The 288,358-nt window shown below is 46.4% G+C and overlaps 2 protein-coding genes, 2 long non-coding RNA genes and 1 pseudogene across 6 annotated transcripts; 1 reads left to right on the plus strand and 4 right to left on the minus strand.

Annotated features, from left to right (window-relative positions):
- Positions 1 to 3,611: 3,611 nt before the first annotated feature.
- On the minus strand, positions 3,612 to 30,661 carry CRTAM (cytotoxic and regulatory T cell molecule). The gene is made up of 10 exons (XM_004750089.3): positions 30,559 to 30,661; positions 23,215 to 23,361; positions 20,243 to 20,395; positions 18,038 to 18,181; positions 16,934 to 17,095; positions 13,491 to 13,571; positions 11,026 to 11,109; positions 8,876 to 9,022; positions 7,195 to 7,281; positions 3,612 to 5,431 (listed from the first exon to the last, which is right to left on the minus strand). The coding sequence occupies exons 1-10, from the start codon at positions 30,602 to 30,604 to the stop codon at positions 5,301 to 5,303; spliced, it is 1,182 nt and encodes a 393-aa protein (XP_004750146.1). The 5' UTR covers positions 30,605 to 30,661; the 3' UTR covers positions 3,612 to 5,300.
- A 9,874-nt stretch (positions 30,662 to 40,535) lies between these two features.
- Positions 40,536 to 177,116, minus strand: UBASH3B (ubiquitin associated and SH3 domain containing B). Of its 3 annotated transcripts, none has more exons than XM_045080422.1 (14): positions 176,589 to 177,116; positions 74,888 to 74,941; positions 73,975 to 74,161; positions 72,369 to 72,567; positions 69,221 to 69,390; positions 64,743 to 64,951; positions 60,393 to 60,525; positions 59,084 to 59,204; positions 58,326 to 58,448; positions 56,660 to 56,752; positions 55,062 to 55,206; positions 48,009 to 48,097; positions 46,388 to 46,497; positions 40,536 to 45,140 (listed from the first exon to the last, which is right to left on the minus strand). In XM_045080422.1, the coding sequence occupies exons 1-14, from the start codon at positions 176,747 to 176,749 to the stop codon at positions 45,003 to 45,005; spliced, it is 1,932 nt and encodes a 643-aa protein (XP_044936357.1). In that variant the 5' UTR covers positions 176,750 to 177,116; the 3' UTR covers positions 40,536 to 45,002. The 3 variants fall into 3 exon arrangements, with proteins under 3 accessions (XP_044936357.1, XP_004750144.1, XP_004750145.1); XM_004750087.3 differs by having other exon boundaries at positions 47,991 to 48,097; positions 176,589 to 177,115; XM_004750088.3 differs by having other exon boundaries at positions 47,991 to 48,097; positions 74,884 to 74,941; positions 176,589 to 176,737.
- On the plus strand, positions 66,619 to 68,925 carry LOC123392180. The gene is made up of 3 exons (XR_006606886.1): positions 66,619 to 66,681; positions 67,294 to 67,571; positions 68,009 to 68,925. It is a non-coding gene; the product is annotated as an uncharacterized LOC123392180 (long non-coding RNA).
- A 9,658-nt stretch (positions 177,117 to 186,774) lies between the features above and the next one.
- On the minus strand, positions 186,775 to 187,337 carry LOC101685485 (annotated as a pseudogene).
- Positions 187,338 to 250,781: 63,444 nt separating this feature from the next.
- LOC101685277 lies at positions 250,782 to 260,525 on the minus strand. The gene is made up of 3 exons (XR_199236.3): positions 260,379 to 260,525; positions 253,273 to 253,908; positions 250,782 to 252,488 (listed from the first exon to the last, which is right to left on the minus strand). It is a non-coding gene; the product is annotated as an uncharacterized LOC101685277 (long non-coding RNA).
- Positions 260,526 to 288,358: the final 27,833 nt, after the last annotated feature.

Genomic DNA, 288,358 nt, shown 5'->3' on the forward strand with positions numbered 1-288,358 from the left:
CTCAACCAGGGGAAGTAGCAGGACATTATGTTGTTAGGCTATATTAGTGGACTCGTGAATGATTGGCAGTTCAAACCATCTTTTTCATCTGCAGGGACCCTCACTACTTGATATGTGCTCGGTCTGTTGGGTCGTATAATTTTTGCCCTCTATTATGTTTATCTAATGGTAGATGGCACAGATGATGCTTGGAGCCAGAAAATTGGGTCTGGGTTGTTGTTTTTAAATCATCCTGAGAAAGTAATATAAGCATCCTTTGACTCAGTTCCCCAAAAGTAAGAAGGATCATGAAACGGAAATTTCTCTGTTCTTTAGCTCCCTCTTCCGATGAACAAGAAGATGTGAGGATGAAATGCTCTCTTGGGGATTAAAATTATATGGTAAGGAGAGAAGCAGAATCCTGTTTTGGTCTTCTTAGGCGCCAAGATATCAAGTTTCTAATCCCCATTATCTTACTAATTAGTTATGTGGCTTTCAATGGCCCATGGAAACCTTTCTGGTCTCAGTTCCCTCATCTATAATACAAAAGAATTGTTCTAAGTCAGTGGTTCCCAAATTGCGTTTGTTAAGACACTAAGGTTTCATAAAACAACTGTTTCAGAGTCCAAAAGATGCTCTATTTTGGAGTGTGACTTAACATCAGGTCCATCTGGTTTAAATAGCAATGTGGGTTAACAAGAAGTTCTGAATATTCATCAGCTTGACAAAATCATCAGAGATCGCATGTCATTTTGTTCCTTTTCTATGCCCTTCTGACCATGTTGGCTCAGATTCCTTGATGGGCTTACAAGGGCCATAGCAGTTCCAAGCATCTCTCACAGTTATGACAACATTTTAGGGGAAGGAAGATGATTTCATTCTGAGTATCTCTTTTTATCATCAAGAAACATCTTTCTTGGGGCACCTGGGTGGCTCAGTGGGTTCAGCCTCTGCCTTTGGCTCAGGTCATGGTCTCAGGGTCCTGGGATCGAGCCCCGCATTGGGCTCTCTGCTCAGCAGGGGGCCTGCTTCCTCCTCTCTCTCTCTCTCTGCCTGCCTCTCTGCCTACTTGTGATCTCTCTCCCTTTGTCAAATAAATAAAATCTTTAAAAAATAAAAGAAAGAAACATCTTTCTTGGAGTGCTTGGATGGCTCCGTCAGTTAAGAGTCTGACTCTTGATTTTAGCTTGGGTCACGATCTCAAGAGTCCTGAGATGAAGCTGCATGTTGGGTTCTGCCCTGAGTGTGAAGCCTGCTAAGATTCTCTCTCTTTGTCTCCCTCTCAACCCCCCTCTCATGTGCACATACACATGTGCTTTCTTCCTCACTCTCTCTCTTTAAAAAAAAAAAAAAAAAAAAAAAAAAGGAACATTTTTTTCCCAGAACCCCTCTGCGAACTTCCGCTTATGTCCCCAAAATTTAATGTTCGCAGCATACACTGACCTCTAACAAGGGGAATGGGACCATGACTAGTTCAGACCAACCATGACTTCTCTTTTTGTTTGGAGATGAGTTTCACCTACCCTAAAAGCACAGGACTACATTTTATGGGAACAGAGTCACAGATCCCTTAGTAAGGAGGAAGACAGTGGCAAATGGCCACTGGTGGGTTGGGAGAGCATTATGAATTGCTCTAGGTCTCTAGGTGAGTAAGTCTGAGCTTTGCTGGGTTGGATAAAACAAGAGATTCCTTTATATGAAGATTTGTCAGAGCCAGGGCTATGCTAATGTGTATCACCTCTATGGGGAGATGCAATATTCAGCATTTTTCAAACTTATTTGAGCCCAGAAAGCTTTCATTTTCCTGTCTTCCCTCTGCTCTTTGCCAGATTTAAATTGAGCATATTATTCCCAATTCAGCTTTAACGAGAGTACATCTGCTTCAGCTATGTTTTGAAAAATTTTGGTTTATGCTCTAGCAAGGCACCCTTACCTATTGGAATCACTCAAGAAGCTTAAAAAAAAAATACAGATCCCAAACTCCATCTTTGGGTCTGCTGAGGCCAATCTCTGGGGACAAACTTGGGAATCCCAGTTTTATGAAGTCCTCTCAGGCGAAGCCTGCGTTCTGCTTTGTGTGATGCTATAACATTGGCACCTTGGTTCAGCTTCTTGTGTAAAAAACACCTGAGCAAGGGAAGCATTTGCAGGAAGCATTCTTGGGGAGGATTGTCTGCAAATACTGACTTAGAGTAGCACGGTACTGCGGCAGCGTTAAGCAGCCATGACGAGCACCATCTCTGAAGTGAAGCTCTTCTTCTCTCTGGACCGTTTTCAGAATACCAATGGCTTGGTGCATGCTTTCTGCTTCAGAGCTGCTGTGAAACTGTATAAATTGCATGTGTGATCTTGATGTCAGGTTAAAACTCTTAAAAATCAGGACCTCTGGCTAACACCTCACTTTCCTCTCTTCTGGAACAATTCAGTCCTAAAGCCGTTGGGTAGAGGATAGCTAAGGAGGGGTCCATGGTGGTGCTGGGGATGAAGCTGTGGGGGCTGAGAGAGGGGCGTCCCCTAGGAAGCCCCTAGGAGGGCTGCCCAGCATGGGTGTCTGAGCCTGAGTGGGTGGGGAGGGTGGCCACGTAGTCCTGTGTGACTAGGGCTTCCATATGGTGCGGTGACCTGGTGTGTGGGGTCAGAACCCAAGCTTGGTGAGAAAAGCATCCCTCTGCTGGGATGGGGGCACAGCGTGTGGAGTCAGAACTTGAACAGGAAGAGAGGATGTGCTCCCGGAGAATCGGATGCTAGCAGAGCTGGGAGACCACAGGGATACAGGGCATTGAGCGAATAAGTAAATAGGTTAAGGATAATGAAACTGGGTTTCTCAGAAAAGTGCCTGGGTGGCTCAGTCATTAAATGTCTGCCTTCGGCTCAGGTCATGATCTCAAGGTCCTGGGATCGAGTCCCGCATCGGGCTCTCTGCTCCATGGGGAGCTTGCTTCTCCCTCTCCCACTCCCCCTGCTTGTGTTCCTTCTCTCCCTCTCTCTCTGTTAAATAAATAAATACAAAATTTTTTTTTAAAAAGTACATGAATCTCTTAAAAAATACATATAGCAAGGAAGAAAGCTAGAATAAACCCATGGTTATACGGTGCTTTGGTGGCTCAGTCAGTTAAGTGTCTGCCTTCAGCTCAGGTCATGATCCCAGGGTCCTGGGATTGAGCCCCGCATTGGGCTCCCTGCTCAGTGGGGAGCCTGCTTCTCCTCTGCCTCTGCTCCCTGCTCCTGATCTCTCCCTCTCTCTCCTTCACACTCACTCTCTCTCTCTCTCAAATAAGTAACTAAAATCTTTAAAATAAAAACCAAAAAACATGGTTTTAAATAGATTTAAATATATACGTACACACATAGACACGTATATCCATATATTCAGTTGACTCTTGAACACCGAGAGCTTGGGGCCAACCTCCCACCCAGTCAAAACTGCTGTATGACTTTTTGACTCCCCCCACCCCCCCCCAAATGTAATTACGAATAGCCTACTATGGCCCGGAAGACTTACTGATAACACAAACCATCAATCAACATATATTATGTATATGCGTGTTCTAGGTGGTAGGTACCGTCCCCTTACAATAATGCTGGGGAAAAGCCAACATTATTAAGAGAATCAAAAGGAAGAGAAAATACACTTACAGTACTGAACATATATTTATTGAAAAAACAATCCACCTGCAGGGAGGCTGGGCCAGGACAGAGGTGGTGGCAGTGATGGCCTGGCCCCTGGATGGTGGTGTTTTGCAGCCTGGTGGGCCGTGGGCCGTGGGCAGTGGCAACAACCTGGGGGTACAGGACAGCTGTCCCCCTCTGCCTGCAGGGGCAACATTGCCCATGGTGATGGGCAGCTGTGACCACATCTGAGCCCGCCAGCCTCCTGATGGTGACGGGGTTAGGGTGCTGCATGGGGAGGGGTTCGTGCCCTACCTGGGAGGCCACCCTAGCACCAGCAGGGAACCCAACTCATGGAGGACTTGAAGGGGAGGGATCCAGGGTTTCAGGGGGCTGCTGAGGGCCTCTGTGGGTCATCCGGGGTACTCTCAGGGCAGAAGGTGTGACCTTTACACCGGTTGCCTTCAATTTGGAGACTGGGACAGGCCGTTGTGAAGAATACCCTGTGGTGTTTGCTGTCAATTCTTAAAAGCAAAAACTGTGTATAAGTGGACTCAGCAGTTCAAACCCAAGTTGTTCAAGGGTCAAGTATATGCACACTTTGTGATACATCCCCTAGCTCTGACTATTAAGATGACTTGAGGCCAGTGATACCCCAAAAGCAATGCACACACATAGCTCCTGGGTTTTGGCTTCTAAATGTCATTTTCCACTAAAAGGAACCAGGGATCCTTGGAGAAATGGCTCATTACAGGGCTGGGGCAGGAAGAGGAGCCTGGGATATTTTGTACCAGAAAGGAAGAAAGTGCTCAAAGATTAAGGATAAGAAGGACACAAAAGCCTGTTTCTGCCATTTGATCACCCCATTAGCGAGAGATTAGTAACAGATTATAACCCAATGAGTGAGCTGACACAGTAACAGATTGTAACTCATTGAATAACAGGAAACTGTGAGTCCATACAGATAGAAATAAAGGAGTAACTTGGAAGTTTGATGAGGAACAGGAGATCTGCATGTTTTTAAAGCATCTCTGCACAAAATACCAGCTTATAAAGGAGGAAAGAGGAACTTCGCAGTGGGGAAGACTGGCAGACAGCCCCTTAATCAAGGGATCAAAGTGAACATCAGTGAAGGGGAAAATAAAACCCAAAGGGGTAGCCAAAACATCAGTTCTGTGACAGTCCCGTCAGAGTTTTGTAACCTGAATCTAACCCTGAAGAAACGATCAGACAAAGGCCAACTGTGTGAGAGTTGACAAAATCACTAGGTTGCAATCTTCAAGGCTATCCCAATGTCCTGAATGTGCAGGAAAGACTGAGGAACAGTTCCAAACTGAAATAGACTAAAATTAAATGTGTGATTCTCAACCAGGCCTCCTCCTCCCTTCAGGGTAGGATGTTCCCTGATCTCCAAGGCTTTGGAGAATGTTCCTGCTCTGAAGTAGTGTCAGGCGTAATGGTTCTTCTGTTTTCTTTCTCTTCTTTTCTTTTCTTCTCTTTTCTCTTTTTTAAACTATGAAGCTTTTGTGTCCATGGTCCAGTCCTCATTTCGCGGCTCTCACCCCAGAAGCAGATCTCTATAGGAAGACACTGTCTTGCATCACACTCAAAGTCTATTTTTCATGTGACAGTAATTATGCACCTTCCCATAGGCTGCTCCACTGTGATGATGCGGTCGCCCCCCAAAATCATATTTTCTATTGCAGGGAGCACTACACAATGGTCTCTGGTATATGAGTGGGCTCTTCTTTCAATTTTGAATTTTGTGCATTTTCCTTCCTCTTTGTTTTTGCTTCTGAGTACAACTGTGTGATGTAGTTCATGTAGCTCTTAGAGTGGAAACCTGAAAGAAAAACATGTCAAAGATGACCATTTCTTTTGAACAATACTGCACCCATTTTTGAGACACTTAGCACGTGGCATTTTTGGGTTCATAGGCTAATGGCTTAAAAAATCAAATCTGAAATTCATGCATATCATAAATGGCCTGAACACATTGTTACAGGCTGATTTTTTTTAATCTTCTTACATAAATATACTAATAAACCTGAAATAAAATATATAGACATTTCTGCTATAAAAAATCTGGGGGAAAAAACCCCCCTACATTGTATTTAGCAAATTTCATACTAAAATTAGCAGGACTTATGGGAAACATAGGGTTGGGGCAGACTACTCAGAGCCCAGGTAACTCTATACACAGAGGCAGGAGACAGCTCCAGAGGATGTCTTTTAAGTGAGTAAAAACAGGGAAGTTGAGATGCTGGGCTGGAGGGAGCTCAGGGAAGGGGGCCGGAAGTGCAGGTTGGGGCCCAGCCCAGGAGGAAGTACCACCTCCCACAGTCCGTGGCCAGCCCCTGGGGATGGACCTTCCTGGGAAGGGAAGCTTGAGCAAAGGTAGCCCTTTTCAACTTTCTTAAAAGTTGAGATGCAAAGGCTTTTTCTGCCTTTTCAGCAGCTGAGCGAAGGGCTTTTCTTTTCCTTCTAAAAGTTACCGTTCTATACTCACTGTTTTGGTTCCCCTGGCTTAAGAAAACTGGCAGAAGAAACAATCCAACTAACACATCATACTGACAAAATTCTCCTACTCGCCATTTGAGGACAAGAACACTGATGTTCTAGAAACATGTGCAATGCAACAGACCCTCTGCGCCTCGCACACACTTCCCACTTTCCCCTCCCCGCCCCAGTTCTCACGATCTGCCCTCTGTTCCCCTGTTCCAGCTAATACGGTGATTCTTTCCATTTCACACCTTACTAAGTCAAAACAAAAAAAAAGGGCAGAGGTGTTGCGATGGGCCAGCTTCCTATAAAAACCTCAGTGAAACCAGTAGAAACTCGCAGCCAAGCTCTTCTGCACAGCTCGCACCTCTCAGTGGGTGGTGTAAGTTCCTTTGCAGTGGAGGAACCAAAATGGCTGAAGGAAAGGTAGAAGGTTCTTGCTTTCCTGTAGTACCAGCTGCGCTCTACTAGATCTTTGTCAAGAATGCACACATACACGCGTGTGTACACACGTGTGCACACACAGTCTCCTTTAGAAACCCTTCCCTTCACTTTCTTTACATACTTCGCTTGGGAAACTACCATGGAGTGATTTAAAAGACCCAAAACATGTCTGTTTGACTCAGTTAAGCCTTGTGTTCACTTAGTCAACACAAATGTATCAAACCTTCCATTTGCTTCAGGCCCTGTGTGAGAATCTGGGGACATAACATAGATAAAACCCCGCTACTCACCACCTGAGGACGACTGTGGTAGCTAAAACAATACATCAGAAATGACCAGATGGTATGGGGTGTGGAAAATGCTGGATGGTTAAGATGTATGAAAGATACCCAGAACACAAGAGGGACATATACGCCCAAGATGTGCCTTTGTCTGACAACGAGAACTCAGGGGTAGCTTCCCACAGGGGCATGTCTGAAGCCATAGGAACTTAAGGGTCGCTAGTTCTTATTTTTGGGAGATACACTTATGTTCTACAAGATGATTTAGGCTGATGGACTTTCTAGTGCTAAAATCAGACTTTGATTTTTGCCCTCCTCCTTAAAGGCAACAAATTAATGAACCTCATTTTTCAAATCGGAGGTCATGTTGTTGACTTACCTTGGCACTTTTTCTCTTGGGATGATGTTTCTTCATTATTTGACCTTGATCTGTAACTTTCTAGAGTGTGTTCTGAGATTTCGTTTTCTGCAAGAAAAGAAAATGAGGTTATTAATTTCGGGTGCCCCAGACATCCCTTATATGTACAAATGTACGGTTGAATAGCATGATCCCTCTGTCTACACAGCAGTGGACTCCCCACTCCCCCTCCCATGCCTCATGTCCTCATTCGTTCTGAGAATTGTTTTTGTTTTGTGCTCTGATTCCTACAGGCACTGCGCTAGGCTGTGTAAGAGTTCCAGAAATCAGATGACCACAGATTAGAATCAAATATTGTTCTTTGGGATGGAACCATTCCAGTGGCCCTTAAAGAGCTTATGGGGCCAACACATTAATGGGGGATTTTGAAACAATACTGTGGCATTTGCCTATTGTGTAGGTATAGCTGAAAAGCCAGACACTGTTTCTAGGTCTATTTATGATGAAATTTAGTCCAGTTGAATATGTGGGGAGAATGACATCAAACTAGGAGAAGTTGTATTTTGAACAGGACGAGAGCCATTCAAAGGGGTAGTATTTTGCCTTGGGACCTACTGAGTTCTCTGCTACTGGAGGTATTGGAGTCATTTGTGGCTAAGGCAACAATGTTGGCAACTAGAATGCAAACCACACGTGTAATTCTAAGTTTTCTAGTGGCCATGCTCCAAGGGCAAAAAGAAGCAGGTGAAATTAATTTAATAATATATTTCATTTACCTAGTAGATCCAATATATTATTATTAGATGCACTGTATTCGTGTGTGTGTGTGTGTGTGTGTTGAGCTTTCGAAGTTGGGTGTGTATTTTATCCTTTCAGCCCCTCTCAAAAGCGACTGGCCACATTTCAAGGGTTCAGGAGCCACATTGTGGCCACTGCACGGACCAGCATAAGTCTGAATAATCACTTAGAATTAGGAGGGGATTTAATCCTGGTCCACACAGAAGGAATGCATTGAGTAGACGATTATTCTGGATAACTTCTAAGGTCCCTTCCAGCTCTGGTATGTGTTGAATCTATGCATTTTAATAGGGTACCTTCCATGCTACGTAAATTATCTATCTATCTATCTATCTATCTATCTATATAGATATATACATATGGTGTCTGATGATAACTTCTTAATCGGAAAGCTTGGGAAACGTTACTCACATAGTATGGTTGACGGAGGCTGAATACATTCTTGCAAAGTTAGAACAGAATCAGCACAGTCTATATTCCCCCTTCGACTGGCCACCCCTAGAATGTGAACTCCTTGTGGGGCGGGGGTGGGGGGGACCTGGTCTCTCCTGTTGACAGACATATCACCCTCGTGCCTGGCACACTAGAGGGGCTCAGTGAATGCTTTCTGAATGAGTGAATGAGTTTTCTACTGGGGATCCTTTGGTGACTAGAAGCTTTTATAACTTAATGTCAATTCCGGGAGCGACTCTGAAATCTCTGGGTTACACACTCTTTGGTTACAGCCCCTGGAGATTCACATCCTGTATTTACTGCAAAACCAGCCAGTGCTTATTTGAACGACAGCATGTATCAAACAGGCTGTGCGGCACCGGACAGAAAAGCTTTAGTTGCCAGAATGTCCTCTGTCCTTGCCCCATGTCGCAGCGCCCCCGAGTGCCTCGTTGGGTCCTCTGCCTCTCACCTCTCTTCCACACCACGTGCGCTTTCCGGAGCTTCATTATGAAAAGCTGGACAATGATGAAGAGTATGAAGATGAGGAAGGACACAAGGGTGAGCAGCAGGATGCCGTTTTTCCTCCGCATCACCCCCACGTACTGAAGACTGGCTTCTATACGGGAAACAAAAGGAATTTAGACAGTTCAAGGTTGGTTGGTTTTTGTCACTGCAGGATTTGCATGATTCTTTCAAAGTGTAGCGTCAGCTGAAGGCGACTCGGGTAAAAAGACAGAGCTTTACCCTGAAGGGAAAGAGATTCGTATTATTTATTCTCTGAAAACAGGGCAACAGGTGCACAAACAAAGCAATTCTGTGAGATGACTTGAAAAATGCTCTTAAGTTATATAGATTTCAAAGCTGTGATGTTTCGTTTCTGGAGAAAATACGCAAGAATATTGACTTAGATTATAATCAGGGGACTTAAATGAGCTATAAGGAATGATTTCTTAGCAAGGTGTGGTTAAGCACAGGAGAGGTTGTTAAGGAGTGTGGAAAACTATGCAAATAAAACAAAATCCGTGAATGTTGGCTAGGTTAAATGTCGTCCTACATGAAGGGCTTTGGACATAAATTAGGTGAGGTCTTTAAGATCTTTCTAAACCTCACTTTCTGATTCTATGGGCTCTAGTTTTTCCCAGATGTCCTGACCCCCTCTCAGCCAACAAGTAGTTAAGGAGGACTAGCTAGTGTCGAACATCGTGTTTGGGCCTCCAAAAGGCATGGTTCCTGTGCTTTTGGGGTAGTTCTCTCTCTATGGAAACAAATACATGAATCAACAGATGTCAGAAATCTGCCAAATTCTAGATCCCTAGATCAAATTCTAGATCAATGGCATCATGGGCTCAGGGATTCAGAGGCTGGAGTGGTCCCTGAGTTAGTCAGGAAAGTTCTCAGTGAAGATCTTGGCCTTGAAAGAAGGGTAAGGAGAAGCAAGATGAACCCCTTTCTTTCTTCAGGGGCAGTTCAGGTCATCGAGGGCAGGACAGTCAAAAAGGGATGATATTGTCAGAGAAAAATGTGTGTTCTTGTTGGGGTCTAAGAGACAAGACTGTAGAAACAGAGGATGGAGGCCGTTTGGTGGAGGCATTGAGGCTCCTGCTCTGTGTGGTAGATCGGGGAGCCACAGATGTTTTCTGAACAGAAGTGTGAAGAATGCAATGGGGTGTTTTGAACATAGTCCTAAAAATGGACCACAAGAGGAGAAACTGAAGTCCTAGAACTTTGTACAGGAGCTGATGAGGGTCTGGACCAACGGTGGCAGTGATGGTCCACAAGATTCTGGAAGAAGAGACTCAAAAGTCCTTGGAGATGGACTGATTTTCTATGTGTTTGTGTGTACACACATCCATAGGAATGGAGGATGACCTCAAGGTTTGGGGACTCTGTGATCATCTGGATGAGGTGATTTTGTGGGAAAAGGTGCTGTTTGGTTTTTGGTGATGTTAAATTCGAGGAGATGGCAGAAAATCCAGCAACAGGGATGTAGAAGGTGAAATGAAACAGGGATTACTTCTCAGGAGGATGTTCTGGAAGTATAAATATGGAGCTTTCCTGCCTGGTGGCAACAGGAACAACCTTGGGAATGGGTAAATTCATTGAGAATTAAGGGAAGGGGCACCTGGGTGGCTCAGTGGGTTAAGCGTCTGCCTTTGGCTCAGGTCATGATCTCAGGGTCCTGGGATCGAGCCCCGCATCGGGCTCTCTGCTTAGCAGCAAGTCTGCTTCCCCCCTCTCTGCCTGCCTCTCTGCTTACTTGTGATCTCTCTCTCTCTCTCTCTCTCTGTCAAATAAATAAATAGAATCTTTAAAAAAAAAAAAAGAATTAAGGGAAAAAATCAAGGATAGAGAAGTCAAGTCAGAAGTGTATCCACATAAAAGAAGCCAGAGGAGGAAGGGAAGTTCTCTGACGGATATGTAGAAGGAGTGGTTAGCAAAAAGTCACAGACCCAGGCAGAGTACGTCAAGGAAGCCAGGGCGGCAACTACGTTAAGGAACAAGGGATTGATTTACCAATAGAAAGGTCAAGAAAATGGGGACTGAAAAAGGCCATTGGATTTACTGATGAAGAGGTTAAAATGTCAAGTGTTTATTCTAAATGCTGTGGGGGATGCTTACCAGTGGCCAAGGCACGGTCTTCAGCGGGTTGTTCTTTCTCTTCCTTGTCACTCTCTGTTATACTGGAATCTTCCATTACTGCAACTAAGTCGGAAGAAATTAAGACATGAAATATACATGTAACGGTATATGAATAGTGTGTATATTTACACAGCCATCCCGAAGCAGCTTTGGAAACCAAATTAAGTTGTTCTTCTTAAAAAACCAAAACCAAACAAAAACAACAAGAAGACCATTTTTGAACTACTGACGTCTTCCAGAAATAGTTGCAAATGGCTCATTTCGCCTCAATGTTAGTTAACTGCACGCCAGCTCTAGGCTCAACCCCAAACACAGCACTCTGTGGGTTCCTCACCACAGCTCTGAACAGAGACTTAGAGAAGCTAAGTACATTGTCTGACATCACGGAGCTAGTGAGTGATGGAGCCAACACTGAAATTCAGAACGCAAAATGTAAACCACTGTTTTACACCTGCTTCCTGAATCAGGCCTCTTAGTGAGAAGGGCTTCAGAATAGCACAAGAGCAACACCGGGATGCTGAAGATTGGGACCCCAAGCCTTGTGGCAAGAAAACATAACAGCCTGGGAAACAATGATTTCTATATTGAAAAATAGGCTCTCTTGTCCTTCAAACCTCTGCTTGCCCCCCCCCCCCCCCGTTTAGAACGGGCATGTACTGTGATGCTTTTGCTACGCGAGAGAAGCCATAAAAACCAAAGACCGAGTTTTCTGGTTTTGTTGCTCATCCTGCCCGTTCCTGCCCGCCACCCCCCTGCCTTTTAGCCCATTGCACAGCGCCACTGTGTGGATCCCGCGGGGAATGAAACCACCCGTTCGGCTGGAAATGGGTGTGATTAACAGTAATAAAATCGTAGAAATTGAAAGCTGAAAGGAAATTTAGAAACCATATTAAATCATATGTTCTATATCAGAAAGCAGAGCAGAAAATTGGGTTGTTTAGCGGCACTGTCAGCCAATTTGAAGACAAGTAGATTCTAAACACGTTTACAAATATTGAATTATTAAAGCAAGTGAGATGGTGGCTCCACTTCAGACCATTTTCAATCTCCATTGCCCTTCAAAACACAGGCTGGTACATATTGTTTGTGTCAGTGTTTAAAAGCCCCGAACATTTACTTTTAAATATTATTCCAGGTAAAAAATGTTTAAAAATGCAATCTAATACTCAGAACTATGGACTTGATAATGATAGGAAAGCACTTATTCCACTCAAGGAAATTCCTACAGACGGACTGTTTGAAACAAAAAGAGGACATATAGGAGTTTATGCCCTTTTTGGATGAGGCTCTCTTGCTCAAAACCCTATAACAAATGAAGGTATTCATACGTGTGTTTATTCATTTATACGGCATTTTCTGAGTACCTGCTAGTGCCAGATACTACGCCAAGTAAGATACAAAGATAAATATATGACCATTGCCCAGAGCTAACCATCCAGTGGGTTCACTGTCTAAAAAACTAGGATTATAATCCAGGCTTCATAAATTCTGCCTTGAGAGCTCAATCCTGTCATCCAAAATCTGTCTGAGTTCTTGACAACCGAGCAACTGGGGTGCTTTCAAAGGCGAGCTTGTTATTCTGTGGTCCTAAGTCCCACATCTCCACATCCTGCTTCTTTGCCCTTTGCTGAAACCAAGTCTTTATTTTGTGTTTGCTGTGCTTTGGATGAGAAAACAAAGAAACGAGTCTCTCCATAAATGAATTCAACCTTGCCCTTTACCGTAGAGGAAATTCAAATATCACAGTTTTGTCTGTGTGTGTGTGTGTGTGTGTGTGTGTGTGTGTGTGTGTAGCAAGCAAACCAGCACTGAACTTACAAGGCATTAGTTACCCCAAAGCCCATCCCACTAAGGGAACTCTGCTGGTGTTCTCTGCCTCTCCAGGAAACCACTAAGCTAGAGCCAGTGCAGGGTATCCTGCATTGCCTTATTAAAAGTTAAAATCAGGGCACCTGGGTGGCTCAGTGGGTTAACTTGCCTTTGGCTCAGGTCATGATCTCAGGGTCCTAGGATCGAGACCTGCCTCAGGCTCTCTGCTCAGCAGGGAGCTTGCTTCCTCCCCAACGTGCCCCCACCCCCCGCCTGCTTCTCTGCCTATTTGTGATCTATCTCTCTCTCTGTCAAAAAAAAAATCTGAAAAAGTTAAAATCAGGGTCGCCTGGCTGGCTCAGTCAGTTAAGCATCCACCTCTCAATTTTGGCTCAGGTCACCATCTCGGGGACCTGGGATGGAGCTCTGAGTCAGGCTCCACGGTGGGCATGGAGCCTGCTTGAGACCCAACTACCTCTCCTCCTGCCCTTCCCCCTCCACCTCTTTCTCTCCCTCTCTTATGAAAAAAAAAAAAAAAGTTAAAATTAAAAAAAAAATTTTAGAAATGAGAATTGGAAAAATGGCTCTTTCCAAGGAGGATTTTTTTTTTTTAATTTTAACAGGTTGACACTTACCAGTACTAGTGGGCTGCTGAGGGTCCTGTGAGGACGGGGAGCTTTTCTCCGGGGCATCTGAAGCCGGCTCGTGATCGGTAACTAGGAAAGGGGAAAAACAGAAATCTGCAACTACAGAGAGCAGTCTCACCCACATGGTGCTTGGGACAATAGGTTGGGGAATGGACACGGCTGCTACGTGCCTGGGAGGTTCTGCGGAGACCTCAGCACTACGTGCCCTGCAGCTCTTGCTCTGGTGTTTGATTCCATCCTGCTGCTAGCCCATCTGCTAGCCTGCCTGGCTGAGAAGTACGGCATGGGGGGCCCACAGCGCTGTGTTTCACAGGAGTATGCTAAGGTGGTTTGCTGTTTCTGTCTCCATCTACCTGTTAGTCCTTCTGTCTGTCTGCCCAGTCCCCTAGCTCCCTCCTTATTTATTTGTTAGGTGGTCTTGGAGTCAGTCACAGACTGGGTTGAATTGTGATGTTGTTAACTTGCTTGCTGCCAAGTAAAATTTTTTTTTATTTAAGATTTTATTTATTTATTTGACAGAGATCACAAGTAGGCAGAGAGGCAGGTGTGTGTATGTGGGGAAGCAGGCTCCTGCTGAGCAGAGAGCCTGATGCAGGGCTTGATCCCAGGACCCTGAGATCATGACCTGAGCTGAAGGCAGAAGCTTAACCCACTGAGTCACCCAGGTGCCCCAAACTTAATCGTTTTCTATTAAACCCAATACTAAAGAGATTTCAGAATGCAAAACAGTGCAATTTTTCTAACATTTTGGTGTTGCAAAAATAACAGTTATTTTTCCACAAAAAGATGCCATTTCTGTTATACATAGTGGATTATTTTATAAATAAATATTTAAACTATTTTTTCAATTTTAATTTCTAGTATGTAAATATTGACAGATACAATTCACATAACTAAAAATTCCTTGGGGTCCTCAGCTATTTGCAGGAGTGCAGAGGGATCCCCACATCTCTGAGTTTGAGAACTGTTGCTCAAGTTTGTTTGTCTGTTTGTTTTTTAATCCCACCTCCAGTTAATAATAGGAAATTAAGATTCCTCATTTGGAATACTAAACAATGAAGTAAATCATTTGGAAGAGGGTCTGATCCATTCCTGCTCTGTTCTCTAAGCATCACACTTCCACAAGCATCGAAGTGTTGATTTTTCAACGGCAGACACTGCTCACGTCCCTGGATACGATGCTTGCCCAATCTTCATTTTCCCAGGTCCTACCACACAGAGTATGGGCATGAAATGGGCCAGAATCCTTACTTGGAAATGTGTTTTAAAGCACCCTCAGCTAACCAAACTTTTTAAGCTCATTGGATGAACAAAATGTGTGTAGTATCTGTATGTCAACATAGTTGCTTGCTGAAGGGTGAAAAGCCATAAACACATGGAACTGGCCAAGAGATGGTGTTGGAGCTGCTCTCTGAAGACTCAGTGGAGATCAGGCTGTGGGTGCTAAATAATCCACAGTTAGATCAGAAACAAAAGTCAAGTCTTATCCTGTTATTATTATCCTATTATTATTATTATTATTATCCTATTATTTTCCTGTTTTTTTTTAAGAAAAAAATGTTTTATTTTTAAAGATTTTATTTATCAGAGAGAGAGAGTGAGCACAGGCACACAGAGGCAGAGGGAGAAGCAGGCTCCCTGCCGAGCAAGGAGCCCGATGCGGGACTCGATCCTAGGACGCTGGAATCATGACCTGAGCCAAAGGCAGCTGCTTAACCAACTGAGCCACCCAGGCGTCCCTATTATTTTCCTGTTATTATTATTATTATCCTATTATTATGAGAAGCATTTTATGACTATGATTTTGAGTCCTTTGGAAGTATGGCCATAATGGAGAAGAAACTGATTTCCCCTCTGGAGTAATTTTTGTAGATGGCCTGAATTGTAGCTGAAAAGTAAAAATACATACTTTTTCAATATCACTGATTCTTTTGTTGAAGAATCTGAATGTTGGGGCTCCCGGGTGGCTCAGTCGGTTGAGCATCCAACTCTTGGTTTCAGCTTGGGTTATGGTTTCAGGGTCATGAGATCAAGCCCTGCACTGGAATGCTCAGTGGGGAATCTGTTTGAGATTCTCTCTCTCTCTCAAATAAATAAATAAATAAATCTTAAAAATAAAAGACTCTGAGGATCTTTCAGAAGCACCCCTCCCGCCATGAGCTATGCTCCACTGATAGCAGAGGCTGGACTGGAGGGGGACGAGTCATGAAGAGGCAGGACTGTGCGTCAGATTACGTCAGCAAGCCCAGTCTGTGGGGCCCCAGTCTTCTGGAGGCAGCTTCCTCAAGACTTGCTACTTTTGGTTTGATGAGAAAGTGACTGGTGGAAAGCACTTGGTAGTGAGGGGGGAGCCGTTAGCCACAGCAGCAACCCCCACAGGGCTGCAGGGTGCTTTTCCCATGACAGCATGCTTCTTAACCAGTGCCTTGCCTTTCTCAACAAACATATCCTCACCCAGCCACTCCCTCCTTTGCTAGTGTGAGTGAATCCTTGCACTTGAGGAATTCTTTGTACTTTGAGAAGTACCTTATAAAATAACGAAGGTCAGAGTCTTATTCATTACAGATGTGTGATTCATGGTACTTCTTATTAGATACTTCTTGGCTCAGGAAGTTCGCTAGCGGCGCCTGGGTGCCTCAGCTCGCTAAGCGTCCGACTCTTGATTTCAACTGCAGTCATAATCTGAGGGTCATGGGATCGAGTCCTGCCTCAGGCTCTGAGCTGGGCGTAAAGCCTGCTTGAGAGTCTCTCTACCTTTCCACTGCTCCCTCACGCGCTCTCCCCACCCCTCCTCTCCCTCAAAAAAAGGTTTTCTGGAGCTTTAAAATTATTTTTTGTTTTTGATGAAGGAATCAGAGAACACATTCTGAAATGCCTCTTTACATTAACTATTTAATGTTTTATTAATATTTATTCTGCCCAGAATATTAACACAGTTAAACTAAAACCTGCAGAAAAGTTATAACAAAATAAATCTAAAGAGGAATCATGGCTTAATTTGACTGTGTGAGTGTTTTACATTAACATAAAATAATACGGGCAAGTTTAGATTTATTTCAGTGGCTGTTATCTCCTTTTGGGTTGACTACAAAGATAAAGTATGTCTCAGATGACCTCCCTGAAAACGTGAGTGCAATAAAACTATGTAGGGCCAAGTCAGGCCGGCTGTCATTATCAAAATGCAAGCATGACATCATTTGCATATGGCGCCCTGAGAGACTTTCCGCACAACTGGGGTCCCGGATGTTGGAACAGGTGCTCTAGGATGCTCAGCTGGAGAAATTTCCATCATTAAAGGGATTTGCTGTTAAGGAGAGCTTTGTGGACAGTGATCTCACTCTGAAGGACTCTTCTCATTCCATTTAATTTCATTTAATAGTGTAATATTAAGGTAAATTAAATGATTAAAGACAATCATTCATTCTTCTTACCCAAGTCTTCAAATCGGAAAGGTGCTACCAGTTTTCCTCCTTGTAGGCCTTTGTGTCGGATCACACAGTCCACTGTTGAGTTTCTGCTGTATCTGTGGACTCTGAGGATGCTGCTGCTGTTACATTTCTTCCTATCAGTTTCAAATTCATGGTGGGTCTCACCTATGGAGCAAATGAAAGGGGTGTAGGAGGTTGTGGCTACTTAATACCATTGGGTGAGTTTGGTTCTCTTAAAGACCAATGGCCTTGACATCTTGGCAAACCCGTTAGACTTCTAAGTCATTCTAGATTCGCCCAGCTGCCTTGTGCACGCTTGGCCCCAGTCCCAGAGGGAAGCAGGTGAAGGACAGTGGTTAGGTTTCTATTAACCTTCACTACCGGAAAATAAAATCCAAAGCTTACGGTGATGGCACAGGCCAGCCTAATGTCATCAAACACAAAGACCCAAGACCTTACTCAAGGTGAATCAATCAGGCAAATGAAAGGAGAGGTCTTGTAATGATGTAGAATTGGCATTGGACGGAATCTCTCTCTGGGTGTATAAAGTCCAATGTAACACATTACGATGTAAAGAAACTCTAACCAGTTCCCAAACAGTTCCCAGACCATTAGTTATCCTTCTGTCAACTGAACCCTGCTTTAATCTAACCAAAGTTTAGATTCTTTAGTACCATAATATTTTTGCGGAGGGCATGACATCGTAACGCACTTTTTCAGGAGGATCTTACCTGTTCCAATATACAAGCCGTATGTTAAATGTATTTTCGAACTTTTGTCTGCTAGAATTTCATGCCAAGATAATAACTATATCATACTTATATACGAAATTCTGTTGAGTTTTAAGAAACCATAATATCCCATTTCAGGTGCCCACTTTATTTTAAGTATGAACATCTAATCCTATTATTTGTGATAGGTTTTCGAGATGAAGGCACGGTATCGATAGGTTATAAAGATAATTCTGTCCAGAGAAATCAGAAGGATTGTTGAAAGCTATTTTGCCGCTGCTGACACCACCAGAGGGTGCCAGAGGATTTAAAAATTCCTTGGAAATAGCCGTAGGAAGGAAAACAAAGGAGGCGAGAGAACATTGTTCTTACTTACCATCGAGTTCTATGTCATTCCCTATAATCCAGGTTATCTGCGGAGGCGGCTTGCTTCTCACGGTGGAGCATTTAAGAGTAACGTGTTCTTTTCCGTCTTGCGTTCTGATAACTGAAGCTTCCAGGGTTGGTATGGACGGTGTTGCTGGAAGAGAATTAATTTTTCTGCGTTCACTGATCTGGTCTGCGTATCCCAGTAAAGCACGGAGTCTAATAGTCTATAGAGATCATGGTCGTGTATGGTCTACATAATGGACATTTTTTTTTTACTTGATCCTTCCCAGAATACAGTTAAAGGGCTTTTATGTACTTGTAAACCTTCCTTGGCTCTGGTCCATATTGCTTGTCACCCAGTGTGTGATTAGTCCGTGGAAATTCCCAGTGTTACAACAGTAATTTTTACATTTGCTATTTGACTGTGTTTGGGAGAACACTAGTCTAGTTACATTGGTTACCAGTTATCGTAAGAACCCTTGTGTGTCCCTCCATATCTTGGTGGGTCAGTTTCCTTGTCTATGTCACGAAGGAATTGGTTTATGAGTTGGTCGGTTCAGTTCTAGACCGGCATGAGTGAGTGAGTTCTATCCCCTCCTAATATTAAAGATGCATTTCTCTTATCAAGGGCCCATTTGTCCTTTTTTTCATACTCCTGTCTTGGAAATAGAGTTGGCCCTTGAACAATGTGAGGATCAGGCGCACTGACACTTCTCCTGACCACCACACAGTTGAAAATCCATGCATAACTTTGACTCCCCCGAAACTCAACCAAGAGTCTACTGTTGATGGGAAGCCTTAGTGATAATATAGTTGATGAACACCTGTTTTCTATGTTTTATGTATTCTACACTCTGTTCTTCCTAGAAAGTCATCTAGAGAAAAGAAAATATTAAGAAAATCATAAGGAAGAGAAAACACCTTTATAGTACTGGGCGGTATTTATTTTAAAAATTTGCATATAAGGGAACCTGCACAATTCAAACCCATGCGGTTCAAGGGTCAAAGTGTACTTTTTGGGTAGGCTACCTTCTTCCTCTTTCCCATGCACCTTCACATTTTGGTCCAGAGCTGCACCCCAGCACGTTGATTGGCTCATTTATCTGCCATTGAGACATTGCAAACTCAGCTGCATGTAGATACTAGATGTGTTAGGTGTGGGCTGTCCACATAAGGAAAAGATAAAGCCCTTTGAGGAGCTGACAGTCTGGTGATAGACTCAGTCCCTAAGCTGTTAGTTAAAAGATCATGCGGTAAGTGTAGTGACAGAGGTATGCGGGGACGGGGAGAGGAGCCCAGAAGGGCACACAGGCAGCGTGAGCCAGAGTGCTCTGGGTGCTGGCCAGTAAGGTGGGCTGGGTCCCACTGGGTCTCAACCCGCCTCAGGAGCCTTCCCAGACACTTTGTTACTGTGCCTTTGCTTTATGGCAGGCACCGTGCTACATTAATTCAACAGAAGAAGCCCAAGACATTCACTTGTCATTTGTGGAATTATGTCACTTAGAGATCAATATAAAGTGACGTGTATAATTGATCTGAATTAGAGATCAATAAAAAGTGATGTATATAATTGATCTGTTCCGTCACAAAAAGCAGAAAAGTAAAGACAGTAAGGCTTCCACTGAACACAGTGGACCGTCCAGAGAACGGAGCAAGCCCTGGGCAATCAGGAGACCCATGCTTCCTGTCCACACCTCCCAAACCCATTCCCCACTAGAAGAGAGGACCTGGTTTTGGCAGAGGATGTGAGCCAGCTGTCCAGTACAATTACATCTGAATTCATTGTATCTTAGCTTATGCTGTCGTTAGCTTCTACTTTATTTACAGGCTTCTCTGCCTGACTTGACCTGTGTGTCAATTCTTTTGTAGGCAGGGGCTATGCCCGATTCCTCTTTGATCCCCTGGAGCTTAGCACGGTGCCTGGTGCATAGTAGCAGCTTATCAAGTATTAATTCTCCTTTCTCTTAGTTCCTTGGACAAGAAACTGCATTGATGCCAAAAGACAAATTTCACAAAGTCACATTTTCATCTGGGGCTCGTGAGTCAAAATGCTCCTTTCTGTTTTCCTTTTGACAAAAGATGGTAGAGGTGCCCAAGAAAATGCTTTGCTCTAGGCAATATTACTAACTAGAATGTGAAGTTTAAGAATGATCTGTCCTGTCCTAAGTCTGTCGCTGGTGTTGTGCTGGGTTGCCGGCCCTCAGGCACTTACCTAACACGATCACTTTTACTTCCTTTGTTCTCACGGAGTTGCTGTAATGTAAACACTTGTACACGCCTTCATCTCGCTGGGTGACATTCAGCACGCTGACGGAAAGCTGATTGGTGGAGTGATGAAGAAGCTGGTATTTGGGATTTTTTAAAGCTGGACAAGAGAGAAAAAGAGCTGTTAGGAAGAAAGCGATCAGAAGAATACAGTCTCTCAGTGGGTTGATTATTCACAGGAATGGCTTTTGAATTTCACACTTTGGCGGAACAAATGTCACATCTCCGATTGAGCTGCCTTCCAAATTCTAGTGTTCCCAGTTGGATGCCTCTCAGAAGCTCGACATTCATTTAGGAAATGAAATATGTTGATACCGGGATCTGCGAAACAAACCATTTGCTTTATTTGTGCATGGAGGAAATTAACACTGTGCTGGTGAAGGGTTCGGGTTGAGGGGTGATTAATTTTTTTTTCATTTTTTTGGTACATTATGAAAAATTAGATTTACCTCTTAGATTGATTTCATTTTTTGTACATTATGAAAAACGAGATTCACCCCATTAGAGTCACCTCCTTGAAATCTAATTGATTTGAGGTTGTCCTGTCACAATGGGTGTAAAGAATGGAAAATTAACGCATGACTATCCATTTCTCCATTTGGGTGCTTTTTATTTTTAAAGATTTTGGTTATAAGTTAATCTCCACACATGATGTAGAACTTGAACTCATAACCCCAAGATCAAGAGTTGCATGCTCTGGGTGGCTCAGTGGGTTAAAGCCTCTGCCTTCGGCTCAGGCCATGATCTCAGGGTCCTGGGATCGAGTCCCGCATCGGACTCTCTGCTCAGCAGGGAGCCTGCCTCCTCCTCCTCTCTCTCTCTCTCTCTGCCTGCCTCTCTGCCTACTTGTGATTTCTCTCTGTCAAATAAATAAATAAAATCTTAAAAAAAAAAAAAGTTGCATGTTCTACCTACTGAGCCAGCCAGGTGCTCCTTTTATTTTTAATTTTTTAGAAATTTATTATTATTTGAAGTTTCCTAAAGATTTTGGCAAGTGTTTGGGTTTGTTGTTGTTGTTGTTGTTTTTTGATTCTGTGTTGACCTGGGATTTCTATCTTAGGTCGTAGGTCCCTTAGCAAATCGGAGGCTCCTGAAATAAGTGGTTTTTGCCTCCCTCTGTCTCTCTCTCTTTGGATTTGTAACATGAACAAGCGTAACATAGTTAAACCTTGAATGGCTGACCAAGGAAGGTTGTTTCTCATCTGAAAGAATGGTTGTGTGTCCTGGGACACTGGCATTATCTGAGCTAGATTTCAGGCATTTTCAAGCTGACCACTATTGATTTTTGAGTCCTTAATTCTTCGTTGTGGGGCTATCTTGTACACTATGTTTAGCAGCAATCCTCTCTACTCATTAGATGCTAGGACCGCCCCCTCCCCCGCTCCTTTTTCCCCAGTTATAACAACACAAACTCTCTCCAGACATTGCTATATGTCGCCTGGAAGGCAAGAATGACCCTTGCTTGAGCATCACTGAGTTCAACCAAGGTTCTCTTGTTGTAGGAATTTGAGAGTGCCCATCTTCTCCCAGATTACTAAAACCCAAACCAAACCAAGAGAAAACAATATTTAACAGGAATGATCTCTACTCAAACTGTTTCTCTCAGAACTTTCAACAATTAACATCTACTTTCTTTACTGGATTCTACTATTAATAGTTAATTTTGCTTGAAATATATGGTAAGTTTACATCGAACATAAAGATATTTAATAATGTTTCATAGCATGGGACACCTAGGTGGCTCAGTTGGTTGAGCTTCTGACTCTTGCTTTCTGCTCAGGTTGTGATCTCAGGGTCCTGGGATCGAGCCCCATGCTGGGCTCCACGCTCAGTGCAGAGTCTGCTTGAGATTTCCTCCCTCTCTCTCTGTCTCTCCTGCTTATGCACCTGCCCTCCCTCCCTCTCTCTCTCTCTAAAATAAATAAATCTTTAAAAAACTGTTTCATAGCATATCAAGTTTTTTAGAGGCTCTGCTTTTACAAGATAGAATGAAATTTGCTGTTTTGGAGACTTTTCCAAATATTTGGCCATTCAGAATATTACATGGAGGTATACAATGGTCTCATTAGGAAGAGGAGGGGTTAGTAAAATCCTGGCCAAAGAAAGGAACTAAATAGACTTTTAAGAATCCCTTTCCTTAAGAACAAAACAAAACCATTGTGACTGTGTGGGGTGATGGATGTTAATTAGACCCCCTGTGGCAATTAATTTGCAGTATATACATAATATTAGATCATTGTATGCCTCATACTAATGCGGTGCTATGTGTTTATTATATGTCAATAAAATTGGCAGTGTTGGGGGTGGGGGATTCCCTTTCCACCTCAGGCATCTGGGACTCAACGTGTGTCTGTGAAAACAGGAATGGCTGCCCTCCCTTCCAAGGTAGTGTGCCCTGTCTGTTCCTCAGTGGCTCCGTGATCTTGGTTTTGTGTTGAGACCAACAGGAGAAAAGGAGGTATCTGAAAGGGAGCTTTGTGATGGGGCTTTGAATGGCTCAGATGGGAAGTGAGGCAGCTGGCTCCAGACGTGGGGCGACGGCGTGAGCTGCGGGAGGACAAAAGGCCTCAAGTCTGTCTGCGGCCTGTCATTGGTGCTGTTGGCAGGTTCATCGCTGCTGAGAGGAAAAGGGTGATGTGGGGGTGACGTGGGGGTGAGGTGTGGGCATGGAAATGTGCTTTGTAACTTGAGCCCCCTTTACCAACCATTCTGGTGGGGTTTCCCTTTCAGACTTCCTGTCAGAAAAAGCAGCCGTGTGTAAAGTAGTAGGTCTCTGGGTGTGATCCCCACGTAACAGCAGGGGAGGCCAAGCCCACCGTTTGGGTGACTCATGCTGGTTTCTATCCCACCAACTTGTCTGTCTGGAAAATCCCACAGGTTGAGGTCTGGTGGCAATTTTTCTTTTTTTCTTCCACTTACCAGGATGCTCATTTAAAAAAATGGTGAACCCTGAGGGGGCCAGCCACTGCAGGGAGGTGGTCTTCCCCTGAGAAACAACACACTTCAGAATGAGCGTCTGGCCTTCCTCCACGGTGACTGTTTCTGTGTGGTTAGTCAGAAAGGCTTCTGCAGAGGAAGAGAATTGGGGACAGTCAGGCTGGCATAGGCCAAGACACACTCCCGAGCTGAGGCAGGGACTTATTCTCAACACAACCTCATTCATTCATTTAGTCATTTATTATGTACTTTTTTTTTGAGAGAGAGAGACTCAGGGGGAGAGGGGCAGAAGCAGAGGGAGAGGGAGAGAGAATCTTAAGCAGTGGACCCCAACATAGGGCTCGATCTCTCGACCCTGAGATCATGACCTGAGCCAAAATCAAGGGTCAGATGCCTAACCAAATGAGCCACCCAAGTGCCCCTCATTACACACCTCTTAGAGAAACAAAACCTAAATCAATACAAAGGAGCAAGCATTGTACGTAGGGGCACTAAGATGCTTCCTGAAGGAGGTCTGAATGAAGGGGTGCGATTTTGATAGGAAAGAAGGAAAGTGTTAAACAGTATCTATTAGGCACTTGCTCTCTCCTATGCCAGGAACTCTGCCAGGCCACATTCACCTGTATTTAATTTAACTTTTGAACTAACCCTATAAAGAAAGAATGATGTTGCTGGTTCTCTAGATGAGGAAATAGAGGCTGAAGGTCACACAGGTTGGGGTCTGTACCCACGTCTGTGGGCTTCAGAGTCCATGGTCATGTAACTAGGTCAGATTGTCCAAATGTGGAGACCCCTGAAACACCTGTTTCTGGCCTCAACCTTGAAACAAGTGACTTGTGGCTTTAAGTACAAGTTAGGTGTCTAGGATTCCAAGTGGTTTTCATGCAAAAGAGCTTCTGCACCAGAGCAAGGATGTTCTAAGATCTCTTCCAGTTCGGTTGTCCACAGTAACACTTTCTCCAGGCAAACATGAGCATCTAATTTCCCCCAGTCACAACCCCCAGAGAATGATAAACAGTGGGTTGTTAGCAGCTGCAAATACAATCTCCCAAAAAGGAAATGGATAAAAAAAAATAAAATAAATGGGCTTTATTGCTGATTTGGCACTTTTATTGCCATCTGCTATTTCTTCAAGTCTTAAGTTTAAAAAAACCTCCCCCCACCGAGGACTAGACAATTCTTATCAATGAAAGTACGAAGCACTTCTATAAACAGAAGAATGCTGTGGGGTTATAAATTATGAATAGCAAATATAACGAGTTTCACTGTATCATCTCAAACCTTAAAAAGAGAGAGAGAGAGAGAGAGAAACAAGGAGTTTATTTCCTTGTGATAAATTTTAAGTATTAGGAGAAGTGCTTTGGACTTTTTAGTTTGTTCCATTTCTAGGTCATTAATTTCAATCTAGTCTCTGGCAATAATAACCCAGAACTGTTGTACTGTATTCTTATTGACTTTCACGGGAAAAAAGTTTGCTGGAGTTCTGATGGAAAAATACCCAAATCATCAGCCAATACTAATGAACAATGAAGAGTCCATAAAAAGATACTGTGTTTTCATAAGAGCATTGAAGCATAAGCCCAGAATTCTGCTTGGGTTGGGTCATTTGGAAGTATTTTCATCTATAAAATCAACCCGTAACTGAGTAGTAAAGATAATATTAGTAGAGATGCTTTGAAGTGACAATGGAATTTCTTCTAAGGTTAAGGAGTTTCCGAGCCAAGAAATCGAATCTAGAACTATCTACCTTCCATTACTTCCATAATCATTCCCATCTTGATTCTTGCTTTTTACTTTCTCGTTCTTGTGTGTTATCCTGCTTCCCACAGATTGAAGTTTCTAGAGGGCAGAGACTATTTTCTATTTCTCTAAAATTCATTCCTTACAGAAAGTATCACAGTGTGAGCTTGAAAAGTAATGGTTTAGTGCCAGCTCTCATGATGGCAGCATAAAGCAGGTGATGGACAGGCATCTTTGGTCTCCTGTTGTTAATAAGAATACTGAGAGACAGGAGGGAAGTTACTATGTTGAATCAATGACAGAATAAAGACCACTGTCAAAGCAACATGCCCTAATTTCATCCCTCAGGCCAGAAGTTGATACTAAAAAGTTTTGTCCGTGTCCTTACCTTTGGCAAAGCCATTGTCTAGACAGGAAGCCCGCATCTGGGGAAAGGGGAGTGTCGGGATTTATCTGTGGACGGTTTATGAATAAATGTCTTCCATTTTAAAGATGCCTTCTTCTTGGGATGTGTGCTTTTGAATTAAATTGTTATTTGATTCTTATAGGGTTTAAAAAATTGTAATGACATATAGGGTGGCTTTTTAGCAGAAGCTAAAGAATCGTTATCTCCTGGGGCACCTGGGTTGCTCAGTGGGTTAAAGCCTCTGCCTTTGGCTCAGGTCATGATCTTAGGGTCCTGGGATCGAGCCCCGCATCAGGCTCTCTGCTCAGTGGGGAACCTGCTTCCCTTCCTCTCTCTGCCTGCTTCTCTGCCTACTTGTGATCTCTGTCTGTCAAATTAAAAAAAAAAAAAAAAAGAATCTTATCTCCTAAGATCAGCGTTTGCCTCTGTTGTTGGGAACTGAGTCCCAGGCTACTGAGCACAGCTACAAAAGCCTGGGTTTCGCGTGGAAAGGGCTGTGTTCGAGGCATAGAGTGATTGCTGTATCCTCTACTCTGTTCCAAGCCTTGCCTTTAGCTTTACAGGCTGGTATTTCTTTCAGTTAGCATGTAGACCCCTTGTTTGATTGAGAGACAGGAAATCATTGTAGAAAGGAAGAATAGCCCCGGAGAGAAGCCACAGACAGGATGCTTCAGCTGTGAGTGCTCCCAGATACCGTTCAGTGTGTTGAGCTCTGCTGAACATTGGGAGAAGATTCCTGTACCTGTGTTTGATGGTACGTCTTCCAAGGGGGAAGTTCTCCAGGATTCTCTCATTGCTGTTGCAAATTAAACCGGAGCTCCTTTTTTATAGATATATTTTTTGCATCTAAGTTTGGAGTCCAACTTTCACCTTCTTTGTCAGAGGGAGGGTGTGGGTTACCTTCTTTGCTCACCACTTCCTCCCCTGCAGGCTCTAAAAACATATCCCTATGCACCCCTCAACTTTCCCGTGTAGCTCCTGAGTGCGGTGTGCCTACTTCCTAGGCTCCCCGGCTGGGCTTCAGAGCTCCAGTCTGTCTCCGTGGCTCCTCCAAGGCCAAGCGTGCAAAGCAGGGCAGGGATTAGCCGTGGAGTTTCTCCTGGGAGGTCCCCCCTTACTGCTGGTGGATCTTGTTTACTGAATGGGTTACGGACTTCTGACTAGTTTCATCCATCCATGCGAGGCCATGTGTTCTGAGGCTGCTGGTTGACTCTGGGGTTCATGGATTGTGACCGGTTTATAGATGAAGTAGAACCTGTGACCTTCATGATCTCCACGCCCAACCTCATGGCAGTGGCTTCACCCCAGAGCATGTGTGACCGACCCTCAGTCAAAAGGGCAAGCAGCAGTCCCAACCACCCGCCAAAGCATACATAGATGAAACCTGGGCAGTTCTTACGATTTCCTTGTTTTCCCCCAGATTTTCAGGGTCCCAGTGTCTGATCTCTCCTCTACTAGAGGTTATCATGGTAGACTGAAGAAAGAGTAAAATGTTCCTTTTTTTTCCCCCCATACCTTACTATCCCAGTGATTGCATCCAATAAATTAAAAGCTCCAGAACAAAGCGAGTCTATCCTGCAGGGACCCCAAACTTGTCAGATCCCATCAGAACGCATCATCTCTAGTGTCCCCCTAGGCTCCACACACAGCTGGCACAGAGAGACCACCCACTCTATTCCTCTGTTTGCTTGTATCTAATGTGGTTACCAGCCGCGGCTAGGTCCAGGCTCAAGAAGACACTTGGCCTTTGTCCATGCTGTTCTATTGAGCTGGATACCTTTTTTTTTTTTTTTAAGAGGGGGAGGGGCAGAGGGAGAAGGAGAGCGAGACAGAATCTTAAGCAGGCTACATGCCCAGTGAGGAGCCCAAAGTGGGGCCTGATGCTGGGCTCGATACAGAGCTCCATCTCCCAACCCTGAGATCATGACCTGAGCTGAAATCGAGAGTCAGATACTTAACTGACTGAGCCACCCAGGCACCACTGCCAGGATAGCTTTCTTATCGCCTCTAGGACTCAATTCAAATTATACCACTGCCTAACCAGTCTTTAGCCTTCTTCTTCCCCACAATGACCTCCCCTCTCCTCCAGCTCCCTGAAGGGACTTCTATTATAGCACTTAGCCCAGTGCTTTACATTTGGTTACAAGTATCTCAGTGTGGAGATTGCAAACTTCTCATAGAGAAGTGTTTGGCATTCATTCATTTTTACAGTCCCAGGACTTCACACAAAGTAAGTTTTATTTTATTTAATTTTTTCAATTTTTTTTCAAATAAGATTTAAGTATTGGGTGCCTCGATGTCTCAGTCAGTTGGGTGTCTGCCTTCGACTGAGATCATGATCGCAGGGTCCTGGGATCGAGCCCCGCATCAGGTTCCCTGCTCAGCGGTGGTAGGTTTCTCCCTCTCCCTTCCCCCCACTTGTCTTGTTTTCTTTTTTTCATGCTCTCTCTCTCAAATAAAATCTTAAAAAAAAAATTTTTAAAGTATTAGTTGAATTAATGGCTAAAATGCGGACATTTATATATCCAGTAATAAACAATGTAACAGCTCTGTTATTGTTATGTTGCATAAGAAAGACTTGAACTAAGTTGAAATCAGGATGATTGTCTCAAATCAGAGCCCTATTTACATGACTATTATGAGGTAGTAGACAAATGCTTCCATTTAGATCATTATAAAAAAGGATTGTTGTTGTTATTATTATTGTTTAGATAGACTCAACAGAGAAAATTAAAAGGGTGAAGATGAATCTGGCTTTGTCAAAATTATTTCCAGTATGGCTTTCAAGAAGGCATCTCGGAATGTCAACAAACATGGGACTTTTTCATGGTTAAAAACAGAAAACATGGACAAAAGGATTATCAACAGAACCTTAAATTTACAACTCTTTTTTGTTTCCTGCATCCTACCCTGCCCTAAAGACCAGGATAGAAGGTTCAAACTGGTGGGTTTTCATCATCCACAATATAGCTGAATTGGATTAATTTTGAAAAATTGTTCATTCTTACTGTATTTTACCCATCCTAGAGGCTATTTATGTGGATAGTGACCTTGAAAAGAGATTACGGAATTTTTTTGTCCATAGTTCTTGGCAGCCTTAGAAGTTGCATGGTAGAAGATACAGTGATCTTCCCATGATTCATAGCTAAAAACAGCTGACAGCAATAGTGTTGCCAAAATTGATTCGCTGCCTTTTTGCTAACAAGAAAGCAATATGGTCAGCTCCCTCCTCTTTGGGACTCTGACAGGCCCAAGCAAGTTTAGGTCAGAGGGGACAATGTGTGCCCAATGCCACTGAGCCTCGAGGCCTTCTGGGTATGTTTACGGTTTGGGATTTTCAGTAGCATATCTTCCAAATTGTATAAATCAGTGGCTTTCAGACTTTTGATCTACATTAAGAAACACTTTCTATCCCAACCTTGTAGAAAGACACACACACACACACACACACACAGTAAATCCTTCATGAGATAATTCTTATTTATATGCTGTGCAGGCTGATTTACTAGCTGTGAAAATGTGGGTGGGCTATCTAACTTCTTTTAAACTCCATTTTCTCATGTAAATTGGGGTAGGGATATTAATACCTCAGTATCTGTGCTAGGATGAAATGTAATTAATATAAAATGCCTACCCCTTACATGGTACAATATATTTATTGTATAAATATATTCTCCTCCCTTTATAAATAGTATTTGAATAATTTATATTTTAAAAGAGTTGTTTTAGGTTTTGCCTTAAGACATGATTATTATTGTTTTTCTTTAAAACTTTTTTTGGAGATATTTTTAGGAGGCAACAACTTGAATCCTCAAAAAGTGAAAGTCAGTTAAGGGCTTTAAACTTTGGAAGAATTGAGAACATTCTAATTTTGGCTCTCTAAATGTACTTTTCCTGAATGTATGAGCTGCACTTTAAGCCACTTATTGAAGAAACTAATATTATTTATTACCAAATACTGAATTCATAGGAAGTGCCTCAGAGTATAAGAATGAAAGAAGAAAGCACTTAATCTAAGTGTATAAAATAGGAAATTGAAATACTACATAAAATAGGAAATCTAGTTTTTTAAAACGGGATCATTCAGCTGCAGTTGTATGGCAAATGTAGATTTAGGATTGGTGCAGTCCCTGAAAGCTAACTGTAATTCAGCTCAATATTTGGAAACACACACAGGCAGCAAGCAATACATTTTGGCATAGCTTCTTTTGTAAGAATTGGGTACAAGTTGCAATCAGAGATTTAGAGACTTCTATACCTTGCCCCCTCTTTTGAGCAGGAATAATTTGGCCTCTGCTAAAGAGGTAACAGCGTCTCTAATTTTCATCATGCTACATTCAAATTCAGGAAGCATCAAAAGTCAGATTTGAAAATGCTAATCCAATGTAAAGTATCACCGACTCAAAAACTAAGCAGGCATTTTCCATGGGGCTCATTATTATCTCTGAGCTAATGAAAAGTTGTAGAGCACTTCGTCATCCTCAAAGTGCTTTCCCATTTTGAAATTTGATCCCTTTAAAAATCCAGGGAGCTTGGTCGTCAAACATAATTAATCATCTCTCCATGTTAAGATGCAGACATTGAGTTTTTAGAGAACTTGAATTACCTGGCTGAGGCTTATACAATAAAGAAGCTTTTAAAATCCCACTGTGGGGCGCCTGGGTGGCTCAGTGGGTTAAGCCTCTGCCTTTGGCTCAGGTCATGATCCCAGGGTCCTGGGATTGAGCCCCGCTTCGGGCACCCCGCTCAGCAGGGAGCCTGCTTCCCTTCCGTTCTCTCTGCCTGCTCTCTGCCTACTTGTGATCTCTGTCAAATAAATAAATAAAATCTTAAAAAAAAAAAAATCCCACTGTGATGCTCGTCCACCTTGCATACACTTAAGAGACAGCCTAATAAGCTTGTAACATTTTTGCCGTACCATAGATGCCACAGAGACACAGGTTACAGTGATTCTTTCTATACTTACTAGTATTGAATACTAATAGAACCATTGAACAAGAGATTAAATAAAGCAGGAGCATCCCTCCATGTGTGATTGAGGTGTAGCTTAGAAAGTAATCACATACACACCTGGGTTCTCCTCCGCCGTGGGTCCTCTGTGAATGCAACTGACTGACAGGTAGATTTGGTACAATACCAGGTCAGCTGAGTCTCATAAGAAACGAGCCCCAAGTCCTTACCTTGTAAGGGGAACCAGGCCAGCAAGCTGCAAAATCTCCACCACATGTTGTACCGAGCTGTTGTCACACTTTGTCAACTTCCTCTAGATTCTGAAATAAAGGGAGCAGAGTGGTTTCTTTTGAAGGGGGAGAGGCAGCAGCTCTGTGACCTCATGTGTTTAACGCCTCCATTGGCTCTGGAAGCCCCCTCTTGGCTCGCTGCCCCCAAACTACCTTCGGGTGGAACATTCAGGGGACAGCATGTGTCATCGCAATTGTGGAGAGGTGTGAGTGATGTGTTGGTGGCACAGGTCATTCTGCCACACGTGGGAAGTACTGGTAAATCCGCTAGGTTGTGAGACTTTGTGGGGAGGAGAAGTGGGAGAGAGATTAAAATTTCCCTGCGTGGTGATGTGACCTTGTCACTTTTCTGATGTCTTAGACAATGATAACAGGATGATTGTTGCTGAACCTTTGTTTTTCATTTCTGACAACAGTATATAATGGTTTCAGGGGAAGAATTCATCCATTCACATTATTTGATCATTTAAAAAATCTGTATCAGGAGCACCTAGGTGGCTCAGTGGGTTAAGCCTCTGCCTTCGGCTCAGGTCATGCTCTCAGGGTTCTGGGATCGAGCCCCGCATCGGGCTCTCTGCTCAGCAGGGAGCCTGCTTCCCCTTCTCTCTGCCTGCCTCTCTGCCTGCTTGTGGTCTCTCTCTTTCAAATAAATAAATAAAATCTTTAAAAAAATAAATTTAAAAAGATAAATATCTTTTTTTTTAAAGATTTTATTTATTTATTTGACAGATCACAAGTAGGCAGAGAGGCAGGCAGAGAGAGAGAGAGAGAGGGAAGCAGGCTCCCCACTGAGCAGAAAGCCCGATGCGGGACTCGATCCCAGGACCCTGAGATCATGACCTGAGCCGAAGGCAGTGGCTTAACCCACTGAGCCACCCAGGTGCCCCTAAAAAGATAAATATCTTAACAATAAAGGAGAATATGATCTAGTGAGGGGTGACAATAGACAAATGTACCATTTTGGTATTTAATCGTCATTAATTGCACAAATTGAGATACACTACTTCATTGTTTCTAGGCCACACAGCAGAATACTAATAGGATTATGGTTAAAAAATAGTCTAGACTGCAATGTTTGGAAAATTATAAGGGAAATAATATTTGGTTCTAATTAAAATGAGAGGGCACCTGGCTGGACAGTTGGCAAAGCATGTGACTCTTGATTTTGGGATGGTGAGTTCAAGCCTCACTTGGGTATAGAGATTATTTTACAAAATAATAGAATAAAACTTAGAAACAAAAATGACCACTATTACTCTGTAAATCTGTTGATACCTTTGGTAGAGAAAATTTTATCCATCAAAAATATCTTTCAGGGGCGCCTGGGTGGCTCAGTGGGTTAAAGCCTCTGCCTTTGGCTCAGGTCATGATCCCAGGCTCCTGGGATCAAGCCCCGAATCAGGCTCTCTGCTCAGCAGGGAGCCTGCTTCCCTTCCTCTCTCTGCCTGCCTCTCTGTCTACTTGTGATCTCTGTCTGTCAAATAAATAAAATCTTTAAAAAAAAATCTTTTAAATCTTTTAACTTTTTTATTAATTTTTTTTTTTTTTTTTTACAGATTTTATTTATTTGAGAGAGAGAGAGGGAGCAAGAGAGTGTGTGAGCAAAGGGAGGGCAGAGGGAGAGGGAGAATCTCAAGCAGACTCTGTCTTGAGCCTGGAGCCTGATGCAGGGCTTGATCCTGTGACCCTGAGATCATGACCTGAGCTGAAATCAAGAATCGGATGCTTAACTGACCAAACCACCCAGGTGCCTTTCAATTATTTTACCTATTTTAACAGATAGAATGAAAAGAGGAGAGAAAATAGAATTTTCTTGTAGGGCATAGCATGATATAAGGTAAAGTTTCCCTAATTGTATGATGATATAAAGGCCTTGGGCCTCTAGCCAAAAAATGCAGTCGTCGAGGGTCAGCCCCAGAGTGATTCAATCAGAGTCTCACTTGAATGAGGAGCCACCTGTGTGTTTAACAAGCTCTCTGGGGTATCATTAAGTCAAGTTTGAGCAACACGGACAGTGTTCTGGAATGGAAATCAAGACATCTAGGAACTAACCCTCACTCTGCTACCAGCTGGTGTGGCTGAGGTCAGACGGGTTTCTCCATAAACTGCTTATTGACTCTTTTGACATATATGGACTTGCTTACGGAAACAGGGAATGGATAAGTTGTATCCTACCGTTTTTGTTTTTTTTTTTTTTTAAATAGAGGACTGGGTGGTTTGCTTGGAGTGTTACAAGTCAGGGGCAGAGCTGAGAAGACAAGCCAGGACTTCAGTCTTTGGTTGGATTTTTTTTTTGCCTGGAATTCCTCCAGGTACTTCCAGTTTTATATTTAAGGCTCTATGGTGTCTAAGCATTCAGTTTTCCTGTGATGGCCATGTCCTTGCTTTAGGGTGGTACCTTCTCTTTGTACCCTGTCTACCTCTTTAAGAAAGTCCAAGGAACGGGGGACACAGTGTCTTTTTGGGCCTCCCATGGGAGATGTGAATTGCCCTTGGTTAGTTGATAATTTTTCACATTTTCACCTGGAAGAGTGCTGTTCCTTCTAGGATCTCCTAATGCTTCCTGTCGAAGCACAGAGGGCAAGGAGTTTATTTCTGGTAATATCACATGGGCCAGCATGGTGCCAACATCTTGTCTGGACCTAGATACTCATTTTCCAGATCATGAGCTTATCCTCTAACTCGAATGTATGAGGAGGTCAGAAACCACTTTTACAGGAAACAGAAGTAAAAATGTCAGCATGGGACTTTTCCTTTTAAGCCAGTGGAAAAAAATCTGTGAGTTAAATTCAGATAGCAGCCTGGAGAAGGATTACTTTACTTTTCTCTCTCCCTTTCTCTCTCTCTCTTTTAAAAATTTATTTATTTGAGCGAGAGAAAGAGCGAGTGAGCATTGAATGAGTGCTGGGGGAGGGGCAGTGGGAGAGGGAGGGAGAGATTTCTTAAGCAGGCTCCCCACTGAGCGTGGAGCCTGACACAGGGCTCCATCCCAGAAGCTTGAGATCATGACCTGAGCTGGAATCAAGAGTTGGGACGCCTAACCAACTAAGCCACCCAGGTGCCCCTGCTTCTCTCTTTTCCAGGGGAGGTTTTCTGTAATTTTCATTGTTGGGTAAAAATGTATGGAAACATAGGTGAAAACAGAATGAATATAGGACTCAGATTACCAGAGAATAAAATATCCTGAGATTGAAATTAAAATTACAGTGTAGTCCAGCCCAAATCTATTGATTTAATGTGATTTTCGTGCCATACCTGTGAATCGATTTCCATGAAATGTTCCAGGTGTTCATTTAACTGCAGACAGGTAGATTTTCTGTTTTCTTCCCATTCTCCTTCTAAAACATGGATATTCTTCTGCTCAGAAACTTCCAGTGGCTTCCTTCAGCCTGAAGATTGTCATCCAAACTCTTCAGCACATCATGGAAAGCCATTCACACCCCAATCTACTTTTGAGCCCTCTTCTCTACCCCAACTCAAAATATGCTCCTAGAACTTTCTTGCCGTATTTCAAGCATATAGTACATTTTGATAGTCATAGTCTTATTGGGTCATAGTTCATATGGCCTTCTTGGCCCCAAAGAGCCTTCTCTATCTAGGGAGATTCTAATCCTCTTCTAAGGCCCAGATCAAATGTGGCACTTCTCAGAGAGGAGTAGGAACTAGAACATGCATTCTGGGGCCAAAGCCTATTTCCTCACCTGTGAAATGGGTACAATGACAGTACCCACTCATAGGGTTGCTGTAAGAATGAAAGAAGTTACTGTGCATAGCTCCTGGCAGGTGGTTAGCCATTACTGTCCTCTGGACTCCTAGAAAAAAAAGGAAATCACCTCTCTCCTTTTCTTTGCCCCATAAATGTTTTTTTCTTTTTTCATACTGGTTTGTCTTCTGATTAGCATTCTATTAATTGAGTATGTATCTTTCTCCCTTGCTAGGCTCCCCGCTTCCTGAATGCAGAGTTTCACTTACCTTGGTGTTCCTGGCACTGATCCTTCCACAGCATAGTTGTTTTCCAAATAGCTTCATTGTGGTGTAACTGACAAAATGACCCTGCCTGTCCAAAAGTATACAATTTGATACATTTTGACATATGCCTATACCTATGAACACTTCATCAGTGTCAAGATGGTGACTATTCCAGTCACCCCTGCAAGTTTCCTCCTGTCCCTCCCCACCTCCCATCCAGAAGCCCCCACGGATCTGCTTTCTGTCTCTATTGGTTCACTTCTCATTTCCTAGAAGTTTCCATAAATGGAATCATACGGTGTGCACTTTCTTTTGTCTGGCTTCTTTCACTTGGATAATTATTTTGAGTTTCACCTGTGACGTAGCCGTGTTCAGGGTTCATTCATTTCTAGCGCCAAGTAGTGGCTCATTATGTAAATATACCACAGTTTGTTTACCTGCTTGCCTGTAGCTAGATTGCTGGGTTGTTTTCCATAGGGTAGTTTTTAATAATTGTTTATTACATTGAATCAGTTGTAGGGTAACATTAAAGAGAACCTGGATGTTCCCACATTTGCTTTTCATGATAATCTAATTCAGAGAGACAAAGTTCAGGTTAGTTTATTAAATACCGGTCCTTAGTTGGCATTTGGGGTGTACTCTCTGACATGCCACCCAGATTCTCCCCTGGTCCCCCAAGGGCTGGAAAGTTGGGACATGCCAGCTGGGTCCTTCTGTGGGAGTTGCTGTCAGTGGAAGAGACCCACGTCACCCGACATCCTCCCTCTTCCATCTCAACTTCTAATCTGGGGCACCTGACCCAGGACAGCACATGAAATAAATTAGCAAATGAATGAGCGAATGAAAGAACATTGGAGATGTTCCTTTTGCTCTGAAGCCTAAAAGGATGCTTGACTTCGAATTCTTCCAGAGCCTTAAAGAAGACCTCACTTTAGATTGTCCTGTGGGCAATGACGAGTGTATCTTTTTCACCCACGGGTGTGATAGTCACTTGGTCACAGACCTAGACAAACGTCACGATCGTCCACTGGACTGAGGTTTAAAATGGCCCGTGGGTGCAGAGCCTCAAGGCAGGCTTATGACTGTGAATGACACACAGTTGTGGTTTGCACAGTTCTTCCTGTCCCCTCCCTGCCCCCCTTCAGCCTGCGGCCCTGAGGGGGCTTAGTAGAGGAAGGTGGCTGCTGTGGCTGCTTTGCTGCATGGAAGGAAAAGATGAGGTTGGAGTGCAGTGGTCAGGGAGTGACCTCCTACCTGTTTGCGAATGGAAGGGTGTCTACTGACCACCTTGTATGTGGGAGGCCTCGCCACTGACGGCCTGTCGTCATTTTGCTCTTCTTGAATGAATCCTCCTACTATGTTCCAGTACTAATAGGAAATAACATTTCATGGGGGGGGGGTACAGATTTTAGAGAAGTAGACATCCTCTCTCTCCCGCCATCACCTTGGTCAATCTAGGCTTTCTGAGGGAAAAAGAAAAACTGAAGAAGGAGACATTTATGAAGTAGGTGAAAGATGGATGGTTTTAAGGGTCAGAAATGACAGGGGATTTCCCCATGTATAGAAGCCACTGGGGGTTTTGTTGCAATTGTAAGAGGGGCCTAAACTTTCTTCTTGACATTTTCTGGCCGGTGTGAAGCATCCGTGGTCTTTCCCAAGGCTAGGGCGTGAAGTGGTCTTGCCTGCATTTCCCAGCAGATGCCTTGGGTGGCTAGTTTGCAGCTGGTGCTGGGGAGTCTTTGAGCTCTGTTGTAGATAGACAATGTGGCTACAGAGTTTCTAAACCAGAGGGCAACAGCAGTCATTACTGAGAAAAGGCTTTTCAGCAGCAGCGAAGCCTAGTGTGTTGAGTACAGGGTGAGGGTAGGAAGCAGACAGATCTGGACTTGTCACCTGGGCCCTGCCACTGGTGGCCTTGTAGCCCTCAACAACGCCCAAGCCTCTTGGTGTCAGTTTCCCCATCTGTAGAATGGGGAGAATAATTAGAGCACGGGAGGTATGACCGGGAGGTATGAATTCAACGTAGTATCCCAAGCGCCCAGCACAGTGGCACACAGAAGATCCTCCATCAGTCTGAAGCTCTTATCTCATGCCCCCAGGAACTCTGGTAGGGTAGATCAACCTGCAAAAGGAGAAAGTCTGCTAAGCTTTTGTTCTAAGGACGGCTGCCTAGAATCGAATTGAATGGATCCCACTGAAAAATGAACCCAGGTAGGAGTTGATGACTGTGGTTTGGGGGAAACGCATCCAGACAGGCAGGTGCCGGCTTCACATCTCCCTTTATACCTCTTTTCCGAGGACAAATGACTTCCCAAGTGGTCCTCATCTGCAAATGAGGGGGTGAAATGAAACCAGTGGTTTCTAAACTGCATTCTGAAGAAATAAGTATTCCCCCCTCCCCGGGTGCCTCAGGGCTGGGCAATATTTGCCTTAAGATTTCTTTACAAAAATATCTTAAACGATTAGTCCAGGCTTTGGAACAAGGCTGACACAGCGCAGATCTGTGCCCTAGCATGTACTAGCCATGTGACTTTGGGCAAGTTTCTGGATTTTTGTAAGATTCTGCTTCCTCTTCCGTAAACTTGGAATAATAAGAGTATCTAGGGGCTCCTGGGTGGCTCAGTGGGTTAAGCCTCTGCCTTCGGCTCAGGTCATAATTCCAGGGTCCTGGGATCGAGCCCTGCATCGGGCTCTCGGCTCAGCAGCGAATCTGCTTCCCCCTTCTCTCTCTGCCTGCCTCTCTGCCTACTTGTGATCTCCATCTGTCAAATAAATAAATAAAATCTTAAAAAAAAATAAGAGTATCTATTGAATAGGGTAGTCCAGAAGAAAAGAGAAATTTCTACCTGTTAAGTACTTAGTGTCTGATACACATTAGCAGTCGGGAGATGTTGGCTATCACTTTGCCAGTCTCTGAACTCACCAATTTTTATGCCAGGTAAACTTGTGTCTGTGCTGGATTCTTCTGGCTTAGAATAAAACCCAAATGCTTCGCCACGGTCACAGTGGAGGTTGGTGAACTTTTTCTGTCAAGCACCAAGTATATTTTAGGCTTTGTGGGTCATACAGAGTCTGCTGCAGTGCCTGCCCTAGCAGGCTGGAAGCAGCCTTGGGCAAAATGTAAATGAATGAGCATTGCTTTGTGCCAATAAAACTTTATTGATAGGCCCTGGAATTTGGATTCTATAGAATTAGCATGTGCCGTGAAATAGCATTCCTCTTTTGGTGTTCTTTAACCATTTGAAATTGTAAAGACATTCTTAGCTTGTGGGCCGTATAAACACAGGCCGTGGGCTGGATTCTGCTTGTGGGCCAGTAGCTGGCCAAGCCCTGGTGTACAGGGCCCTGTGTCTAGGTCTGCCTACTTCTCCAACCTTGTTTCTCCCCACTTTTTTTTTTTTTTAAGATTTTATTTATTTATTTGGCAGACAGAGATCACAAGTAGGCAGAGAGGCAGGCAGAGAAAGAGGGGGAAGCAGGCTCCCTGCTGAGCAGAGAGCCCGATGTGGGACTCTATCCCAGGACCCTGGGATCATGAATGGAGCCGGAAGCAGAGGCTTTAACCCACTGAGCCACCCAGGTGCCCCTCTCCCCACTTTCTGCTGTGCTTCCTAAGCTTTAGCTCCCTGACCCCTGGTGTGCTAACCACACCAGGTTTTCATCGGGGGGCATCTGCATTCCTTCAGTCTTCCTTGAAACCCCATTTAGCTCTGCACCTGGCTTCCTGGCCTGCTGCTCGGGGACACCGCACCCGGCCTTATCTCAAGTACGTCCTGCCCCACATCCATCCCAGAGTTACTATTGGATAACCCAGTTTTCTTCCTAGACGACATTGATCAGCCTCTGTATTTATCTTGCGTATTCCGTGTCTCTGTCTCTACTCCATAAGGGCAGGGACCTTGCTTTCTTTGCCACTGTAGCATCAGCTTGCCGCCCTGCCAAGAACATCATGTTCAGTCAATACTGTAGAGTGCCCTCCGTGTCTTTGTTTCTTTCATATAGTGCGTTCATAATACCTGCTCTCCTTACCTTGTGAAATTACGAGAAACGAAAATGGGCATTTAAGAGGAAGGTGGTAAATCTTTAAGGCAGCCTCATAGGCAGACACCAGAATGCAACCAACACATCCTCTTACTGAGGAAGATAACTTCTGGGGATAATAGTAAGTGATACCAGAATGAATGAGGCTGCTTTTGTTCCTTGTCTCTGATATTTTTCACAGATAAGGAAATGGCGATATGTGTTCATTTCTCTTTGGCCTTAGGAAAAGCAATTATTTATTTACTAGCAGATAGTATCTTACTAGGATGCCCTATTAGGCATTTTATTTATTTGTTTGTTTATTTGTTTTAAGAGAAGGAGCCAGAGAGAGTGGGCGGGGCGCACAAAAAGAGAGGGAGAGAAAATCCTTTTCTTTTTCTTTCTTTTTTTTTTTGAGAAAATCCTTTTCTAAAAATATTTTATTTATTCACTTTAGGGACAGAGCAATCACGAGCAGGGGAAGGTACGGAGGGTGAGGGACAAACAGACTCTCACGCTGAGCGCAGAGCCTGACACGGGGCTCGATGCCAAGACCCTGAAACCAGGACCTGAGCCGAAACCACAAGTCAGAGGCTTGACCTGCTAAGCCACCCAGGTGCCCTTATCAGGCATTTTATAGTCATTATCCTGTATCCCACAACTGTGCTGTAAAAACCCTCTGCCCATTTTACGGGTGAGAATGGTTTAAGCGGTCCAGTAAGTGGCTGAGCCAGGATAAGAACCCAGCTCTGTCTGATGCCAGAATAAGGGCAGCTTCCCTGGTACAGCACGAGATTCTTCTCCGGCGATACACAGACCTTCCGGATTGCGCCACCAGCACAGTGTCTCCCAGGAGCTCTCCAGACCTGCTGCTCTCCACGGTCAGGAGCAAGCCATCTGGGTTTCATGTGTTTATTTCTGGCAAAACGAAGTATTCTGTTTATTCAGAAGGAAGAGTGCTTTTTGGTCCTCAACTTACTTAAAAAAAAAATTTTTTTTTCTGGTTTTGGCTTAAACAAATCCAGAGCACATGGATTCATTTTCCCTGGATGTGCAGGCAGCCTTTACATACATCACAAGAGGGCAAAATGAGTTTGGGGATCTGTCAGGCAGAGAACCACCGAGAACCAGCCACGAGGCTAAACATAGCTTGGTCCTTTGTCAGATAGGAGCATTCGCTGCTACTTTTCCTCAGGAAGTAAACCAGGCCCAGATTGTGGCTGGCTCTGTCCAGGAAAACCTGCGTTCGTGTCCTGAGAATAAATCTGCATACATGGTTTATTCTAACTTCTATTAGCTTCGCATAGTCTTACTTCAAAAATGGGGTTGGGGTGTCCGGGCGGCTCAGTCCGTTGAGCATCTGATTCTTGATTTCAGCTCAGGTCATGAACTCAGGGTGGAGAGATCGAGCCCTTTCGTGGGGCTCTGCGCTCAGCACTCAGTGTCTGCTTGAGATTCTCTCTGTGCCCCTCCTCCTGCTCACGCTCTCTTTCTCAAAAAAAGAAGGGTGGTGGCCTATTATGACTTTTGGTAGTGTGGAACCTAGCTTGCGCTGGGTTTCCCTTTTCTTACCCGAATTCTTAATCTATGGATGGTCCCTTGCATGCCTACCTTCTCAAGGCAAGCAAGGGGTGAGGGGTGAGGGGTGAGGGCTTGCGCATGCGCAATTAGAGCATTTTGGAGCATGGTTTCTCACTCCTGGGCGAGTGTCACCTCTCCAGCCTGGGTGACCCAGAGGGGAGCCTCGCCAAAGGGGAATCAGAGACCTCCACAGTGCTCCCAGAGCACCTTTCCATTTCCATCAGCAGCAAACCCCCCTCTGGGCCCCTGAGCGAAGAATCCCACTCTTAACGGACATTCATGAAACAATAATGACCACAGTAACATCTGAAAACATGATAGGAATAGAGACCACTCAGAATATAATATGAGATTGCTCTGGATTGACTGAGGACACAGTTCCTCTTTATTAAATCATCTGTGAACCACTTAAACGGAGATGCTCCTGGAATGGAATGATCTAGTTACAATGGTGCTGGGGCTGTATCCAGAGGAAGAGCAGACAGCTGGGAAAGCGTAGATGCCACAGGTAGTTTACAAGGGATTTGGTGATACAATTTTGTGTGGTTTCCCTTCTTATAATGACAAACCTTTTTCTTCAAATAAATACACCTGAATCACATAGAAGAATAAAAAAAATATACAATAGCCTTATAAATGAGAAAGAAACCAATATGCCTCTAAAAACAGCAGGTTGAGAATGGTCTATGCATAACCGAAATGCTTTGGGATGGCATTCCCATCCGAGAAAGAACCAGCACACATTTCCCATGATACATGTGTATCCTGCACATAGTCCAAGAATAGTTCAACAGCTGCAAAATCCTGATTTTTGTGTGGGTAATGGCAGCTAAGTGGTACTGTGTAAGACATCTGTAAGAGCTGATTGTCTATTAAGTTTGACGACTCCTCACTATAATTTTAAACTTACATACGCTGAACGTAATATTATACATATTTAAAGATCAAGTTATTTCCTCCGTCTTTAGCGGCATTTTCTTTCCCCCTTCCCTCGAATTTTCATTATAGCTAGTTACTTTCCCAGGAAAAATTCATTATGTTGAAGTGTTAAAGAGAAGCAAATCCAGTTTGAATCCTATGTTTAAACATGAAAAGCATCTGCCGTCACTGAACAAAATCTCCTCCTGTCACCTCTGTAAAGTGAGTATTAACCTAAGTAGATGTTAAAAATGCTCTTTTCCCCTACCCTCCAAGGCCAGTCTCATCCCTGCTGGCAAGGCAGCGGGACTAGACTCCTGCCTCTTAGTTCTCATACGTGTGCAGGACTACAATTTAAATGCAAATAACCTTGCGCCTCATTATCTGAGTTCCCGCAGACACAGTACAGTTGTGACTTTGCCTGTGAAAATTGAGGGAGGTTCATCTGTATTCGAACACACGCATTACTCAGAGTAGATTCAAAAGAGCAATTCATCACCGCTTTCAAATTAAACCCTGGAGTTGCAGAGTGCCTAGGTTACGGAGGAATGCCTCCCTTTTTGTTACAGAGGGACGCTTTTCTGCAAAGACAATGAGACAGAACTTCTCTTACTGCAGCTTTTCAATTAGTTCCCAGTGACACTAGGTAATTGAAATAGAAGACTTCCTTCAATAGGAACACAGCTAGTTGAGTGGAAAAGATACATTTATGGTAATGCTAAGCGCCGTTGGAGGACAATGTAGATGCATCCAAATACCACTGACAGGAGAATGACCACATCAGCCTAAAATGCAAAAAAATTATCCACAATGATTTACCAAACCAACATCACTCCAGGAGATACTATTTTTTTTTTTAATTTTTTATTTTCTGTAAAATCATCTTTTAAATATAAGGTTATTTTAAAATAATTCTTTGGTTAAAGTATAATTCAAATAAAAAGTAGAAACTCCTCCAAGCCATTCACTACAGGGTGAAAAATACCCCCCTCTTTCAGCCATCAGATGGCCATTTAATCAGCCATTCAGATTCTATGAATCTAAATGTAATGGAAAACACTGTATTCTAACTCCACACTGGGGTAAAGCAATAAGCTCCCGGCTACCGACGCAGTGATGGAGAAGAGGGCCTGGGAAAGTGAGACCCCCAGCTTGCGCATTAAAATGTGCCAATTATTCCCATCCACAAGGAATAGCCGTGGCATGTTAAAATCACCGAAACCGAAGTCCTACCTATGAATAATACTGGGGCATTAGCGGATTGATGGGACTCTCTTGTACCAGCAGCAAACTGTTGCAGAGTTTCAATCTCAGAACAAAGCCTTAGGTTAGTTTCATCTATTTCAGGCAACTTTCTACAATAAAACCAAAATTTCCCGTCTGCAAGTAACATTTGGGTTCTTCTCTTGATGTCCCTCTGTCCTTCCCTCCTTCTTCCTTCCTTCCTTCCCTGACTTCCCCATCCCCAATGTTAGTTCTAAATCAGCATCAGCCTTGGCTCAAAAAGAACCGAGCTGAAGTTCAGGGTGTGATGTCAACCTAGAATTTTTGGATGAAAATGAAATCATGTAATACACTCCTGCATTCTTTTTATTACACACAGATTCAACATGATTTTCAAAGAATATCTCCGTTGGAGTCTTAGTTTTTAAAATACCAATATGTGAAAAGAGAATAGAATGTGAATTCAGATCATTCAGACCATTTTGATCAACAATCCAGATAATGAAAACAGAAGAATAAACTCCTGAATTCAGGGGTTTCCACCTCAATTACTCCACATGATTTCAGATCTCTGCCTCCTGCTTATGCAGAAGACAGCCTAAGACTCCGTCCATATTGTGCTAAGGACAATGGACCGGTACCCAGCTGAACTGGCATCTCAGGTCATCACAGGACCAAGACAGCCAAGAGGGAGAGAGGATAACCTATCCCGAGCCCTATTCTGCCCAGGTACAGACGCTGCCCAGAACACACAGCTACAATCTTCAAGGAAGTCAGATGTGAGGTGCTCAAGCATTATTCGGACCATTGCACATCCAAGAAAATTTGTGGAGAGTCTAATGAACATTACGGATCTGATTAAACAGTAGATTCATTTCATTACAGATGAAAGAATGAGTAGCAGTGACATCCTATCAGCCGTAATGTGATTTTTCTCCTAGAAATCTCTACTGGGAATATTTCCCCTATTTTTAAGGTTCAAACATTTTCTATTACTCAATGGTATCAGCACGGAGTATTTTTATACCCAGTAGCTGGATCAGTGTTGGTGCAATGCTAGAAAAAATCAAGTTTGTTTCTTAAAATCTAAAATTCATGACATATTTGTCTAAGTGGCCTAAAAAAAAACCCCAACTGTAATCCTCTTGCTGATTAAGACACATAGCCAGCATCCTTTCACTTTCTTCCTTTTTTTAGGAATCCTCACTTTCCAGTTTCAAATAGGAGCACAGATCTGTTTTTGGGTTTCATATGTACTATTTGCTACAACATACACTGTTTTGTTCTACACTGTTTCTCTACATGTCTCAGATCTCATCTGCACACATTGTCTACACAGTGAACTACACCGCACCAGACCGTCGTGTGCAGCCAACAGTCAGCTAGTCACACAATTAAATACACATCGATAACTGATGTCTTAGTTTGATTGTCATTTATTTTTCTTTTAGATAAATTCCCTCTGAATTCAGGAAGCAGGTGTGACGAGAAGCCACAGGACGTGGCTCGCCCACCTTTTCTTAAGTAGCCCTACCTCGGTATGTTAAGTTCTAGAAAAACAAAGAGAAAATGACAGCACGCACAGCAATCGTGACTGTCATCCTTTAAATTAGTTCCCTGACTTCTCTGAGGGTCTCTGGTGTCACTGATGCATGGGTGGATGTGCTGCCCTTGGTGACAAGTGCTCTGTGTACACGACCTGACCCTGGGTACGGTCTGTAAAGACATCCGTATTGCACAGGAATGAGCTTCTTGCTGACTCAAGTAACGGACCGAACACACACGCTTTCAAAATGCCAACATCCTTTACCAGTCACCACAGTCTAGACTCTAGGGGCAGAGATGAGCAGATCATGGTGATTTGGAAATGCTGGGACGTGGATAATGCCAGGTCGCTTTATATTTTGGAAGTTCTTTGCTCCCACAACTGAATATGTCGCACGTCTGTCTTCCTCCTGAGTGTCCAAAAGTGCTTGGTCTCCCCATTTCACAGAAGCGAGGGGGAAGGGCCATAGCAAAACGCCGTAGCCAGTTGTTCTAGAGAAAACGCGGCGGGAGTAGGTACCAGGGTGGACGGAGTCGTCCAGCAGGCGCCTTGAGCCAGCAGCACGGGTGTGGGGGTCCTAGGGAGGGGAGAATTTGATGTGCAATAAGAACAACTCTCTGCAGGGCCATTTTTCTAATAACCTTAAAAAGAATCTCTCAGCTTGGCTTTGCCTAACTGGACATGGAGTTCAAGAGAATCTCATCCCCAAACTGGCAGCTCGGTGTCTCTCCAGCTGGATTCTGGACACACGCTGCCCTCTCGCATTCCTCCTTGGAGGAGGCTGACTGCTCCCTTCAGGAGCTCTCCGGCTCCTCAGCCACGCACAGCAGGAAGGAAGAACACATCTGCTGCTGTAGCAGGTGCCTTGATTTATGAAGACAGTTCTCGAAAGCTTTGTTAGCTAGGTAAGCATCCAGAGAGAATGAATTCCATCCCTGAATCAGGTCTTTTTCTCATTCCCACAGTCTCATCATCAGAGCTTTAAAGCATGAAAGGAAATCTGCTCAAAGACGCTGAGCTGTCTACTTAGGAGGTGGTATGGACTTGGCCACTGTCACTCAACACACGGAAAGACGCTTCTCCCGAGGGCCTTCTAGAGCCTCCTCTTCTCGTTCACTGCCGTGATTTATTCTTGCAGCAAGGTCTCTCTCCAGTTGAAGCCCCCAGTTGGTCCATGGGTGAGAGGGAGGATAGGGGGGTCTGTCAGCTGCCATATCCCAGTTTCTCCCAGTTCTTCGCAGGAACAAAACCCCAAGTATGGGATCTGAAGTCAGAGTAGTCAAGGAAGGGGAAACAGAAAACAGAGGTTTAATGCTTTTGCTTTGACCTACACATAAAGATCTTCAGGTGGCCCTTGGGAATAAGAAACAGTCCCAGGAATTGACAGGGGCTTTGTAGACTGGCCTCTCTTCCAAAAATCAATAAAGGAAAACAAAACAGATGAAATTGACAAATTAGAGGGAAAGGCATTTACACGGCAAAGGGATTCATCAGAAAAGATTCATTAAACGGTGAGCTCCCCTAGTGTAATTAAGTAATTGTTTATAGATTGCTGCTTAATAGTGTGGGAGGAAAGAGGACAATCATACAGAACGCTGAGGTGCCCAGAGTTAATTCGTAATTGTGAATCAAGCTGAAAATGCAGCTCAGACATTTCAGAAATTATATTTGGACAATGGGAGAGATTACGCTATTTTAAAACATTTTTCACCCAGTTTCTTTTTTTCTTTTCTTTTTTTTTTCCCCCTTCTTGGCATGGGTATCTGTAATAGTTGAAGCCGAAGCTCGCCTTTCCTAATGTCAGGAGCCATGGCGTCCCTAAACGTATTTCTGTGCACAGGCTCAGAGCTGCGGTTATACACAAGACAAAAAATCTCTGCCTTCAAGCAGCTTACAGAGTAATGGTGGTGGACTCAGATGCATAAATGAACTTTTAAAAAAATGAGAAAAGCATTGCAATCGAGTTTGAATCAGGTTCTCTGGGGGCAGATACAGGAAGCCTGGAGGGAAGTGTGTGGGAGGGCCGCTGATGGGAAAGCTTCTTCCACAGGCTTGAGAAGGAAGAATCCAGATGTGTGGGTCCCTCTCATGGGTTTTTGTCTCGTGGCCTTGTTCCTGGTTTGCCTTGCAGCCTCACTGTTTTAAATCACTGCTTCCTTTGGCCTACCACCCAGGCCCCCTCGTCTAGCTGAGCTGTCAGATGCTATCTGCGTCCACTCACCCGTCTTCATCTGGTCCATGGTTCCTCAGGGAAATCCAGACAGCCTGCCCTGAATTCTTAGCTACTTCCCAAATTTGCGCTCCTAGAAACTAAAACTCGCTCAGACATGTCCTTGTCTCTTACATGAGGCCCTACACAGAGCACCACTCGGTACAGCTCGGTCGAGTGAATTGATACACGCACCTTCCCAGCTCAGGAACAACAGCTGCAAACAGCTTAGCTGTCGGCCAGGCAGGGAACGTTCTAACACTGCCTGGCCCCACAGCCTCCGCGATAGAAAAATGAATTACCTTTCGGACCATTTGTACGAAGTCCTTGGAGTTCTGGGGGGACAGGCCCTGCAGCTGGCAGGTACATGCTTCCAGGGAAGACGCGTGAGCCACAATCAGGATGTTATTTCCTGGGGAAGAAAAGCAAGGACTGGGGAGACCATTTCTTTCTTCCTTCCCTCCTTCCTTTTAAAGATTTATTTATTTATCTGAGAGAGATAATCTTCAAGCAGACCCCCACGGAGCGTGGAGCCCGGTGTGGGATGCTTAACCGACTGAGCCACCCAGGCACCCCTGGGAAGACCATTTCTATAAAGACCTATGTAAACTTTATAAATATGGGAGGTCAAATGTTCCGGGGAGGGATAGACATCCTAAAAAAATGAGACAATTTGGCCAAACAATATTTTGAAAAGCTTTGTATTTCTAAGGCAGCCTAATATTGTTTTAAAAAAATAACCTTTTAATCTGAAAATAATTATAGATGCATAGGAGGCTATAATTATGTATATATACAGTATGTAAATATAGACAATGTGTAAAATTACATCTCCTATATTTATGACATTGCATAATATGGGTACACACAAACATGGATACGCACATTATGTGTGTATGTAGCATACAGTGTAGTATATAGTACATATACTATACTATATTATACTGCATTATAGTATATATACTAGAGGCACAGCTGGGAGGTCGCACCTCCCAGGCATCTGACCTGCCCTGGTGGGAACATCTTGCCTACCTATGGTACTCTAGCAAAATCAGGAAATGGGGGCTGGCGTAATGCAGTTTCCTTTCTCTATCACGTGTGAAACTCTTTGTAAACACCGCAATCAAGATGCAAAACGATTCTGTGTCTACAGGGCTCTCTGCTACTTCTTATAATACAGTTTTCAATGCTGCCACCTTAGAACTGGGAGCACTTGATACTTTCTGGCTGATAGACTATGCTGGCGAGTATCTTTACAGTGGGGAGCACAGGAGTAGTAAATGAAATGAGTGGTTTATCACTGTTAATTGTTAGAATACTGCTGACTGGGGCTCTCCACGGGTAACATTTCGGTGTGTGTAATTCCAGTTTTTGCTCTATGAAGATAACTTAAAAAGCAGTGGAAATGTGCATATACTTTCGGCATCTCTTTTTTCCCTAAATGTGGATGGTGACTACTCTTATGTATCATTAAATATTTGAGTTTAGTGTTTATCAAATATAGTGACAGACTGGAGTCTTCCAGAACATCGTTCTTGGTCAGTGGTAGCAGTGACTGTGTTGGTGAAGGTGTGGGTGTCCGTGCTCCTGGGTCAAATCCTGGGCAACAATAGTGATAGGTTAAGAAATGTCTGAAAATTTTAACAGGGAACTTCCTTCACAGAGTGTAAGATAAACCGCTATAATCCAGAATTCTAAATGATTTCATATAGCAACTAAGTCTGATATATTCCCATGGTGTATCTACCATTTACTAGAGAGAATATTACAAATTTAACATGAAAGTATAAGAAAGCAAAGTCTTTCTTCCTTATTAAGCAAGTTGCAACAGCTTGAATAGCTTACAGACTGCGAGGGATGAATGACCATTTAATTAATTAGAGAGTCCAAAATGATATCACCTACCTTTACTTTTACACTCACTTATTATTTCTTTTGTCACTTGGAAACTTCTACTAATGTAAGTGTCGTAGGATTCTGAAACCACTAATTTGCTGACTGGAATGTGAGGTCTATAAGAGAAGAAATGAACAAAGGCGATGAAAACATTTTGATCCCAAGGCAAAGCAACTGCTAGGATTCTAAACTTTTATTTCAAGACCTTTCTAGAGTTCCCATAGTTCTGTTTACCCATTTTCCTAGAAAAGAGGGAGGTAGGAGAAGAGTAGTTCCACTCTATGGACGTGGGGTTGAAATGTACAGGATGTGCAGAAATCAAGGCCGTGCATGCAAGGGGTCTCAGTGACCGGTGGAAAAGGGGAACCGTACAGGTGCCACTTGTGGGTTAACTCGTGAGCAGTTTGACTAATTTTCTGACCATCAGCGCTGGGTCATGCAGCTAACAGGAAGCAAAGCAGAGTTAGATCTCTTTATAGATCACCGGAGATTTCCCAAGCCCCTCTTTTTTTAGCCTTAAACACCATAAGCTGTAAGAATAGGTTTTGTTTATTTTTGAAGTTTTTTCCCAGTTTTATTGGGACAGAATTGTTGCTTCACGTTGTAAAAGTTCAAGGTATGAAAGTGTCGATCGGGTCCACCTATTCTTATAAAATGATTTCCACCACAGTGTTAAGCTAACATCTCCATCAGGTCACCTAATCACCATTTCCTCTTTTGTGGTGAGAACATTGAAGATCGACCCTCCTCTCGGCAACTTTCAAGTATACAATACCGTATTATCGACTAATTACCATACGGTACAGTAGAGCTCCAGAACTTCTAACTAGAAGTTTGTATCCTTTGACCAACGTCTCCCCATTTCCCCAGCCCCCAGTCACTGGAAATCCCCCTTCTGCTGTCTGTTTCTCTGAGTTTGGCTTTTTAGATTCCACATACGAGTGATACCATGTGCGGGTATCTCTTCGAGCTCCTGTATTCATTTCCTTTGAATACATACCCAGAAGGGGGATTGCTGGATCATATGGTAGTTCTATTTTTAATTTTTAAAGGAATCTCCATATTGTTTTCCCTAGTGGCTGCACCAGTTTACATTCTCACCAACACAGCTCTTGTCTTTTTGAGGACAGCCATTCTAACAGACGTAAGGTGGTATCTCAATTGTGGATATCCCCCCCCCCCGAATCATATGTGGAATTTTATTTTTTAGTTCAAAATAGTTTATTTTTTTAAACTTTATTTTTTCAGTGTTCCAGGATTGTTTATACACCACATCCAGTGCTCCAGTGCAGGCTCACCCAACACCCCATCCCCCGCCCCTCCAAAACCCTCAGTTTGTTTCTCAGAGTTCACAGTCTATCATGGTTCATCCCTCCCCTCTGATTTCCCCCAAGTCACTTCTCAATTGTGGGTTTAAATTGCATTTCCCTGATGACTAGTGATGCTGACATCTTTTCCTGAACTTGTTAGCCATTTGTATGTCATCTTTGGAAAAATATCTGTTGAATTCTCCTGCCTTTGTTTTGTTTTGTTTTTAAAGATTTTTTAAAAATTTGACAGAGATCACAAGTAGGTAGAGAGGCAGGCAGAGAGAGAGGGGGAAGCAGGCTCCCCGCTGAGCAGAAAGCCCTATTAGGGCTCCATCCCAGGACCCTGAGATGATGACCTGAGCCAAAGGAAGAGGCTTAACTCACAGAGCCACCAAGGCGCCCCCCTCTGCCCATTTTTAAATTAAAAAAAAATTTTTAACTCTCAAGTTGTAGGAGTTCTTCATATGTTTTAGATACTAACTCCTTATCAGATATATGATTTATAATATGCTGTCCTCTTTTGTAGGTTGTTTTTCATTTTTTGGATTGTTTCTTTTGCTTTGCAAGAACTTTTTAGTTTGATGGAGTTTCACTTTATATGGTTTCAGTTCTTATGTATAAGTCTTTAATTCATCTTGAGTTAATTTTGTCATTGGTATATCTACATGGTATTATCCATTTTTCCTAATACCATTTATTGAAAAAACTATGGTACCTCAGTGAGTATTCTCAGCTCCCTTCTCAAATGTTAGCTGAACATATATTTGAGGATTTACTTCTAGGCTGTCAATTCTGCTCCATTGGTCTGTGTCTGTTTCTATGCCAGTACCATACTATTTTGAATAGTATAGTACAGATTAGTATAGTTTGAAATCAGGAAGTGTGATGCTTCCAGCTTTGTTGTTTTTTGTTGGGTTTACTTTGGCTATTTAGGATCTTTTGTAGTACCATACAAATTTAGGATGGTCTTTTCTATTTCTGTGGAAAACATCATACATAGATTTTGATAGGGATTGCCTTTAATCTAGAGATGGCTTTGGGTAGTATGGACATTCTAATACTATTCTTCTGATCCATGAACATAGGATATCTTTCCATTTGTTTGTGTCTTCAGTTTGTTTCAGTGGTCTGGTATATTTCAGTATACAGATCCTTCACCTCTTTCCTTGATTTTATTCCTAAGTATTTTTTTGTTTTGTTTTGTTTTCGATGCTATTGTGAATGGGATTGTTTTATTTCTCCTTCAGATGTGTTGTTATTACATAGAAAGACAAATTATTTCTGTATGTTGATTTTTGTATCCTGGCACTTTACTGAGTTTATTGATTAATTCTCATAGCCTTACAGTGGAGCCTTTAGGATTTTCCATATATAGAATCATATGCTCTACAAAGACATTTTTACTTCTTTCTTTCCAATCTGTATGCCTTCTATTGCTTTTTCTTGCCTGACTGCTTTCAATACTTTGTGAATGGGCCTTGTTCCTATCTTAGAGGAAAAGCTTTCAATCTTTCACCATGAGTTTGATGTTAGCTGTGGGCTTGTCATATATGGCCTTTATTATGTTTTGGTATATTTTTTCTATGCCCAATTTGTTGAGAATTTTTATTATTAAAGGGTGGGTATTCTCTCAAATGATTTTTCTTCATGAGTTGAAGGAGGGAGTTGAGCGTATGATTTTTAACTTTCATTCTATAAATGCAATATGTCATATATTGATTTTTGTATGTTGAACCATCCTGGCATCCAAGGGATAAACCCCATTTGATCACAGTGTATGATTCCTTTAATGTGCTGTTGAGTTTGGTTCACTAATATTTTGTTGAGAATTTTTGCATCTTTATTTATTAGGAATATTGGTCTACGGTTCTCTTTTCTTACAGAGTCCTTATCTCTTTCCTATAGAATACTTATCTGGCTTTGGTATCAGGGTAATGCTGGTCTTACAAAATGAGTTTGGGGAGTTATAAGGATAGATTTTAAATGCAGATATTCGGCCCATTGGATTTGTGAACTTATGAAATCATCAGTCTTTCCTTTTTCTTATTTTGAACATAGACCATACACCTGGAAATAGGAAAAGCTCAGGGAACACAAAGATGAAGGGAACCCAGCTTCTACGCTTGGGGAGTTCTCAGTGTGTGGCTGAGGTGTGCAGGCTATTCGTGCAAATGGTAACTATGAACACTGTACAAAGGCATGTAAGAGGATGACCAATGCAGGGCTCTCCCATCTTGGTGACACTGCATGTTTTCAGTCTCAGCCACTGCTGTCTGCTCCGGTCTCTCTGTACTACTTTGAGTTGCTGGTCTCTAAGATGTGTATTTTGTCTTTGAGTACAGCTATATCATATTTTCTGTCTCATCTTTCATTGTTAGTGTTTGGATGGTGGATGGAGGTGGTTGTGAGTCCTCAAAGGGAAGTCACATGGCATCTTAATCAGAACATGTTACTGCTGCTACCACTACCACAAAGATTTATTGAGTGGTTCCCATGTGTCAGGCTCTGTGCAAAGTGACCGACTTGCATGCTGTGAATATAGCTCTCCTAGCAACCCTTTTGCAAAATCCTGTTTGTGGTTGACAAAAATAAGGCTCAGAAAGGTTAGAGAGGACTTGCCTTTACTTAAACCATTAGCAACTCTCCGGCCTGGATTTGAGTCTGGTCTGAGATCACTACCTGTAAACCCAGAGGCATTCTGGATGGTTTCGACAGTGTGCCACCCCCAAGGCAGCCCTTCCGTGCACTTGGGTTTACTGTCCAGAGAGGAAGAATGGCATTCTCAGTGCCATTCCCATCCATCTGAAGGAAACCCACACTCCTTGAAATCACATTCCCTCAGCAAGCATACTTCTCCTAGGAGACAACCTTCTGAGTCTCACAACACCCCGGGGGACAGAAGGAGACATGAATCACCACTTTTAGGGACGGAGCTCATTGTTCTGGAGCAAACCCTTTTTTCCGTCTCCACCTCCTGTCTAGTTCCATTACCACTTCCATCACCTGGTCTCCCGGGAGCCCAGCACAGTGACAAAAGGCTACTTTGTATGGTGCAGGGAGTCATCTCCTTGGTGAGACCATGGTCATGTCTGAGATTTGCAGAAGGGAAGAACAGGTAGATGCTGGGGTCCGGTTTCTCTAGGTCAGCTCTTGCCTTTGGCAGTTCTTGCCTTGAAGTGGAATCTACAAAAGGCTTCCGTGGTTGAACTAGTTCTGATGGGGGGAGGCCAGAGTCCAAGCTTCCTCACCACTGTCTGCAGCAGGCATGGCACTTCTAGAGCTCAGAGTCAGGTAGGCTTCCAACCACCAGCTAGACCTGGGTGCTCAGGTAGCAGCCCTGGAATAGGATTCATCCTGGTACAAGCTCTACTCCCAACCTTGCTTTGACCTAGGCTATACTGTGGGCTTCTGCCTTGAGCCCCACACTAAGGTATGATTCACTGCCCCTCTAACACTCCAGACTCATGCCCCATTCCCCTAGCACCTCTAATTAGAGCCCAGTTCTGAAACCCAATCCAACTGGTGTGTGTGTGTGTGTGTATACACCACATATAAATATATATAAAATATATATAAAAAATATATATATTTTGTCTTGATCCTTCTGGCCCAGCTCCCTGAGACTGGGACTGCTTTCGACACCCCGCCCCCAGGCTTGGTCTTGGGGCCTGTGGGTGACACCTGGGTATTAGTCACCGGGCTAGATTTTCCTTAACCTACTTCTACCCCTCCTCCTCCTCGTTCCAAGATGAGAGGACTCTCCAGCTGGGGCTTGCTTGATGTATAATACCCTATCAGTCCTTGCCCCTCTGCCCACCACATTTCCTCAATCATTTGGGCATCACTACTTGCTTCAAAAGGTTGGCACACTTGGCATAAGTGCACAGGGGCTTTAACTCCAGGGCATGTGCCTCTCACATGCTTTATTGTTGATGTTGACTTTCACAATTAATTTATAGTATTAGAGGCTTAATCCTTTTCTCCCCCTGGTATACAACGTGGTTGAACTGAATTTCGATTTTCTGTAGAACAAAAGAAAAGTCTGGAATTAGGACCAGGTCCCGGCCCCCAAGTTCCTGGTGTTCCTTCTTCTGCTGGTACTACTGTTGCTGCGTGTGTCTGCATGTGCGTGGAAAGGCTCAGACAGGATGATTCTGGGGAACTTTGTAAATGAGCTTGGGAAGATGTGCAGGATGCAGTTAAGGGGGTAAACTATGGCCCAGGTTGGCTGGGAGAGGGGGAGTGAATCAAGAACGTCATTTCATCAATGTTGACAAAAACTCACCCTCTTTCCAGCCCAGAGGGATGAGGGCTGTTGGCATGGGGACAATAATTGATTGCCATTTCCCCCAAAGGATGGAAAAACTGTTGCCATAGGGGAGATAGGGCAAAATGTGAAGTGTGATTGAGCTTTGAGCAACATGGGTTTGAACTGTGTGGGTCCATTTATATGTGGATTTTTTTTTTGATAAGTACAGTTCAGTACTATAAATTTATTTTATTATTTTCTTTTGTCTAGCTTACTTTATTGTAAGAATACGGTGTAGACTACATAAACGTACAACATACGTGTCCATTGCCTATGTTATTGGTAAGAATTCTGGTCAACAGTAGGCTATTAGTTGTTGAGCTTTTGGGAAATCTAAAATTGTATGTGAATGTGACCGTGTGGGGGGTCAACATCCCTCACCCCCTGCGTTGTTCAAAAGTGAATTACTAGTAGGGGATCTGATTGATTGGTTTAATCTTATTTTTGAGGAGTGCTAATTCCTTTAAGCAGGTAGCACACACTAATTAATTTATGGGGTCATCCGAAGTTTTATTTACAGAAAAGGGAAATGAATTTGGAAAAAAATATTTTCTCCTATCTTTGCCAGAAGCTCACATTGCTTCATTTGTGGTTTGGGCAGGTATTTGAAATGAAAGGTCACAGGCTATCACAAGGAGGAAATTGCTGTTTGGTCACTTGCTTCAAATTCTGCCTTAAGAAATAGGAACTTAATTCTCCTCTATAATGGGCATGAATATCCCTTCTCAGGGACATTTTACAAACACCTGAGTGGAGTTTTGAGAGTTAAGAATTCACCAGTAATAATACAGTTACACTAATGGCTTACATGAGGGTTATTCATTTGTGATCCGTCTACAAACGCTTTTTTCCTTTTTACTGCCAGCACCGTCTAGTCTCACGGAAAAAGCAAAGGACTGGGAAGGGGGGAGATGGTAAAGCAATTAGATTACACGGTGCTCGACACGCAGGAAAGGATCAATACAGGTTAGTTGTTGTTGCCGTCACTGTTCTGTGTGCTCACTAAATAGAATGACTTTCATCTGTAAAAGAGGACAAGTGACTTGCCTGTGTTTTGGGGTGACAGCAATAATAAATGAAGATCGAGAGAATTAAGAATGCTCTGGAAAAAAATGGAAAAGGGAAGTCCAAGGCAAGACCGTGTCCTTTCCCTCACCCCCCCACCCCCACCCCAGTAAGCTTCTGGACCTGCATCAGGCTTCTCTGGTGGACGACCCTGGAATGCAAAATGGTTTTATCCTTCACGGAAAGAGACAAAACAAAGTCAGGAAAGTCCAGTGTGTGAAGTATGAGGGAATGCTGGCTTTCTCGGTTGTGGTCTTTGAAATGATCACTTGACTCCCACCACTATGGACAACCGCCTATGGGCCCTGCCTGGTCCTCTGTCTCCTGTGTCGGCCTGACCTGGTGTAGAAAAGTACTACCACACTGACTCTGGGAGGCAGCAGCCCAGAGGGTTACCTGTAGGTTGTATCCACGCTCAGGTTGGCGGCCGCTAGCTCTGACGGAGGTATCCACGCAGGTAAGGTGTTCCCAGGAACCCATTTCGTCCACTCAAATAAGCCAGGCTCTACACGGATCTTCAGGTGGTTTTCTTGTTGTAAACCTTAGATGTGAAAGGAAATGAAGGTAAAGGAACAGGCCAAACTGTTGTATAAATTCTGGTCAGTCTCTTTTCTGTTGGGGGCTGCATGGAAGGTGGCAGCACAGGGCTTTGGTCAAGGGTTGCTCATTTCCACGTGTGACAAACAGACGAGCTTCATCCTCTGGCCCCAGTGACAGGATGGATGCTGGCTTTAGGGGGTCTCTGACTTAAGGAACACAAGTCATTACCTGTGTCATGTATTCACTTCTGTGACGACTAGACTGGCATTTGCTAAGGGAAGTCCCAAGACGGCCTTACTGAGAAACTTCAGAAATTCTCTTAGCATCCTCTGCCCTACAACAGCTGAAACTGTCTTTGAATATCATGGAAACTATTCACTTTCTCAACCAGGAAATCCAATTTTGAGTATTTCCAAGTGCCGGTGCACAAGTCCTGCATTTTCTCAAAGGGTAATTACCCTCAGCGTAGGACTTGTCCCTGTTGAACTTTTTGTATAATGCTTTTAGCCGTGTTTTAATATATAAAGTATTTTATTTTATTATTTATTTTAAAAGATATTATTATTTATTTGACAGAGCATGAGAGAGGGAACACAAGCAGGGGCAGTGGGAAAGGGAAAACCAGGTTCCCACCGAGCAGGGAGCCTGATGTGGGACTTGATCCCAGGACCGAGATCACAATCTGAGCTGAAGGCAGATGCTTAACTGACTGAGCCACCCAGGTACCCAAAGTATTTTAATATATAAATGCATTCTGGTTACTTAAGGAATGGAAGTCTCAAAGAAGTGTCCATTCTTCTCTGGCTTGGCTAATTCTGGCTCATTCGTTTGTTTGGTATAAGCGAATAGTTCCATTCTGTTACTACTGGTTTTCCTTCCAGTGAAATGAGAGCGGAGATCCATGCAACTCAAGCTTCCCCAGATTTTAAGGTGAAAGTTGAGTATCTTTATAGCAATGGTGCTTTTAAAGCCATCCAATTAACTACAGAAACAGGGATGATTAAGATTTGTAGATACTCAGGAGCACCGTTGCTATTATAAACAAGAAGCAAACAGAGCAGAGTGGGAGGAAATGATTTCACGGTTTCACTGTTAAAAAAAAAAATCACACACTGTAGGCTCCAAATTATTGCTAGACAACGAAATTTCACAAGCCTACCATTCATCCAAGAGGGCTTTACATTTTCAAGCAAAAAATGATCTGTATACCTCCTTTCATCTCATTTAATGCCACCAGAGTATGATTTGGGGATGTTTGCAAAGATAGAGCTTGCTTAGAGCTTGCTTTCTAAGTCCTTTCGATGCTATGGAACTATAGCTTCCAAAAGAATCACGGCTATAAATTTCACATTTGAAGATTCCCATTGGCTAATGTCCCGCAAGTCTAGGATAGTCTAGCTGTAGGGCTATCTGGAGGCAGGAGGATGGATTCGTGGACCTTTATGACGTCTGACCTTTCAAGATGTTGTATGCAGTCTGCACGCAGCGCAGGGATGGGGAGCAGTAGACGTGGTCGATGATGGTGTTGCTCTCCAGTAAGGCTTCCCCTGCAACGGAACACAAAGAACCACCGGTTTGCTGGGTTTAGGCAGCCTCCGTTGGAGCTCCGCGTGGGAGCAGGCGGCAGGCAGACCCTGCAAATCCCCTTTTCGGTGGGGGCTCACACACAGTTGGCATCGTTAGCTTGGTTTCCAAGACCCCCCTCCCCTCCCCACCTTGTCTTTTTCTTCCCTTCTCTCTGGTGCTAACAAGCAGGAAAATATCCATCTAGGAGAGATGCAGAAACACGAGAATGCTCTGATTTCACACTTGTGATACGAACGAGCTGGTCTGTACTGTGACAATTAGATCTTGATTGACTTTTATCCTGCGCTAAACAAGGTCTCCGCCTGTTGTATTCTTAGATAACAGAGGTAAATCCCTGTCCCTGGTACTTGAACACTTTCCTCATGCAACACCCTTCTTTTCTCTACTGGATAAAGTCTAAACACCTTACTATGGACGGACACGGTCGTCTGTGAACTTGTCTTTATCCAGCTCACCAGCCTTACCGCGTGTGGCTCACAAGCAGTGTTCTAGAAAAAGAGCTTGCTTTCTAAGTCCTTTCGATGCTATTTTTCATGTCTATGACTTATTTATTTGACAGAGAGAGAGATCACAAGTAGGCAGAGAGGCAGGCAGAGAGAGAGGGAGAAGCAGGCTCCTTGCCAAGCAGAGAGCCCCATGTGGGGCTCAATCCCAGGACCCTGAGATCATGACCTGAGCCGAAAGCAGAGGCTTAACCCACTGAGCCACCCAGGTGCCCCCTTCTTTTTCTTTTCTTTTTTTTTAAGATTTTACTTATTTGACAGAGAGATCACAAGTAGACAGAGACACAAGCAGAGGTGGGAGGAAGGCTCCCTGCTGAGTGGAGAGCCTGATGCGGGACTCGATCCCAGGACCCTGAGATCATGACCTGAGCCAAAATGTAGAGGCTTAACCCACTGAGCCACCCAGGTGCCCCACATGTCTGTGACTTTATGTTGTTCTCTCCTACGCTCCTGGTCCTTCTCTGCCCAGGTGACTTCTCCACTCTTCTGTGTGTTTTTTAATGGTCTCCTAATACTCTGTGCCTGGTTCTATCTCTGAGTATACTCGGCCTGTATGATATTTATCCATTGACAAGTCTGTTCCCCCGAGGGTGGGGGCTCTCACTTGGATCCCCAACACCTAGCACAGGACCCTGCACCAAATAAGTGGTCAGTGACTGCGTGACATGACTGAACGGGACAAGGCTGCTGTCTCTGCTGTCTCTGTCAGATCTGCAAAGAACTGACCCTCTTCAAAGGGTCCTGCAGGCGTCTCTCCTCTGAACCCCTGCTCTAGAAGCTGACCTTGCCCCATCCCTGGGTCGTACGGCCCTCAAGGGATCACACCTCATTCACTTGGGTAAACCAGCCCGGTGCCTAGCACAGTGTTCTGAACTTCATGGTTACGTAATAAATCCCTTTTGAACTGGGGAAATAAACTGCTGGCAGGAAAGTTATAGAAAGCCATACAGAGTGTCCTGGCATGCCCACTGGAACCAGTCTTTGGAAGAAGTAGCCAGGAAAGACTGTGTAATCAGTCCAGGACACTTACCCACCAGTCTTGCTTGCATACATCCAAACACAGTGATCGGGGCATCTTTCTCGTAATCCCGGAAACCACCACTCCGCTGAGGTAAGCTATGAGGCATGTTCAGGTTGGTGCGTATGTAGCGGCCTGGACAAAAAAAAAAAAAAAAAAAAAGGCAGAGAAAGGATGACTTTGTTTTCCTTGGGACTTTTGTTGCTGAACCTCAGAGCCCCCCATTTCCATTCCTTTTGGGCCAAAGAAACAGAAGTGAACTTTCTAGAAAACACCGAAGTGGACATTTCCTCTGGTAGAGTCTTGGCATCTATACCTGCACTTGTTGATGATGTGACGAGAGGGAGTTTTTAAGTGAAAGAAGAGCCACTCGCTTTAAAGCTGGAGGGTTCTGGGATATGCCAGCCACTCGATCTTAGATGCACCACTCACATGGAAAGGGAACCAAAATGAGCCAGGGTGACTTAATGGAGGGAATTTCTGGCCACAGAATCGGGACATTTGTTTCTGCCTCTGCCAAATGACCATGGGAAGACATTTGCCGTCTTTTGGTCCCTGGTGTCCCAGTTTACGGAATGGGGACGAGAACACTTACCTCTTCACTAACACTCAAGACCGGGAGAAGAATGTACCCTGTAACAGATTATAGGCATTTCCTCTAGCTCGTGGAACAACCCTAAAGGACTCCATCTAGACAAATGCGGCTTCACTCTGCCCCCTAGAGGCCACGATAGGTATGCCAATGCCAAGCAGGTCAACTACCCACTCACCTTTGGCATCAAAGCACTGGGAGAGCCAGTACTTCCCAAACACGACATCCATCCTCTCACCGTGCCGACACACAAAGAGGCATCTCTTCTGAGGGCCAGGCTGGCTATTAACCCTCAGAGGCTGTAGAGAGAGAGAGAGAGAAAGGCTATTAGTGGGGAAAGCATATAAGAAAGTGAACATGTGCTAGAGCCAGCTGCCAGAAGAGCAGAGCCAAGTTCTAGAACAAGTTCTGCCAGTGCAGGACTTGGACACATCTCAGAACTACCTGGAATTTATGTTGGCCTGTCTGCACATGGGGGCACGAGGACAAAGACCATTTGTTCTACAGCTCCAAGGGAGAGCTAGCCAGTAGGTCAAGCTAGACATCCAGTCTGCCCCCAAAGGGATACCTGATCAACAACTTCAGGGGGCAAGGACTTTTATCACAAAAGTGTCTGCCTCACCTCTAACACAGGGTGGTGAGACCATAGGGGTGGATGGTCTTCCCCAGCTTGGCCCCTTCTGATCCCACTTTTGGCTCTGTTGTCTGACTATATGTGTGCTGGTGCTCCCAGAAACCGTTCAGGGAGGACACTGGCTCCCTCTGAGTGATGAAATAGGCAAGTCTAGTCCAAGTCATGTCCAAATGACTTCAGGTTCTGTAACTGCTGGGTGGATCCTTATAGACGCTTCTGTGTTCCTTCTTGGTGATAGCTGGCTATTCCCAGCTTCCCTGATGCGGCCAACACTTTTTGTATTTGCTGCCAGGTAGCTGCCCTGCCAGGGTTAGTATACGGGTTCGTGCCATGATCTTTCCCATTTCTTCTCCTACTCGTCCCTAATTCAAGCCTGGGCTCCAGCCAATGTGATCTAGTCTCTTGCCCCCCAACTTGCTTTTGTCTCTATTGTTCAGAATGATCCCCACCCCCTACTCCTCCATTCTGCAATGTTCCCGGCGTATACTGAGCACTCAGACATACGTGAGCCTGAACCATGTGCCAGGCGCTGGGCTAAGAGCCTTCTTTTCTTTAATGTCACAGTGGCTTCTGAAATAGATAGAGAACTCTTATGACTTTATAGATAATGTGTCCTGTTTGCAGATCCGCCTATTCGACGAGACGAGACCCAGGTGCGGTAGGCGCTGTCCGTTCCCCCCTCGTGACTCCTCCTAGCTTTACATCTCTGTGTATCTTTTATAGTTTTGTGCCCTTTCTCCCCGAGAGATCGGGGACCGTTTCGGGCCTGGAGGGCAAGCCTTCCCACATAGCACATAAGTGCCCAGTGAATCCCGAGTAGAGCTGAGGCCATGACCCCACGGGTCCGCGTTACCTGCGTGGGCTGGCAAATGATGGTCAGGGGCGCCGTCTCCCCCAGGCCCTGATCCTCATACTGTCGCCTCTCCAACACACTGTCCCCGAATGAGAGCGCGTTAGAAGATGCTGTGTTTAAGATCGAGTAAGACCTGCAGGGGAAGATAAGGAAGATGGTTACTGATTTGGCCAAAAGTCATCAGCATGTCACCCCGGGGCTCAACAGGAGTGTGGGAATGAGCAGGAAGCAAGCCCTGGGCGGTGTCGTGGTTGGGACAGCAGCGCAGAGGGCGCCCCATTTCTGGAGAGGAGCGTCTCGTTTTAGACTGAAGTCTTGCAGTTCCCAAATTAGGGGTGGATGGATTTCTGTACTCTAAATGGACACGTTCGTCTCTCCGGGCAGGGTGGGGCCCTGTTTTTAGGAGGCCACAGGCCAAGGCATGCTAAAGAGTAATGAGTTATCAATTTTGTACCATTGTTTCCAGCTACATTTCTGGCTCAAAAAACAAAACCCAAAAACCCACAATTCCTATCGCCTTTCATCTCTTCTATGGCGATTTCCATCTGAACTGACAAGCTGGGGGCAGGGTTCTTACTCCCTCCACCACTTGGCCTGTAGTTCCCAATGACCAAGGAAGCCTTAGGGCTGTTCTCCCCTCTTCCACCTTCTTCCCTTGCCCCACCGCTCTCCCCGTCTTAATAATACCTCCAACGAGATGATGAAATCGGGAACTGTTTCAGAGGAGGCCATTCTCACCAGATGTATAGAGCCGTGAGCCAAGAACTCTCATTTCTGGGTGTGACACTGACTACAGAAGCCCCAATGAGGTCTCACTGACAGCGGGGGCAGCAAATTAGGCCACATTCAAATTACTGTGATTAACGAGGCTTCCAGAAAGCTTTATCTAATCAACACTGCCATGTAAGTATGGTCGTGAGGCAAATCCCATGAAGATCTCCTCTGCCTGCCTGAGCAGTGTTCAGGGGAGAACATTTACATTTTCGATTTCCTGCTTCATTATAAGGAGGGGTGGCCGTTCATTTGAGTCTCCTCAGCACCATCTTGGTTTGTACCATTAACCCCATCCGTTCAGTGCTCGCTTCGGCAGCACATATACTAAAATTGGAACCCCATCCGTTCAGGAAGATTAAGTGTTAACACAGGTGTAGGCTTTGAAATTCATCTTGGAAAAGAACTTTTTAGATTCAGCAGTATAATAAAGCTGACTGGTTGTGAGGCCAACCATTTTTAAAATGCTCTGACTTTTAATAATTTTAGGACCCCTCCCCTCTCTGAAGTACCCCCCGTTGTGTCTGTATAGCGACCCATCCCTACTTCCACACAAGGGTTTCAGAAGCTTCCTACCCTGAGAAAGAGACACGTCAGCCCTCGCGACTATCAGAATCGCCAGGGGAGCTTTAAAAAAAAAAAAAAAAACCATGTCTGAGCCCCACTTGTCAGAGACTGTGATTCAGCAGGTCTGGGGCTGCCGGGAGGGGGGACCTAACCGGCAGCACCAGCCAGTGTGGGGTACAGCCCGAGGGACCTAGAGAAAAAATTAAGCAACTGCAGACAAAGAAAATCTAGTGCCGCTCACAGCCTGATGGACAGGTGCTCTCTTTTGCAAACATCACCGTTAAAGAAAATTCAGTTTTACTGTCTGATTCATCAAAGCTTCAGGGCCTGAAATGTCTGGATAGATGGCATCGTCTTGACACCCGGCTTGTACACGTCCCTTAATTTTCTTTCCTTTATTATAGCTATGAAGACTCTGGCAGAATCCCTTCTCTCTGTCTCTCCTTCAGCTCCGTTGGCAAGGAGAAAGCCAACCTCCTTCTCTTCTCAACTGTCATTGTAATCAAAGGACCTGACTCGCTCTGAGACAGTCTGGTGCTGTCAGTTCCAGAAGACAACAGTCAGAGGCTTTATGCTGAGAGCAGCGGAGGGAGGAAGCTGAAGCCTGATACCCAGGACATCTTCTCAAGTACTGGGGGTGGGGGGGATGCTGGCACATCCCTAGGCCACATCAGTCCTGTGGGTAAAGCCCGGAAGGACCAGCTGGCCCCTCACCCGCAATGCAAGGGACATGATGAGGCTTCACCAACTACAAAGCATCTTGAGACACTTTGAACCAGGCAAGATGCCCCAATAGAAGGGTGGTGGGAGAGATTTTCTTAGAAGGGACTTAGAAATGAGAAGAACGACAGGGTCGAAAGAAAGGGCTATGAAGGGTAACTGACCCCAAGTCCCTACTTGTTGCTTGGATCCCCTCTGCAACTTCCCATCAAGGCAGCTATTTTGGAGCACTTCCGGGGGCTTTATACCCTCGAGGCTGACTTTGGTTAGGGGGGAAAGAGAAAGAGAGAAGATCTGTCTTATAGGGAGCCTCCTTAGGTCATTTCTGTTTCTGGGGTTAAACAGGAAAGTGCAGTGCTTCTACAGGATCACCTCTGTGGAAGAGACATTTGATTTGACAAGCATGTTGGAGACGACTGGAAAACACAAGTTGGAAAGAAAAGAAAAGAAAAAAAACCCATAAAGCTGACGGCTTCTTAGGTTCAGTGCTATTGTATATGTGGTACTGATCAATGTCAAGTTCAGTCCTTTCTTAGAGTCTTAACACCCCTGTGAGGTAAAGGCAATTCTCATCTCCATCTTCTAGATTAACGAACAGGGGCTCAGAGAGGTCATGTAACTTGGCCAAGGTCACACAGCTTTTGAGTGGGACTGTTACGAACTGAACCCAAGACTACAGGAACAAACACTCAAATTCTTGACGATGGTGTCCTAACACTTGTACTTCCCACTCTGAGCAGCCTTGGCTGGGGCTGCAGAGAGTTTCACCCCAGACATGGTTCCCAGGGCGCTCTCCTTGCTACTGATCTCTCCAAATAAAAGGAGAGGACACGCAAACCTCCCGCTGGTCCCTAGACCAGTGTCCCCATGGTCCCTGGACCAGTGTCCCCATGTTTTGGCCCGAGCTCTAATTTGGACGGGAGTGGATCTGGAAACACCAATCTGAAATGGGTCAGCAGGGCTTCTCACACAGGCTTTTCACCCACGTACGGCCTGACTTTAAAAAAAAAAAAAAGTGGTCCGGGTGCCATGTATCCTCAGACAAACCCTCTGAGACCTCCCTGTACCCACGTGCCTTATGCTTCACTTGTTTTTACGGGCATGACGTGGTGACTTTGGAAATCCAACTTAGATTTCTGAAAAACCAAAATGTTTGGGGACCGTGAGGCAGCTCTGACCTCCCAGTTGTGCCACAAAACGCTCCTGGGCAGGGGTGGGGGTGGAGGGTGGGCTAGAGGGGGGAGGAAGGAATGGCGGGGCAGGGGATCATTCCGGAAGAAGAAGAAGTTTCCCACCGCTGGGTGTGTGGTTTGCCTGCCTGCTGCTAACTAGGGTAGAGAGTCAACTTGCCTTTTTTCCCTCCAAGCAAAACGCTCCCTGGAACGGCCCCTCTCTGCTTCTCTTTTACGGCGGTAATGACAGCGTTCGACGCCCCACGCAGCTGGCGCTCCCCGCTCCCAGCTCGCAGCCACTTTGGCACGTGGCAGGAGGGAGGAGAGACGAGCCAGCGTGCGCGCCCTGGCGAGATCCCCCCGTATGCTGGGGAAGGGCTGGCTTCGAGCCGCTCCAATTGAGAAAGGGAAGGTGCCTCTCGTCCCTCTTATCTGTCCAGACACAGCTGGCCACCTGACACAGGCTGTCTGGAACATGGGACCAGTTTGGTTTGGGGGCAAGACAGAAGGGAGGGGCAATGGGACAGTTATCCCTCTAAAGAAGACTAAGGGCCACCATGTGTCTTTTCAAGGTTCCGGCACTGCCCATTTCCTGAGACGGTCTCTCTCACCTGGGCATTCATGTGCCCAAGGCTGGGGACTTGCTCAGGGTCGCCCAACAAGCGAGGGGCAGGTAGGTCTCCTGATCCTTGCAAACCTTATCACTCCTGTCCTGGCTGGCATGATGGGAACTTGCCCCACTCTTCTGGGGAGTCAGATCACTCTAGAGCGACGACCCAGGACCAAAAATACAGAAGCCCAAAGACCACGAAGTCTCAGTGCTGGCATGACCCACACTCCCCCCCCCCACCAAGAGACGGTCCTCCTAGCTGTCTGCATGCCGTCTCTGATCAAGAACTGAGACCGCTTCCTCAAGTGGGGCCGGCAGAGAGCAGGACAGCAGATCCATCCGTCATGATCCCCTGCCCCGCGTCAGCCCCTCCTGAATGCCCTGAACCAAGAGCTTTCTGCCCCGGCGAACTCCTCTCCTGTCACTGCCGCCCCGTGGGTCCAGGCTCAGGTCTGTTGCCCTGCCCCCTCCTCCCAGGCTGCGGTGGGTGAAGAACGCGAGTCTGCTCACCCGTGAAATATCCAGGTGCTGCACTCGTCCGCCTTGGTAATGTAGTTCTCGGGCAAGAGTCCGGAGCAGCCGGTGGTTAGGGACGTGCCGTAGATCCAGCCCTCACTGGTGCTGGTCTGCTCCATCGGAGACATGAAGATGAAGTCCCCAGGGGTCAGCTCGAGCTCGTCATCGTTTTGTGGGGTGTAGGGGTAGATCACCTGTAATGTCTGAAAGAGGCAGAAAGGGAGGAGGGAGGCCCCCCTGTGACCCAACGAGCGTGGCCCGGGGCATGTCTGTGCATCCTGCTTTAATGGCGCAGACATCCAGATGCTGACATTTACGGGAGCCCCTGGGGTCTGCCGGCTCAGAGCAGATTTGGACTCAGATCAGAAAACGTGTTTTTTTTCTGTTTTTTGTTTTTTTGTTTTTTTCCCCTGGGGTATTGCGGATGTGTGCCTGGAGCTACTGGATGGCTCCAGACTTCCCCTCTGGCATATCTTTCTTCCTGTCGGGACTCAGATACAGTTTTTAGGCACTGATCTTCAAGCTCTGTTAAGCTGCTAGACCAACGGGGTTGGACCTAGTTTCCCCTTCTCCATCTGCAGGGGGAGGCACCGTCGCAGACACTTGAAACCTCACTTGCGGAAAGTCGGTCTTCCATATGGAGGTTACAGATGGTCTGGGTGGAGACACTCTCCTTGGAGGAAGGCTTTGGGACCGATGCATTTCCCTTTATAGGTAACTCTGGGGCTGACACAAGACAGTCTCTGTCTTCAAGGAGCTTTCCCTAAACCTGCATTTCTCACAACAACCTTGAAAGAAAAATATCTTTCACAGCCATCGATGTGTACGTCCGGGTAACCAGCTTTCACCAGGGAACAGATGGAGACTGCGTGTTTCTTCTCTGGGCTCAGAAAGAGCCTTCAGAGCCAACCACAGGCCATGCTGCTTGGCTGATTTATTTGATTTTTTGCCTCCTTTCCTGGTATATATAAAAGGCATCGGCATGAAGATACTTTGGAAAAAGTTTTTCTACTTCTTTAAGAGCAAGGACCCTCAGTAGTTAGGACAATATTTCCTATGCTGTTGATGTCACCTGGGACCCCAAAACGGAGACGCTTTAACAGCCTTTCCTGCAGTCTTGAAGTCATGAGTGGTAGGGCTAACTATTCTGGTTCCGCCTCCAAGTTTTTAACATTGTCTGGCCTCCCTTCCCTCATCTGTAAAGTAATGCCTTCCCTGTAAACGTTCTTGAGACGATCTAAGAAAACTCTTTATAGGACAGAGCCCGTACCCAGAAGGCGCATAATTATGTCTCTTGAATCATGACACTTGATTTTCCTTCTAGCCAGACTCCCAGACTGGGTGCCTGGGAGCTCACTAGCACGCCTGTGTCTGTCAGGGAAGCCCATCAGAACACGCTATAAAGAACTTCCTTCTGGAATTCTCTAAGGAAAGGCTTTGGCAAAAAGACGTGACTGTGTGAAAACACACAGGACTCAATTATACCACTGGATTGTGATTTTTTTTTTCCTTTCGCTCAGCGCACCTGTTCCTTTCCCTCTCTCCAGTGTCTTACGGCTCCAGATCTTTGCTGCCTGTTTGCCTCCTACTCCTTCCCCTGTCCTCCGCCACGTTCGTGCACGAACTGCCGTTCCAAACTAGCCAGGGAGGTTTTCTGCAGGGCTGTGACAACAGCTTAAAAAGCAAAACAAAACAGAGCAACTCTCTAAGCTAGGTATGTGATGAGGCACAAAAAGGAACACTCCTTTTCCTGGAACAGGGTGGAGAAAGGCACCAGACCATGGGGGAGCAAGTCGAAACTCATGTCTCTTAGAAACTCGAGCATAGCATAGTTTTGACTAATTATGCCTTTAGCTGAGAAGTGTCTTTCCTTTGAGAGACTCAGGAAAGAGACTTCAGACGAGAACTCATTCCTCCTCTCACTTGGTATGGGGTGAGTATACTATCTCCAGGGAAACTGAGGCACAGCAAAGGTACAGAGGAGACAGTGTGTCCTAAGCAGAGGGTAGTTAAACCATGGGGAGCTTTGACTTATTGAATATACAATAAAATAAGACGTTGCAGCAAATCTAAAATTACAGCCAGCGCAGCCCATTCCACTCACCAAAAGCACATGCAAAACGTCGGCCTACGTTCGAGAGCTAGCAGAACGCGTGCCTAGTGGTGCACTGCATTATCTACTTACTTTTTTATGCTTAGTGCTAACCTGTGAGAATTGTTGAGTGTATCTCAAGGATGTTTTTTTTCTCCCCTCGTAAGGGGCAGCCCTATGTGATTGTAGGAACCTAACCTCACCGCGTTCAAAGCTCCTTGTGCCCCTTGTAGCCACAGAAATTCTGCGCTGTCGGGACTTTTCCATTATTATCTTGGTCAGGAGTCCATGCAACAGCAGCCTTCTAGCAAAATACTATTGCCATTGTACGCATGAGACGACCAAGGATGGGAGTGTTCTAGAAGCGACGGATGGGACCCTGATGACCGCTGAAGGGGTGGAGCCAGGCTCCGGAGCCACATGTGCTGTGTGTGTAACGCTGTCCTTCCTCAGACTAGCTTGGCCTGGACACCTGGCGTGGCCCCACACGGTCACTAACACGGAAGACTACAAGATGTACAAGTAGGCATCTGCGAGTCCGAATCAAAGTGGGAGCCAGCAGAGCGATGAGCCGTGGACGTTTTCCTGTGCCTGGCTTGCTGAGTGTCCTTGTCCCAACCACTCTCCCCCTCTGGACATCTGTTGCCTCCCCGGCACCATCCGTCAAACCTGCCTCCCCGGGGGCAGAAGGCGGCAGGCGAGAAAAGGTGTTTCGAAGCAGGGGGGCTCAGGTAAAGCCAAATGACCTCCGAGAGCGAGCTGTAGCAGCAGGAACAGTAATAAATGAGCTTTTACAAATAAGAGATAAAAGAGGCCAAGTTATTTTTAGAAAATACTTCACGTGGGCGCTTGCTGCCTCTTTCCCTCAGTGCCAATGGAGCAGAATGTGGGTCAGGCAGAAAAGCAATTACCCTTCGAGTTAACTGGAGGGCAGTGTTGATTAGAAGATATTCCTTGTAAAATTCCATTGCCGCCGCCTTTCTCCTAGAAAGGTGACTTCTCCCGGCCCATCTGCATGCAACCCTTGACTTCTTTGTCCTTCGTCCTTGTGAGGAGCCCCGTCAGCCACACCTCCCTCATTACATTTAGGGCTCATCCTAAGCAATTCCAGGAGTTGTCAGAATTCTTAAGTAAGATCAAGCCCAGTCTCCTTGTTGTATTTTTCCAGAAACTTCCACCAACTGACTTGGAAGGAGGACACGACATTCCTGTCAGCAGCGTCGGACAAAGCTCCATGTCCCCGACACAGGCCCTCACCTTTGGTTCGCGGATTGGCTCTTCTCACTTTCCAAAACAGTGATGAGATCAGCTGGGCTAGACCGAGAGCCCAACTGTTTTTCATACTTTAAAAAAAAAAGTCTAACAGGTTAAAAAAAGCTACATAAACTGACAAAAGTACCAGTCCTTTTGCTGTTGAAAAATTGGGAAACAAATTAAATACGGTTTCATAAATGCAGTTAAATTGGATGACAAATTTTTCATCAAACTATGATTTTTTTGGTTTTTAAGATGGATTGCTTGTCTTTATTATTTGGGATCGCCGGGCTCTGGCTTCAGCTCTGGTCCTAAAGTGCTCGTTAGCCTTGGATCAGAGAGTTACTCTTTTTGGACCTCTGGTTCTCCTTCAGGAAGATAAAGGGCAATATTACTCTTCAGTGGCACAAGCTTGACTTGGAAATCAATATTCATTCCCTCAAAAGAAGGATGGTAGGGTTATGCCAACCTTTGCACATGCGCTGGGTCAGTGGTCCCCCTCCTGCCTCCCAGGGGACACACACAGACCGTCTCAACCTGTGGCCTCTGTTTTTATGTCACGCGTCTGTTGTTTTCCCCCGCACTGGACTCAAACTCCTTGAGGACAGGACCATGTTTTAAAATTCTAGTATGTCCCATGGTAACTTATATGCCATTGATCCTCAACAAATATCTGTTAATCATGTGTTTGCAGTTTTTTGTCTTTTTTTTGTTTTTTTTTTTAGTATTTCTGTATTCTCCTTACCTAAGATTTGGATGAGGTCTTTCATGAACACCATGAATTTATAGGATTAAAATGTTGCCAGTATACTTTTCTATCCTCCAATTTCATTTCTGTTTTGGTCCAGGAAGTTTGGCAGGGCAGAGAGAAGAATGGGGACAGTATGCAGATGAGTCACTTGGGACCCAGGGAGGAGGGGTGCAGGCTCCAAGCTTCTCAGGGAGTCGGGCAGAGCCCGGAGAAAACTGGGGGCCAGCCCACTCCTGGTCTGGTGCTCACTGCAGAGCAGTGGTACCCATCTTTCCTTTGGTACCCATCTCCCTGCAGCAGTGGGCTATGAGCGCTCCCGGTTCCCACAGCACCCCGGCTTCTCCGGTAGGGTCAGGAGCCACGGGGAGACATTACCTCATGGTTCGCAAACCGGATATCTCGCGAGAATATGGTGGCCACCCAGTCGCAGCCTAGTTTGACATCGATGTTCTGGGCTAGCTTCTCCAGGGTGGGTAAGTGGCTCGCTTGGAAGTGGTAAGCCAGGGTGACGTGCAGCTGCTTCTTATGAGGTTCCACATGGACTTCTGGAAAAAGGAAGGAAACCAGTATTAGGATGTGGTCATCACAGCCATGGCGGAGCCCTGCCGTGGTCAGTTCTGCCTCCCAAGGGACAGAGGAGGGAGTCCCTCAGCCACATGAAACCCGTTTCCCTCATTCACGGCGGCAGGATGAGGGGAGCGGAATGTGGAAAAGGCCCCGAATCAACCTACAATCTGAGAGGCGAAGAGCCACCCATTCGGCTCCTCTGCAGGAACCGTGCGTCAGCTGAGGTCACCAAGGAGGTCGCCTTTTCCTGACGCTGAGGTCACCAAGGGGGTCGCCTTTTCCTCCTATCGCGCTGGTTATGACAGCCATTCCGAGAAGGAAACCGAGACATAGAAGGATAAGCTGACTGATGTAGAAACGGAGATTTTTTGGGGGCCGGAGCTGTATCACCCTCATGTGGAAATCAAGTCTCTTAGCTTCTGGGCAGCTCCGATGGAGGAACCAGAACCGGAGGAAGAAGACGGAATATTTTCAAAGTCTCAAAGTCTCAAACAGCACTCCCCAGCAGCATTTGGGCAAAATTAATTCTTTGCTGTGGGGGCTGTCGTGTGCACTGGGGAGGGGGGTCTTTAGGCACATCCCTGGCCCCTACCCACTAGCTTCTGGTAGCAACCCCCGCGTTGTGGCAAGCAAAAAGGACTCCAGACATTGCCACACGGCTCCTGGAGGATGAAATCTCCCCGACTGAAAACCACTGGCTTGAAGTATCCAGACTGTTTTTTTGTTTTTGTTTTTGTTTTGTTTTAAAGATTTTATTTATTTATTTGAGAGAGAGACAATGAGAGAGAGCATGAGCGAGGAGAAGGTCAGAGGGAGAAGCAGACTCCCTGTGGAGCTGGGAGCCCGATGCAGGACTCTATCCCAAGACTCCGGATCATGACCTGAGCCGAAGGCAGTCCTCCAACCAACTGAGCCACCCAGGCGTCCCTCCAGACTGTTATTCTAAGACCCTGTGGGTAATAAAAGAAACCAACCTACCTACCTAAGGCAGTGGATTTTAGTTCTCCTCCGTACATCTCTGCGTGGGGTAGATCCGTCTACTGTCTAAGCTAGAACACCACAGAAGATTCAACCAGAGGGGACGTAGGGAATTTGAGAAATTAAGGGGCTTGTTCATGTCTCACGGAGAAAGAAGTACCGGTTGGATCTCTGTTATGCTACGGTGGATTTCTCGGGTTTCAAGTCCCATGAGACAAGGGCTTTCTGGGTCCTGCTCACAACGTATGCCCCGTGCTCAGCACGACACAGGCTTTTAGTATTTGTAGATGATTGAATACACATGCACAGAACTCCTTAAACCACCCAGGATGAAGGAACTAAATCTACTTGCTAAAGGAATCTGGGCCTGCCAAAAACACTCTAGAATACTGAGGCTTCCGTTCTAGGGCCAAGATGGGATGGCCGGCTCTGCACAAAACAGAGGAGCTTTCGGGAGCAGCTGCACAGGGCAGGGCCACGCAGTTCTCCAAGTCACCACCAGGGGGCCGCACAGGGGCAGGAAACCCAGAAGGTCAGGCTCTTCTAGAGAGGGGCCGCAGCTCTGGGAGAGGAGCCGGCCCTCCCACGCCCTACAAAGAAAGGGAGCGAGGGCCTCCTATCTTTGGCTCATGTGCCTTCAGAATCTTGGCCGCAGACCTGGCCCATACCTGCTTTACACATTTGTGAAGGATTTGGGTTTTGTGGCTCAACACCAGTTTTGGGTCTTGTGGGAGTTTTCGTGGTTTTGTTAATAGCTACTGTGGGATGAAAAAGAGCCATTTCCCTGAATTAGAGGGATAGGAACAGGAAATAATTTGCCTCTCTATTATGTTATTTCACTGAAATATTAAGCTAGGAGATGGCGGGCTCCAGGGACATAAGAAGACAAGAGTCTGGGCCCTGGGAAGTAGGCGCACCTGGGGAGGGCCTCTAAGGAGAGGTACCTCTGGGGTGGGGGGGCAGGGGTGGTCCCTGGCCAGCTCTGGGCCTCCTCCAGCGCTGGATTCAATGCTCAGATTCAGCTGTACCTCCCACACGCAGCTCGGGCTCCGCACAGTCCTCTGCACACACCCTGGCCCTTCCTCCCTGCCTGCCTGCGTTCACACTGCCTGCCCCCACCTCCGCTGTGGCAAGCTCCACTGATAAACACAGAGTGGTCCCCAATAAATCCCCGTGATCTCCCTCCAGGGGCCAACAGGGAAGCACCCCTGCCAGCGCCTCCCTTCCTCCACCCGACAGTTTGTCCCACTGCAGCAAGGCTCTCTTCGACCTAAGTGGGCTCGTCTGTAGGCAGACAGGACAGCTTCGGCAGCTTCTCCCATTTGTCCCCTTTCCGTGCCTCCTGCTTCTACGTCAGTGCGCATCCCAAGTCCCTCTCTATGCTACTTCCTCCGACGGGAGAGCTCAGCTGGCTGGAACTGAGAGCTGCCATGGGAAGAGGAAGAAACATCTGGAAGGAGTGACATTTTGGGGCAGGCTGCTGAGGCTTTAGGGACCCATCTCATGGGTTTCTATGAGTTGTGGACATTGGCTCAGTGGATTCATTATTTGATACTAAGTGGTTCCCCTCAGCTCACTGTGCGATCCCACCACCCAAGCACAGCCCTGGGTCCTCACAGAGTGAGCCGGGAGACCCAGGCAAATGCCTGTCCGAGGGGGAGGTTGTGCGGGAATGTTCCTTAACTCTGAATGGGAAAGACGGTATAGCTACAAACGTTGCATTTCCAGTTCAGTGTGTCACAGCCAATTGTGTGCTTTTAATTTCGGTGTCGGGGCAGGCCCTGGACATTCTCTCAGGAGGCTTAGCAGAACAGTAGCTGGTTTTTTAAAAAGGGGGCAAAGAGGCAAAGGCTGCTGCAGGAACGGACGGCGTTCCTGCGGGACCTCGAGGCTCCCAGCCCCAGTCTGCTCCTCCATACCTCCCTCCCCCTTTCCTGCCCAGTTTTTTGGTTCCCAGGACTCAGGGCTGTTAGCTCACCGGTTTTGGATGCAGCCTCTGCGGCAAAGTCAGCGGCAAACTTCTTGAGGACCTCTGCGCTGTCTTCCTTCACGAAGAGGCCGATGAAGTTGGAGGAGGTATAGAGCTCCAGGGGCAGCGGGGCTGAGAACTTGCACTTCCAGCGACTGACCGTGGTCTGCAGGGCTTCCCCCAGGGCGTCCACCTTGCTGTCCTCACACTGGCAGGGGAAGACAAGACACTCCGTTCAGAGGGGAGACAGCTCCAGGGCTCATGGTCTCCTCCACCTGGAGCTGGAGGCATCCTGGCTGGGCTCAGAGGTACAGCGGGGCGGGGGGTGGGGGACAGAAGACTTGGTCCATTGTGTAATTTGCCAGTAAGATCATCCAGCAGAAGGGGAGAAGGAGGGAACGCGCCTGGAGAGCACAGCATCCCAGCGTAAAGGGTGTGCCTTCCACGGCCTCCCATCATCTGTGACATTTCTCTCCCTCCTAGACGACTGGAAATTGACTGGACTGTCAGTCCCATGATAGTTGGGAAGAATGAGGCTCAGAGAGCTGTGACGTCATCCTCCTCCCCTCTTTGGAGCACTGGGTGGGGGGGGGAGGAGTATCTCTAAAACTCTGAATGCTTTTGAGAAGGATCCTGGGATGACTAAGAGGAAGTGGTAATTATTTTAATTTTCAAAGTGAACGGTAAGAAAGAAGGTGTTAGGAACACATTTTTTACCTTAAAGAGTCAGACAAAAGCTGGTGGAAAAAATACCTCAAAATAATGTTTTGGAAAATGTTGTCTTAACACGCTCCTGTCCTGCCTCCTCTTCAACATACCTGGATAAACCAGTTCTGCTCCTTCTCCACAGCAAACCAAAGTAGATGAAATGTATTTATATTTATTATGGTGCGGGGGCTTTAATTTAGTCATTAAGTAAGGCCTCTGAGAGCTGGGATGATGGATTACGTGACCATGGCAGGTCACAGGTATCATTTTTTTTTTAAAAAAGATTTTATTTATGTATTTGACAGAGTGATAGAGAGAGAGCACAAGCAGGCAGAGTGGCAGGCAGAGGGAGAGAGAGAAGCAGCTCTCCGCTCAGCAGGGAGCCCAGTGCTCTATCCCAGGACCCTGGGATTGTGACCAAGGTCACAGGTATCTTTGCTGTCTCTGGAAAGATCTGGTGAGACAGACCCGTGGACCGTGTCTGTCCATGAGGCTAAGGTCACCTCTGCTGTCTGTAGAGTACATCTGTCATTCCCATCTCATATCTACTCGTACAGTGGACAAGAGTGGACACTGCCTTCGTTTCACGGCTGTGGCTGCCTGTCCGAGTCCTGACTCAGTGGGTCAGGCTTGCCCCTGGAGTCCCTGGACTCCAGCAGTCATCACGGTGGCTCAACAGACCTGCGGTGCTCCTGGGCCTCAGCAGGTCTTAGAAAGGGGAGCGAGCGAAAGGAGCCATGGACCTCACTCATTCCGAGCAGGGCCATCCAAGCCTAGGAGCCCGTGACTCTCCCCGCCAGCTGCCTGGGAGGCTCCTGACTCGGGTCCCAGGTTGCAAGGCGCTGGCGGGAGTAAGGCAGCCGGGCTCCCCACGGTGGGGGGTTGGGGGGAGTGGTCTGTGACTCACCATGAAGAACTGGCAGAGGGTGATGTGTGGGAAGATGTTGTGGGCCTTGTTCTTCCCGCAGATCTGCTTCGACTGTTGCCAAAAGTCAGAGAGCTTCTGTGCTAAGGGGCCGGTGGGTCGGAGGTAGAGGACGTACTCCCGGGGCAGGGGGTCATCCAGGAAGGGGTCGCCGACATGAGAGAACAGCCTGCCAGAGAGAGAGAGAGAGAGACGGGAGCCAAGCAGGCCCCACTTGAGAACACTGGAGGGGAAGGAGGACCCAGAGACAGATCCATACGCATGCTCTATAGCCCAGGCTCTGCCAAGGGGGTATTTTTTGTGCTTTAAAAACCCATCCCTCAAAGCTCATACTACATGACCAACTCTCCAATGTCTTACTACATCCACATCCCACAACTCCCTCAAAAATCCTACAGTCACTCCAGATATGCTCCGAATTACTTGCCAGCCCACTAGGGCTGTTCCAACCCCGTCTGACCCTTCAGTTCGGCCCCCATTAAACCCACACGCCTCCAAACATATGGGAAGCGTCAGGAGCACAGGCTGTGGGGGCTGCCCTGGGTAGTGATGTCCTACAATGCAAGCAAGACTTTTTTTCTTTTAATTTATCTACCTAGCATCCCCCCCCTAAAGTGTATCTTTAAGTGACTAATAATGGCAGATATTGTGATAAGGGCCCCGTCTTGGCTATGCTTTGAATTTCTTTAAACAGCTGTAAGGAAAAGCACATCCTGGGGCTGGGGCTGAGGAGGCAACTGGCTTGAGAAACGGGCTTGTCACATGGTCTTTTGGCTCATTCCGCCGCTCCCCTCCCCCAATGGTCCATTAGAGAAAGGCTGCACATCCCCGCTCTTCCACATACACTCAGAGCTAATTATATGCTATTTTCTCTATTTATTTATTTCATACCAACCAGTCACATGCTGCCTGAACACTTCTTCCTCCTGTGGATGCCAAGGCTTTTTGTCTGGAAGAAAAAATCAAATTTCTATTGTTAGTATTTTTAGCTTCCTATCAGCTTTTCTCACTATCGTGGCAAGAGTGTGAAGTAGGCAACACCCCAGCCTCCTCGGCCGGGTGGGGGAGACACCTGCGGCAGGATCCTGCCCTCCCCCCCCGCCTCTCCAGCCCCCTCCCAACCCAGGGTCATAGCAAGGCATATGGAAATGAGGACATGTACTTAATTTCCATGTAATTAGCACTGGATTTGCATGCAGCCTGACAGCCATGCGATCTATTTTGAGCAGTTTCCACATTAGAATTTTATTTTTGTTTCCCTAAAGGTTGTCATGTCTCGGTCTGTCCTCTTTCTTGTTCACCCACTCCTACTGACCCAGATCCCCTGCTGAGCGGGATTTTTTGCTTGAAGCCCTTGGCAAAGCGCATTAGAAAGTGGCGCTAAAGGCCCGCAAGGACATTAACTTTGGTTCCATTCAGCGACTCCTCCCACCCACCGCCAACCACCACCACCACCATCTCCCAAGGCTCTTAGACCTCTCTGGGGACCAGGCCACCACCCCTGCCCCCTGCTGGAGAACTGAGTCAAAGCCCTGTTCCCGGGGAGGCGGCGTCCCGGGAGGGCGATGGCGTCCCAGGAGAGCGACGGCAGTGAGGACCTTGAGCACATGCCTCTGAGGACAGCGTCTGAACTTGGAGGTGTCCGAGAGCCAGAGAGTTCTGGGTTTGTAGCCAGCTTTGCTACTCACCCACTGGTTCTGCTCCATGCGTGTGTGTGCTCACGGAATGCCTACTGAACCATGCCGTGCCGGGCTCTCGGCATACCGTGAAAAACAAGACCGAAGTGGTCACGGCCCTCCTGGAGTTTTTGGTCGCGCTGGCAGGAGAGCATCGTGGTGCAGGTAACGAATTACATGGGCGCTGAGTGCAATGAAGGGAAAGCCCAGGGAGCCCTAAGGACGTAGGACAGGGACATCGAGCTTGGGTTGAGGGGTCAGGGAAGGCTTCCCTGAGGAAGTGGCATTTTGAGTGGGATCTGAAGAGTGTAGACTCCCCCAGGCAGGAGTGTGGGGGGGTTTGCAGTGGGGGCAGACAGTACATCTATTTCATAGTGAGGGGTGTCCATAAGGAGCCTCAACCTCTTGCCCGAGGCCATGGAGGTGACCAATAAATGACCATCTCTGTCCCTTGTGCCCTACAGATTCAGCTTCCTGAGGGAGGTGAGGGGGGAGGGCAGAGGGAATTCTAGTTTTAGGTGACACACTCCAAGCACATTTTTTTTCAACTGGCTGCCGCACCCAGTCCCCCTACCCAACCCCCCCGCCCCAGTCCATCTCCTGGGCTTTCTCTATGGAGCAACTAGAAGGCTGGTGCCAGGAACCCCAGAGGGCCGACCGGCAAGAACCTCGGATCGTCTGTGAGCCCGGATTCTTTACTGTACACAAGGAGAGAGCTCTGGGGAAGGAAGTAACATGCTCAGAGCAGCCCGGCCGCTGCCATGGCTCTGGGACTCTGCTCCACCGCCCAAAGATCAGATAAATACCTCTTCCCCCATGAAAGTCAGAGCCCAAACACCAAATGATCCGGATTAAGCAATCTACACAGCATTACAGAGCAGGGAGAACCGCATTACAGAAGCAAGCTGATGTTATGGAGAAGAGAGACAGACCCCTCAGAACCCCTTTGGGACAAAAGCTGGTACCAAAAAGGCTGGACACACAGGGACCACCCCCCCGCCCCCCCGCCAACACTCATCCCACACCTGGATAAGATGCTTAATTGCTGCCACATTACCAGCCCTGTTTCCTTTACCACTTAGTAGACAAGAGGCACACATCTTACGCCCTTTCGGATCCAGAAGCCACGTACGCACAAAGAATACAAATCATGGTCTTTTAGGTTAGAGTCTCCCAGGAATTACACTGATACCCCAAAAAAGACCCATTGTTTCAAAAAGTAGGAAAAGAAAAACTCATTTGTGATACAATGTGCTATTTATATAAATGATCCAATTTCTTTTTCTTTCCCCCCAGGCCCTTCCCCCAGTGAAATATATTTGACTGAAATTTAATTCATTTTTCTTTAAGCACTAGGAGTGTCCTCTGGAAATGAAAGATCTAATTAAGTTATGGTCCCCATAACTCCAAAGACAGGTTCTGGAGAGGGTTCAAAGATATAATTGAGGAAGATAATGAAAGGTTTGGGTGATAAGGCTCCGAGGAAAGATTAAGAAAACCCCAATTCTTTTTTCTGAAGAAGACAAGTCTGAGAAAACATCGATTTTGTGGAAGGTTCTCGTCTGCGATGTACCTTCTTTAGTGAGGGTCAGCCAAAGTCAAGTCAGCTTTGGCTATAGCACAAAGGTCTCAAGTCAGATACCAGAAAGAACTTTCGCACAGGAAGGTGCTGTGAAAGTGTGTGTGTGTGTGTGTGTTTCCTTTTGGGGGGGAGAAGAATGTTTCTGGGAAGGCATTCCTGATCTGGAACAAAGAGGTACGTGCTTCTCTAGGCAGGACGGTGGTAGGAGTCAAGTCACCACTTCCCCAGGGTCACAAACCATAGGCAGGGCTCCACTCCTTCATGCACTGCCAGGCTGACGACGACTTGGGCTGAGTTTGTTCCCAGAACGCTGCCCACAGAACAGACTGCACATGGGCAGTGGCAGAACGCATCTCCCCGCCACCTCCCCCCCCCCCCCGCTGGAGAGAGACTGTTGCCATAGAGCTCCCACCTCCACGGCCCATCGATGGGACCAGTGCCAAGAACAGTGGGGTGTGCGGGGTGCGCCCCAAACACCAGGCTGAGCCTGAGCAGCTGCTACCCTCAGAGTGACTCAGAAGTTGGCAGAGAGTCGGAGACCTTGAGCAAGAAAGGCAGAGCATCCCTTTAAACCCGAAGGCGAGGGGTCCAGCCATTGGATTGCAGCCACTGATTATTCAGATGGGACCTTCGTGGTTAGAGTCATGGGGACCAGTGACCTGCTGCAGCTGTTACTGGGGAACGTGCGTTTGATCTCTCTGACCCCGGTCCTGACCTTCCTAATTATGCCTAGGGTTCATTCTTAGCAGGAAGCAGGGGGAAAACATAATGCAAAATCGGATGTCTTGCTAATGGTGGGGACGAAGCACCAGTGAGATCAAAGCAGTGGCTCATGGGAAACTCCAGGCAAGCGGCTGGAAGGATAGTGGCCCAGATGGGAGGAACCAGCAGCACCCACCCGTGGCCTTGCTTCGCTCTGGCTGGGATCCTTCCCACTGTTTGCTCTTAGCTCTGCTGAATTTTAGATTCTAGGGTGGTCTGGCCCCAAGGCCCCGGCTCTGCCCCATCACCAGGGTCACAGAGATGCCCTCGAGCCTTAAAGGGGGCTGGAAAGGAAAAATCCCTTTCTGGTTTGCCTAAGACAAAGTGGTTTGTTTCTTCCCTCCTCTGCTTCCTCCCCAGGAGCTCTTACCAGCAAACCAAATGAGAACCAAAAACACAACCAAGAGTTTAGTTCAGAAAGCTACACTCAATAAAGTTTGGCTGGTGGGAGTTCTTTTGGGAACCATCGCCTCTGGGTCCCATACTCGTGTTCGGCCCCATGTCTGAGTCCAGCAAGATTCCTGCTCCCTCCCAGATTCATGGGTTTTGAGCCTGAACTGGGATGTCCTGTTTAATAGTCACCCAGCCTGGTTTCCTCTGCAACCACCCCGGTTCTCTGGGGTTCCACTGTGCCCTTTGGTTCCCTGGGCAGTTCAGTTCCTCTCCGCCAAACACTAGCTGTATGTCAGACACTGTATTAGCACTGGGCATACAAAGAAGATGAAATAGGGGTTTCTGGGGCCTAAGTTCTTAAACTGGACACTTGAGTTACCCTAGGTTGGGACCCCGCAGCAAACTGCAAGAGGAGCCACGGGACATTCTAACTGTTTGAGGGAAACATAGCAATCCTTATCACGTGTTGGACATCCCATAAGCTACTAGCTGGAGGGAGTTAGTTTCACTAGATTGTGCTGCATGCCTCTAGATGTCCTCTCTTTGTGAAGCTGGAATTTTGCTAACTGCTATGATAAAAAGTACCCAGGGAAAACCAATGTGGAACAGGAGAGAAGAGTAGCATTGTCTAACCTGATTCTAAGGCTTGGACATCTGTGTAGTGCCCAACAGACACACACATCCCATTAATAAGTGGTTGCGGTCATTTAAGAGGGAAGTAAAATATTTTTCTTTCCATTTTGTGTATTTTTCTCATGGCTCTTGGGTTGTTAGGGGGTAAATACTTGTTCTGTTGTTTGGATCTAACTGCTAAAGAAACAGAACTGTTAGGTATTTATGTTGGCCTACATGCTCAATGTAAAAATGACTGAGATGCTGAAGGTGTTGTGAACTGACAAAGTTTGGGAATCTGTCCTAGAAGAAATGGTGTTGGTTCGGATCTTAAAGTGTTGTAAGAGCTGGCTAGCGAAAAGAAGGGGGCAGGGACTGGAAGTAGAGTGCATGGCAGGAGCTAAGCCATGAAGACAGGAAACACAGAGAAATTAGTTTGGTGACACTGGAGCAAAAATGGGAGGCCCGGAAGAAGGTTCGAGAAGCTGGAAAGGTAGGCAGGGGACACTCACAAGCGACTGTGCCATTTGAAAGAGGCTGGACCCAATCACAGTACATGTTGGCAGCGAAGGTGGTGAGGCCTGATCAGATTTGCCTGTGATGCGTGGCCTGAAGGGAGATGAAAGTGCACACCAGAGGCTGTTTGGAAGGTCTTCCTTGGCAAAAGGTCAGATGGGGGCCACTGAGAGGTTGAACTGGAATAATAATGGGAACGTTGGGAAAGTGTGTGGACGGCTGACTGAGCAGAGCTTGGAGGCTGGTGAGGGATGGTAGCTTGAATGTCTGTGCGGATGAGTGAAAATGCAGTACAGACAAGCCCGGCCTGGGGTGAGCATCAACAGTTTCCGTTATTGTTCTATGCTGATAGCTAGACCAAATACCATTGCCAGATGCTGGGTCTAATTGTGAAAACCAGGTCCCTAAAGCTGCTTCTGTTAGCTTAACTAGGATTCCTTGTCTCCTTCTGTTTGTAAGTCAGACATGTCTCTCAGGCTACTCACTGAGTTTCTATTTCCTGTCTAAGGCGTACCTTTAGCTCCCAAATCACTTAGGTCTGAGATCAGTGAAGACTCAAGGCTTCCCAGGTCAGGGAGACAGCTTGGCCCAGACCCCCAGGTTCTCCAGGGTAGCTCATCTCTATGTGCTTTCAGAAGAGAGTCCCTCCCCTATTTTCTTACCCTTGACAAAATTCAAATACCTGACACTTGAATCAAAAGGCAGTAAGGAACAAAAAATAAGCAATGAAAAACAATAAGCAACAACAAATATATAAGGAAACATATAAGGAAATACATTCCCTTAAAGCAATAAGACCTTGATTCAGTTAAGTAGAACATTCCAGTGACTTGAAGTTGTTTGCCCTTGGCCTTGGATTGCTGACCAACACATACCACTGCCCTCCACATTCTGTTTGCCCTGTGCTTTGGTTCTCCGTGACCCAAAACTTAGTTATGTCAGAAAAGAGAAGACAAAAGGTCCAGTATGTAATCCTCCAAGTGGATGAAACTTCCCATGCACTGACAATGAGATCCTTCCTCCACATAGCCAAGACAATTGCAAATATTAGACACATTGAATGTTCACCACAGGACTTAAAAAAAAAATGCTCTCAACCTCCAGAATACCGGTTGTTAAATATTCCACATCTAATACTTTGAATTCAATTAAAAAATGACCTAATTAGTCAGGCACCTCATTCCCTTTCCTCGGAATTAGTTTCATGATCTACACCAGACTGGGGAGTGCGCAAAACTTAGGTAGAACCCACTTTCTATTTTTCTTGGCTGGAGAGTCCAGCCGTATCAAGAGGCCAGTGGTTTCACTAAGTGAAGTTGAAGGATTCTTTTAGGGTGAAATTGAGAATAGACATTGTTTTGTAATGTGGTTTTAGGTAGAAATATCAGAGGGTTTGACTGTGTTCTATGGAGAATTGCCTGCACAGTGCAGACTGTTTTCAGAGGAGGATGTGAGGGGGCTTAATGGGATGCTGAGGCTGACAGCGATCCTAAGAACAGAGGCAAGCAGGGGACTCCACATCTGCTTCTCCAGGGGGAGAAAAACGGTAAGTCAGTAACGACTGGAGGCCTTCCGTGCACCAGGCACTTCGCAGACTTAAATCCTCGGGGGAAAAGACAATGAAGCTGGCATTGCTAAGAAGCCTCCTGGTCCTGGGCAGCTCACACCTCTAGGTCAGCTGTCCGGTCATCTCTGTGATTGTCCCAATCCAGGGGCTGGTTCCGGAGGTTATGGCCAAGTTCTGAATCAGTGAAAGAAGTATACTACCCAGCTCTGAGCCTACAGCTCTAAGAAGAAGCATTTCTGCCAACTGCCTCCCAGCGAGCTTCCTCTTCTCTGGAAGCCCAGGGTGAAGGGGCCTCTATCCCTTCTGTTAGGTATGATCGTGGAGATCTGCTCCCACCTCCTGGGTGCCCTCCAGGTTGGAATAGGGTTCTTTGGCAGAAGAGGGAGCTGGAGATGTTGAGAATATTAGCATCTGTCTGCCTGCACTTTTACCTCAGCTCAATCAGCAGAGACCTTCCCTCTTATCCTTCAAATAAGAGTGAGTAAAATCAAACCTATTCTCTGAAGAAGCTAATCCAGGCATGAAGAAAGCTTTTCTGACTACAAAACAAAATCCAAAAACATCCCTGCTGACCTAAAAGGGAGAAGTTCCCCCTATTATCTTTTCTCTGTGTATCAGAAATGATTTGATTCTCGGGCGTTTGCTGAATACCCATTCCTCTTGGATTCTAACTTTCTTCTCTGGTGGAGGTTTGGTTCCACCTCCAACTGAGACCAGCCTGCTTTCTCTTTCTCTCCTGTTGGAGTGGGTTGTTTGAGGGGTGGAGTATCGCCCACGTGCAAGGCAATACGTTGTGAGGATGGATGGACACGGAATACAGAGCAGACATGAGTCCAGGTCAAGGAGAGGAGATGCTTACAGACCAACCACCTTGAACCCCTGAGGGTACATGCAGCTCCTCACACCCATCACTGCCCATTAATGGAGACCTCGCTTTCTGCCATTGTTACCCTCTCAGCTACCAGTGGCTGATAAGATCCATATAGGTTTAGTACCACCTTTCAGTGAAGGTCAGAAATCAAATGAATATTGGGGAACATTTGAGGAACAGCTAAGAGCCACACAAGCCCAGGAACAGCAGAGGTGGCATTGTAGCCACCTTCTTGGCAGAAGTAAAATCAAGGACTGGTCCGATGCTGTGGCCCTAGTGGGCTCCTGAAGGAGCGGAGGCATGGGCACCAGTTTTCAGGTGCTCTTTCCCCAAAGGAAGTGATTTCCCAATTTGATGCTTTATATTTTCATCTTCAAAGAGAAAAGGGATGAATGCCTGCACAGGGAGGTTGAGAAAGAAAGTTGTGACATCCATAATGGTCCCCAGAAGCAACTGTAAGTCAGAAAGCTGAATTCTGTGGTGGCAAAAAGATCTAGAGACTGGATGGTCTGTTCCTCCTCATGACCAGACAAGGTTGTACTTCCTTTGAGCATGTTCCTTGAAGGAATCTTCTTCTTACAGACCTTAACGGGACTCCGCAATGTCTCCAGATTACCTAATGGCTCTTGTGCTCAGAAAGTTCTTCTGTGTATCTGGACTCTTTCTAACTGTGCCCAAACCCATGCCACCTTCTCTACCTGGTAGAGTTGGGTGCTCTTTCCTACATAATGAAATAACACATTCCATTCCTTTCACACAAGCAATTCCAGCTACTTTTTTTTTTTTTTTTTTTTTTTTTGATCACCAAGGCCAGCAAGATAGGCTTGTGAGAGGCTGGCGGGTTTCAGTTTAGCAACCTCATCTCTGAGGTCTCAGCCTCCTGTGGCCTCCTCCCCATGAAGCCGAAGAAGGCCATGGAGGGGCGCATCAATAAACACAAACCATAATGGCCCTGCCCATTTCCTTTGGAGGAAATGAACCTAATGGAGAAAGATATATTGATCATAAAGACCCAATTTCACAATCAGTCTCCTGGCGGTGAACCCTTTCAGTGAGCTGAGGCTAATGGCTAGGCTTTCAGCGGCTGTGGCCTGTCTGAGAGCTGTGCATCTAACAATCAATGGGATAGTAGGCCTGCTGGGGGGCCTGGGACGCTACCTCCACAAGGCTAGCCAACAGGAAGGAAAATGCCGGGGGATTTTTTTTTTTTTTTTTTTTTTATAAAGCTAATCGGAGAAGGGGGGGTGGAATGCTGAGCCATTCGGGGGCCTTAAGAAGGCCTTCCAGTTGAAGAAATCCAACCTGTGGTGACACCCCTCTTTCTCTTCTATCAACAAGACTCTTTTTCCAACCCATAAAGAGCCTATTAAGCCGCTCTCCTCGGGGGGTGGTTAGTGGGGAGAAGGCCGCATAGGTTCCCTGATGTTTTTCTGTGGCGGGGCCCAGCAGCCCATATGGAGTGGCCCTGTTTTGTTCTTGCTAAAAAGGGGCTGCAGCTTGGCCTCCGCTGCTGGGGGGCAGCCGTTTGTAATTGGGAAACCAGCCATTAGACCACGGGTGGTGACATAATAAAACATTTCTTTCTGCCTCTAAGTCTCCCTAGGATCTAGACAATACCTTCCCCCCGACCCCCTAAATCAATGAGTTTTTGCACAGAGACACAAGTAGAGTGTTTGTAGTGTAAAAGGAGTAGATCTTTGGGAGGCAACCCCTGACTAGTTGTGGGACTATGGACCATTTCATTATTAAGATTCATTTTCCCAGATTCTTAAGTGGGGATAACAGTACCTACTTCGCGAGGTAGAATGGGGATTAATATCCATATCAGATACTCTACTTGAAGAACTCAGGACAGCGCCCAGCATCTACCAGGCACCTAAAGATAACTTTGTCCCCATGCCTCTGCATGTTAACTAACGATCTTTGCCATTTTCCTAGAGTAAATGTAAGTTCCATGCTAATAGGTATATCCCAAGACTGGGCATTGGAAGACCCATATTCGTTCTCTGCTAAAGTCTAAAACCACGCAGCACGCTCTTGAGGAGTGTATGGGATTTGCAGCGAGAGAAAAGTTTTCCAGGCAAAAACACAAGAAAAGGCGCAGAGGGGAAGTCAGCCAGAGAAGCGTGACTATTGGTCTGCCGGAGAGGGGGACACAAGCCAGACTGTCTGGAGGCGGGCAGAGGGGTTCAGGTTAGACGAGGAGGGAAGTTGAGAGTCACTGAGAGGCTATGAGCCCCACAGGGACAGATTTCACTCATTGAAGTTACCTGAGGAGTGACAGCTCTGAGCAGGGGGTCAACAGTCTTCATGCAGAAGGGGGAGGCTGGCCAGGGTGCCCCTTTTTCCTCTAAGAGCCTCAGTTACTGGGGCTCTGCATGGGGCTGCTGTGCCGTACTCCTCTCTCCCCCGCTAAAGTACTTCCCAAGAGAACAGGATAAATGTTTCAAACTGCAACTGCTGAACTATGGCTATCCCCCCAAGAAACAGGATCAGAGGGTACCTCTGTTTTGCCCAAGGACAGCACAGCAAACCAGGGACACAGCAATCCCGGAACCAGAGTAAATGAAATCATGTACGTTAGAGTAACACACTTGGCACAGTCCCCTGCCTATACTGGGTCCTCGGTAAATATGGCCACGATTTATATTTTTAGGACTCTCTCCCTCCCCTGGAACTTGACCATTTTTGCATGCTTTCATCCGTTTCTCCTTCTCTAAGAGATACCCAACAGTGGAGTGTGGGTTGGTACCCCGCCTAGCCGCTGCGTTCAGTTCCACGGTGAAGGCAGCATTTCTCAGACTGTGTTCAGTCCAGAAGGTTCTGTTTTTAGGTTACGGGTTCTATAGAAAACCAGGGAAATCAGCCACCCCTGGCGGGGCAGTGTCTGTTGTGTGGAGTCTCTGAGTCCCTGCAGAGGCAAGCCCAGCTGGTTGGGGGCAAAGGTGTCACCAGATAAAAGAGGGTGTGTCCCCGTGGGGCACCGGGGAAGGCGGAGGTTAATACAGAGCCACGGCCAGCCCCCAGACGCCTTTCGGGCTGGCAGCCTGGGGCAGAAGTGCTTGGAGACACGCAGAAGGCAGGGAAGCTACTGCAGGAAGACAAGGAGCCCAAGAAGGCAGTGACTGCCCTCAAGGAGGCAGGGACTGCCCAGGAAGAGGAGGGAGCTCACTGAGAAAAATGGCGCCATAGTGAAGATGCTATTAAGACTTTTATGTCATCACTGGAGGATCCTCCTAACAGCCCTGAGAGGCAGGGCTTCCTCAACAAGGCAGAGTTCCTTGTTGTTATTGAAGAAGTGCATTAGGCTCACAGTGGAGTGCAGGGCAGGGCTGTGACTGGGGACCTCCCCCGCCCCCCCGCCCCCCCCCCACCCCGTTCCTCCACTGGAGCTCTGCGCTCCAACAAGCGGCAGGTGGGATTTCAAACACAGAGAGGGTAAAGCCCCCCCCCCCACCCCGCAAATAAGAGATCAGGGAAAACCAGATGAAAATGAGGAGTCCTTTCAGGTTGTAGAGGTCATCTGTTTTCTTCTCCTATTTCCACTTCCTTCCTCTCTAAGCCACTCAAATCAGCTAAAAATACTTAAACATGGATGATTTTTAGTGCCTCAAAATGGTTTCACCCCAAAGCTACAGGAAGAGGCTCTGGCTCAGCCCTGGTAGGTGAGAGGAAAGTGCGGACCAAACAGAGCCGTGGCCACTGTTCTGAACCTCTTCATGTACATGGTGTGTTAGCGGACAGGTACTGAGTGTTGACTAGGAATAAGGGCTGCACTCAACAGTTTAAATATAAGTGATCTCACTGGCTCCTTACTCAGCGCTTGGAGGTCGGTGTCCTTATTTCCCTCACTGAGCAAGGCTTAGGGAGATTGTAGAACTTGGGTCAGGTCAGGAAGGCGGGTTGTTCCAGGGTAAGCTCAAGCCACAGGGCCACTTGTCTTCCAGAGCAGATGAAGTCGGCACCAGCGGTGGCCACGGTTTCTGGATCATGGTAAGGGGAGCACAGTGACAGTCTCCCATGGGAACTTTCTATAAAACCCAACACCTGGGACATCTGGGTGGCTCAGTTTAAGCATCAACTCTTTTTTTTTTTTTTTAAAGATTTTATTTATTTATTTGACAGAGAGAAACACAGCAAGAGAGGGAACACAAGCAGGAGGAGCGGGAAAGGGAGGAGGAGGCTCCCTGCAGAGCAAGGAGGCTTACGTGGGGCTAGATCCCAGAACCCTGGGATCATGACCTGAGCCGAAGGCAGATGCTCAACAACTGAGCCACCCATGTGCCCCTAAGCATCTGACTCTCGATTTCGACTCAGGTCCTGGGCTCGAGCCTGAGGGCTCTGCAGTGAGGGAGGAGTCTGCTTGAAGATTCTCTCTCCCTCTCCCCCTGCCCCTCACCCTGCTCACTCTCTCTCAAATAAATAAATATTTTTTAAAAAGCCCAATAGCTGACAATTCACACGTTTGTACATTCAGTGAAACACTCCTTCTGTAAGCCTGTCTTGTGGCGAGCTCTGCAGCCAGACACTGTGTTGAGGACCGTGAACATGAAAATAGGAAAACAGGGCCCCTGCCCGCCCATAAGGGAGCTTATCACATGCCCACCTCAGCAAACGGATGGTTATTTGGAAAGAGAAGGAAGTGAACATTAACAGAATACCCATTATGTGCTGTGCGACTTACAGGTATTTTATTGAACCTTAAACCAGTCTGGTGAGGTGCGTATTATGTTATACACGATGAAACCCTGGAGTAGAAAGATTAAGAACGCTGCTCAAGGCATACAGTTAGTGACAGTTCTGGGATCAAAACAGGTCTTACTTAATTTTTTATAGAACCATGATATTTAATTTCTCCCATAGACTGCTTCCTTGTAGGTACTTGGGCTAACACTAAGCGAATCGCTATTCTCTGCACATTCACATCTCCTGGAAGAGAGAAGTCCTAAGTGTTGTCATTTAGTAGCAGAGGTGGAGCAGGGAATAAATAGTCATGACTGAAAATACAAAATATATTATAGTTCTCAAGAGTAGGGGCTCTGATTTATTGTTTTTGACATTGTTTTCTCCCAAAATACCTTAGCTGTATCCACAGGTTTTGATACTGACCGATGTTTATGAAATAAATGACTATACCTATGATTACAAGTGCCTACGGGCTCACACATATTAAAAACTGATGTGCAGTAAGTTTCAATCAACTACTATGTTATTTCATGACGATATCATCAAACGTTTTCACGGTTGGTTCTGACCAGTAGCTGGTTAGGATTGCCCAACACATCCGTGGCAAAGTCCAAACTGAACTCCATTCTCTGACTTCACATGAGCTTTGTTACCAACAAATTCCACTGAAGTATGGTCAGAACAGGTCTTATTTTCAAACCCACATGCTAGTCCCCAGACGCCTTATCTGCCCTCTGTCTCCCCCTCCATTGAATGGGGTCAGATTCAAAAGGAGTATGTGTGGGTAAACAACAGTAAGTCCTGAATTTGAAGAATTCAGCTGAGGGTCTTCAACTAGGAGGCTGGGTTATTATCACAGGATTCTTGGGTGGACTTTGAAGGAGAACATAAGGCAGAGGGACACCCCTGAGTCTTAAGGGTGTCCCAAACTCCACCCGAGCAAATCTCTCCCAGGTCATATCCCACTGTGCTGACTGCTTATTTCAAGAGATTTGCAGAGATTAAAATGCAAACTAGAAAAAGAAGGGGATGGTCTTGGAATTTGCTGAATGAGGTGATGGCCAATACACATGCAACCCAAGGAGCAAAAATAGGCGTCAGTAAGGGTTGCACCTGAGCCATCCAGGGTCCAATATAAAGCATCCCTGTCTGATTTTTTTTTTAAGATTATTTATTTATTTATTTGACAGACAGAGATCACAAGTAGGCAGAGAGACAGGCAGAGAGAGAGGAAGGGAAGCAGGCTCCCTGCTGAGCAGAAAGCCCGATGCGGGGCTCGATCCCAGGACCCTGGGATCATGACCTGAGCCGAAGGCAGAGGCTTTAACCCACTGAACCACCCAGGCGTGCCCCCCTTCTGATTTTTAAAGATCTTCATCTCCAAGAATGTGTATAAACTCTCTACCATGCGTGCGATGCCTGCCATGGGCTCAACTTGGCCCTCAAGCACTCTGTTCCCTGACTCTTGTCTCAGGCTTAACCCTTTTTCCTGTTTGGTCCTTCCTCTGCGAGGCCCACTCTACCGTCAGTTGGCTACGGCTTACTATCCTTCATCTATGCCACGGAGATTTTATCTCCTCTGGGAAGTGGTCCTCTGACGGGTCTGGCCCCAAACACCCTGTGCGTGACTGCAGCATGTTCCACATTCTATCTAAGCCACTGATCTTCCCCAACAGACTGTGAGCTATGTGAAGCAGAAACCATTTCTTGTTTCCTCTGTAGCCCCAACAGTTGCTACAGTACTTGGCACATATAGGTTTTTTATTTTTAAGATCTGAGAGAGAGAGTGGGCATGAGCAAAGAGGTGAGCAGGGGGAAGAGCAGAGGGAGAGGAATAAGCAGACTCTGAGTTGAGTGTGGAGACAGACATGGGGCTCAATCCCAGGACCCTGAGATCACGACCTGAGACGAAATCAAGAGCCTGACGTTAATCAACTGAGCTTGACGTTAATCAACCCACATAATGGGTTCTAAATACATTTTTAAAAAAGCATGAATTTCACAAAGTTGATAAGGGTTTAGCTGGGCTCTAAGGTGAGAACCTAGTAATCTCTGCCTTCTAGTATTCACTCTCTTGTGTAGTCCCCTCCGCCATAGTGTACAGATGAGAACCACGACTTCTGTCCGACAAAATAGGACAAAGGTGATGTGCTGCTCCCATGATTGCATTATAACCCGCATATAAGGCTCTAAGGGACTTGTTCTCCCACTGCCTCAATGAGGCAGTGTACTGTGAGCAGCTTATGGAGAGCACCCCATGGCAGGGACCTCTGGGTGGTGTCTAAGAGAATGGCTTCTAGCCAACATCTAGCAAAAACACTGGGACACTCAGTCCTACAACCGAAAAGAAATGAATTCTGCCAGCGACCTGAATGAAGTTGGAGGAGGATCCTAAGTGAAGCCTCCCGATGAGGACACAGCTTGCCCGACAGCTTAAATGCAGCCAGACTCTGGGCAGAGCACCCAGCCAAGCCTGGACTCCTGCTGGATAGAAACCATGAAAATGGTAAATGTGTGTGTTTCAAGTCACAAAGTTGCTAGTGCAGAGTAACAGAAAAATAATGGATGTCCAGCTCTTCAGGAAAGGGGGGATAGGAAGGAGAGCAACACCCACTGGGCATTGGCTGGTATGAGTTGCTCAGCATTAGGGGATGATGTGGGCGTTTAACGCAGGAGAGGGGAAGTCCGAATCCCAGAACTAACTGAAACTAACTGGCCTGATTCCTTCACCTTAAATACATCCTCATCTCTTTCCTGCCACCATTGAAAGTTGATGTAGTAAAAGGTGAAAGATTTATGTGATCTGAAAAGAAACCATTGCATGTCCAGGAGTCACAGCCTGGTAGTTAAGGGAGAGGGTGGAATGGATTGGCTAGGACACCAACCCAGAGTCAGAGTGGGGCTGGGATCTACAGCTCTACAGATGTGAGACTCTGGGTAAAAGAAGGGAGTTGGGGGAAATTGGAAGGGGAGGTGAACCATGAGAGACTATGGACTCTGAAAAACAATCTGAGGGTTTTGAAGGGGCTGGGGGTGGGAGTTCGGGGTACCAGGTGGTGGGTATTATAGAGGGCACGGATTGCATGGAGCACTGGGTGTGGTGCAAAAATAATGAATACTGTTCTGCTGAGAATAAATAAAAAATAAATTAAAAAAAAAAAAAGACTTAACGTCTCCTTCAGCTCAGCCCCCTAGGTAAGCAGAGGTTGATTAGTGGGCTGTTACGGTTATGGGAGGCTAGCTCCAGGTCTATGTCCCCCCCCCCCCCCCCGCATTGGCTCCTTTGCCCCGGGGCCACTGACTGCCTTCGCCAGCTTTTGTTGCAAAAGTTAAGCCAGCTTTGGTCTTTTCCAGGATGGAGTCCTTCCGGAAGACAAAAGTTCCTGGCTGATACCTCAGAGGTTTGTGCTGTGGTTAAAATCCTAGGAACTTCTACCTGACCGTTTCAACTCTGCTGGGCTGCTGAAAGATCAGGCTGAATTTCCTAAATGACTTACTCCTCCCCCTTTCATGACGGCACATTCAAGATCACAGATGGGACTTTACCAAACACACTAGAAAGTGAGAAGGGTCCCAAACCCTCCAGCCAACCATCTGTCTGCTGGCCCAGCCCCAGGCCCCAGACCATTCTCCCCTTTGCCTCAGCTCCTGGTGCTCAGAGAAGTAAGTGTCATGTGCTTTGGGGAGCAGTAACCCACTGCCACATTTGCTTGCTTGGGGGCCCTGAGGAAGCCTTGCTCAAAGGAACGGCTGAGTGTGGTGGCTGTTTTTAAGTAAGATCTGGGCCCGGGGGCAGAGGGGAGGTGGGGGGGTGCTGCATGGCTCAGTCTCTTAAGTGGTTAAGTGTCAGCCTTTGGCTCAGGTCATGATCTCAAGGTCCTGGAATGGAGTCCCCATCAGGCTCCCTGCTCAGTGGGAAGTCAGCTTCTCTGTCCCCTCCCTGCCCCAACCCCATTGGTGCATGTGTGTACTCTCTCTCTCTAATAAATAAATAAAGTCCTTAAAACAAAACAAAACAAGATCTCATCTTCCCCTTGGGCTTCTGAGGGCTTAGAGCCCTTACACCTCATGAGCTTTAGGAGGGAAAGCGAGAGGGACCCCAAGGCAATTACTAATTTTATCTCATGGATAGAGAATGGACAGCCTAGTACCCCACAGCTTGGAATATCTAGATTTATCTACTGATCTCCATGTCCTGTCAGGCCCTCTGAGCATGACTACACATGTGTGCGTCTGTGACTTTAAGATGTGTTAATAGTTGATATGTTAAGATACGGCTCTTGGCACCTTACAATGCTGTGTCTTTTTCTCTTTTGCTTAGATGGTGCTGATTAATTTCCTGTGATCAATGCCACTTCCTGAGCAGGTGCTAATTTGCCGAGAGGCCCTGGGAGCCCATTTACGGGGTGCGGGGTCAAGAGACCACCCATCAGCCTGCCTTGGGCTCCACAGCAAGGTGGTGCCCAAACTTCTGACCTCAGGTCCTACACATCCCACTTTGACTTCCTCTACCCTGGTGGCCCCAGGCCCTACCCGAGCCCTCCACACTGGGGCACTACAGCCTTGGAGAACGGCTAGAACCACTGCTAATGTGAAGGCATGGGCATGTGCAAAGAGCCCAACAGCTGTACCCCAGTCCCTAGACTCTAGGAATTAGATGCTGGAGATAATGGTGTGCCGTGGGGGTGAGGCAGGGAAAGAAAGTGCTGGAAGGACTGTGTGTCTGGCACTGGCCTAGGCACCTTTGCTCACTTAAAAATACCTTCTTGAGAGCTTCAGGCACGTCCTGGAGCTATTTTTTAAAGCTAAGGATGCCGAAAAGCTTGGTGAGGGAGGCGGAGTATTGTTAGGGCTTTAACTTAGGGACGTGCAAGAATCCAGTCCAGTTACTAAGACATTGTCCCGTGTGTCTGGTGCACAAAGCAGACCTGACTCATCTCTGGGTAACTGTGTGGGTTTCAAGGGCAAAAGTGTTTTCGGATTTTTCACACAGTTCATTCTTCTTGCCACCTTCAAATGTCACCCCAACTGCCGTCAGCCTTGAATCTTCTTACACCAGAATGCACTAGTGTTTCTGCCTAAATGTCAGGCTTGATTCCTTCCATCCTAATTAAGCGACTCTCTTCCTTAACCAGCTTACCCAGTGAATCCCCCAGGAGCACCTGTATCCTGTGCCCGCGCCCTCCGTGGTGACAGGGAGGGGGACCCTGCACTGTTCAGCTACAATCCGTTCCTGCCCTTAGCTCCCAACCCAGGAACCGGACAATCAAATTAACCAGTGAGCGAAAGCTGAAAGCAGGTTATAATCAACTACCTATGTTTAGACCAGATTTGTCTGTAACCACAGATGTACAAAAGTGCTTTCCAGTCTGGTGTTCTTTTTTTCCAAATATAAATCCAGGCTTAGAATCCTAGTACCTCAAGCCTGAGTTGACGATGGCTGAATGGACTGTCCCCAGCACAGAAGAGGACCCTCGATGACTCACTCCCGCCTGCCTGTTAAGCCTTCCTCTCAGCGGGCGGGAATGCTGGGGAGTTCAGGGCTGAGAACCACTCTGGCATCATTCAAGCCTTTCTCGGCAGAATGATTCTCATGGACACTGTAGGCTCTCCAGAACCTGGCTGGCAAAGTCCCTTGTGCCAGACCATCTCTGTGAACTGCCACATTCTGTAACCCTACCTGTTTCCCCCACGTCCCTAGACCCACAACCTGATCCTCACTTTCCTTTAAAAAAATAAGGGGGGGGGGCCGCCTGGGTGGCTCAGATCGCTAGGTGTCAGCCTTCAGCTCAGGTCATGATCCCAGGTCCTGGGATCGAGCCCAGCATTGGGCTCCCTGCTCGGCAGGGAGTCCGCTTCTCCCTCTCTCTCCCCACTGTCCACCCTGCTTGTGCTCTCTCACTCTGTCAAATAAATAAATAAAATCTTTAAAAAAAAATTTTAAAAAAAGAATCTGGGAGGGGGAAGAAGCCGCCTGTTCTTTTTGCAAATGTATTAAACTGAATTCACAGGGTTATCAAGAAACAAGCCCTAAGGGACGCCTGGGTGGCTCAGTCCATTGGTTAAGTGGTTAAGCTGCAGCCTTCGGCTCCGGTCATGATCCCAGGGTCCAGGACTCGAGTCCCGCATCGGGCTCCCTGCTCATCGGGGAGCTTGCTTCTTCCTCTGCCTGCTCAGCCTGCTGCTCCCCCTGATTGTGTTCTCTTTCTCTCTGACAAATAAATAAAGTCTTTTTTAAAAAAAGAAGGAAAGAAAGAAACAAGCCCTAAAGCGTGTCCCTTTCAGCGAAGCCCATAGAGACTTTTCTAATTGCAATTCTAGCCTCTCCCAGGAGGGAAGTTTTAAACCAATCCTGGAAAACCCCGATCAGCACTAAAGAGGGAATCTGCCTGATAAAAACAACAACCAAAAAAAAAAAAGTACAAAACCCGCCCACAAAATCCTGCCTTCCCTTAAGGGAAAGTGACCTTGCCTTGAATAATCCTTTTCTTTTGCTTGTAAACCCAGTCCTGTTCCTGCCTAGATGATCCTTCCACCTTGAATGGTTCCTGAGGACTCCCCCTTGGCTGGCCAGATGGGATGCTGCCTGATTCACAAACTGTCCAATAAAGCCAATTATCTTTACATGTACTCAGCTGAATTTTTTTTTTTTTCAACAACAGTGATGTGCGGTTTAAGGTGACAGCAGGTATTAACTTCATTAAGTGTGCTCACGAGCTTTGGGGTTCTGTGGAAACTTCTTCCACCATCTGGAGATATTCCCCGTTGGACGGGGAAGGGGGACATGTCATGCAGTCTTCCCATGGTACAGAGCAGGGAACTGGGGTGTGGAGAGGAAAAATGACTTTTTAGGGAGCCTGGAAGTCTCCGTCCGGTTAAGCCTTTGCCTTCCCCTCAGGTCATGATCCCAGGGTCCTGGGCTGGAGCCCTGCATCCGGCTCCCGGCTCTGCGGGGAGCCTGCTTCTCCCTCTCCCTCTGCCTGCTGCTCCCCCTGCTTATGCTCTCTTTCCCCCTCTCTGGAAAATGAATAAATAAAATATTTTTTAAAAAGTGACTTCTTTAAGGTCATGGTGAATTGGTGCAGAGCTTGACTTAGAACCTGGAACTTCACAAATCCTTGTCACGCACCCCTGCACCCCTACAACCCAGATCTCCCCCACCTCTGGATTGTCTGTTGTGCCGCCTGGAGTGGGGGTTGGGGGGGTGGAGGACCGAGCTGGTGACAGAGCCAGGATGAGTCCTGGCTCTGTCACCGTGTGCCCTTGAGCGAGTCCTCTAATGCTCCAGGGACTATGGAAAAATGAAGAGAGACAGATCGCCAAGGCCCCTTCTGGCTGGTTCTAACAGCCTATGAGTTTGTCTGCTGGCGATGCTCTTCTTCTATCTGTTGGGGGAGGAAGTTAGGCTGTTTCCTTAGCCTTAAGGAATAAGAGATAAAGCAGAGCTGCCAAGTATGGGCTGATCACGACCAGTGATCTGCAAGGGACGGAAGGTAGGGGTCATGAGAGTCCTCGGTGTGTGAACGGACACCGGAGACCAAAGCCGGAGCCACACACTTCCAGCTCCCAGCACAACCGAAAGCAGCCCTTTCAAAGTGCAGTCCGCGCTAGAGGTGGCGATCTCAAGCCCCTTCTGCTTCATGTCCCCCTGAAGGGACCGTTTACCCTCTCCCAGCTCCCTCTGACCCCTTGACGGCTGCTTGCCCACAGGCGACACTGCTCGGGTTCCTCTAATTACTGCTCTGGATTCAGTAGTTAAGACCCAAAGGGAAGCGTTCCTCAGGAAAATGAGGTGCTATTTTTAGTCTATCAGCAAGACGATTTCCTTAAGAAAAGGAGAAGCTAGAAGGGCCGTCTCTACTCCTGGGGGGGGGGCAGTGATGGGTAGAGAGGCAGGTTCCATTATTCCAAGAAAAAGACTTCTTTAAACATTAAAAAAAAATTTTTTTTAATTTATTTGACACAGAAATAACAAGTAGTCAGAGAGGCAGGCAGAGAGAGAGAGAAGGAAGCAGGCTCCCTGCTGAGCAGAGAGCCCGATGCGGGGCTCAATCCCAAGACCCTGAGACCATGATCTGAGCTGAAGGCAGACGCTTAACCCACTGAACCACCCAAGTGCCCCTCAAGAAAAAGACTCCTGGCCCCCTGTATTTTGTCTTTCTTAGCAGTTAAGTGCACCACTTGGAGTCCCCCTCGCTACTGTCCGGAAAACCAACCTACGCACGTCCCACGCACACCGTGCCGACCAACGTGCTAGTCACCAGCCACATGCTAACTACAGCTCAAAATTCAGCTCCTTGTCACACTAGCCCCATGTCAAGTGCTAGTAGCCACCATGTTGGTAGTGCAGACGCGAACATTCTCATCACCACAGAATGCCTGACGAGACAGGGCTGCCTTAGAATGTAAGCTCTCCATGGGCAAACACTTGGGTCTCACGTCACTTATGACGTGCCTGGCATGTCTGTTTGCTGAAGGCATGTATTTTTTTTTCTAAAAAAGATTTTATTTATTTGACAGAGATCACAAGTAGGCAGAGAGACAGGCAGAGAGAGAGGGAGAAGCAGGCTCCCTGCTGAGCAGAGAGCCCGATGCGGGGCTCGATCCCAGGACCCTGAGATCATGACCCGAGCCTAAGGCAGAGACTTTAACCCACTGAGCCACCCAGGCGCCCCTGAAGGTATGTATTGATAGGCAGGTTAGGGAGGGCAGAGAACAGGACATGGTGTCAGCATGGGGAGGTTAGTCATTCAAAACTGCACAGCAGGCTCCTGAGAAGCGCTGACTGCTCCTAGTGTCCATTCCCTAAGAAGCTTCTGAGCACCCACTGGTGCTGCCCAAGGAAGATATGAGAAACACTACCAGGAAGAGAAGAGGTAGGTAAACAGGACAGCAGGAGCAGAGGACTGGGAAAGGCAAGGCCCGGGCTCTGCGCAGACTGCGTTCAGAAGGGCAAGTGGGGGCAAGTCTGCCCCTTGGAGTCTCAGTCTCTTCAGCTGTAAAATGGGACTAATGAGACTGTCTCCAAGGACTTGTTTGTATGAACCAAATGGGATGAGATAACAGGAAGTACTATGGCCACGGTAAAGAGTTGGATGTCTGTGTTGTTGACCTTGTCTTCAAGTTGTTTCTGAGTCCCACGGCCACAGGCTTTAAGAACATCTGCCTTCTCCAAATGCCCTCCCTCCTCCCCGCCTTCGGATCATTACTTCACTCCATCATGCACGCCTGCAAGGAAACATTTCTGCTAAAATGCCACCGTCACCGTGCCCTGCAAGGTAATATGGCTCCTGCCTGCCTCTAAGGTCAAGACCAACCTCCATTTTCCAGCATCTGATCGCATCACACGCCGCATTTGCCGAGGGAGCTCCTATTTCAGGATTCTCCGATAGGAACTTCCGGAAGCGAGAAAGCTTATTCCTGTTATAAATGTGTCACTGCCTCACCCCTGTCTTTTCTGCTGGTTCCTTTCCATATGGCACCTGCCCCCTCCCCCCGAATCCACCCTGGGTATAACTCCAGCATGCTCAGCCAGTGTCTGGGCTCACACATCATGTACCACAGTCCCCCACATGGGCTTGTTCTCTAACTGCTTCACGCGTCTTTATCTCTTGCACAAGCTGGGCAATAGTCCAAGAAGTAGACCTTGGGCACCCAGGGATGGGGACAGGGTGGTCAGCACCGCAGGCCTGGTCTTACGTGTGGCCAGAGGGACAGGGAATGAGGTAAACCAATGAGAAAATCAGCTTTGAAGAGACCGTCCTACTAGCTTTGTACAGGTGGGCTACGCTCTTCCTTCAATAGATTCCATGTTTTAAACATTTCAAATACCTTGTGTTTCTTAATAATTAATTCTTTCCCCCATTTGTTATACCTTAGTGGTTGATACAGTTCCAGCCCAATCAAAGGAACATAAAAGCTTAGCTGAGGCTTTACTGTAGAGACCAGACTTTTTTTGGTTGTAGCAATGGATCTCTGCCTGGGATCCAACCTCTATGACTCTCACTATTCATCTGGAGACTTCTCAGACTGGCCCAGGAGAAGGGATAGCAAATGATGGCTGTGATGTGGGGTTTGGGGACTTAAGGGGCTATTCTAGGGAAGGTAGAGTCTACGGTTATTAGCCAAGATCAGCCCAGAGGATGACCTCAGGCTCCCAATCCACTGCAGAAGGCCTGGGTGTGTGGCCCCAGACTTCCTCCCCTTCATAATACCACATCCCCAGGGGAGAAAGGGATTATGGTCAGGCAGCCATTGCCTGTGTGAGGCCGAGGTCAGCACCACAGTTCTCGCAGAGTACAAACAGAGGGCCCAGGGAAACATCTAATTATAGAGCAGGCTGGCTGGACCCAGGAGGGGGACTCTGTTGGTGGCCCTGAGGCCTGAGGACAAACAGGCTGCCAGCATTGCCCAGATCAGCCTCCACTGGTCTCAGACTGGAATAAGCTTCCATGTGGACAGATGGACAGACGGACAGAGAAGACAGAGGAAGCACTTCTTCGCTCCTAGGGCCATGGAGCGCATTCTCCCCGGAAGCATCTAGGTAGTTTCCTGGAAGATGCTCCTTAGAGCATAAATTAGGATTCTAGATGTCTGCGAGCCCGTTGCCTCATCCACAGAACGGAGTATCTAACTCACAGGATTACTAAGAAACAAATGCCACCAGGAGTCACTTCAGAGCTCTTTGCTCTTGGCTAAACGCTGCCACAAACGATATACCTTCTCCCAGAGTGGAGGATGGAGTGTTGTGAACAGCAGTGGCCCCGAGCCCAGGCACCAAATACAGTTCTCGTCCTCCGACCTGCAGGCGCCAGTCCTTCCCACCAGGCACCGAAACACGGCGAATCCCTCAGCCCTGCAAGATCACAGCGCACGCTCAGCACCTAAGACGCCTTTCCCCGCGCTGTAGATACGAAATGAGTTTCTGTGCTCTTTTCTCCCTGGGTCTCACAGCAGGTTCACATAGGTATGTTAGTCTGACCTTCCGCAGAGGCTGATGAGAGGGACAGTCTGTAACTTACTGGTGGAGAATGGGGGCTCTGCCCTCGAGGGGCCCACCCCAGTTCCCCTAGAGCTTGGACGGGGACCCTAAAACACAAGTATCAGGATCATCTTCTCGAAGCCGACTCAGGGAACGCTCTGCAAAGGGACCACCAGGAAGTGTCCAGATGGAGCCTGGACTTCAAGCTTCTCTGGCATCATTTCACTGGGCTGTGTGTGTGTGCGCACACGTGTGCGTGTGTGTGCGTTGTGTGTATGTGTGCGTGCGCGCATATGTGCACACGTGCTGCTGGGAGGAGGTGCTGCTTCTGGTTCTCTACTACACCATCACAGGATGGATGGATTTGGTCCCTCCCTCCATGGAGGATGACATAACTGACCAGTCAAGTGGGCCCAGCTCACAGAGCCCTGGCTGAGTGCCCGTCTTCATAGTTTTAGGGGTTTAGACCGAACCACAGCAACAATGTTATGTGGGTGTAACTGAGGGTATGTTGTACCCATGAGGGGAGCAAAGCACTCTGCCCCTCCCATCCAGCCTGAGCAATCGGCCAGAAAGGGGGCCCAGCAATTGAACCCCATCTCAGCAAGGGGCACCCCCACTGGCAAGCCTGTTTCATCAGCAACCCAGCCGTTCTGACCGAGGGACAGGAGTCGTGCTGTGCGAGGTCACCAGAGGATCTGGCTTCGAGCCTTGGCTCTGCTACTTACTAACTGCAATTTGGGGGAAACCTCTTTGGCCATGGAGCTCTCAGCCACACAAGTAGAATGGTAACGATGACCTCACAAAGCTACCATGAGGGTTAAGAGACCGTGTGCATAGGGGCCAGACCCGTCATTAAAACATCCTGAATCTAGCTGATTTCCCGTTTTCTCGCCTGACACCAGAGAACGGCAATAACAGAGCGTTGTCTGGGGGGGTTTCACTGAGGAAACTCTCCTTGTTAACGCTGCAGACACAAGATGTCGAGGTCGACGCGCATGCCGGCTGTTGTGATTCTTTTCCAGGCTGTGGGCACGGGTGGCCACTATGCGATGCGCGGTGCTTTCCATACAGTAAATGCATAATGAGTATCTGCTTTGTGTAATTACGGCACCCGAAGCAGCAGCTTCGCTCTGGAATTCAGCTCAGAGATTAGTATCATTTGCAGTAACCACATTTCAGGCTGCCAGCCCTACAAATTAGACCAACTAAAGATAGGCAGCCCATGGTTGGGCTGTCTCTCAGGGGAGGGTTTCTGGTGACAGCGAAAGCCACAAAGGATCCAACCTCAGGGCTGTCTATGTGCCAGTGGAGCCTCGTTCTCCCACAGTGAGCAGTGACATACCGCCGTGCGCAGCTGGGGCATGTGCTGTGCGGGGAGCCCCCTGGGACCAGGAGAACCCACGGATGTCCTGGACTGCCAGGCAGCAAAGTCTTTCTCCGTGTAGGTGCAGCCAAAGCTGAGGGTTCTCCCTCCTCCCTCCCGTGCTTCTTCCCCAGGTCTCCATCCCTCACTGACAAGCTCAGAACTCGGTAGGTGGTAAGTCAGCATGAATCTCTGGCGTGTGCAAGTGACTCAGGGCCTAGGGTCACGTGTGAGGCTGCAGAGAAAGGCGGGTAGCAACTCCCCTCCAGCTGCCCTCCGACCCACAGGATGGGAGGGCAGAGCTGCCCATGGTCCTTGGAAATGAGGATCTCCTCAGTTTCCAACCGCTGCGTGAGAGCGTGCTCCTTTTTCTTATTTGCCCCATGCATCTCTCCAAGCACAGTTGTGATCTTTCCAGAATGGGGGACTCTGCCTCTTCCCAGTTAACGGGATGCTGACAGGAAGTGCTAATCAGGTGTCACTCCTTGCATAACAGGCTTTCCCTTCAGTGGTCACAACAATCAGCTCAGGAGCTTCATCCTTTAGACAAACCAGGAAACAGAGGCTTGGATTTTAAACAGAGGATTTTAAATTGCCTAGTCAAGGATTGGAACCCAGGTAGTTGGCCTGAGTCCCCGTGCCCTCTGGCACTGTTCCTAAGCCTGGCAGACTCCCTTTGTTCCTCCAGATTGGGTATCTCCAATATTATCATCACGTCCTGGTCAAGAAACCTTTCCAACCCCATAGTGTCCCCTTGCCCTTCTCTGGACCTTCTCCAGCATTGTGTGGGTTTTTTTGGTGTGTGTGTTTTGTTTTGTTTTAAATTTCTGAACATGCAGGAGCCCGAACCACCCAGTGGCTGACCCTACTGTTGACACAGAATTTAGTGGTTGTATTCTCCTAGCAATCCTGGTGGGGGCTCAGGTCGGTCAGGTCACAGCCAGGTGCAGCCCAGGACCCACGTCTCTGGTGCCTTTTTCTCCCAGCTACAGCTGGTCTCTAGGTACTGGTCTCAGCACTGCCCCCCCCCCACCAGGGTGCCCTAGCATGTCCAGAGAGAGAATAACATTTCCTAAAGATTTTTGGCTGATGTCCCAGGCCAGTTCCATCTCTGAAGTGACTCGGGGTCCATTCATTCATTCATTCATTCATTCATTCTAGGCTCAGCGTATGGGCTCTCGCTCGGATGATTTGAGAGGTTCTCTTGGCTGCTGGTTTGCAACCTGCTTCCATCTCCCAGTTCCCAGTCCATTCCCACTGGCGCCAGAACAATCTTCCAGAAATATTAACCTGGATCATGCCATGGTCTTGCTGACCCCATGCGCCCTGTGGGCCTTGCTGCCGTGCCCCTGCACCTGTTACCCTTCTACTTCGAAGCTCTGTGCAACCCTGTAGTTGCCTGCAATACCCTGAACCTCTATTGAACTTTCGTCCTCTTGGCTTTTTCTAGTGGGGTTGTCCACACCTCCTCTTTTCCGTCTAATGAACTTAAGGGATGACTTCAAGACTAAAGCCAAGGATTTGCCTCCTCTGAGGAATCCTTCCAGAACTTCTGAATCACACGTCTCCTTCACTGTCCCTCCTACCCTTTACTTCTCTGTATCCCTCCCCTGGACTCCAAGTTCCCTGGAGGTAATGGCTCCGTATCTCTTTCACTTCATGCCTCCGAAATATAGAATGTCGTTAATGCCCTGAAACTGAGAATCGAATGAATGAGTTCTCCCCCACTCTCCCCACCAGCAAAATAGCCATCTTCTCGTAGCACTTGGTAATATTCTTCTAGGAGTACTTGCCAGTCCTCACCTATTTCCTTCTGTGTCTGTTTTTCTCACTCTACTGGAAATATTCTTCATTAGACTCTCGGATCTTTCAAGGATGGGAGGAACAGTCCTGAGCACTACGCCTAGCACATAGTAGGTGCTTAATTCACTGAATGGAATGACTCCCGGGTCTTTGCTCTTTCTTGCCAATCTAATCACAGAGAAGCACTGTCCTAGACCTCAGATAACCTCTGCTTCAATGCAGTGGCTTAAATTTGCTCACACTGAAGCCCCCCCTTCCCCTTGCCTTTCTACCCCTGTCCTGGGAGCTCCTCTGAAGGTCTACCCCACTGGCACGGCACCAAAAGAGCTCTGAGTCATCCGCAGATATGCCACTTTCTCTCTGAATTTCCTTTTCCGGATCATTCATAAATACATGAGAGAAGCCCAGTCATGGGGATGAAAAGCACAGCAGAGGCAACATGGTCAGGAATATTGTGATAACGTCATATGCCGACAGATGCGAACTACTACGCTTACTGTGGACAGCACCATGTATAGAATCAGCGAATCGTTACGCTGTGTGCTGAAGCCAATATAACCCCACAGGTCCACTATACTTCAATTTTACAAAAGGATAACATCTCGACACCTTTATAAAAAGTGTGAAAGAAGCTCGGAGTCAGCATCAATCACCATTCAAACCCCCATCTCTTGCACGGTCCTTGAGCCTTGGTCTGGACTCCTCAACCCGGGTCCACATCTCTTTTGTGCCCTTTATTACAGAAAGGGGGGAGAGGGAATGTTGTGGACCCATCCGTTCATCTATCCCACACGGGCTGGGCATCTAAGAAGGACTGGGCTTTGTGCCAGACTCTGGGAAATTCAGTGATAGATAAAACATAATTCCCGGCCTCAAGGAGCTCAGCTGAGACAGAAGACAACCACAACACCTAGTGACGCATGTCCACGGTCATTTACAGAGTGCAGGTGGGTTGTTGAGAGGAAGACATTAACTTTGCCCACAGAGTGGGCACGAGCTGAGCTGGGCCTTGATGGATGAGTGGAATTTGCCATCCAGACAAGAAGGGAGAGGCACAGCAGGTGCAATGTTGGAAAGGGGGGAGGGGCTTGAACCTCCAAATGCGGCCAACAGAGGGCTAGGGGAGGGGGCACAGAAGGCAAGAGAAACCTTAACCCTGTCCATGTTCTCACTGGGGGGAGAAGTTTCCAAAAGACTGGGGGTTAATATTATTATCTGAGTGATAATACAGACTATGAAAAGCCACATTTATTATGGCCTTCCCTCTGCCAAGAGCCAGAAAAAGCCAGAGCCTCAACTAAAAAGCTAAGGAAAGAAAAGGAATTTATTCTTTTATCCTACACTAACAGCACGGACATACTTATATATGTATGGATTTGTGGGATTGCAATGGTCTCCCTGCCAGTGACCCTAAGCTCCCTGAGGACAGAGACTTTGCGATGATCTGTACGGAATCTCAAGAGCCTTGAGTTGCCTGGTACAGAGCGAGCAGTCCAGAAACATTTACAGAACTTGCTGGATCCCTGCTTCCTGTCAGGAACCACAGTAGGCATTTGGGGTTGAGAAACGGCCTAGACACATTGCCTGCCCTTCAAACGAGGAGGCTTAGAGAGTCTTGCTCTATTATGTTCTCGTCCCTCAGGAAGCCAGTTTCAGAATGCCACACACCAACACACACACACACACACACACACACTTGCCCTCTCCCCCATACACATATTCTCAGGCACCTTCCTACTCTCATAATACAAGCTCACATATATTCGCATGGCGGGTGCACACGTGCACATGCGCACACGCACACACACATGTGCACGGGCACACAGCCTGAGCTGTTAAAGCGACAGCGCTCACATTTTCCATTTATTGGTGATTTCAAAACAGGAAATCCCCTCGGTGGGGAGGGGAGGTGTCGTGTCGGGAGAGCGACCATCAGGGGGCCCAGGAGCCTGGGTGGGGTTCAGGAGGGACAGCTCCTCCTTCAGGGGCAGGGAAGCCCCTGGCCTGGGCCAGCTTCTGAGCAGCGTCTGTCCAGGCTGGCTCAGACCGGCCAGGCGGCCGCAAAGATGCAGCCACATCATACCTCTCCTGCAGCCAGGGGTTTTCTGTGAGGAAGAAGGGAGCCCCCAGGCCTAGCTGTGTGCCAATGGGGAACCCCTTTCTCCTTTGGAAATCACCACTTCCCGGAGTCCTCCGGGACTGGCACTAACTCCCGCATGCCACTCTTCCTCGCCCCTTCGGCCCACTGCTACTTACTCAGCCATGCTCCTTGGCAGCGGCATACTCTGTCTGGTGCCCTGTCCCCCCACCGCCCCAACAGGAAATTAACCAGGGACTGGCTTCCTACTATCCAGTCCTCGCAGCATCTTGTGTTTTCCAAAGTCTTCCCATAACTGGCCTGTCCTTCCATCTTCAGGACCGCCCCCTGAGGTTGCCAACAGTGTGCCCATTTCACAGATGGAGACCGGGAGCAAAGGGATGAAGGCCCATGTGCCAGCAGCATTCCAGAAGCAGACCTTCTGATCTTCACTCTTCATCAAGAAAGTCACAACTCCTACCTGGCTCTGAACCCAAGGGCTCTCTAAGATGGCCAAGTATGTCAGAACAGCCAGGGGAAAACCCAAAGGCAAGAGGGTGAAAAGTGCACCCATGGGCTGGCAGGCAGCCAGGTACAGCCTTGGCCACGGAGGATACCAGGTTTACCCCATCTCTCCTACACACACACACACACACACACACACACGCAGCAAACCACATACACAGCAAACCACACACACACACACACACACACACAGAGTGAACCATATACACACGTATATGCACATGCAGCAAACCACACACACACACATATACACACACACAGCCAACCACATACACACACACACACAGCTAACCACATACACACACAACCACACACATACAACGACATACACATACACACAGCAAACCATACACACAGCAAATCACACATACATACACAGCAAACTACATACACATACACACACAGAGCAAACCACATACACATACACACACACACACACACCCCAAACCACACACATATGCACGCACAGAAATAAATCCTAGCTGGCTTGGCACCAGGAGGGCGTAGGTCCATTTATATAGTTTAATTGCCCAAGGCAGTTGGGGCAGCTTAAAAGGACTGAGGGGAAGCCCTAGGGAGAGGACATTTCTGGGGGCAAAAGATGATGTTTCTAGAACATTGTTTTCTCTCGCTCTCTAAGAGGGGTTAAAAGCATTTTTTCCCCTCAGCAGTGACCTTGCAGAAGAAAGTGACCTCCCTGAAGCTGCCTGCCGTGCTCTTGCTGGAGGGGGCTCCGGAGGGCCAAGCAGGGGTGTCACCGGCCGCCCTTCCCAGCCGGCCCAAGGGAAAGAAATCTGGTGATGGCGTGCATGTGGCTGGAAGGAGACAGAAGGGGACAAGGGAAAAAAAAAAAAAAAAAAACCCAACCTGCTAGCAGGCTGGATTTTTCCGCCAGGCTAGCATTTCTGCCAGACCACGACCTCCTTTTCTTGCTGCCCTTCCTTCCAGGTTTCACAGACGCAACAGCCAGGGCCTACACAACGGGACACTGGAGGTCACAGGAAAAAGGATGGGTCAGACTCGGGGGTAGCCCTGGAATTTCCTTTCCTGGAGATTTTCAGGAGTGACAGGAGAGACCCTGCACTCGGGAGGATTTGTGCTCTGCTGCTTGGCCTCCTTCCCTTCCCCTGTCTGGAATGCTGTCCAAATCTCTCTTCCTCCAAGGCCCATCCTTTTCTTAAAAGCCTCTCCTGACCCTTCCAGGCTTCTGCGCTCCCAGAGGCCAGAGACCATGACCCTGGAGTCTTGCTGACTGACACTGAGAAAGCGGACGCCCAGAGGACCCGGGACCCCACCCAACTCCGAGTGTCTGTTGTCACCACACTGTCCTTGCCGAGGGTGGTGGGGGAGGCCTCGCAGGGCTGCGCTCCGGCAGCTGACAGGAGCGGTTCAACAAGCCTGTGTGGGTGGTGAATGTGGCCCGGGTTCCAGAAGAGATCTCGGCAGAAAGGCGGGCGGGGGAGCGCTGTCCCAGGGAAAGCCGGACAGCTTGGGTCGGGTCACACACCAAGGAATTGCTCAAGGCTGGTTTCGTTGGTCAGCAAAAGGGTCCAGGAAGCAGAACCCGTGGGAGGGAAACCGGGCTGCTCACTCCAGAAGCCGGGCCACCCAAGTTCAGCAAGTTCACGGTCGTGGGGCCTTGCGGGAGGGAAGGGGAACAGCTGGGCTCCTCGCTATGGGTCTGTGCTTTTCCAAGCAGAGCATCACTGCACTCCGCCATCCAAGGAGGTCAGCACGCCTACCAAGAGACCAACAAAGATTTCAAATTTGCAGTATTCCGTTACCGCTTTAGGTCCTGGGAACTGTGCCGTGGAGGGACCACTCTGTGAACGGAGTTAGATGGAAAAGTGAGGGGCTTGGAACAAGGCAAGCGCGATCTGTCTCTAGCCATGTACATCAGGTGAATTGGGCAGTGAACCAGTGTTTGTTTATTAGTAAGCAACCCACAGAAAGTGTGCCACTGTGGTGGCCGCATCTATATTTTCGTTGGTTCGGGTTCATTTCCTTTTTGACACATTTCATGAATGTACTTGTACCACAATCAAACTCATGATTTTTAAGATTCACTATTAGGGAAAACAAAACAAAGCAAATAAACACTCCCAGAACATGAAAATATTCTATGAACTGAGAGTAAATTGAACGGATATTTTTTTTTTTCTTTGCAAGTTCTTACGGAAATCTGGATCCCACCCCAATGTCAGTCCTTAAACTCACCAGAGACCAAGGCCGATCATCATTCCTTGATTTAAAAGAAAATAAATTTCATTGTTTCTAAGGTGAAAAGAGTAGACGACTTAGAAGAGCTTTTACCTTATTGGGGTTTACTTTGATGACTGAAAATGAAGTGTGTCAGTGTGTCAGTTCGCTCTTTTCTAGTAGGCAGGAATCAAAATTCCTAAGAACAGCTGGCTGTAAGTTAGCCATCTTATCCCAAGCCTCTAGTCTCCTCGACACAATTAACTCCCACTAAAGCAGGACTTCTGCTAAAAAAAAAAAAAGAAAAAGAAAAAAAGAAAAGAAAAAGGTGTGTAAATAATGGGTCCACCCTGAGCCTGGGTGGCTCAGTCATTTGAATGTCTGCCTTCAGCTCAGGTCATGATCTCAGGGTCCTGAGATGGAGCCCCATATCAGGCTCCCTGCTCAGTAGGGAGCCTGCTTCTCCGTCTGCCTCTGCTCCTGCCCCTGCTTGTGCACTTGTGCTCTCTCTTGGTCAAGTAAATATATAAAATCTTTAAAAAATAAAATTAAAATAGGTCCTGTTTCATTTTCAAAGTAATGAACTTAGATTTTTTAGAAAACATAAATGTGCAAAGATATACCGATGAACCCCATGTCAGTGTTCATTACCTCAAAGCTGACCTCATCCCCCCTCTGCCTTCTGCTTGCTGCCCCCCAACCCCGTGGGTTGATCAGCACCCAGCTCACATGCCAGGGTGCCTCAAGGTCCAGAGACCCTAGAGCAGAGTGGCTTCTGCTCAGATCCTAGCTTCCTCGCTGTGTGATCGTGGGCAACTTACTCAACCTCTCTGAGCCATCACTTAATTGCTGTGTAAGATGGGAACAATACTGGGACCTGCCTCTTACAGTTACTCCGGGAATCAGGTGAAATCCAACAAAGGACTCAGCACCCAGCCCGGCACATACTGAACTCTAGGTGGACATTTGCAGCCATTCTAATCCTGGGACAGTAAATGATTTAAGCTTTTTGGGGCCAAATGACCTCTTTCAAATCACGCATTTCATCGGGAAACACGCCAGGCAAGCTCATCCCTTTTTCACCTGGACCCACCGAGCTCACACTTCCAGAGTCAGTTCAAATACCAGCTTTGCCAAAAACATTTTCTTGCAGCTGCCTCTCCCCCACCCGCTTTAAAGCTGCTTGTGTAGCTCCTTGACTTAGCCACAATCTACTGAAACGATGTCTTTGGGTCTTGCTTTTTCCGCAAAGTCTGGGAGCATTCAGAGCACAGAACTGAAGATTCCTCCTCTTTGCACTGTCGATGCCAGGCACCCAAGCAGACACTCAATAAATATTTATTGAATGGATAAAACAAGACGGAATCAAATGGCATCTGCGTGGATGCCAGGATGTATAGAGCATATGGCTTTAGAGAAATATAATCCATATTACGTCTCTTCCAGAAACCAGTTACTTCTGGCTGGAAAGGAACTTTACCAAATCAGATGTCATGGAACGCAGGATAAAAAGAGAAATTGGAAGAAAAATCAGGGGAATGGCTTCAGGGTATTGCTCTCTTTCCAGGAAGGAAGTATTAGCCATCTGTAGGTAAGTGCCTTAGCAGTTTTATGGGAAACAGATAGTTTTGAGTCACTGCTTGGTCCCAAATGCTTGCATGAGAACGACTTGGGACAAAGCAAATAAAGCATGTTCATTTGCCAACTCAGGGAGGGAATGGGGCTGACTAGTTAGCCCTACACCTGAAAGGAAACTTACAGGAAGACAAGATTATTGTTTTACTTTAGTACAGCACAGGACAGTGGAAAGCAACATGAGGTCTCTTGAAAATCAGGTGAGAGCAAACCTCCAGGTGTGTTGGTGAGAGTGGAGGGGGCTGGGGACGGGAAGGACAGAGACTGCAGAGTTCAGTGTGCACCAACCACCGTCCCGGACCCTGGACACAAATCAGAACCTTCGAAAGAACTCAGAGGTAAACAGAACCATCCCCACATTACTGATGGGGAAATGGAGTCTCGGCATGCTTAAGTGACCAGGGCAAGGTCAAATGCTCACAAGTCGTACTTTGCTCTGTATTAAAATGCATCCAACAACAATCATAGTGTGGGTAGTTTTTATCTTTCTCTGCTACAATCCATCTTCCTCTTTTCTGTTAATTTTCCTAAATTAAGGCAAACTACCTGCTATCCTCCTTTAAGTACTAACCCTCACATTCATAAAATAAAAATTCCAATACTCAAACTCATTCATGTAACATTCTCTATAGTATCAATTCCCCCTGTGGCTCCTCCTACCTCTTCGCAACCAGCACACTTGACCACGTTCCCCTGTTATACTGCATCAGTTCATGCCTCAGCTTCCTTGGCACGTGCCTGCCCTGCATCGTTTGCTTTATTCCCACCGAAAGCCAATACACCTTCCATATCTCCCCCTTCTTCCTCCCTGGGAACTCCTCCTTTACATTTCTGCCATCTCCCCCAATCCTCAATCTCACTTTTCCTTGTAGCTAGAAGCTGCTGTAATGAGGCACGCCATCCCTAAAAGGGGCACCTGGGTGGCTCCGTCAGCTGAGCGTCCGATTCTTGATTTTGGCTCAGGTCATGATCTCAGGGTTGTGAGACTGAGCCCCGTGTGGAGTCTGCTTAAGATTCTCTCCCTCTCCTCTCCCTCCATGTCTCCCCCAACCCCAGGAGTGATCGCTCTCAAAAAGAAAAATAAAAGTGCTCTAAGGCTCTTCATGCCAAAAATAATGTAAAAAATAATGGCTACTATTCACTGAACATTTAGATGCTGACCTGAATACTGAACAATCAATCACTCCAATTCATGGGTGAGGCTCTGTGCAAAATTCAGTGACTTGTCTCCATTCACTCAGCAAGTAGCTGGGAGAACTTGGATCACGCAGTCTAGTTGATGGGCTTTACGAATTTCAGTCTGTCAAGACTTCTCAAGAGCATGTCACATAACTGACACTTCTTTACTCTCTACTTTTTATGTCCCTGACTCTCTGCTCTCTTTGTTTTTCCTCTGTTTTCTTTAGCTATTTCTTCTCAGTTTCCTTTGTAAATTTGGGTTCCTCTGCGGGCACTTGAGTTGCTGGTAGTCCTCAAGAAGCCCTTCAATTTTCCTATTCACATTCTGTGCACTCTTCATAGGCGATCTTAGCCATTGGTAGGGCGAGAACACCCGCCTCCACGTGCTAACGACTCCCTATGTGTCATCCTTTTCTCTCTCTCAAACTTCGGGCTTCCAAAACACGTTCCTTCCTGAAAATCAGTACTTAAATATCTTGCTTGTACTAAGCCTCCTGTGTTCAAAAACCACACTCACCTTACCCCCTCCAAACCTGCTTCTTTCCAGATTCCTTTGGTAAATAACACCCCACCCATCCAATTTCCCAAGTTAGAAGCTCCAGGTCAACCCGTGACTCCTCCCCCTTGCTTTCCACTCCCATCCAATTGATCACCAAGCCTTACCCAAGTCTGCCTCTTAAATCTATTACATATCTGTTCTCTTCCGTCTACTGTCCACTCTCGTGCTAACCCACCATCATGAGATTATCACAAGGGCGTTCGTATCCTAGCAGATACGAACTGTTTTGGAAGCCCCTAGCAGATCTGTTCCTTCTAGTTTTGCCTTTTGCAGTTTATTCTCCAAATATGCAATAATCACACTATTCTTCTGCCTAAACCTCGACAGCTTTCTATATCCTTTAGGATTAAAACATCAAAACCAGGCGCCTGGGTGGCTCAGAGGGTTAAGCCGCTGCCTTCGGCTCGGGTCATGATCTTGGGGTCCTGGGATCGAGCCCCCCATCGAGCTCTCTGCTCAGCAGGGAGCCTGCTTCCCTCTCTCTCTCTGCCTGCCTCTCTGTCTACTTGTGATCTCTCTCTGTCAAATAAATAAATAAAATCTTTAAAAAAATAAAAAATAAAAAAAATAAAACATCAAAACCTTGAAACCACCAGTAAGATGGTATGATTTAAATCCTGGCCCCTCCCAGCCCTCTCCTTCAGGCCACTCCCGCCCTACTCTTATGTACCAGTCACGATGGATGTCTTTCAGTTCCTTGAACATGCTTCATTTTCCCACAACTGAGCAAGTGAATGTGTACTTCTCTCTTCAGGAACACCCCCTTATGCCAATGTATCTGTTCACCTTCCTTGTCTCAGTTTAAATCTTCTGGGTTCTTTCCCTGATATCTTAACTAATTCCACACTCATTCTCACGACACCTTGCATTTCTCATTCCCACTATTCATCATCTTATAATTACTTAGTGTTTTTCTTCCATATACACATATGTGTACATATATATGTGTATATATATTCTTCCATATATACATATATATACGTATATACGTACATATGGTATATAAGATATATGTATATATGTATATGTATAATATGTATGTGTATATATATGTATATGTGTGTGTATAATATATAATATATAATATATTATACATGTATATACATGTGTATATAATATATATGTATATATGTTATATATATGTATATATATTATATATATGCATATATAATATATGTATATACATATATATCTGTGTATATAATATATTATATACATACATATATACATATATGTATATATTACACATATATATACATATATATACATACATATATGTATATATGGAAGAATATATATGTACATATATGTGTATATGGAAGAAAAACACTAACATAGTCAACATAGATTTGACCATATTACCTCTATATTACATATAAGTACATATAAGTAATGTAGTACACAAATATACATATATGTATATATACACACATATATACATATATGTACATATATGTATTATATATCTGACTATTGATATATTGGCTATATATATATATATATATATAATATATATTTGACTATTATTCTCAGTGCCAAGAGACATTCATGGCATGTATGGTCTCAGTAAAAATTAACAGCCTAGTGCAAACCACTTATGTGAAATCCTCCTGAATTCCCCCTGGCATCTCTCTGTGCTCTCATAGCCCTTCAGCTTTCATTCTGCCTTGGTTCATATTTACTGTTTTACCAGCCTTTCTCCTTTATGAGCTTCTTGAGGAAGAAGACCGGGTCTTCATCCCACATGGTGCCCATGATGCTTACTGAATTCAAGAGGAAAGAGCTAAAAGCCAGAGCCCCGGACTAAGCGCCATCCCTTACACAAACGTCAGAAATGTGGAATGAGGCTGCAGGCCCCCCAACCTCTAGAGAGGAGTTATCCATTTCAGAAAGGAGTCAGAGGAGTACAGGAGAAATAGTAGAAGCTGGGCCTTAGCAGCAGACCTTTGTAACTGTGCCTTTCAAAAACAGGCTATACCACTGAAATATACAGAAATTAGGAACCGTTCAGGACTTCCTCATCTTTTCCGATGCCCATTCCTCCAACAGGTACCAGGGTGTCCTGAGAGCAGCTGACTGTACTTCCTCTGCCCCACCAGCTCCTCCTCTGTCTTGGGCCAGAATATCTTCATCTCTGACCCATCGAGTCCACTCTGGTTTTCCCCTAGCCTTTCCTCCCTCTCGTGTACCATCCTCTTCACTGGCACAGTCCATATTCTAGAACATAGATTTGACCATATTACCTCTGCTTAAGCCTTTAGACTCCCTGGGAGCTGCAGGATATGACCGTTTCTGCATGGCATCCAAGGTGCTTGATGATGGGGTCCAAACCCACCCTTTGTGGCTCAACCTGCCATTCCCCTCCCATGCCCCCTATATCTCAACAACCCCGCATTCGCTCTCTCCCTCAGTATGTTGTTTCCTTGTCTTTGCTCATGTTGGGACACTGTCACCCATTTCCACACATCATGTCTTCTACATAGTTTTCCATAATGAGACCAAATATTTCTCCGTGAAATATAGAGGAATTAGTTGTTCCTACCAGGGACTCGCAGATCGGTTTGGGTGTCTGTCAAACTGTGTTTTCCTTTACTGAACCCAAGGAAGACAGAACAGCACCTTCGACTTCTTTGACTCTCTGGCACCTATCATATACTGCCTCAATAAATCATATCATATACTAGGATACCTATCTTATCAGATACTAGGATACCTATCATATACTATGCTCAGTAAACGTTGAATGTATAAAGGAATGAAATCCAGGTCTCTGGTGAGTCAGGCTGGTGAAAGAAGCCTCCCTATCTGCCCAGGTTTTTGTTTAACTAGAAGATTGTGTATTTACCCTCTCTTTCATGACAAACCGTTCTGGTTAGAGGACAGTCCTATTACTTTAGCTTTCTGTTACCCCTATGCTGATGGGCTATCCACTGTAAATTCTGTCACCCATCTACTATAAGTATAGGAATTGCAGATGGAAGCAGGGTAGTGTGCTAAGACCTTTAAGCACATTCCAAGGGCAGATAAACAAATGGGGAATGTCTGCCATTGGTATCATCTGTGATTGCTTTAATGTCATTTTGCTGATCACTTATGCAGTTCCTCTTCTCTACTCAACTTCTTAAGTGCAAATAATTGAGGGTTGTCAAAACATTTCAAATAGTTGTGACCTTTCTGCATACAGTGAGTAAGAAGGTGCAGAAAAAGTCCTGGCCTCCAAGAGGGGGGAAAAAAGTTCACTCCTGAATAGCTTAAGAAATGACAAAAGTAGTTTATGTAAAGCTGGATAGGAAACAGGAAGTCAAAAAAAAAAAAAAAAAAAAAAAAAAAAGAAAGCAGCACTGATAAGGACAGAGAAATGCTGACCCAGAAAAGACTGTCTGAAAATGCAGAGGGGAACTTTTTGACACAGATGCAAGATCATTCATTGCTCTGAGGCTCTGGGGTTTTGTTGTTGTTTTTTAAGATAGGAGTTCAATTCTCACTTTTTTAGCCCTAATTCTGTAAGACAAGCATGTCTGATGAGAGGGGGGAAAGGATTATTCACTCTACTGGAATTGCTTTCATGGAAGCTTCTTGATGAAAGCTGCATCTTAAAATACTCAGGCAGTGACGAGGAGTTATTTCAAGATGTGAAGTCAAGAAGGATGCAGCCGTGAGGTTCCGATGCGAGGCACGCCATGTCTGGAGGATGGCGAATCAAGCCAGATGAGCGGCATGGTGACGGCTGTTCCCACTGGCCTTTCTGGACAGCGGGTCCCCGTCCCTGTGGCCCACTGGAAGCCATGAATGCCACCCAAGCAAAAGGGTGGGGTCAGGGCTTGGGCTCCTTCCTTTCTCCTTGGTAATCCCTATTGCCAGGCAGAGCCCTTCCCTCTGGCTCAGCCACTCTACACTCTTCTCAGTCCCCCCCGCCCGCCCTCTGCAACTGTCCTCAAGAACCCCAAGCCTCCAGTCTTCTTTCTGTGCTCATGAAACCAAAAGCTTTTGAAGTACAAATCTCAAAGGAGGGGAAATTAAATTTCAACTGTCCAACTCAGCGTGCTGTTTTTGTCTATCCGTCAAAGTCAACGTCAAAGTCAACGTCAGCTCCTGGGCTACCTCATCCAGTTCTCACAGGCAGCAAGACCCTCCTCTTCCTGAGTTAGTCTGTTACTATGCCCGCCTCTAGTCTATACTCCTCTAGCACTGCTATGATCAGTGGTTGCCTCCCTTGGGTGCCTTTAGGTCAAAGACTAGAAATCTTCCTTCCCCCTAAGCCTAGCACAAATCTCTTCAATGAACATTTGTAGGATAAACATAGGAATGAATGCACCACTGAGTAAAAGACAACTGTGGAAAGCAGATTTTGTCTGTTAACTCCCTTTGAAAGAAAAGAGCCAAACATGTTGAATGGCAGCAATTGCCCTGTGAAACTGGGATTTGGGTGGACCTTGGGTATAAGGCACCCAAGTCCCATAAACAAGCAGAGGGGAGAGCTGAGGTTTGTTTCCAGTGACTTATCAGGGACATTTCCCTTTCCAAAGTCAATTCCTGGGCACTGCCAGACCTCTTCTCCTGAAGCACTTATTAAACTGGGCACCAGGGAGCTCCAGAAATAAAGGAGCTTGAAGACTGCACTTTCCCTTTGTGAGGATTTGGATTACAATTTAATTGGGTTTGAGATGGAGTACGTGGGAAGGTGAGGTTAGTTTTCTAGTGCAAAGGGGAGCTCATTTTCCATTTGTGTGAAGTCCCTCTTTATTCACGCCACCCCTACGTACACTCGCTCCCCATATCCACAGTCCTAGCTCAATTCCTGTCTGGCACAAAGCTTTGGGTCCCTAAAGAGAGGAAAGCCAATTCCATAACCACTATGGATGGGAGACACGGACCCTGATATCCCAAAGGCCTTTAAACCTTCTGTTTGATATTATCTAGGTCTAGTGATGGGTCTACCCTAAGCCAGGAATTTCAGTACAACTCATTGGAAGAGATCGAAATGTTTCCCTGGGAGGGAGGGCGGGGAGTGGGGAGGTGGAATTCTGGTACTATTTGAAGAGAAGGAGCCATCTGGGGAAAATGTGAACTTTAAAACTAGCTCTACTTTTTAGGTTTTATGGCTAATACCTGTTGAAGGAAGTCCAAAATCCCGGCAGGCCCTTTGAAGGGGCATAGGAAATTTCAGGGGAAGCCTTTTATGATAAAGTTGTTGGCATCCTCAGGCAACCCTCACTCCAAGGCTATTTTAAACTGGCTTGTCAGCTTATATAATTGAGGCTTGTTGGGAGTGGGAAGAGGGGTGGTGGGAAGACAATCCATGATTTCACCACCACTATAAACACAGGAAATGAGCGGAGTTACCAGAGGACTTCACCGGTTGTATTTTACAAGCGGCAGGAAATACCACAGGAGGACATAAGCCTACCTTAAGGCGAGATGAAGCCCAGCCAGCAGCAAAATTCCCGAGTCTCCATTAGGCAGTTAGGATATAGGTACCTAAAATGTGCAAGGCCTGAGCAAGACTAAGAGTGGAGGCCCCGATGCTCATCGTCTAAATGTCTGGAAGTAATAAATGAGTGAACAAACTGGTAAATGAAATAGGTCCTACCCTCCTACTTGACAGACTTCTCCCTTCATAATGGCCTGGCGAGATTCTTCAGGCTCCCTGGCATTCTGTGCAAGACACAGCAGCCAACGGTCTTGAGTCCCCTCCCTGTGGTGTGCCCCCAATCACTTTATACTCTGTCCCTCCCTTTTCTGGGGACCAGGAGGGGCCCCCCATGCCTATGGATGGACACCCCAGAAGTACGTCAAAGCCACATCTCCAGCTCCATGAAGAGCTACACGTTGGCCATCCTCAGGGCTAGAGGTGTCTGTCTTCAGGAGGCTGGACATGGGGAACAAACCCCAGAAACGGGGTCTTAGTCCCCTGGTCTCCAATACCCTGTATGTAGTGTGTATTGGGGGAGAAGAGGGACCTGGGGGACATGGGCTCTGGGTAAGCAAATCTCCATGAGCTTAAGGAGCCCTCACTCTGCACTCAAGCGCAAGGCGATGGGGAGACCGGAATGAAGCCTTTTGCTCAAGAGCAGGTCTGGGTACAAAAGCTTCAGGCGTGGGTTACGTCAGAGAGAAGCTGAAATGAATCAGGGGTAGTGAGGTCCCTACGCTGTGGAGGCTACAGGTGACTGCGATCCTTCTGTTGAGCCATCAGGGGGTAGAGGGCGTCACTGTTGGCGGAGCAGGGAGAGGAAAGGGACAGATATGGACAGAAGGGTGAAGAAGGGCTCCCAGACTGTGTCACAACGGACTGAAGAGAGCAGCTCTGTTGTACGGCTGGTCATGCAGCGGGTGACACCTCCCTCAGCAAGGGAATTTGTCTCTGGAGGGGCCTTTCGTGTGAGGCTGAGCGGCCGGTTGGCAGCAGAAACGGAAACCCCCGAGGGTGGCACTGTCTTCACCTGACTGAGGAGGCAGCAGCTTAAGAGAGAGACAGGTGACGCCACACAGGTCCCTGAACAAAGGTGCTCAAGAGGAAACGGTCCAGTCCTTCCGGCTATCCTCCAAGGTAACTAGGGACGCAGACCGGCTACTCTGGGGCCTCTGCAGCCTCCCCCTTGTCTGGTCTGCCTCTGTGGTGCCGGCCTTCATTCTGTCAGGAGGGCTTTCATGGTAAGCAGGGATGGCAAGGTGTGGAGACCCAGGTCCTACTTTTTTTTTTTAAGTTTTTATTCTGGAATTTTCCAGATATATACAAAAGCAGAGAATATGGTATAACTTCAATAATTACAAGGATCAATGTTTTGGCAAACTGCTCCTCTATTCCTTAACGTCCCCTGTCCCAGAATATTAAAAAAACAAAAACAAAAACAAAAAACCCCTCCAGACATCGTACCATTTCACCCCAAACACTTACTATAAAGACTTCTTTCTTCTCCCCGTAGAATACTCTAAAACAACCCAGACATCAGTATGCATCCCTAATGACCGTTTTTTTCTTGAACCCAATCACTGAGCTATTATTACAACTAACATTCACTATCAGTCCCCAATATCTCTGAACACCAAATCCATGTTCATTTTTCCCTGATTGCCTCAGAAAGATCTCTTTGGCATTCAGTTTGTCTGCCTCAGGGGCCGACAAGCTCCTGGCCTGATCTTAGCAGGACGGAAAGCCCTTCTATGTGGTTTGAGAACCAGAACCTCTCACACACCTCACCCTGAGAACCTCAGTTCCACACCTCAGCTGAACAGAGGCACGAGATCAACACTGAGGAGCCCTCATCTTGGGAGTTTCCGGCCTCCCCAGAAGGATGTCCCAGCGGGAGCTGCGGGCGGCTGAGCCCCTGCTGCCTGGGAGTAGCTCGCTCCTCAGTCCAAGGGCGAGAGCCAACGTCCAGGGCTTCCAAGTGCTTACAGGATTTGGGTCACTGAGTTGCCGCAGATGTTCAGTCAAACTGGGCTCCAGCACACTCTGGTACAGGCTCTAATTTTCAGGATTTGATCTTTCTAGTAAAAGGCCAAAAGCGAGTGCCAGGGGTGCCACAAAGAGTGGAAAGCAGGGGCTGTGGACAGTCTCTCTCTCTCCATCCCGTCTGATTCTGTGGCCATGACCGCAAGCCCCGCACCAGTCAGTCCCCTCACCCCTGAGGTGAGAGGGATGGTCTCTGTCATCCCTGAGACCCAAGCTCCAAAGCCACCAAACGACCGCTCCATTTCTGACATGGTGACAGATGTGGGAACATGCAGATGTCCCTTCTCTCAGACTATCAACTCTTCAGGTGTGGAGGCTGTGTCTCATTCTGGTCATACCAGATTCTAGTGCCAGAGGCACAGAGAAAAACAATCTGACCACTGACCACTGACTATTGAGTCTTCACGCCACGCCAGACCCGGCGCGGCGCTGGGGTTCACAAACATCTCCTTGGAGAGGCTGAGTTTTCGAGAGGGAGCTGTTCAGTTGGAGAAGGAAAGTTCTCTAACAAGTGGTTGTGGGTCTGAATAGCTCAAACCGACCATGCACACACGGCAGTGGTGACCGCGATATGCGGGTTTCCTGCTTCTCACACTGAAGCCACGGACTCCGACAGGAACAAGACAGAGAGTGGTCCCAGCACAAGTAAAGTAAAGCAAAACTGTCTGTGCCAGTTTACAAAGGGGGAATATCTCCCAAACAGCACCCAGAAGCCTCTTAAGGGTCAGTCTTCCTGAAGGGAGACTCATGGGAATGATGCAGATTGCTCAAAGGTCCACAGATGAACCCAAGGATTCCCAAATCTTCCTGAAAATGGAGAACAGATCCTCCCTGGACAACTGCTCATCTCCTCCTCACCATGGGCTGAAACTATAGGGCAGGAGAGGGTCCTGCCTGCAGTCTTCCTATAGGTGAAGGCTGTGAGCCATCAGCCTGGGGACTGTGCCACTGTCCTGCCTGGGAGGGGAGGGTGAAGCCACTATGCTGAGGCCCTTTGGGTCCTTGGGCAGGACAAGGACTTCTTGAATTCATAAAGCTGGCACAAGAAACAAAAACCTAATCCCTTATAAAACATTAACTGGGGTCTGTGGGTTCCAGACAATGGCATTACAGTCCTGTCTCTCCTGGTACGTATCTCGGAGGGCCTCCCGGGGTCCCCCGATGAGGTCATTAAAGTGTCATTTTAGAACTGAAGAGATCTCAGAGATTGAGTCTGGCCTGTCCGCCATGTCACAGACAACTTCCTTCCTCTGGGTCTCCCCGACAGCCCTGGCGAATGGGGGACATTCTCCACAGTCAGTGAAGATGCCATGTCCTCTGGACCAGGAGGAGTGTTCGATTCTGGCTAGTTCCTGCCAGCATGGGCACACGGCTGCCCTGGGCCTGGGACTCAACGCTTCTGTGTAACTCAGCACATGTGGTGGCAACAGTAAAGAAGTTTGCAACAGATACCACGAGAAGCCCTTGAACTCTGTGTGTGTGTGTGTGTATGTGTGTGTGCGCGTGCAAGCAGGAGCCTCCAGCAGGATGGAGCTGAAAAATCAGACCCACATGGCCCCGGCAGAGACTAGGGCTGCCAACGAAGGCTCAGAAGTTTGGAGAGGAAAAGCTGGAGGGGACAAAAAAGCCAATGACTTGTTAACAATTAGCAGTCCAAATTTAAAAAAAAAAAAAAAAAATCCTAGGACCAGAGGACAAGAGGAAATATTTCACTGAGAAATCATCAAAAGGGCACCAAGTGTGAGAATGCCTTCCCCCAGAAAGCTCAAAGCTGCTTATGCATGTGAAAAGACTTCTAACTCTGCCACATGGGAGTCAGGGCAGACGGAATATTGCCCCTATTTTACATAGCAGGGAGATGCTCTCCTTTATTCTATTCTAGAAGGAATAACCAGACTAGTCAGAGATTCTTCAAAAAGGACAAATTTCATTTTTCAAAGAGCTTGTTGATATTCTGCCTGAAGAGGAGAGGAGATGTACTCTCCAAGTGCTCGTACCTCTATAAGAAAGGGGGACAGTAAGAATCTAAATTTGTATTTGCATACATAAATTCTAGAAGGGTACCCAAGAAAATTACTAAGAGGGGTTTCTTGGAAGCAGAGATGGAGACAAAAGGGCGGGGCAGGCACAGGAGTACGAGCAAGACCTTTAATGCCTAAATTTTTCTGTCACTTTGCTTCTTGAATTATGACAATGCTACCTAGCAAATAATAAGTGCAAATTTATTCTACATAAAGATAAAACAAGCAATGGACCCCCCAGTTTTCCTTTTGAGTAGGCTACATTTGGGGGCACTCGAGGGCAGTGCACGGCTCCCATGACATCTAAACCTGAGGTAGGGAAAGGAAACTGGAGATTCTCAAGGTCACCCTGAAAGTCATGGGAGAAGGAAATTCTCCAAAGCCTTGCCTGCTGGCCACAGATGGTGTTGGGCCCTCTCGGAAATGGTGGGTGACCTTCAACTCACATTTAATGAGGGTGAGGAACTCAAGTCCTCCATGTGTTGTACTATGCTCCTCACAGCAACCAGAATGATTTTATTAAGAACAAACTCGATCATGTTGCTTGAATGCACTGATGACTCCCTTCATCCTTCAGAAGAAGTCCAAAATCCCTTGGCATTTAAGGTTCTTACTGCACTCACTGACCCCTCCCGTCTCCCCTGCCACCTCCTGTTGGTGCTCCCCCTTCTCCGCTGCACATCCTTCCCTCACACAGCCAGAGTTTTCAAGCCTCTATGTCCCTGTTCACGCTGCTGCCTCTGCCTGTAATGCCTTTTTCCTTTCCTCCACCGGGTGAATTCCTTGATTTTAAGATTTTTAAAAAAGTAGTCTCTACGTCCATCATGGGACTCAGACTTACAACCCTGAGATCAAGAGCTGCATGCTCTATGGACTAAGCTAGGCAGCCCCCCTGCCCCACGATACTTTAAATGAAGCAGCCTTTAGCTCAGGCTTAGCCCCAGCCCCTTCGTGGGACACCACCTCTCCGAACGACCCCCAGTATTGGACTTTCCACCCGCCTGGGGATCGTTTCATGGTGATCATCCACGTCTCCCAGGAAACTGCGGGTTCCTGTAAGGCAGAGTGCATGGTGGCTGTCCTTTATACCACAGAATGCGCTGTCCGTTGAACAGCAGAGCCCCAAGCACAAGGTGACCCCTTCCTTCCACGTGCCTCCTTCCATTCCAAGCACCCCATAATCCTCACCATTATCACCTGAAGCAGTGTGTACTCGTGTTAGCACGACCTTATCGACGAGGAAACTGAGGTACGGCAACATAAATTATAAGGCCAGTGGGTGGCACAGCCAGATTTTGAGTCCAGGTGATTTGCCTTGAGGGACCTCCTCTCCCCCCCCCACCCCTCCGGAGAGCCCTACTTTTAACCATGATGTCATAACACCTATAAATTAAAAATAAAAGGAAATTTATTAAAAATAAATTAATATTAAAATATTAATATTTAAAATAAAATTTAAAAATAGCTAGAAGTCAAACCCCTATTCCTAAGGCAAAGATCCTCTAGGTTCCAATTTCGGAAATCCCAAGATCAGCAGCTACGTGGGGCACCTGGGCGAGGAGGGGGCCTGCAAAGTCAACACAAGAATTCTGGCCACTTTCGGTACGGTACGGGGCCGGCTGGAACCCAAGAGCCCCGCTCTCCAGTTACTTTTCCATACTGACATCTCATCCACAGGCACCAAAAACCCACTCAAAGTTTCCCATATCCACCTCCGGGGCCACCCTGCATCCTTCCCGTCACACAGAATTTTGAGATTCTGAGGTTTCTTCTTGATGATGTAGCTCCAAACACAACGCACATGGAAAGGGGAAAGATTTACCACCAGCTCTCCACGCCAGTGGTCAGTGGTTTCTGCTTATGCACTTCAGAATTCTTTCTTGGAATGGGGTTGCAGGATCTGTTTGGGCCTGGAGGCCTGTCTGGGGCCCCCACACGCCTCAACTGCTGACGGTGCACGGCCTCTGGGCCGAGGCTGGCCCGTCCGCCATTGCTGCCTCAGGGCCCAGATAACGGATGTGGGGGAAGCCCCAAGATGTTTCCTCTGGGGCCCGTACGTCCACCATCTTCTCCAAACCTGCTCAGAGCTGCCCTCGGGGTAGAAGAGTTGGATCTAGTGAGTGAGACTGCCGGACAGCCGAGTCCGAGGAGAAACCAGCATTCCCAGGGTGACGGGGAGAGGAGATTCCCGAGCTGGAGTGCAGGGGAAGGAGACTCGGGGCTGGAGACAAAGGCCTTGGGTTGCAGGCTGGGCCCCACCGTCCCCTAACAGAGAGGTTCACAACAAGTTATTTACCGTACATGAGCCACATCTGCAAAAGACGTTAACAGCTTCCTCATGTGTTGTGAGGAACAAATGGAATATTATATACAAAAGGCCTTTGTAATCTAAACAGTGGTTTCCAAGCCTCATTAGTTGTCAAGATTGCCAAGGATTTTTTTTTCCTCTTAAATTATAGATTTCTGGATCCTTCTCAAGCCTACTGAATTAGAACTCCAGAGGAAGCATCCAGGAATCTGTATTTTCAAGGACCCCCCCCCCCCGCCTGGGTTCTCCTGAAGTCCAGTCACAATTCTACTGCACTGTACAGGGTTGGCACTGCTCTAAGTCTGTGGAGAGGTCCCAGGTCTGAGTACTGTGTTCGGAGGGAACCCCCTAGAGCCGCCCGGCTTACAAGGGCAGGACATCACGATGGAGGTTTAGAGAAGTCCGACTCTCTGCTGAGCTGGAGCTTACGGAACCCATGCATCTGGGGAGGGCAGCTCTCCCTGGATGTACAGATGATTCTCCCGCCTCTAAACATTCTCAGAGTGAAAGAACAGTCCCCTGATAACAGAGACACAGACATCACCTCTCTGTCTCAGAAGCCGGCAGGAGCTATGGACTCCTACCAGAGAAGGCAGCCGTCCAGTGTTTGAGGCCTCGTGGCTCAGGGAACTGATAGGGGGGTCATATCCCAGGGGAACACCTAGCCATATGGAGGGGAGCCTTGATATCGAAGGAAAAGTGCTGCACAGCCAGGAAGGAAAGAGCAGAAACCCCAGGGCCCTGGAGTGTCCCCCCCCACCAACTACCACCTCCCGGAGCAGCCGTGAGCAAACTACTACCTTCCCTGGGGTCTCTGCCTTCATCTGTGAAATGTGGACACAACTTGTCCCCTACAGGAAGCTTGGTGAGCGAGCCGCAGACGGGAAGGGCTGCAGAGGATTACTAAAAGTCGTGCAAACATGATATAATGCTTCTGTTCTTCAGAAGTATCATGACTCCTGGGGCGCCTGGGTGGCTCAGTGGGTTAAGCGGCTGCCTTTGGCTCAGGTCATGATCCCAGGGTCTGGGATCGAGTCCCACATCGGGCTCTCTGCTGGGCAGGGAGCCTGCTTCTTCCTCTCTCTCTTTCAGCTTGCCTCTCTGCCTACTTGTGATCTCTGTCTTTCAAATAAATAAATAAAATCTTTAAAAAAAAAAAAAAGTATCATGACTCCTATACCCCACCATGGACAAGAAACTTTTCCCTAAAAATTAAAGGTCCGTGCAATGGATCCATTCAACGAAAAGCCTCCTCTTTGAATATCACACTCTCCCGCCTCAAGGGAAAGAACCCTCAGTCTCCAACAAGACTCCCCCGCCCCTGGGAAGGGCACTGCTTGTTTCCGAATCTCCCCCCACCGTCCCACCACCACCACGGGACGGGACGGAAGCGCAGACCAAGGGCACCCGGAGGTGTGCGGACGATTGGCCACCTCTGAGAGGTTACGTTAGGTAGCTTTGAAAAGAAGGGTTAAAAGTGAAAGAGATCCTGGAAGGCTTTGCAAAACCACTAAGTAACAAAATGTAGCTCCCACCTCCCACCCACGCACCACTGGAAATAACTTTAAATAATGCATCTGAGAATGTCTGCAGAACAGGCGGTCTGGATTAAGGACTTTTAAAGGGATGGCGTTCCCGCAACGATCCTTGCAGGAAAATCATCTGGAGAGTCATCCGATTCTCAGGCAAGTTGGTGGTGACAAACGACCTTGAGGCCAGCTTGCAGCCAGAGCTGTGATCTTGGTATGCTAGATGGCATCTCATGGGAAAGGAATTTAGGGCCAAAAAAAGGCCCGGGGGTCCTCCCAACCCCCATGTGCCCACTCTTGCCCCGACAGTCTTGTGGAAGACTTGCTTACTGTATCTGAACAGAGCCCCATAAAGAAAGTGGCTGGTCTTTAGGATGTTGTAACTGAGCCACAGTCCTTTGTTCTTTTAACAAAAAGTCACTGAACATCTACCCTGCACCAGGCATTGTTCTGGCCCTGGGGATACAGTAGGAAATGAAACAAACAGAAGCCTTGACCTTCAAGCAGTCTCCACTGTTGGAGGGAGGAGGGACAGTAAATAAAGATATGCATGAGTGCATTTTATAGTAAGGATTTTGGGCGACAGCACATAGGGAAAGATGGGGGGGGATTCCAGGTGGGGGTGGGGTGGGGCTCAAAGAAAATCCCAGATGAACCGAAGAGGGAGTGAACCAGGCGCAGATCTATGCGAAGAGCATTCCTGGTACAGAGACCAGCGAGCACAAGAGGACCGAGGCAGTGGCCTGTGCAGTGCATTCAAGCAACGGTAAGTAGAACACGGGGCTGCCGCTGAGCTGAACGGGAGAAGATTCCCAGGCGGCACGGGAACACACCCGTTAGGGACTTGCAGGCTTCAGATTGGACTTTGACCATGACGGAGAGAACTCTGGGGCATTCTGAGTAGCGGACCAGAACAATCAATCCTACATTTTAGAAGATCTCTGGTTATTCTGAGGAGGCTGGATGGTCAGGAAAGCAGAAACGAAGACAGAGCAGTGTGGAATAAAGCAAACAGGGAGGAGAGCGGTTGGACCCCGTGTGGGGGCGGTGGGGCTGAAAGGCTTGCCGAGGGCAGGTGCATGAAGAGCTCGAGGCATTGAAAGAACCCCCAAGCGCTGGGCTAGACCCTCTGGACGAAGGGGCAACCACACCTGGAGAGCAGAAAACCATGACCAAGGTGCCTCTTTGACATCCTAAGGATGGAAAAACATAAGAGGGGCCTGGGCTGGGGACCCTAAGGAGGGGCTGATATTTGAAGGCCAGAGTCTGCAGGAGACAGAAGAGAAGGAGTAACCGTCTCAACTGGAGGGGGCCCTCCCACCAGGACAGTGAGTAGCCAGGAAACTGCGTGGGGCTCAGAGCAGAAGCAGCTCATGGGGCAGGGCCTATGAGACAGAACAGACTCCCGGCAGCAAGGGCTCTCCAGCAAGTGTCAGGGAGGAAAGAGGAGTCACGTGCTTCAAGCACCACGGGCCGACAGGAAGAGCACAGAGGCTTGCCCCCTGGGTGGGATAATGCCCAGGCCAGCGGTGACCTTGACAAGAGTAGTCTGGGCGGAAGGGAGAGCAGAAAGCCAGAGGGCAAGGAGCAGAGGAGAGAAGCAGAGGGCAGGCTGTGGAGAGAGCCAGTGCAGATAATGCTTCCAGAAGTTTTACTTTTCAAGAATCTGTTCTCAATGCTTCAGGGTTTGCAAGAGGAGAAACCGCTACAATGATCTCTCCAGCCGCTAAGCCTGATGTTCCTGCCTCTGCTCAGAGGCTCGCTGGCTTCTACCATGGGACCGACGCTTGCTTTAGTGCCTGCCACAGGTCTTTCCCTCTCAGGGACGTACTCTGAGGAGGAGGAAGGAGGAAGATAATCCTTTGAAGGACTTGCAGGTCATAAAGCCCCTGAGTGGTTTCTTTTCCATCCTGGACGTCACTAAAACAACTCCGAAACCCCTACATACTCCAGAAAGCTTCCGGGTCAACTTAGCACAGACCTAGAATTTCAGACATGACCCTGCTGAAGAAAAGAAAGCTCAGAGAGGGGAAATGACCTCTTGTCTCTTCCACTTATTAGCTGCATCGTCTTAGGCATTTCTTTTAAAGTAATCTCTATACCCGATGTGGGGTACAAACCCACGACCCCAAGATCAAGAGCCCAGCCAGGCGCCCCTTGGCTAGTTACTTTTAACCTCAGAGCTTTAATCCATCTGTAAATGGACAATTATAATAACACGCGCCATCTTGGGTTATAATGAGGATTAAGATAATCATTACATGCAAGATTCTTAGAACAGTGGCTGGCACATGGTCAACACTCAAAAAAAAAAAGTTATTTTTAATTTCTATTGCCCAAGTCACTCAGATTTGTGTCGGAGTAGCAAGAGGATACAGTAGAACCAACGTCCTACTCCAATCTGACAGAAATCCTGACATCAAACCTCATCCTTCCCTCCACAAAAGACCCACCTCCACAATGAGCTTTTAATCTCTGTGCCTCTCTTATCCCTTTATTGGCTCTAGCCAAAAAGCCTTTCTTTATTCCATGTTATTACTAGTAATTTAAAGGGCTATTATCAAGGGTCTGATGGGGGTTTTGTTCTTTGCTCTTATGTAGACCCTATTTAACCCTTACATGATCCTCAGAGGCCACTTATAACTACCCCGTTTTACAGGTCAGGAAGCTGGTGCCCAGAGATTAAATAATGTGCCCAAGGTCATAGGGCTGAAGGCGGCAGAGGTGGGAGTCAAACAAGCCTTCGGACTCCAGGGTCCAGAGGCTCACTCCTTCCATCAGCCTGCCCAGTGCTGCCGGGTGACACCAGGCACTAAGGTCCCAGCGATCTGCCAGCAGTGAGGCTCTAGGGCTTTGTTAAGTCGTTCTGGAATGAGGACAACAGCTCCATGTGGGCTGTATTTTAAACCCCGGACTAGGTAGGTGCGCCCTGCTTTCTCGGAGCGGTTGAAGACCTACGTGAGAAATCCACTCGCAGCTGGATTCATTCTTACCCAACAGTTCATGGGGGCTGGGCGGCTGGTGGGCAGGAGGGGAAGGAACAGGAAATCATTCGCTAGTGGTTGACCAGGCCCCCCGAGGCTTCTCAGCATTACAGAACTGCCACCAACAGTCAGGGCGGTTCCTGAGAACCACGAGAACCTTGGGGTCAGCCAGAAGGCACCTGTGGTGACATCGCGGGGTGGGGCAATGGAAAATACACAAGCTTGAGGGGCTGTTTCCCCCTCTGTGAACACAAGAGCACTAGAGAAGCTAATTATAACCACTATGCCCCCAGCCCCCTCCAAGGGCAATGGACATTTCTAAGTGCCTTGGCTGTTTCTAGTGCTTCTTCTACTGAGCTGTAGCCGTGGCCACGCCTAATGTGGTGGAGGCCACTGGGTCCTTGCTGTGGGGGGGGGAGTGAGGACACCTTATCCATTCAGAGTGCTCTTATGCTGACTGCTGCAGGTCCTCCAGGTTCGCATGGGATTCTCTTGTTGGACTACAGGGTACAGCCACTTTTCTAGGGGTACAGAGGTGGGGGGAGTGGGAACCCAACAGTCTCACTGTCAGCCAGTCCAGGCTACAGCAGTGCCAGGGGCAGACAAAGAGGATTTGGAAGGTCGCTCTTACAACGAAGAGGAAGAGAGATGCTTCCTATCTCTGGACCTCCCCGTCTTAGGCTAAGGCTCTAGGGAGTCTGGCTGCATCTAAAGATTATTCTGGAACCTGGGAGGCCCAGGGCACAGGGGTCTCTGCCATGGGAAGATAGCCAGGCTTTGGCCAAGAGGTGGCCAGAAGGGAAGTCTGTGATATTGGGCTGGTCCTAAGAACAGCCCTGATCCTGGGTGGCTCGTGTGGTCTTGCCCAGTTGATGGCTTTAGAGCCTGGTGGGGAGGAGGAGATGAAGATGTACTGGGCACAGCTTCGCTGCCTCTACAGAGGGCCACTGTGACAGCCCCAGAAAATCCCACCTCTGCGCCCTCCCTGCATGGTCCCCGTGCCTCCAAAGCATACGCAGAAAGGTGAGCGCCAGTGTGGCCACCAGAGGGAAGATGAGCCTTTGAATCACCTCCATCCTTGGCGCATTTTAAAAGAGATGAGATGCAATTTTGGCTCCAAATCAAGGGCTGGAGCTCCATGACCTTAGTCTTTGAGGGAGAGGTGCTGTCTCTGTCAAGAATGGCCATCCCCGGCGCTGTGGCCGGGGGGGTGGGTACGTGGCGGTGGCTGCAGGCCGGGCTTTATGGTTTGCAGAAGCTGGCACTGACGACAGTGCCATATGTTGTATTCTGAGACTCAAACATAAACTTCTGCTGGGTGTTTGGATTTGGGTTGTTTAATTATTCCCTGTTTTGGGAGAGAGCAAAGAAGGGCTTGTGTGTCCACATGTGTGCTCAGAGGGGGACAGGGCAAGCAGACCGAGGAGTGGTCGTTACCATTGGGGGCTTGCTCCAGGAAGGGCTGCTGACCCTTCTAGCGACAGAGGGGGTAAATGGCCCCAAAACACAAGAGCTCCACTGACACGACACCAGTCAGGGGCATCTCCTGAAGCACACGCTTTCTGGACAGCCTCTGTGGAAGCATAAAGCAGCCTGTGCCCCATCTCCTTCCTAACAGACGCCACCAGCAGCAGCATGACGGCTGCTAAAGAGGCGGCCCCCATCCCCATCTGGATGCAAACATCACACCCCCAACCCTAATCAGCAGTGAGAAGTAACATTTCTGGAGTGTTACTGAGGTCCTAGGCACCATGCAAACCTTTGGAATTTCTCTCTTTTCATCTTCAGAATTCTATCATGTCGCTATGATTAGTATATCCACTTTACAGATGAGCAAAGGAGAGGTAAGTCATTTGTAGAAGGTTGTGCACATCGTATGAGGGGGAGCTGTACTCAAACCCAGGTTTGCCTGATTACCCCTACTCTGAACGACCCTCCTACCATGGCTTCCCTCCACCGTGACGTCGCCTCCAGGCTGGAGGCCAACAGCTGGCATTGCCCCCTGTGAGCAAGGCTGCGGGAGGAAGCACACTTGGGAAGTATTTAAGGTTATGCCCACCGCCACGAATTATCTCCAGATTTGAGGAAATGGGGGACCACAAGTAAGTTGTCCAAAGCCACACAACAAAGCAGCAGCACTGCTGGGAATCAGCAAAACTGGGTTCAATCCTGTGTTTTTTCCATTTCAGCGCATGTGGTCTCTGGACCCATTGCCCGGAGGAAGGGGGCTGCCTCTTAGTCACTTCACCAATTAGAGTAAAGTCAGCGAAGGAGGCTCAGATTTTCCCAAACATTGCATAAATAGGTTTAGGTGGGATCTTGGAAAAAATGTGAACCGGAGGCCCGTGAGTAGCAATTTCAGGGAAGGAGATTCGTGAAGAACTTCCTAATCCCCAAATGTGGCAAAAAAAAAAAAAAAAAAAGATTTCCTTGCAAGGTGGACAGCTCCCCTGTCTACCCAAGCACAATTTCAGGGAACACGTGGTGATTCTGGATTCTGGAGAGGCGATCAGTAAGGGAGGAACTACAGTTTGGCAGTCCAGCATCTGAGCACCTGTCTTACTCAGGGACCATCCTGATATAAGGGAGAGGGAAGCCCCAGTCAGGAAGCTGATGGGGCTGATGTTTGCTCAGCTTCCTGCCAGATAACACCCAAGCAAATGACCTAGACTTCACCACTCAACCCCTCCCATCAAGGACTTGGAACCTTAAAACAGCAGCCCAAAATGCAGGGGTGGTGGCCAGTGTCCCGGGTTCCTGCTTTCAGAGTCTGGCGAGCCAATTTGCACGTCAGTTATGTGAGCTACTGAAAATCTTCTAAGTTAGCCAGACACAGTTCTGGACCTGGGATACAAGCATTTGATGCAAAATTGCGTTAGATCAGGTCACCAAGCTGGGCACATATCTGGATTCCTGGTGTGGCTCAGTAAAAATACCCAGTCTAAGTCCCGGGTTCAATAGAACCTACTGAGTCAGAATCTTCAGAGGTGTACTCTGAAGATCATGTATTTTAAGGCTCCCCAGAGGATTCTGACATGTAGCCAGATTTGAAAGAGGCTGGAATAAATAATCTCTACAGTTCCTAAAATAAAATACTAGGATTCTTGAAACACTCGTACCAAGAACCCAGGCATGACTCTCAGGAAAACGCAAGATGTCTCTCCAGTGGATCCTGGCACAATGCAAGGGTTAGGGGTACTAACCCCTGCATAGTGGAAATTCCACACGTAACTTTGGACTCCCCCCAAACCTAACTACTGATAACTTACCATGGACAGGAAGCCTCACCAATAACAAACACATGTTGTGTTTATAGGCTATGATTAACACGTTTCATAGGTCATGTGTATTCTATATGCATGCTTATGATAAGGCAGGCTATAGAAAAGAAAATCACGTTATGAAGTCATAAGACAAGATACAGTTATAGTACTGTATTGAAAATATGTGTAAGTGGTCCCATGTGCATTGTCCAAGGGTCAACTACAGTTACACTTACTAACAAGAAGGATAACAATCTTGGGGGCACCTGGGTGGCTCATTTGTTAAGTATCTGCCTTTGGCTCAGGTCATGATCTCAGGGTTCTGGGATGGAGCCTTGTATCAGGGTCCCTGCTTGGCGGGAAGCCTGCTTCTCTCTCTCTCCCCCTCCCCCTGCTTGTGTTCCCTCTGTCCCCCCCCCCAAAAAAAAAGAGAGAAAGAGAGAAAGGAAAAAAAATAAAGGATAACACCTTGGACACATAACATACACTCCCCAGAGGCTAAAGCTCTGAGATAGCTTCCATTTCCACAGAATATTCATTTCCAAGGGCTCTCAAAGCTACAGATCTCTACCACAGCCTACAATCATCCTGGGCCTTCCTCGGGGCAGGGGAGGAGATCCACGTTTCCGTGGACATTTGTTCAATGCTATAACACTGGGCTAGGAGGAGCCCTTTGTCTTCCCAAATCAAGGCCTCCCTCCATCATGGGGTGCTGCTCTTAAGATCTACCTTCAGTGTGCCCAAAGGAAAGCCTCAGGGCTTTCTGAGCCTTAAGTGTCCTGCCTGAGAGGAGGCCCACCAATGCCAACCCACTTTGTGTGGTCTCCGGGCAGAAGAGGACAAAGGAGGGCGGACGGTTGGCACATCACAACCTCTCCATCCTGGTTCTGAAGGCTCAGAAGGCAGGTATTTTAGAGAACGAAGGTGGACATCCAGCCCACTGTCTGGGGCTCAACACTGCTCATCTGTCCTCAAGCAAAATCCCCATTTCTCCTGGAAACAATGACTTTGCAGCAGTTATGCTTGGAGCTACCAAAGCCTTCCGGGGTTCATGGGTTTCTTTTGCATGGTTTCTCTGGTTTTTTGTTATCTTTTCCATACCATAGGTAGGGAAGGGACCTGCCAAGCCCATCCACCCTCCCCTTGGACCCTAGCCCTTAGATCTCCTCAAGGTACTTCCTGGCACAGGCTCTCTTGGTAGCCTTCCCAGTGCCCAACAGAGCTAGAGAACACAAGAAACTAGAGCCAAGTGGATTCCAGCAGAGCCCAACCATCACTCAGGGGCACGATGGAAGGTCTCATCCTGTGGGACAGCACCTTCCCTCTGGAGGAAACTTCCAGATCCACGTGGACACATATCTGCTAAGGTCGCTAGTGCCTCAGGAAAGTGAACCCAGCTCCTACCTCCTCACCCCAGAGCCTTACATGAGCCACCAGCCTCGACAGGACCTTGAGGACAGCTCGGCCATCTGGTTTTTGTACAACCTGCATACATACAGTGCACAAAAATTTATCTTCCAGGGCCTTCAAAATGTACACAGCTGAATCCTACTGCTGACTTTGGCACTTGCTCCTGGTATCTGAGAAGAACAGATTCAATTAAAAAGGAAGTAACAGATGCTGCAAATCACTCCCTCATTTTGAGAGAAGTTTTTTTTTTTCTTCTTCCCAAATGGCCTGAATTACTTGATGATGAACAGCCATGCAGCAAAAAAAGGCTGGCATGACAACTTCCAACCTGGCTTCAAGCCAAGGGGAAGCTGTGGGTTCTTCCTCCTAGGTGGTCTTTATGCCCTGGCACATTCTTTTGTCTGGTCTGGGTATTGTTGTGTAGAGAACTTGGCTGGAGGTAGAGAATGGACAAAATGAACCCAGGGTGCCTTTTAGCCTTGGAATGCTTTGCTTTTCCTCACTTGTCCTCAGTGTCCTGGTGAGGGGCATGTGTGGACATCAGAGATAGAATTAGTATCCCCATTTTAGAGGTGGAAGAAGAGAGGCCCCAGGAAGGTAGGGTAGTTCCCCAAACTTAACCACAGGAAATTAGTTCTGTCAGGAAACCTCCATTCTTTTCCCACAATGCATCTGTGCCCTGCACACAGAAGGAGGTAGCGATGGGGCCAGGGCTGGGCTGGAAGACCCTGGAGCACGTTCAAGGGATCAGACATATGGGTTCCTGGTATGTGTCCTTGAAAGGCACCCGCAGGCTGCTGTGCTCAGCTTTCCTTGCCTACCACTCAGACCTGCTCAACAATTCCACATCCTGGTCAGCTTCATCCTGCCTCTATCTTCTGAGACCTCCTGGGACTCTGGGGGCCATCCTGTCATTGAGGACTTGGGATAGGACCCACCTAGTGGGAGAATAAGGCAAGGAAAAAGGAAGAAGTTGGATTTTTCCATGAGACCCTATTGCTTCTCTTTTCCCTAAGTATTAAAACACTAAAAAGATGAAGAATCCCAGGGCTGAGCAGAGGATGGGGTCCCCCACAACCAAAAGAATTTTAAAAAATAATAAAATAAAAAAAGATGTCTGCTGCAGAGATTTTTGGAGCCTGGAATGGCAAGGCTGAGAAGCTTCCTTGCCAGAGATTTTATAAGAGGAGTGAGGGGGATCCCTTTGGGGGAATTGGCTGAGGGGATCCTGCCTGGATACAGAGGCACAAAGTCAGCAGTGCTCACTTTTCTTTCCCGGAGTCTTGCTTCTAACAGTCGTCAAGTGACAGGGTTCCCACGCTCCCTAACCCCATGATTTTACCGGTGATCTTATTTTCTGAAGCAAGAGTCCATGAAAGGCACGACTTGAAAATCATGATTTGAAAATTGCAATTGTTCCAGAAAACCCAAGATGTCTGCTTAGCTATTCCCATGACCTCTCTACCTCCCAAAGCATATAACCTGGGCTTCCTCTTCCTGTGGAACAAGAGAACAAAAACTCTAGCAAGGCAGCGGGTGGCTTGGGCTCCCATGGGCCACTGCTCCCCCCGTGATGCCCTTCTGGGGTGACCTCTATCCCCACTCCCTTTCTGCATTGGCACCTTTCCTTTCCACTTCCCCAAGTTGGGCTCAGTTACCATTTAACTGCAGCTCTGTGATCATGAAGGGTAGGGACACTGCAACCAGCTAGCCAAGGATTTCACTTCTGGCTCTACCACTTCTCAGATGTGGGACATCAAGGTGGGCCTTACATGTCTGAGCCTTCTCCTTGCAAAATGGGAGGGGACTGGACCTGCCTAGCAGATGGATGGTGATACTGAGGGTCATAACATGCGGAGGACAGCAGCGCGCCTGGCATGTAATAAGCCTGGACAATAAACGTGGCCCCGTCTCAACTACCAGCATCCTCCCAAACTTGCTCCTCCTCCTGTCCTGAATGCCTGACCTCGGCCTCCTTTACCTGTGTCTTCTAATTTTACTTTCATTGGTCTCCCTGCCTTCTATGCAGGGGAGCTGGAAGGCCAAGCCAGGCCATTTATTCTCCATGAGCTTAAATCCATGATTGAGCATGCACATTCAACCCAAGGAGAATGAATGAATGTGTGAATGAATGAACACAAACAAACAAAGAAAAAAAAATGACTTAGAGCTCTAGCTTCCGAGATGTGGGGATCATCTCTCCCTCGTCTCTAGCGGAAGGAACTGGGTGGGGGTTCAAGTCTCCCATTTGCAAAAGCCTTGGACTATAAAAGTCTACCAAAGATATAAAGTGCCTGATTCGAAACATTTCTGCGGATCACAGGCCCACACCTGGAAACAGTTAACCATCAGGTGCTGGGGAGATTTTCATGGTCTTTAATAAGGGATCAAAGCAGCAGGACACACATGCGCTGAATCTCTAATCCCTCCAACACCCACATATGTTCCCTTTCCCCTTCTGATTTACTGAAGTTCAAGCTCACTTATCAGGAAATACACTTGCCAGCTTCCACTGGGGCTGACCTGTAATTGATGAAATCTTAGTTCTTCCCCCAAATCCTCACTCCTGAAATTCCATCCTCACCCCATTCTTCCCATGGGATAGGGGTTGGGATTCCTTGCTTTCTGAAATCCCTTCTATAAAGAGCCCACATTTTACAAAAGTAGACATAAAGGTGGGGATGGGGACAGGAAGGTGACATTTCAAGGATGAAGGAGTTTCTCAGTGTTTGGTTGGCTGGTTCTTGGGCGGTCAGAGAGAAGACCACGAGTTGAACACCTACACTCCAGGCACCGTGCTAGACGCGCTACATACACCTGCTCCTCTCATGCCCGACAACTATGACAGAGAGATGATTCCACACATTCTGCTTATTCAAGCTCAGGGCGGGGACTTGTCCCGTGTCACAGGGCTCCTGGAACATAAAGCCAGGACATCAAACTTAGAGATGTTCTAGTTTGAAAACCTGTGGAGGCCTTCTGAGGGATGCAAGTAAATAAAATTGGCAATACAACTGACAACAAATGGAAAATGAACATCTAGGTTACCAAAAATCATAAGTAAAATGACGTTTAAAATAATTTCCTGCAATTCCCTGGAGAAGAGTCATGCGTCTCACATCTGAGGGCCTCTCTCCTCCAGAGGAGGTTGAGAATCATGAGAACCTTTGAGATAATCGCTCCCAGTCCTTTCCCTTTACAGAGAGAACAGAGTCTCTAAAGGGTCCAAAGACAACTAGAGTCCAGGGTTTCAGCTTCCTGGTCCCAGTGCTTTTCTGCTAGGATTATCTTACGCCAGGAGAAGAGACAGCCAAAGACAGACTCCACTACGGTGGTTCTAAACCCTAAGAATTATGACCCAGCAGATTAGCTCTTTATTTCTACTGAGGGAGAGAGAGGAGACAATAAGGTTTGACTGCAACCGGAGACTCAAGGTGCTTATTCATTCAAGAAATACATACTTATCAGGCATTATATGTAGAAATTAAAAAAAAAAAGAAAAAGAGAGAGAGAGAGAGAGTGAGAAGCTATGAGCAGCCACACAGCTTATGGAGAAAGAGGGTCATCCCCATCATGATCTTTTTTGATGGTAAGGGTTATAACAAAGGTGAGGACAAGGCACTTGGGCAGCCCAGAGGAGGAAGAATCAAGGGAGACGGTTTCACTGAGAGAAGGAATGAGGGCATCAAGCAGAGAAGGCATGGGCAAGCAAAAGTTTCCTACTCCTCAGCAGGGACAAGGAAGTACTGGAAAAGCCTGAAGAGGCGGGTCTTCTCTCAGGTTAGGGAGCAGAAGTCTTCTGTGCCTGGTGACTTATAAGAACGGTGGGTACAGCAGTTGGTCCCAGATATTTTTGGACTTTCAGAGCTTTCAGAGTAGAGGCCAGCAGGCTGAAGGTGGACTGGATGGAGTTAACTTTTAATTTTCTCAATTAACAACTTATTCTAAAATCCCCAATGCCAATGATCACCATGAGTTCATAAAAGAAAGGATGTTTTAACACCCCCAAAATTAGGCAGGGTACAGTCCCAGAAAAAAGGGCACTTTTTTTCCCCTGAGAAAGATCATCTGGAAACTTTCCACCAGTATGCTTCTTACTTTACTCATTTCCCATTGTACCAATGACAAGGTTGACAGGATTTGGGACCCAAGTCATGACTGGAGGATATCACCCACCAGCCCTGCTATATTTAGATAGATTTAAATTGGGGCAAGCTAAGCTCTTTTACTGGAATGGTGCAAACTTCTGGTTGGTATACTTATGACAATCTACGGGTAGATGCAGCTGAAATTCTCCACCATATCATCCCTTTACAGTATATGAACCAAGCCATAAGGTATTTTTGTCGACATACACAATTTTGGGTACTCCCTTTAGCCAAGGATTTCCAGAACCATCCACCTACGCAGTTCTTCTGAAAGAACTCCAGGCTTTTACATTCCAGCATCAGGAGAGCAACAAGTCTAAAACTCGTTATTCTGAAGGCTATCCCCAAGCTAGCCCCTCCCTCTCAACACACTCAGGAGGATCAGTGATTCCTGAGGGAAGCTTGTATCCAGGGTACCAGAGTAAAATGCAAAATGTACACTCTAGCTTAACAACACAGGTCGTTGGCAACAAAGCCATTTCTCCAGACCTTTATGGGAGGAACTTTCCCACAGTCAGCCAGATGTGCAAATAAGACCTTTGAATGCCTTGGAGTGTAGAGACTACAGAAGCTACCAGAGGGTGTAGCTGAGGAGAAGGTTCTCAAATTCATTTTTTTCCAACTTTGTTCAGAAGGGGATGGATGGATGCTTACAAACAACCCACACTTTCTAAAGTCCCAAGCCCTAGGTCTGAATCTGGGAGAGGCATGAAGGACTAGAGCTTTTGATGAATAAGGAGGAACGTTTTTATCTTCTTCCTTCACGATGAGCATTTGGCCTCCTCAGGAATGACCATTAGGACATTTGGTGGCCTGAGGTCCAGACCCAAGCAGGCTAAATGTGTGCACCTCAGTGCAACTTGGGGAGACAGGCGCCATAGGTAAGATCACAGGATTCCAACTGCTTCCCGCACAAAAGGAGGGTGTCAGCCCCTGCGGGCCAAAGGCAGAGCAAGGGGTGTACAAAGTCCTGTGACAAAGCTGAGTGGTGAGGACAGGAAGGTCAGAAAGAACCCCTGTGCAGCCGTGTTCTTTCTCACCTCACCCACTCACAAGGGTGCTCGACCTCCCTGTTAACTAACCGCATGCGGTAGTTGGAGGTGGGGATGCCCCGGTGGGTTGGTGAGGAAGCCCGGGGGCTCAACCACATTCAGGATGTTACCTCTTTGGAAAAGAATCCATCTTTGTTAGAACTGGAAAGGAGACCTTGCTTCTACAGTTTCCATGAGAAATTACCGGGGTCTGTAAAGGAAGGGAAGGTCATCAGCCCTAAGGGCCGTGGGCTGTGGGTTCTTGGATTGGCTGTCAGTAGTAAAGAGGATTTTAGGTTGAGCCAGCTGCAACCTCAAAGCCACTTCCCTTTGGGATTCATGAACTCGGCTGGAAGCTAGCAGGGTAGCCTGGGTCTATGGGAACAGCTCCGCTCCCCGCAGGGCCAGGGGGCTGGGATACGGCCAAACATACCATATCAGGCAGGTGAGTACCTGTTCCCTCCCTCTATTTAAGTCACTAGGTTTGGAGCCCTAACACAAATCCTTCTCTAACCATAGGTGTTCCATCTCTGTGACTTTTCCTTTCTCCTAACCCCCACAATAAAGAAAACAGAAGAGGGCTGATCGTTTATATGCGTTGCCAACTCTAGAAAGCATAGCCCTTAAAGAAACCCTCAAGTAAGCGCTCTATTTAAAAGCAAAAATTTAAACAACTGTTTTCAGAGACATCAGCCCATAATCGGAGAGCGGCCTCTGAAAATCAGGTACCAGCCCTAGGACTGGGCAATGCTCTTGGGACCAGCTGAACCAAAGCCTCCTCAACCCCCGTCCTCAGGTCCACCATTCTCAGACCCACTGGCCTGTCTAACCTTTCACAAGGTCACAAGGTGATCCTCCCCCACTATGAAGACCAGTAGTTGTTTTCAAAGTTGAAAACTGTGAACTTCTTCCAGCCACCATCTCAGAGGAAGAACCTGGGAGGTTGTGATTCAGAGACTCCATATTTGGCCAGATGAGAATGTTCAGCTCTCAGGTTTCAGGCTCCGCAGGGTGAGGGCTCAGCCCCTGTGTAAAAGGTCAACCAGCTCTGGTCGCTCTTGAGTTCACACATGGCCTACAAAGCACTTGCCGGTGTTGGCAAAACTTTGCTTTGGTCTTTAAGGGACCTTAAGCCGCAGGCTCTTTGAGCGAGGTAGACTGGTTTCTGAGTCCAAGTGAGTCACTCTTGAGGCCAGGGCTGTTGGCCTGTCAGGGGATGGTGGCCCCCGAGCCAAGAGATCTTCTTGTCCACCAAGATAGGGAGGAATGGCCACTCTGAAGCCAGGAGGGCACATGCTAAGGATGCCAGGTTTCTAGAGTGCACCCGTCAGGGCCTGTGCCATTGCTAAGGTCGCTTCCACCCTAGGAAAAGAAACTTTTCCATCAACCCCTAAACCAGTACCAGGTCCAAGTCCTATTCTCTTAAATCTTAGTCACTTCCTGTGTCCTAAGTTTCAAAACTTAGTCTAGAAGTCTCAGTTGGCAGATTTTTCCCTATTTTTCAAGAGGAGAAGCACCATTTGATCGTTGTTTTGAAAAGTAGAAAGAAGAAATTTTGAAATATGTGGCATGTCTGCAACCAAGCCAGCTTGGTATGTAAGTACCAGCTGTATGTAAGTACCTGCTCCGGGTCAAGGTCACAAAGAGGAGGATGAAGAAGACATTCCACATATGAACCAGACATAGCATTCAACTTCAGGTTTTTAAAGGAGTAAATGAACAAATGATGAATGAATGCAAAATCAGGGTTAATGCTAAGTTTTATAGCAATTCCCCTCCTTTGTATAACTGCATTAATATGTTCCAAAGAGGATGACTGAGAATAAACATTTTTCCTGAGTTAAAATCAGAAGGTTCTTCTTCCTAATGTTTTTCCTCCTTCCCCCCCAACCCCCAAACACATCTTTGGCTTCTAGAATCTTCTGCAATATGGGTTTCTTTCAAGTCTTTAATTGGGACCTTGAATCCTGAAGGAAAGAGTCCTCATGCTCTTTGGGGATAAAGTCCCAGATTTGACTTTATGGGATAATATTCTGTCTTTTTAAAAGTACTTTGTCAACAGATCATTATTTTAGACCCTTCCATCTCTCTCTGCACAGAGTTCATTTAGGGTTCTGAATGATAGGTTCCCTTGCACATGCATGTGTTGTGCTTGGATTCATTATTATAGCAAATAATTCCATTTTCTAGGGAACAAGGGTCACTTCTCCTCGTGGGATGTTTGCTGATCCCTCTGCTCAGAATACACAATAGTATTTGCAAACCACATGACGGAACAAAAGGAGACAAACTTCTGTCCTCACGGAGACTGTAGTCTCCACTGGACATCAAGGTTAAAAACGGGAAGCCAGTGAATGGTGGCGCAAGGCGGCTTCCCTTATGAGGCCAGCTTGTGTCTTGGGAGCTCCAGGGAGATGGGTTGCTCTGGGCAAAGGCTGCCAGGACAGGTTTTGAGATGGAGCAGGGACACATCCAGGGGAACGTCAAAAGGAAAGAACTGGTCCTATTCTCAACCCGCCATCCGTTCTGCTCTGAAGACCCTTAGTTCCTTGAGAGAAGCAGTGGGCTAGCGAGTGGGAGCCGCAGGGGTGCGTGGAGAGACACCCTGTGCCTCTGGGTAAAGCTCGGCCCTCTGGGAGCTCAGGGCCTGGAGAGGCGCATCGGAGGGAAGAACACAGTCCTCGTGAGAAGCCCACGGATGTCGCAAACTGTGAGTGTTACCCAAAAAGCAGCTCGCACAGGCTCGCATCCTATCGGGCGCCCGGCAGAACTTGCCACAGCAAGTGCCTCGTTCCCCTTAATAAGGCCTCGTTTTATGATCTCCGTGCTCTGTCATTTCTCCCACTGCCTTGTACACTGGAACATTCTACTCCTTACACTTCGTGTTAGGGGGCTTCGGGCTACAGCGCACAATAAAAAGACCAATTAGAACGTTTCCCACTGTCTTTTCCTTGCTTTGTAATCCCCCAAATCAATCAAACCAGTCCCTAGACCCTCCCAACAGACAAGCAGGTCTGTGAATGCCCTCGGACAAAGCAGCTGAGAAATTCAAAGCAGATGGAGAATCACACAACCATGCAAATTAGTACAGGCCTTGGGCGGGACAGGATGACGAGGTTGGGGGCTGGGAATTAATTTTTAATATAAAACAGAAATAATCACCCACGGCACTGATGTTCTTTTTGTGATGAACCAAGATGGTTCTGCTTAAATGGGGAAGTGGGGGGAGGGGGTCTCTTTCCGAGCTCTCTACATGTACACACCGAGAGCTGGGTCTCCCCGGGCTGACTCCCGTGGCATGAAGTCCACGGTGTGGGGCCGTGGACTGTTTGCCCCAGGTGAAGCTTTTCCTCACTGGTCAGCACGACGCTTCCAAGCCCAAACTGCTAACATCAACATCAGAACTAAATTACGAGCGCCAAGGAGACGAACACGCAAAAATCTAAACCAAAAAATGAAAAAAAAAAAAAAATCAAACAAAAAGAAATGTTAAAGTTTATCCATTTGACTGCAGAAGTTTAACAAGAAATTCTCAACTTGCCGAAGGATGGGAAGAAAAAAACCACTCACCGTCTGTAACTCAGGTCACGGCCCAAACCAAGGAGGAGACAGGGCTTGCAATGTTAAACCATCCGCCCGGCACCGGGGACTTCACACTGAGCTTAAGGAATCGCGTCTCCAACCAGCTCCGCAAAGAATAACTTCTGGGTCCCCCACCTAATCAACAGATGCTCATTTCTACCTTATGGAGGAGGCAGGGCCGCTCCCCGAGGGGAGGAAGATGGCCCCTCCAGCTTGTTCTCCAGGCCTCGCAGGCTCCCGTGCTGGGCTTCCTCTAATAGCCACACCTGATCGATCACACCACACACCTGCCCACTGAGTGGGGCCAGGTGAGTAAAGGTCCTGAATGGCTCCACCACGGGCCTGTCGGTACCATAGTCAATTTCTTGACTGAGTTTTAAAATCAAGTAATACCATTTACGCAGAGCTTAAGAGATCACGCAACACTGAAAAATCTGTGTCCTCTGCAACAAAAATTGTGTCCCCTCACAGTCATTCTGGAAGGTAGCCGCTCTTCTTTACAGATCTTTCACAGAAAAGACTGAAGGACCTGCCAGTAACACACATGAGGAAGGGGCTGGGCCAAGATTCCAACCCAAGTCTGTGGCTCCATATACTATGCTCTCGGGGGCTGTGAGTTCTTTGAGATTGGGGGGTCATACTGTTCCCCCTCTGGAAGGTTGGAGGTAGGCTCTGGGCTACATCTGATGCATGGCAAAGTGGAAAATGCATGTGCCCTAGAGAGAGAGGTAGGTCCTGATTCTGGCTCTGCCACTTGCTTGCTGGAAATCCTGAGCCAGTTCGCTCCCACTATGAGCATCTCAGTCTTCTCCTCTGTGAAATGGGACCAGGATCCACCTCACCGTACTGTTGCGAGGACTGAATGAAATAACTTTTGCAGAGCAGGTACCTAATGGAGACCAATTTGTTTCCATGCAACAACCCCCCACACACACACCTCCCCTGCCCAGGATCAAGAGATTGAGAACCAATCCCAGTCCCCGGTCTGCATACATTACACATCTAGATGCACAACTTCAGGTTAAGATGATTATCAGCAACAGCACTGAAGCTGGGAGATTTCCAAAGGGGTGGGTGTGCCAGGTGTAATGAGAGGAGAGACAGAGCATTGTGGGAACACTGGGGGTGGGGGGTCAGCTTTAGGTTCTGGCTTTTGTAGCAAGAGATCCTCCACACGTGGGCCCCGTGGGGCCCTAGGGCCTCGTTTCTGATAGCCTCAGAACTGGTGCCTTCCTACCGCGGACTCTGGGCTCTCATGTATTATGGGTGCTACTTCGCTACGTGCTCCCTCCACCTGTCTCTCCACTAGCTCTATGCTGTCCTGTTTTTCTGTTGTCTCCTACTATGTCATAAGACGGAGAAAACGTACAAATCAAATGGCCAAATGGGGTTACCCGTGAACAATTTTTGGCGGAGCCCCACTGAGGGGCATGGAAAATTCTGGAAGGTGGAGGGCAACAAGAGGTAAAAAACTAATGGCTGGTATGAACTACAACAAAAGCTCTCATGACTGACTCCAGGGGCACAGGTCGGGGGGAGGGGAGGTCAGGAGCAATGCTGACAACTTTTTATCAGATGGGACAGAGGGGAATCCCAATCCTGAGAACGAAGGTCTGCTAGGGGGGCGGAGGGGGAGAGAACCGGGATCACATCGAGGACACCCAGCTCCAAGACTGCTGGGAGACCATCGCAGTGGCTCCACCACTGGTTTCCCCATCAATGGAGTGTGGGGGTTGGACTAGGCTGGCTTTGGAATCAGACAAACCCAGGCTCAAAGTCAGGCTCTGCCACATACTTGTTAGGCAACTCTGGGCAGGCTTCTTTGTGTCTCTAGGCTCCAGTGCTCCCATCTGTCGGATGGGGATGAGAGACCATGTCTCCAGAAGCTCGTGGAGGAATAAGGAAGGGAGTATTTAAACATAGACCCTCTTGCACAGTGACAGGTCCATGAGGCTCACAGTGCAATCCATTTAGTCAATTTCCAATGATCCTCCTTGGCTACCCTGCCCTCCCTAATCCTCAGCGGTGAGGGCACTGAGGGGCTGTATGCTGAAGCAGCAAATGGACGACTCACTCTGGACAAGATGGAGACAGATGTGGGCAGGATGGTGGAGGACAAAGGACCCACAACTGGGAGGTGGTGGACCCAGGTCTGACTTCTACCCGACTAGGTCACTAGCTATAAGACATATGACTGTGGTCGAAATTTTCTTAATATTTCTGTGCTTTGGTGTTCTTATCTGTTACATGGGAATAACCATACGTGAAGGTGCTTTGTGGATTGGAAAGTGCAGTTGGGGTATTTTTTTTTAATCTTTTTTTTTTTTTAAAGATTTTATTTATTTATTTGACAGAGATCACAAGTAGGCAGAGAGGAAGGCAGAGAGAGAGGAGGAAGCAGGCTCCCCACTGAACAGAGAGCCTGATGCGGGGCTCTATTCCAGGACCCCGGGATCATGACCTGAGCCGAAGGCAGAGACTTTAACCCACTGAGCCACCCAGGCGCCCCTGGAAATTGTAGTTTAAATGTTCTGAGAGCTGTACCTAGTGCCCTGGAGCAGTCAAACAGACCCTAATCTCTAAAACGGAATGACTACTCTGCAGACAGTTGATGCATTCCCCAAAAGAGCTGAGTTGGTTTTTCTTTGCAATCACCAAATCCTCCCATGACCCAGTGGAATCATCAACCACCGTCGGCCTGCTCTGTACTTGAAAAACAATCCGATAAACCACCCTCTTATTTTAACAGCTAGCACAGGGCAGGGCAGGAGGAACCCCCACCCACGCTTGTTCTGAACACACAACGTGTTGCAACTGATGTGAAAACAAGATAAGGAGAACCGTCTGTCAACAGTGTTGGGCCTTCCCTAGAGGGGAGCCGCTTTCTGTGTATTCTGCACAGATGGGAGCCAGAGGCCACGTGGTCACCTGCAGTGCTGTCCTGACACACACAGATGTGCCAAACACCGCCCAAGTTCACATACACGGCCAGCTCACTCACTCATTCTCACCTTTCGCGGTCTTCTGAGATATATATGTAGTGGCAGAGTGCGCTGTGGAAACCTTCCTTAAGGTTAAGATCCTACCCGCTGAGAACTGAGGAACTGAAGACCGTCTGGCCATAGCGCTGGGAACCTATAAGCTCAACGTGTCTGTTCAGAAACTTCCCGAAAGCTCTATCCTATTAGAAAGCCCCAGGTGAGGTCTTTGAAATCTTCATTTTATTTATTTATTTGCAAATACACAGTGAAACATTTTTCCAATGTTCTGCACAGCTGGTCATGCAATTAGCTTTATTTCATTTTTTTAATACTTTATTTTTTTGAATTTAATTTTTTTTTCAGTGTTCCAAAATTCATTGTTTATGCACCAACCTAGGGCTCCATGCAATACGTGCGCCCTCCCTAGTACCCACCTCCAGGTTCTCCCAACCCCCTCCCCCCTCCCCTCTAAACCCTCCGCTTGTTTCTCAGAGTCCACAGTCTCTCATGTTAGAAACTGAACTGGGCTACCCCTTTCCTCTTCCTTGCCCCACCTGCCCCCCGCACCCTCCACCCAGTTTGAAAACTTCATTTCAAACCCACTTTGACCTGACTCAGCTGCAGGAACCGATGCCCTGGGACAAAAGTGCCCCCAAGGCAGTTCTTTTCTGTTTTTCCTGAGCATCACGGAAGCTCCAGGGACAGAGGCACAGTGCAGATAAGGGTCCAAACAACACATCCAAGGCCGAAGAGGACCACAGTGCATAGAACGTGACGTACATAAATGCTTACGAGTTGTGAAAAAAAGTTTTGTGTGTGTTTTTTTTTTTTAAGTAACAAGAAAGAAACCACAAAGTCTCTTAGAGCTGCTGAAATGGCAACAGTATCAGATGCTTATCAGCATGGACTACCTCTGGGTGTCATCTCTCTGCAAACAACGCAGTGACTGCCGTGGGATCCAAGGAGACGGTCCCCAAACGTCATCCCCACAACGGAGTCGGGAGGACTGGACATGTTTGCAGAGGAGGACCAGGCTGCACCTGTTCTCTGGCCTGCCGGTCCTGGTTCCCGGCGTCCTGTTCCTCTGCAGGCTTCCTGTCTGAGAAGGCCAGGGCTTCCAGCTCCTTCCAGGCCACCAAGCAACTGAGGTATGACCAGAATGGAAGGAATAAATGCAAGTTTTCTATGTTAATGTGGGTCATTGTGAATGACATGTGCTGGGATTACCCAAACCTGAGCCTGTACAAAATGCCAAGCTCTGTGCTAGGAGCTGGGATCTCAACACCAAGGACACACTTAACTTTGGCAGCCGAGATGCTCCCAATCAAACAAGTCACTTTCCCCAATGCTTCGTCCCCTGTGCTTACTTAAAGCGGCTTCCCCTTGACCGTGGCAGTGTGGGCTAGGCCTCAGCCATTCCCCTAGCAACCTCTTAGTTTTGCTAGATCTGCATCTGTATTCAACTGTATTTACATAGTTTTTCTTGAAGAAAAACTCATTTACAGGGCACCTGGGTGGCTCAGTGGGTTAAAGCCTCTGCCTTCGGCTCCCATCATGATCTCAGGGTCCTGAGATTGAGCCCTCCACTGGGCTCTCTGCTCAGCAGGGAGCCTGCTTCCTCCTCTCTCTCTGTCTGCCTCTCTGCCTACTTGTGATCTCTGTCAAATAAATAAATAAAATCTAAAAAAAAAATTAAAAAAAAAAGGAAAGAACTCATTTATTTTAACTCAAATACATTTTCAAGAAAACTTCATACGACCCCTGTGAAGAGCCACCAAGGCCCATTTACCCTAAACAGAAAATAGCCACTGATTAAAAAAAAAGAAAACAACACTCAGGAAACACAATATTTTTACTAAACCCCAGTTGCACACTCTCACCTGCCAGCACTCTGAGCATAAGGCCAAGGGCTCTCTGTTCGAAAGACGGACTGGCTTGGCACCGACACTCTCCCCCCAACCTTGTGATCAGAAGCAAAAAAGGAATCATTGCTCACCATGTGATTCACTGTTTCTTAATGTTATGTCTGCATCTCACCCCAATGAGACCCCAAGGTCCACGCATACCTGTGCTTCCCAAACCCCTGCAGGATGGGGGCTCTCCCATTGCGCCCCCAGAACCTCGGGCACCGCGTAGAACACTGTGGGCTCCGCACACATATCTGTCCAATGAATCAGTGCAGGCGTCTTAGCCTTCTTTATTCCAGCCATACCTACCGGCCTATTGCCCTCCAGTGACCCACACCCCCTCGCAAACCTCCACGTCCTTTTCCATTTTGTGCCCTTCATGGAATGTTTTTCCTTCTCCCCCACTTTCCACCAACTGATTAACTCTCTCCTCTCCTAGTCTGCAGCCCTGTCATATTCCCTTCGTGGTCTTTCCTTACAACGTTGGGTTGAGAACAGAAATCTTTTCCGGTAGGTCCATTACATGGGTCCCTTGATTATTGGGACTGTCATGCGATAATCCCTAAATGCTTGTCTTTCTCTCCCTATCAGTGTCTGAACTCCAGGAGGGGGCAGAACCATGTCTCCTCCCTCTGGTGCTGAATAAAAGCCTGTCAGACTCTTTGCCTGTATGCTCTCACCGCATCACACAGACCGTGTCTCTCCCCTCTCTGAGTCTTCGTGCAGACTGTGTCTTTGCCTGGAACATCTCAACAGCATTCAAACTCCCTTCCATGTTCCCGCTCAGAGGAGAGCCTTTCCCCAAGCCAGCTGTGACACTCCTTCCCCCTGTGCCCACGATACCCCCTTGTATCCCTTTCACTGTGGGATTAAGCCCTGCTCAGTGCAATTCTGTGTTTCTGTACGATTTGGTTAAGCAACAAGCTTCTTGTTTTTGAATCCCCAAGGCCTAGAGAGGACCTGGCATAGAGTGAGTAATCACTAAATAACTTCTGAAGGTATCTAAGTCTAGTACAAAAATATTTTTCTATTTACCTCTCCTCTTGTCAATTCCCAAACCCTCTAAAGTCACGGTCAGTGAAAGCATAACAATATTAAACTTATTGCTGACATTATAGAGTGCTTACTATTTGCCAGGTACTTTGTAAGCATTCTCTCATTTAATTATCCCCACAGCAGAAGGGTACATCTGTGGACACCAGTTTGCATGACTGACATTAAGTCACTTGTCTCCGGTTACATAAGCGGCAGAGCCAAGGAATGGACCCAGGCTGGAAAATCTCCAGTGTTCTCAACTACCAGCCTGGCCCGGTCTGTGACCTTGTTCTGTCTGACCTACTGCCCTCCTTCATGGTCAGAAGCCAAATCCTGGGGAGATGGACCTGGGCCTACTGAAGGGTTGCTCGGACGGGCCCCTTTGGGAGTACAATTAAGCTATCAGGCAGGCCATGCCCATGGCACAAGGCCTTACTACTTAACAGCCACCGTGGCCTCTTGCCTGAGCTGGGGGACTTGGCAAAGTCACCAGGTCCACACTCACCCAGCACAAGGCCAATCAAGGCAGCCTTTCCACTGATTCTAGAGGATGTCTCTTTTTCATTTGTAAAAGAACCCACAATTTGACATTTAGGGCTTTTTCTGCACATGGCAGAGGCTAGCACAATAAGAGATGAGCTGTTGTCTTTGAAATCTCACTAAAACATTTTTTTTTTTTTTAAGGGAGAGAGAAAGAGAGAGAGAGAGATGGGAGGCAGTGCAGAGGGAGAGGAAAGAATCTTTTTTTTTTTTTAAGATTTTATTTATTTATTTGACAGAGAGAAATCACAAGCAGACGGAGAGGCAGGTAGAGAGAGAGGAAGGGAAGCAGGCTCCCTGCTGAGCAGAGAGCCCGATGCGGGACTCGATCCCAGGACCCCGAGAGCACGACCTGAGCCGAAGGCAGCGGCTTAACCCACTGAGCCACCCAGGCGCCCGAGAGGAAAGAATCTTAAGCAGGTTCCAGGCCTGGCTCAGTCAGAGCCCGACACGGGGCTTGATATCACAACCTGAGCTGAAATGACGCTTGACTGACTGAGCCACCCAGGAGCCCCTAGAAACACACTTTAAAGATTTTAAACCTTAAACTGACTGAGGAGGTAAGTGGGCGTCCAGCGGCACCCGAGGGGGAGGAAGAGTTTTGGCTCCATTTTTATGACTGGATTCTCTCCACACAAGAAGGCCACAGCTGGTCTTTCTTCACCCCAGTCCTGTGTCAAAAACCGTCTGAGGTAACAGAGGTCGACTTCCTCCAGTTTGAGAAATGCTGCTTGGCTGCACAAGTTTCTGTCCAGAACGCAGTGAGTCTGTCTTACAAAAACCAGCTTCAAACACGGTATGAAGTCGAGGAGGGAGACAAAAAGTAAGAGCCACCTTATAAAAAGCTCCTTCCTGCTTCTCGATGTTGTTACCAGATTCTCCATAGGAAAGGTCCAGCACAGGCACACGGCAGAAGACACAGCCATGTGGTTTCATTTTTCCAGGGATGAACCTCTCAGGAGACACACTCGTTTTGGAAAAGAGAGGCATGCATATCTGGACAGCAAGTTAACCGTGACCTCTAATCCTGGGTTCCTTTTCTTTTGCTGGGAATCAGCATGATCGAGGGAGAAAAAAATCCTGGCTGGCGGAGAGCTCCGGAAGACCTGGGGTTTGGTTCTGGCTTTGCCACTTGCTTGTTTTATGACTTGAACAAATCATTTAAGCGCTCTGGGCTGCAGCCGTTCCCAGAAGTGAAGGGATCGGGCCCAACGATCAAGAAGTCTCCTTTCAGCTCTGGAGCTTTCTGCTGCGACGGAGTCTATCATACGGAGGACGAGGACATGGGTGACTCATTCTTAGGGATCCCACCCCAAGGCAAATCCTCTTCTAGCAGCAGCGATGATTACACTCGTAAGCTAGCATACCACCACCCCCCCACCCCCCGCTCCAGCCACCATTCCCTATAGTTAAGGCACAAAGGTGGGAGATAAGGGGACAAGGATGAGTTTCAGAGGGAGGGATGGCTTTCTGTGGCTCTCACTGGCTCTCGTGGGTATATATTTAAACTTTAGCAGCCACTGGCCATGCAAAACATTGGTGGATTAGGAGTCCAGGTCTCAGTCAGGGATGCTCAGGACCGGGGGAGTCTGACTGCCATGACCCCATCTGGGGGTCGATGGCCGCCATACCGGATCGTCTTGAGCCATGGCTGAGCTGATACGTCGCGCTGGCTTCCTGTTTCACCTGCTCGTCTTCCTGATGACCTTCAGAGAGGCTAGCACAATGAAACCGCAGAGCCCTCAAAAACCTTGAGAGTGTAATTCTACTTTTTGGCACTTAAGAAAACAATCAGATGAAAAGTAAGCTGGTCACAACAGCTACCATTCATGGAGAGCTCACTGTATGCAAGGACTCTGCTCCGTACCTTATGTGTATCCTTCTATATAAGCCTCGTCACAGTACTTCCAAATGGGTATGATGACCTCCATTTTACAAAAGATGAAACTAATGCCCTTAATCTCGTTCTGCTATTCAGGACACAAAAGTCTACACGTGAGAATGTTCATTGCAACAAAATGGCCCAGATTTCCAAAAATGGGGACTTGCTTAAATGGTACTCCCATCTAATGACATCCTAGACATGCATGAGAAGTCATGTTAGAGCAATTAGTGACACAGAAAAATATTTACAGCCAATTGCTAGGTAAGAATCCCAACAATTTGGGGCACCTGGGTGGCTCAGTGGGTTAAGCCTCTGCCTTTGGCACAGGTCATGGTCTCAGGGTCCTGGGACCGAGCCCCGCGTCGGGCTGCAGGGAGCCTGCTTCCCCTCTCCTCCCTGCACACGCTCGCCCATCTTGCTTGTGCTCCCTGGTCTTGCTCATGCTCTCAAATAAATAAAATCTTTTTAAAAAGAGAGAGAAAGAGAGAAAGAAAGCCAGTGTTATGAGGGGCTGTCTCAAACAGAAGGCTTGAGTCAGAGGGCAAGGCATGTAATTAGCCATCCCCACCAAAGGGGACTCAAGCAGGACGCTGCGGATGGCCGAGTGCCATCTGATGCACACCTGGAGATGTCACGGCCGCGTACTGACTGCATCCTCCTACATCTCAGCGGATGATGGTAGCAGAATCATCTCCTGTTTGTGTGGTTTAGGATAAACGTGCAACATTTCATATTTACTGTACTTCACCTCCCCGGAGGCATAGAAAAGCTTCATTTAGGAAAAAACAGAACTCCCACAGAGATGAGTTGCCTGAGATTAGCTGGTGTGCGAGAGCGGAGGTGGGGGAAGAAGGGGGTCCAGGGGCGGGGTGGGAGTCTAGGTCTTATCTGCTACTCCCACGAGGACAGGGAGAGGAGACAGGATATTTGACCCTCTATCCTCTGCTAAGTCCTCCACCCCGAGTCCTAGTCACATGCCCACATGGCCTTTCCTCCAAGGCCACATTCTTTCCTTTTGCCTTGTGGCCAAGAGTCCACTCAGCTTGCACAGATCTAGTCCCCAAATATGTGTTAGAGTCATTTTCCTAACCTTTCAGACCATGTCAGCAGCATTTCACCCTTTCTTGTAAATCTGCTGCCGCACAGCCCACAGCATCCCAAAGTACCAGCTGCAAGATACAGCGGCCACAAGCTCTAAGCCCCACCACAGGGCTCTGTCCTTCCTCGCGGAACTGGATGTGAGTCTTGCTGACTCTACATCAGGCCACACGCTAACCAGTGTTTTGCATACTCTTCCTTTGGGAGCATTTGTCTCTGACTTGACCTCTCTCAGCCTGATGGAGACCAAGTCTGCTTCTGCTGGACCCGCTCAGGCTTCTTCTGGCGGACATTCTGCTGGGCGCTTAAGCGGCCCCCTATAGTGTGTTCACTTAAGACTGAAGACAGGTTCAGATTTCACCAGAGTGCCTTCTGAGTGGCCTGGAACAAAAGCTGCTTTATGTTGGTCTTTCTTTTCCACGGGCAGAGAAAGGGGATGGGCCTGATGGTCTGACAGCATCATACGGGAGAGTGTGGTGCAGACTGAGGCACATGGCCGGCCTGGTTTCCAGACCCGCCTCCATCCTCTCTGCCTCAGTGACCTTGTGCAACTCAGCTTCTCAGAGCCCTTGCTCTCCTGTTCCATTCATGGTGGGGATAACACCTGTCCTGCCCTCACCTTCACACGGCTGCTGTGTACGACCATGAAAACAGAAAACGCCTGGTCGACTGTCATAGGGAAGAACAAGGAGAGCAGCCAACACGATCACGGAGATGTTTCTGCTTCTCACATGTTACATTCCTGAAGCCCGTCTCCGCCTACAGGCTGCAGCATTCACACGAGTGAAAAGAGGGAAAGACCACCCCAGGGAGAAAGGCAGGGAGTGGACGAAGATGGACACAGCAATGAATTGTACGCTCATCAGCGTACATGCTCCAGTGGACTCTTCCGGAAAACAGTAGCATCAGGACAATGAGGGAGACAGTCGAGGTCTTCACTCTCAGGAAGCTACGTTCCAGTGGGAGAGTAGGCAGAGAATAAGCAAGCAAGCAAAGGAGGTCGAGATACGTGACCCTCCCACTGGGGGGGGCAACGAGGGGCTCCCACCTTCCCCATCTCCTTCTGAGACTGCAGGATTCACACACTGTGTGAATCCTTGCCCCTGCCAGGACATGATGTGAACTTTTTGGCCAGAGCACATGAGGATGTGTTGGTTCTTCATATTTTTGGTACAGTGAAAACATGATGAAATGTTGATGAGACAAAAAAGTTAAGGCATGAGAGGGGTGCCTGGGTGGCTTAGTCAGTTAAGTGGCTGCCTTCTGCTCAGGGTCCTGGGTTCGAGCCCCACGTTGGGCTCCCTCCTCAATGGGGAGTCTACTTCTCCCTCTCCGTCTCTTCCTCCCACCCCTAGCTTATGCTTTCTGCACCTTCTCTCTCTCCCAAATAAACAAGAAAAATCTTAAAAAAAAAAAAAAAAGTTAAGGCATGAGAGATGCAGACAAATGATTTTCAGTTATAGGAGGATTTCTAGCCTCAGCTTGGAATCCTTGTTGAAATCTTTAAAAAAGAATGCAAGCCTGCATCCCTTCTCTTCCTCTCCATTTTTCCAAACCCAGGAAACTGTACCAAATAATTTCAGTTCTAAAACTGTTTGTCTCTCGTTCATAATATGTCACCTCCTCAGGGAAGCTTCTCATCACCCAGTGAGACAAACCTCCCCTTTCTCCGCAGCTCTGGCACTGAGAACCCCACACAGCACTTTCATGATACACTATCATCCCTGACTTGTTGGCTTGTCTCTCGCTAGAGGAAAAGCATCCCTGGTTAGGGCTATGTTTCATTTGATTTTGAAGCCCCAACACCTACTGTCATGGGGACACATAGTAGGTACTCAATAAATACCTGTTCACAAGACCACGTCTCATTGGTTAATCTTAAATCTATAGCCAATTTAGAAGATGCGCTGAACATGAACACAGACCATAGGACATGCTGTGACAGTTGGTTTAATAAGACAAATATCCCACTTTTCAGTGGATTTTCCCACTTCTCCTATAAGGACTTGTGTTGTAGCTGGTGCCCAACCAAGAGTTCCTGGTCACATGAGGTTTTGCTCCAAATGATATCTACATAAGGACTGATGAGCATGGAGTAATGTACAGAATTACTGAATCACTATATTGTACACCTGATATTAATATAAGTGTATGCTCATTGTAGCCTAATTTGAGGAAATTAATAGTGCCCACTTGATCTAACTACCAGTTTGTAAAAACTACCAGAAAAAGATGTGCCATGTCATCCTCGGGCTGCGATCAGCATAATCCAGACTATGGGAAACTAGAGACACATGACCTAGTTTTGTCAACTGAAAAATTACACATAAAAAATAAGAGCAGGGTGGGAAGAAAGAGAGTAACCATACTGAGACATACATGTCAGTTCAGGTATGGGCCTTATTTGAATCCTTGTCCACACAAAAAAATTATTTAAAAAAAAAAAATCTGTAAGGGGACACCTGGGTGGCTCACTCTGTTAAGCGTCTGCCTTTGGCTCAGGTCATGGTCCCAGGGTCCTGGGATGAAGTCGGCATCAGGCTCCGTGCTCAGCAAGAAGCCTGCTTCTCCCTCTCCTGCTCTTCCTGCTTGCGTACTTTCTCTCTCTTTGTCAAATAAATAAATAAATAAATAAAATCTTAAAAAAATAAAAATAAAAAAACCCCTCAAAACTATAAAGTAATAGAGGGTATGTGATCACTGACTACATACCTGATACTACCTAATTATTTTTCAGGTGTGCTAATGACCCTGTGGTTATATTTTAAAAAGAGTTATAATCTTTAAGAGATACATCTAGATGAAATGATACAATGTCTAGGAATTAATTTTTTTAAACCTGGAGTAGAGAAGTGGGTAGGAAGTACACGGTACAGATGCCAAAAGAGCAAGCAGGAAGGCCTCGATACATTTGTTTTCATTATACTGTTCTTACTACTTTCATAAAAGTTTGAACGTTTCCATTAAATAAAAAAATCAGTAGTTTATGAAAGCTTTGTTCCCTGAACTCCATGGAGCAGGCTCCCTATGACAATGTTGGACAGACTGGGTGGTGGCCCTTCTGGGGTGGGGGCAGTGGGGAGGCCCAGGAAGCTGTAGGCAGCGGGCGATTCCTCCAGTGCTGCCGGGAGAGAATGAGAGGGAAGCCGGTCCCCAGAGACCCGATCACTACCTTCCGCAGAGAGGCTCCTGGTTCCACAGAGATGTGTATCTCCGACTCTGGGAACCAATGGAGGGAGAAAGAAGTATTTCTCAACCTCTCAGATGGAAAAATAAATGCTCAGGAAAGGCAGACTGTTAAGGACATGGAATTTGGATCAGAAGGTTTGGATTCCCTCCTTGTTCCACAGCTGGGACCGGGGGACATCTCAGGGCCTCAGTGTTCTCATCCACAAAATCGGAATATAGCTCCCATCCACATCAGAGAACTGGTGTGAAGGTAAGATGGCATCTCGTAGGGGGAGGTGAGAGGCAGCCCGAAGCGGGGAGTCGGACCCTGGGGTCTGAACCGTGGCTCTGTTGTACCATCCACACAGTCAAGTACTAAATAAATGAACACTGTTAAAATTAATTATTTAAGAAAAAGCAATTTGTTCAAGGCCTCAAAGTGAGTCAGCAGGGTACTACGTGGGGGGAAGGATTTGCGCTCTGCTGTTCTCCCCACTAACCTCTGGGCTTCTCTTTCGGCTCTGTCTGGGCAGCTGACTCACAACCGGTCGCTTTTTGCACAGTGCAGGAGACATGGAGATGGCGAGATGGGCCATTCCTGTTCGGACAGCTGGGCCACCCCGGGGGACAACGATGAATCAGCCTTTGCTGCTGCCACACTCAGCACACAAGGCTTCTCAAGCAGAAGCAGAGCATCTGACCCAGGGGTGGGTGGATGATGGCAATGGATGACTGTCTCCTTGTGCTCCCTCCCACCCCCACAGCACTCAGCAACTTCAGCCCGCTTCTCCAGCTTCTCAGTAGAAATGTATTTTTTTTTTCTAATGCAGGGATCAAGCTAGCGAGAGGGACATGCGTGCATGTACACATGTAAGTTATACACGTGCACATGTTAGAGGATGCTTGTAAACCCATGCCCATTACAATGGCTGACAAGTCATCCACTTTCCTGGGCCCCGCGTCCCTTAGAGGGGCGTACAGTCATGATCCCAGAGGACCTTGTGCCACATGTGGTTTCAGAGCGGAGTCTTGAGTTTGAGTGATTCAAGACCTATAACCTGAACCTCATCATTGTCTGTCTATAGCATAAGAGGTACAAGGAAGCAAGAATTCCATTTCCTTTTTGTGAATGACTGTTTCTGTTGGACTGAGGAGTCAGGCTGGGCAAAGAGAAGGGAGACAGCTCGGGATATGCATTTATGGATGTGGAATTAATTGGTGGATTTAAAAAAATGTACAATGTCTTGGATTTTGCAGTAAGAATCCTTTAAGCTCGCTCTATTGTCTGTAAGACAATAGGTGGGACACTCGATTCATTCATTTTTTTAAAAAAGACTTTATTTATTTATTTGACAGAGAGAGATCACAAGTAGGCAGAGAGGCAGGCAGAGAGATGGGGGGAAGCAGGCTCCCTGCCGTGCAGAGAGCCCGATGTGCGGCTCGATCCCTGGACTCTGGGATCATGACCTGAGCCAAAGACAGAGGCTTAACCCACTGAACCACCCAGGTGCCCCTAATTCATTCATTCTATTATGCTTGTAAATAATAACTGTAATGAACAACCCATTAATTACCATGAATGAACAAGGTTGAAATAAAAACAAATAGGTATACATAAAATAATTTCTAGTCAAACTTCATTTCTTACAGAGTAGCACCTACTCTTTTATTTTGCTAAATAATTAAAAAGAACCTCGATGTCTTATTTTGGGTATTGAAAAGCCTTGAGTCTTGCTCTGCAGAATACATTTTCCCAGGACAAGCTGCTCACAGTGTTTGGCTTTGACATTAAAAATGCTGTAACTGGGCGCCTGGGTGGCTCATGGCTCTCTGCAGGGCTCTCTGCAGGGTTCTCTGCTCAGCGGGGAGCCTGCTTCCTTTCCTTTCTCTCTGCCTGCCTCTTTGCCTGCTTGTGATCTCTGTCTGTCAAATAAATAAATAAATAATCTTTAAAAAAAAACCAACAACAAAAAAAAACAAAACGCTGTAACTAATTGTTTGCAATTTATCAGAAAGAAAAAAGTAATTGGTCTTTTAAGGTTTGTTTATTCTGCTTCTGCTATGGAGAAAAGATAAGGCTCCAGTTCTCCTTTCAAATCGGTTCCATGTGGAGTAGAGGATGAACATTTGCTTGGAAGTAAGCAGGCCCATGTCTGAATCCTAACCAGTGAGCAGCTGTGTTGCCCTGAGAAAGTCATTTTTCCCACTTGGGCTCCACCCCCTCATCTGAAAATAGGGTCTGCATGTCATTCCCAGCTCACTCAATTTTCACAACAAAGCATTACGGTCAGGAGGTTTATTATGTGAAAGCTGAGGACCCAACTCCTATAGATCAGGGATCAGCAAACTATAGCTCAAGGTCAAATCCAGTCTGCCACTTACTCTATATACAACCCACAAGCAAAAAGTGGGTTTTACATTTTTTAAATGGTTGGAAAAATTAAAAGAATATTGTTGTGACAGGTGTAAATAACATGAAGTTCAAATTTCAGTGTCTGTAAATACCCCTTTATTGGAACTCAGCCATGCTCATGGGTTTACATGTCATCTGCCTGCTTTTGTAGGATGACAGCAAAGTTAAGTTGTTGCCACAGAGACCCTGAGGCCCGTAGAAAATATTTATTCTCTGGTTCTTTATCAAGTTTGCTGACCCTTACCATAGATCAGTATGTCTCCAGCTTTAACGTACATACCGATTACTGAGGGATCTTATTAAAATGTAGTTTCTAATTTAGAAGGGTTGGGGTGGAGTGGAGGTTTTGCATTTCTAACAAGCTCCAGGGGCTGCCTGACCTGCTGGTCTGGGGACCCCATTTTGAGTGGCAAGGCTAGGCTCGATCAGACAGATCTGGGGATACCATGATTTGCTCAACATCCTTTGGGGCCTTTCCAGAGGCTTTAAAATAAACTCGGACTTACTACTGTGTGATTCTTACCAGTCTTTCCAGTTTCGTTGCCCGCCCCCGACCCCATGCTTCTCACACACATACCCGGAAACATACTCCCACATGTACACACACGTGCCTTCTGCGCCCTGATGCTTTAGGCTTTCTCATTCACATGCCTATGCACACCCTGGACATTCTGCCTAGAACATTCTCTCATCTCCCCACCCCTGCACTCCAGACATGGCCAACTGTCCGGTTTCTTATCCTTTATGCTTCAGCTCAAGGGGCACCTCCTTTGAGAGGAGCCTTCCTGGGTTCCCTGAGGCTGAGGTAAGTGGCGCTGTTGTGAGGTCCCTTTAGTACCTCATCTCCCCTTCACAGCCTGAATCACACGCCGCATGACCTGTGTCCTTACAGCAGAGGTCATCTCACATATTCCTGCTTGTCTGCGAACCAAGCCCAGTTCTTGGCACACACCAGGGCTATACTGCGTGTTACGTGGAACAGGACAACAGGGACGCCTGGGATCAGCCAACAAATCACGTGGAAAGCGGGGACTACAGCCTACCCTCTCTGAATCCTGGCATGTTGCTTTCTTTTCCCTGAGCCATGCTTCAGAAATCGATGTCCTCTGTCGCAACCGATGGAAGTTTTATAGTGTTTCAGTGGGACAGAAATCCAGCCTGTGCTCTGAAACCCTCAGAGCCTTTGGGAACAGCAGCCTCGTCCTCTGGCTGGCCACACTGTGGAGTACAGAGAATTTCTGAGCCCGGGGAGCAGCTCCTGAAAACATACCCCCCAGAATGCAGAGCCAGTCCTGACAGCTGGACCCGCAGGCTCAGCCCCCAAGTAGGGAGTTCCTTGTCTGGAGCCTGACTTGTGCAAAGTGCTGAGAAGGGCTCCGTGAGAAGCCCTGGGAAACAGACACCTTCTCGTTTCTCGTGGCTTTTATTTCCTTACTGTTACCGGAAGCCCGAGGAATGTGGATCGGCCGGACAGACTGTAGGCTGAGTGCAGCCACGGTGGAGACAAGGGGAGGGAGCACCCAGCAGGGACCACCAGCCCTTCCGCCTGCCCAGCTAGTTGAGACGGCTGAGGAAGGATGACAGAGAGGAGGGGACAGTGTGCAGAGCCCCGGAAGCACCCTGAGTATGCCCCACCTGCTCGGTATGGTATCTTCCCCACCCCTCCTCCACCTGACCTAAAATTCCCTACCCGAAATCCCCAGAACTATTCTCTCCAGAAGGTCGCTGAGAGTTGGTATGGCCTGACCTGAATTGGGTCCCTTCCCCACCAATTCCCCTGCTGAAGCCCCACCCCCTAACGTGGCAGCATTTGAAAATGGCGACTTTGCGACAGCATGAGGGTTAGATACGCTCACGAGGGTGCAGCAGAGATCTGACAGGACTCGTGGGCCGTCAGAAGAGGCACCTCACTCCCCACCAGCGCCCGCACGGGAAAGGCCACGTGAAGGCACAGTGAGAAGGGAGCCCTCTGCAAAACCAGAAGAGGGCCCTCACGGGCGGGACCTCAGCTTGCTCGACCTTGATCTTGGACTTCCAGCCTCCACAACCGTGAGAGAGTAACTGACGGGGGTTTAAGTGGCCGGCCTGGGGCTCCGGGATCCGGGAGCCCGAGCGGACCACGCCGCAGCCTTCCTTCACAGGTCATCTGATCAAATGCGTGTCCCCCGAGGATCGTTCATTAAGTTCAGGAAGGCGGCAGGGACCCGTCCAGGTTTCCTTGCCATCGTCTCCCCGGCACGTAGTACGAGGCACAGAAATAATAAATGTAAATGAACGAATGAACGTACTGAGTGCTCACTGGGTACTTGGCACCACGCAACGTGGTAAGGAACCAGGAAAAACAAAGACACCATCACGCCAAGGAGACGGTGATGCGATAGGCGAAGCGCTCCAACAGAGGCACAGGACCTGCACCTGCCGGGTGGTGCACTGAGACGCGCATGCGCACACGGACACACGAGACCTGCGCGCGCTCGTTCCGCCTTGGGGTGGGAGTGGGTTGAGCCCGACTGAGGAGTGAGAAACGAGTAATGCAATCTGAGAAATTTTCTCAAAGGGAGGCGTATGTGAAAAGGACGTTTATGATTTCACTTGAGAGCGAAAAAGGCACCCGGGAAAAAGGCACCTGTTGATTCATTGATCAACAAACGTGAGCAAGCCCCAGGGGTGTTAACATTGTAGGAACTTGAGCTGTCAGAGATAGCTGGGTGGGGGCTCCTGGGTGGTTCAGTGGGTCGAACCTCTGCCTTCCGCTCAGCACATGATCTTAGGATCCTCGGATCGAGCCCCGCCTAGGGCTCTCTGCTCAGCAGGGAGCCTGCTCCCCCCCCCCCACCTCTGCCTGCCTCTGCCTACTTGTGATCTCTGTCAAATAAATAAATAAAATCTTAAAAAAAAAAAAAAAAAGATAGCTGGGTGCTACCAAGAGTACTGGGGCGGAGGGGAAGGGAGGGCAAGCAGATCAGAGAGACAGGCAGCAAACAGATGGTGATCACCTCCTAACTGGAGTGATACCTGGAAACACAGAGAAGGGAGCCAAAGGAAGAGAGAAGCAGAAGACATTACAGCAGCGGAGAATGTTTGTTGGTCTCTTGAATTGTTAAAATGAAATCTTCAGAGGGTCTTGGGGGGGTGCGTGCAAGGGGAAGGGCTCCCAAAACAGACTAACCCGGGGTTGTTGGTACAGTCCCTTACAAGTTGGAAAAAGCCATTAACTGATCTGCCTGGCTTTTCTCATTTGCAAAATGGAAACACTACTTACTGATTCCCCCGCCCTCAGGATGCAGAAGAGTAAGACACACACAACAGGTCCACAACAAAAGTGAACTCTTACTAGCTGTCTCTAATTAAGAAGTTAAAAAAAAAAAAAAAGAAAAAAGAAAGAAAGAAAAGAAAAGAAAAAGAAAAAAGAGTTCCAAACACCCTGCAGTTTCAAGATGGCCCTTTGAAAACTTGGAGGAAAGTGGGCTTCCCTCACCACACGTCATACCTCCTTGTCTAGTGACTATCCCTGCTTCTGTATGTGTCTGTCCCTCTTCTAATCTCAGGGATTCTCAGGGGCCAGGAATGCATCTGTTTGTCTGGGGTCCTTGGATCTACATGGTCCTGGGCTCATCAAGAGGCACTCCTTGAAACTCTGGATAATTAATTGCACAGATGGGCAAAGCAGACGTAAACCATCTTACCCAGAGTCACAGGAAAGATCAGCGGCAGAGCATGTTCTAGAACTTTGACCTCACAGTCCATTGACTTCTGGAGACCACATGGTCACAGACCAAACAGAACAAAGCCTCTGATCTCAGCCGGGGACAGAAGCATTCCTCTCCAAAGCCCCACCAAATGGGAACCGCCACCCAACACTGAGCAGCCCATGTCACCTTCCTCCCTCTCAGAAGTGGCATCCACACTTTCATAAGGAAAAGCAGACACAACACTCGAAACAACTCTTAAAACACCTTCCTGCAATGTGGGCTATAAACACAGGAAACGGCAGCTGGCTGCGCTGCCAGTAACGTTTATTTGCCAGTCAGGGTGCGAGAGCTCTGTGTGTGAGTTTAAAGCTGTCATCCAGGAACAAAAATAAACCAGTAAAGCAGAAACGTAGGCACCCTGACTGTAGATCTAATGGAAGGGGCTTTGGAGTCAGAAAGGCTAGGGTTAGAAACCCAGCTCTGCCACCATTCGTGAGGCATGTTCAATCACCTTTTGAGCCCCCATTAGCTCATTTGCAAATGGGTCTATTAATACTAACTGCATGGGTTTTCAGTGAAGAGTAACTGACATGGTGATTGTAAGGTACTGAGGCTAGCGACTTTGGCACAGAAAAAGATGATTATGAGTGGTATTTACAATCAAGCTCCTTGGTATTTCCCCAAAGCTGAACACTTTTATTTTTAAGATTTTATTCATTCATTTGTCAGAGAGAAGAGCACAAACTCTCTTTGTTGGAATGGCAGGCAGAGAGAGAAGCAGGCTCACCGCTGAGCAAGGAACCTGACGTGGGACTCAATCCCAGAACCCTAGGATCATGACCTAAGCTGAAGGCAGACGCTCAACCGACTGAGCCACCCAGGTATCCCAGAGCTGAATGCTTACGTCCACATAAAAACCTGCACATGGATGTTTACAGCCGCTTTATTCAAAATGCCAAATCTTGGGAATAAACCAAGATGTCCTTTATTTGGTGAATAGATAAACTGTGGTAATCCAGACAGTGAAATATTCAGTGCTAAAAAGAAATAAACTATCGGGGTGCCAGTGGTTAAGTCTCAGTGGTTAAGCCTCTGCCTTCAGCTCAGGTCATGATCCCAGTGCCCTGGGATCGAGCTCCGCATCAGGTTCTCTGCTCAGCAGGGAGCCTGCTTCCCCCTCTCTCTCAGCCTGGCTCTCTGCCTACTTGTGATCTCTCTCTCTCTCGCTCTCTCTCTCTCTGTCAAATAAATAAATAAATAAATAATCTTTAAAGGAAAAAAAAAAGAAAAAAATGAACTATCAAGCCAGGAAGACATGGAGGGACATTAAATATATATTTTGGGCAGAATATAAACATATATTCCAGTTGGGCAGAAGAAGCCCATCTGGAAAGGCTATATAGTGGATGATGCCAACATATGGACAGTGAGCTGAAAAAGTTAACACAATGGAGTGGTTGCAGGAGGAGGAAATGCCAGGGTTTGGGGGGTGGGTGGAGTTGGGAGAGATAAATAGGCAATAGGTAGAACGCAGAGACTTTTAGGGCAATGAAAACACCTTGTATGATACCATGATGGTGGATACGTGTCCTTATACATGTGTCCAAACTCATGAAAGGCGTAACACCAGCAGTGAACCCTAAGGTAAGCTATTGGCTTTGGGTGATGGTCATGTGTCCGTGTAGGGTCATCAGTTTTAACAAAGGTACCACTCTGGGAAGTGATATTGATGATGGGAGAGGCTGGGGCACGTGTGGGGGCAGGGGCATTTGGGAAATCTCTGTATTTTGCTCTGAACCTAAAACGCCTCTAAAAAAAATAGTCTTCAAAAATGCTGTTTCTCTCCAACACCCTGGAGGGCCTCATGTAAAGAAAGGTGCTTGACAATATCCAGATCTTTGGAAGAACCCCAGAACCCCAAGCAGAGTCATTCGCTGGCTCCCTCACCATTCCATAGCTCCAGCTACCTGTCTCTGTTTCAGGGCATGTGGCAGAGTGCGACACACTTATGTGAGTACTTCTTGGTCCCCCCTATTAGACGGGGAGCACCAAGGCAGCAGGGGCCATTCCTTATGCATTGTTTTTTCTTTTGATCCTAGCAGCAAGCAAGCAAGCCCGATAATTGCATGTTGAAACAAACAAACAAAACCACCCCGGGAACAGGAAACTGGTGCAAGGAAGAGAAAGAGGCACTCTGGACCCTGACATACAGCTTTCCGATGGTACTCCCAATATGCTGGCAGGAGTCCAGCAGTGAGCAGAGAAAGGCTAAAGAAACATGGTAGTACTTCCTCCTTGATGGTGATCTTCTTCTTTTTCTATTAAAGAAGAAAGCTCCCTCTGTAGAAAGGCAATTCCAGAGCAAAGAAAGCCAAACAAGGAAATAACTTCAGATCCTTTAGCAAAAAGTGTTGCAACATACATTCTCCCCATCATCAGAAACTGCAAGGACAAAAGACAGAACATCAGCCCTTCTGGAATTTTCTATTGCAAGGAGTTCAAGGCTCACTTAAGGCTACTTCTTTTATGGCTGAAAATTCCAGTCTCCTGAGTCTATTATAAACTCAAAGCCATCCTCCTTCCTCACAAGTTCTTTCTCTTCCTATTCCTGGCAGGGGGGGCAGGGGGTGCTCTGCCCTGGTTTGGTTACATTGGACTTGTCCCTCTCCTCTGCCTGTGGCTCACTGCTGCTTGTCTGAGCCTCTTGTCCACTCCCTCTGTCCCAAAGTGGTCACATGCCCAGAGCTGACTACACATCGGTGAGTACGTGCCCACCAAGCGAGAGCTTGAGACTCACCCCTTCTGAGGCCCTTGTCTGACACCCTGAGGTCAGCATTTTGTGTCCCTTCAGCCCTTGCATGAGGACAATGCAATCCAACCCTGGTGGGGCTGATCCAAAAGGGATGCCTGGGAAGGGGATGTTCAGAGAATCCAGAGACTTGGCACGAACACACTTTAAAGACAGCAGACTTGGATGTCAGGTCCACCCCCCACTTGTTCTTCCTACCTCTTGGCTGTTCAATACCTCAGGAGTCAGTGAGCTCCCTCTGTGGGCTACTTGCATGCACATGGTCCTAAGACCGCCTAGTTGTACCCCTGAATAGCTTTGGGTGCATTTCTTTAGGCTCCTTTCCCCCCCATATTTTATTTATTTATTATTTTTTTTAGTTTCAGAGATAGAGTTTGGTGATTCATCAGCTGAATATAACACCCAGTGCTCATTTCATCACGTGCCCTCCTTAATGCCCATCACCCACCAAACCCATCCCCCCAACCCACCCATATTTTAAGTAGGGGAAATGATCTCTTTTACCGTCAGCGCTGTGGAATCATGCATGTGAAAGCACCTATCCAGAAGGTTCCTCATAAAGGACACCCTCAGATTTCACATCCTTCCCCACAGACCTCAGATCCCAGGTTGGCCAAGCCTAACCCTGGTGGTGGCTTCAGATATGTTCTCCAACCTATGTCCATCTGAGGAGGCTGAGAAGGAACCTCAGTCACAGTCGGTCATAACTGGGCAGAGAAGGTCCTGGAGCATACCACAGCCGAGCCACTGGTTTCCAGATTGTTTTTCTGGTGAACTGGCATTTGCCCCACCCCCCAGCCACATAACTGCCACCAAAGTCCACAAAATAAGCATCCTCTTTTCTTATGACAGCCCCCTAGATATCAGAGGAGAGAACCTTCCTCCCTCTCTATCTTATCACATGATATCGCCGTCTTCTGCTTGAGTCTATCTTGCCCAAGAGCTTGAGAGCAACTTGCGGTCAGGGATGGGGTCTTACTTATATCGGTCCCTCAAAAGCCTTCCCCAATCACACAGGACACACACCATCTTGCCGAAGCAGTTTTACTGGTTTCCAGCCCCTCATCCTCGGCCGGCCCACCTCCCTGCTCCGCTGGCCCACAGGGCTGCCAGCCACTGGCCAGAACAACACAAGCACACTCGCCACCTTCCTGCCGAGGCTGGATGGATGAAGCGACACCAGGAGGTCTGGGGCGCCTGAAGCAGCCAGACAGCAAAGGGGTTATGGCTGTGCATCCGGCGTTACAGTGGAGAGCCTGTGCTCTTACACTTGGAGGAAGATAGGGACTTCAAACATCCTCCTCAATCCTGACCCATGAAGCTGCTAAAGGTCTCCAGTGAGCCTGGAGGTGCCTAAAGGCTCACCTTGATGATCTGTTGATTCTTCAGACCCACCTAAAAGCCGACTCCCCCAGGGTCCCCTGCCATCATGACCACCGTGCTGGCGTGTTGAGGATCCTTCCTGATAAGGACAGTAGCTCTGAGTACTTGTGAGCCAGGAAGGAGGAGGGAGTGGCGTGGTTCTGCACAGAGTTCTATAGGGAGGAGAAGAGCCATTCCACACACCTCAGCCAACTCCTCACATCTCCCTGACCCTCCCCAGAAGGCTTACCCAATTAACTGAATGCTTAAGTTATCCCTAGGCCCCAAGTCTTAAAAATGTTGGGAAGAGAACTTAGGAACTCACCAAAGACTTGCAATGACCATTGACTTATACCCAGAGTCCTCTCCTGCGTCCCACACAACCCTGTGATTCCAAAGCTAGTGATCTGTACCACTATACAGCTACCATTCATGGTGCACTGAAGAGTCAGGCTCTGGACTAACTATCTTGTGTGTATTATCTCATTCAAATGAGTAGCAGTCAAACCATTATATACTCTGCCCAAGGAGTCCCTCCCAGAGGCCACGGGAACAGGAGCACACTTCCTGTGTGTGTTGTGGAGGCTCCGTTTGCACCACAGATAGAGGCTGGGAGACATGGCTCATAGGGACATGGTATTCTGTAAACTCCTGAGTACAATCCCATGCCTGTCTTCCCCAAATCTGGAGCCAAGATGGGTAGTACACATAACACGTACACACGCTTTTGGAAAAGGTGATGATATCACAGCAACTCTATACAAAATTAGTAGATAGTCAACCACACTGCAACTATTTGGGCCCACTGAGAGATGAAACCAACGAGATTAAACACGTGAGCAACCAATCAGGTTGCCTTCTTGACCCCAGTTCTATGTAATCTAAAGATATCAAGTCATTTTTGCTTCCTTCTGCCAATTGTCAAACGTTACTAAACACCAGCTATGCATCAACACTGTGGGTGCTGGTTAGGAGACCCGACTTGGGAATCTGACCACCTGAGGTAGTCCCCTTGGGTCTACCACTTACTTGCTGTGTGGTCTTGGGTGACTCAAAAATTTCTGTGCCTCAGTTTTCTCATCTGAAGAATGGGGATGATAACAATTTCTATCTCATAAGATTGTTATGAAGAATAAACAAAATAATGCCCATGTCATGTTTTAAAATACTGCTGGGCACAGAGTAGGCACTTGGTGAAGGTTAGCTAGGAATATTCAGTGCTGGGTTGGAATGGTGAGGGTGAAGAGACAACCAGTGAGGAGTTAGGGATAAGAAAAGCTAATGAGGAGACCTGGTAGATGTCTGTCCTGTGCAAAAACATCACGAACTAAAAGGACATGCAGACCGAGAGTGTTACATGCACACACATGCCGTGGTAGAAGAATGATGGCTCCCAAAGATACCTTCGTCCTACTCCCCAGAACCTATGAATATGTTCCCTTCCAGGATGGAAGGGACTTTGCAGATGTGACTAAGCTCGGCCTCTTAAGCAGAAGCACTGGAGTCAGTAGGGTCTTTCTCAGGGAGATGGTGAGGCAGGAGAGGCAGAGACAGATGGAAGCCCAGGTGGGAGGGCTGTCTTCTGTAGAAGGAGGAAGAGGCGATGAGCCAAGGAATGCAGGCACACTCTAGAAGCTGGCGAAGTCAAGGGAACAGGCTCCCTCCTCCAGCCTCCAGCAAGAGCATGGCTCTAGCGACATCTCGATTTTAGGGATCATGCCCGCATTAGACTTCTGATCTCCTGATGCTAAAGAGAATAAATTGGTGGTGTTTTAAGTCATGATAAGTTTGTTAGAGTAGCAATAGGAAACTCTACTACACTGGCCTTTGGTCACATGTGCTGTATTTCACAAAACCTCTTGTTGTTCACAAAAGCCACTTGCTAACTCATTATGACTCACGTTCCCTACTTCCCAAAAAGGGTGAAGTGAAAATTTAAGCTTCCAGAAGGAAGTGTTCACTTTGATGCGGCTGGCCTGTCAAGGGGTTCCTCATGTTCCTCGTTCACAGCATCAGCCTCTCGGAAGGAGCAGAGCTTGGTTAGGGAGGACTAGAACGGCCCAAGAAATGTCACACAAAACCAACATGTCACAGGCTTTCTGAAAGAGCCTCAAAGTACCACGACCCAACCCCTGACAACAGTAGTATCATTTCACACGTGCATGACCTTTTGTGATTTTTATTGCTCGTATATACATGGCCTCACTTTGATTCATCCAACCCATCGAAACACTCCATCAAGACCACATCCTGAGAAAGTGCCAGATCCAGAATTTGAAGCCAGTCTTTTGTCCCTAAAGCCAGTCTTCCCTCCACCATAGCGGAAGGCAACATTGGTTCTTCCCCTCTGAGGTGGGTAACTGAGACAACTAACGGTCCCCTCCCACACCGCCCCTATCACCAGTGTGATGCTTCCCCCTCCCCTCCCCACCCAGCCCACCCTTCTTGGAGGTGACCTCTCCAACTGGCCACAGACACGTTAGCTGCTTCTTCCACGGGCTGAGATATAAACACATGGAACACATAAGGAGGGCAGCCAAAGGGAAAGAAAGAAAAGGCAGAGAAACTGTGAAAGGGTTAATCAAGATAATAGCCCAGTCCGTTTCTCCAGAAAACAGAGCCCAAAAGCCTTGTTAGCAATCTCCTTCTTGGAGGCAGAGTTTCTCGGGTCTGCTTCTGTCACTGACCAGCTGGTGGTCTTGAAAAAGTCACTTCATTTGTTTGTCTCATTTTAGTTCTATGTAGAAAGAGGAAGTTGGACTAGAAAAGTTCCACCAGCAATGCTAGCTGTACATTTCTGAGATTCTGCCTCTACGGGTCTTTTCCATGCAAGAACAGTCTGCTTCAACAAAGACACCGGAGTCAGCCCACATGGAGGGCGGAAGCCTTCATGGGATTCTTCACCCGGAAGCAGATCCTACCAGGCCTCCTGTGTGCCTCTCGAGCCAGGGGAAGTGATCTCTGTCACGAAGTCCAATACGAGGCACCGTCTAAGATGGGAATAATAACTAACACTTCTTTTTTTTTTTTTTGTAATAAAGATTTTATTTATTTATTTGACACAGAGAGAGAGATTGCAAGTAGGCAGAGAGGCAGACAGAGAGAGAGAGAGAGGAGGAAGCAGGCTTCCTGCTGAGCAGGGAGCCCAACTCGGGGCTCGATCCCAGGACCCTGAGACCACGACTTGAGCCGAAGGAGAGGCTTAACCCACTGAGCCACCCAGGTGCCCCATAACCAAACCTCTTGAATCTATCTCCGTATACTTTCTGTCGTCTAGAGCTCTCTGTAAGTTTGTGTTCAAGAAGTTGTTCATGGGGCACCTGGGTGGCCTAAGTTCAGGGACCTGGGATTGAACCCTGTGAGGCTGCTTCTCCCTCTCCCTCTGCCTGCTGCTCCATTGGCTTGTGCTCTCTCTCTGTCACATAAATAAATAAAATCTTAAAAAAAAAAAAGATGTCATTCATTTCCACATCCTTTGGCAATGCATGAAGAGCCACTATCACTCACCAAATGTCCTAAACTTAAAACCATGTATTACCCTGTGTTGACATTGTCCACGTCCACCAACACTCAGAAATTCAATGCCCACAAACATAAAACCTACCACGTAAAGTACAACTTCCCATTCTTTGGGGTAAATATACTCTCTCCAACCTTGATTCAGGTACCCCCCACTCCAAGGTCTTCTGATTGTTTCTTTCTCCCTCTTCTTTCCTCTAGCTTTTCCTTCCAGAGCACCCAATAAATCCATCATCCATTCACATTCCATACGGGCCCACTCATGTCCAGGTTGTAGGTGAGTGCAGGTGGGCCCGTGTGTGTAGGACAACTTGCAGTGACTTCTAAGACTGCACAACACCTTCCCTCGGGGTCACGGAAGGTGCTCTGGTCCCTGACCACTGGCCACCCCATGAATCCTGATGTCTTACAGACAGAGCATAGACCCCTGGGCATTCCTTGGTGAGCTCTTTCTAATAGAGAGGTGGTGGTGGCAGGAGCTTACTGGAGAGAAGAAATTAGAGAAAATGAGCTTAGTGCATAGAGGGCTGAGATCTCAGCCAGAGCCCAAAGCAAGGAGGAGCTGAGTAGGTTTCTCAATGCTTTATCCACAGTACTTAACACATTGACCAGCATGCAGCAACCACCAGGAAAGAGGCGTTGAATAATGAGGGAAGGGTCACTCCGGCAAGGATCCTCTGGTGATCTCGGCATGGTTTCCAGTGAGGGCAGCTAAGTGTAGATACAGATAGGTGAGGCCGGGTACCGAAGTATGGATGGGAGAGCACATAAAATCTCTAGAAGTGAGGGAATTCTAAAGCAAAGATGATTCTTCTATCTAGATGGATGGTTAGATGGATGGTCTAGAATCTAGATTTCACAGTCAGATCTCAGTCAGCTGCCTCAGTTTCAGAAAGAAGATTCTAGGTGTCTGAGGTAAGGGCTGTCAGAGGGTAGGGAAGGATCCCGGGGTCCTGATCCTCAGGAGTCTGGGGGTGCTGGAGAGGATTACTGGAAACCCCATAGAGAGGCTTTGGAATCTCCATCTGGGAACACCTCATTCACAACCAACTTTACTGACTTGGGCATTGGAAAGGGAACGGAATATTTCGTTGAACTCAGTTTTGTCATGAAATTCTCTTCTCCCCTGCCTTCTTCCATGACACCTGTCATTTTGTTCTTTTCCTGCCTCTTGAACAGTCCTCCTTAGCTTCCCTCACCTCCTTTCTTCTCTACCCACCAGCTGGTCCCCAACAATACTATCCCTGGGGGTTGGCTTCTTTCCTTTCCTTTTCACTCTGCCTGTTCTTTACACCTACTGCCAGGCCTTCTGCTACAACCTCCAGCAAACAGTCTGGTCCCAACTAATTTCTCCGCCTCACCTCTCACTACCTCTGTGTCTCCTTCCCACCGATCCCAGCCCCCGGGGTGGCTGGCTCTGAAGTCAAGCTGTTCTCTCTGACTGGAATGCCTCCCCTCCTCTCCACCAAGAAAAGCTCTCCTCATTATTTAAGGTCTGCCTTTATTATCACCTCCTCTGCTTTCCTCAACCTTCTCAAGTTACACTAATTGTTTTTTTTTGTGGTCCCACATGGGTTTTTTCAAACTTTGACTATAGCAGTAATTGCTATTGTGATATCACATTCAAGGTTTCTATGTCCTGCCCTCCTGAAGAAGGTTGAGCTCCTGGAGAAGACAACCTTCACATTCCTAACAAGTTCCTGGCATACAGCAGGCACTCAGTAAATGCCCAGTAAAAGAGTAAACAAAACAATGTCAAACCTAAAGTCAGGCCCTACTATGGGCCAGCTCTTTTGGTAGCCAACATGTTTCCTTTTCCTTCTGAGCTAGATGGTGACAGAGGGGGGGCAGGGAGAGTGATGAGCAGAGTGAGTCAAGAGACCCAAGTTTAGATTAAAATCTGCTTCTATCTTCCCTTGTGGTGTAGTATGAAATCATTCAAACGGTCTACTGATCTTCCCAAACTCCCACCTCTCAAACTGAAGGGTCCTGACACCATTTTGTTCACACCCTGAATTCCCTTCTGGGCTCCCTGTCTGGTTACCAACCCTCCTCACCTCCTCACCTACAACCTGCCTCTACCTCTGCCAGCACACAGGTCACACGGTAGCATAATTGTCTGTCTTCCACACTAGACTGCCAGGTCCTGAGGGCAGAGATTTTATATGTATATAATATATATATAATTAATATATATTCATATCTTATATATATTTATTACATATATATAATGACGTTATGTCCTCCTCCTAACTCCTGTTAGAATAGGCTAGCACAGTTGCCCATAAACACGGGGTGAAATGTACACACACACACACAAAGTTGGCATTACCAAGGAAACGTTTGATGGAGAGAACACATATGCGATACTGGATTGTTGTTTTTTAAATTTTGTTGCAGTCTAGTTGACACACAATGTTATATTGCTTTCAGCTGCACAACAGAGTGATTTGGCAAGACTTTATGGAACGCTGTGCCCACCCCCAACCGTGAGCGTGGCTACCATCAGTCATATTCAACACTACTGTGTGTGGAACCTTTGACCATATTCCCTATGCTGTGCCTTCTCTTCCTGTGACTCATTCATTCCGGGACTGGGGGCCTGTACCTCCCACTCCCCTCCACCCGTTTTGCCCATCCCCCCACCCTTGGCAACCATCACTCTTGTTCTCCGTATTGATGGACCTGTTTCTGCTTTTTGTTTGTTTGTTTATTCATTTGTTTTGGTTTTTTTGTTTGTTTGTTTGCTTTTTTTAGATCCTATCTATATGTAAAACCATATGGTGTTTGGATTTTTTTTTTTTTTTTTTTTTGCTCTCTTCTTGTCTTGTTCTCCAGATTTCATTTGTCAGGATATATCAGAAGAGGCCCTGAAGCAGAAAAAAAATCACGATGCATAAGTGGCTGCAGACCTCGGACAAAGGACTTGGGATCTTTGCAGGGATCTAGAGATGACCCTGTCTCTTCGCTGCCTGCTTCACAGGGCGAAGCCTAACAAGGATTGAGGGAGAAGAGACCAAAAAAGAAAGGGAGAGGAAGAGAGAAGAAGAGAGGCGGGGAGGCGGGGTGGGGTGTTAGGGGTAAAGGGAAGCTCAGGGAAGAGAAGCCAAATGTGTTGTGATTGAATGAGTTCCCCAGGGTGGGTGAGATCTGCTTAGGCAGAAAGCAAACACATGCTGCGTCCACAGTCAACTCAAGGACAGGCTGGTTAAGGGATGACGTAGGCGATGTCATGGATTCAGAACTCCAGCAACTCCATGCTGTTCAGAGCGTGCGTCTGTGTTTCAACAAGACTGTACACAAAAGCAGCCATCAGGGCAGATTTCTTCCCTGCTCCGAAAGTGCTTCCTACCTGAGATCAGAGAAGAAACATTTAGAGAGCCAACGCTCACAGTCAATATTTTTGAATGGGGCACAGTCAACCCAGAAGCGGGATTCTAAACAAGCCTGCCACCTGATTCATAGAGAAGGCTGAATCCGCAACACCTCAACAGAAATCTGAAATGTTCTGCTGCCTCTGGCCATCTGTGCTATCAGCTTCCTCTCGGCATTTTCCAGACGGCTGGGAGCTGCTCTCTGCTGGTGTTTCTTCCAGCTTCCCACTGTGTGTGGCAACAGCCCTCGTCTTGGTGGAGTTGACTGCCACTGCTGCTTTCTGTACGAGAATGTTCGTGCTTCCACTGGGGCAACGGAGCAGTGTGAATTGTTACACAAGCAGCTGGTGACTTCCAGAAGGGAAGGTGCCCCTTTAATTAAAAAGGTGCCCAAGAGCCATTGGTTTCCCCCAGGGGCAGGGCTCAAGGCACTAACCTCCTCTTTCATTCAACCAGCACCCTGGCTGTTTTATGCAAGAAAGCACATTATGTACCAATTTGAAAATTATACCATTGTACCCTACTTAAATGGCCCTCCCCCTCCCCATTGTAATTGGCTGCTATCATTCTTTCTGCTTATTTACTCTCTAGAATATCAATGGGCAGTCCTGAAGGGTTTTCTTTAAAGGGAGGAAAGAATAATTTGACAGTAAGGCACTGGGGAAAATAAAACAAAACAAAAACAGAAGAGCATAGGAGACACAGTGAAAACATCCTGTGCTGTCCAAAAGCATGGGTCCATGTCACCCGCGGGTCCCCAGAATGCATGAGATGTGGTTGACTTCAACCCCATTTACAGCTGGGGGGATTGAGGCCCCGAGGAAAGGACAGAGATGGGTGTGAACTCAAACAGCCGATAAGGGAGAGCAGAGCAAGAGCTCAAAGCCAGGGTCTGAAAGAAAGGGAAACTGAGTTTGCTTTCTGTTACTGTGGGGCTACCGGTGGGGTGGGAACGGAAGGCAGAACCTTTACACTATCTGTAAAGTGTTGTTCCCCACGCCCAGAAAAAGTACACCTGCTCTCCGGAGGGTCACTGTGGAGGGTGTTCAGCCAGCTAGAGAGAGGCCCAGGCTGCCTCCGACAGCTGACTTCAGAGTGCCAGGTGGTGAAACTTGGCATTCATCTTTTCCTCCTGAGAACGGCACAGAATTTAGTAGGATACCATGCACCTAGCAAGAACTCAGACAATTTCTGGATGTCCATCGGAGGCCTTCCCAAAAGGCCTCACCCCCAGGTGAGGTGGCCAAGAACATGCTGGCAAAGCCATCAGGAAAAACGGGGGGTGTTTTTCCCCGTTTTTCCTGATGGAAAAGAAAGGGGCCGACAAGAAAGGAGATGTCCTATCACATAATCCTGAACCCCGACAGAAGGTCTGGAGGGCAGAGGCCCCTGCTCCATCTATCCATCCATCCTCCAGGGACATTCTCCCACAAGCCTCTGGGTGACACCCAGTGGCCCCTGGGAAGATCCTCCAAAGAAGAAGACAAGAGCTGTCAGCCCTGATGGGGACCGCAGGCATCTTCCTCTCCAGCAGCCGCTCCAACCTGCAGGGACTGTGCCCATCTCAGGGCAGAGAAGCACACTCTCGAGTGAGATTTTTTCCTCTCTCTCTTTCCAGGGATGGAGTCTGATTCCATGTGAGGCTAATCAGAAGACAACCATCTGGTGCTCCAGCATATCCCCAGCCCGGGCCATTTATTATAATCCGCAGCTGGAGCGGCGCTGGGGGCGGTGTTGGCTGTGCCCCGGGCCTGCTTCTCCTCTGCCTTGTACCCCTCAGGGCACTCTGCAGAAAGAGGTGCCAGGGAAGAGAACCCAAGGGCTGGGGGAAGGCACAGCCCCTATCTCCTACTCAGGACACCGTGCCATGAGGAACGAGGAGCTGAACCCTGGAGACAGCCCACAAAGGAGCCGAGCAGAATAGAATCACCATTGCAGTAGCAGGACGGTCCCCGTCTTCACCGAGGGCTCACCGGATGCCACAGACTCCGTGGCCATGGGCATGGAATGGCACCGCTTGCCTTTACAGCAGCCCTTCGAGGTAAGGACTGCAACTAGCAACATTTTCCTGGCTGGGAAATTAAAGCATGGCACTTCCAGCCACTTGCCCAACGTGTCCTGGCTGCCTGACCAGTTGCAGGCTAGACTTCCGTGTCTTGGGCAGCCAATGTTGGGGTCTCTTCCGTGCCTGGCTGCCCAAGCAATGGGACACCCCATCACATATACGCAGGCAGGGGATGTTGCTGGCATCAATCCCTCTGTCACCTCTGTCACTGGCCAGAGGAGAGCTGGTGGGAGACACAGAGTCCCCTAGGTTTGCATGTGGCTTCTCTGAAAAGCCAAGCGTTTAGCTCTGAGAATTAGTGCCCGCCCACGCCCTTGGTAAAAAGCAGCTGGAGTTTGAGGCAGTGGAGGGCAGGGGGTGGGATGGGTTAAAAACCACAGGACAGAGTCATAAAGCAGGACCCTCGTCCCTCTCTGTGGCACTCACTCTTCCAAACCTTAGTAGAAACTCACAGGTCTGAGACTTGACAGTGATCATGCACATGAATCTGCTTCGCGATCTCTAAAGGGATCTAAAAACCCGCAGTACTATTTCCAGGGCGCAGCGGAAGTTCCGCAGAAGGTCTGTGCGAGGGGCTGTAATTGCGTTACCCGTCATTTCAAACCCACCGTGGTCTGTTAGCAACACGAGGAGATGAACTACTGATTCACGCAGCACCACGGAAGTCTCCAAAATATGCCGAAGGGAAGAAGCCAGGCAGGCACAGGAGGGTACACTGTGGGACTCCCCCTCCGTGCAGATCTGGAAAATGCAAGCTAATCTATAACGACAGAAAGCAGGCCGGTTCCCCAGGGAGAGGGTGGAAAGGGGAACAAGGAACCTTTTGGGGGTGACGGGCAAGTGCCGGGTCTTGTGGTGGTGATGCCACGGGGGTACGCTTTTGACAAAACTGATCAATCCATAAACAGATTTAGTTTCAGGTACATAAATGATACCTCAATAGTTGAAAATAAAAATGTGTGGCGAAGTCATCCCTTTGGAACCAGGGCCCGTGTCCAGCCTGGGAAGGTCCCTGGACTTGCAGGTTTAACTCAACACTCTCAGGGCGACCGGGCCGCACCCAGGTCAAGTGCCCGAGCTCCTCCGAGCCTCAAGCCTCTTCATCTTTATTTTTTTTTATTTTTATTTTTTATTTTATTTATTTATTTGACAGAGAGAGATCACAAGTAGGCAGAGAGGCAGGCAGAGAGAGAGGAGGAAGCAGGCTCCCCGCTGAGCAGAGAGCCCGATGCAGGACTCGATCCCAGGACCCGGAGATCATGACCTGAGCTGAAGGCAGCAGCTTAACCCACTGAGCCACCCAGGTGCCCCGCCTCTTCATCTTTAAAACGAGGCTGTCACCCCGAGCTTTGCCTCACGACGCGGCTGTGCCAATCAAGAGGACTATTTGGCGCACGCGAGAGCAATTTTCCGACAGCAAAATAACAGACGTAGAGGACTGTGGTCTGGGTGCGCGGAGATGATGGGTAACTTCAAGTCCTTTGCTCTGCCCACCAAGAAGATCCCTTCAGCTCCGGGGCGCCCACCTTTGGTGTCCTCTCTCTACCCCAGGACCTCAGGGAAAGCAGCTACAGAATCGGCCACGACTCGGAGACGCTGAGTTGACCAAGGACTTCCACAAGATCCAATGTCAACCCCCAGGAAAGCTGGAGAAGGCCAGAGAAACTGGATACTTTAATTCACGGGCGGTGCAAGGTGCTTCTCAATTCCATGTGAAGGCAGCTCTGAGGGCCTTTTATCTTTGGGCGACGAAGCACAGCTAATGCAGCTCACTATCCAAAGCCAAGTCCAAGGTGCTTATCCCAGCTCTTTCCTTCCTCCACGGTCCTGCTCTTTGACTAGGTAGGCACTGTTCAAATATTCCCCGTAGCAAAAAAGGACAACCTGAGAGCCCAGGTAGGTCCATGCCGGGGACTTCAACCAGCAACCACCTAGCATCCTGTTCCTCCAGTCAACACAATAAAACTGTAATCCTCTCTGTCTGGTGTCCAGATTATATTTTCAACTACTCTAAGTCCTTTCCTGCCTGTGACTCATTTTGTCTTCACAAAGCCTGGTGCGCAACACAGGACAGGTGTTGCTGGGTGCAGAAGCTGATGAGGAATGCTGAGGAAAAGGGAAGGCCCGACAGCTTCCTTGGTCAGAAGCTGGACAAGCGCTGGGCCATGGAACCCCTGCCACCGCATCCTTTTGCAAGCCTGTTGTCTCTCCATCATCAGCAAACATTAAAGCCATTTGCTAGAGACAGAGATCTGGCCACAGGCCGCCTCCAACAGACCCAACCAAAACAAAATTAAAGGTCAGAGGTGTATCAGCAAAGACATCTCAGATTCAATGGTGAGGTGATGCTCCTACCCTTGGTCTCAAGCTGCAGAAGAGATAAGAGATAAGAGCCTCCCTCCTCCACTAACCATAGAGGCCAGTAGGGGATGGTGTGAAATCAAGTAGCAAAGCAACAGTCGTGCCCCCCCCCCCTTGCAGAGTTCCGGGTCTGCCTTCCCTCCTGGCCCCAGGCATGCCCTTCCCCCAGGCCTTTGCTCAGCACACTGTTCGTTTGCCTTCCCAGGGACCTCGCTCCAGTCGTGACCAATATGGACCATTCTTTTTAGAACTTTTGGAATAGGAACGTTTAGAAGAGCTACTATGTACGGGGGAGGGGGAGGGATAAGGCCATTTTGGACCCTTGAAGGTTTCCTTCCAAAGGCTTCCCTAACACCTCCTAACCTAGTGCACACACACACAGACACCCCCCAAAATTGCTACTTCTCAGTCCTTTCTAGGACAGGCCCTTCTACAGCAGTGTTTGTGGGCTGAAGGTAATGGGGTGGGATGGAAAAAACATAGTAAGAAGGAACATACCCTGAGGTCACCCAGCTGGCCCAGCACTTTTCCTCTCCCTTAGCTGTTGGGCAGTTAAAAGCGAGCACTAATTACTCCCGTACCTCTCAGAGGGAGGCAGTGAGGCCCCGAAGGGTTAGGTGACTTATCCAAGACCACAGCACAGCACGTCTGGAATGGGGACCTGGGCCTTGCTGGCCCGAGCTCTCTGCCAGCTCACCCAGAACCCTGTGGAAGGTCGCTTCTTGCTGCTGCACCATGCCAGACTCAGTTACACACAATGGGGAAACCAGAGCTGTCGGCCTTGGCTACCACCAGTCTCTCCAAAGGGCCACGTTCCAAATATCTCTCCCATCCCTCTTTGAGGCATCCCAGCCACGTCTCCCAGAACCCTGAAAACCATCAGCGCTCCCTTCTGTCTGCAATTTCTTCACGCCCTTTCCTCCAGGCTTAAGGCCCAAGAAGGAGGCTGCTTAGAAGCTAAGCCCGTTGCCCTGGCTCTCTGTCTTCTCAACTCAGCAGCCCAGGGAGAGTAGCACTAGATCAGGGGACAGCCAAGGGCTCCGCCTCCTCCCGGGCAGGGAATCTGACAGAGACGGAACAGGAAAGCCAACTCCCCTTCTGGCCAGGCTGTTCCATTAGGACCTCCTTGGTCACCTGTTCAGTAAAGAGAGGCAGTGCTAGTCATAATACTAGGAGCTGTGATGGGCTGAATAACTGCTCCCCAAAAGCTCTCTAAGTCCTAATCCCTGGAACCGTGAACATTACCTTACAGTAAAAATAAAAGAAAAAAGGGGGGAAAAGGGATCTTGCAGATGTGATAAAGGATCCTGAGCTGAGACGGCTGATCCTGGGAAGGCTCTCCTGAATGATCTGAAAAGGCCCTAAGAGCCATCACTAGTGACTTTGCAGGAAAGAGGCAGAGGGAGGTTTGACACCTCCAGCAAGGCAATGTGACCTTCCATTCCCAGGTCCAGGTGATGTGGCCACAAGCCAACCGAAGCCAGCAGCCAAAGACGTGTGTGAGGCAAGGAACGGATTCTCCCCTGGAACTTCCGAAGGAAGCCCCGCCCTGCCGACACCTCGATTTCAGCCCAGTGACACTGATTCAGGGCTTCTTGCCTCCAGAGCTAGGAGAAAATACATTTCTGTTGTTTCAAGCCAGCCAGACTGTGGTCATTTGTTAGAGCGGCAGCAGAAACTAATACAGCAGCTAACACCTAATCATCACCAACTGTGTGCCAGGCACTAAGCCTGACATGCACTAAGCATGTCACTTACATTAACTCCTGGTGCTCGGGCTCTGGAGGTGAGGTTAAGCAGACCCCCTGAGGGTTTGAATCCCAGCCTTACTGCTTAGTGTTGTGACTCTGAGCAAGTTACATAAGGTGACTAAGCCTCTGTTTCTAAATGCATAAGATGAGCATACGTGTTACATTTCTCAGTGTGTTGCTAGGAGGATACAATGGTTAGGAAAGGTCAAGTGCCTGTTAGAGTCTATATCCTAAGTACTCCATAAATGCTCGCTATGAGGAGATCTCAGGGGTTGAACCGGCCAAAATTAGACCATCATTCTAATCTATTGGGACATGGACAAGACCTCCTGGACCCAGCCCAGGAAGAAAAGACCCCCCTTTAAAGTAGGTGTGAATAGCAAACATGACAGTCTGAGGAGTTCAGTTACGTATTTCTTCTCTTAACTGAGCTACTTAGGTCCTTAATGCTGGCCTAGATGCCGGGTCCTATGCTAATTCTGCAGCCCTGCCCAGAAGAACTCCCCAGCCTCTACATCCCCTTGCTTAAGGAAGGTGTGCACAGCCATCCACCAGAATAAGGACACAACTTGCAGCATACACACCTCACGCGGCCCTGCAAAGCCTCCCATTTTCTCTGTAACTCTGGCATCGGGAACTGGAGCTTCATTGCTTGAAAGTCAACCCGAGTCAAAAAACGTCAATGTATTTCCTGACTTCCCAAGGCCCACTTTCCTGACTGTCTGTCCCAGCCGGCTGGGTGGAAAGATAAAACCAGGGGTGTGCTTTGGTTACAAGGTCACAGCCAAGTTAGTAAAGAATAGAGTAAGGAAGGTTTGCCCCAAAGCTGGGGAAGGGTTACCTAGACTGGCCACCTGAAAAAAAGGGGGAGAAAAATGTTTTTTTCATTAACTTGGCCCTTCCCCATAAAGTTTGCCCAACTCTCCCATTCAGGTGATGTCATTCAAAGAAGCAGCGCCCCCACAGGATCGCAGGCCCTGTGCCCCCACCGAAGAATTCTGCACGCCAGAAATTAACCAAAGGAGAAGGGCCTGGCCGCCTGGCCTTGGTTTCCTCCTAGGCAGGGTTCCAGCCCCACGGTCTTGGTTGGCCAGCTGAAGAAGACTCCTGCTGCCATTGCCTTGTGCAGCCGGCCAGGCCTCTTCCCAGCGAGCCGCAAGGACTGCCACCTGCGCTCTCTCGGCCCTTCCCCACCCCGCCCTCCAAGGGTTGGAAGGATAAGGGAAGACAGCTCCCCTCCTTACTCTCAGGCACCCACAGATTTCCGCGCTGCCGTCACCACTGACGAGAACCCAGGTCCCCAGGAGGAATCGCTTCTCCTCATTCCATCCTCCCTATCAATGAACACGCAGCAACACCCACGCTCCCGCTCCTCCTACTCCGGAGGGAGACCGAACCCGAGAGCGACATCCGGAGCTGGAAGCTGCTGCGGTGAGAGCGCCCGCCCCTCCGCCCCGAGGTCCCTTGCCCATTCCTAGCCAGCGGAGAGGATCCTAAACCAGCCCCGCGTTCCGGATCCAGAGGGTGCCCGAATCCTAGCTGGGGCCCCGCCTCCCCGGGGGCCGGGCGCCGGAGACCTCGGGGAGCCGGCGAGACACCCGCATAGCCCCACCACGGGGGCCGCCCGCCGGGCACGGTACCTGGGAGCCGACCCCGGTGCCCTCGCCGGGGTGGGGGGCGCCTCACCTTCGGCACCCCCGGCAGGCGCCCTCGTCAGCCCCGCGCTCCCCGCCGCGCCTGCCCCGGCACCCGCGCCGGGAGGGGCCGAGTCCCGGGCCGCCCGCGCCGGTCCTGCCCCAGCAGGTGGTGGGCAGCGGGGAGCGCGCCGTCCGTCAGGCGGGCGCCGGGAGGCGAGCCGAAGCGAAGCCGAGGGCCGGCCGCGTGGGGCGCGAGGGGCGCGAGCCCCGCCACTTACGCGCGGGCTCTGGGGAAGCCCATGGAGAGCAGCACGTCCAGCGCCGATCCATGCTTGATGGTGCCGGGGCGCTGCTGGCGGCTCCTCCGCGGGGTGACTTTGCTGTACAGCTCCTCTCTCGCAGCCATGCCGAGCGGGCCGGGGTGGCCGTACTGAGCCATGGCTCAGCGGCCAGCCATCGCCGGGGAAAGCGCCCGAGCCCGAGCGTCCGGGAGGGAGCAGGGAAGGGGGCTCGGGGACCCAGCGCCGGGCGGGAGGCGGCGACGGAGGCGGCGCTCCGAGCTTCCCCAGAGTCGAGACTGACGCTTCCTGGTGAGGCCACCGGAGCCAGGGCGGCCCGCGGGCTGCTTGGGCCGGACCCGCCGTCAGCTGCTCGGGCCCCCGGGTGCCCCCAGCGCGGCGCCGGCAGCGGCCCTCTCTCCTCCGCCCCCTTCCTTCTCGGCTCCTAGCGGTCCGGGAATTTGCAATGAGTAATTTTTGAATGGATCAAAAAGGAAAAGGAGCCTTGTGGGCCGGCCCTGCCTTGCCAGTACCGGGGCCCCGCCCCTCTCTTAAAGCGACAGCGCTGCCCGCGCCTGCTCCGGGCCGGGCGCAGGCTGTAGCGTCCGGGAGCTGCTGCGGAGGACTCGGGCGCACGAGGGCTGCGGGTGTGCGTGGGTCCTGGGGAGTCGCTCCCAGCGCCTCACCCTTCTCCACAGCTCGCCCATTGAGTCAGCTGGGCCTCCAGACGCCAGATCAACCCGTGTCAAGTTTAATGTGGTTCGTGTGGTTCTAGATGGGTTAATAATGGAAATTGGGCTTATTGACGGATGACAGTAATGAACCATAAAGCCAAGCCCTGTAGGCCCAGATAAAAGCTTTTACTTCGGAAAGACCATGCAAAATCCGGAGGATTGTTGTGGCCGGTGGAGACCAAGCTCCTACCCGCTGGCCAAGTGGCCAGACCAAAAACCGGCCGTGCTCTCCAGGACTTCTCAAGATAGTGACTTCGGGACAAAGATTGGGAGCTCTGGCTCCCAGACTTGGGAGAGGAGAGGGGTGGAGGGAGAGGGCAGGGCGGAAAAAAGGAGAGAAAGGGGAAGATGGAAGGAGGAAGGAGGACAGGGAACGTGGGAAGTGGAGGGGGGGGGGGAAGGAACAGAGAAAGAACGCTTTCTAATTATAAAGGTGTTCAAATGCAGTGGGTTGGTTTTCATTCGGGGATGCGCAACTTGTCAATGAAAGAATTCAACGGAAGACTAGATCATCCTGCTCATCGGGGATGCATAAGTGAATTCTCATCATAGGATGGATAAAACTACTCCCACCTCAAAGAAGTAGGGAGTCTTCACTCACACCCACCCCGCCTCACGCTGCACACACTGTGAACTTGGCTTGGGGATGTTAATGCTCTTTCATTTGGAGACAAAGTTACTGTCTTCAGTCAAGGACAATGGCCCCACTTGGTTTAATGGAAAAGAGAAAGAGTAAACCCCAGCTGCTCTTTCTCAGGACATAATAATAATAAGACCTAGCATGCATTGGACTCTGGTGTCCATCATTGTGCTAAGCATAGTAATGAATTGACTCATTGAGTGTTTATGGCCCTTATGGGGTGTATACAATTATCATCCCAGTTTGCAGTTGACAAAACTCAGCTTAGAAAAGTTGAGGAAGATCATAGAGCTGGTAAGTGTATAATGAAAGCTTTTATTGACTGTGGTGCCCGGATATGTTGCTTCTGCCTCTCCAGCTCCACGCCCTTATCCATGTGCATCATAGTAACCTAACCTCACACACATGGGCTTCTCCGAAAATGGCAACTCCTTTCCCTGCCTGGAGTGTGGGGGAGGGATGGTGACCAGAGCCCATGAACAGGTTTTTTTTTTTTTTAATTTATTTGACAGATAGAGATCACAAATAGGCAGAGAGGCAGGCAGAGAGAGAGGAGGAAGCAGGCTGAACAGAGAGCCTGATGTGGGGCTCGATCCCAGAACCCTGGGGTCATGACCTAAGCCAAAGGCAGAGGCTTTAACCCACTGAGCCAGCCAGGCTCTCGCCATCAACAGTTTTTTTTGTTTTGTTTTGTTTAATTTATTTGTCAGAGAGAGAGAGAGAGCGCTCAAGCAAGCAGAGTGGCAGGCAGAGGCAGAGAGAGAAGCAGGCTCCCCGCCAAGCAAGAAGCCTGATGCAGGTCTCGATCCCAGGACCTAGGATCATGACCTGAGCCGAAGGCAACGGCTTAACCCACTGAGCCACTCAGGCGTCCCCATGAACAGTTTTTTGATGTTGCTTTCTAAGGCATCTGAAGGTTTTACCAGGGGAAATGACACAGCTGAATTCTGTTGGGCTAGAATTGCTTTTCTAAAGAAAGTCCAGTGGTGGTAGAAGTGGGGAGATTAGGACTACTAGGGTTTAGCAACAATGTGCATAATTCTGCCTTCTGCTTGTGTAAGGGGGGAGGGAAAGTTCATGCTTCCTGGGTGAGAGCTTCTGCCAGAGCGGAGGAAGCTTCCTGGAGCCTTTTGCAGAGTGCTTTTCCAGAGCAGGGAAAAAAAGACAGGACTGGGCTAAGAAAACCATACCTAGTAGACTAACCTCCAGGGGTGTGTTCCGTAAAGGATGCTGGACCTTACCCAACATTCTGAATTTCTTCCAACTGCCTGGGCTGAGAATCAAAGGATCTGGAGGCTAGTTGGGAGGTAGTAGTTGGGAGTAGTCTGTGGAAGTATTTTGTGGAAGCACGAAACAAATAATAACTCGAATTTATCAAGAACTTACTATATGCTGGTGCTGTTCTTAGTTTCCTACATATGCAACTCATTTACTCCCTTAAGACATTAAAGTGGATCTTGCCGTATTATCAGAGGCCCCTTGACGAGTGAAGATATTGATGCAGACAGAGATCAAGTATCTTGTTCAAGGTCACAGAGCTAGTAAATGGCAGAGCCAGGATTTGAGCGCTTAAAATTTGTCCTAACAACCACTTACTGCCATGGTTATGACAATGAAGAGATGTCGACCATTAAAATAACTTGGTTACCTTTTGGACTCGTCCTAAGCCCCTTGACATGAAATTGCTGGATTTCTGTTTCTCCAGAAAAAATTGAATTAATAGGTCTCTCTCCCTGCCTTAGGGCAGACTGTGAGAGGAAATGATGGCTATAAAAATAGTTTTAGGTAGCCTGGAAAAATCACTATGGAAAACCAGACTCCTTGGATGGGAATTGTTTGGTCTAGAGTGCTTTGACAGAAATCCCAGGCTGGCTTCCTCAGCCTGCTTCCCTGCTTAAATTTAGGACTGCTGCCGTTTGTCCTGCCCAGGATAGAGCCCTGGCAATCAGGATGCAATGTACTTCCATTGTGTTAACTTGTAAACTCTAGGGGAAGCTTTATACATGTCCCTGTCGCTATAGTACACAGGAAAGAGGGATGACTCTTCACCGGACAGGGTGTCTGACAGCAACGGGAAGGAGGAGGGGGAAGGAGAGTGGTCCGGACCCATCAGCATCAAGCTACTCCCTCAGAAGGGACAGCACATCGTCCTGTCCCTCTCCGCCAAAAGGTCATACCAAAATCCACCCTGGACCATGAACTTGTTTTTGTTCACGTCGGCACTGTTTAATTCCAGTGGTAGCCCTCCTGAAATGGTCACAGGGTCCAGTTCACTGCACTTGTAAGTTCAGAAGCCTGTCTTTGTCTTTTTCTTCTCTTTTTGAGAAAAGGTCAAGTGGCTGCAGAATGTTTCCAGTCCCGAGGGTTGGGATGTTGCTTTGGCAATGGAAGGCAGTTTTTGCATCACTGGGCCTGATTTTAGCCCCTGGACTTCAAGGGGATTCCTCATGGTCGGAAGATTTTGAAACTGTGCGGTAAGGAAAAGAAAGGACAGGCATGGGAGGGCTCCAGCACTGGGAATCGGGATGCCGAGATGTGTCGGCTGTAACTTGGATATGTTCTCTGCCCATTTCTGAGCTTAGGCTTCTTCACCTGCCAAATGAAGGTGTTGGCTTTGGCTGGGGCTCCCTTGGACTTTGCCAAGGGATGCTTTATGGACAGGGGTTGTTGGGGTTATCAACTGGAGGTGGTGTGGGTGAAGCATACCATCCTTTCTTCCTCTTCTCAGAGCGGGTACACTTTGTCAGCTTTGTATTATGGGCGTTTTATGTAAGGTTTTCTGTGGGAAGATAGTTTAGATTTTGAAAACCACTACACTAGCTAATCTTTAATGCCCAGTCTAATTCAGAGAGACCGTAACTTAGTAAAAGTGAACATAAAGAGGAATGGAGTGGAACTAGCAGGAGGGGAGGGGGCTCCTGGGAAGAGGGTGAGAGGCGGGCTCGGGAGAGAGAAGGTTCCACACAGGTAGCATGTTAGAGAACAGACTCTAGCATTAGAAGAAATGATAATTATGTGACTCAACAGAATGCTACAGCGTGAATCAGATTGCAATACAAATAAATCAGTATGCTATATATCTTAAATTTACAGGATGTTGTAGGTCAATTACACCGCAGTAAAAGAAAACATTAAAAGAAAAAAAAAAAGGCATGTCAATCCTACCCTGTCCTGAGGCACGATTCAAACAGATCTAAGGACCTCAAGATTGGGGACTATTTCACAGTATTATATTTGTCCTTAAGACTTACTATAGACACATGGAAAGTCTATGGTTAGGGTTAGGGCTAGGGTAAAGCCTACCCTAACATGGTAAAGCCATGTGACACAGGAGGAAAATGAAGGCAGAAACACAGTTTGGAGCATCACTCCAAACCAACACAAAGCTTGTATTTTTCCTCACACATTGGAAAAATTAAGATCCCTCCCTCCGTTACAAAAGGAAGACAGAGAGAGGAGGAGAGATCTATTTATTTATTTATTTATGCATGCTCATCTTTGAACAAAAATCCCAGCCTGTCATTCTGGAATCCTAGTAGGAGACACTCCATTGTCCCTGTTTTCTCTTTGTAAAGACTTTATCCCAAATGTCATTGCCCCAGGGTTTGTGTTTCCGACTTGCACTTAACAATAGAAGCGTTGTGAAATACGACTTGCACTTAACAATAGAAGCGTTGTGAAATACGGTACAAGCTAAAAGAAAAAAATAATAAGGGTTTTCCCTCGTCTCACACCACTTCCTTTTTGTAAAAGCAGCAAAAGGGGAAATTTTATTTCTAAGAAATAGAATAAAACTTAATAGCTAGGTATGAAGCAAAAAAACCAACCAACAAGCCCTCCCTCAAACTTAAAAGAATGGCAGGGGCATCTTGCTGGCTCCTTCCGTAGAGCACTCTTGATCCCAAGGTCGTACGTTCCAACTCCAATTGGGTGTAAAGATCACTTAAAAATATAATCTTAAAAAATAAATAAAAGAGCGGAAACAATAGTCATGAACCAAGATAATTGGAAAAATAATTTTCACCATTTAAAAATTCAGGTGCCTGGGTGGCTTAGTCAGTTAAGTGCCAACTCTTGATGACAGCTCAGGTCTTGATCTCAGTGTCGTGAGTACAAGATCTGCATTAGACTGCACACTGGGTGTGGAGCCTACTTAAGAAAATAATAAATAAATAAATAAATAAATAATATAATAAATAAATAAAAATTCAGTGATCTTAGGGGTTATAAGATACAATTTATGAATATTTTTAAAAATGTAAGTTTATTTTAAAATTCTACAAAAGACATTTTAATGAATCCTTGTGGGATTGTGTACGTTGCTTTAGATATGTTTTTCCAATTCATGCATAATACACTGGAAAAAAAAAACAATGGGCTTCAGATGGAGTCAGATTTGCTAAACCCCATGAAGAATTTTTTAATTTTTATTTTTTAATTTAAATTAATTAACATTAATGTATTATTAGTTTCAGAGGTAGAGATCATTGATTTATCATCTTATATAACACCTAGTATTCATTACATCACGTGCCCTCCTTAATGCCCAACATCCAGTTACCCCATCACCCCACCTCCCTCTGCTCCAGCAATCCTGTTTGTTTCTTGTGATCTAGAGTCACTTTTGATTTGTTTCCCTCTCTGATTTCATCTTGTTTTATGTTTTCCTCTATTTCCCCATGATCCTCTGTTTTGTTTCTTACATTCCACATAGGAGTGAGATCATATGGTAATTGTTTTCTCTGATTGACTTATTTCACTTAGCATACCACCCTCTAGTTCCAGCCACACCATTGCAAATAGAAAAAGGGGTTTTTTTTGGATAGCTGAGTAGTATTCCTTTATATATATATATGCCACATCTTCTTTGTCCATTCATCTGTCAATGGACATCTGGGCTCTTTCCATAGCTTGACTATTTTGGACATTGCTGCTATAAATATTGGAGTGCAGGTGCCCCTTCGGATCACTACATTTGTATCTTTGGGATAAAATACCCAGTAGTGTGATTGCTCTGTCATAGGGTAGCTCTATTGTCAACTTTTTGAGGAACCTCCATACTGTTTTCCAGAGTGACTGCACCAGCTTGCATTCCCACCAACAGGGTAGGAGGGTTCCCCTTTCTCCGCATCCTCGCCAGCATCTGTCATTTCCCGAGTGGTTAATTTTAGCCATTCTGACCAGTGTGAGGTGGTATCTCACTGTGGTTTTGATTTGTATTTCCCGGATGGCAAGTGATGTTGAGCATTTTTTCATGTGTCTACTGGCCATTTGGATGTCTTCTTTGAAGAAATGTCCGTTTATGTCTTCTGTTCATTTGTTGATTGGATTATTTGTTCTTTGGGTGTTGAGTTTGATAAGTTCTTTATAGATTTTGGATACTAGCCCTTTATCTGATATGTCATTTGCAGATATCTTCTCCCATTTTATCCATTGTCTTTTAGATTTGCTGACTGGTTCCCTTGTTGTGCAAAAGTTTTTTATCTTGATGAAGTCCCAATAGTTCATTTTTGCCTTTGTTTCCCTTGCCTTTGGAATGCAGCTATCAAGAAGTTGTCTTGGCCAAGTCGCAGAGTTTGCTGCCTGTGTTCTGCTCTAGGATTTTGATGGATTCAAGTCTCACATTTAGGTCTCTTATCCATTTTGAGCTTTTATTTGTGTATGATAAGAGGATGATCCAGTTTCATTCTTCTGCATGTGGCTGTCCAATTTTCCCAATACCATTTATTGAAGAGACTTTTTCCCATGAAAAATTTTTTCCTTTGTCGAAGATTAGTTGGCCATGGAGTTGAGGGTCTATTTCTGGGCTCTCTATCCTGTTCCATTGATCTATGTGTCTGTTTTTGTGCCAGTTCCATACCGTCTTGATGAATACAGCTTTGTAGTAGAGCTTGAAGTCTAGGATTATGACTCCACCAGCTTTGGTTTTCTTTTTCAACATTCCTTTGGCTATTTGGGGTCTTTTCTGGTTCTATACACAATTTAGGATTATTTGTTCCAACTCTGTGAAAGAAGTTGATGGTATTTTGATAGGGACTGGGTTGGGTTTGCTGGGTTGCTATAGATAGCATGACATTTTAACAATATTTGTTCTTCCAATCCATGAGTATGGAACATTTTTCCATGTCTTTGTGTCTTCTTCAATTTCTTTCATGAGTATTCTATAGTATTCTGAGTACCTGTCCTATGCCTCTTTGGTCAGGTTTATTCCTACATAGCTTATAGTTTTGGGTATGATTATAAATGGAATCAACTCCTTCATTTCTCTTTCTTCTGTCTCATTATTAGTGTATAGAAATGCAACTGATTTCTTTGCGTTGATTTTATGTCCTTCTACTTTGCTGAATTCCTGTATGAGTTCTAACAATTTTGGGGTGGAGTCTTTTGGGGTTTCCACATGAGTATCATCATGTCATCTGTGAAGAGTGAGAGTTTGACTTCTTTGCTGATTCGAATGTCTTTTATTTCTTTTTATTGTCTGATTGCTGAAGCCAGGACTTCTAGTACTATGTTGAACAACAGTAGTGATAGTGTACATCTCTGCTGTGTTCCTGACCTTAAGGGAAAACCTCTCAGTTTTTCCCCATTGAGAATATTTATTGTGGGCTTTCATCTATGGCTTTTATGATAATGAGGTATGTTCCCTCTATCCCTACACTGTGAAGAGTTTTAATCAAGAAAGGATGCTGTACTTTGTCAAATGCATTTTCTGCATCATTGAGAAAGTCACATGTTTCTTGTCCTTTCTTTTACTAATGTAGTGTGTCGTGTTGACTAGTTTGTGGATGTTCAACCACCCTTGCAGCCCAGGAGTAAATCCCACTTAGTTGTGGTGAATAATCCTTTTACTGTAGTGTTGGATCCCATTGGCTAGTATCTTGGTGAGAATTTTTGCATCCATGTTCATCAGGGATATTGGTAATTCTCCTTTTTGGCAGGGGTCTCTCTCTCTCTCTTTTTTTTTTTTTTTTAGATTTTATTTATTTATTTATTTATTTGACACAGAGAGAGAGAGGGAGATTGAGAGAGAGTACAAGCAGGGAGAGCAGCAGGCAGAGGGAGAGGGAGAAGCAGGCCCCTTTCTCAAGGAGCCTGAAATGGGGCTCAACCCCAGGACCCTGGGATCATGATCTGAGCCAAAGGCAGATGCTCAACCAACTGAGCCACCCAGGGGCCCCCTGATGGGCTCTTTGGTTTTGGGATCAAGGTAATGCTGGCCTCATAGAAAGAGTTAGGAAACATTCTTTCCATTTCTATTTTTTGGAACAGTTTCAGAAGAATAGGTATTAATTCTTCTTCAAATGTTTGGTAGAATTCCTCTGGGAAGCCGTCTGACCCTAGACTCTTGTTTGTTGGGAGATTTTTGATAACTGCTTCAATTTCCTTGCTGGTTATGGGTCTGTTCAGGTTTGCTATTTCTTCCTGGTTAAGTTTTGGTAGTTTATACATCTCTAGCAATGCATCCATTTCTTCAAGATTGCCTAATTTGTTCACACATAGTTGCTCATAATATGTTTTTATAATTGTATTTCTTCAGTGTTGGTTGTGATCTCTCCTCTTTCATTCATGATTTTATTTGGATCCTTTTCCTTGTCCTTTTTATAAGTCTGTCCAGGGGCTTATCAATCTTATTAATTCTTTCAAAGAACCAGCTCCTAGTTTCATTGATCTGTACTGTTCTTTTGATTTCTATTTCATTGATTTCTGCTCTTATCTTTATTCATTCTCTTCCTCTGCTGGGTTTAGGCTTTATTTGCTGTTCTTTCTCCAGCTCCTTTAGGTGTAAGGTTAGGCCCACCAAGATTTAATACCTAACCTAATAGCAATTTCAGCCTCTCTCAGGAGTGTTATTTTAAACCAATCAGTCCAGAATAAGCTGATCAGCACTAATAAGGTCATCTACCTAAGACCCCTGCCTTCCCCCTAAGGGAAAGTGACCTTGCCTTGAATGATCCTTTTTTTTCTTTTGCTAGTTAACCCCCTGGTCTCATCCTAGTTCTGTCTAGAAAAATCCATCCATTTTGCATAGCTCCTGGGTGTCCCTCTTTCCTTGCTAGATGGGATACTGCCCGATTCATAAATTGTTCACATTTACCCAGTTGAATTTTGCCTTTTAATAATGCAATATAAACATAAATATCTTATGACCTATATAAACAGGAAAAATTTTGCTTATTATCAAGCTATAGGTAGACCAACACTCTGGCTGGTGATATGTCTTGCATCTCCAGTCAGGGAATGAAAATATTAAAACTGCCTCCCTCGCCCTCTGCCTGCCCTATCTTCTCCCCAAACCACCCTAGAAGGTATTTACCCACACCTTCTGACAAGCCCCAATCTAGGGTAGGTTTGGAAAAGTAAGCAAGGCAATTTACTTCTGTTTCTTCATCTTTAAAATGGAAACAAACATTTACCTCATAGGGTTTTTGTGATAATGAAGTGGATCAAGAATATGAAAGTAGCAAGCAAGGTGCCACATGGTGGAGGCCACTTGTTGAGGGCTTAATGAAACTGTTTTTTTCTCGATGTACTCCTCCCCTTCCCATTCTCACAACATGTAGTTTCTTTGTTTAATTAGATCTTAGGACTGCCGAACTAGATCTCTCACGACATGTAGTTTCTTCATTTAATTAGGTCTCAGGACTCCAGAGCTAGATCTCTTACAACATGTGGTTTCTTTGTTTAATTAGATCTCAGGACTGCCGAACCAGATAATCATGATCCACGGTCTGCATAGATCAATTTGAGCTATTTAGTTACTTTCTGTTTTCAGTTCATTTTTATTTGTATATATTTTCTTCAATCCCGTGTTTTTATTAAAGAGACTACCTGACGGCCAAGGAGTAGGTACTGGGCAGAAAGGTGGGGTGGGTGGGAGATTCAAAGGCATAGGAGACCCATTCCTGGCAGTGGCTGAAGAGATACCCAAGGGTGAGCTTTAAGGCTGGGGCAACCAGCTGGTTCTGCAGGGGGTGAGGGGTAAACTGGGCTGGTGCCACTCTGACTTGTCTACCTAGATCATCCTCTGGTTCTGATCTTGTTCATTGCCTCCCTTGTCTGCCTCATTGGCCTCTCCAGCTTCTGGTGACTGCTGGTAGTCATCCATGTCCTGCAGGTCCTCCTTGTCCTCTGAGTCCTCTTTACTGTCCTTATCATCATCTCCATCCTCCTTTTCCTTGTCATCATAGTGCTCTCAGGATAGCTCATGAATAGGTACCAGGTTGTCATCTCTGTCTGTGATGCTCTGGAGTCAGGTCCAATGATCTTGTTCTTGCTGTTGCTATAGCTCCATCTCGTCCACACAGGGCCAATCCAGATCAAACCACAGTGCTCAGTCACATGGGGGAAGAGTGAGGGAAACAAGATGGACATGGCTCCTAGACTGGGGTAAAGGGTCAGGTGAATCCAGCTTTCAGATGTGTTTAGTCTGGGCTTTTATTGGGTTATGGTACAATTTGGGGATGGGGTGCAGTAGAAAATAGGAGGCAACTAGCTCTTAAGTCTTGGCTCCTCCACTTACTGGCTGTTTGACCTTGGCCAAGTCACTGAACCCCTCTAAGCCTCTGTTTCCTTATCATACCAGGAGGCAGCAGCTGGCTGTCAGATCATTTTTTAAAAGATTTTATTTATTTATTTGACAGAGAAAGAGAGAGATCACAAGTAGGCAGAGAGGCAGGCAGAGGGGGAGGGGGAAGCAGGCTCCTGCAGAGCAGAGATCCCAATGCAGGGCTCAATCCCAGGACCCTGGGATCACGACCTGAGCCAAAGGCAGAGGCCTAACCCACTGAGCCACCCAGGTACCCCTATTAGATCATTTTTAATAATACAATAATCATGCACAAACCCTTGACCTAGAGCAAACGTTAGGACCTCGACAATAATCTACATCTTATCAGTTGACCACTCTCTCCTCCAGTGAACCCATCCTCCTGCCTCCCCATGCCCCAGGAGCTTTATCCTGTGTTCTACAGTCATCATTTTCTTGTTTTTCTTTTAATTTAACTTTACTGAATCTGTAAGTACTCTTAAAAAGGATGCCTAAACATTTTTAGATTTTTTAATATCACAAAAATGTATAATGCTGTTTGAAATCTTTCAGGGTTTCCTCTCTTGTGTTCAGTAGTATATGGCTAATGTAGAGCCGTACTGGTGAATGTTGGGTCGTTCATTGATTTGATTACTGTATACTGTATATGTTCATTGATTTGATACTGTATTACTGTTCATTCATGTTTGGATGGTTTGTAAGTTTTTGCTTTTGTGACCCTTGCCACTAGGAATACTGTTTACATGCCTCCAGCTGTATGCGTGTAAGAATTACTCTCAGATATATCCTAGAAGAAGTCATCTTCAACTTAGAAGGTAGTAAGAAATGCTCTCCAAAGTTGTCATGAGACAGGGAAATGGAATGACTCCATAAAAATCTGTTTTTTTCCTTTTCTTGTCCCTATTCTTGCTAGGACCTGTACTCCCCCACCCCACCAAACACATGCATCATAATGCACATAGTGTTGTCTTTCTTGTAAGAGACAAGGAGTGAGTGATTTCTTTAGAACATATAACATCTAAGGAGGGACCAAGTGAGAATGACAAGGTGAAGCCATCATATGCATATTCCAGACCACCCGTGCTAGACATCTCCATACCAAGGTTCTCTGGCTCCAGGGAATAACACCTGGGCCAACATCTTTGTTCTAACCAGTTCCTGGATGCCTGAGAGGACACATACCCCAGACTGCCATCCTCAATAAAAATCCCAGATCCTGAACATAGACAGGACTCCCTGCTTTCCTTTCTGGGTCTCCAGGACACTCTTTGTGTACCTGCAGTCTCTCTATACCTTCAGTAAAGTCTGCTTTTGCCTCCTGCTGGCTCATGTTTGATTTCTATCCTGTGCACAGCCAGAGACCCTCTTGGCTGGTCTTGTGGGATGCCCTTCAGGTCCTTGGACTGGCCAGCCAGCATTGATTATGCCAATTTATATTCCTACCAGCAGCACATAAGACATTTCTTTGCACTGTAGTTGCCTGTAGCTAGGTAATTAATCTGTATTCTAGACTATTCTACAAGCCACTTGAGGATAAGATAATATCTTTAGAAAGATCAAGAGTATGGGGTCTAGGACTGACTTCTACTTCCTTCCTCATTAGCCATGTGACCTTGAACAAATTCATTCATTCAACAATTATTCACTAAACATCTACTATGTGCTGAAGACATGGAAATAAACAAGATAAAGTCCCTGTTCCCAAGGAGTCTACATGCCAGTAGGGAGAAGCAGATAATAAAGGAGTTAATAGTAATTTCATACAATGAGATGTCCTACGAAGAAAGGAAAGTCATGATTTGCTAAAGAGTGACTGAGTGGGGAGCTACATTAGTGCAAGTAGGTAGGGGAGGATCACCTGTGTGGAGGGGACCTCAGAGCTCAGATCTGAATTACAAGAAGGAGGCAGCCCAGTGAAGATGTGGATGGGTGGAGCTGGAGAAAGAGGGCACAGCAAATGTAGAGGCCCTCAGGTGAGAATGCTCCAAGGCGAGGATGTGGCAAAAGGGGAACCCTCTTAACACTCTTGGTGGGAAGGCAAGCTGGTGCAGCCACTGTGGAAAACAGTATGGCGGTTCCTCGGAAAGTTAAAAATAGAACTTACCCTACAACCCAGGGCTACTAGGGATTTACCCAAAGGACACAAACATGGTGATCTGAAGGGGAAACTGCACCCCAATGTTTACAGCAGCAGTGTCCACAATAGCTAAACTGTGGAAGGAGCCCAGATCGACAGAGGAATGGATAAAAAAAGATGTGGTGTCTGTATGCAATGGAATATTACTCAGCCATCACAAAGAATGACATCTTGCCATTTACAATGATGTGGATAGAACTAGAGGGTATTAAGCTAAGCGAGATAAGTCAGAGAAAGACAAATACCATATGATCTCATTCATATGTGGCATTTAAGAAATAAAACAGGTGAACACAGAGAAAGGGAAGGGAAAATAAAAAAGATGAAAACAGGGAGGCAAACCGTAAGACACTCTTGACTCTTAGAAATAAACGAGGGTTTCTAGAGGGGAGGTGGGTGGAACTGGGTGATGGGCAGTGCCTTAAGGAAGGCACTCAATGTACTGAGCACTGGGTATATATATGCAACTGATGAATCACTGTACTCTATCTCTGAGACTACCAATACCCTATATGTTAATGAATTGAATTTAAATTAAAAGTTGTAAAACAAAAAAAATAGGGAACACAGGGAAGGGTGTGGCAGGGGAAGCTTGAGGCAGGTGATGGGTGTGTCAGAGCCAGTTTGAGTAGCCGGTCAGAGCCCACTGTCTAATCCCTGGGAATGCCTGGAGCCAGTGGTGAAACCATTAGCAGCTGGAAATCAGCCACAGTGGGAGTGTTCACAACATTACCCAGCAAGGGCATCATCAGGGCTGCTCCCCACCGGCCCTGCGCAAGAGTAGTTACTGAACAGATGTAGTTAAAAAGTGAGAGGGAGTTACTTAACCTCTTAGAACCTAATCTCAAGGGGTTGCTGTGCGAATTAAATGAGCATAAATGCATAAATGCATAAAGCCCAGGGCACACACCGAGTGCTCAGTGATTAAAGAGACTTGCCTGCTTCTGCCAGTTTTCAAGCTCCCTCCCCAGACTTGCTGCCCTCCAACACTCTGTTCAGGACGATCCTTGGAGGAAAAAGAACAAACATGTTGAGCGGTTGTTTTAGGCCCAGACTTTCACATAATCATTATTCCATACCATCAGCAACACTGTCAGGCAGATATCTGCATGGGCAGGTCACTGATCAATCTCTTCAAGGTCAGAGAGTTCATCTTACTTGCCCAAGGTCGCACAGCTGTTACGTGTTGGAACTGGCATGAAAAACTAAGACATCTGAATCTGACTTCAGGGCCTATTACAATAAGCTTTAAATTAATTAAATTAATATCAATTAAAATATTTTAATAGGCAATTCATTTCAGTGGATAATGTATTTCAGTGAAACACATGACTGCTGGCAGTAGGAGGTGGGGCCCGGTGGTTGGTGGTTAGGTCGGGAGGGTGCAGCCCCCACGAATGGGATCAGTGTCCTTATACAAGAAGCCCCAGAGAGCTCCCTCTCCCCTCCCACCTTGTGAGAACATAGTGAGAAGACTACAGCCCCAAGGAGGGCCCTCACCTGACCAGGCTGGCACCATGGTCTCAGACTTTCAACCTCTGGAACGGTGAGAAAGAAACTTCTGTTTTTTTGTTAGGCACCCAGTCTGTGGTATTTGTTATAGCAGCTGAAGAGACTAAGACGCAAGGGCAAATCAAAGTTGAGTCTCAAAATACTGCTCATTCTTCAAGGCTCAGCTAAAGTCCTGAAATTTCTGGGATATTTTCCCAAGCCCCAGCTACTAAGAACTCTCAGAGTACTTTTTAAACCCTAAGATCTCATGGATAATTTGCAATATGCTGTCTTTTCTCCCCACTTACTTCCTCATTCTCTCTTTTAAATGTAAATGCTTTACTATATATATATATATATATGTGTGTGTGTGTATACATATATACATACACATGTATAAGCGATACGATAAAGTTTTTTTTCTTTAAAGATTTCATTTATTTATTTGACAGAGAAAAAGAGATCACAAGTAGGCAGAGAGGCAGGCAGAGAGAGACGAGGAAGCAGGCTCCCCGTGGAACAGAGAGCCCGATGCAGGACTCGATCTCAGGACCCTGAGATCATGACCTGAGCCGAAGGCAGAGGCTCAATCCACTGAGCCACCCAGGTGCCCACAATAAGGTATTTTTATCATAAAGTTAATGTAAAAAAAAAAAAAGGAAGGAAAAACAATCACTTCAAGTAGAAGTGCTCCACGGTAACATTTGAACACATTAACACATTTTCTTCTATTGTTTTTAGTAAAATTGATAATCAGTGGTCTAGCCCACATAAATCAACTCTAAATTATTTGAGAGTAGGGATTACAAACTATTACTATATCACATTTTACCTTTCATGTGAACCCCTTAACTGCTTGTCACTGAGGAGACAATGCTCAGTGGATTATGAGTGTCTAGCTTGCTGGGACAAGGGCACGTGACTGAAGACTGTGGTGATGTAGGTTTGCTTGAATTTTAGTGCCCTGCGTGGGTAGTGTGAAAAGCCCAGAAGAGAAGAGGACACAATCAGCCTTGTCATCTTCAGAACTACAGCTGTCCTCTTCACACCAGTGTGGTTCTCTAGAATGGTGACTCACAGTGTTGTCTAATATCCCAGAGGGATGCTGGATCCACCTCTGGCGTGGGTGGCCAGACCATCTCTTGAAAAATAAAAGCAAAATTAATAAAGGAAGCAACAGGTCACCCTCTTTCTCTCTCCTCACCCTCCTTCTTACAAAGGCCTGGGAAAAAGTGATGCTTAGTCAATGTAGGAATCTGTTGTTGTTTTCTGTGATGGTTTAGAATAACAGAAATCTATTCTTTCTCAGTTCTGGAGGCCAGAGCCCTAAATCAGTGGCACTGGACTAGAAACAAGCTGTGGGCCAGGCTGTGCTCCCTCTGGAGTTTCTTGGTTGGGGAGGAGTTCCCTTTCTACCTTCCAGCTTCTGGAGGCTGTTGGGCATCCTTGGCTTGTGGCCATGTCACTCCATTCTTCAAGGCAGCACCTGCAAATCTCTCTCTGCTCTGTCTTCCCATCACCTTCTCCTCAGAGTGTGTCTGTCTGAAATCCTCTTTTGCCTCTTTCTTCTGAGAACACTTTTCATTGCACTTAGGGCCCACCCAGATAATCCAGGATAATTTTTCTATCTCAAAACCTTTACGTCATTACATTTGCAAAAGCCCTATTTTCCTTATAAAGAAACACCTGCACTGCCCAGCATTTGGAACCATGTCTGTGGACGGACATTCTCTAGCCTACTGTACTAGAACTCCTTACAGCAGTTAATCTGGAGACTGGATAGACTTCATGGCTCAGAAGAACCTTCTTCATGCTCATGATTTGGGTTACGGGGTGGAGATAGATTATGGAGAGGGGCAGGAAATGAGTAAGTAACTCATATTTTCCCAATCCTTCTAGAAAAAGCAGCTTTCTTCATTTATCCTGTTTTCCTCTGTCTGGAACCCTTCCTTCCCTTGATCTCCTCTAAGGGGCCTTGCCCAACCTCACCCCTCTTCCTTGCCCATACTGCATGGATGAAATCTATGACCTGCTAGTCCTCTGTGCCCCCTTTATAACTGCATAAGGCACAGTGAAAGCCATGTCCTTTACTTAATGCTCCCCTCCAGAGGAGAATGGAACTCCATAAAACACCCTGTCCCTTGCTCAGAGCTGTGTCCTCAGTAGGTGCCTAATGTCTGCTGATCTCACCTGAGTTGCATTCCAGTTGAGAGGACAGGGATGCTCAGTACACGTGTAATTGCATTTCCTTGCTTCTCTGATTTTGAAACTGAGGCCAAGAGACTCCTTCTTCAATGCCATAGCCCTAGCCTAGTCACCCCGACTCAGAGCCCTGATCAAAATCCTCCTGTCTCTGCTTCAGTTTCCTTGGTGATTAGACAGATCTTCATCCCGAGTTCAGGTCTCTACTGCTGAGAGTGTGGTGACTGGCCCGGAAGTCACTGTCCTTAAAGCCGTCTTTGTTGAAAGGTCTATAGGGCGTGCACTGGAAGTGGCGTCCCTATGACGGGAAGCTGGTGGAGGCCTTGGAAGGGAAAAGGACCCTCTTTGAATGGGCTGGCCTGAACAAAAAAGAGGGTGATATTTCATCTCCAATGTTCAGTGGGAAGAGTGGTTTGGGAAAAGTGTCTCTAAATGACCATAGCTCTGTTCTTTCAGGCCCTGACTTTACCTTCGTTATTATCCTCCCTTCGGGCCAAGTGTGGGTGCTCCTGGGGGCAAATGTCTAGTGTGAGCAGGCATAGAGCCCCCAGGCCCCTACTAGAAGTTTCCTTACAGCCTGTTCTCTGCTCCTCAGTGGGAAGCTCCTATAAATGGAAGCCAGGAGAAGAAAAGAAATACAAGTCCAAACCAGCTCCTTAGTTAGAGACTTTAAAGAGTTGGGGACTGAGTTTGTTCTTGAACTTCAATGATCTATGTGGCTTCTGCCTGCCCTAAATGTTGCACTCTTGTTCCTATTTAATGTTTATATAGCTCTTTACAATTTTCAAACACTTTCAGGCATCATATCTTGCTTAATTATCATTCGGCTAAGAAAACAAAACAATATGAAGAAGTTACTCTAAATACACCTTTTTTTTAGGGACAAGAAAAAAAAAGACTGAGTCTCAGAAAAATGAAGGGACATACCTATGATAATACAGTGATGCGGGAGAGTAAATCAGTATTTAAACTCGCTTTTTCAGAAGCAAAAGTCATTCTAGTAATGTTCTTCTCTCTTTCTTGGGCTGGGTCCAAAAATGCCTTATGACTTTGTACTCTCACAGGGGTAGGGCAAGTTCCTTAAAGCAGTGCAGACAAATCTCTCTGGTGAGGCCAAGTGAAGCCTTGAATCACCCCTGAGCTTCTGAAAGGCGTCCAAATGGAGATTCTCTTAGGAGAGAGGGTCAACCGTCCCCTGGAGTCATGCTGTATTGCTGTTAGCTCTCCTAATGTCTCGGTAACCGCAGGCATAGGTAGCAGAGCCTAGAAAATTATTGATTTAAAACTGCAATTCAGGGGCACTTGGGTGGCTTGGTCTAGCTACACGCATGCCTTTAGCTCAGGTCATGTTCCCAGGACCTGGGATCAAGCCCCACATTGGGCTCCTTGCTCGGGGAAGCTGCTTGTGCACTCTCTCTGTCAAAAAAAATAAAATATTAAAAATAGAATAAAATAAAATTGCAACTCAAAATTGCAGTTGAGAGAGCACCTATTACACAGACATTGATTGCTAAGTACCATTTCCTACTAAAAAGAACCAGGGCCCCATGGAGAGATGTTGATTCCAGGTCAGAGGCAGGGAGAGCAGAAGGTTGGCCTGAGATGTCTTGGGCCACAGTGCAGGGGATTGCCCTGAGATCAGTGGGACGATGGGGTCAGGATACAGGAGGCAGCTTGAAGGAACTCTCATGGCCAAACACAATTTGCTCATCCCTCTTCCCAGCCAAATGATGATATTGGAATATGATAGGCTATAGTAGGAAAAAAAAAAAAAAAACCACCTCCATGAGTCCATAGTGTTGCTTTAAAAGGTAAAGAGAGAGGAAAAAATGGGGAGAAAACAGGAGAAACTGTTCTTTATGAACAATGCTGACAGATAAATGTTAACAGAATTTGAAAGTCCCCATTTTCTAGCCCTCAAACTAATGGCAGATTCAGATAAGAGTAACGAATAGATATTAAAATCACTGAGTAGGACGGTTGTTAGGGAGTAAAATATTCACTTTGTTTCAAAGTATTACTCCACAGATTATTTTTTTTTCGTGCATTTAAACATTTTCCCCCAAGTTTTTACTTAAATTCCTATTAGTTAACATACAGTACAATATTAGTTCCAGGTATAGAGTTTAGTTAATTCATCGCTTCCATGCAACACCCAGTGCTCGTCACAGAAAGTACCTCCTTACCACAGATGATTAATTATAGAGGGAGAAACAGGCTGTTACAATGGGGAGATTGGGTAGTTTCCACCCTAATCAAGAACTCAACATTGGCATTGCTGATTATGGGGTGGCCTGACTTGTGATTCCTGAGATGAGATGCAGTGGGAGGTACCCATCACAGCCAATGCAGTGCCCTTGTTGGGACTCTCACCTGAATGCAATCCCGAGGAAACAGTCATTCATCCAGAATGTGGGATCTTCTGCAGAACAAGATGCCTAGGTTTACTAATGGACACAGGGCCAGGGACATCAGAATGAGTAGAGGACTATTCTACCCTGGGAAAGGCTAACAAGACATAACAGCCAAACACAATGATGGACTTCGATGGGATCCTAGATCCCCAAAAATATCTGCTCTAAAGGACATTTTTTGGGACAATTTGGGCAATGTGAATACGGGCTCAGTGTTGGATGCTGTTATTGTATTAATGTTGATTTTCTTAGGCATGATAATGGTGCTTTGGTTATGTAAGAGAATGTTCTTGTCCTTGGGAGATGGAAGCTGAAGTGTTTGTTTTGTTTTAAGCAGGTTCCCTGCCCAGCGTGGAGCCCAACGTGTGGCTTGAACTCATGATGCTAAACTCAAGAACTGAGCTGAGATCAAGAGTTGGACACTTGAATGACTGAGCCACTCAGGTGCTCCATTTTCTTTCTTTCTTTCTTTCTTTCTTTTTCTTTCTTTCTTTCTTTCTTTTTTTTTGAGAGAGAGAGAGAGAGAGAGAAAGAGACAGAGAGAGATAGAGAGAGCACACTGGGGAGAGGCAGAGGGAGAGAGAATCCTAAGCAGGCTCCATGCTCAGCATGAAGCCCAATGCAGGGCTCAAGCTCACAACCCTGAGATCATGACCTGGGCTGAAATCGAGAATTGGATGCTTAACTACTGAGCCACCCAGACATCCTAAGCTGAAGTTTCTAAGGGTGAAATATGACAGAGGAAGCCTACTTTTGAATGGTTGAGATAAAGGGTGTTATATATGGGAACGCAAACTGGTGCAGCCACTCTGGAAAACAGTATGGAGGGTCCTCAAAAAGTTGAAAATAGAGCTACCCTATGACCCAGCAATTTCACTGCTGGGTATTTACCCTAAAGATACAAAGGTAGTGATCCAATATTGCACTTCAATATTTATAGCAGCAATGTCCACAGTAGCCAAACTTAGAAAGAGCCCAGATGCCAATTGACAGATGAATGGATAATAAGGTATGGTAGCTATATACAATGGCATATTATACAGGCAGCAAATAGGGGAGTCTTGCCATTTGCAATAACATGGATAGAATTGGGGGTATGATGTTAAGGGAAATAAGTTAATCAGAGAAAGACAATTATCACGTGATCTCAGGGATATGTAGAATTTAAGAAACAAAACAGAGGATCATAGAGGAAGAGAGGAAAATATGAAACAAGATGAAACCAGAGAGGGAGACAAACCATAAGAGATTATTATTCTTAGGAATCAAAGTGAGGGTTGCTGGAGGGGAGGGGTGTGAGGGGATGTGGTAACTGGGTGATGGACATTGGGGAGGACATATGATGTAATGAGCACTGGGTGTTATATAAGACTGCTGAATCACAGACCTGTATCCCTGAAACAAATAATATATCATATGTTAATTAAATGAATTTAAATTTTAAAAATCCTTTAAAAAAAAGGTGGTATATGTATATATATATATATGTATCAATATGATAGTGTGAAGTAAGACGGGTATGGAAAAATGCGTCCATTGGTGAATCTAGGTAAAGGGACATATGGATATTTTCTTTGTCACTTTTTCAACTTCCCTGTGAGTTTGAAACTTCAAGTAAAAAAAATAAGAAATTACAGTTAAGCCTTGCAGATAACTTTGGGTCCTCTCCAGTAGGAGCGATGCATTTGCAGGAAAGATTGCAAACTGAAGCAGGGGGTGGTCTATGGTCTTAGAGCAGAGCTAATAGAACTAGAAATGAAGGTCTTAGGCCAGGTCTTCCTAGCCTAAGCAGCAAGAGCCCGTAAACACAGAGCTATTCCTGCTGCTTAGCTTCTTGTTCGTGGACTTTCCCTCTTCTACACCACGACCCAGGCTTCTCATAAATCCACAGATCTAGCCAGCAATCACTAGTTAAGAGCATCCACATGGTTGGCCTTTGAAATCTAACTAAAGTGGTTTTTCTTCAGGATGCTCACAGTCAAAGCAAGTATTTCTGTAAATAAGGGCTCTTGAGACCATCTCCCGGGAAGTGCTATTCCCTGAAATAGGGTCGTCTCACTCCTGCATTGGCCTTATTACACACCACCAACTCCTCCTCATTAAAGCTAGTGGTTTCCTCTAGAGGAAAGAATGTTCTAGATATTTGTCATTCTATTTCTGGTCCCCTCTATTTTCAAGAATGTCACCATCCCTCCCCTCCTGTGACTAATACATGCTGTCTGTCCCCCAGAGCCAATCCACTTCCTCATTTTGAAAGTAGCTAGTGGTGAAGTCGCCAACAAGTGCTTCTCTGAGCATTTCTGGCCAAAGTTCTGGGAAGCTGAGTGATACTTTATGGGATTGCTGAATGGCCACTCTGTTAAGTGGTATTAGCGTTGTGGCTTGCTTATCTGTTGGTCTGTTCAAAAAATAATCACTCATTCACTTGTTCAGGCTGAGTAACAATCCATGATGGATGAATAACAACTTGTTGATTTCACTTCCTTTGACTGTCTTCTGCCTAGAGGTCTGACTGGTAGAGAAGCATTCCAGAAATGATCTGAGCAAACACAGCAGAGTCAGCAAAGTGGGTAGCTTCCTAAGATGTACTGCTACGCTGGGGCAGTGTTCACTCACGTGTTTGCACGCTCACACATTTACTTGCAATATCAATCTTATTTTTTAATTTTATAGTCATATCTCCTATATGGACTAGTAAATCACTAAGAACAAGGGATAAAGGAAGGACACTAAGTTTACTTAATACCAATTGCACACCAGGTTGTTTACCTGAGTTAGTTAATGTAACCCTTATAACATCCCTGTAAATAAAGTTTTATATTTTTCATCTTACAGATGAGAAAAGTAAATTCAGAGAGTTAAAGGACTAACCCAAGATGGTTAGAAGAACCAGAAGGTGAAATCCATGCTCTGGATTTCAGTAACTTATGGTCAACACTAGTATTTGCTCAACAGGTGATAGCCAGCAGGTTTTAAATTGCTAATCTCCTGTCACCCCCAGACACACATCTGGGCCATCTTCTCCTCATGACCAATCAGCGTCTGCTCCTAGTGAAATAATCTTTGGTGAAATCTGTACGGAAGAACAAGGACATGCATTTACTAGCCAGGCATTAATGAGACCCATACTACTGCTTATCTCTATTACTCTGAAAAATACACTTGAATCACTCCTTTATTGTATCCATCAATGAAATCACCAATTTCAGTAATTCTCAGTCCTCCTGAAGTCAACAAATACTAGGATGTCACCAATTTTTTAAGAGATGTTGTAGAAGTTACACATTCATTCTGAAAACAAGAAAAGCAAACACCCTTGTCCTAAAAACAACTGCACGGAATTGAAAAGTGTGAGCTTCGCCATCAAATATCTGAACTCTTCTACTTCAAGTAACTCTGTTAATACTGCTTCCACTCCAGAAGTCACCTAAACTTTGTAAACTTTAGTTTTGCATGGCTAATAGAGATAAAAGTGTACTAGCTTCGTAAGTGTCTTGTGGTTATTAAAAAAAAGCCAGCACAGGGAATAGCTTACAGACTTAGAAACAACAAAGTGATGTCAAATAGGAGTGGTGATGAGGTGAAGAATATTAAGCAGGTGAATGGGAAAGAGAGTGAGGTAGAAGAGGACGCTTGGACAGGGCAGATGGGGAAGGCTGGTGTTGCAGAGGAGATGCTTAAGCTCAGGGCTGAATATCCTGCAGGAGGTGGACATGCCAGAGGAAGGCTGTGGTGCCCAGCTTCAGTGTGGAAGCCCCGAGCTCAAGTTCTCATTCTGCTACTTCTCACCTCCCTCATGGTAGACACATCCAGATCTCACCACATTCCTGCTCTGCAAAAAGAAATGATCGTGAAGTAGGTGCCTGGGTGGCTCCATTGGTTGGACGACTGCCTTTAGCTCAGGTCATGTCCAGGGTCCTGGGATCGAGTCCCACATCGGGCTCCCTGCTCCTGTCCTCTCTCACTATCTCTGTCTCGCTCTCTCCAATAAATAAATTAAATCTTAAAAAAACAAAACAAAACATTACTTTCATTTATCCACTCACTTTCTCACATTTCTTTATTTCCTCATTCCATGTCAAGCTCGCTCCGGCAGCACATAGACTCATTCATTGCTCAGGGTTGTTGAAGTCCTGCTGTAAGCCAGAAACTAGATCGGCACTGGAAGAGCTCTTACATGTCTGCTTTACAGTTATCCCATGAATTATACTCCAAGAGCCTTAGGAAGCTTGCAGTACAACTGCCATTTAGCAGGTGAGGAAATTAGGAGTGAAGTTTACGACATGGCTGAAATGACCAAGTTTCCATGGGAGGCTGGCTTTCTTCCCCAAGAATCATGGGAAATAGGCCTTGCTAGGCACCAGGGAAAGGTATGAGGCCACCTATAAACCAGGTGACTGTAGTTTCTGAACCCGACATCAGCTGACATGACCGGATAGGAAAATAGGATAGTCAGCTGACATGACTGGACAGGAAAATAGGATAGTTAAGGTCAGACTGCCCCTAATGGGCATATGCTTGGCATATAGTTGCCTTAGAGAGAGGAGTCATGGTTTACCATGCGATTGGGTCCAGCTGACTGGCTGACGGCCAGTAATACTGGGAGGGAGGACAGGAAAAGCAGAAACCAAACAAACACGTTTGGGCAAAAACAGAGTCTGGGCCCATCCACCTGCAAATTCTTAAGTTCTCTTCCTTTTATTCATTAAAACCTGGGGACGACAGCTCTCCGTGTATTACTAACCCCCAGAGGCAACAACCATGGAATGAAAGCTGGTGTGGGGTTTTGTAGGAATGATCTGTAAGCAATGAAAATAAGTAAGTTTCTTTTTTTTTTCTTTTACAAATATTTTATTTATTTATTTGACAGTCAGAGATGACAAGCAGGCAGAGAGGCAGGCAGAGAGAGAGAGAGAGAGAGGGGAAAGCAGGCTCCCTGCTGAGCAGAGAACCTGATGCAGGGCTCGATCCAAGGACCCTGGGACCATGATCTGAGCCGAAGGCAGAGGCTTTAACCCAGTGAGCCACCCAGGCGCCCCTAAAAATAAGTAAGTTTCTTGAAACACCTGGCAACTTCAGATCCCCCTGAGCCCATCAGAGGGGACAGAAGCCAATCCCAGAAGCCCCCTAATTGATGTGCCTCACTGTGAGTCTTAGGGGACTTGGAAGCCTTGCTCTGTTCAAAAGGTAGGTGTGGAGGAGCCGAGTGGGGAGGGGAGAAGGGAGGAGGGAGACACCACCGTGGAACTGGCTACTCTAACTGCTTCCTTTTGTTGTGGTGGCTGTTGCACTTCTTGGGTTGTGGCAGGATGTGAAGTGGGAAGTGTTTTGTGGTCACAAAAGTGCAGCTGTGGGGATGCTGTGGGCCGGTGGACACTGGAGAGAGAATGACAGCACCCGACAGGAGGAGGGAGGGAAAGAGCCTGGCTGTGGGGGTTGGGAGGAGGTAAGAAGACTATTTCCCCTCCCACCAGGGCGGCTTCCTTGTTTGCAAGTCCGAGGGTTTCAAATTAACCTACAGGTTGGTGCCCTGCAGCCCTCACTGGGTGTAGTCTGTGGGCTTAGTGTCTGGTTGGGGATCTCTTGCTTCCAGGCAGGGTGGCCTTGGCTAAGTCCCGGGACCACTGGGCCTTAGGGTCCTTACCCATAAAATGAAGATCATACCATTTAGAGTAGAAAGTTGTAGAAAATAAGTGAAACGCCTGGTCCACGGAAACATGCACACATGTAAGCTACTCTTAGCGTTTTCTAGAAATGACTAGAAGACATGATGGTGCAAGAGGGCTCCAGAAGGGCAGCATCTGATGTGGCAAACCCAGTAAACACATATTGTCCCATTCTCTGCAGCTCACCTGCATTTTCCAGCCATTTCCCAGTTTACAGGCATCAGGTTCTCCACTGGGGGTCCACCAATGCCAGCCGATGACCTTCTGTGCCAGTCATGCCTCCATTTGTCCTTGCAAGTCCCCTTACCCCCTCCTTTCCTTCCTGGCTACAGAAGCCCTGGAAGGAAGATGCGGTGTCTGCCATCCGCCTGCTTTCTTCAAGTGAGCCTAAGTGGGAGAAGGAAGGCTGGAGGGAGGAAGGAAGGGATGAAGGAAGTGGGGCTTGGTTTCCCACGTACTTCTGCTGGCTGCAGCCTCTACTCTGCTTACCCTAATCACATCATGGCCAGCACCTTCTCTGGTCGTGCATTACCCCAGGACTCCTAGTCCTTCATTGTCATCACCTCCTCTGCCCCTAAATCAGTTGCACTTGAGCTATGCAAACAGAGAGGAGTGGGAAAGGGAGAGATAATGGCAAATGCACGAGCATTTGAACATCATGGTGCAATTTATAGTCATTCTGCATTCACGACATCATGCAGGGCCCAGGAAGTCTCCTGCTATGTTACCCCCATACAGGTGGGAGACTGTGATACAGTGAGGTGAGCAGATTGACCTCCAGTCCCAGAACTGGGGCTTGACCCTAGGGCTCTGACTCCAAAGCCGGACTTTTACCTTCTCTTCTACATCTGTCTCAGGAGAGAAGTGGTGAGTGTGTGGGGAGCGGAAGGAGAGAATTCTCTGATGAAATTTTCACCTTAATAAAGCTGGAATAAAAATGATCTATAAAATAGTAGAAGCTATGTATCAACTGTCCCTCCACTAACCCAGTCCAACCCAAGCATTGTCTAGTCTCAAGAGAATTTATGCCAGTCTCAAGGGAATTTAGAATCACACTTTTGGAAAGATTATATGCATCTCTCAGTGCTTTGGGCACTTAAGGAAATACCTAAAAACTTATCTTCTTAAGTGAATGAAGGTGTCTGGCTTTCATATTTGGCCCCACCCAGAGTGTGAGGAGTGCGGAAGTCCCGGGGGTCCTGAATGTGACAGTCCCTTCCTTTCTCCCGGGTGGAAGGATAGAATTGGCAAATGTTACCATGCTACTTAGAATCTGATGGAACAAATGTGAGCTCAGCCTCCCACATATTAGTTCATTTAAAAAGGTTTTTTGCACCTGTACTAAGAGAAGCAGATTCTGACCCAAATCCAAGCAAGAGCCTAGACCAATATTAACGTCGAGAGGGCTGTCATGGGGCGCCTGGGTGGCTCAGTGGGTTAAGGCCTCTGCCTTCGGCTCAGGTCATGATCCCAGGGTCCTGGGATGGAGCCCCCAGTCGGGCTCTCTGCTCAGCAGGGAGCCTGCTTCCTCCCTCTCTCTCTGCCTGCCTCTCTGCCTACCTGTGATCTCTCTCTGTCAAATAAATAAATAAAGTATTAAGAAAAAAAAAAGGGCTGTCATGGGGGTGCCTGGGTGGCTCAGTCAATTGAATGTCTGATTCTTGGTTTCAGCCTAGGTCCTGATCTCAGGGTCATGAGACTGGGCTCTGTGTCAGGCTCTGTGCTTGGTGGGGAGTCTGCTTGAGATTCTCTCTCTCTGCTTTCATGCTCTCTCTCTCTAAAAATAAATAAAATCTTTGGGAAAAATGGCTATCTCGTTACCAATTAAATTAGGAATGTACTTGTAGATAATAGTGTATTAATCAGGGTAGTCTTCTGAGAGTATAAGCAAAAGAAAGCCCACACAGTAAAAACCAGCACCACCTGACTCCTGTTCAGAAGCCAGGACATCTAGATCCCCAGGACAGATACTTTGAGATCAGATCTTACTCATCTGGATTACTGTCTTAGCCCATTTCACTACTAATAAATACCATAGGCTAGGCGGTTTATAAACCACCGAAAGTTATTTCTCACACTTCTGGCAGCCAGGAAGTTCACGATCAAGACGCCAGCATATTCAGCGTCTGAAGAAAGCCCACTTCTTGGTTCCTAGATGGCTGTTTCCTAGCTGTGCCCTCACATAGCAGAAGGGACAAAGGAGATCTCTGGGTCTCTTTTCTAGGGCACTAACCCGATTCATGAAGGCTTCACTCTTATGACCTAACCATCTCCAAAGGTCCCAACCCCAGATCCCATCACAGAGGGAATGAGGTTTCCAGATATGAATTTGGGGATGGCGTGGGTGAAGAACACACACTCAGTTTATAACACTCTCCAAACCTATTCTTGAGATTATATATTTTTAAATTTTTTTTAAGATGACATTTAAATTATTTTCTGTTCCCTGAGGATCAACTCTTCGAAACTCCCCAGTTACCTGGGGCTAGACCTTTGCCCAGCTCAAATGGTATTTATGCCATGAAACCTTTCTAATTCTCTTCTCCCTTTGCTGGAAAACAAAAAACAAGAAACCCTTTTCCTCTTCTCTGAAATTCAAAGTCACTTTGATTTGAATTCTCACAGCAACCTTGTGTGTGGGTTAGAGCCTGAAGCATTTCAGCCCGGATCCTATGGCTGGCTGTAATCGAAACCAAAATTACCTTCGGGTATCCTGACTCTGGACCAGGCTCTCCGCACCATACTTCTTTATCTGGAAGGACTATGGCTCCTGTAAGCACATTAGCAGATTAGTTTTATAACTGCTGTCACAGAACAAGACACCACGGATCCAGGGCCAGTCAGTGTTGGCAAGGGGCCGGGGGTCAGGAAAGAGCTAGACTGTGGAATGCTCAAGAGCAGGACAAGCCTGGTGACAGTGTTGAAGGTGGGGTTGGAGGAGGAGTCCGTCTGGGCCATCACCCATCCTCTACACTGTAGGTAAAGCACTCATTCTAAAATCTTTCCAGGAGACGCGTGCCTGTCTTTCCCAAGCTGGAGACCCTCTAGAGGGGTTCTTTCTTGCCCTCAGGATAAAGTTCAGCTCCTTGGCATGGTATTCAGGGCGCTCTTCAGTGTGGTCTGTGTTTTCCTCCACAACACGCCATGCAGCCATTGCCACCAACACACATACTCTTTGTTTCAGTTCAACACAACAATGGGCAAACCAATGACCCTGCTTTGCAGACATGCACTGGGGCTCTCAAAGGTAGACAAGCAAACAGGCAGGCCCAGTGCAGAGACATTGGTGCTTTTAGGGGAACTTCTGGGAGTTCTGGGAATTTAGAGGCCAGATTTAGGAGCTCAGGGAGGACTTCCCAAAGGGGGTGACATCTAAGTCTCTAGCTAGATGATAATACTAGATCAAGAGGGTAAGGCGAGTATTTCAAGCAAGCAGAATAGAACATGGAAATGCTGGAGACAAGGGCAGGGAGTTCAGGAACCGAAGCAAGAAGGGGTGTTTGGTGGGTTGGCTGGAGATGAAGCTGGAGGTAGGCAGGGGCCAGATGATGGCCTCTGAAGGCTGGCCAAGGAGCCAGACCATGCCCTGAAGGCTACCGGAAACCAGTAAAGGGTTTTTAAGCTTAACCTGAGGTGAACAAGGAATTGAGGAGAAAGAGTAGGGGGAGGGAGAGAAAGAGAATTTGAGAAAAGAGATCTCTAGCTTTTGCTATCTTTGCTCCATCAATAAATGATCATTAAAAGGACCACACAAAGCTCTTTGCCAAACCTATGAGGGAATACCCAGAAAAACAAACAAACAAACCAGAAAATCCTTCCCCTTAAGAATCTCACAGGGGCACCTGGATGGCTCAGTCAGTTGGATGTCTGCTTTCAGCTCAGGTCATGATCCCAGGGTCCTGGGATTGAGTTCTGAGTCGGTCTCCCTGCTTGGTGGCGGTGGTTGGTGGTGGTGGTGGGGGGGGGGGGGGTGCGTCTCCCTCACGCCCTGCTTGTGCTCTCACTCTGTCAAGTAAATACATCTTTAAAAAAAAAAAAAAAAAAAGAATCTCACGGTCTAGAAAGAGAGATAAGATAAAAATGAAAACAAACAAGCCAAAAAAACCGCAGCACCAGGCAGAATCCTGAAACTGATAATAAAGATACAAGGAAATGGTAGCAGAATTCAAGAATGAGAATAATTCAGTTCCGTTAGAATGTCATTCAAGACCTTGTGAGGGAGATGCTCTTTGAGGCTGTGTTGAGGGACAGGAAGGATTTCAGTCGGCAGTGATGGAGAGTGCGAGGAGCCCAAGCAAGGTCCAGGCTGACTGAGGGGCAGGAGTGGGAAGGAGAACAGAGGAGCAGGGAGTAGCCTCCTTGGATGAGGTCCTTCCAGGACGGAAAATAGAATGCGGGGGCATGAGCTTGGTGGGCTGAAGCCAGAGTACGAAGGGCCCCAAATGCCAGGCCAAGGAATTTGAATTTAACTTAGCAAGTAATGGGGAGCACTGAAAGTTCTTAAGCTCAAAAGAATCGTGTTAAGAACTTGAAGATTAATTGGCAGGGGAATCCATACACCAGTCAGCTGGAGCCCGTATGTATTCCCAGTGCTCTGAAAACTCTACAGTAATTCTCCAACTGTGCATTTTCTCCTAAATGAGAACCTTAAGGTGTTATAATATGCTGGAGTACTTGAATGGCCACGCCGTGTAACAGAATTCTACCACCCAAGCTCAGTGGCCATGCCTTCACAGGAAGTATTGCCTGAGCACCTACTATGTGCCAGGCATTGTTCCAAGCACTGGGCATAGAGTGCTTGACAAAACAAAGGTCTCCCTCTGTGAAACTGAACACTAATGGGATATTTGTCAGTATTAAGAAATTACTGGGATTGGGCGCCTGGCTGGCTCAGTTGGTTAAGCGACTGACTTTGGCTCAGGTCATGAGTTCTGCATCAGGCTCCCAGCTCCACAGGGAGTCTGCTTGTCCCTCTGACCTTCTCCCCTCGCATGCTCTCTTTCACTCTCTCAAATGCATAAATAAAATCTTAAAAAAAAAAAAAAAAGAAATTACCTTTTTTTTTAACACATAATAATGATATGTGGTTATGTATTAAAAGGAGTTCTTATCTTTGAGGCATACTGAACTATTTAGGCATGAACTTCCCTGGCATCTCGGATTAGCTGCAGAAGTGTCCGGTGGGGGTGGGGAAACACGGATGAGGAGAGAGAGGGAGCAAGATTGTCCAGGAGTTGACGCCATGATCGCTGGCTGAAGGGCACAGAGATTTGTTAGGCTCTTCCCGTTACTTCTGTGCATGCCTCGTATGTTTCCGAAAAAGAAAGAAACGATGAACACCTGCCCTGCTGGAGGGTACGTTCTAGTGTGTGAACTTGTAGTGATGACAGCACTGACACCAAGTGAAGGCAGCATGACATCAGGGCCGCAGAAAAGAGCAGAAGAGTGGGGGAGGGGGCAGGCTGAACAAAGCTGAGTGAGGGAACTGGGACTCGGGGGTGGGGGGCACCTAGCGATCCTGGATTCCAAAGAATCAGCTGGATACACAGAGTGCCTTGAAAGTGGCAGTCTCCTGAGCCTCCTGTCTCTATACCTCTTATCTAGCCGCTGTTCATTAGCAAGCACATAAAGCATTATAACTTTTATTTTTGAATTATGGGGTACACTATTAAAAATCATCCAGTGACAGTTTCAGAAGTGATGATTCTTAAATAAACAATGTGACAGTAACTCACAAACGGGCTTGTCACACTTAAAAGAATTCAGTTAAGGTGCGCCTGGGTCACTCAGTCAGTTAAGTGTCCGACTCCTGGTTTCAGCTCAGGTCAGGATCTCAGGATGGTGGCATCAAGAACCGTGTTGGGCTCTGTGCTGGGCATGACGCCCGCTTGGGATTTTCTCTCTCTCTCTCTCCTTCTGTCCTCCCAACCTCATCACTAAAAGGGGGGGGGGGAGAAAGGGAGGGAAGAATTTAGCTGATAGCTAGTGAAACACAAATTTACACAAATTTACCTTTATAAAAAAAATTTTAATTCACCTTTCTAATACTAGTTTCAGTAAAACAATATGCTATATTAAAATCAATGTGTTTTTTTTTTTAAAGATTTTATTTATTTATCAGAGAGAGAGAGGGGAGAGAGCGAGCACAGGCAGACAGAATGGCAGGCAGAGGCAGAGGGAGAAGCAGGCTCCCCGCCGAGCAAGGAGCCTGATGTGGGACTCGATCCCAGGACGGTGGGATCAAGGCCTGAGCCGAAGGCAGCTGCTTAACCAACTGAGCCACCCAGGTGTCCCTAAAATCAATGTGTTTTAATTTTGTTAGCTTTCTGTGTCTATATAATTTAATGTAAAATGTTTCAGTTATCCTATATAAGAACAACAGGTAGAAAATATTCATAAATCATTTTATGTTGGCATATATTTAAATAATAGCATAATAAAAAATGAATTACATCAACACTGAAGGACCCTAGGAATTTTCCCCCCTCTGATATAAAGTCAGCATCGTTTTCAGGGATATAGAGAGATTGATTATAATGGTACAAAAATCCAGGTGAGAGCATTGAATAGAATGTTGGCAGTGCAGCTGAAAATGAAAAATGAGATTCAGGAGATATTTTGAAGGTAAATCTACATGTGGTAGAGGATCAGAAATGACTTGGATACAGGGAGTGAATGAAAAAAATGTTTGAATCTCAAGGACAAAGAAAATGCCGTTCACAAGAAATTGGATCCTCGAGAAGAGAAACTTGATAGGGGGCAGGAGGAGAGGGGTTCATGAAATTAATTTTGGACGTGTTGCGTTTGAAAAGCCAGCATGGTAGCGAGCAGGAAAGATGAATCAGAACTTGAAAGACATTGATTTCTCTCCAGAACCAGAAGACACACCGCCCACGCTCACTACGTCTAGGACCTGGGGTCTGTGCACTCCTCACACCACAGGTCAGGCTGAGTATGGACCCCACAGGCAAAGCCCAGAGCGAGGCCAGTTCCCAGTCAGCCCAAAGCCCTAAACTGGAAGGCTATGGGGCCCTCAGGAGCCTGTGGCCAGGACCATGTAGGGTTGGGGCAAAGGGTCCAGGGCTCCTACTTACCCAACTCCAAGCCAGAGAGTGTTGGCTGGCATGACGTTCTGCCCCAGGTTTTGTGAGCTGTGACTTGAAGGCAATGGTATCTACCCTCCTGTTTTGGGTAAACAACCAAAAAAAAAAAAGTTTCCTGTTTGAACATTGAAGGCCATCTGTTTCTCATTCTATTTTCCCTCTTCTCTGGCTTTCTTTCATTCTCCCCTCTCTCTCCCCCACCCTAAGAACTCACAGCTCAGCTGGGAGCATAGTGACCTTATTTGACTATCTTTGCTTTAATGAGAATGTTGGGTTTGTCTTTGGGATTAAAAGGAGAGCATTCCTTGTTCCCACTCAAAATAGGTGTCTTACATTGTTTACTTAAAAATCATTTTCCCCCCATGAAAATGAAGTTTCTCTTTTCAGTCTAAGTAATAAGCACATCTAACTAAAGTAAAATAATTATAAAACCGTGACGGACGAAGCCGAATGCAATTTTGTTGAAGGCAATGCACGAACTCCTTAATGTCTTGTTAGCACACTCAGCTAAATGTGACCAAAGGATGAGAGTTGACTTTTAAATCAGGATAAAATTGAAATCTTGAGCTGGTTAAATTGGCGGCAACCCCATGGCCAGGATGTGGCTTCTCTCCTGGGATTCTGGAGTGGGCAGGCTGTTTTCAGCGGGTTCTATTTTCCTATAGTCTGGTGTTACAGGTCCCTCTTGTGTTGGTTGTTAACATTGTCTTGTTTCTGTCTCCAGAAGTATGAGAACACAATGATTGTGCATGGGCAACCAATGTCCTCCCGTCCCCATCCCCATGACCGTCCCCGTCAGTACCAACTAGGATAGTTCAAAACCACATGCTTTGCAACCAGACAGATCTGAATTTGAATTCTTTCACTGTCTCCTGGGTGAGTTACTGCCACTTCCGTGTGTCATTTTCTGCATTAACTAGAGGTGCTGATCTGATGACAGTCACGTCATTGTTTTCAGGAGAAAAAAGGAGAAAGCAGGTAAAGTGTCTGACATTCAGGCTTGAAACATATAACTCCTTTTCTCATTCGTTTCTTCTTTCTCTAGAGAAGACAGCGTTCTTGCAAAGAAAGAGTTAAGATGTAATGGGGGGGAAAAAGATGTAATCGAGACAAAGTGGATGTAAGAGGACCTTACCCAAAGATCAAGTCATCTTCAAGCTCCTTATGTAATAGCAAAGCTATCACACTTTTAAAAAAATGAAAAATCAGTCCGTGATATTGTTTACATTCATTGTTATGCTCAGAAGGGGACCCTTTGCTCACTTCCTGTTTTCCCATCTTCCTGCCCCACCCCCCTTCACTGTCACTACTCTCGAAGGCAGAAGGACCTACTGTTTCTTCCAGCTGTGGACATCTGACAAGTGCCTGTTTTTTTCTGTCCAATGGTTTGTTCTTAGCAAGGCTTCAGGTCAGAATACAAACACCTTTTCTTGAAATTCGTTAGGAGTGTGGTGTGTAAAAGGTATTACCGTGTAACTACTGCTCATACATTATGCTTCTGCTCCAATAAAGGACTTCTCTGTCTTCTGAATTCATGTAGCGTTCATGCAAAAAACTCAGCCCTTAGCGTAGACCATCTTGTTGTTTTCATACTGTTTTTTCTAATGTATGCATCTCCAGGATCCTTAGGGCTGTCTCCACTCTGAAATTTTACCGACGAGCATGGGCTTAACCTCAAACTCAGCTCTAATAAATATTTATTGAATTAGGCTGAATTGTGTATCTTGTCTGTCTAAGGATACTGCAAATATTTCAGAGACCGGGACTTTATTCTCTACCTCCTCTTACTCACTTTACTCTCCTCTTACCCCACCGTGATAATCAAAAAATGATCAATAACATTTGATGATATCTATGATCAGCAGTAGAACAAAGAGGAACCCCAACCCTGCAAGGAGCCTTCAAAAACGTCCAGTCCAGTCCTGACTTCCGTGACGGTACTCCTGCCAAAGGCCATCCCCTTTTTGTCAGGATGACTCTGGAAATGTCAGGAAAAAAAAATTCTCCTTATTGAGCTACAGTTTTTCTTCCTTTAGTCTTCCTCCTGGATCTAAAATCTACCCATTGGAGGAAAGCAAAACACTTTCAAGCCTACCTTCCACATGCCTGCCCACTGCATATTCAAAGATTGCTTTTGAATCTTTTTTCATGATGAAAACTTCTGTCTGTTACATGACTAAATTTCTGTTATCCAGTTCTCTCTCTTTTTTTAAGAGGGGGGGGGAGTGAGTAGAGGTGGGAGGAGGAGTGGAGAGAAAGAACCTGAAGCAGACTCCTTGCTGATCTCAGAGCTCAACATGGGGCTCGATCCCATGACCCTGAGATCATGACCTGAAGCGAAATCAGGAGTCAGACACTCAACTGAACCAACCAGGTGCCCCTCTCTCATTCATTTTTCTCTTGATTCTTCACTAAGACTAGTTGTAATTATCATTATCTTTAATTGAGAATTTACTCTGTGCCAGGCATTGTGATGAATTGCTTTCAAATGATGTCTCCTGTGATTCTCCGAAATTACATGAGGTAGCTGTTCTTACTACAGGTGAGCACACTGAGGTTTAGCAGGGATAAGTAACTTGCTTAAAGAGTAGACAGCAAAGCTGGGTTTGGAATCCAGAAATGTCTGGTTCCCAGGTCCACACCCATAGGTACTATAATACCCTATCTCCCCAAGGTAAATCGGATCATTCTATTCAGCTCTGAGTTCATTCTTATCTGGACTGGATTCTTTTTGCTTATTTCCCCCAAATCCCATTTCTTCTCTCACTGATACTGTTAAAGAAATCTACCTGCCTTCTAATGTGGATTAATTTTTTCCCCTCTGGATGTTCTTCTTGCTCTTTCTAGCTTAAGGACATTTCCTTTTTTGTTCTTTAGCTTAAAAAAAATCCTGTTTTTAGGATTGCATGGTGACACGTTCTAATTTAAGTCATGTTGGGACACATGAGCTGTTATAGTCATCAACACATGGTAGACCAAGCAGAAACATTTCTACATGCTAACTACCATGTTTTCATGTCCACACAGCATTGGTTGGGCTGATGTTCTAGTCACCCTGGCAACATGGTCAAAGAAAGAGAAGAAGTCAGAAGGTGTCCGAAGGCAAGGGGGAATCCACTGGGACGCTACTCATGAGTTCCTGGCAGAAGCACAAATTTAAAGTCATGGCGGCCAAATGCTGGGGGTGAAGGGGGGGTGGTGGGGAACTACGTTGTGGTGCAAGAGGCAAAACCCAAGCCAAACCAAAACAATTCCAAAGTCATATGATGCCAAGTGTAATTACCCAATGGTGAGGTGAGAAAGAGACTTAAGTTCTGAATTTAGGAAGATTGGGGATGTAATATACAGTGGGGTCAGGGTGAGAGTTTCAGGGAAGAGACTATGGACAAAGAAAGGGACTCATTTCTGGGGCAGCGGGGACTCAGAGTCAGATGAGATCATCTAAAGGCATTGGGCAAGTCCAACTAGAAACAGGAGAACCAATGCTATTTTGTTTTTCCTTTTTTGACCTGCTTTTAGTTGTAGACTTTTTTTTCCTCTTCCAGAGCTATTCTGAAATGCCTACTCAAATAATTAAAGTTTTCAACCAAATGATTCATTTGACAGGAAGAACATTTCCATGTGCCAATGTGTATAGACTGAACTCCGTGACCTCTCCACTGGGAAGTACGGTGGTTCTAAAGTTCATCACTGGGTCACCACCTCTGAAACACTGGGAGGTAGTAAGCTTTCCTTTTTCTTGCCTTTTTATATACTGACATCTTTGGCCCACAGCTAGTATTCTAGATGACACATATGTGCCGAATGTTCAGATTTAATGGCGAATTTGAGAGGAGGTATAGGAAAAGCCCTAGGGGGCAAGATGGTGAAGGAGAGTGACAGAATGATTTTCTAATTCATGAAATTATCAAATAAGTATCATAAAATATACACAACGTGAAATATACCTGACATAAAAATTCAGGAAACTTTTAACCATTTCGAAGTTTGGTGACATTAAGTAGTCCCATTTTACAACCACCACCTTGGTTTGTACAATGTTCTGGTACACTGGATGCATTTTGTCTTTCCAAAGACAAAATAGGATGTTTTTGTCTTTCCAAATGGAACCTCTGTACCCATTAACAGTAAACAGTAACTCCCCACTCTTCCCAACCCAGTTGCCAGTGACCACCATCCTGCTTCCTGTCTCTCTGAATTTGACATTCTCTATAACTCACGTGAATGGATCCTACCTATTTGTCTCTTTGTCACTGATTTATTTCACTTAGCATAACGTCCTCAAGGTTCAACCATATTACAGCCCGTGTCAGGATTTCCTTCCTTTTAAAGGCTGACTAGCGAAGTGGTGCCTGGGTGGCTCAGGCGGTTAAGCATCTGCCTTCAACTCAGCTCATGGCTCAGGTCACAATCCACAGTCCTGGGGTCGAGCCCCGCAGGGGTGGAGGGGCAGTGGGGGAGGGAGATGGACAAGAACCTGTGCTGATGCGGGGCTCATCTCACCAGCCTGAGATCATGGCCTGAGCCCAAGTCAAGAGTCAGGTGCTTAACCGACTGAGCCACTCAGGCGCCCCAGAACCACACCTTTGGAGGCTTTTTTGAGGTTCGACCTGGGCCCTGCATCCCTACGGGCTGGCTCCCATGGCTGGAGGAGCGTGCCTCTCCCTCCCCGAGCACGCTGCCCCCAGTCTGTCGGAGGCATAAACCAAAAAGAACAGTCTGTTTGCCAAGGGAATGCGTCTGTGCAGAAGCATAGCGCTCACCACAACGGCTGCACTGGGAGGAAAATCAGAGCATCTGCCAAGCCACGCAGCCTGCTCACAGCTTCCCCTGCTCTCTCTTCCACTGCCGAGCACAGCCCTGTGGTTATTCCAATCACAGCTACACGATTATCCCGGAAAAGAAGAGCACGGGCCTGGAACAGCCATCTGATCTGAGAGCTAATTTGTACTTGAGCAGAAGATGAAAAGTACTGGTGTGATTGACCTCAGAGAGTTGAAAGCCACAGGCTGAAATTTTAATGATGTTTACATTTTCAAAGAGATTTTATCCGGGACTTTTAACAGAGGAAATCTGTCCTATGTATAAGCCCCGGTAAATTAATGTTCAATGCTAGGGAAACCTAGTGAAGCTTCTAGCAAATATTTATCGCATAGCTATTATATTCAAAGGGCTCTGCTAGATGACATAGGGGAGTTAGACCTACTTTATGGGGGCCCAATTTTTCTTTTTAGTCTCTACTGAGCTTAAAAAACCAATACTAGGGGCGCTTGGGTGGCTCAGTGAGTTAAAGTCTCTGCCTTTGGCTCAGGTCATGATCTCAGGGTCCTGGGATTGAGCCCCTGCATCAGGCTCTTCACTCAGCAGGAAGCCTGCTTCCCTCTCTCTCTCTGCCTGCCTCTCTGCCTACGTGTGATCTCTCTCTGCCAAATGGATAAATAAAATCTTAAAAAAACAAAAACCAAAGAAAACAAAAAAACAATACTAGTGTTTCATGTGGTTCTTAATGGATCCTGGTACCGTGATCTGTTGTTGTGCTCAGGTTTATAACCAGCGGATGTGTATGGGACTTATTTTTTTTAATGAATTTATTTATGTATTTACTTATTTTTTAAAAAGATTTTATTAATTTACTTAACTTGTCAGAGAGAGAGAGAGAGCGCGCGCACAAGCAGGCAGAGTGGCAGACAGAGGCGGAGAGAGAAGCAGGCTCTCTGCCGAGCAAGGAGACCGATGCAGGACTCAATCCCAGGACCCTGGGGTCATGCACTGAGCTGAAGGCAGCGGCTTAACCGTCGGAGCCACTCAGGCGTCCATGTATTTATTTACTTATTTATAGTCATTCATCAACTGTATTTTGGTCCCCAGCCACAATTTTTTTTTCATTGGGCAAGAATATTTAACATGAGATTTACCCTCTTAAAAATTTTTTTTTAAGATTTATTTATTTTAAGAGAGAGTGAGAAAGAGCACAAGTGGGAGCAGCAGAGGGAGAAGAATCTCAAGCAGACTCCATGCTGAGCTCGGAGCCTGGTGCAGGGCTTGACCTCGTGACACCAAGATCACGACCTGAGCCAAAACCAAGAGTTGGACGCCTAACCAACTGTGCCACCGGGCGCCCCTACCCTCTTAAATTTTGAAGTGTACCATAGAGATTATTAACTCTTGGTACAACATTGTACAGCAATCTCTAGACCTTATTCTAGAGCAGCTGCCCCTTTCCCACTCCCCTCCATCCTTGGCAACCACCGTGCTACTCCCTGCATCTTTGAGTTTGGCGATTTTAGCCACCTCATGTAAGTGGAATCATGCAGTGTTTGTCCTTCTGTGTCTGGTCTATTTCCCTTACACGATGTTCTCCAGAGTCATCCACGTTGTTGCATATGGCAGGATTTTATCTATGTGTCTATGCATCTATTTTAAAGCTTTTATTATGATTCCAGTGTAATATTAGTTTTAGGTGTACAGTACAGAGATTCAACACTCCCATATATCACCCACTGTTCATGAGGACAAGTGCCCTCCTTCATCCCCATCACCCAGTTCCTCCTCCCCCACTGCCCTCCCCTCTGGTAACCATCAGATTGTTCTCTATAGTTAAGAGTCTGTTTCTTGGTTTGTCTCTCTCTCTTTAATTTTTTCCCCTTTGCTTGTTTCTTTTGTTTCTTAAATTCCACATATACGTGAAATCATATAGTACTGGTCTTTCTCTGACTTATTTCATTTAGTATTATGCTGTCTAGCTCTATCCATGCCAATGCAAACGGCAAGATTTCATTCTTTTTTATGGCTGAATAATATTCCATTATATATATGCACAGATATAGTTTGTTTTTTAAATTTTTAAAATTTAAGTTCAACTAGTTAACCTTAACATATACTATATTGTTAGTTTCAGAAGTAGAATTTAGTGATTTATCAGTTGCATAGAACACCCAGTGCCTATTACATCAAGTGCCCTCCTTAATGCCCATCACCCAGTTACCCCATCTCTCCACCCCCCCCGGCAACCCTAAGTTTATTTCCTATGATTAAAGTCTCTTATAGTTTGTCTCTCTCTCTCTCATTTTGTCTTGCTTTATTTTTCCCCTCCCTTCCCTTGTGGTCTTCTGGTTTGTTTCTTAAATTCCACATATGAGTGAGCTCATGTAATAATTATCTTTCTCTGATTGGCTTATTTCAGTTACCATAATACCCTCTAGTTCCATCCATGCCACTGCAAATGGCAAGATTTCATTTTTGTTGACTGAGTAGTATTCATATGCATGCGCGCGCACACACACACACACACATCATATCTTCTTTGTCCATTCATCTGTCTGTGGACACTTGGGCTGCTTCCATATCTTGGAATAATGCTGCTATAATATAGGGGTGCATGCACCTTTTTGAATTAGTGTTCTTGTATTCTTTGGGTAAATAGTAATGCAATTATTGGATTGTAGGGTAATTCTATTTTTAACTTTTTGAGGCAGGAGTTCTAAAAGCCGTTGTCCTAAGATCCATTAAGGAAGCCCCACTTCATTCCAGAAGAGGAGATTCCCCTTCCTTAGTCCAGTGTCCTCTCTGTCATTCCAGGCTTTAGCCAGATGGGCAGCAAGCTTGAGTCTGCGCCGTGATGTCTGTTCTAGGGGACGATGAGCTTGGGCACGATGGTTGGCAGTGAATGTTGGTGCTCAGTTCATCTTCAGTCTTTCTACCAGTGAGCAGTGCTACACTCCATGCCTTCGCTTCTTGACCTGTTAAATAAGAGCACCCCTCCAAGACAAACTTCAGATTGTTCCTGGAGACAGCACTGTATAAATCCATACATATGAAAAAATATTCCCTCCGGTAAGCAAGGCTCTGTATCTGTTCTCTTTTTTTTTTAATTTTTTTAAATTACTTTTCAGTGTACTAGAATTCATTGTTTATGCACCATACCCAGTGCTCCATGCAATACGTGCCCTCCACAATACCCACCACCAGGCTGGCCCAGCTTCCCACCCCCCACCCCTTCCAAACCCTCAGATTGTTTTTCAGAGTCCATAGTCTCTCATGGTTCATCTCCCCTTCCAATTTCCCTCAACTCCCCTTTCCTCTCCATCTCCCCATGTCCTTCATGTTATTTCTTATGCTCCACAAATAAGTGAAACCATATGATAATTGACTCTCTCTGCTTCACTTATTATACTCAGCATAATCTCTTCCAGTCCCGTCCATGTTGCTACAAAAGTTGGATATCCGTCCCTTCTGATGGAGGCATAATACTTCATAGTGTATATGGACCACATCTTCCTTATATCCTTATCTGTGTCTGTTTTTAAATGACTGTCCTTGTTTGATACTAAACTACGTTATGTCCTCGTTATGATACTAAAAACATTTGGAATTTCACCTGCTTCAACATAGAGGCCTGCAACATCACAGAATGAAGACACTAGCTTTTAATGGTTCTCTGTCTCTATTTCTCAGGGAACAACCCTTAACAAGCCCCCTGGCTTCAGTCTCACTTTGATGGAGGTGTGTGGCATGGGGATGCTGCCAATTCCTCTCTCTGTTTCAGAAAGTGGTAGAAATGGGGGAGGGGGCAGGTTCTCCTCAAACAACTTTTTACTAGGGGTTCCCTTTGGAAAGTGTTTTGAGAGAAGCTAGGACTTAGAAAAAACCAGAGCAGCCTCCAGCTTCCTGCAGCAAATAAGAATAAATGGCCTAGAATTTGGACATGGAGGGACATGGCTGGAGAGGTGGTGGGTTAATCCTAGGGGATTGTCTGCGTGAGGGGCTGAGGGAGCTCCTGAGAAAGGACTTTCTTGAGGAGAATGGTAGCAGTCTGGCAGAGAGAGATCAACACCATGTTCCCCAGGGCAAAGAGGAGAGCATGCCACTCAAACTGTCCTCACCCTGCCTGTGGATTCTATATTCAGGAAGAGAGAGGAAGGGGAGGACAGGGTTGTAGATGAAGTAACACAGAAATAACAGTTTTATAAAAACTCAGAAAATACCTACAGCCTAAGTATCTCAGGAGGCCTTGCAAAGACAGGAACCAGGTGAGCAAAGAAGGTTTCTTCTCTTATCATGACATTGCTGCATCTTTTGTTTTTTTAAAATTATTTATCAGATTATTATTAAATAAAAAAATAAATTATTATTAAATAAAGATTATTTATCAGAGAGAGAGAATGAGCACAAGCTGGGGGAGGCGCAGAGAGAGAAGCAAACTCCTCACTGAGCAAGGAACCTGAGATCAAGACCCTGGGATCATGACCCGAGCCAAAGGCAGGCACTTAACTGACTGAGCCACCCAGGTGTCCCCATTGCTGCATCTTCTTTCACAATCCTCTGCCAAACGCCAAGCCAGTGGTCTTTCCATGACCCTATGCAGCCTCTTAAACCATCCTTAGACCTCAGATCCTTTTTCTGTTTTTTTGTCAGTGAGACACATGTGGAAGGGAAAGGCTTTTCTCCCTCATGCCTGTCTCTCTCTTATATACTCTGGGAGGCCCTTCCCCTCGCATCGCCACCATTATTCTTGTGGTCATCCTCAGGTCCCTGGAGACCTACTATAGGAGCAGCATAACTGACCAGAGTTTCAGCTGCTGCGTATGGAAATCCCATCACCATATCCATGGCTGCTCCTGCCAATGGTTGAGTGGCAGGGGTACTAAGGCAGATGTGTTCCCCAATGACCTAGGATTCTTATATCTGCTGACTGTGGCTCAAGAACTCCCAGATGGTCTTCTGGAAACATCCATTAAACTATGTGGCAATTTAGGATGCTTCTTCCCGATGGGTTTTCCTTCTCTCCTTCCTGAATCATGGTCTGACAGTGTTCCCCGCCTCTTCCAGCTACATCCTTATATCCTTCACAAGTGTTAGACTAACAGTTCTGTTCTACCTGATCATTAGCTTAGGTCAGCTATGATTTTGAGACAGTAGACGGAGATCTCCACTGTTTTTCTCTCTGGACCCCAGGCCTCTGATGAGAAACAGTTTCTTGGGGGAGAGGGCAAATTCTCTACAATAGAGATTTTCACCTTGTAGGTGCATTGGGAGTGTATGTTAAGACCATAATTTAATTTCTCCCAAAATGTTGACTTTCTCCATTCTCACCAGGAAGACAGGCCCTCCATACTCCTTACCTGAAGAGAGGTCGGTATCCTCTCATCCTGCTCTTTGGGAAAATCTTAATTCTTTATGTTAGGTGTCTCTCAAGGAGAGAGGCAATATTTTGGAGAGGGGGACAGGACAGAGATTTCTCAAGCTTAAGGAGAAAAAGCTGGTCCACAAGTCCTGCTAGAATGGGGACTTGATATTTGGAGTATTTTGGGGACATAAGGAGCTGTAAGGAACTCAGAGTTGAGTGGGGATGGTTTGGGGGCTCTAAGAAGCACTAAGGTTCCAAGAATGATCCAATTTCCATGCCTCTTATATGGCATTTAAGTAACAGAACCAGAAGACCTCAAGGTACCATGTGGATCAAGACAATAAGGAGATTAGCAGCCATTGTTAAAAAATGAATACAAAGATTCTTTCTAGATCCCGGTCAGCCTTGGGGATTCTTGGACACCTTTAGGGAGATGATGGAGCCTTAATAATGCCTGAGATGGAATTTCCCACCATCTTGCCTCTTCTAGACAGTTCGTATAAAGGGACCATACAATATGTCGCCTCTGTGTCTGGCTTCTTCCACTTGCATAATGTGTTCAAGGTTCATCAGTGCCATGCCATGTGCCAGTACTTCATTCCTTTTTTATGGCTGAGTGGTAGTCCTTTGGGTTGCTATACCATGTCTTATTTGTCCATTCATCAGGTGATGGACATTTGCATGGTTTCCACATTTTGGGTTTTATAATGATGGTGTGATGAGCATCAACACATGTTTCTGGGTGGACATATTTTTCAGTTCTTTTGAGTGTATAACTAGAAATAAAATTGCTTGCCCATAAGGTAACTCTAAGCTTTTTTTTTTTTTTTTTTAAGATTTTATTTATCTGTTCGACAGAGAGGCATCATAAGTAGGCAAAGAGGCAAGCAGAAAGAGGGAGGCAGGCTTCCTGTTGTGCAGAGAACCCAATGTGGGGCTCGATCTCAGGACCCCAAGATCATGACCCTAGCCGAAGGCAGAGGTCCAGCCCACTGAGCCACCCAGTCACCCCAACTCTAAGATTTTTGAGGAACCTCAAAACTGTGTTTCAAAGAGGCTGTATCCTTTAAATTCTGACCAGGAATGGAGAACCATCCCAATTTCTCCATACCCTTGCCAGCACTTAATACCATTAGTCTTTTATTCGATGATAGCCTTCCATGTGGGTATGAAGTTGTATCTTGCATTTCTCTCATGACCATGAGAAGGTTGTGAACTTTTTAGCCAATTATGTAGCTTTGAAGAAATAGCTATTCAAAATTTTGGCCAGTTTGAGGGGTGCCTGGGTGGCACAGTTGGTTGAGCATCTGACTTTTGGTTTCAGCATGGGTCTGATCTCAGGGTTGTGGTATGTGCTGAAGCTGCCTGGGTTTCTCTCTCTCCCTCTCCTTCTGTCCCTCCTCTCTGCTCTCTAAACCAATCTTTAAAACAAACAAATTAACAGGGGCGCCTGGGTGGCTCAGTGGGTTAAAGCCTCTGTCTTCGGCTCAGGTCATGATCTCAGGGTCCTGGGATCGAGCCCTACATGGGGCTCTCTGATCAGCAGGGAGCATGCTCCACCCCCCCCGCCCCCCGGCCTACTTGTGATCTCTCTCTCTGTCAAATAAATAAATAAAATCTTTAAAAAATAATTAAAAAACAAACATAAACAAGCAAACAAGAGTTTGGCCATTTTGAAAATTAAATTATTTGTCTTTTTATTATTGAGTTGTAAGATTTCTTTATATATTCTGCATATCAGTCTTTAATTCGATTTTGATAAAGTAAGGAAATCTAGAATTTTTTGTACACTTGAGTATGTGGACCACAGGTTATACCTATTACACTATCTATTCCCTTATAGCATCCTTTGTGTGATGTCTTTTAGAACTGTTTTTTCCATACTGGTTTTTCTACTTAGGCTATAAGTTCCAGGAAGGCAGAGCCCATGTTTTGCTCTTAATCATTCATTTTCTAGCCCCTTGAATATAGTAGATACTCAATGCTTACCGAAATGAATGGAAAGAAAGACTAATGAGTAATTGAATGGATGAATGAACGATGAATGGATGAATGAATGAATGTGCCTGATCAGGCTCTCGGTATTGGGAACATGAACTTCAGGGGAAGGGCTTGTACATTTCCCCTCCCTTTGGTCGAGGTCCTCCATGTAATGGTGGGTAATGGCCTTTCTGCAGCGCACCATTCTCCAATCCCCGCTCCCCCGCCCCGCTGCACACATGTACAAGGCTCCCTTGGGGAAGGGCCACTGGTCTGCATTCTGAAGTCAGCTGATGCCTGTGACCTAGGCAACGTAGCAGACAACTGACTTGTATTTCTATCAATTCCCTTATCTTTTGAATACATTTTAACTTCACCTTCTCCCGAGGAGCCTTAAAACCAGACTGTAGGAAGTCCCACTCCCTGTTCTCTCTTTCTCATAAATAATAAAAGTGTATCATGAAAAGACATGGGTGAGTCTTCCCTCACTTATTCCTGGCCCACAGCTTTTAGAGTTAGCCACTGTTACCATTTCCTTTTCTGCCCTTTCAGAAATACCTTTTTATGAATATACCAGAGCACATTCATGTACCACCAGCTTTTTTGACATCAATAGTTTCATAGACTTTTTCTGTATTTTTTCCCTTAATATTGCATCTTCAAAATCTTTCCAAGGCTGTACTATAGCACCACCTTATTCTTTCAAAGACTTATTGCTATATCATGGTATTCATAACTATTTCCAGACTTTTATTCTACTAAAAATGCTGCAATTATTATTCTTCTACATACATATCTGGGCACATATTTATCTGACGGACAAGCCCTAGTATTAAAATGGCTGGATCAGGGATATGTATCTTTTAACTTTTGATACATATGCTAATTTCTTTCCAAAGAAGCTGTATCAAATTGCAGTCTCACCAACAGAATAAAGAAGTGCTCATACATTTGCGAATAGATATGATCCAATTTTTTAAATCTTTGCCAATCTGAGAAATAAAAAAATGAAATCTAATAGCTTTAATTGCATTTATTCTATTTGGAAAGTTAATAAGAATAAAAACAGAGAGTAGTTAAGTAAGCACTTTCCGAATACTTTGTATACATTTAAAAATCTTTTTAAATACTTAAAAGCATTTTTATTTATTTTGTAAATTGTGTTCTTGTCCTCTGTCCATTTTTCTATTAAGGAAATTTGACTCTGTATGTGATGTGTAATTTGTTTTTCAACTTTGTGGCACTCTTAAAATGCAGATTTTGCATTTATTTATTTATTACTTTAAATTTTATTACTTTAAAAAAGGTAAGGACTGCTCTTTTCTTGTTCTGCATGTACAAGTAAAGAGCAGAATGGACTGAAAAATCAACAAATTTTCCAGGATCTGTAAGAGAGATGAGGACTCAGGGCAAACCATAGCCCCCAACAAGGTAGAGAGTCAGATGAATATAGGGGAATATAGGGAGTCATAGTTTCCCCAAGCAAAGACTCACAAGTAGAAACCACCTTAGAAACCAGTTCTGGGGTAAGAAAACCTGAGCTGTAATTGACAAATTGTCAGAGGTTCCATGTGGATGAGTCTGAGAATGAAAACTTCATGGAGACCCACTTGTAGGGGGACCCTACAATATTGTGAGATTTACTTCCAAGAGCTTGACCAGGTTCCCACGGTACATTCTGAAGAAAAACCCTTAAGTGTTCCGGCAGGGAGAGGTGAAAAGGAACTATTTTGAAATAATCCAGAACATTATATTCTTTCTTAAAAATGCCCACCCTCAGGGCAAACTAGTTAACAGGAACCTGACCAGCTGGGGTATTTTCAGGGACTAACTGACTTGGGGGAGAGAGATACCCAACTCTAGCCCACTCCAGCCATCCTCTCCCCACTAAGCGGGAGGAGGAAGACCTTAGACACACAGTCCTGGGGCAGAGATTCACTTAAAGACTGGACTTAATCATGGACTAGAGAACACTTCCCCTTCCCACATCTCATCACATTACTAAAGGCCTTTTTACAGCAGTTCCTTTTCCCCATATCCTGCCCAACTATCAGGATATAAATAAATAAATATTTATATATTTGACAGAGAGAGATAGCGAGAGCAGGGACACAAGCAGAGGAAGTAGGAGAGAGAGATGCAGACTCCCCACTTAGCAGGGAACCTAATGTGAGGCTGGATCCCAGAATCCTGGGATCATGACCTGAGCCGAAGGAGATGCTTAACTAACTGAGCCACCCAGATGCCCCAAGAAGTTCATTTTAAATATGAAGATGTATATAGATAGATTAAAAGTAAGTGGATGGAGAAAAATATACCATGCTAACACTAATCTCAAGAAATAACTGGCTGGCTCACTTGGTAGAGCACATGACTCTTGATTTCAGGGTTGTATTTGAGTCCCATATTGGGTATACAAATTACTTGATAATAAAAGGAAAAAGAAGAAAAGGACAGTAAGAGTAGCTATATTAATTTCAGACAGAACAACTTCAAAACAAGGAAAGTTATCAGGGATAAAAAAAAAAAAAAAGCATTACCTAATGATGAAGGGGCCACATCTTTGATGTGTATGTACCTAACAGAGGGTCAAACTACATGAGGCAAAAAGTGATGGAGCCACAAGAAGAAATAGATTAGTTCACTATCACAGCTGGAGACTTCCACACCCCTGCCCCCTGCAGAAATGGACAGATCCAGCAGGCGGAAAATGAGTAAGGACAGAGTTGAACACAACAACACCGTCAATCTTCTGGACATCTGGATGCAGCTGACATTTATAGGCTCCTTCATCCAACAACAGCACATCCAACAAGAATACATATTCTTCACAAGTTCACATGCAACATTCAGCATGATAGGCTATATCTGGGCCATAAAACAGATTTTTTTTTAAAGATTTTATTTATTTATTTGACAGAGAGAGAGAGAGAGATCACAAGTAGGCAGAGAGGCAAGCAGAGAGAGAGAGAGGAGGGGAAGCAGGCTCCCTGCTGAGCAGAGAGTCCGATAAAACAGATCTTAACTAATTTATAACAACAGAAATCATGCAATGTTTGCTCTCAGACCACAATGGGATTAAACTAGAAATTAGTGCCAGAATGATAATGGAAAATCCCTAAACACATGAACATGAAACAAGCGACACCCTTCTAAATAATACATGGATCAAAGAAGAACTCTCAAAAGAAATATAAAAATATGTTTCAATGAAAATGAAAACACCACCTACCAAAATTTGTGGGATGCAGCAAAAGCAGTGCTTAACGGGAAATTTATAGTAATAGATAAATATATTAGAAGAGAAGATCTAAAATTAATAATCTGTTTCCACCTTGGGAAACTAAAAAAACAAGAGCAAAGTAAATCCAAAGTAAGCAGAAGAAAATAGGAACTAGAGCAAAAATTAGTGAAATCGAAAACAGGAAATCAAAAGAGAAAATAAATGACACCAAAAGCTGGTTTCTTGAAAAGATCAATAAAATCAACAAGCCTCTAGCCAAACTGCCTAAGAAAGAGAATTTAAATTACCAATATCAGAAATGACAGAGTGGGGGCCACCTGGGTGGCTCAGTCAGTTGAGCAGCAGACTCTTGATTTCAGTTCAGGTCATAATCTTGAGGTCATGAGACTGAGCCCCATGTTGAACTCCACACTCCATGCTCAGCACGGAGTCTGCTTGTCCCTGTCTGCCCCTTTGTCCCTCTGTGCTCTCTCTCTCTCAAATAAATATGTGAATAAAATCTTTAAAAAAAAAAGAAAAAAGAAATGACAGAGGGGTCATCACTACAGAACCCATGGACATTAAAAGGATAATAAAGGAATACTATGAACAACTGCATATTCACAAATTTGATAACCTTGATGAAATGGACCAATTCTGTGAAAGATACAAGCAACCGAAGCTCATACAAGAAGAAATAGACAAACTGAATAAGTTTACATCTATTAAAAAAATTGAATCAATAATTAATAATCTCCCCAAACAGTAAGCCCCGGGTCCAGATGAGTTCACTTATGAATTCTGCCATACATTTAAGGAAGAAATTACACAAATTCTCTGTGATCTCTTTCAGAGAATAGGAACAGAACTCCTCCTATTTCATAAGTCCAGCATTACCCTAATATGAAACCAGACAAAGACTTTACAAGAAAACTACAGACCAATATCTCTCATGAGCACAGATGCAAAAATCCTTAATAAAATATCAGAAAATCAAAACCCACAATGCATAAAAAAGATTATACACCATGACCAAGTGGGATTTATTCCAGGTTTACAAGGCTGACTCAATGTTCAAAAATCCATTACTATACTCCATCACATCTATAGGCTTACAAAGAAAAATCACATGATCATATTGATAGATGCAGAAAACACATTTGGCAAAACCAAAGACCCACTCATGATAAAAACTGTCAATAAACTAAGAGGAGAGGGGAACTCCCTCTTCTTGATAAAGAATATCCACAAAAAACCTAAAGCTAACATCATACTTAGTGGTAGAAATCCCCAAACTTTCCCATTAAGAACAGGTACAAGGCAAGGGTGTCCCCTCTTACTACTTCCTGTTCTTGTACTGCAGAATATCTCATCACCTAGGACCTGCAGAGATCCCAAAGTAAGCACACAGTGTTTTTACATTTATTTTGCCATAACACTCCCTCCTGGCCCCCGCCTGGAGTGACTCATATGTTCTATAGCTGTACTACTCAGAGTGTATTTTGTAGGTGTTTTTAGAAGTTTCATTTTTCAAGTAAATCATTTCTATTTTTTAAATATTTTTTAAAAAGATTTTATTTATTGGAGAGAGAGAGATAGAGAGTGCGTGCGTGTACAAGTAGAAGGGAACGGCAAGGGGAGAGAGAGAAGCAGGCTCCCCACTGAGCAGAGGGCCTGATGCAGGACTTGATCCCAGGACCCTGGGATCATGACCTGGGTCGAAGGCAGATGCTTAACCGACTGAGCCACTCAGGCACCTCTCAGGTAAATCATTTATAATTAGAGAGAGAGAGAGCACGAGTGGGATGAGGGGCAGAGGGAGAGAATCCCCAAGCAGACTCCCCACTGAGCACAGAGCCCGACTCAAGGCTTGATCCCAGGACCCTGAGATCATGACCCAAGCTAAAATCACCAGTTGGACTTTTAACTGGCTGAGCCACCCTGGTGCCCCTGAAGTAAATTTTTATTTATATTATAAAATTATCAGACTTCCATAGGTTGGAAAATTAAAAAAATACATCACTCACCACAGTCTGAGGAACACTGTTCTATTCATGATGCTGCTTGTATACAGCACACGTGTTTGGCATCTCTTCTGATTCCCTTACTGCCACTTAAATTCTAGCAATGTAAAAGTGTGGGAGGGGTGCCTGGGTGTCGCTGTTCGTTAAGCTTATGACTCTTGGTTTCAGCTCAGCTCCGCGATCTTGGGGTCGTGAGATGGAGCCCTGGGTCAGGCTCTGTGCTCAGCATGGAGTCTGCTTCCGATTCTCTCTCCCTCTCCCTCTGCCCCTCCCACTCATGCTCTCGCTCTAAAATAAATAAATAAGTCTTTAAAAAAATAAGCATGGGAGAGTTACCTCTCCCTGGAGCGACCTCTATCAATGGGAGAGCGGAGGTTGGTGGGAGCAGGGCAGATCCACCCCCGACTCCTGCTCCCCTCTTCTCTACACATACCTGGAGATATCCCACATACCAAATAAACACACTTTCAAAGATGTGCTCTCTTTACGGTTGTCATGGACAGTAGGCAGAATGGTGACACACTGCCTTAGAACACCCCTTGTCTTGTTTCCTTTTACCTCCTTTTTCCTGCCCTACATTTATATCTCACCAAGTATCGGGCTGTGTTTTCGAGAGAGCACTAAACACTAAGAATATACCACAGTGAGTAAGCAGCTTTCAGAATGGTTTTCTCGTATGTAAGGATAAACTTGGAGATGTAAGGCCATGCATCCTTATAAATACATCTTTATAGGACTATATAAAGATATGTATCTTTGGAATACGTAAGTCTGAGTTCTAGGCAGCATAGCGGGATTTTGGAAGACTGGTGACCCTCATTCATTCATGACTCATGTTTTGAGGACCAGTCATATGCTGGGTTTGACAGGGGGTAGGAGATGATGATTAATAAAGCCTGACGTGTGTGCTCAAGGGGACCCCCATGGAGTGGAGGACCACAGACAAGCTTGAGGCAGAAACACTGCAGGGAAGGAAGCATGGGTCCAAGTGCATATGTACGTGACGGGGCAACGGAGACAGGCACCAGCCCCCAGGATAAGATGATGACCAGAGAGAGCCTTTCAGAGCTGCACTGTGAAAGCTTTCAAGTAAGCTGCTGGGGAGCAGGGGGGCCATGGGAGACAGGGACACTTCAGGCAAAGGGGGCATCCGGGTACAGAAGTATGGAAGTGGGCCGGGTCCTGGCACGTTCAGGCAGGGACCCGACAGTGGCTTGATGTGACCGGCACCCAGTGTGAGGTGGCGAGGTTGAGGGGCAATGAGTGCTGAGGCTGACACCCAGCCAGCCAGCCAGCATCCACATCAAGAAGCGTTCTGGAAGCTACTAAGGAGGCCTAGATTTCTCCTGAAGGCAGAAGAGAAGGACAATGGATGGATATTAAGTTAGCGGTGGTGTCACAGTCTTAAAATATATGATTGGGGCACCTGGGTGGCTCAGTGGGTTAAAGCCTCTGCCTTTGGCTCAGGTCATGATCTCAGGGTCCTGAAATCAAGCCCCTCATCGGGGTCTCTGCTTGGCAGGGAGCCTGCTTCCCTTCCTCTCTCTACCTGCCTCTCTGTTTGCCTCTCTGCCTGCTTGTGATCTCTGTCTGTCAAATAAATAAATAAAATCTTTAAAAAATATATATATGTTCAAAGTCTAGGACACTGTTTTGACTCTGTAGAATGAATACTTGTTAAGGGGGGCCCCGGGGCCTTGGATGGCGTGCTGCAGTTCAAAAGAAGGCCACCGGGGAAGTTGAAATGTTTATTACTCACAAGTCCTGGGGAAAGCACACAGCCTGCCTATGGGGAGGTCCAGGCAGCACAAAGACAGAGAGAACAGCAGGACCTGGATGCACGCCTTTAAGATCAATGAAGGGAGAGCTTTGGGGTTCTTGAGCTATGGCTGGATCGGTCCATTCAAACCAAAAAAGTGTGGGGTTTTGGTAAACTTCGGGGGTACCCAAGGGGCAGGCCCTGGACAGTGGGGGAGACTGTTGCTCACAAAGGCTGCTGGGCAACTCACAACAGGAACTCACACTGGCTCGTGACCCTGAGGGCTGCCATCTAGGATGTGCACTTGTGTGAAGGGCTAGTGTTCGTGAAAGTCCCCACGGGCCACTGTGGCCAAACAAAATGGATGCGGAGGCAGCAACGTCACGGAGTAGGTCAGCTCAACTCCTGACAACAGACACTCTTCCTTCCACAAAATGAAATCTGATTCTCCTCCTCTTAAACGTGGACCCAACTTAGAGACTCACGTCTACTGAGGGGTATGTGGTAGAAATGACACAGAGTGATTTCCAAGACTTGGTTAAAAGAGCCAATATGGCTTCCAACGGCTCTCTCTGAGGCTCTTGACTTTGGAGCTCCACACTACTATGCGAGAAGTCTGGCTGCCTTGTAGCTGCTCCTCACTGGGGAGACCAACGCAGAGACCATGTGAACACAGGGAGACCTGCTCAAGGAGCCCCAGCCACTGGAGTCCTCCTCGTCTGGGGACGAGTCCTAGGGGTCGGCAAGGCCTCGGGTGATCCCGGCCCCAGCCACCATCTAACTGTAACCCTGGTGGGACCTGAGTGAGAACCGTGGAGCTGAGCCCTGTCTGACTCCAGGACCACGGAAATATAATAATCATGCACCATTGCTGTCATTTTTAGCCACTCTTTTCGGTTGTTTATGGCTTGGAAATAGATTGTGAATACAAGTGACATACCAAGGATTGCAGTCTAGAAACCCATTCTGGTTGCAGGGTAAAGAACAAAGGCAGGGGGAGGACAGCCCTGAGGGACAGAAACACTGAACTCTCAAGCCAGGAGATGTCAAACACAGCCCGTGGGCTCTTTCTGACTTGGGAGTTCACCCCAAGTCTATAGGAGCACTGTATCTATGGGATTACTGAAAACCTACATTGACCCAAGAAAAATCAGCCCGTGAGGGACTCCTGGGGTCAAATTCAGCTTGGCCAGTTGGAAAGCTTAGCCCAGATTGGGATCTATTGGGCTCAGCCTGATCACATGGCCAAGACATACAGCTTCCTGCTGGGGACTGAGGACGTGACCCACAGCTCCCACGGAGGAGAGTGCAGACGCTGGACCACAGACCACATCCCCTTTGTAGCATTGGTCTTGCTCCAGACATCATTCTGATTGCTGTGTATGTGTGGAGATGGTCGACACAGATCAACAGAGTTGGTCAGCGTCCTCAGTCAGTTCGAGCTGCTCTAATGGAAGTGCTGTAAACTGGGGTCTTGGGGGCTTGAACTGAAAGTGTTTGTCATCTCTCTGGAGGCTAGAAAATCCAAGATCCAGGCCCTGGAAGATCAGGCGTCTGGTGAGAAACTGCTTCCTGGTTCAAAGATGGCCGTCTCCTCCATGCCCACATTCAGCAGAGAGGGCAGGGGAGCTCTCTGCGGTCTCTTTCATAAGGGCACTAACCTCATTCATGAGTGCTCCACCTTCCTGACCTCATCACCCCCAAAGGCCCACCCTCCTAACACCATCATGCTAGGACTTAGGTCTCGACATCGCGACATTTTGGAAGACACCAGTATTCAGCCTAAAGCAGGCCTGGAATCAGTGATATGAGGCCCACCGTGGGCAAGCAGGCCTGAGTCCGTCTTCTCCGAGATCCTGGCTCACAGCTGCACCTGCTTACTCTTTCCTACTAAAGCAACTAGACCCTGCAAGAACTTTCCTCTCATAAAAAAGGCTGGGGGACACTTTCTGTGTTTACAGTAGTATTTTCTCTTGTGGGGACCCCAACACAGCCTGTGTGTGTGTGTGTGTGTGTGTGTGTGTGTGTGTGTGTTTGTACAACTCTAGCCTGCCCTTGTTTTGTTATAGTCCCCACGGTAGGGCCATCCCAACAGGCAGCACTTTTCCCCTCCAGGAAGGCCTGCTAGGGCACTCATTGTCTGGGGAAGAATTTGAAGCTTCAGGAGACCAAGTTCAGGATCTTCAGTGAGTCTGGCATTTTCTGCAGGACTCAGCACCCCTGCTGTCTATAGGCTCCCATATATGGGCAGTGGCAGCCCCATAGGATTGGTGTCATGGACAAATACGTGCAGTTCTGGTCCCCGGGCTTCTGTTCATGCCAGTTCCTCCATTCACCATGCCTTTCCCTTCCTTTACTGTGAATCAAAATCTTTCTTGTCCCTCAGGATCAAGCTGCAGCACCACCACCTCTGTAGGACTTCTCTGGTCCCCTCTTCAAAATTAGCTCTTCCTCAAGACCACATCTGGGTATGAATCCTAAAGGCCTAAAATCCGGATCTCGTATTATTGTAGCATTATTCAAATAGCCAAGACATGGAAGCAGCCCATGTCTCCATGGACAGACGAATGGATAAAGATAATGTGGTCTATTTATACAATGGAATATGACTCAGCCTTAAAAATGAAAATCTTGCTGTCTGTGACAACACAGATGAACCTGGAGAACCTGCTAAGCGAAAGGACAGAAGGACAAGTGCCACATGATTCGGCATATAGGAGGCATAGGAAATAGTCAAACTCAGAACAGCAGAGAATAAAGCAGTGGTTGTCAGAGGTGGTGGTGGGAGGAAACTGGATTAGTTGTTCAACCAGTACAGAGTTTCAGTTATGCTAGAGGACTGAGTTCTAGAGGTCTGCTCTGCAACATAGCGCCTATTGCTAACTATATGGTCCTACGCACGTCAACATTGTTAAGAACATGGGGGGTAGGGGATGCCTGGGTGGCTCAGATTGTTAAGTGTCTGCCTTCAGTTCAGGTCATGATCTCAGGGTTCTGGGATTGAGTCCTGCATCGGGCTCTCTGCTCAGCAGTCTGCTTCTCCTTCTCCCTCTTTGATTTCTCTTGCTCTCACTCTCTCTCAAATAAATATTTTTAAAAATTAAGGAAGTACAAAACAATGTTAAAAAAAGAAACCAGAATGTGCAGCCACTCTGGAAAATAGCATGAAGGTTCTTCAAAAAGTTGAAAATAGAGCTACCTACAACCCAGCAATCAAACTACTGGGTATTTACCCTAAAAATACAAATGTAGTGGGCGCCTGGGTGGCTCAGTGGGTTAAGCCACTGCCTTCGGCTCAGGTCATGATCTCAGAGTCCTGAGATCGAGTCCCACATCGGGCTCCCTGCTCAGCGGGGAGCCTGCTTCCCTCTCTCTCTCTCTCTCTCTGCCTGCCTCTCCATCTACTTGTGATTTCTCTCTGTCAAATAAATAAATAAAATCTTTAAAAAAAAAATACAAATGTAGTGATCCAAAGGGGCACATGCACCCGAATGTTTACAGCAGCAATGTCCACAATAGAAAAACTATGGAAAGAACCTAGATGCCCATCAACAGATGAATGGATAAAGAAGATGTGGTATATATATACAATGGAATACTATGCAGTCATCAAAAGAAATGAAATCTTGCCATTTGCGATGACGCAGATGGAACTAGAGGGTATTATGCTCAGAGAAATAAGTCAATCGGAGAAAGACAACTATCATATGATCTCCCTGATATGAGGAAGTGGAGATGCAATGTGGGGAGTTTGGAGGTAGGAAAAGAATAAATGAAACAAGATGGGATCGGGAGAGAGACAAACCATAAGAGACTCTTAATCTCACAAAACAAACTGAGGGTCGCCAGGGGGTAGGGAGAGGGGGGTGGTGTATGGACATTGGGGAGGGTATGTGCTATGGTGAGTGCTGTGAAGTGTGTAAACCTGCTGATTCGCAGACCTGTACCCCTGGGGCTAATAATATATTACATGTTAATAAAACAATAAAATTAAAAAAAAAACTAGAATGATTTGAAAATGCAGTTTCTAAGCAAGAGTTTTCCCTGCTTTTCATGGTCACTCTTTCCTCTAGTATAGTTTTGTGACTGGTTCCACCTGCTCCCTTGGAACCTCCAGTTCAGAGATTAGGTTTTACCCTAATAGCTCGGGGCTCATCCACATTGGTGATAATGGGGAATGATCCCAGATCCGCAGGTGCCTTGGCCCAGGCTTTGTGGAGGTCTTTCTCACCGCCCCCCAACCATAGGTACCTTTTATAGAAGACATAGCCCCAAGTAGTGGCCATAGATTCTCCAGCTCCTGTTTCCTGCTGGTGGGCTTAGGCTCTGGTTCCCTCCCCTGCCTGTTTATCCTACAGGGTTTGGATACCCTCTGATATCCCAGACGAGGAGGAGATGCCTGGGACTTCAGGTCCTACGCACAGTTCTACTTTTGGTCTTGCGCATTGTAGCCCTCAATACATATTTATTACACGAATAATTTAATCATGTTTTTGAAAGCAGCTATGTCTTCTTGGCTTTAAGAATAATTTTTTGCTGTTGAATTTAGTAAACAAAGGACCCCTGAGGATGAATGCATCTTGGCAACAGGTTGAATTTCACTTACCTGGAATTCCCTTAACTTCAAAGGCTTGTTCTTTGCTGACGCTTGGTAAGTTAACTTTTACTCCACTTATGGGCTGGGGGAGAAGATGATGAGCTTACCAAAGTAGACGAGGACACAGACACTCAGGAAAATGTCCCATGATGCTTTAGTCACCTTGAAATTCATATTGAAAGTTGTAAGATCGTAAGAGCTGTAAAGAAACGGATCATTTAGGACCAACTAGGACATTTCTGATGGTTGTTCATTTGGCTGTTTGAATACTTCTGGTGCTGGAGAGCTTATTACCCTACAAGTCAACTCAAAATTTTGAAGGTTGGGCAAAAAAAAAAAAACCCAAAAGACCAAAAAACCAACAATGTCCCCTCACTGGCTTGCAAATAAATCCATTTCTACATGACGTCAAATATGTGCCCTTGAGTTTTCGGTTTTGGGCAAAATGCACCCAGTTTCTTTGGCAGCATTGAGTCATGATTTAGAGCAGGGCGTCTGCGGTTAAGCCTCGGGGCAAAATTTATTTAGCCCAGCCGCTGGTAATCTTTTCCTGAAAGGATTAGACAGTAAATGCTTTGGACTCTGTGGGCCATACTAACTACTCAGTCCAGCCACTGGGGCATGAAAGGAGCCACAGGAAGCAGGGCTGTGTTCCGGTAAAACTCTACTAGCAAAAACAGGGGCAGACTGGGATTTGGGCAGTATTTTATTGATCCCTGATGCAGCCAATTCTCTCATGTTTTCTAGACCCTCCTATGTTTGATCGACTCCACTGTCCCTCTATACCCAGATTTGAGGAGGACCCAGATTTGGCCACCAGATTTGAGGAGGACCCTCCAGGGGAGGGTGACCAAAACACAGTCCGACAGGTTTCTTGCCTCTCCTGCAAAACATTGAAGCAGGAGGATCCCACCGTGCAGTACACAGAGACGACTACTCTCTCGGCCACAGGCCAGCTGTGTGCCCTTGAGCTGTTCAACTTGTGAACCTTGGCTGCTGCAGGCTTAAAAAAAAAAAAATCAAGATTCTCATACTGGTCCTGCAGCATTGCTTTGCAGAGCGGGAATAAAGCTTGGAACAGTGCATAGTGCTGGGTCCTTAGCAAGCAGCTCTAAATACTAGTTGTTATAAACGATGGTGTGCTGTGAAGTTCTGTTGTGACCGAGCTTTCGCAGCCCAAACTGAAGCGAGGAGAAGGAAAATTCCACTCTGTTTAAAACGAGGTTATGGCAGTCGGCGTCTGCCCTATTCACTCTGCTGCTTGTTCCACCCTCTGTGCTCCCACCTGTTCCCCAATTAACACCCTATTATGCTGAACACCTGCACGGAAGCCATTTGCCGGCCCCTTTCCAGCTCTCTCGCTGCCACCTCGCTAACCCGGAGCCCCGGCGCCTGTTGCCGGGGTCTCCTAGCGTTCGCCTGCAGGAAGGCTGTAGGGTTTGCTGAGCTTTCCCTGGGACAAGAAATTGAATGCTAATATCTGTGCAGTAGCTTCTTCTCTCCTGGGTCCTAATCAGATGAGAGGATCCTTACATTTCTTTAACTTTGAAAATAAAACTCTGTGTGTGTGTGTGTGTGTATGGGTTGGGGGTGGGCAGGGCGGGAGCATGTTGGGTAACGGAAGGAGACAGGGAGAAGGCCAATAAGAAACAGAAGTGAGGACACCTGGGTGACTCAGTTGGTTAAGCGTCTGCCTTCAGTTCAGGTCATGATCCCAGGGTCCTGCGATTGAGTCCCGCATCGGGCTCCCTCAATGGGGAGCCTGCCTCTCCCTCTACCCCCCCCCCCCGCTTGTGTGTTTGCTCTCTCTCACTCTCTCTCTCACAAATAAAATCTTAAAAAAAAAAAAAAAAAAGACAGAAATGACAAGGAGGGGACAGAGGGAGGAAACTAACTTCCTAATCCGTTCCAGACAGTACAAAGCTCAGGGATACCAGCTTTTGAAATCACCCCTCTCCCTCCTCACAAGGGTACACTGAGAAGAGTGAGTGGTCTGGTGAGATCACACCACTCCCATAACGTGCAGAAACCAGCTACTTCCTAAGGGGCTCCCACGAGCCTCAAGTAATGCTGGGCACACTGCAGTTAAGTGAATCGTCTTTGTTGAGCCACATGTGTATCATCCTGGTGTCCATGACTGGCACTGACTGCCCCGTGAGCTAGCACGCTGGCCAAAGGCTGCTGAACAAGACGCTGAACAAGACACGCTCACACAGTCTTGTCCTGCCCGTGGATGGAGGGGAGCTCGGACAAGGACTTTTTTTTAAATATTTTACTTATTTATTTGACAGACAGAGACCACAAGTAGGCAGAGAGGCAGGCAGAGAGGCAGGCAGAGAGGCGGGCAGAGAGGCAGGCAGAGAGGCAGGCAGAGAGGCAGGTAGAGAGAGGAGAGGACGCAGGCTCCCTGCTGAGCAGAAAGCCTGATGCGGGGCTCAATCCTGGGACTCTGAGATCATGACCTGAGCTGGAGGCGGAGGCTTAACCCACTGAGCCACCCAGGCGCCCCTAGACAGGGAATTCTTAAACAGAGTGTTTAAGTCTGGCCCCTCACCTGGGGCCCTTGTTAGAATGTAGATTCTGATTCAGGTCTCTGGGGCGGAGAGGAGATTGTGCCTTTTAACAAGCTCCCAGGTGACACCGATGCTGCCAGGCCACACTTGAATAGCAAGAATACAGACCAGTTCTATTCAGTCAGTCTGGATTGCTGCATCAGTCTTAGAGGACCGGAAAGATCACCATCAGCGGGCCTGGGGCTTACACGTGTGTTGGGTCCTGAGTCTTACTCAGAACCTCCCACACTCCTCTTGTAGTTGTTGACTCTGACTACGAACCAGTTTTTGATCATTGTCTTATCTTAGTAAGTCTATTTTATATCTGATACCTCTGAGACCCCAAATCAAGGGGTAGCTAAGTTTTCTAAGGTTAGAAAGAGCTATTGTTCTGAATTAAAACTGAACTGGAAATGAAGTTGAAAGAGCAGAATTGAAACAGTGTCTCGGATATGAACCAGCAAAACTAGACCCTACCTGGACCTCAATTTTGTCATCTATAAAATAGCATAACATACTACATCCCCTACCTTGAAGGGCTTATAGACAAAGAAAACAATCCCTAAAACCATAAATGGTAATAATACATGTAATACTACATATAGTATTATTTTGAGACAAAATGCATGAACATCTCATCTCTGCAGAATTAAACCAGAGAATAAGAATGTGCATATTAATTTGCAAATTAAGAATGGGGAACAGAGTCTGGGCCTCCTGTATAGGTCTAAAAGATATATGCCAATACACATTGTATTCTCTGATCTAACTATCTGGGACTATAGTCTGGCAAGTAAGATATATTTATGGGGACAATGGGACAGAACAATGAACCCATATATGAAATGCCTTGGAAATTCTGAACTTGTGAGTTCTCTACAATCACACCACCTCTCTGTTTACTCGCAGGTTCCCCTGTCATCAATTGGAGCACAGAATTCCCACAACTCCCAAATCCACTCCAAGAAACTTACTCAGTCAAGGTTATAGAACTCCAGGGAGCTGCAAATTTCCGAGTCTGCCTGGCTCCGCGTGGCTCTTCTGTGAGTCAGATCATGGAATCTGGGAATCTGAGAGCTGGAAGGGCCCTTTGAGATTGTCCTGTCCAAGCTCCTCATTTTCCAGATGAGGAGCGGGCATGGCCAGCCAAGACCACACTGCCTGTGGGTGGAGAGGGGGGCTGGGATTCGTGGCTCGGTCTTGAGTAGGGCGCCCCCCTCCACTCCGGGTTCGTTGCCCATCACTGTTTAGAAACTCAGGGAAACTCAGCCGAAGCAGCTTTCCCTCTCTGGGTGGCAGACTGTGTGTACAAGCAAATGACCTAGTCAGGACCACCCAGGCACTCGGGCCAATGAATGCGTCACTTTCCACTGAAAAGTTTGTGGTATCGTCAGCAGGAAGGCCAGTTGGGTGCTCTGGGGAGTGGAGAGGAGATGGCGAAGGCTAATATAAGATTTTCTCTATGGCGAGGGGCCATTCACAAGCCCACACTATTGTACCGTCTCTGGGCAGTCCTGTGGTCAGGTACTTAACACTGTAAACGTTAGTGGTAGTAACGAGTTGTTTGTGAGATAATAGTAATGCTTGGAGACTTGTGATGGGACTTTTTTAAACTATTTTTTTTCCTTTTCCTTCCTCTTTGAGAGAGAGAAAGAGAGCGTGCGCAACCAGGGGAGGTGGGAAGGGAGAGGAAGAGAATTTTTTTTTTTAATATTTTAGTTATTTATTTGACACAGAGAGAGAGAGATCACAAGCAGGCAGAGAGGCAGGCAGAGAGAGGGGGGAAGCGGGCTCCCTGCCGAGCAGAGAGCCCGATGCGGGCCTCGATCCCAGGACCCCGAGACCACGACCGGAGCCGAAGGCAGAGGCCCAACCCACTGAGCCACCCAGGCGCCCGAGGAAGAGAATCTTAAGTAGACTCCTCATTGAGCATGGAGCCCGACCTGGATCTCGATCTCATGACCTGAGCCCAAATCAAGAGTTGCTCAGCCAACTGATCCTCCCAGTCAGGTCACTCATTAGAATTACCCTGGTGAGCTTTTAAAAATCCTGATTCCCAGTCTGCTCTCTGCACCTGTAGATCAGTTTGGTTGGGTGGGAGCCCAGGCATCAGTGTTTCCTGAAGACCCTCGATGATTTCAATGCCCAGCAAGTTTTTGACTCATGGAGATGGGGAACACACCCATGTCCCAGAAGCAAAAGAGAACAGGGTCTGTGGCCTTCCTTTTTATTTCCCTTCGGATTGAGTTTTGCACAGGAATGTAACAGGAACAGAGCTGAAAAGGTACCACCTGGAGAAATCAGAATGAGGAAAATGGTTAGATCACAGAAGGTATAAAGGGGGAGGGAGGGAAGGGGAGACAGAGGGAGGGAAGAAGAGGGGAAGAACTCCAAAGCTAGCTGTTGCAAGAAAACTTGGAGTTCCACAGAAGGTGGTGGGAGGGCTAGAAGAACCTTGTCACTGAGGAATGTGCTGGAATGTGGGTGTGTAGAGGACATGCTTGCTGCATTGTAGGGATCTCCTGAGGATAGTTTGGTTTAGGGGAACTCATTCTCTACAAGGAATTAAACAGAGAGACTCCTTCCTAAAACACTTCTTAAGTTCCCCAGAAGGAATTTATACACAGATACAATGTCTCCACTTATTATCAGACAAGCAAAATGCTACAATTTCTGTCTGCTTGACTCTGCCCTCCCTGGTGCAGAGCTGTCCAAACCTAGAGAGAAAATGACTCCTTTCTGCTTGGAGGCCCATGCAGCGTCAGCTCTCCTGTTGGGAACCTTTGAGAGAGGGTGATTAGGTGCTCTGTGGAGAGTACGTGAGGTTGCACAGTTTTCCTCCCGAATGGTTCAGCATCGGAAACAATGGGAGGCTCTGAAGCCAGCCAGGCAATCCCCATGTCTGGGTTAGTTGGCTCTCCGATGGCCCCCACGGCCCTCTGTTGTAATTGTTCCCTTGCCTGTGTCCTCCCTGGATGCACGCTCTATGTGGGCGAGACTGCCCTCCTTGCTCCCCACGGGCTCCACTGCACCCAGTCCCACTGCCGTGCCCATCTGTTGAATGAATGGATGACTACCGCTTTTCTAGGTTACAGCTGAGTACACTTGCTTGGGTTACTTAGCCCCTCTGAGCTCTAGTTATCTTTAGCTGAAAAGTGAGGATAATAAGACATATGTCATGGCGGGGGTGTGTGTGACAATTAGACACACGCCATGAAAGGTGCCTTTAGAGAGTCTGGCCCAGAGCAGGTGTCCTGTCTGATCCCTGTCACTGATGAGTCCCCCTGGTAGGCACAGGATTCCTCTGTTACCCCATTCCTGGCAAACCACAAGTTTTCATGAGCCCTACTTCAATGGAGCATCCAAACAGTTTCCTTTCCTTTTATTTTATTTTTTAAAAGATTTTATTTATTTATTTGACAGATAGAGATTACAAGTAGTCAGAGAGGTAGGCTGAAAGAGAGAGAGAGGAGGAAGCAGGCTCCCTGCTGAGCAGAGAGTCCGGTTCGGGGCTCGATCCCAGGACCCTGAGATCATGACCTGAGCAGAAGGCAGATGCTTACCCGACCGAGCCACCCAGGCGCCCCAGCAGCCAAACCTTCCAAACACACTTTCTCATGCTCTTTGTCTTCCTAGAGATCCATTTCCTGATTGTTTCTAGGGTTTTATTTCATCTCATGTTTTCTGTCAGGAAATACACCATTCAGAGCAGATATCTTTAGGGTTCATCTTTCCATCCCAGCTATGTGACGGAGGAAAATTTCTTTCTCCAAGTATTAGACTTGGTGCCAGAGGTCCGAGTTCTAGCTGTGGCTCTGCACAAGTGGTTACCCGAGAAGGGGCTTCAGGTCTTTCCTCTGTTAAAGGCAAAGATTGGGGTAGAATGGTTGGTGTGCACACTGTGCTTGAAGACTAAGATTTCTGTAGAACTTTCAGAGAAAGTTTCTTTCTAGAGAAAAAGGTGGAAGCTTAGCTCTTTAGGATAAGCAGCCATCTTTCCTCTGCTTTACATCTTAAATAATGATTACTTTTTCTTTCTCTCCCTTGCCCTCTAAGCCCTCTGTCCTTCCTTTAAAAAAAAATTATGAATTTTACAGATAAAGTTTGAAAAGCACTGGACTAGGAGAATCTTTGCAGCCCTAACATTCTGTGCTTCTGATGACCCCCTTGTGTACATACCCCAATAATAAAAACCCTAAGAGATTTGACAATTCATAGGGTCCTGATCATTCATCAGAACTGGAAACTTCCACAGTTTCCTTCAGACCCTATTTGCTACTGAGCTCCTCTGGGAACAAGGATATGGATGCATACACATTTGCATTATAAATTTTCTATTTTTCTTTCTTTTAAAAAAAGATTTATTTATTTACTTGAGAGAGAGAGAGAGAGAGAACATGCAGGTGGGGGGAGGGGCAGAGAGAGAGAAATCCTCAAGCAGATTCCATGCTGAGTGTAAAGCCCAACACTGGGCTCCATCTCACAACCCATGAGATCATGACCCAAGCTGAAACCAAGAGTCGACGCATAAGCAACTGAGCCACCCAGATGCCCCTCTATCGCTCTTGTACATTCTCTTGTTCTGGTATATTGCTTTTTTCCCCTCCAACGTCATCTCCTCAAAAATAACTAGCTTCACCTATAATTACATGGAGGGACTTTTTATGTTTTCCCAAAGGCGGAACTTACCCGTGTCTTCATCTACCTAGGAAGAGCAAAGACAGGACCCTAGACCGGAAACTGTTTCCACCTCTTTCTTACGTGGGCTCGTCTTAGGGTCTGGAATAACTCAGGACTCCCGTGTTTGGTCCAAATCATCACGGGATTACTTTAATCTCAAGGAGATGAAAATGTCAGGACATCGAAATGTTGTGTTAAGAAGTGCCTCTACTGGGCACAATTCCTGCCCTTTTTCTGAAGGTGGACGTCTTTGATCACCGAAATGGCTCAGGGCCCCAGAATAAGTACAATTTATTTGGTCTTTGAAGGCAGATGACAGCGGAGATGGCTGCTGTACTTGTAGCCATATCCCTGTCATTATAATCAGGGGTCCACCTTGAAGGAGGGAAATGTTCCAACCCGTTGTATTGTGCTGCTTGGTGCAGAAATTGTAGGCTAATTGTGTTATTCAAACATAAGTCTCTTACATAATTCAAAGCACATTTTATAGAGACATCACATCCCAACTTTTCAAAAATGTCATTTGAACACTGACTTTCCTTCCCTATTTTTTAATGAAAATTTCAGAAAACAAGTATATATGATTTCTGGGCAAAGATGTACTTTTCATGGGAAATTGGCAAACATGATGTGTTTTTGTCTTTGTTGCAAATCTATAGCTTCTCTTTAGTAAGGCATCTGCAGATCCTTCTAGTACTTTACTTAAGAACAACAGGCAATTGTTAGAGTCTGTTAATCTGGCCTGACTCTTGTAAGAATGAAGTGGCTTCCTTATAGTTGGTTTTCTACGGTAAAAGAGGACATGATCACAGGGGGTGCTGGGGAGTCCATGTAACATCTTCTGAAAACCCTTCTATGTAATTCAGACTAAAATTGAAACATTACCTAAATGGGGCACCTGGGCGTGGGGGCTCAGTAGGTTAAGCATCTGCCTTCGTTCTGCTCAGGTCATGATCCCAGAGGCTTGAGATGGAGCCCCATGTCGGGCTCCCTGCTCAGCGGGGAGTCTGTGTCTCCCTTTCTCTCTGCCCCTCTGACCGCTACTGTTCGCTCTCTCTCTCTCTCAAATAAGTAAATAAAATCTTAAAAAGAAAGAAACATTGCTTAACTTCTATGGTATGTTATGATGTCATAAATAATGATTGTCTGACCAGACATCTCATCCGAGGATTCCCTGGGAGTCAGAGCTATCCAAACTTTGAGGATGAGTCTTGGTAGCCAAGGTGATGGGTAATATCTATCATTCTATCAAACATAAGGTTTTTTAAGAATCTGACTTAAGGTCTCTGTTATGGGTGACTTGTGTCCCCCCAAATTCATATGTTGAAGCCCTGATGTCCACTACCTAAGGATGTGACTGTATTTGGACCTAAGATCTTTAAAGAGGTAATTAAGTTGAAAAACGAGACCAACAGAATGGTCCTTAATCCAATATGACTGGCATGCTCCAAGATGATGAAATTTGGAGAAAGATATGTGTATCCATGGAGGAATGACCACGGGAGGACACAGTGAGGAGGCAGTCATCTGCAAGCCAAGGAGAAAGGTCTTGGAGGAAACCAAACCAATGACAACTTGATCTTGGACTTCCACTCTCCAGAACCATGAGAAAGACATTTCTGTTGTTTCAGACAGCCCTAGTGAACTGAGGCAATCTCTAATAAGTTCTCGGGCTATTAGACCGATTATAAAAATAAAATGATCACATAGTGAAGTGTTAAAGACTACACTGAAACAAATTTACTGGGCAGTTAATAGCTATTCAACAAATGACAAATAAGAAAATGTTATCCATAGAGATGGCCCGCATTGGAGTGATCAAAGGTGGCCCTGTGGGAGAGTGGAAAGTGCTGGGGGTCTTGTAGACACAGATTTTAGTCAGAATCCTGTATCTGCACTTACTACAAGGTGGTTTGGGCCACGTTTCTAAACCCTTCTGAATGTTATGCTTTTCATTTGTATATTAGAGGAAAATAGTATTTATGTGCAAAGGCTCTATGAAAATAAAGATCATATGGGTGAAACATGTCATTCTTTTTCTGGCCACAGAACGTACTCAAGAATTAGTGGACATGGAAATACTTTCAAAATAGCATCCTGAACTGATTTGGGCCAATTCCCCTTGCCAGGATATTCAAGAAGCTCTTGGTCAGGAATGACTAGGAAACGCCTGTTTTGACTTTGGCTAGGTTTCTCCCATCCTCTTCCCTTTTTGGGGTCCCTCTGGTTATCCTCTGTGTGCCCCCAATGGTACCCATCACACTTGTACGTTCACATCTGAGCACACCTTGGCCATTCACCCTGGAACTGCTTCAAGCTCACCACCTGGATTTGCATTTCTCCAGAAGTTTCTGTTCTTCTCATCGCATCTCAACCCTCTGAGGATGTCAAGTGAGGGGATTTTTAGAACGTCTGAATCTTGGCAGGAGAAGAACAACTTCCTAGCTCAATCCTTCCCTAGGGACTTCCGTCCTACAACCATCAACTCTTAACCCCACCATTGCTGTCTATGTCCCCCCCTCTTCAATGTCTGTCTCTCTGAAGTGGCTGGGCTTAAGCCATTTCATTTCTCATTACTGTGCTGTGGTTTAACTATTTCGTGAGTGGATACATGGAGAGGTCACAGGAACCTTGAATTGTGTTTCCAGGAGTAAGGATGGATTTCTGCGGCTCCTTTCCTACCCTCTGCGGGCAGACTCTATTATATGCATCTACAACATTCATTCACCTCTTCCCCGCTAATAAATCCCAGTTCCATCCAAGGCAGAAACATACACAGCCTCAGATGAGATGATCACTTTTCCAGCCTCTCCTGCAGATGTGAGTGGCCAGGTGACATAGTCCTGGGAAGAAAATAGAAGTGGAAATCTTTCCTATAAAGTGTTTGCTTTCTGTGAGAAAAAGGGATAGCCAGGACTGGCAGCAGTCTCTTATTCTTCTTCCTCCTGACTTGGAAATTGTTACTATGCATGGAGCTGGTGTGTACTTCTTGCCACCCAGAGGCACTGAGCATGGGAGAGAGAAGGATCTCAGAGAATCTGACCCTGACCCCACCAACCAGTGCTAACCCAGTGCTGGCAGCTACTCACCTCCAGATTGTTTAAGTCAGAAAAATGAATCTGTATTTTTCATTTAACCATTAGACTGTGAGTTTTCTGTTATTTGTAGATAAATGGTTTCTGTACAATACTTCTCTCTTCTGGCCCCTCAAATGACTTATTAATCATAAAGAATTTACAAGTTGGATATAAATACCTGATCATGTTTCTTGGAATAGCAGTATATTATGAATTGTGAATAGGTGTTTCATCACAAAAGGGTTTGATAGTCAAGTGAATCTGAGAAACACAGAGATCAACAAAGTTAAATGGATTTTCTTGACAAAAGGTCTTTTTTTCAATTAACACTTTAATGTCCTTTTTGAATCTATAAAAGACATATACACACACATATATATTTTTTAAAAGACTTTATTTGTCAGAGAGAGAGAGAGCACAAGCAGAGGGAGAGGGAGAAGCAGGCTCCCCACTGAGCAGGGAGCCTGATGTGGGGCTAGATCCCAGGACCCTGAGATAATGACATGAGCTAAAATCAAGAGTCGGACATTTAACCAACTGAGCCACCCAGGTGCCTCTGACTTTGTTCTTTTAAGACAGTGTTTTTATAACCTAACCATGAAGCGACATCCCAGATATCACACTGTACTTACTAGATGTCAGTCAGTAAATCAAGCCTACACTCAGGCAGAGGAGATTACCTAAGAAGTGAATATCCAAGGCAGCAGTCTTGAGGTCATTTTAGAGACTGCCTACCACAAAACACTTTTCTTTTGTTACAGAACATCTACTAACATTTCAGGAGACAACACTCATAATTTGAGTCACTCATGATTTGAGAAACCACGAAGCAGGGACACGCTAGACAGCTCCAGAATGGCCATAGCATTAGCTTTTTGGATTGACTCATTGCCCTACCCTATCAGCGAGGCAAGGTGACTGGAAATGGTGGCCAATGGGAGAAAAGGAGGACCGTCCGGTTGGAGGGACCAGATGCAGATGACATGTAAGAAGCATATCGGTTAGAAAAAAAAAAAAATTCAACAAATCTACACCAAGTGCCTGCAAGCTGCCAAGCATTTTGCCAGGTGCCAACCTTATCAAGGACACATCAGTGCACCTGTAAATAAGTCAAAGTATGCTGAGAGGTACAATAAAGCAGGTGAGGCCACACAGAGAGGTCACCTTGGTAAAGTCGCTTATGAAGACTGTTATAACAGAAGGGTGTGGGGAAAAATGTTACGGGCATGGAAAGTATTCAGCAAGAGGCTTTGTTCCAACACCCTGGGGTAGGAAATAATTTCTGTGCAGAAAAGAGCCTATTAACCTGGCTGAAGCAGGGAGTCCGGAGAAGAATGGAGGCTCTGCTGGGGCTGACAGAGGGGCCTGAAAGCCTAGCACAACGGATATTCTAAGCAAAGGCAGCCAGCTCAGTCCCAGGCACTGGGGACCTGACCTCCTCAGGTGTGGGGCAGGGCGTTGTCTTTGGCTCCCAGAATATCAAATCACCTGAGCCACCTGTCCTGCTTCAAACGCAGGCTTTGAAACATTTCATTATTTTCTATATTTAGCAAAGGGATACAGGTCTGTAGTTAAAATGATTTGAAAAGCTTATGTCAAAAGACCAGCTCTGACTCGAAAGAAAGAAAGAAAGAAAGAAAAAAGAAAGATTAGCTACTCCTGGGGCACCTGGGTGGCTCAGTGGGTTAAGCCTCTGCCTTCAGTTCAGGTTATGATCTCAGGGTCCTGGGATGTAGCCCCGCATCCGGCTCTCTGCTCAGCGGGGAGCATGCTACCCCCTCTCTCTCTGCCTGCCTTTCTGCCTACTTGTGATCTCTCTCTCCCTGTCAAATAAATAAATAAAATCTTAAAAAAAAAAAAAAAAAGACAAGCACCTCCTTGAACTTTGTCAGCTGATTCTAAGGTTATTTGCATCCCTATTTCTAGGTCAAATGCTTATCCAGTTATTTCTTGATATATCACTTTTACATAGTATCCCTTCACTTCCCTAAACGTTAGACAGAATAGTCCCCTGTCAAACCTCTATGGTCAGCTTCATTCCTAAAAGACATTTTTGCTGGATATGGAACTCTGGGTTTTACTAGCTCCTTCAGACCTAATTAGAGAGTTTGCACTGTCTTATAGCCATCGGTGTAAACACTCACACCTGCCTGGTTTGTTTATGGTGTTTTCGGTCTTCCAGAAATTTCTTCCACTTCTTACAAAATGACCCCAATCTTAATTATCTTAAATGAGGGTACTGGAACCATTCTCCAAAGAGTTTTAAGCATTGAAGTCTGGAAAATGTGGACGAGGACTGAGAGCTACCCATGTGGATGATCATGAGGAAAGGGGAGAGAGAGAGGAGAAGAATGGGCTTGTGGGGTCGGAAGTGGACAATGGGATGCAGCCAAAGAAAGTATTCAGGATTAGAACCTCAGAAGTAGTGTAGCATTCTGGAATGAATCTGGGCAGAGATCAGGACACCAAACCTGTTGTGTTCCCATCTGGGCTCTTCCGTGAAAACTCTGGGGCCTGGGCTGTCCACTTAATGTCTTCAGGATCTGGTGGTGTGATGTGGAGAAGATAGGATTTGGACCAGATGACCTCTACGCACCATCCCTCCCCCACCATTTTTCGGTTCTACAATTAGAGGATTCTATAACTCTAGGTGGGAAAGGCTATTATTTGTTTTCACATTATTGTGAACTGATTCAATGAGCTTGCTTTCTCGGGAACTGGCATAGCCGACATTGAAGAGAAATGATTTTTGATTAGAAGGCAGGAATAGGGTATGTCGTTTAGAAGCATGAGAGGGGGCAGGTAGGTTAAGGAGAGGTAAGACTGAGGACGAAGCCCCACAAAGGCTGCCGGGGAGGTTCTGTTAGCTTCATTTTACACGAGGAGGTCAAAAAGGGTGGATAATGTCACCCGGCTAGCAAGGGAGGGATTATGAATTTTAACCCAGTCTTTGTCAAGTTCTGAAGTGTAGAAGAGAGGTGCTCTGGGAAGTGAAAGAAAAAGGCAGAAAGAGGGAAAGATGAAAATTTCCTTAGTCCAAATTGACTTTGCTCAGTAGGAGGAAGCACAGTGCTTTGTTTTTTTCCTTCTTGTACACCCAGACAGGTCCCTGGGTCCTCTCCTGGGTTCTGTGGCCCTGGCTTAGGACGAGGAGGCCACGGCTTTCGTAAGTCGCTCTCAGGACAACTCGGGGGTTTTGATGCCGCCACTTCCTGCTACAGCAAAGCATTTGAGGGAGAACAGCAGATGTACTCAGGATTTCTGAAATGGGGGATTTTACAGAAAGTGGACCGATTGGGAGTCTCCTGCCCTGGGTTGATGCTTTGGTTCTCAATGTGAATGAAGGGAACTGCAAGACACCGAGTTTAGACACTGAGTAAGTAGGCCCTCACCAGCCCAGCATTCAGACAAGAATAGGACTGCATGGCCAAGGCCTCTGACTCTACTGACCACCGGTTCAGGATTAAACACCTGCATCAGGTACCCGCGGCGACAGAAGCACGGAGGGGGCATGGCCTTAGACACCACCCCAAGCATAAATACGAGGGTCTTGTTTGCATAAATCTGGACAAAAACAGTTCGCACCGCTAGGTGGCAGTATGGCGTTCCTCTTTGTTTCTTCTAAATGGCTGCATCTTCCCGACAGAAGGAATTAAATTTTTTACGATCAACCCAAGTACCCTTTCTTTCCGCTCCTCTTGGTTTATGTCCCTGTCCCTACACATTCTGAGACTCAGCACTGTGTGTGTGTGTGTGTGTGTGTGTGTGTGCGTGGTGGTGGTGGTGGTGGCGGCAGAGGATCAGAAGCATAAACGTTGAGGCTCCACTCGGTCTGTCCCTGACTCCCATCCTCTTTCTGTACCTCTGCAACAGCTCCATTAGCCCTTTGTTTTATTGTTGGAGATTTATAATGAAATAAAAAAAAAAAAAAGTAGAGGGCAAGCCTAAACATAACCCTGGAAGGGAAATTCATTTCTAGGCTGAGATGTATAAAACTTCTGGTGAATATATTTGTGAGGGGGAAATCCTAAAAGGAAGAAATAAGATAGTTTCCGAAAGATAAACTGGTGATTTTTGCCAAGGGCCAAACGGGCCGAAGTCCAGAGGCGGACCCTCAGGAAGTTAAGTGTGGAGCTGCTCTGCCATCTGGTGGACAGAGTTGCACCTGCCGTTTGTAATCTTCAGTTCCCAGACTTTTGAGATTTTTATGCATTATAAAAAAAAGACAAAAAATCCAAGCAAGAAATCCTTACCCCCCAAAATCTTGAATAACTAAATAAAACTAATGCATGGTTGACAACTTTTTATTTTGCAAAGTAATATTTAAAAAAAAATCTATCATCTATGGTTATCATCTTTTTACTTTATTTTTCTAGATTTTATTTATTTATTTGACAGATACAGAGCACAAGTAGGCAGAGCAGTGGGCAGAGAGAGAGGGAGAAGAAGGCTCTCCACTGAGCAGGGAGCCCGATGAGGGACTTGATCCCAGGACCTTAGGATCATGGCCTGAGTCGAAGGCAGCTGTTTAACCGACTGAGTCACCCAGGAGGTCTTACTTTTAAAAAGGAATAATTCTGGGCGCCTGGGTGGCTCAGTGGGTCATGATCATGCTCAGGTCATGATCTCAGGGTCCTGGGATAGAGTCCCGTATCAGGCTCTCTGCTCAGCAAGGAGCCTGCTTCCCTTCCTCTCTCTCTGCCTGCCTCTCTACCTACTTGTGATCTCTCTCTCTCAAATAAATAAATAAAATTTAAAAAAAAAATAAATAAATAAATTGGAATTTCTTCTGATTTAAAAAAAAAAGGAATAATTCCACCCCCCCCAAAAAAGTGTTTTCATTTTCTCAAAAAGAAAATAAAGGACAGCCCTTTTAATGAATATTTAGATTAATGGAAATATTACTTTTTTGTAATTTTATAATTTTGTTACAAAAGGGGTGAAAATTTTAGCAAGCTTCAGTACTGGCCTGAGGAATAATGTTTGAGAATCACTGATCTAAAACACTTCATACAATTACTTTAAAACATTTTTAATAATATAAATATTATATTATTGTTGAAACATTTTCACATAGAGACTTGGAGTTAAACCACCAAATTCAAAATTGTCTTTAGTGGCTTAATTTTAACAACAACAAAAAAATTGTCATTATTTCAGTTTCTGAGTCTTTGAGATGCCTGTAGATTTCTCACATTTGTTCCATCCTTTCATGGTTTAGGAGTAAGTTGCCTCAATCTAGTATTATCACAGTAATTTACTGGTGGTAACACGTTCTTCTGATGCACTTGTCTCTATATTTGGTTGTGAAAATCATGTTTGAGCACCTACCAATTGTTACATGTGTATTTATTCTATGAAGTTCATAATGTGCTGTTATGCACAGTCTTTTTTTTTCCTAAAAATTTTATTTATTTATTTGACAGACATCACAAGTAGGCAGAGAACGAGCGAGAGAGAGAGAGAGAGAGAGAGAAAGAGAAAGAGAGAAGCAGGCTCCCTGCTGAGCAGAGAGCCTGATGCGGGGCTCAGTCCCAGGACCCTGAGATCAAGCCTGAGCCGAAGGCAGAGGCTTAACCCACTGAGCCACCCAGGTGCCCCCTGCACAGTGTATCTTATAAAGCATCCACAAGACACAAAACTTTAAATAATATGAAATTAAAAATATAAGCTTTAAGTTCTCATGCCACCCCCAAATCCTCCTGTGTTCCCCGATAAGCCCAATCCGCTCAGCTTATACTGTTCTCTTGTCACTCCTCTGCTCAAAACTCATCAGTAGGTTCCCCGAGTGGAGATCTAAGTCTGCAACACACATTTCAAACCTCCAACTTTCTACCTAAATCAGCGTCGACCTAAATAAGTGTCTGGCTCATCTTAGGGGTCCTCAGATGCCCAGACCCCTTCAGGTCCAGTCCTGACCCACCTCCCTCACCTCCCCCAATATGGCCACATCTTCCTCCAAGATTCCATTCAGCTGCCCCCTCTGCTGGGGAGTGACTTCCTGAATTCCCAAAGATCTCTTGGGATCTCTCCTTTGAATTGGGATGGGCCTTTTGGTCAACACTGGTACGTGAGGAAAATCAGGCAGAAATAGAGAGGCCAAAGTAATGAGATATATCACGCACAACAAGTTGGAAAAGAGGTGATAAAATAATTCCCACTGGGGTAGAAAAATGTTTGTGCTCTTTGAAATTCCAAGAAAATCCACAGAAAAACAGTTAGAGATCATAAGAACATTTAGTAAGGTGACTGTTTGTTAAATGTATATCATCTGTGATTTTCTCATATACCCTTGATAATTATTTAGAAATATAAGATAATCTCAGTCTCAGTGTAACTCCCAAACTGGACTATCCCAGAATAAAACTGACCAGCAGGGTACAAAATCTGTTTGAAAACAACTCTAAAATGTTTACTGAAAGAGAATATTTAAGATGTGGGCCCTGTACCGTATTTCCTGGGGTTGAGACCCATCTCAACCATTTCTGTCCTATGTGACCTCGGATAAGTAATTAGCCTTTATACAGCGGTTGCACAATATAGAATTTGACTTCCTTTCATCCTTGGTTCCTAAGAAGGAGACTCTGCATTCTTGGGATTTTCTAAGCTTTGTTATTCTTGGCGGTCCCTTGGACCACACCTGAATTTATGCTAATGAGATGGCTCAGGATGGGGCTAGTCCTGCCAGAAAGACCAATCATGTGACAAGCATCAGTCTGACCACGGGAGGATTGCGGGGTTGAAGACTTAGTTCAGTCTCATCAGCAGTGATTCAATAAATCATGCCACCATGGTAGAATCCCAGGAAAAAGCTCAATGGGGCTTCCTGGTTGATGGACACGTTGATGTCCCAGGAGGGTGACATGTCCTGATAGCACAGGGTAAGGACAGGAAAGCCCTGCATTCAGGACCCTCCCAAACCCTGCCCCCTCGTCTCTTTATCTGACTGCTCCTGATCCTTTATAATGAAACCGTAATCACGAATGTAATCACAAACACACCACATTTCTGAGTTCCAGGAGTCTTAGAGTGAATTGTCAAACCAAAGGGGACAGGAGGGTGCCCTAGAGCTCCAGGGCAGTGGGACAGGAGTAGAGGCAGGAGATGGTGTGTAGTGTGAGCTGGGCGTTAAGGAAGGTTCAGGGTGAAAGTGAACCGGGGCGATTCTGACTGGTGTAACCGTGGGGAGGTGGCTCCGAGAACAGAAACAGGACAAAGAGGAGGCACCACAATTGGAAACAGATGACGAGCTCAACTGTCGAGGTCATGTGAGGCCCCAGAGGAAAACCCAGGTGAGCAGCACCCAGGGGAGAGCTGGAGTAGGGCTGGGGACCGACCTGGGCGATATTCTGGGGATGTCCCAGCAGAGTCCCAGAGTTTGGACAATGTCCGATCCTGGGAGGAAGAGGAGGAAGAGGAACAGCTACTGACACAACCCACCAGGTCAGTCTGGCTGCGGACCCCACACTCAAGAAATTGTTCTGGGATTAAGTTTCGGGAATAGCATGAGAATCACATGGGACCCTGTGATGAAGTACTTTTTCTACAGCCTTATACCTAGGGTGTCCCTTCTGTTACTGAGACCAAGGTGAGGAAGAAAGCAACAATCTGCAGAAGGCCCTGTGGGGGAGGGGTGGCTTTCTTTTTTTTTTTTTTTTTAAGATTTTATTTATTTATTTGAGAGAGACAGTGAGAGAGCGCATGAGCGAGGAAGTTGTCAGAGGGAGAAGCAGACTCCCCGTGGAGCTGGGAGCCCAATGTGGGACTTGATCCCAGGACTCTGGGATCATGACCTGAGCTGAAGGCAGTCGTCCAACAAACTGAGCCACCCAGGCGTCCTGAGGGGTGACTTTCCAAGATGTCCTCAATGGGGTCACTGTGCCTTCTGGTTGTGCTGTTCAAAATCCTGCCAGGTGGGGTTGGGCGGTGGGAAGAGTGGTGATGTCTGGGGTCTTGTAACTGCTACTTCCCCCCACAGAAACTAACCTTTGGGGTAGTTTTCCAGTTTGTTAGTTAAGAGTTTCTTTTTCTTTTTTAATTTTCTTTTTAAGATTTTATTTGTTTATTTGACAGAGGGAGAGAGAGAGAGAACAGCAGGCAGAGCAGCAGAAGGAGAGGGAGAGGCAGGCTCCCCACTGAGCGGGAGCCAGATATGGGGCTCGATCCTAGGACTCTGGGATCATGCCCCAAGCCAAAGGCTGACGCTTAACCAAATGAGCTACCCAGGTGCCCCAAGAGTTTCTTTTTTTTATTCTTGAATGTCAACTCAGGATCAAATAGAGCCCCTCTGATAATCTGGTTTGGTTAGAAGTAGAAAAAAGCCTGGATTGACAGGGTGCCCTGACACAGCATCACCAGGGCCACTGAGGGGCGCCCCCTCCGGCCTGGCCAGTGGGGGGGGCCTCCCTCACCCTCATGCCCCCTCATCTCCTAGAAATATTATCACCTGCTTACCATGTGCTTGACGCTGCAGTATGCCGGGTCTACAAAGATGGCGGGACACAGTCCTTCCTCCTGTGGGAGCTGATGGGTTCGTGGCCAGAGCTGAAAAACTAGTTCATGTAAAATGTCTGTGCTCCAGACCATGTTCACTAAGTGCTCCGAGCCCATGGAGTAGGGACTTCTAGGTCGTCCTGAGGCAAGGGACATGGTGACCTCTGAGGTGGATCTTGAAGTTTGAGTTGGTGTTATCCAGTGAAGGGAGAGGTCAGTGGGAAGGAGGAATCCTGTGTGTAGAAGCACAAAGAGTGCTTCTAGTGTAAATGAGTGTAAATGTGTAAATGAATCTGGTGGGCTCAGGCTAGGAAGCGACTGGGTGTGGCCAGCTTGTAGTGTGGTGTGGTGTGGGTGTGGGTGTGTGCGGGGTGGGTGGTGCAAGATAAAGCTAGGAAGGTACTTTGATGTGAGCAGGATTTTACAGGCCTCAGAAACTTCTAGGGGTTTTGATTTTGAACACATTTGTTTAACATTTATATGCAGCAACCTGACTCAGGGCATGGGTCAGATATAGAACCAGCCGTTTGGGCTGAAGGAGAAGAGAGGAATCATTTGGCAAAGATGCGTTAAGACTCAAAAATAAGGTTAATGAATTCTCCAACAGCGGTGCAAACAGGCAAGATATTGTATTGTGTGGTACTCTGACGCATGTGGGAAGCCCAGCATGGTAGTAGGTCTTAAAAGGGAAAGATCAGGGACACCTTCTCTTGTGTATCGCTCTGCTGTGTTCATCTTACCTATAACGAGATAATCGGGTAACAGGCCCTCAGAGTAGCCTGGGCACAGACCAGAGCTGACTGGATACTGGGAAGACCAGGGCGTGGATATTGATACAAAGGCCACATGCACAGATTCATCTTCGGGTTCAAACTTCCTCAGGATAAACTGCCTGTTGCAGTGGGAATGGAGCTCAGAATACAAACCCAGGTGTGCAAAACCGATCCGATTTCTTAATTTCCTTTAAATCAAATTGGATCTGATTCAAAATCTCCAATCAACTTGCAGGCAGGAAATTAAACCTTACTCGCTATTGGAGTTCCTCTCTCCAAACGTGCAAACATCCAAAGGTTGGACAGTGCTCAACACTGGGGAGGCCCTTCTGGTTGACGGTTGTTGGCTGAATGGCCAGAGTCTTTGTGAGTTTGTCCTTTCCTGACCTTTGCCTTCCTGTCACCATACTGCATTACAGAACATAGGACAAACTTCCATGACTTCTGGCTCCACTGTTTGAGGTCCAACTGCTTTAGGTAAAAGAAGCGTCCAATCCAGAGGAGGAGAGCAAAGAAAGCTTCCTGGAGGAAAGGCTCTTTCTGCCAAAGCATTCTGCTTCATTTATTTCCTTTCTTCTCAGGAACCTTCTGGTTGGATAATCTTTCACTTTTGTCCTCCTCATCTTGCCACACCTGGTCTGGTTCCTCTAGAATGGCCTTGCTTGTCATCTTGTTGTCTTTCCTGCAGAGACACAATAACCACCTAAGCAACATCAAACAATACAATTTCCAATAGTAAGACATGGTATGAAGGGCTTAGGAAGGAGGGTAGATATTGGTTCTTTTAGGCTCTCTGTGTATGACCTTCTTGTTGGTCTCAGGTATCCCCTGTTTAGAAGTAGATCAGGGTTCTTTTTTTTAATGATTTTATTTATTTAAGAGAGAGTGTTGGTGGGGTGGGGAGAGGGAGACAGAGCAAGAAGCTCAAGCAGACTCCATACTGAGCAGAGAGCCTGATGTGGGGCTTGATCTAAGGACCCTGAGATCAGGACCTGAGCCAAGACCAAGAGTTGGACTCTTAGCTGACTGAGCCACCCAGGGACCCCAGATCAGAATTCTTACACATGAAACACAAGGGAGAAGAGGAGAGTGAGGGAGGAAGAAGAGAAAAGCAGACTCTACCTTTCATCTTTTCCCTTCTTCCTGAGATTGAGACATTTTAGAATCTCCAAGTCTTTGCTTCCACCCTGTGGTCCAGCAAGCCACTCTCTGCAACCCCCACCCCCATTCATTCGGAGGCCCTGCAGAGCAGAGCTGGGAGGCAGGCAAGGCACTGAGCCATCCGAGGGCTCAGCTGTTCAGCTTTCCATATAGACATGAAGCATTCCCCAGGAACAACTTAGATGACTGTACTGAGTTCCACTAAATCTGGGCAGACTCGCCTCCCTTCATAACCTTTGGCTGGGGCTGGTGAAGAACACGGAATCCAGTAAGACACAAAATAAATAAGCTTCATTTTCTCTCACCTGGGAGTATATTGTGAGCAGATTTCCATCCTGGTACACCATACAAAGGAGGGTTACGGGACGGGACAGAAGGAAGGGATTTTAGAAGCTGTAGCCCAAAGGCAGAGACGAGAAAGTTGGGGTATGTTTGGAGAATAGTGAGCGGTCCACTTTGGCTGGAATGTTGGATATACGTGGGGCAGTAATGGAACGTGGATCTAGAATGTTGGGGGTCATTTGCACAGTGGAGTGAGGATTTGTCAGTGTATCAGTGAGACATTAGCATTCATTATCCAGAGATTTAGAAGAGAGGGTGTCATTGTGAGACAACCATGCACCTATTAGGTTAAGTATGTGGACATTTTTGACATCCAGAAATAGTGTTCTCATTGGTTCTACCTAACATTAAAGGCAACTATCGTGAGTTTTTGTGACATGAAGGCCAGTCTTCATTTGTTGGCTCAGAATCCACCAGCAGGAATCTCCTAATGGATCCGTCTTCATTAAATTGAGTCTTTGTTCATTTGTCCCACCATTTGCTAGTCTCCTTAGTTGCCATTTCACAGACACACATTTCTCCATTTGTTTTCCTCTACAGAATATGGTTCAAAGTCATTGTCAGATGCCTTGATAAAATCTGTTTTCGGTGCAGGTACCCTGTGAAGGCAAAGAATAAGGTTAATCTGACTCTTGGGGAATACTCTTGGGGAACCAGCTCTATTTCTGACTGTCCACCATTTCTTCCTGTCAGTGTTTCTAAATAGCTCTGCAAATAATCATTGTCCAGTTTTGCTCAGGGATAGAATGGAGCCAGCCCGAGAATTTCAGGCTATATCTCAGTTTCTAAAAATTCTCCCACTTTCTAAAACAGAAATATTTTATCATGTTTAAATATATATAATATATAAATATATAAAATGTATATAAAACTGAGCCTCAAAAGTTTTCAGAGGTCATGGTTTCACAGTATGAACTTTGAGGAGAACTGATGTAATTCTCAGATACTCAATTTCAAGAGAAAAGCTATGTATTATTTATTTTTTAAGTAAGAGACTTTTAAAGATTTTATTTATTTTTAGAGGGGGAGCTACAGAGGGGGAGGGTCAGAGAGGGAAAGAGAGAGAAACAGACTCCCCAGTGAGCACGGGGCTCAACTCAGGGCTTGGTCTCAGGACCCTGAGATCATGACCTGCGCTGAAATCAAGAGTCGGACCTTAACCTACTGAGCCAGCCAGGTGCCCCTTAAGTAAGATATTTTTAAGTAAGGAATTGATCTTGTAGGGGCCAAGGTTAGGCTGATCCAAAACGTACTGCTTTAGCGTCACGATTATTTTAACTGAAAGTTACTTAGGAAACAACCAGTGCAAAGGAGGAAATAAATCTCCCATTTGAAAGGCACCCTCTTTGTACTAAGAAGTAAAAAGACATCCTTATCACCAGAGACAGGGACTTTAAAACGGAGAACGGTGCAGAAATAAACATTGTTACTTTTTTTTCCCTAATTTACTATCTCAGCTCAAATCCCGTTTAAGAATTCCTTGCTAATTAAAGCTCCCAAATGCCTATTTTTCTTCATCTTGTCAATTCCTCACCAATTTATTATCTCTTTGTCTAAAAAGAATAAAAACTGACTGCTGTGGTCGTTTCTTCAGGTCTCAATTTCACTATTGGGCCTCTGTGTGCACATAATAAAACTGAGGATTTTTCCCTCCTGTTCATCTGTCTCATGTAAATTTAATTCTTAGTCCAGCTGGAAGACCTCACTTCAGCTGCATCCTAACCAAATACCAGAGCTGCAGTATAATGTGAGTTTGTAATAATTCCAATCTCTAGGCGATGATATTGTGGAAGATTCCAAAATGCACTGAGCATTGCAAAGAGAGTCTTTCAGAAGGGCGTCTGGAGGATACTAGGAAGCGGGGCTTATACACCTGTTCTGTCTCAATTCGCAGAATGAGGTGAACTTTTGACTTTAATCAATTGCATTTTGTCGGTTTCATCCCCCCCCCCCCCCCCCCCCCCCCCCCCCCCCCCCCCCGGCCCCGACTGCCTGGAAAATAATCCCAGCTCAGGTTCTGTCCTCGCTCGTTTTTGAGGGGAGGTTTCTGTCCTCAGCCTTTGAGTGGGAGATTCTGGTTTCAGGTTCTCGGTGAGTACTCCGTTATGGGAAGTAATTCTTCTGAGGGGACTTCTTCCTTTTTAAGATTTTATTTATTTATCTGACATAGAGACAGCAAGAGCAGAAACACAAGCAGGGGGAGCGGGAGAGGAAGATGCAGAGACCCCAAAGTGGGGATCAATCCCAGGACCCTGGGACCATGACCTGAGCCAAAGGCAGATGCTTAACGACTGAGCCACCCAGGTGCCCTTTAAAAGGACTTCTGAGAGCCTCCTGCTGGAATCCCTGCAGGATTTAGGTTTGAGAAATATGGCTCCTGCTGTAAAATTTTGGCCCCATTGGACACACATTACCGGAGATGAGTTACAATTCCATTCACCAAAACGGGGCATTTTTGATACCCCCAAATTAGTTTACTTGTACACATAACTGGAAAAGATTTGTAAGACCAAACAAAATGAGGGGGAAGCTTATTTTAATTGGAGGCCTTTAAAAGAAACCCTGCAAATTTGCTTGCCTTTGGGCAGTGAAACCCAAACTTCAGGAAACTGAATCAGCCAAGCTAAGAAATCTAGAAACATTGGCTGAAACCTTTAAGCCCCTTCCTTCTGCTCACTGCCCCCAACCCCGCTCTTCCTTCCCCTTCCCCACCCCCTCCTGTTCTGTAGCCAGCCTTAGCTAAACAGCCCTTCCCCTCCTGAGACCCTGACAGCCTTCTGATCCTATGGGACCCCAGGTAAGGTTAAACCTTGGGGAGGTAGGAGCCGCCCACGCTTCCTTCACCCCATAGTCAAAACCTGAACTATGGGCCATAGCTAAACCATTTCCCAAAGCTACCAAAGACCCTTGTACATTTGCAGGGGAATTTAACACCGTGATGCAAACACATGACCCCGGTTTCTCTGGTTTGTATCAACTAATTATAAAGCGAGTTGGTGAAGGCCTAGCGAGAAACTGGAAGCGGGCAGCTCACTGATAGAACCCACTAGAACATTTCCCTGAGCGGAGAGCCCTTAAATTGGGAAAAAGACTGAAGCTATTCCTGAGGCTTTCTTCCCCAAATCCTTAATAGGGAAAAGATTCCACAAGGTATTCAAAGTCCCTATGAATCTGTCTTGGTTACTCTAACTAGAGAGTGTCTTTGCCGAACACTCTGGCCTTTCTGCCACCCAGTGAGCCAGCTCCGTGATGATGATTATTGTTTTAAAGATTTTATTTATTTATTTGAGAGAGAGCAAGCATGCTAGCATGGAAGGAGCAGAGGGGGGAGGATAAGCAGACTCCCCATTGAGCACTAGCCCAGGGGGGTCTCAGGACCCTGAGATCATGACCTGAGCTGAAATGAAGAGTCCTATGCTCAGCCGGCTGAGCTACCCAGGTGCCCCAAGACAGCTGAATTATTTTTCATTCTACGTTTGCTGATGGCCTAGGTACAGAACTATCATTTCTTGTTAAGCAAACCCATTTAAATTAGGCAAGGTATGCAAACTCCTGATCTTATTAATCTAGCTAGTTTTTCCTGGCCGCAGTCTAGGCAGCCTCATCTGCTATGGGGTCTCCCTGCTATGGGGTCGTCTCCTTTTTAGTGTCCCTTATGGTGCGGGATTGCTACTTCTTTTGGAAGCCAGATGGCTTTGAGGGGTTTTTGTATCTCTTCCTTGTTTTTGATAGCTTTTCCTGCGGTACTAGGGAGGCCCCTTTCCTTGTACACGGCCTCCCTGTATATGTACAGTAGCAAAGGCAAAGGCATATTGAGAATCAGTGTGGACGTTGACCAGCTTGCCTTGACTGAGGGGTCTAAGATGTGTAGTTCAGCCCATTGTGCTGACCATCCAGCTGGTAATGCCTTAGCCTCTAGGACTTCAGGGGTCATGGTCACTGCATAACCCACTTTTTGGGCACCCTCTTGGAGGTAACTGCTGCCGTCGCTGAACAGCCCGAGCTCTGGATTTTTTATGGCTTGATTCCGTAGATCTGGATGGCTTGCGTAGGCTTCAATTACTCTGGAGCAGTCAAGGTCTGATTTCCCCTCTTCCATGGGGAGATAGGTTGTTGGGTTTAATGTGCTTACTGTTCCAAGGGTGACCCATGGATTCTCGCAGAGGAGCCCTTGGTACTGTGCAGGCCGAGAGCTGGAGAGGAAGTGGTGCCCCTCTGTGTTCGTGAGGGACCCCACTGCATAAGGAACCTTGACGTTAAGTTCTTGTCCCAGGCTGAGCTTGTCTGCCTCCTTAAGGTGTAGGACTGTGGCTGCTAGCTCCCTGAGGCACGTGGGCCACGGAGTTCAGATTCTTTCGCAGATAGGCAGCTGGCGGTTGCCAGGGCCCAGCAGTCTGGGTGAATACCCTGAGAGCTAATTTTTTTTTTTTTTCATGTACAAAGAGATTGGAGGGTTTTTTTCCTCTGTTTGGTAGGCCCAGGGCTGGAGCCCGTCCCAGGGCAGGCTTTATCTATCTGAAGGTGGCTTCTGCTTTCCCAGTCTGGGCAGGGGGTTCTCAATTCGGTCCCCTGAGAGATCATAGAGGGGGTCTTGTTACTGTGGAGAACCCAGGAATCCAGATGCGGCAGGATTCTGCTGCCACCAGGAATTCTCATAGGCTCCTCATCGTCTGGGGCTATGGCAAGGAGATGATTACTTTCTTCCTCTCCCACTCTAGTTCTCTTCCCTTGGGTGCAGAGGAAACCAAGGTATTGGACCTGTTGTTGGCAGATTTGTGCCTTTTGTGTAGTCTTCTTGCGTGTCACTGGCGGGGAGGCGGCCATCCCCATACTGGAGGGGGGGGTGCATGGATCTGGGACCACTGGGTTTAGGAGATGACTGCCTACCTTGTTGATGGCCTGCAGGTCTTGGGCTGGTCGGTAGCCCCCTCCTGGCTTCTTAACTGGCAAGAGTGGGGGTACTTTAAGCCAATTGGCACTCAATTAGGATACTTGTGTTTTTTAAGTTTGGCCAGATGTTTGTGAAGGCCAATCTTAGCTTCTTGTGGGAGCGGCTATTGCCTTTGTGTCTGGGATTGGGCTTCCAAGAATAGTTCAGCAATGATGGGGCCTGATTCTGGGCTAGTCCAGTGGGTTGTCTTTGGCCCACACTGAAGGGAAAGGTGAACTCCAGCCCCATTTGGCTCCACCTGAGTGCAGAATAGCCTCCATTCTTTTTTCCTTGGTGTGGTAACTCCTAGTAACAGAGACCCTGTCTGCTCTTGCCCTGGGTTTAATTGGAGACTGGTATGCCCGGTGGGCTCAAGCTTATCTGAGCCCCAAGCTTAGAGAGTGTATCTCGGCCCAGGAGGGGGATGGGGCAATCAGGTACATAAAGGGAATTCATGTTGGACCTGGTGGCCCCTGGTTTACACTGACGAGCCTGGCAAAAGGGCTGTTGTATTGCCGTGTCCTGGTAACCCCAAGGATGGCTGCAGTCCTCTTGCTGAAAGAGGCCACTGGGGAGGTGACAACAGAGTGCTTGGCCCCAGTATGAACCATGAAATCACTGCTCGGCCCCCTATTTTTATTCTGATCATGGGCTCATGGGGGCCAAGGAGAAGAGAGCCCAGTCCCCCACCACACTCTGAGTCTATTTCTGCAATGCCTGTGAGGCCCTCTTTCTCCGGGTTCTTTCTTGAAGTGGGTGGGCTTTTGAGCCTTACCCTGGTTGGGACAAGGTTTATTCTTGCTTTTTGTTTGTTTGTTTTTTAAATGCACCTTTATTGTAGGCACATTGTTCCCAGCCAAGATCAGGATCAAACCCAGAACCCAGGGTTTCCCGCTTTTGGTGGTTGGGACCTCTCTGCCAACAGGGCCACTCTGAAAACTCTTTCCCAGAATGAACAGGTGGGCTCATGGGTCCAGTGGAGAGGGTCGGTGGTGGAGAAAGGTTGATAATACATCATGGAACGGCCGGGTTGGACTCTTTGTCTTTATTGTGCCTCTCAGATTCTTGATTCTCTTTGTACTCGCATTTGGAGGGCACCTGGCCTGGCCTGGGGCACAGCCTGGCTGCTGGTCCCGGAGAAACTGGATCCTCTGGGCCTAGGGCGTTGGGGAGGCTGATGGCAGTGGAGTGTCTGGAACTGGAGGGGGCCAGGTGTAGATGGCCTTGGGGGCGTGTACAGAGGGGCAGGATCAGCTTAGCCTTGGGATCTCTGGCTGGGGATTTGGTGGTCTTTTTGGATTGCTTCGATGAGGCACTGGCCTGTCTCTGCCTATTGTAAGCAGATCACACCCAGGGGGTAGGGTCTGGGCAATTCCTAGCCAGGAATCGATGTACAGAAACTGGTCAGGGTGTCCTGGCTTCCCTGTTACAACTTGTCACACCCAATGAACCGTTGGGACATTTTGAAGGCCAGTCAACATTAAAGGTGGGCCATTGTAACTCAGAAAGTGTTCTCAGTTTGCTGGGATGCATCCTAACTCCATAGTCTTTTGAAAACGCCTTCCTGAAATTTTGATCAGTCTGAGACTGTAGGTTTGCTCTGCCCTGACCCCACGGTGATGTTCCCGTGTGTGGGGGCGCAGAGACAGACAAGGGTGCGTGCCCCTTCAGAGGAGATCAGTCAGATGCCTGCCTGTCCACCCTTGCAGAGGAGACGTGGGTGCCTCTTGGCCGCAGCAAGTCCATATAAACCCCGGACTGGCGACCTGAAAGGCTCACCCTAGACCCCATGAGGTCACCATGGAAAAAGGTTGGGGCCCACTCGGCAGACTCCGTAGTCTCAAGACCGTGGCGCCACATAATCAGCTCGCCTGAGAAGCCAAGTCAAACGGCATGTTCACTCGCGCATTCACATGGAGGTTACTACAGTTCCTCCCCCGCCCCTGCCCCCAGGCTGTACCTGCGAAATTCCTTTCAGAAATTCCCTTCTGACCCCCCTTTTGGGGGGTTCCTGACCTGAGGGACTTCTCTCCCTGGGAAGTCCTACTTGTGAGACCTCCAAGAAGTCTCCAGAGGTGTTCAAGCTCCTACTTCCACCCTGATGGGGGCCCTGACTGGTCCTGGGACCCCAGGCCTTACCGGAATCCGATGTGGGAACCAGGTCCTCACCTGCCCAGTCGAGACAAGCGGGAACAGCTGAGCGGGGTCTGTTCGAGGGGACCAGGTGGGAGACTGCCAAAGATTAGGCAGGGCGCGCCTTCTCCTTAGGATCCCTCGTCCCGTCACCCCCGCGTTCCATCACCCCCCCCCCCACCCATTGCCCTCAAACCCGTGGTGACAATGGGCCAGCGCGGTTGGGGTTCCAGGCCAAGGAACCAGAAGCTATGGAAGGCGGACTGGATCCCGGCCAAAAAACCCAGGTGGCCCTCGGAGACCTGGGAAGATGGGAGGTTTATTTTACACCAGCGGGCCCAGAAGAGAGGAATCTCAAACTCTGAGCCCCGAGCACAAACTAAGATGTAGTTTGTACTTTTTTTTTTTTTAAGATTTTATTTATTTGTCAGAGAGAGAGTGAGCGAGAGCGAGCATAGGCAGGCAGAGGCAGAGGGAGAAGCAGGCTCCCTGCAGAGCAAGGAGCCGGATGTGGGACTGGATCCCAGGACGCTGGGATCATGACCTGAGCCAAGGCAGCTGCTTAACCAACTGAGCCACCCAGGCGTCCCTGTAGTTTGTACTTTTGAACCTCCATCTCTCTGGCCTCTGCGGCTGGTGGGGCAGGGGAAAGCCCGAAATGGCTCCGGGGCTGGGACCGGATTCCCCTGCTGGATTGGTCGGCCGCCTGAGAACACAGATTTCCTTATCAGCAGCACCCGCGGAGCAGTTGAGACTGGCCTCCTGGAAGAGAGGAGAGGCTTTGCTTACCTACACCAAATCCCTGCTCTGCTTCCCACCGGGATTTCTGCTTTTCCAATATACTAAAGAGGAAAAGAAAAAAAAAGTGCTCCATCCTGATTGGTTGGAAGGGCCTTGTCCTGATTGGTCAATACGGGCAGACAAGTCAGGCAGCTCATTGGTGCTTTTTGGAGTCAGGGTCCTGGGTTTTAAGACCAGCTGGGAGAGGGAGCACGGCCGTTCTGCTTCCATGGTCTGTGTCTGTCTCTCTAGCTGGAAATAAGCAAACCAAATAAACGAAAAACGAAACAAAACAAACAAAAAAAATAGGGCATCTGGGTGGCTCAGTGGGTTAAGTATCTGATTTGATTTTGGCTCAGGTCACGATCTCGGGGTTGTGGGCTGTGCTCCCCTGTTGAGCAATGGGGAGTCTACATGGGATTCTCTCTCTGCCTCTTCTGTGCCCCCCCCACTTGCTCTCTCTCAAATAAATAAATAAATCTTAGAAAATAAAACACTAGAAAGAAAACCACACAAATCATGAAACTTCAACGTTAACAACTACGTCTGAACCAACACAAACCCCTGTTTGAAGTGTTAACTCCAAAGTGTACCTGTTATTACTGCAAAAGGACATTTAAAAATTTTTTTTAAAAGACTGTCCAAAACTCAAAGGACTGACCCAAGATAAGGCTAGTCAGTCGCTTCACTCTCTTAATGAAAGGGCCCCTTCCACCAATCTCCCCAGTAGGGCTACTCCAAAGACCTTGAGGGATCTGCCTTTTCTTGGGGACAGTTGATGTAACCATAGGGGAGAGATAAACAAGGCCCTGATAGACACAAGGGCAACTTTTTCAGTTCAAAACCTAACCAGCCTCTCCCATTCCCTTCCTCAGAGGACTCAAACTGTGTAAATGGTTGGGCTTCTTAATACCCTATTATGGTTTTCAAGTCTTTCCCTATCCTATTCCACCTGGGATCCAATCAGCAACATCATCTGTTCCTCCTGGTCCGTTTGGCTCCTATCTTGACCCCAAGATTTTCTTGAAGCCCATCAGGATGTTCTTCTTTTCTCAAAAACAGTAAATATTTTTGAGTAGCAAACCCCCAAGTCCCAAAATAGATGAAAATATTGACACCCTAATATCTATCCCTGTGTGTTTTTGTTTGTTTGTTTGTTTGTTTTGTTTTTCTGTAAAACTCTAACACTGAACTCCTCTTGGCTTGTATTCCCAAGACTCTTTGGTCAAAGAAAGGCCACTGATATTGGGTGTATTTTTTTCTGCACTGCCCATTAAAATCCAGATTGATAAAAGAAAGCCTGTCCCCAGTAACAAACAATACCCTTTAAATGCTGAAGAAATCCAAGGAATCAAATCTATCATGGAAGATTATTCATAAAGAATTAAGTGCCCCACGTAACACTCCCATCCTTCCCATCCATGAGCCACATGGAAGGGGGACTGTGATTTCTCAGGATCTTAGGGCAATTAATAATACCATATTGTGATACTCTGTTTCAGAAAATTAATCACTGAGCATAGGATTATCCATTTTGGGCTCTTATTATAAAGAAACTAAAAATATCTGGATCTTTTAGTATACTTAGTAAATAACATTCTGTGCCACATTGAGAAAGCATGTATTTATTTGTCCATTTACAAGACCACAATTGCTTACTTCTTAGTTTTTTCTGGGAATTAAGGATTCTAAAGGTAAAAAATTCTAATTAATATATGTAAAAACAAAATGACTAAAACTAATAAGGATGAAAAGAAATGATTATGAAAAGTTTACAAGGAAACAGGATGTGTGTTTTTAGTAAAAGAAGATTTGAGGATTGGAAATGCATTTTGCTACAGGAAAATGAAAGCGATTTTGCTGTAGTGCCCTATTTTGGAAATGCAAAGAACAAGGGACACACTAAAATGAACCTAAGAAGTTGTAGAAAGTATAGGGAAAGACATTTTATGTTGCATGGTCGAAGCTGGCTAAGATTGAATCGATTTATTTATAGCTTTCAAAAAATGAAACTCAATAGGGTACTGATGCCTCATTAGAGTTTGGTTTTCTCTCTGTTAAAACAGCAAAATGTTCTGAGATTTTTGGTCTGTTCTTAACAAGAAATTTCTTTTTTCACTTATGTAATCTGCCTGGGAAACAAACACCCCATGTTTTGTCTTCTCTGTTTTTGTCTTTATCACATCTTTAATTACTTACAAAAACTGAGACTTCTCTATTCAAAAAGAGCTAAGACATCTGAAGCTACATAATCTTCTATATTTGTTCTTGAAATCTTTTTGTCACCTTGGTTAAGTAAATAATTAAGTATTGTTTCAAAATATTCTGTGATCTTATTTAGTCAAGCGCCCAAGCGTTTTGATATTTTTGGTAAACTTTCCCAAATCAAATTCTAAATGAAGTCTTTTTTTTTTTTTTAAGATTTTATTTATTTATTTGACAGAGATTACAAGTAGGTGGAGAGGCAGGCAGAGAGAGAGGAGGAAGCAGGCTCCCCGCAAAGCAGAGAGCCCGATGTGGGGCTCCATCCCAGGACCCTGAGATCATGACCTGAGCTGAAGGCAGAGGCTTAACTGAGCCAGCCAGGCGCCCCTAATTGAAGTCTTTTTGATCTGGAAGAAACTTGGATTATTTTTCCAGAGGGTCCCTGGAACATTCCAAACGATTTAGGCTTATTTAATATGTTAAATTACATAGGGAACACTGTCAAATAAGTAATACTAAATCTTCTTGGATTTAGTATTTATATACTTTCTGTATTTACATAGGTGTATGTTAATATAAGTGTTCCAAAATTTATATGGATAAAAGGAGATGTACTTCAATTTTGCAAAAGCCTAATCAGATCCATAGAGAGGAATCCTACTTTGGTAGAACAGTCTTTCCACCGTACACTTCTGGGAAATGAAGACGTTGAACATCACAGCCTTCAACCCAAAGACTTGGTTTTTTGGAAAAGACACTTCTTCAAGGAATCGTAACGGCTATTGCTAACCAATCCTTGTGCCATTAAACTAGAAGGCATCCATTCATGGATTTATGTTTCTCATTTTAAAAAGGCTCCAGGGTCACCTAGCTGGCTCCATGGGAAAAGCGTGCCACTTGTGATCTCAGGGTCATGAGTTCAAGCCCGAAGGTGGGTGTAGAGATTACTAAAAAATTAAAATAAACAATAAAAAAGGCTCCAAAGTCCAACAGGACTACTAAGACAACTTAGACCTTAAACTGACAAAATCCTAGAAAAAGAAGCAGCCATCTGAGTAGAAGGCTTCCCTGAGTCAGGACCAGGCCAGTACAATAACTCTTTCATAACATCAAACACCCAATGGAAACGCCTAGACTCACTGAGATTTTAGCACTATTGTTTCTTTGTTTAGAAATTCCTATGATTTTTCTGTTTTATACCCAGTAGGACTTCTTCACCGGTGGTAACTGAGTCTCAATGGTTTCTGTATACCTAGTGGTGTCCTCTCCCTGCCTTGACATACATTATGTCATTATGTAACTTTAAAATCCTATTTATGGGGGCGCCTGGATGGCTCAGTGGGTTAAGCCGCTGCCTTCGGCTCAGGTCATGATCTCAGGGTCCTGGGATCGAGTCCCACATCGGGCTCTCTGCTCAGCAGGGAGCCTGCTTCCTCCTCTCTCTCTGCCTGCCTCTCTGCCTACTTGTGATCTCTGTCTGTCAAATAAATAAATAAAATCTTAAAAAAAAAATCCCATTTATGAAGCTTTAAAATCCTATTAGTTTTTCTCCCTGCTCTTTTCTCCTCCTGAACCTGGAAGGATAATGTTGTTGTTCTAATGTCCCAATCCTTAGCTTCATCTGGCCACCTAACTGATCGATGGATTCACCATTTCCCACTGGAAGTTGTGCAAAAAACTAATAACCTGATATTAGTGCCTATCTCTTATTTTGAAAATACTTATTTTTAAAAACCTTACCGTAACTTTTGATAAGAGGTCTTTGGCTATACCCTACCAAATTTTTAGCCCCCTAAATCTCATTCATGCTTTCTTTTGGTACCCTACACTAGCCCCCTTTTCCTCCCATATAAACTCTGGAAGGGAAGTTTCTAGGCTCACTTGTACTTGCAGTGTGAGTACAGGGACCCCCCCCCCCTTTCCTGAGAAGAACTCACCAGTCTGTAAAACCTTCTTATGCAACCCACTTCCCTTCACTACCCTTCCCCAAGCTTGCCAACTTAGTGAAACTTCTGGGCACCCTTCCCAAACTGACCCCTGGTGTGAGCTGGCTTCCTCCTCATAGCCTGCTAATCTGCTAATCAAACATACTATCGACATGTCTGGTTTGCTCTGTGCACCTAGAGAATATATTTTTATATGTGGATATGATCACCAGTCTTGGGCTTATGAATGTCTTAATTGGAGAGGCTGGGCATCTGGGTGGCTCAGTTAAGTGTCTGCCTTCAGCTCAGGTCCTGATCCCAGGGTTGTGGGATCGAGTCCTGCATTGGGCTCCTTGCTCAGCAGGGAGTTTGCTGCTGCTTCTCCCCCTCTCTCCTGTTTGTGCACGTGTTCTCTTTCTCTCATGCTCTCTCTCTCACACAGACTCCCTCAAATAAATAGATAGATAGATAGATAAATAAAATCTTTAAAAAAATAATTGGAGAGTCTTTAGTGGCCCATGTTTTGGGAGACACTTAACATCCCCCTTAATTTATTCTCAAAATGACTGTAGCTACTACTCTCAAATTTCACTTGAGAAGAAAAAGGGCCTTCATTGTAGATGATCGCCCTGATAAGGGCCCTTCTGAATATGAAGGGCCACAGGGGAGGTTGCCACCTTCCTGCTGGGTATTCTAGAAGACAGCTTAACTGATCCCTTCGAGTCGTAGGTTTCATGGCTTGGAGTGGGCACAGCAGGCTTAGAAGTTAGGATGAGAAATCTTACGGAGCTGGTAACGGACTAGCTCACGCGACCACCAGAGCCACCAGAACGCAATAAGGATCTTCAGATTCCCTAGCTTGGGTAGGGCCTGGACAACAGGATTGCTGTAGATTATAGTTTGCTCTGTAGCTAATATGTCTTGCTGTACTTAGGTAAACACTTCACGAGAGGTGTGAGTAGAAACCACCAACTTACCCAAACTAGCCAAATCCTTAAAAGGACATGTGAGTTTTACCTAAGAATGGATTGATTTTAGGTTTTCTTTTCTTTCTTTCTTTTATTTTTTAAGATTTTATTTATTTATTTGACAGACAAAGATCACAAGTAGGCAGAGAGGCAGGCAGAGAGGAGGAAGCCGGCTCTCTGCTGAGCAGAGAGCCTGTTGGGGGGCTCGATCCCAGGACCCTGAGATCATGACCTGAGCCGAAGGCAGCAGCTTAACCCACTGAGCCACCCGGCTGCCCCAAATTTTAGGTTTTCTGATATTCTTAGCTGGCTTCCTTCGGAGTATAAGAGCTTTCTTATGTTGAGTTTCACAAATTGCACTGTTGAATATTATTTTAATTTGTGCCCTCTGTGTTATTTTCCAGCTGCTTATTCTGTGTATTTTCTGTTGCTACTCAAAATGTCTAAGCAATGCTGGCTCAAAGATTAGAGGTCATTCATCAGATCTACACTTTGACTAAAAGAAACGAGAGCCTCACTGACATCTAGACCTTATATCCCCAAACCTCTTTGTTACCCAAATGTGGCCATTACATTCTCACCTAGCCTGCTTGTTGAACGTATCAAATGTCAACCAACTACAGAACTGCCCCTACTGGGGGCGAGAAGGACCTAGAGCAGGTTGCCAACCATCCCAGTAATGAAATGGATACATGATCATGAAATTGATCCCCCATGCTTTCCCGCCTGAAAGATCTTGATCAAAGGGGGAAATGTGAAAGAAGATTCCAAAGGGAAGCAAACATTGCTACGAAAGTTATTAAAAATGCGGTGGGAAGGATACTGAGGAAACAGGTTTTACACCCTTTCCTGCTTCAATTCTCAGCACTTTGGTCAATTACAGCTTGTCAATCAGTTCTCATGCCTCCTGGAATACAGCTTTAGACTAAAATAAGGAGACACCTGTTACTAAATAACCAGCCTTGTATTAGGTAGTCACTTTAACTGCCAGCACCAATCATCATCTTCCCAATTTATGTAAACTTTGGTTTTGCCTTTATAAGCTTGCATTACTCACTTGCAATTCTTTTTTTAAAATTAATTAATTTATTTTCAGAAAAACAGTATTCATTATTTTTTCACCACACCCAGTGCTCCATGCAGTCCGTGCCATCTCTAATACCCACCACCTGGTACCCCAACCTCCCCCCCCCCCCCCCCGCCACTTCAAACTCCTCAGATTGTTTTTCAGAGTCCATAGTCTCTCATGATTCACCTCCCCTTCCAATTTACCCCAACTCCCTTCTCCTTGCAATTCTAAGCATGCTTTGGTTGGCTGACTCTGTGTCTCCCAGATTGCAATCCCTAAATCTCCCCAAAACGAATTTCGTTGTTTTACGTCCCCATTGTCTTTTGGGTCAACAATGTCTTTTTTTTTTTAAGATTTTATTTATTTATTTGACAGACAGAGGTCACAGGTAGGCAGAGAGGCAGGCACAGAGAGAGAAAGGGAAGCAGGCTCCCTGCTGAGCAGGACCCTGAGATCAAGACCTGAGCCAAAGGCAGAGGCTTTAACCCACTGAGCTACCCAGGCACCCCCAACAATCTCTTTCTAAAAATGAATTGTTACTGTTTAACATGAATCTTGGTGATACATTTTAGTTATTCAGGCAAAAACAGTTATAGGACTGATGGATTTAAAATGCATGGAAAGGCTTCTGGGTGGCTCAGTTGTTAAAACATCTGCCTTCTGCTTGGGTCAGTGTCCTGGGATCGAGCCCCGCAGTGGGGTCCCTGCTCGGCAGGAAGCCTGCTTCTCCCTCTCCCACTCCCCCTGCTTGTGTACCCTCTCTCTCTGTTTCGTGTCAAATAATAAATAAAATCTTAAAAAAATAATAAAAAATAAATTGCATGGAAATTGATTCTGAGTCTTATATGAAACACATTTTTTAATGTCATCAGTATTTGGGGGTGGAGGTAGATTGGTAGGACACACTCAATGTTAAGGTTTGGAGTGATGTTTGCAAAATCGACCTTAATGGAAGTTTAGGAATATGAAGGCTCAATTATACACACTTATGGCTGTGAGTTACGGAACAATAAGAACTAAACCATCAAGATGGGGAAAATCAAGTACCTTGTGTAGGAGTGAATAGATACATAATTGATCTCATGAGTCAGTGGGGCTTAGTGCAGACAGCGCAGGCTGGGGAATCAGAAGTTTCAGGTTTAAGTTCCGACTCTTTTACCAGCTCAGTGTCCTTGCACAAATTATTTAATGTTTGTGTGTCATGAGTCTTCACCAATAAAACAGATTTTTCCCCTGCCTACCTCCGGAGTGGGAGATTACTTGTCCTACACAGAATAATGTATTTTCAAGCATTTTTTAAAAAAAGATTTCACTTATTTATCAGAGAGAGAGAGCACAAGGGGAGGCGAGCAGCAGGCAGAAGCAGACTCCCTGCTGAGCAAGGAGCCTGATAATGGACTTGATCCCAGGATGCTGGGGTCATGACCTGAGCAGAAGGCAGATGCTTAACTGACCACCCAGCCGTCCCTAATTTTAAGCATCTGTAAACAACAGAACACTATTGAATAAAATGAGGCTTTATTTTTTATATTTTAAGTTACATGTTTGAAAAAGTGTCAGCCAGCACTCTTCGGAGCTGCTGCTGCTTTTTTTTTTAAGGTGCTCAGGAAACTTAAATTCAAAAGGTTGAACATATAGAATTAGAAAATTAGATCTGTTCCAAAAAATCATGCTGTATCACGAAGTCTCATCAGTAGTATTGTGGCAAAGCACGGTGTATCACAACCGCCTTTTCTGTAAATGCATGTGGTTTCTCACATGTTTTTCTCTTTTCTTCTATAGCATTGATTCTTAAATTGTGGTCCCTGCGGTAATAGCATCACCTGGGAATTTGTTAGAAATGCAAATTCTTGGATCCAGGTTAACCATCTTAGACATTTTGGGGAGTTTCTTTCTATGTTTTAACAAGCTCTTTAGGTAATTCGGCTCCATGATTCAATTTGAGAATAATTATTTTAGAGAAGTCTGAAATTATAGGATATGGGCCCCTAAACAAATGTAATCTTTAATGATCTCAAGTAAAAATTAATGTATTGACTACTCAATGCCAACCACTTTCTTTTTTGTTTGTTTGTTTTTTTTAATTTTATTTTTTCAGTGTTCCAAGATTCATTGTTTATGTGCCACACCCAGCGCTCCGTGCAATCCGTGCCCTCCTTAATACTCACCACCAGGCTCACCCAGCCCCCTCCAGCCTCCCCTCCAAAACCCTCAGCTTGTTTCTCAGAGTTCACAGTCTCTTATGGTTTGTCTCCCTCTCCAATTTCCCCCAACTCACTTTTCTCCTCTCCATCTCACAATGTCCTCTATGTTAGTCCTTATGCTCCACAAGTAAGTGAAACCATATGATAATTGACTCTCTCTGCTTGACTTATTTCATTCAGCATAATCTCCTCCAGTCCCGTCCGTCCATGTTGCTACAAAAGTTGGGTATTCATCCTTTCTGTTGGAGGCATAATACTCCATTGTATATATGGACCACATCTTTATCCATTTGTCTGCCAACCACTTTCAATTTGACGCTTTCTGTTTAGTTTTCTGACAAAGACTACCTAATTAACACAGGTCATGCCAATGTGGTTTAAAAAAACATATTTGTTGTTGTTGCTGTTTTCATTTGAAGCAAAATGTATGTACTGTTGTAAGTTTTGGAGTCTGTCACTATTATTGGGATTGGTTGAGGTTTTTTTGTTTTTGTTTTTTTGCCTTGACTACATCATAAGCTGACTGGCACATTTAATTAACAACACCTCTTCTGTGAAAGGCGCAAACACAAAGTTGACACGGCAATGCACTTGAATAATGGAAAGATGAATGGAAACTTGTATATGAATAAATCTATTTCTAAACTACACTCCACGCCCAGCATGGAGCCCAACATGGAGCTTGAACTCACCACCCTGAGATCAAGACCCTAGTTGAGATCAAGAGGTGCTTAACTACTGAGTCACCCAGGAGCACTGGGAAGCTCTGTTCTAAACAGTAGTTTCCTGATTGACAATAACAGTTTTCTGTAGGTCGAGGGTACCATCGTCAAACAAGCTTGAGAACACGTGCATTTAACAGTGTGTTTTTTTTTTAAAGATTTTATTTATTTATTTGAGAGAGATCACAAATAGGCAGAGAGGTGGGGATGTGGGGGTGGGGTGGGAAGCAGGCTCCCCACTGAGCAGAGAGCCCAACATGGGGCCCTATCCCAGGACCCTGGGATCGTGACCCAAGCAGAGGCTTTAACCCACTGAGCCACCCAGGTGCCCCAACAGGTGGTTTTTTAAAATAAAGGCAGACAGTTATCCTAGGCTGTGTTGTCAAGCTCTGTCTGATAAGAGGTTATGGTAGGTAGTGTTTCTCAAATATAAGTTCACTTTAAGGTCCGAGACTTTCTGTGGTTTTCTAACCTATAAGATAGATATCCCCAGAAGTAAGTCTGCCTTTCCAATTCCACCTTTTGTTTGTTCTGATAGACACTGCAGAACGATTTTATGACACAGTTACCGCCATCAAGGCTGGTGAAGTGCTGGGCTGAGACCATCCCATTCATCCTATGGCTTTCTCAATGCTCCTGTTCTACAGGTATGTAAATGAAGCATAGAGATGTTAATTAACTGGCTTGAGATTACACTGATAATCGCAGGCAGGGTTGGGCTTCAAATCCAGGGAGCCTGGACCTTAAGCATCTGTACCCATAATCACTATTCTATGTTCCTGTTCAGAAGTGTGTGACCCCAAAGCCTGGGATGTCTGATAACTTATAAGAAAAGCAAATAACAACCAAAAAAAAGAAGTCTCTTTCTTTACTTCCTTCCTTCCTTTAAACAAAAAGGTCTTGAGATTTAAAACCATTTGATTCTTATTTAGTGTGTAAACCATATTTTAAAAGTGGCATGTAATTTTTGAATAGTTAATGCACTCATATGCATAGAATGGAGGTGTTTGGGGGCTCCTGGGTGGCTCAGCCGTTTAAGCATCTGCCTTAGGCTCATGTTATGGGACAGAGCCGAATGTCAGGCTCCGTGCTCAGCAGAGAGCCTGCTTCTCCCTCTCTGTCTGCCTGCTGCTCTGTCTACTTGCGCTCTCCGTCTCTCTGTCAAATAAATAAATAAATACAATCTTTAAAAAGAATTAAAGAAAGGTGTTCGGTGCAAAGTCTTTTGCCACCTCTGTCCCTCAGCCTTCCAAGTCCTCTTTCTGGAAGCAAACACTGTTATCAGTCTCTTGTGTATCATTTCTCAAAATATTTTAGTAAGTGCTTATATGTAAATGTTTATATACATGTCCTCCTCCTGCCTTTTTAGACAAATAGTGGAAGATGACAAACATGTTTTGCACTGTGTGTGTTTAATTAACAAAATATCTTGAATACAACATCACCCAAAAGCTGTCCTCACTTTCTGATGGATGGTTAATATTCTATTGGATGCCTGGGTGGCTCGGTGGGTTAAAGCCTCTGCCTTCGGCTTGGGTCATGATCTCAGCGTACTGGGATTGAGCCCAGCATTGGGCTCTCTGCTTGGCGGGGAGCTTGCTTCCTCCTCTCTCTCTGTCTGCTTCTTTGCCTACTTGTGATCTTTTTCTGCGAAAGGACCTATTTAGTAAGAGGCTTTCATTAAACTGTCCCTGCTCCCTTGCCCCCAGGGGATTTACTTAAAAACAAGTCCTGGAAACCAGCTCCAGGTAACAAAGCCCAGATACAAGGGTGTGTCAGGCCCCTGGAGATATCCGATCAGAGGGGGGTTGCATACTGTTTCCCTAGCTACCAAGGAATGTGGGCCCCGCCCTTTGGGAGGTTTTGGCGCCAATTCTAACCAAGGTGTGATAGGCTGATTCAAATGTCTACTAGGGTAAATTGTAATTAAGTTGCTCACCTAGCACGACTGTGCAGCTTTCTCTGTGTGTTACAGTTTCACTGGCCACCTCTGCGTGGCCAGGCCCAACTGCATGGCCTTTGCCCTTAAAAGCTAGTCTGTGGGGCGCCTGGGTGGCTCAGTGGGTTAAGCCTCTGCCTTCGGCTCAGGCCATGATCTCAGGGTCCTGGGATCGAGTCCCGCATCGGGCTCTCTGCTCAGCAGGGAGCCTGCTTCCTCCTCTCTCTCTCTCTGCCTACCTCTCTGCCTACTTGTGATCTCTCTAAAGAAAAAAAAAAAAAAAAAAAAAAAAAAAAAAAAAAGCTAGTCTGTGAAACAGAGAAGGGTCGCCCTCTCTTGTAAGAGGTGCGTCCCCGAACTTTCGGTCTGGTTCTTGATGCTTGGTGCAGAATAAAGCTTTGCTTGGCCTTCGCTTTATATCAGTCTCGCTTCTTTAATCACGGACCCGTTATTGGGGCATAACACTCTGTGTGTCAAATAAATAGATCTTTAAAAAAAATATTCTATTGGATGCGTATATCATAATGTAACCCCTTCTCTCACTGGACTGGTCGTTTGCAGTATTTCGCGATTTCAAGACTACTGTCATATGTGTTCGTATTTTGCACGATCAGAAGTGAGTATGTAGGATAAATTATGTTCTTCAGGAGTGTTTTTCAGTTTTGTTCATCAGTTATACACAGTTCTGGCTTCTTGGGTATTGGGGTTGTGCTCCCAAGTATTTTAGCTTTCTGTTGCTACTCCAGTGTAACTTCTAATGTCTGTATTTCTGGGTGCTGTTCTGACCTGCTTTTATTCACAACACTTCTTCTTCCCTTTTTTTTTTTTAAAAAAAAAGATTTATATATATACGTATTTAAGAGAGAGAGAGCACAAGCCCGAGGGTTGGGGTGCAGAGGGACAGGGACAAGCAGACTCCCTGCATAGCAGGGAGCCTGATGTGGGGCTTCATCCCAGGACTCTAGGATCTTGACCCCAACCAAAGGCAGACGCTTAACTGACTGAGCCACCCAGGAACCTCTGCTCACCACACTTCTAACACCAAACAGCCAGGTTTTCCCCCCACCAACAGCCAGTTCTCTAATTCTCCAGACACAGCTGAGTGAATGACTTAAATCAGTCCTGATACGAACTACCCAGAGTTAATGCAGACCCCAACCGTCTTCACTTCAGATGGCAATTGCAAGTCCCAGCCCACTCCTACTTCTGGCTGACTGGCTCTAAATGGAGGTTTCCCTGTGACTTTCTCCTCAGGTTCCATAGTTTGCTGGAACAGCTCACAGAACTCAGTGAAGAGAACTCACTTTCCATTACTGGCTTACAATAAAGGATGTTAGAAAGGAAAGGCACATAGGGCAAGACCAAGATGAAGAGGTACATAGGACAAGGTTGGGGTGGGAAGTGTGGAACTTTTCATACCCTCTGGGGGAGCGTCTCCTTCCTAGCACTTTGATGCATTCCCCAGTCTGGAAGCTCTTTAAACCTCATTGTTTAGGGATTTCTATGGAGGTTCCATTACATAGACAGGATTGATGAAATCATTGGCCACTGGTGACTAACTCAACCCCCCCCCCCCCCCGGGGCGGGGGGTTGGGTCTGAAAGTTCCAACCCTCTGATCACTTGGTTGTTTCCTCTGGCAAACAGCTCCCACCCTCAAGCTATCTAGGGTCCCAGCAAGAGTCCTTTGCACAAATTCAGGGTTGAGATAGGGTTGAGAGGGGCTTATTCTGAATAACAAAAGATGCTCCTCTCACCCATATCTCTTAGGAAACTAAAACTTCTAAGTTTTAGAAGCTCTTGTGTCAAGAACCCAGGCAAAATGTCCATTTCTTACTGTATCACAGTAGTACAGCTATTGATTTCTGTACTCCAATGATGTACCCATCTGTCTTTCTGAATTTTCTTTTTGTTTATTACAGTTTTTCAGTGGATTCTTTGGGGTTTTTCAGATTTATAGGATATAATTTGCAAAAAAATGATTTATTGCTTCCTACCCAGTATTTATACATCTTACCTTTTTCTTTTTCTTCCCCTAAGTGTTTGCCAGAAACTCGAAAACAAAAGTCAACAAATGGTAGCCCATTTGCCAAATCCAGCCTGCCCTCTGTTTTTGTAGGTAAAGTTCTAGAGAATCACACCCATACTCATTTATTTACGTAATACCTGTGGTCTTTTTAGTAGAGCTGAGGAGTTCTGACAGAGACAATCTGGCCAGAAAAGCCTTAAATATCTACTATCTAGCCTTTTATAGAAAAGATTTCCCCATCTCTAGGCTAGAACAATGTCAAATATTAAATCATAACTAATAGGGAGCATTCTTGTTTTGTTTCTGACTTTGATGGAATGCTTCTGGTGTCTCCCATTTAAGTGTGATACCATAATGGTTTTTATTTTTATATATTCATTTATTTAAAAGATTTTTATTTATTTATTTACCAGAGAGAGCATGGCAGGGGGAGGGGCAAAGGGAGAGGGAGAAGCAGGCTCCCTGCCAAGCAAGGAGCTTGATGCAGGACTTGATCCCTGGAGGCTGGGATCATGACCTGAGCTGAAGGCAGATACCTAACCGACTGAGGTTAAGACACCCAAGGGTCCCAGAGTAGACCTCAGTTTTAAGAGGCCTGAAGCAGGTACTATTTGGGAGGCACTCTAAAAAAAAAAAAAAAACAACAGAAAATTAGGAACATAAGTTTTGGGCCCAGGCTTTGGAAGGAGTCCTTCCAGAAGACTTAGTTGGTTAGCTTGTCAGAGGCCTAGCAATTAGACATTAACATGAGCTGGGTTCACAGGCAGGTCAGACAGCAGGTCACTCAGTGTCATGTGTGTGTGGAGAACCCAGGGGACCAAGCCAGAGCAGAGCCAGAAGCCCGGAACAGTCTGGGGGCAAGGACACGAGAAGCTGCTTCAAGTCTGGAGTCCAGATGCTTCCATCGCAGGCCTCCTTCTCCCTCTACCACTGTAAGGGGGGACACTTTGTTTTAGGTAAATGTGGGGTGGGAATGGGGAATAATTTCACCGGGCCAGACTCCTCAGTGGGAGAGGGAGAAGGAGAAGGTTTCTTGGGACTGTCTGATTGAAGCCATGTAGGGTCTCCATTGAATACCTCCCTGTGTTTCCTGGGCTTGCTCCAGGCTTCCCGAGGACTGACTTTTGGCTCATCCTGGTTACTTTCCTATTCTGGGCTTCCCTCATACCTGTCATTCCACATGCACAGGCCACGCTCACCGACATGGTTGGAACCTGTCCTATGGAGCAGAGGATTTTGAGCCCTACAATGCCTACCCCTGCAATATTCCACACAATTACAAGCTGATTAGGATCAGGTGAGAGGACATGTTCTAAAATACCATGTGAAGAGCCCCTCTTCTTAGGGCTTTGGGTTTCCCAGTCATTGAGATCAGAGATGTGATGGTTTAGCAATGTTCTGACAGTGATGTCAAGCTTAGAGACTTTGGGCACCACCAGTTGGCACAGGACAGGAGCGTTGGGCGTTTATCATTACCTAGTCCAGAAAACATGCCAGGAATGGACTCCAACCCAGATGCGTGGAGGTGCAAGTGATCCTCCCATGACCTGGACGAAGTTTGTGCCTCGGATTTTAGCAGATAGTTCCAGGGACGCTCCCAAGTTCTCATTTTTGTTCAGGAAAGCCAAAGGCAGTTTCCCGGAGATGACAGAGAACCAGATAAGGATGAGGGTGTGGAGGGCCGTGGGGTGGCCACGGTGGCTGTGGCGGGGCTGGCCGTCCAGCTGGCCAACCACCTGTCAGTTATTGTCCAGGAACTTCTCATTTTCATTCCCCTGGGTTGGTTTTAGGAATGGATGCGTCTGGCTTTGACTTGTTTTTACACACTATTGGTGTCATAATGATCCCAAGTAGAACCCCAAGTAGAATCTTCCAAGCACTTTGAAGTTACCAAAAGCTCAGACATACATCGGCCCACGTGACTATTGCTGCACTCGGTAAGGTATTTGGAACAGGTCCCTTCTATTCAAGGAATATACTCTGTGGCTAAGTGTTGGTCTGAGAAAGAAGCAACCATATGTCAGGCCCTGCACCAGGACCTTAGGGTACCTTGTGCTCTTTAATCCTTCTCGATAACTCCACGAGAGGGGAATTTGATCAGACCTTGACAGTTGAGAAACTAAAATTGTAGAGAGATTAAGGAAGCCAAATAAAGTCACACAGCTGTCTCAAGCAAGTGGTAGATCAGTGGTTGGAATGGAGGTCAGTCTTCTGTCTCAAAGTCCTGTGTTATTTCCACCTTCCTCTTAAAAAAAAAAAAAAAAAAAAAAAAAGGAACCCTGTCTTACCTCCAATTGTTTCCAAATGGAAGCATATGTTTGGGTTGGTTGTTGAGTCTGAAATAAATAGCTTCTTTTAGACTGTTGAGACAGCCAAATGCTTTCAATATGCTCCCAAGGCCAGTGATTGGGTCTGAATAGAAGCCAGATGTCCTGGATTCCAGAACTATTTCCTTGTTGTATGCTTCCCCTAACCCCCAAACCCCCATTAAATGGAGGAAGGGAAGGTGAGCCCAGACTGACTGATTTTTGCTTTTCACATATTTCTCTTTAGAAGGAGGAGGGGAGGGAGCAGCCGAGGTTACCGTTGGGCCAGAGCAGGCTGTGGGCTTGGGATGGGAGGTGGCCTGGAAGAAAAATGGCCAGGAAGACTGTGCGATCGCTTATTCCAGGCCCGTCGAACCCCTCTGTCGCCTGACCTTTCTGTATTCCTTCACAGTTGACAGCCCAGACTGGGCTTCCCGCTAGGAGGAAGTCCCCTGCAGTTAGTCTGGTGATTGCTAAAACAGAACCATCATAACACTTGTCAGCTCGGCTTCCTCTGCGCACTTTGGCAGACTTTTTTTTTTCCCCCCAGTTTCTTGTTTTATTACTGTTTGTCAGACTAGGGAGCCTTTGAAGTTCTTTACAGATCTGATTTTTATCAGAGCATGGAGGAGTTGGGGGGTGGCGAGTGGGGTGGAGGCAGCCATCAAAATATTCTATTCTGCACCCAGCAAGCTCACCCCCCTCTGTCTTTGTCTGAAAAGGTTTTTGACATGGTGTTTCTATACGTGGCCTGCCTTCCAGATGAGAGAGTGACATCTATTGTCGTAATATAGGGAGGAAATTATGATTACTTAATGATAGGATGTCACCGCTTGTCACTTCTTTATTTTCCTTTTAAATACTTGCTGTCACAGCAACACACAATTGGCCTTCCATCCCGGGGCTGGGTGGGACCTCGTGTGGTACAAGGTGGTGCAAGGATTAGTTATTGGTAAAGTGGGAGAATCAGAGTGAATGGGGACCTATTTCTGCGTGCCTGGTCTGGCTCCCTGCCCTTCCTCTGTGGATGGGAAGCAGAGGCTTGCCTTTGGTCCACTGTTCTGAAAACACCGCGGGCAGCTTCAACATGCCCAGGGCACCCTTAGTCCCCCAGATCCACACGATCTTTCCTTGTCTGCTTTACACATAGAATCCAGAGGCCATTGTTCATGGAAACAGTGAGCAAAGGGTAGACGGGCTGAATGTCTCCTGGCTGCCCTGAGCTTGTGCATTCTCTGATGGCAAGCATTATTTCACTCCTGTTTTGTCACCTGGTGTTGATGCCCGTTTGTTCAAACCACAAAGTGCAAAGCCCTCCTTGCTTCCTGCACTGTCTCCCCCAGTTTGGCCCAGATCAACCGAACCCCACTTCCCAACCACCTCCCCACCCTTTGCGCCGGCCATGTACCTCGCTCTGTTCCCTGAAAAATTAATTTTCATCCTGGAATGCTACAAGCATAGGAAACAGCCAGAAGACCCGTAGACATTTGTGTGTCCACCAGCTAGGGGTAAATGTAAAAAACATGATGTTGAGTGTAGAAACACATAACAGGGGAATATTATTTATGAAAGCTTGTAAAGCCCCCAAAGCCTGTTCTGTCTCCACCTGGCAAGTATCCACTCGTCTTTATGATCCCGTTGACATACCGCCCCGGCTCTTGAGTCTCCCCCCCCCCCCCCCCCCCCCCCCCCCCCCCCCCCGCTCTCGAGTCCCGGGCTCCCTTGCTCTGTAGAATCGCTGTTCCTTCTCCGTGACTTCCAGCCACTCATTCATCCACATCCCCAGCGGATGTTCGTCCTGCCTGAATGATGGTTTCCTGTTTGACATTGGTCTTCTGCACGAAGCCATGAGCTCCTGAAGACAGCGACTCGGTTGCATTCTTCTTGTTTGTATGAATGGGACCTACGCTCAGAAGTTCAGTGAGACTAAAAGACCATTACGAGACACAGGACCATGATCTAACTGTGGGCACCATCGAGAACCATCTAAAGTGCGGTCCCTAATGTTAATAGCAAAAGCTGTATTTTATGGTAGACAAAATGCTTTCTGCTTCATGAGATCAGCTTTGTTATAATTCTTCCAGGCATATAGTGCATTTCTGGTTGAAGAAAGATGAAACTATGCCTCCGAGAGGTTGAGTGACTTGTTTGTTGTCACACAGCTTGTAGGTGACGGGGCTGGCTCTTCTCTGTGACATCTTGGAATTGGAGTAACTCCACACATCCGTCCCTCCTTTTCTTCCTCCTCTGGTGCTCTCTCTTTCCCTTCAGTCATTTGTTTGTGTGACAGATACTAATGATGCCTCCTCTCTGTGTGCTGTGTTGGTCTCTGGGAATAAACTAATCAGCAAAACTAGACCTGGTTGTGGCAGCCCCAAGGGTACAGTCATTTGGAGAACTTGAGATGCTCCCAAACAAGATCCAGCATTCAGGCCTGTAAGTGTTCCGTAACTCCTTGCAAGACTCTGTTACGCTGGAATGGGGATAGGAAGATAAAATGCTTCCTGGTGCTTTGACAGAGTTCTGAGCACTTTGAGATTTTTCTGAAGCTAATTGGGAAGGGGGGGGGGATTTAATTCACTTTGTTTAGCTCTGAAGAGCTCTCCCCTCTGTAGTGAATTGCTTAATGGTGGAGGCTTTGATGCTGGCAGGTACTTTTAGTGGAATATGACTTCTGTTGCCCTCTCTTACAACCTGCACTGTTGTGTGGGCTGAAACCAATTAGACCTAAATTAATTAGCAAGAAAATGATGGGCCCACTTGCTGAGCCATTCACAATACCATGTGAAGAAAGAGGAACAGTGTTTGAAGGTTGCTGTGTGTTTCTGCTCCATCCTAATGATTGAAGTATTTCCAAATATGGAAGTAAATTCGAGCCATTTCTTGATTAAGCGGTCCACTTCTTTTAACCCATGAAAGTCCTTTATTCAAAGTCAAATTAGGAAACTAAAGAATTCCTATGGGTCCTAGGACCTTTGAGGAGCTTTGGGACAAATTTAGAAGATATGTGGAGTCATTATATAATTAGACTTCCCAAGACCCAAAGCAGATGAGGAAATTGATGGCAGAAAATTGTATGAGGATCAATATCCCAAAGCATTGTGTGTTACAGGTAAGAAGGCTTTCTTCTGAAGGACAAGCTCGGTTCTCCCTGCTCATCATTTCTTTACAGTCTCCTTTGCTGAAACCTCTTCCACTGCTTACTCCTTAAATGAGAGTAGCCCCAGGGCTCTGATTTCAGCGAATGGTCCCATGCAACTATAAGCCCTTCTTCCTGATGGTAACTTCCACCTCTGCACTATTTCAAAGGCCAACTGCTATCCAGATGCCCTCCTCAACTCCAACTGCCCATATTTCCTCTACTGGATCTCCCACTAGTACCTTAAACACTTAGCTCTAGAATCTAACCTCTTCTTATTTCTACAGACCAGCCAACTGGTCACCCAAGCTAGAAACCTAGGAGTCATCCCGACCCTTTCTTCTCTCTTATTTCCCCCATCCAGGATACTGGATAGCTCTGTTCATTTTACATCTTTTTTTGAAAAAAAAAAATTTATGAGAGAGAGAGAGAGAGAGGGAGGGAGGGAGAATGAGTGGGGGAGGGGCAGAGGGAGAGGGAAAACAAGAGAATCCCAAGCAGATTCCAAGCTGAGTGTGGAGCCCAACGTGGGGCTCGATCCTATGACTCTAAGATCATGACCTGAGCTAAAACCGAGAGTTGGATGTTTAACCAACCACTCAGGTGCCCCTGTTTATTTTACATCTTAAGTATTCTCAATTCCATTTTGTACCTTTCTTTCTAAACCCTTGTTTAGACCAAGTCCTTGCCCCTCTGCCCCCTGGCTTACTTTTCTGGACACCCCTGATGGCTCCAAGTCCTAAACTATCTCCTAAACATAAGTTTTTCCTAGGCATTTGCTGCCAGGCAAAAAGCAAATGACTGCCAATGGCAGTCAGTGACTTTACTCATTTCATTTTCATGCTGAAGACTCTGGAATATGTTTCCAGCTGCAAACTGTCCCCTGAGTTCCATGGCTACACATCCAGTGATAGGCCAGGCACCTCCACACTGAATTCCACAGGCATGTCAAACAGCGTGTCTATAAGCAAGTTCATCATCTCTACCTCCCTCCCCAAACCTGCTCTCTTCCTATAGCGTCCCTATCCATTCACTTACACTAATAAGCAATCTGAGTGATGCCATCCAGGACTCCCGGCTTGGCTCACTCCTTCTTGCTTTTATACCCTTAGCCTTGTTTCCAAAGTTAGTTGGCTCCAAATTTTAAAACCACCAGTGTGTCCAACTTCTCATAATTCCCATTGCTGCCACGTCAGTAAAGACACCACCATCTCTTCCCTGAATTACTGCAAATATTCTTTTTTGGTGATCTTGCATATTACTCTGTGTTTTTCTAATCCACCTTCTGCATGACCAGATTGATTTTTTTTTTTTTTTTTGAGTGCTGAGTGGTCAGTACCACTCTAAAACTTTGAAATATTCATGGTTCTGCAGCTCTGAGGATAATACCCAACTCATTACTTTGTCTTTGTAAGGCCTTTCACCATCTGGCTCCCCCCCCCACCCCGCTTTTTTTTTAAATAGTAGGGGAAGAGAAGGGAAGGGAGAGGGAGAATCCTAAGCAGGCTCCACACCCAATGCAGAGCCCTACTCAGAGCCCTACTCAGAGCCCCATTTCACAACCTTGAGATCATGACCTGAGAAGAAATCAAGATTCCAAAGTTTAACCAACTGAGCCACAGGTGCCCCCATGATCTGGCCTTCTAATAGAATCCAGGTTCATCCTTTTCTACTTCACTAGTGGAATGCCATGCTCTTCGGCTATATAGAACTTAGTATTTTTCCAAATGTGCAGTGTTTCTGCTTGTGTCTGGTTGTAAGAATTGTCAAAGCCTGTTTACTCTTCAGACCTTAGCTTAGATGGTCCTTCTTGGACATCAGGAAAACTGATGTAATTACATGTAATGTAAATGCTGGCTTTCTCATTAGACTAGAAACTTCTTGAAGGATGGGACTGTGTCTTCTTTGTTATTGTGCATCTAGATATAGGTTTGCTCTCTACGGACAGAGAAGAAAGATGATCCACTGATGGTTGATGATTTTGAATTTGAATGTTATTCTCCTCTTAGCCTCAACTTTTTCTAGCCTGTCTTCCACACTGCTCCAGAATGCTCATTCTAAAATGTATTTCTGATCAGGCTGCTTTCCTGAAATCCTTCAGTGGTTCTCTACTGCTACTGGAGAGAATATGAGTTATGCTTTTTTGCCATGGCCCCCCATTTATTTTACTACCCATGATGTATTAGTGCCACTTTTGGGAGAATTATAATAATTTCCCCTCGATCTCAGATTCTGGGACTAGAGTGAGGTTGACTTTATCCTAGCCTTCAGGGTAGAACGTGTGATCCAGGCCTAAGACAGTTGTAACAAATCATTCTCTTGTACACAGTGACTGGTTTGGGAATGAGCATATTAGTCAAAATGGCAATGAGAGTTTTGCTAGGATTTTTGAGAAACTGACTCTTCCCAGGTTATGGGAGCCCAGACCAAAACAGTGGAAAGTATAGCCCAGCTTGAAGAGAGCCTGAGTCCTGGTTATTTGATCCTTGAGCCCAGTGGTAACTGAAGACAGCCTTTCCCTGTGATTGTAGCTTGCATAAGCCAATACATCCCTCACTTGTTTAAACCAGGTGGGTCAAGACTGTTCATTACTCAAGTACTCATTGAGTTCTTGCATGTTCTAAATGCTATTGTCGAGGTTAGGGATACAGCAGTGAACAAGGCAGGCAAAGTCTCTATTTTCAAGGGGGTATCATAAGAGACCTCACTTATTCCTTGCAAAAGAATGCCACAGCTACTTCTATAATCTGTCTTATGCCTCCCTCCAGCTAAGCTAAATTTAGTCTTGTCCATCTGATGGAATATGATTCCATCAGATGGAATCTGAATTTCCATGTTCCTTATCACAGTAGGCCTCCATCTCTGGAATCATTCTATTCTCATTCTATTCTCTAAACACTCTTATCGTTTTATTTCTTGGCACCTCCATCCTCCTCCCCATCAAGACTTCTGATCTTTCATCTCCTTTTTACCGTCTTCCTCACACACCTATTACCATCCTGTTTCTACATTTCCCCTTGAGACTGACTTAGATGCTTAGGAGAGAACTCCAGCCTCAACCCCCTTGCCGTGTTCCTTTCTCCCTTCCCTGCCCTCAAAAACCCCAGTGCTGTGTCAGCCTGACTGCCCACCATCTATGGACCTGTATCAGCTTTGCCGAGTGTGACTGGGGGAGGAGGGCAACGCTCGCTGCTGGAGCTGTTCTGCTTACTTCCAGGGTGGCCCAGAAGTGCTGGGACATGAAAGCCCTCCCTCTGCACCAGGACTTCAGAATTCCTCAAGTAGTGACCTATGAGAGTAGGCCGATAGACACCCAGTCCCCTTGGTCCCCCAGGTGGGAAATCCCTGACGGGTGTATCAGGCAGACTGACAAGGGTTCCTGATGGAATTACATACCAGTGGCTCTGGTAGTAACTGGTTTAAACCCTCATGAGTTATTGTCTTCCTTCTCCACTCCCTGACTCCCAAATAAATTCCTTGCATTTCAGACCCACTTTTGTGGAACTCAAATGAAGTGGCGAATGAGCTGTACCAGGTTCCTGCCTTCGTGGCTCTTACATTCTGTAGAGCGTTACAGACCATGGAGACAAATAAACACTGTATTTTCACCTAGAATTTATGTGGTGGATAAAGGAAACCAGTATCATAGAAAGTCATGGTAGAGCAGGGAGGCAGGCATGGCGAGAGTGGGCTACATAAATGGGATGTTCAGGGCCGACGGGGTGGGTGAGTCTCTGTTGTTTTTCCACCTGTTGCTTCCTCTTGCCTGCATGGTCGTGCCGTGCCATTTCATTCTTCTTGATGTTGCTGCATTCTCTAGGCTCTGTACATACTCATCTCCTGTTGTTTTCCTTCCGGCCTTTGTGGTGATTATACCCCAAACTTCTCTATGAACTTCTCTCCATCTATCTCAAATCCTACATGTCAGATTTTTTCCAGAGGCCCTTCCTGTTCCTCTTTTACCCCCCTTTGATGGCTTCAGCCAACACCTCTTGGTGATGATTCTCACATTTATGTATACTGTAGACCTTTTCCCTGAATTCCAAGTCCAGATGTCCAATATTTATTCCATATCTCTTCCTAGATGTTTCACAGACACCTTAAACTGAAAATACCCAAACCCAACTGAATCTTTTCTCTCCTCAAACTGGTCTTCATCTTAAATTCCTTAAAAAATTCTGTCGGGGAATGGCATCAGCCAGAAGTCTCATTCCCTGTTGACTCTTGACCCTGAATCTCCATTTCCATGACGGACCAATGTTCAGACATCATTCAGACCCCTTTCCTGGATTACTACAATACCCCTGAACATACCTCTGTACCCCATCCATCCATCCTCTAGGTGGTAGCCCAAATAACAGTTCTAAAATTCGAATTTGCTTGTGTCCCTCTTGTGCTTTATAATCATCATGGGCTCAGGTGCCTGGGCGGCTCAGTTGGTTAAGTATCTGATTCTTGATTTCTGCTCAGGTCATGATCTCAGGGTCAGGGGGTTGAGCTCTGTGTCGGGCTCTGGCTGAAAGTCGACCCCTGTTAAGACTCTCTCCCCTTTTCCTCCCTCTGCTCCTCCCCTGCTGCTCACACACTTCCTTTCTCTCTCAAAAAAAAAAAAAAAAAAAGGTCATAGTGGGCTCCCATCAATTTCAGATAAAGGTCATACTATCTAACATTAAAATCAAGGTGCTGCAGGATCTTGCTCTTGACTCCCTTTCCAGCTTATGTCACTGCTTACATTGCTTCTCCCACACTTTGATGCCTGGTTTATTCTCGAGCACTCTGTAGGATTCAGCTAAAGCATCTTTTAGTAAAGATGTCTTGATCCCCAATAGGAGGAGATTTTTCCCCTCCAAAGTCTCTTAGCTCCCTCCATATGAGATTATCTATCTGTAGTACATTGTCATGGTTTGCTCTTTGCCGACTTCTGTCACTTAACTTTGAGCTCCTTAAAAGTAGGTAGTGGCTTATTTATGTCTGCATCAGTGTCCAATACATGAGGATGTGCAGTCAAGTTTTGCCCAATGAATAAATAGTGTAGCTTACTCCCAAGTGGACATCTGGGATTAACTATGGACTTGAACCTTTTCCCTAAATCATACTATGGTAAATTCTCTTTTATATAGAAATGCAAGTTGTTTATAAAGATCACTCACCCTATTCTTCAAACCCCCTGGACCTTTGCTTTCTATGACACAGGACTTCAGGAACAAAGATATTGTCATGTTAACCAGCCCATTTCCTGCACTGACTGTGGTTGCTAACAGGGAGTTGTGGTTCAGTCTTTGAATTCCTGTTAATTTTTGTTCTCTTTATGTGCTTACAGTCTTAGACAACAGGATAGAGAGGGTGGCTTATTCACTAATTCTTCGCTATGTTGTTTTTGAAATATGCTTTTGTTCTCTTTATCTCTATACAAACCAATTTTGGAGGCAACCCATGAAAAACAAATTGAGGGAAGAAAAGCAGATTTGATAAATTTCTATTCAACTTCCTATTTCACTGACTTAGGATCTGTGTTGGCAAGGTCTCTCCCATCTTGCTCGCTCTCATACAAAGCATTGCTTGTCTCTGCAGTCAGCCTTTGTTTAAGCATTTACTACATTCAAAGCAGAGAAATAAGCACCTTATGTCTATTATCTTATTCAATCTGTCCAACAAACTTATGGAGGAGTAGCATGTGGAAACCTTTGGAGCCGAGAGAAAACATGATAAATATGGGAAACTGAGAGCAGTTCTGTGCTGATTTCAGTGCTGAGGTTGTGAGGGTGGAGGAGGTGAGAGGGGAGAGAGGGTAAAGCTGCAGTGAACCAGAAGATAACCTCTTGGGGGCCTTGTAAGTCGCGTGCAGGAGTCTGGGCTTTATCCCAAGAGTAATGGAGCATTGTGGGTGGTGGCATTCTCAGATATGTGCTTTGCGAAGCTAGCTCTGGCTGCAGAGTGGACAGTGGACCAGAGGGCCATAAAACTGAAGGGAGAAAGAGACCGATTATGCTAACCCAGTAATCTAAGTGTGGTTGACCGTCAAACAACACAGGTTGGAAATACACGGATTTAAAAATAAGTACAGTACAGTACTGCCAATAGATTTTCTCTACTTTGTGATTTTCTCAATAACGTCTTCTTTGCTCTAGCTTACTTTGTTGTAAGAATACAATGTATAACACATATGATATACAATATATGTTGACTGACTTTATGTTATCACTAAGGCTTCTGGTCAACAGTAGGGTATTGGTCAAGTTTGGGGGGAGTCTAAAGTTATACACGGATTTTCAACTGTGCTGGTGGTTGGTGCTCCTAACCTCCATGTTGGTCAAGGGTCAAGTGTGAATCATAATGGTGGCTTGAACCAGGGTGGTGGGATCATTCAATCAACAGATACTCAGGAGGTAGGAATGTAGTATAGGGTAAGAAGCCAAACTGAAATCAATACAAATCTCTCTGCCATGTATTAAAATGACCTTAGGCAATTTAGGTAAATTTACTAAATGTATTTTCTCATTTGTAAAATGGAGTTAGTAGTAGCCATCTCACAGAGTTCTTGAGAAGATGAGATAATACATGTTGTGGTAGCCAGACTACTGGCCCTCCAGTCCTAATCCCCAGAACCTGCGAATATGGCAAAAGAGACTTTGCAAATGTCATGAAAAGTAAGAATCCTGAGATGGGGGAGATTATCTTGAATTATTCCTGTGAACTCAGTCTAACCACACAAGTCCTTAAAAGTAGAGAACCTTTCCTGGTTGTGGTCAGAAAAAGGTGTGAAACGGAAGTGGGTCGAGAACTGTTCTGTTGATGGCTCTGAAGACTAAGGAAGGGATCAGGAGCTAAGGAATGTGAATAACTTCTAGAAGCTGGAAAAGACAAAGAAATGGATTCTCCCCTAGAGGTTCCAGAAAAGAATGGCAACACTTTGATTATACTCCAGTGAGACTTGTGTTGGACTTTTAACCTACAGAACTGTAAGATAAGATGTGTGTGTCATATTAAACCTTTAATTTGCAATAAATTGTTATAGCAGCAGTAGAAAAATAATGCATACACAAAGGGCTCAGCCTAGTGCTGCCTCTAGCGGGCACTGAAAATAGTAAATGGATCGGACATGGTGATTGATTAGACATCGGGGAAGAAGGAAGAGTCAAGAAGGGTGCTTGGGAATCCATGCTGTTGCCATGGTTTATTTTGGGAAAAGCTAAGTTTAGAAATCTGAGAGGGGGGTTTCTGGGTGGCTCAGCTGGCTGAGCGTCTAACTCTTGGTTTTGGCTTGAGTCATGATCTTAGTGGTGTGAGATTGAGCCCCGTGTTGGGCTCTATGCTCAGTGGGGATTCACTCTCACCTTCTTCCTCTGCCTCTCCCTCTGGTTTCTCTTCTCCCCCACTGCCACCAAAAAACAAAACAAAACTAAACACCCCCCCCCCCACAAAACAAACAAACAAAGAAGAAGAAGAACAACAAAGAAATCTGAAAGATCTCCAAGTGGACATGTTCACTAGGTGGTTGGCCATAGAGTGTGAACCTCAGAAGAGAAGTCTGAGTTACAGATTCACATTTTAGAATTAACATCACAAAATGAAGGAGATTGCTTCACTCCATCATACCCATGAGATAGTTGGGGGAAAATGATCCTTCCCCTCATCGCTGATTCCTCAGACTGACTTCTGAGGCCTTATATTTATTATATATACTCTGGATTGCACAAGTCCAAGAGAGGGGGCATCCTTGCATCTTGGTCAGCCATTTTTGGTTGAAACCAATGTCCTAAAGGTGGCCATTTGACCCAGGAAGTTTCTGGAATTGGATATTACTCTTCTTGAAGCCACAAAATCCAACTGAAGACTTATTTCCTATGTGAAAAGCAGTGCCAGGCCATGGATTTCAGCGCCACGGACTACAGGTGGCTAATAGTAGGTGGTTGCTTTGATTGGTTTTAATGTGTTGAACATCTCTCTCAACTACCAGCAACCCTAGCCATGAGGTGGTGTCACGATTCTTCCTCCTTCTTTCTGTTACCACCTCTAGTTCTGAGAGCTAGTCCTGTAGTCCTGTTCCCTTGTCTTGTATGTCAGAACACTTGTGTAAACCACTCCCCCGCCACCCCAATAAGTGATTCTCCGCTGTGAGGATTTCATGGTACATCTTCTCTATCTCCAGCAACAACAGGTTGATCCAATAGACCGTCATGCTTCCATATTAAACATTATTCCATACCCAGAATAGAAAAGCCCCTATGATGGTCAGCCTAGTGCCCAAACACAGGTCTGTTATGTCCCAAGCACACGATCATGGACAGGAGCACTCTGGTTGTGCCAAGGCCTTCTCCACTCCCTGAGGTCTGCCGCAGATGTGCCTGTTGGCTGAGACGACTTACCAAGGCTTAGGGGCTTATGTCAGTTCAAGGTCCGTCACAAGAGGGTACACTGTATTGTCACCACAGCACACAGCATGTGCTAGAAGGCTACACTTTGCTTTACCCTACCCTAGGGCTCTTTCTGTGTAAAGTTTCTCACTCTCATCACAATGTAGCAAGAAGGATTATTATGACCATCCTTGTGACTTCATGACCAGGGTTCCCCACCCTGGATTTGCTTATTTATTTTTAAATTCAAACCACTATTGGTTGAGGGCCTTCTGTGCTGGGGCCCTGTGTGTGTCGAGGGGGATGTGTTTGCTGTCTTCAGAGAGCTGACTTTCTAATGGGACAGAC

This window comes from Mustela putorius, unplaced genomic scaffold (genome assembly GCF_011764305.1).
Source record: "Mustela putorius furo isolate JIRA1106 unplaced genomic scaffold, ASM1176430v1.1 tig00000460_pilon_pilon_pilon, whole genome shotgun sequence".
Taxonomy (NCBI): domain Eukaryota; kingdom Metazoa; phylum Chordata; class Mammalia; order Carnivora; family Mustelidae; genus Mustela; species Mustela putorius.

Bases quoted from the DNA above. Each gene is read 5' to 3' on its own strand.
- CRTAM (XM_004750089.3), bottom strand. From the start codon at position 30,604: ATGTGGTGGAGATTTTGCAGCTTGCTGGCCTGGTTCCCCTTACAAG. The intron at 17,096-18,037 runs GTAAGTAAGAAC...TTTGCTCCATAG, and splicing joins GAATGACATAGAACTCGATG to GTGAGACCCACCATGAATTT. The intron at 11,110-13,490 runs GTAAGTGTCAAC...CTTCCGACTTAG, and splicing joins TCAGCAGCCCACTAGTACTG to TTGCAGTAATGGAAGATTCC.
- UBASH3B (XM_004750087.3), bottom strand. From the start codon at position 176,749: ATGGCTCAGTACGGCCACCCCGGCCCGCTCGGCATGGCTGCGAGAGAG. The intron at 74,162-74,887 runs GTTGGTATGAAA...TCTCTCTGGCAG, and splicing joins GTTCAGGCAGCATGTGACTG to GCTGTTCTCTCATGTCGGCG. The intron at 55,207-56,659 runs GTCAGACGTCAT...TTCACATCTAAG, and splicing joins TGCATACAACATCTTGAAAG to GTTTACAACAAGAAAACCAC.